The 288,358-nt window shown below is 40.1% G+C and overlaps 2 protein-coding genes, 1 long non-coding RNA gene and 1 other non-coding gene across 4 annotated transcripts in view; 2 read left to right on the forward strand and 2 right to left on the reverse strand.

The window, feature by feature from the left end:
- Positions 1 to 2,860, reverse strand: part of POU4F1 (POU class 4 homeobox 1) — a 6,261-nt gene extending 3,401 nt beyond the window's left edge. Inside the window, exons 1-2 of the mRNA XM_055541863.1 lie at positions 2,476 to 2,860; positions 1 to 1,764 (exon numbers count right to left, since the gene is read on the reverse strand). The exon at positions 1 to 1,764 is cut by the window's left edge and continues 3,401 nt beyond it. Of these exons, the coding sequence (XP_055397838.1) occupies positions 622 to 1,764; positions 2,476 to 2,598 (1,266 nt within the window). The 5' untranslated portion in view covers positions 2,599 to 2,860 and the 3' untranslated portion in view covers positions 1 to 621. The remainder of the gene's footprint in view (positions 1,765 to 2,475) is intronic.
- A 9,519-nt stretch (positions 2,861 to 12,379) lies between these two features.
- Positions 12,380 to 57,178, reverse strand: OBI1 (ORC ubiquitin ligase 1). The gene is made up of 6 exons (XM_055542732.1): positions 56,988 to 57,178; positions 41,109 to 41,244; positions 38,910 to 39,001; positions 36,301 to 36,549; positions 32,716 to 32,804; positions 12,380 to 15,155 (listed from the first exon to the last, which is right to left on the reverse strand). Exons 1-6 carry the CDS (start codon positions 57,057 to 57,059, stop codon positions 13,640 to 13,642), a joined length of 2,154 nt encoding a protein of 717 aa, XP_055398707.1. The 5' UTR covers positions 57,060 to 57,178; the 3' UTR covers positions 12,380 to 13,639.
- An 11,933-nt stretch (positions 57,179 to 69,111) lies between these two features.
- Positions 69,112 to 178,505, forward strand: LOC129624148 (uncharacterized). The gene is made up of 4 exons (XR_008700780.1): positions 69,112 to 69,209; positions 135,568 to 135,656; positions 177,062 to 177,164; positions 178,134 to 178,505. It is a non-coding gene; the product is annotated as an uncharacterized LOC129624148 (long non-coding RNA).
- LOC129624846 (U6 spliceosomal RNA) lies at positions 110,110 to 110,216 on the forward strand. The gene has a single exon (XR_008701182.1). It is a non-coding gene; the product is annotated as a U6 spliceosomal RNA (small nuclear RNA).
- Positions 178,506 to 288,358: the final 109,853 nt, after the last annotated feature.

Genomic DNA, 288,358 nt, shown 5'->3' on the forward strand with positions numbered 1-288,358 from the left:
GGTGGTAATAATTGTGGTGCTCTTTTTTTCTCTTCCTTAGGGTTGTGGGGTGGGGGGGGGGATGGAATGAAGCTGCAGAATACGGCTCTCTGGAGTTACATTTCTAAAGTATTTTTTTTCTTTGCTTTTGTTCTGTTTTGTTTTAGTTTGTCTTTATTTGTCTAGTTTTTGGTGGTTGGTAGGTTTTTTGTACATTGTTCCTTGGTCCCCAGGATATTCTGATAAGTGTCTCTGGTCAAAAACAGTCCATTTCCCTACCCTTCCCGTCTCCCCCCACCCTCACCCCAAGAACCATCCTGCTCCTCAAACCCCCTTCTCCAGTCTCCTCTTTCCTTCCCCCCACTCCTCCTCCCCCAAGTGCTCCCCCTTCACGTCCAACCTACTCTCCCGCATACACACTGGGCACCCAGTCCTTTAGGCTGGGGAGGGTAAGGACGGGGAGAGCAGAGGGGAGGTGGAGAAGGAGCGCTCGAGGAGGGACTCCTCAAATGCAAGCAGGATAACGGCCGCTGTAAATCCGGGGGAGGGGGGGTGATGGTGGTAAGCAGGCTCGGGGAAGGCCCCCCTCCCGGCAAAATGCCCCCAGCTCTGCCCCGCCCGGTCCCTCCCATCTCCCCCCCCTCAGTAAGTGGCGGAGAATTTCATCCGCTTCTGCTTCTGTCTCTGGTTGCAAAACCACACCCGCACCACGTTCTTTTTGAGGTCCAGTTTCTCGGCGATGGCGGCGATCTTCTCGGACGAGGGCCGGGGCTGCACGGCGAAGTAGGCCTCAAGGGAGCGCTTCTCGGGCGCGGCGATGGAAGTCCGCTTGCGCTTCTTCTCGCCGCCGTTGAAGAGCTCGGGCTTGTTCATTTTCTCGCGCTGCGCGCCCTCGGCCTCCTCCAGCCACGCCTGCAGGATGGGCTTGAGCGCGATCATGTTGTTGTGCGAGAGCGTGAGAGACTCGAACCTGCAGATGGTGCTCTGGCTGAGTGAGCCCACGCCCGGGATCTTGAGGTTGGCCAACGCCGAGCCCACGTCGGCCTGCGTCACGCCCAGCTTGATGCGCCGCTGCTTGAAGCGCTCGGCGAACGCCTCGAGCTCGCGCGGGTCCGTGTCCGAGTCGCAGATGGACGCCAGGCCCGCCGCGCCCACCACGGCAGCCGCCGCCGACGCCGCCGCCACCTGCCCGGCCGCTGCAGCCGCCGCCGCCGCCGCCGCGCCGTGGTGGGCCGCCGCCGCCACCAGCCCCGGGTGCGGCAGCCCCGACGGCATGTTCATGGCGGCCGCCGCCGCCGGGTGCGACAGGTGGCCCAGGCCGTGCATGTGCGGGTGCGGGTGCGCCGAGCCGCCCAGCAGCCCGCCGCCCGGGCCCCCGCCGCCGCCCCCCGGGCCACCGCCGCCGCCGCCCCCAGGGCCGCCACCGCCGCCTCCAGGGCCACCGCCGCCGCCGCCCCCCGGGCCGCCGCCCCCCGGGCCGTCGTGGGCGCCGCCGCCCGCCGCGCTTGCGCCGCCCGCGCCGGCCATGAGCGCGAGCGAGGGCGAGGAGATGTGATCCAGCAGGTCGCCGGGCTCGAGCGCCTGGTGGTGGTGGTGGTGGTGGTGGTGGTGCGCGAGCGGCACGGTGGACGTGGACGTGCAGGGCACGCTGTTCATCGTGTGGTACGTGGCGTCCGGCTTGAACGGGTGGCTCTTGCCTTGGGACACGGCGATGTCTACAGCCGCCAGCGCCTCGGCCCGCGCCAGCAGCGTTTCGTCTAGGCTGGCGAAGAGGTTGCTCTGCAGCTGCAGGCGACACAAACCAAACCAAAAAAACAAACAAACAAACAAACAAAAACACAAAACAACAACAACACAAAACAAACCAAAAAAAAAAAAAAAAAGCAAAAACACGAAACAAAACCACACAAGCCAGAAAGCACAGCGAGCCAAAGGCAACACACAAAGCAACCAAAATAATAACAACGGGAGTGGGGATAGTGGAGACCGGGAAAGACAGAATAGGGACACATTGGGGACGAGATAGGGAGTCAGATGAGAAGGGACAGGAGTGTGAGGAGAGGGGGGCAGATGCAGAGGAGAGAGGGACATGGGGACACATTCCGGGGACGGGCGTGAAAGACGAAAAAGGAGGGGGAAAGAAGAAGAAATGAAGATGTAACTCGCAGCCGGGGACCCGTGTCACGCACCCGAACACGAACAGAGACCGCCTTTCCAAGGCATGAAATCAACAGAGAAAGTGGAGGGAAGTCGAGAGACCTGGCCCCAGCGCTCCCCACTCCGATCGCCGGCGCCCGACACGGAGGCGGAGGCGACGGGAACCCGACATTAAGCGCCACGGTACAAAGCCTGCCTCGCAGCGGGATTCTTCTAAAAATCCCCGCCCGCGCATCCCCGCACTGGGATCTGTGCACACATCAGCACCCGACATGCAGCGTCTCGGAGACGGGAAGGGGGCGGGCGCGCGGGCCGGGTCCGCGGGCTTGGGGCGCTTACCGGCGGCGTGGGCAGGCAGGCCCGCCGGATGGCCTCGGAGCTGGAGTGCAGCGACGGGTACTTGTGCTCAGGGAGCGTGGGGTGCATGGCAAAGTGAGGCTGCTTGCTGTTCATGGACATCATCTTGATGGCTTAGCATGTAAATCCACAAACACTCCGAAAGTCCGCGGGAAAGTGCGCACGCCGGCTCCCCCGGCCTCCCTTCGGAGGCTGCAGCCGCGGCGGCTGGCGGCGCGGAGGCGGCGCAAGCGCCGGGGGCCGCTGATGCTTCTGCCGCCGCCGCTCTCGCCCTGCGCTCCTTTTGACCGCGCAGATCGCCGCGCACCGGCCTTGCGATCCCACTTCTCCGCGAGCTCTAGCCCCGTGCGCCGACGGGATGCACTCCTCTTACACCTGAGCCCCAATTCTCGCGGCCGGTCCGGGGAGCTCTCGCGAGAGCTCGCGGGCCAGCCGCGCTGACAGGCATCAGCTGTCTCCGTCTGTCTGACGCGCGCTCTCCCTCTCGGCGGCGCCGTGCGTCTGCGCGCGCGCACGCACTCGCCGGGCCGCGACCGGCGCGTGGGAGCCGCTCTTATAGTGACCACCAGCTAGGACAGCGCAGGTGATGCACCTGTAGCTACCCGGACATGCGCACTGAACGCCTCACCTTTCCCATCGCGGGTCTGGAGAAGATCAAAAGGGCCAGCTATTGTCTGAGGGTAGGCACCTTTCAAGGCGGAGAAAGACAAGAGGCTCGCTGGCCCCTAGGTGGTTTCCCTCCCTCCTCCACGCCCGGACCCAGATTGCCAGCCCTGAATATATGCGCATCACTCGGGAACACCTCCTCTTGGGGACGTCTAACAAGCTGTTATATAATGTATACAACTGAGCATTTGTATGTTAAATTATGCCCGCGCGTTCCTCTGTATACAGTATAAATAACACAGAAATGCAGAAGGTGCTGTCTTTTGCTGCAAGAACCTGTTTCTTTTCATGGTTTATAAATAGGTTCCTGGAGAATAATCGCGGTGACAGACATTTGTTTGAAGCAGTCAGCTGGTATTGATTTCCATATAATTTAATTTCCTCCGCACACTTCGTTGTTGTTGTTGCGAATATAACTGTATCAGGCACCGACAGTGACAGCCACTTAGGAGCCACAAGGAGCCTGTGCTTTCTACCAGGCAACGGCTGTTGAAATGAAATTGTGCATTTCTCTTATTGTTTGTCTGCTTTAACCGTGTACAAACCCACATTTCAAACGAGCTCCGGGTGATCTGAGGCTTCTTGTAATCAAAAGGAAAAATAGTTTACAGGGTGTAGTTGGGATCCTTACCTCGCTTCAGCGTACACACACACACACACACACACTCACACACTCACACACACACTTCATGTTGGAAACTCCAGGAAAAGGAAATTGCTTCAGAGAAAAGGGGATAAGGTATTGAAGAGAACTTTATTTTCCCTTACCTCGTGTTGGATTGTTTGCCTCTTTCTCTATGCATCTATCTATAAATAGATGTATATACACACACATTTTTTTTTTCTTCAATAGGAGACAGAAGCCAGTTTATAGAAAAGCATGACTAAAAAATTAATTCAAATAACTTTAAAAGAACCGGACTCGAGCTCTGTTCCAACCTTTAATTATTTTTATTTTATTATTGTGAAATCAAAACGTAAGAGGAATAAATCGATTAGCTAACCTGCTATATGGTCCTTATGTGGCAGGCAGATCAAGGGGCTCCCGGGGAACCCAGTTCAGGTGCCCGAGTCCCCAGGGACTCAGCGCTTGCCCTGGGTGATAATAACAGCCCAGATGTTATCGCATCTGCGGCGAGAGTGCTGGATAGTGGCAAGGGGCTGCTTGTGGGAGGCAGAGATCAGAGAGATAATCTTTCCAGTCTGTCTCACACCAAGGAGATCTGTATTTCCACCAAAGATTAGATTCATTTCTATAAGCCTAATTTGCGTTCGCGTGGATCTCTTTGGATAAACGCGAGCGTGTTTAGCGGACCCATTCACTACTCACAACCCAAGAACAGCCCACAGGCGTCACCAGGGCTTTTTTCCTCTCTCTCTTTTCCCTCTATCTTTCTCTCTCCCCCACCCCCTTGCAGCTCGAGAGGGGAGTAAGAAGGATGCTCTCTTGCTAGTGTGAGAAGGAACCTTGTTTTCATCCATTACGCGGTCCCCTGGGACTGCTAAATGCAACTTTATCTCTACGGGGAATGGACGGCGAGCAGGACATCGCTGGAGGGAGCGAGTGAGTCTACGGTAGTCGTCGCACCGGGTGTCCAGGCTTAACTTAATCCTTCCTGACACCTACGGCGGCGGTTCCCTGAGCTATTCTTCGGGGGTGGGGGCGGGGAGGTGGGGGTGGAGGAAGGACCTCGCAGAGGAGGAGCGCCTAGATCCTGTCTCCCCACCGCCCCCCCCCCTCCCAGGGAAACAGTGGCTTTTAGGGACCCCGAAGAATGCAGGGGAAACAGACATTCAAATAGCACTGGTTTGGGGCTACATGGACCCTGCGTTGGTGGAGGGGAGGGGCAGTGGTGGCGCCTGAGTCCCCGAAGCCCATCTCAGTTTACCTTCCAACTCTTGAGAGGGTACCAACTAACCCACTGGTAAGTCCCTGGCCTGAGGACAAGAGTTCACCATCTTGTTGAGACTCTGTTCCTAGTTCACTTGAGTGAACTGGCCCAGTTGGGGGTGGGGGGCAGATCTTTGCCCAGAGTATCTCACTTTTCTCCAGGGTTGGGTACAATTACCAACTCACTACCCACCCCTCCCAGTAATGGATTGGAAGCCCATTTAGAGCACATCTGTGTGTACCCTGGCACTTAGGAAAATACCCCCATAGAACAATACATGTGTGTAAGAAGGAAGAGAAGGCAGATGGGAAGGGCTGGGAGCAAAAGGGAGTTCAGCAAGCCAGGGTCATTGGGGTGGGGGGCGGTGAGGAGGGGGGCCAAAGGGAAGATCACTGAAGGGGTCACCTCTCTACCTAAAAAGGGATGCAGATTCGAACAGAAGGGCCTGTTGTCCTCAGGTAGAGCTGGATATCTTGATTCCAGACAGCTCTTTCTCTGAAATCATTTATTTCATCCCTCCCTCATTTACTTTCTACTCTACCTTCCTTCCTCAAATACTTGCTGAGCACCCATCTTGGCCAGGGCAAGACATTGGAGCTTAAATGAAGTACAATATTCAGGTATCTGCCCTCTAGGCAGCCTATGAGAGTGGGGTAGCTACAGGTGAATGGGGTGTTTTTTGTGGTCCAGGGCAAGACCAAGGTGCAAAGACAGGGAGTTGGTGGGGGATGATGCTTGGGAGAATTAACCTGCCGCTTCCCTGCCGGGCCTCAGTTCCAGGCTAGAGAGTGGGAGATGGTGGTGGGTCTGCAGGCAGTTCTTGGATCTTATCAAGCCTTTCCCTACTTTCCCCAGGGCAGTGAAAAGAAAGGGTGGCCAACTGGGGCTCAGTCCATCCATGTCACTGCTTTGTTTTCCAGGTTTGGCGAGTGCAGTAACTGGATGGCCCGTGCCTGAACTAGTGATACCCACATGGGGTCAGAGCCCTGGCATAGAATTCTGGGCAGGATTTTTTTGTTTTTTGTTTTTTTTTTTTTTCCTGTTTAATGACCAGCACAGATTCCCTCCTCCCCCATCTCATAGCTTTGCATTTTATCAAGAGGGAGGTAATGAATGCACAGCTATTGATTTCCAAGGAATTTCTGCCCCCAGGGACAGGGAGTCTATCATCTGGATCAGAGACACATTTCCTTCCCTCATTAATTAATTTTCTCCTCCTTCTTTGGCAGGCCCCACTTCACGTTTCCTTTGGCAGCGCCTCTTTCTCCAGCTCAGGGAGCAGACGTTGGTAGGTGGGAGTGAAGACCTGCGGGAGAGAAGCAGCGCACGGGAGGGACGGGACGGGGGTGAATGCCCCCCGCCTTTGACCACCCCCTCCCCACATGCTCCACAGCTGCCACCCGCGGGGAAGCCTTTCTCTCTCCAGAGGAGCGCGGGGACAATCTGCCCCTATCTCCCCCCCTCCCATCCCCCGCCCCGGGGTTGAACCCGATTTATTAATCCACGTCCAGGGACGGGGATGGGGGTGGGGGCGGTCCTGAGGGATATCCACTGGAGTGGAGATTGTGTGTGTACAAGGGGAGGAGGTCGGACCCCACGTTCTTGCCCAAACCCGGGGAGCTGGGCCAACCTGCAAGCCCGGGCGCCCCCAGAGGGAGCTCTGCTCCTCGCAGATCAGGGGCGCCCCGTTTCCGCTGGGCTCCTCCCCAGAAACTTGGCCCATTCACCGCGCAGCCAGCGCCCTGCGTGGGAGGGAAGTCGCCAGAACCCGGAGTTGGCCGGCTTCCGAGGCCTCCTGGCTTGTCTTCAGCGATGAGGCTGAACTGGTCAGCAGGGAAGTGGCGGGCCTAGAATTGGGGGGTCGGGATCGGTCCTTGGAGGAGGGAATGCACTTGGGCCTCAGATCCCCTCCCCCTCCGACACCGTCTGTCCGAAGGGTGGGACAGAGGAGGGACTCCTGCCGGACTTTTGCTTCCCCTCCGGGCGGCGGTGCGAGCGCCAAGCCTGGGCTGCTCTGACCCAGGACCTCTCTACCCCTCGCGCATCCCGGCCCAGCCCTCTGGCCCGCCCGGCCCGCTCTGCCAGCCAGGCCGTCCTGGGCGGTTGCCCAGTCCTGTGCCAGCCCCGAGGCCCAGCCCAGCTCAAGGCGCGAGTCCACAGCCAGGCTCTCGTTGCGAGAGCTTGTAGATTTCCCGAAGGCCTCTTCCTTCCTTTCTACCTCCTCTCCCACCTGCACCCAGGCCGCTTGTCTCGCTCGGTCCCAAAAGGCCGTGGGTGAGTTATTGAGGCCCGTGATGATCAGCTCCTGGAAAGCTCGGGGCTAGGACCCGCGGCGGAGGTTCTCTAGGAAGCCGATGGATAACCCACTGCTTTCATTTCTCTGGCCGTTTAATTCAAAGGCAACGTCCGTTGGGAACATTGCAACCACCCCACTCTCTTGATACACTTGAGACCTGGGTGATAAGGCAGTAAAGTTCACTGTTGGTCATTATTACTCTTGGCCGTTACATTTGTAGATATCTATGTATATATACCTCCACCCTAACCCCTCGGTGGACTTAAACCCACCTACCTTGTGAAAGCCCTAAGGATGATGCATGACCACGACAGGGGCCGGCCTTCCCCTCCCGCTAGTTGCTAGAACCAGTTTCACTCTCCGAGTGACAAGGGTGGGACCGCTAAGCTTGGTCACAGGGCTCCTGGGGTTTAGGTCCCAAGGGAAGCAGACCTCCCCCGCCCCGGCCCCTTCCGAAAAGGGAGATCGCGCTGGTCAGAGAAGGGGCTTCGAGGTCTCCTGGTTAAGAACAGCAACGAACCCATCAACTCTACAGTAGACACCCGCTTCCCTGACCCCATGCGACGAGATGGAAGTTGTGTCGCCTTCCTGTTCCCGGAGAGCCGCCGGCGCAGCGCTCCTACCCGAACGCGCGCTCGCGCGAGCTAAAGAAAACCGGAGGACCCCAGCCCCCGGCGAGTGCAGTTCCGGGGACGGAGAGACTAGCGCCCATCGCACTCCGCAGGCTCGGCTCTGACTGCAGGAGCGGGATTCCCAGGAGGGTCCCAGCGCCGCCGAGCAGAGCGCTAAGCCGAGTGCGCACGCCGAGGTGCGGAGCTGGGTCCTGCCGCCCGGCTCCAACGCTCGCCCGCGCCGTCGTCAGCCGCCCCTCCTCCCCGCTGCCTGCACAAATCAAAGCCCCTTGCGAGGGACTGGGAAATAGTTGCCTTGTCATGTAACACATTGCCCTGATTTATTATAAAATTTTAACGAAATCATGCATATTTTAACAGTCTTTAATCACTGCATGAAAATTTAATTCATGGACTGTAGCGCGTTTAAATAAATGAAGTGTTAATTCATTAGGATTAATTAATTTGTTAAAGGATTGTGTGCAAGGTTAAGGTGGAAAGAAAACTCTTTGTTGGTTTCGCGGATTAATCGCCAGGTTTCGCGAGTAGTAATAAAATGAAAGGAATCCTCAGCGCGTGTCCCTTCTTTGGGTGGATCCTGAACGGGAGCCTCTGAGAGCGCCCTCAAGAGCGCGGGAAACTCGAGCTGGAGGGGCGCAGGCAGGTCTGTAGTCCCGGGAACCTGGGGGAGGTGGGGGAGCCTCACTGGCTTCGAGAATCCGGGAAGGAGGGTTTCGCCGGAACCAGAGGAAAGAAAGCGGGATCGCAGCCCAGACAGACGGGCCAGACCTCACCTCCCCACCCCCAGCACAAAGATGACCCGGTGAGTGAAGCGAGGTCACGCCTTCCGGCCCTCGGAGCGCCAAGCCTCGGCTTAATGGACAGATGATGGCCCAGCCCTGCCACCTCCTGAGCCTTCCAGTGCCCAGGGAGTCACAGTCTCGCCGGCAGGCCGCCGGTTCTGGCGGCGAGGGCGAGCCTGGAGTCCCAGGGGACGCGCAGAGGAGGCGGACCAAAGCCAAACTTGACAGCGCAGGCTGAAGCAATCGGGAAGCCTTTGTCCATCAGGAGCCCTATTAGGGTTTCTTCAGCACCTCTTTTGAGACGTCTGAGAAATAGGCGCCCACTTGCAGGATAGCGGATACACACGCAGAAGTAGATGTTCTCTTCTGCATCAAACTCTTATCCATCCTTAAAAGACCCAATACAAACAGCACTTCGGAAGCCATCAGGTTTCCTCTCTGCTCCAGGCTATCCCGGGTGCAGACACTTTTGTACTCACCAATGTTATATAAGAATTAGAGTGGACCAGACCTAGGTTCTCTTTGGTATATGCCTATGTGAAATCCTTGCCTTAGGGTATTGGATCTTTACATCCTCAAATTATGTGTCACACTAGGCGCACACTTCTACACATTTGGGTAATCCAACTAACATTAGGATCTACTTCCTGTTACGGAGAAGGCAATGGCAACCCACTCCAGTACTCTTGCCTGGAAAATCCCATGGATGGAGGGGCCTGGTAGGCTGCAGTCCATGGGGTTGCTACGAGTTGGATAGGACTGAGCGACTTCACTTTCACTTTTCACTTTCATGCATTGGAGAAGGAAATGGCAACCCACTCCAGTGTTCTTGCCTGGAGAATCCCAGGGACGAGGAGCCTGGTGAGCTGCCATCTGTGGGGTCGCACAGAGTCGGATACGACTGAAGCGACTTAGCAGCAGCAGCAGCAACTCCCTGTTAAGACAAAGCAGACCTAGGAATGTACTTAGTTTCAAGAAGTGGAGCTTCAAAGGCATTCTAGACTGCCTCTGTCATAGCAGACTGATCAACCAAGCCTAAGCTTCAGATGGGTTCTTAAAAGAAAACTGCAACTTAATAGATGCTTCCTCTCTGAGTGGGGTTCCGAGAATTAGGCAATAAATGTTCACTATGCACTCTGAGATCATTGCTTAAAAGGTTTTCTCTCTGCCAAGTATTATTAAAAGGATCGGGTTACATCATGATAGGCAAAGACTGTGGTAGGACTCCCTAGAATAGGAACAGAGACCTTCTTATGAGGCCTCAGGAAACCCTGCTATAAAAGGCCAAACTCCATGAAATGAAACTGTTCTCTACTTACGTCATTCACAGGTACAAAAATGAGGGGGGTAAATTCTAGTGCATGAATTACACTTTGAATAATTGAATACCATTCAAGTATATAGAAACAAGTTCCTGAAACAGCTTAAGAATCAAGACCAAATTTCTTCCCTTGTTCAGCGGTACCATTAGAGGTTTCAAACCAGTGTAAATATGAGTTTATAAGAACACACAGCAGATTTGATATTAAGAGGCTATATATCTTAATGTCTGCCATTTTAGGTCTCAGTTGATCCATTAAAACAGGAAAAAGACATGTAATTTTGGATGGGATAGAGATTTTAAAAATTAAAAGATAAACACTAAAGGTCATGTCAAAAAAATACCTAGCATCTTGCCACATTTGCTTAGCCATAGCATTTTAAAGAGATGAGCAGTCAAAAGGTACTGTTTTTATAAGGACATGAAGTGATGTGTCTTTTCCCTTTACCACTTGCACATCTTTTTCAAACATAGCCTTAGTGCTATTTTGAAATTCATCTAAATGTCAGAGTTAATGTGAATCTTTATAAACTTAAAAGTGGCACACACACAATCCCCATCACTGAGCTTCCATTTAGGAGCAGCCTTAGATCCAGGGCACAGGCAGGAGTTAAATGCTACTTGAAAAGAAACATGCTAATACTTCCAAAATACTACTTTAAAAAGAATCCTTGGAAATTTCAAATCCAATCATCCTTTGGCCTGCAAATGTGAGCTCCCATGCATCTGATGCTTGAGGGATGAAGACTATAAGCTCTGGAGTCTGAGGCCCAGCTCCAGGACAGGGTTCTGAGCCCATTCTAGCTGTGTGATCACTAATTCTCAATTCACTTATTAGTAAACTGGAGAAAATTCTTGGCTCACAGAGTTTGAAAAGATTACAGAAGACAGAGGCTAGCAGAGTACTTGGTATCAATAAAAGGTAGTTTTTGTTTGTTTTGAGTGTGTATATACAATAGATATATTTTAAAATGGGACTGGGCCTCCCTGGTGGCTCAGTGGTACAGAATCCGCCTGTCAATGCAGGAGGCTCGGGTTCAATCTGTGGGTCAGGAAGTTCCCTTGGAGAAGAAATGGCAACCCACTCCCGTATTCTTGCCTGAAAAATCCCATGGACAGAGGAGCCTGGTGGGCTATAGTCCATGGGGTCGTAAAAGAGTTGGACGTGACTGAGTGACTAAACAACAAAATGAGACTACCATATCTGTCATGACATTTGAAATTATGGTAAAGAGGTTAGGAGTACAAAAGTGTCATTAAAGTCAAATCCTGCAGATTATTTCCTTTAATTGAGTAATGTCAGGTTATTTTAATATGATACATGAGATAGTGTTTTGGAGAGGATGAAGCAGTGTTTCTGAAGCAGCTGGGAAATACTCCAGCCCAAGAGAGACACCCTCACCCCCATTAGGCATTAGTCAGTTAGGCTACACACTCTGCATTTCCATGACACAGTGTCAGTTTGTATTAAAAACTAACACACTCTTGGTGAAAAATAAAAAAAATACAGACAGAGTGAGGTTTACCCCCAAGTTTACTCTATTCAGAAAGATTTTAGATTTCTACATTTAATAGAATTTCAAATGCATATCCACATTGTCAAAGATATTTAAATGTCAGTATCTATGAAAGTTTATCCATTAACTTAAAGATTATCAGAAAGACAAAGTCATGCAAAAATACTTATTGGAAAAAATATGATAGAACAAAAATTACACTTTACATTAAGCCTTTTGTGTGTGTGTGTGTGGGGGGGGGTTCTTATTACTTCTAAAAGCAGAGGTCATGATTTTCCAACTCATAAAAATGATTTTTTTATACTTCTATGGTTTCATTGAATCCTGAGTCAATTATAACAAAGGTCAGCAAATTTCTCTGTAAAAGGCCAAATAGTAAATATTTTAGGCTTTGTGGGCCATAAGGTCTCTGCTGCAACTATTCAGCTCTGCTCTACCAGTGCTAAAGCAGTCCTATCAGATAAAATGTAAAACGTGTAGCTGTGTTCTAACAAGACTTTGTCTAGAAATACTGAGATTTAAACCTCATATCATTTTCCTGTGTTATGAAATATTCTTTGGATTTTTTTTTTTATTTCCAAAGTTCTTTTATTAAAAAAAAAAAATTAAAAATGTATAAAGCATTTTTGGTTCACAGGCCTTTCACAAAAACAGGCAAAGGCCAGAACTGGGACCACTGGCCACAGTTTGCCAACCCCTGTATAATAAGAGCAATACAATAAAAAATGCTAAGTTGTACTGGTCTTTGTAGGCTAATTCAACATGGGACAACATCAAGGATTACAGTGTTTATGACATCCTTTATTCAGTTCACATAGAAAAGCATGCAGTATTAATGTAAAACAGTACAGTATTAATGTAAAATGTTCAGTGCACATTAGATAAACAAGTCATTAACATATAAACCATTTTTAAAGGCCTATCCGGGCATACCAAACATGTTTAGAATATACCTTTTAAGAACCTAAATTAAAAATTGTGCTTAGCTCACCTATTCTCACCCTCCTCTCAACACTCTTCATGAAAAACCATCTTTTTTCTGTCCTACATAAAAGATAATCTTTTAGCCAACTGAAACTTCTTTTTCTTAAGTAAGTAAAACAGTGCAAGCAAGACTGCTACCATGCATACAGAGTTTCCATAAAGAACAGTAACATGCAAACAAGAACTTTACCACGCCAAAGAAAGCTCCCCTGGGACATAAGCGGATCAAGAACTTGGCAATGAGTGCTTTTGCACCTGTGTATCTGAAATAATGAAAAGCTACCATGTTTAATCTTCTCCAAACCCAACTGTTCCCTAACTTCTTGCTAAAGTAGGCAAATTTCTGACTTTCAACACACACAAAAAGATAAAAGAATGAAAGCTACCAGACATAAAACAAATATTTTCATACAGAAAATGCATTCTCTCTTACTAGCAACACATTTTCACAAAAACTGGACAAAACATATTGTTAACAATGCAAACATTTATGTAAAACCTAAAAAAAAAATCAGTGAGTACTGGACTAAGGTTTGAGTGCTGTTTCTCCATCGTGGCCTTGAACAGGGGTGCCATCGCCTTCTCAGTGAATAAAAGTTAGACTATCACTAAACATAAATAAAAAGGGGCAGGAAAAATAATTTCCACCCTAGGAAGCTTTAAAGAAAAGTGTCTTATGAACAGTATTTAGACTGCACCAAAGCTTTTATTTAAGAAATCCAAATTCTGAAGACAACTGAGGCTTACTAATAGGTCATTGTATCCGAATAGATGAATCAAGATTCAAGAAAACAAAATATACCCAAACCAGACACAAAAGGAACCCTCTCCCTAACTTCTCTGGTCAAAAAAATCCCTAAATGAAAATGAAAGACTAAACTCCTCAAAATGAACAAAAGTATCCAGGGTACAGGCTAATCCACCATTCTGACTTGACACCTGACTAAAGATTATCAATTCAAAATTGTACAGAGCTTTTATGAGGGGGAAGAAAAGTAACTTTAAAACCTCATATTCCTCTCAGGACAAAAACATAAATGACATCTTTCTAATTTGTCAACTTTTAGTTGCTTTTGATGGGCTGGCATTAGAAAGGCTGCTCTGGATTTTTCTTTTTGCTGATTGATTCACATTTTTATTCCTTTTTTCAGGCACAAAAGAAGTAGACCAAGGAGACTGAAGGTGGTTATGAAGGCCAGGCATCTCTGAGGACATCTTAAACAAAGATGACCCAAACCTTTGATCTTCAAATAGCCGGTTCGTACTGCTTAACAAAACACCCTGGGAAAACTCAGTCTGAAACAAACAACTTGGTGGTTTGATTTCATTGGTTCCTGGGTTCGAACTGGAATGGAGTGAAAAATCTTCATTCATTTCTTGGTCAGATGGAGAGAGGAGAAAAAAAGAATTGGGTTTCCATTCATTTCCATTTTCCAACTGATCAGTAGTTAGAGAACCTTTAGAAAGGTTTGGTTTAGTTCTTTCTTCCAACTTATCTGTTTCCTCAAGGAATTCACTGCACTGAGATGACTTTGATAACCCATCCAAGTCCAGCGACTTAAAACCGTTATTACAGGGGCTCTTGCTGTTGTCTGACTCTGACATCATCGAATCCAGCTCCGAGATTTTGTCAAGGTAAGCTGCATCCATTGATGCTTCACTGGATGTTCTTGTCCGATTCATTTCAAAAGAGCGGAGAGAATTCAACCTCTTGGATAAACATGAACCTGGTTTCTCACTCAATTTTGAAGAAATTACTCCAACACAATTTGCTATTGTGTTCTCCTCTGAGCTTTCAAAGTCCAAGCTGGGGGCATAGCTTGTGGAACAACAATCCCAAAACCCTGTCTTCGGGGAAGTAAAACACTCTGATTTCTTTTCACTCTCACTTCTATCATCTTCTGAAGAATCTTTATTACACACATTTGGAGAATCACAGAAATCATCAAACATCAATTTTCTGAGATGGTTTGACTGCTTTTTAGAACCTCCTGCTTTGACTACAGAGCTCTCTCTATTATCTGGCGTATTGAGCTGCAGACAGCTAAGGGACAAAGGAGCACAGGAAGCTGGAAGATCGTAGAGTTCTTCATCTTTGTAGGGCATGCAGTCACTTGGCTTATTTCCCCATTCTCTTTCCAGATAGGTATCCATACTTGTATCTGTCACAGTGAGCATTGTTTCCACTCGCTTCTGATACAGGTCTTGGTTCTTAGAACAATTTAGTTCTGTTTTGCTGGTGCCTTCCTGCCTGACAGAACTGCTAGAAGGTTTTGCCAGGTGAGAACTCGAGGTGGCTGAGCCAAGCTGCTTTCTGGCACCATCACCTTGGTTCTTGGATGCCATATCCTCCTCGGTGCCTTTGCTCCCCTTGCCGTCTGTAGAAAGTGCTCTCTGACAAACGGCATTTATCACTTCCTTCTCGGCACTTGAATTCTTCAGCTGTGTAATTTGAGACTCCAGTTCCTCTATATATTTATCGCTTCGTTCCAGCGCTTTCTTGAGACGATTGGTTTCACGTTCATACTGCTCTACTTTGGACTGCAGAGCAGCTACTGTAAACCTTCCAAACCTGCAAGAAATGGAAGGATAGTTAACCTTACAGTTTAAGCTTTCTTCTTTCTAAAGTTTAAGAATGCAAACTGTCTCCACCCATCCTAATTTCATGGAACAGTGACATTTCAGACTGCTCAATGAAGAGGATAAGAGCAAGGACAGATACAGTATCTTCAAAAGAGGGTTTCCCCATTTATGTAATTACAAGCATATGATAATAACAGGAAAGACCTAATAGGACACTTCTGTGGTCAAATCATGCTAGTGCTGACAGCGAGGCAGAAACTTGCTGATGATTTCCCTCCCCAAGTGCTGGCGCTATCAATTCAGCTCATATGCATGAAGAGTTATACCCTAAAACAATGGCAAAGATTTATGATAACATTTGAACAGTGGTCCACATCTTGAAATATTTACATTCAATCATTTTCCTATCGTACAGCAGTGTTTTACAATACATTTCTTATACAATGTCACCTTGTCAAACATAAAATGCCGATTTGAAATTCAGAAATCTTAGCAGTTCCAGCAGGGAGTGGTTTTAAATACTTATTTGGACCCTTTCAATTACATCTACCCTTGATCTGAAGTTTTCACTTGGCCTTTCTGAATACTGGGCTTTAACTCATTTCAGCTCTACTTATTTTTTGGCATTTTACAACCGTGTGGGACATCAATCTCATTTCTTCTAACTTTGAGATACAAAGTCAGTGCTTGAGGTTCCAATGTAATACACAGTAAACATTTTCAGATTTTCTGAAAAGTATAAGAAAAAGAACACAACAATAATTCACTCCTCTCACTTGGGATTATCTTGTGTTCACTATTCCCTTAAGAATGAGTACTGGGTTTGACTCAGAAAGCAGTTTTTGAGTACCAAATGTATGGCTGGTGGTATATTTGGAGCTGATGATAAAATCATTGGTAGGACTGTCCAGCTCCAAGGGACATAAAATATCTACAATAAATTCTACATGATCTGGCCACCAAGGAAAAGTCCATCTTTCAGGAAACTGCTTCATAGGAGTCAATAAACATAGGTTTTATATTCTAATCCCATGAAAAATAACTTCTCTCCACAAAAGCATTTTAAAAGGCTTTTTATTAATCATTTTTTTCAATGACTTAAATAGAGATACATCTTAAAGAATTCAGGGATTGTCTGTTTGGAGCAAGGTACTTAAGAAGGTGATTTTTAAAACTTGTTTTAATCTATGGGTTTGTATTTTTCTTTCTTTTTTCCCCTAATTACAAAAATAATTAAAATTAATACAATGTACTAAGTATTAAAAAATTAAAAAAAAAAGGAGAGGGAGTCAACAGTAACTGAGCGACTTCACTTTCACTTCTTTCATGCATTGGAGAAGGAAATGGCAACCCACTCCAGTTTTCTTGCCTGGAGAATCCCAGGGATGGGGAAGCCTGGTGGGCTGCTGTCTATGGGGTCACACAGAGTTGGACACGATTGAAGCGACTTAGCAACAGTAGCAGCAGTACCTCTTTGAGTCAACCACTGTATGTTCTATGACTCCCACTCAGCACCCATCACCTCCTCCTAAACTAAAGCCCAATTCATTCCCCAACTCTCCCCTAACATGATTCCTGCTCTTATACTAAGGGATAAGAATAAGGGCAAAGGTAAATACAGACTCATAAAATCTTAGGATTAGAAAGGGCCTTAAAAGACAGGTTGCTGAATATTCATCTATTCCCTGCAATTAACTGAACTCCTAAAAAAGAGCACACTCCCTTCAACTTCTAAAAATCAAGCAGGCACCATAACAAAAATTAAAGCAACTACAATAAGTAGCCTCCTTGTTTTAAAGACAAAGTTTACAATTACAAGTATTTGGTTAAATCAATGATGGGTGGTTTTCCTTCTTAGCCAAAGAAAAATAATTTTGGTTTGTAAAGGTGGTATTTGACAGAGCGGCAGTTTCTGCAAGAGAATTTTAAAAGGTGGATAAAGATCTTTAAGTTCATTCAGCAAAAATATATGTGGGGTTTGGAGACTTGCCTAGTTGTCTAGTGGTTAATTAAGACTGTACTTTCAATGCAGGAGGTATGGGTTCAATCCCTGGTCAGGGTCCAAAGACCCTGCACAGCTTAGTCAAAGTGCTAAGAAAACAAAACAAAACTGTGAGTTCCTGACTGTAACTACTCTGGCATAATCAAACCCACATAATTTTTAACGGAAAAACTGTGCAGCATGTTTAGTTAATGCAAACAGCAAAAGTGACATTCTTAAATTTGCTTACCAAGATAAAACTTCTTTTTTCTTATGCAACTTTAATAATAAAACTATCCTCAGATGAAATATCAATAACCTCAGACATGCAGATGACACCACACTTACAGCAGAAAGCAAAGAACTAAAGAGCCTCTTGATGAAAGTGAAACAGGAGAGTAAAAAAGTTGGCTTAAAACTCAACATTCAGAAAGCTAGGATCATGGCATCCAGTCCCATCACTTCATGGCAAATAGACAGGGAAACAATGGAAACAGTGACAGACTTTATTTTTGGGGGCTCCAAAATCACTGCAGCCATGAAATTAAAAGACGCTTGCTCCTTGAAAGGAAAGTTACGCCCAACCTAGAAAGCATATTAAGAAGCAGAGACATAACTTTGCCGACAAAGGTCCATGTAGTCAAAGGTATGGTTTTTCCAACAGTCATGTATGGATCTGAGAGTTGGACTATAAAGAAAGCTGAGTGCTGGAGAATTGATGCTTTTGAACCATGGTGTTGGAGAAGACTCTTGAAAGTCCCTTGGACAACAAGGAGATCCAACCAGTCTATCCTAAAGGAAATTAGTCCCAAATATTCAGTGGAAGGACTGAAGCTGAAACTCCAATACTTTGGCCACCTGATGCAAAGAACTGAGTCATTTGAAAAGACCTTGATGCTGGGAAAGATTGAAGGTGGGAGGAGAAGGGGACAACAGAGAATGAGATGGTTGGATGGCATCACTGGTTCAATGGACATGAGTTTGAGTAAGCTCCGAGAGTTGGTGATGGACAGGGAAGCCTGATGTGCTGCAGTCCATGGGGTCGCATTGGACACAACTGAGCAACTGAACTGAACTGATCCTCAGATAAGGAAAAAAATCAAATCAAAATTATTTGATTTTAAATCATTATTTGATTTAAAATCAAATAATTTTACTAGATAGTAAGTCAGCTATTCCCATAGGATGTCCTTGGGGACTCAGTAGTGACAAATAAGGAATGTTTCCCAAAATATTAGCAGCTTCTTATTCTAGGTTTTAGCCTGAAATTCAGATATAATGTCATTTTATGATGCTATATTTGATGATGCCCCTCATTTTTTATTATTATGTTTTTTTAAAAAGTTAGTTAACAAATGTTCTGAGTTGAAGTCAAAATGATAGCCTAAGTGTATTTTTTGTATTACTTTGGAGAGAAAGCCAAAGTGCATGAGAACTAACAACAGAGGCCAGCAACAAAGCACATCTGAGAGGGACAAGCAACGAGGAGTCACTGATGGAGCTGCTGTTTTCTAAAAGGTCACTGCCCTCAATTCTCCAAAGTTCTACTTCAATACTTCATAATACTTTGAATTGTCAGACCTTTTTTCCATGCTAATAAAGACCCTGGGCTGGTGGGGAAACCAAAAGATATATATAGTGAAAGTCAATGAACTGATCAACTAAATTAATTGATCCATGTAGTTTATCTGTTTTCTGTCTCTCTTTCTCGTTAGAATATAAGCTCCAGGAAAGCAGGAATCATGGTTAGCTCCCTAGAACAATCCTTGGTCACAGTAGTTTCTCATTAAATATTTCTTGAATAAATGTTATTTTCTTACTTTAAGATACATCAATGCTTTACATCAAGACAGAGCCAACACCATAGGTCCCTGGGCCTCTTTTACATGTATTGTGAGTTACTGTATTAGTAAACTAAATGTTCCATATATCTGACTGTTTATTTCCTTTTTTTTCTACTGACACCAAGGAAAGCAAGAGAATGAAATACACAGTAGAGTTCTTATTATACAGGCTTGCTGTTCTATACTCCATTTAAAATAACTTTCCACTTTCACCTTAGGAAGAGAATGAAAACACATGAGACTTCTGACATATTTTTAGCTTACCCTGCTGCTGCTGCTGCTAAGTTGCTTCAGTCGTGTCCGACTCTGTGCGACCCCACAGATGGCAGCCCACCAGGCTCCCCTGTCCCTGGGATTCTCCAGGCAAGAACACTGGAGTGGGGTGCCATCACCTTCTCCTTAGCTTACCCTAGATACTGATATTAAATTTGGCAAAAGACAGTTTACTTGCTCATATAGAATAACAATTCGAGATGCATAACTGATGATATACTTCCATGGAAGAAAACAATGAGGATAAGAGCTTATTTAACTTGGGTTTTAATACTTCCTTATTCTCTAATTCCAGATATTTCCAGAGTACATAACATTAAATGAATCAATGCCAAGGCAAGCTAGAGGGATTTCTAAAATCATTTACCATACTTCCTTTTCCTGAGCAAATTTCAAAATAGAGTATTTTTATAAACATTCCATTAGAGACCAAAGGCTTTGATTTTCAAAGCAGCAGTGATTTCCAAAGGCTTCATTACGTCAGAGAAAACAGAAAGCAGTTTGGGAGCCGCATCTGATATCAGAAGTATGTTTTGCTAGAATCTAAGAAGTTTAAGGGATTTTCCCTCGTGCAGCGTTAACTGATGTACACGTTCTGGCTAAGGGCTCTCCTCTCCAAAAAACAACATAGGTACAAGAGTGTTCCTGTCCCTACTAGAAGTAAGAGAAACGAAAGTCCTACTGGTTTGACCTCTGCGGTATTATAACTAGAATAAGGGCATCTCTAATAATGAAAAAGTCCCAAAACCAAATTTTCTCATAGCTCATCACACAGGAGGAAAAGAATGTGTTTGAAGGGGTGAGAAGTAAATATGGTAAAAGAATAAATGCCAGAACCAGGTGTGAAATGAATGAACCTCTAGAGCTCTGCGGCCATTAACGAGCTGTGAAACTTGAGTGAGTGACTTTGCCTCTCTAGTTCTCAATGGTAGCCCAAACAAAACGGATTAATGCAGCAAGCCCAGTAGGTTGCCAAGACCACCAAATTTCAGAAACATCTTCTTGAGGAACAAGAGGGGCTCTGGGGAAGTGAGCCCCTCTGCCTCATGTAGCTTTGATTTTATATCTTTTCCTAACTTGGCACCTGAGCTAAGAGTGAAACAAAGTAAAAGCAATCTTTGGATCTGGGCCAGCGTTTGTGATCCAGCCAATCTGTGACCAATCGGGTCATTTCTCTCCAAGTTTGAAAGTGACTGTGCACGTGTTACCCACTTCACACACAGACAATAAAACATAGAGCTGTGCTGTGACATGACATTTTTACAGAAATGGAAACTCAAAACACAAAACTGGCCAACAAAGATGAGATGTAGCAAACAAATCGTAAAGTGATTAATGCTAGTAGTCAGTCAGTCAGTTGAGCTGCTCAGCTGTGTCTGACTCTTTGCGACCCCACGGACTGCAGCACACCAGGCTTCCCTGTCCATCCCCAACTCCTGGAACTTGCTCAAACTCATGTCCATTGAGTTGGTGATGCTAGTAGTAAAGTTAGAATCAAACGGAAATATAGAGAAGAATAGCTGACCGTAGGAATGCTCAAACTGTTGCTATTGAAGAAAACCTAGGTAAGCCAGAGGAACTGGGAAAGGCGAACTTACGGACGCAAACTTAGGAATATGACAATTTGTTGAAGTGTTAGAAAAATTACTGCCTTTATTATCATAAGCTATATGATAAGAAGGCAAGCACAATTCAAATTATTGTCCATAAGTTTTCAATAAAGAAATGACATTCCAATTCTCAATGCTTCTATATATAATTCATTGTTCTATATAAATATTAAGTACTAAATAGATATCAATTTTACTATTTTTTCATCTTTATATACATTTATAGAGATTCAATGTTTTGATAAAATTATTAAAGTTTATAGAACAATGTGATTTTTCTCACTGATTATTAAGATTGCTTTGCATGGTTTGAGGTTCAGTGGTCATTGTTATGGTTCTATACAACATGGAAAGTGAGGATTACCTGTACTAAAGTAATGCTTGGTATGTGGGAAAACCAAGTAAACTTAAGTGAGTCTCAACAATTGTTTTTTAAAGAACTATTACACATACCTAAGAAAAAATGACCCAGTCATAGAGCAAATTTTATTGTAGCGCTGCCTGGCTACATAGCTGCAGTTGCATACCTTCTCATCCCCTGACTTGCAGAGATACCAGGCAAGTATCTTCTTCACTTTAAACATGGAGGAAAGGTAGAGCTTCAGGAGAACAAAACTTCCTATTGTTCCCTTCCCTCAGTATTTTATCATAAAGCATGATGTGTGAGCTGGAGATTCCTGAAGTCTGAAAATGCCTCTCTTTGATTCAGTTCAGTTCAGTCGCTCAATCGTGTGACTCTTTGTGACCCCAAGGACTGCAGCATACCAGGCTTCCCTTTCCATCACCAACTCCTGGAGCTTACTCAAACTCATGTCCGTCCATAGAGTTGGTAACGGCATCCAACTATCTCATCCTCTGTCGTCCCCTTCTCCTCCTGCCTTCAATCTTTCCCAGCATCGGGGTGTTTTACAATGAGACAGTTCTTCACATCAGGTGGCCAAAATATTGGAGTTTTTCTTTGATTGGATGTAACTTAAGTGAGTAGTGTGTAATAGGAGCTCCTTGGGACCTGAGTTGGGCTAGAAGCAGGAAGGAAAGGAGAGGTCCCAGCATGTGCTTTGCCATGCGCATGTGTGGAGAGGATGGGGAGGGGCGTATTCCAGGGAAGGCGCACAGGGAGGGCCAGCACTGAGGCAGCTCCAGACTGTATCTGCTGGTGGGGGCCTTTCTCTCACCCGCTCCCAAAGACCTGTCTGTGTGTGACCCACATCTATTCTCATCCTTCTGGGTGTAACGGCAGGACTGGGGAGAGCGTTCTGTCTTTAAACTACAAGAGAAGCTTTGGGAAGTGCCCTAGACATTTTCAGCCACTGCTGAACCCAATGACTTGCCAGGGTTTCTTCAAGAGAGTTTTCTCTGTTTAAAATGAAAGACTCAGTTATGAAAATGCTACATTCCTTGAGACTTTGGTAATCATAAAAGTTACTATCTATGGCCAATCCTGTCACAATAGTTGAGTCCACAAAAATTTATTAAGCCACATGAAGCGTACTGAGAGAGAACTGGGAAAAAACCTTCCCTCCTGAGGACTCCAAACAATGTTTCTATTCCCTGGCCCAACATCCAAATAAATAAATAAAAGTGAACTCTGGGGATGGACATTACCAAAAGTGTAACAGGTAAATCTACAGCAGTGTAAGTGACGATTAACCAATGACGGTGACAGTAACAGCAGCAGCCACATTTACTGAAGTTTACCTGTGTCAAGCACATTGCTATATACTTGACATATACTGTCATGTCACCTTTATGAAGCAAGATCTATGTTTCTTATTTTAAGGATGAAAAAACGAGATACTTAAAGCACTCGTCTCTTGTCCCAGGTAATATAGAAAGGAAGCAGCAGGAAGCTAAGTCTGTCTAAGTCCAAATAGCATGTATGAAACCACGAGATGCCTGAACGTGAGACCCCTGCTTAAGTATTATCGGCACCTCTTTATACTATGATGTAGTAAAAATGCTAGCATGTCTACTGAGTGCCAAGTCTAGCACTGTTGTAATATTTATTAATACATACATTTGCTAATAGAAATATGGAGAGGAAATAACAAGATGTAGGAAGACATTCAGATCTGAATGCACAAAGCCAATAAACATTTATCAAACATCTATCATGTTCTAGACATTAAGTTCAAGAGAATTTTCAAGCTGCCAAAGATCATTTATTAAAATGGCCTTCCAGGAAACTGTAGCACAGATCAACCTGGCAAATGCCAACCCAAAAAGGGTGACTATTTTAACCAGAGATATATAAACTAAATTTGAACTAGAATCATAAACTGGAAGCTCCATCTTTAATTGTTCTATGTATAAAAAACATACATGATCTTCTTGTCTACCTCATGCACAATCAGCAGGCATTTTCAACTACAAAGAAACAAAGCTACTGATGAAATGAGCAAAATTTTAAATGCAAAAATTTTAGGACCTAAACATCACATAGTACTTACTTACACAGGGGTATAATAGGAATAAAAAACATAAGCTATGCTATACTGCATCTTAGTTTTATCCCCAAACAGAATGTGCTCCAATATTTGCAAGAATTAAAAAAAAAAAAAGCCACAGTTCCTCCCTAAAGACAGAGGTCAGCCCTTGCAGCCATTCCTTTTTCTTCCACCTCTCAAAAAATAAAGGCAGTGTCTGGATTTGCAAGTTTTCAAACACAGAACCAAATTTAAAATAATAGCTCATATTACTAACACGACTTTAAAGAAAGCTTTTTTGTGTATGTTTATTTTATTAAACTAATCATGCATCTGCCACTTCAATTCTATCTAGAAATTCTTAATAGAGAACACTCAAGTGTTGGACAGTATATGCAAATTGAAAAGGAATAAGTTCCTTTTGTGGTAAGTCTCTAAAAAGGGCCATCCCACATCTGTATTTGCTGCCTGTGAAGATGGACTACTCTTTTTACTGTGAAATAAATTACGTTCTATTTGATAAATGTATTTCAGTTCCATACAGGAATGCCCTAATTTTCTATCCTCTAAGAGCAGCCTTGAAGTTGACATGACATAAATGGCGATCCTAATCTTTCATGGAAGGAGAGAATCTTGAGACATGCTATTTCATATCTTTTTACAGTCCTCAGAGGAATAAAGGATTTCATACCTATCCCCAAAGTATACTAACCTTAACAACAATAAAATCTCAATAGTATAAAAGAATACAACTGTGGTTGGGGGAAAAAAGCATACTTAAAAATCTCTGGACTGATACGATCTATACATTTGTCACTACAGTTAAATCAATCTCTCTCTCTCAGCATGAGAAATAATATGAAACAAAATAAAACAAAAAACTGCGATCCAGCCACTGTAATTATTACTCAGATGACAGTTACTGAAGACTAATATATGCTGAGGGGTGATGAGGAAGAAAACAAAAGGACATTATCCTTGTTCTCAAGCAGTTCGTAATCTTTCTGACAACCTTACCGCTTAGTCATTAGCATGCACTGCAGGCTCCTAAAATATCTTATCAATACAATAAAGACAAGGTGACAGAAAACTGCAGTAACTGTCCACCCCCAATTAGCTGAATATCCAGAGAAGGGCCCCTCAGGCGGCTGAGGGGCCTGAGCACACCCAGCTGTCACAGTCTGGCCCCAGGGTATCATCAGGCTCCCCTGACAGTCTACAAGTTCCCCTTCCGGGAAAACCAAAGGGCATAGCAGAATCAGTCAGCGGATCAGGCTGGGGTCAAATACCAGGAATCATTGTGTTTGTCAGAGCAGAATCATGAGAAACAAAAAAGGCCAGAAAAGGTCAGGTAAGAGAGAACAGCCAAGGCCTGCAAGAGCAGAGGTGTTGCTGAGGAAGCTGAAAGCCAGGCGTGGTACTGGTGGCATGTCTTGAGACACAGTTGAGGAGGAGTTTAGAACTGTGAACTAGGAAGGGGCGCAGCTCACAGTCAGCATGGAGACGGGTAAGGGCAGGAAAACCTGTTCAACTGAGGAGGCTCAGACTCAAAATATAAGCCCTGACACTGTCTCCTCTTTTCCTCTTTCAAACTCTCAATCTCTAGGATGATTTTGGAAGACTTCAGGGAATCCCTCTGCTCTCCTTATTTGGAGAATGCCAGGAAACTCTCTCTGCCTTCTTAAACCCTATATACCTTAAGCTTCAAGAAAGCTCAAGTCTTAATTCCCGGTCAGTTCCCTCCAAACAGCAGTGTAAAGCATTAGAGTGTGAGAATGCTATGTCCTTTTGCTATGTCCCAGAGGGAAAACACACACACACACACACACTTTATATAGATACACACTGAGTTCATCACACACACAAAAAGAGTCTTGGGAATTCCCTGGCAGTCCAGTGGTTAGAACTCTGTACTTCCATTGCAGGGGCATGGGTTCCATCCCTGGCCAGGGAATTAACATCCTGCAAGCCATGTGACATGGTCAAAAAAAAAGTCTTAATTCCAAGGAGATGGAAGATTAACTGAGCATGACAGTCATGGAACTGATAATCCTTAAAACAATACAATAAAAGAACAACAGGAAATCTTAAGAGAGTCTCATAGACAAAATGACAACTGGGCTCAGTCTCAAAGGATGGGTAGGGATTCATCAAGCTGAATAAAAAATGAAAGGCTAATGGAGAGGACCAGGGGCAAAGGAAAAGACATGAGCAAAGGTACATGTCACCACATGCAAATCCAGGCCCAGTGAGAAATTCATCAGGGCCACAGCAGCATACATGAAGAGGAAGGTTGGAGAGGAGCTAAGAAGGCCACGCTAAAGTCCTATCAGTAAAGAGGCTCATGTACTATACTAAGAAATCCGGCCTTCAATTTGCGAAAAATGGAAAATCCCCCAAGGTTATTAACAAGAGTGAGATGATCAAATTTATATTCTAGAATTCAGGCAACATACAGCAAATGCTCCAGAGCTGTGACAGGACAAGAGCAATGAGGCAGAGGGCTATTAAAATTGGCTAAGCATGAAATCACGTGGATCGAAACTAGTGGGAACAAGAAGAAGAGGCATTACACAGGAATTTAATAGATAGGATAGAATATACTGGACAATAAGGAATGGGATGAGAAGAAGCGGTGGAAAACGCAGGAAAGGAAGACTGAGGTTTTTATCTCGGGCAACCAGATAAGTAGTAAAGCCATTAACGAGGACAGAAACAAAGCGAGAGGATAAACAGTCTCTAGCGTGGGATGGATAATGGATCCAGTTATTTAGACACAAACCTCCACCAGTTCTCTGTGCTACGTGGTGTGCCAAGGACATACAATTATTTCATCTTCAAAGTGGTACATTATGCACATTTTACATTAAAAATTAATGGCTCCAACAGGTCAAGTAATTTATCAAATGTTATTTATCTGTTTATTTAATTACTCAACAAGTATGTATCAGGGGCCTTTCAGGTGCTGGGGTTTTGCAAGTGAAGGAGATGGGCAGCAAGGCTAGAATCAAGTCATATAGGCTTCATTCAGATTTCATGTCACCTGAAGAGTTATTAGAAGAGTTATTAGAGAACAAGCCTTCTGTACTTCAAGTTAGTTGATTTGAAATATTTAAGAATTGCTAACAATGTATTTCGGAGAAGGCAATGGCACCCCACTCCAGTACTCTTGCCTGGAAAATCCCATGGATGGGGGAGCCTGGTAGGCTGCAGTCCATGGGGTCACTAAGAGTCGGACACAACTGAGTGACTTCACTTTCACTTTCATGCATTGGAGAAGGAAATGGCAACCCACTCCAGTATTCTTGCCTGGAGAATCCCAGGGACGGGGAAGCCTGGTGGGCTGCCGTCTATGGGGTCGTACAGAGTCGGACATGACTGAAACGACTTAGCAGCAACAATGTATTTGCAAACATTAGTGCGGAGTAAATTAAATTTCCTGTTGAATATTTTCAAGCATTCACCTCATAAAGCCACGGTTAAATGTTAAAGAAAGGGAAGGGACGAAGGGAGGGAAGGAGGGAGGGGAAGCTAGGAAGAAGTGGCCCTCTGCTTCTGCACCTTCTACTTCCTGACTCAGTCTTAACTGCAGTGATAAAATCATGGCATGGTGAAGCAATACAGCATAAGATTATTAGCAGACTCTGGAGCCAGACTCTCCAGAACTGAACTCTGGCTTTGTGTACCTTCTAGCATTGTGATTTGGGGGAAGATATTTAAACTTTCTGTACTTCAGTGTTTATCTTGTGAAATGGAGCTAGTAGTAGTACCTATCTAGTAGGTGGGCGAGGTTAAATGAGTTAAAGCTTGAGATATAATAGAGCCCATAGTTAATGCACAACCAATGTTACAGTATTACCTGTCTTCTTAGCCCTTATTACTGTCTGAAATTACTTGTTTGTTTAGTTGCTTGACCTCTTGTTCTGTCTTCTCCATTCTAAACTCCACAAGAGAAAGGTCATGGGGACAACTTCAGAGGACTGCTTTAGATGGAATGATCAGGAAAAGCCTCTCTGAATCTGATAATGGGCGAGAGCCATATAAAGATGTGGACATTCTAAGAGAGGGAAAAAATTCTAGCATGTTTTAGAAACAGAAGGCAGCCAGTATGGCTAGAGCAGGATAAGCTATGGGGATGAGATGGAATAGGCAAGCATCGTGACTAGCTGGCAAAGTGTCCAGATTGTATTTTAGGAAAACACTGGACAGTTTCAGATAAGAGATTTAATAGAGTGATTTACACTTCATAAAAAACCATTTTGAGTATAGCAAAAATTGAATTGGGCAGGGGAAGGAGAGAGTAGAAGAAGGGAAACTTGAATCCAGGTAGTCTGTCTCCAGAATTAGGCATTTATTTAACTCTTGTGCTTTGCAGTGAATTTAAGGTACAGGATCTTGAGTGAAAGTATAAAATAGACAGATGGAAACATGAATCTACAGTTTCAGAGAAAAGGCAAGGCCAATGATTTAGATTTTATTTTGTAATCGTTGACATATTAAGAAAATGATTATTAAAGCCATGGGAGCTGATGAGACGGCTCAAGGAACGCACAAACACAGCAAGAGGGGAAGAACGAACAGCTTATGATTTATGAAGTCTATTCTGTCCTCCTCAGAACACTTCTTTTCGTGTCCTAATAGAATACTGATCACCACCCAGGAGTATCTGGAGCATTCATCTTCCTCCAGAAGTTGCTGCTACCTGCTACCTGCTAAGTGGCTTCAGTTGTGTCCGACTCTGTGCGACCCCATAGACAGCAGCCCACCAGGCTCCTCTGTCCCTGGGATTCTCCAGGCAAGAATACTGGAGTGGGTTGCCATTTCCTTCTCCAATGCGTGAAAGGGAAGTTGCTGAGGCATGGGTAAAAACTGGTCCATAATGATAAGTCTTAGGGTTGCTGGGCAGTAAAAATGATGCTTGCAGAGAAACACTATCAAACCCACAGGTCTCACTAAAGATACAATAACATTACCGAATACATAATTATAGAATGGAAAGCCATTATTAATCCAATTATAACCAAGTTTGATTTAAATGACCTATGCAATTCTATGTATACAAAATTTTGTATATGTACATATATATTTCATACCCTACACTATTAACATAAGTTAGAAGCTAAGGGCATGGGCCAGCTGCTCTGTTTAAGCCTCAAAATAGGTGGCAACATGACACAAACTTTGCCCAGTGAGACTAGAGCAAAAAGAATGGCACAACTGAACAGAGCAACCTCAGAGAGAGGGCATAATACTTTCAAATGCTTTACAAGTCATTAATAAGCTTCATAATATTTGAAGCTAAAAAATCAAGAGGAACTCCTAACTCTATCAAGGACAAATATATCCAAACTTCTAGGCACAGTTTAGGAATATGAGAAATGCAGTTCTACCTTCCTTCAGCTTCTTGTTTTTGTTTCTTACTATGTGGAGGTGTGACACTCTTGGGATCCCCCATTAAATGGGAGATGGAGAAGAGGAAGAGGAAAAATGACTAAATTTCTTCATTAAATCTTTGGCAAAATGGAAGGGGAATTCTCTCAGGAGCTACATTTTTATTCATTTACTCAACAGATATATACTAGGAGCAGAACTCTATAAAATGCATGGCTATAATAGTGAATAAAACTATAGCCCTCACTCAGAAAAATATGAAATAAGTAATAGTTGTTGTTCAGTCACTAAATCATGTCTGACTCTTTGCAACCTCATGGACTGTAGCACTCCAAGTTTCCCCGTCCTTTACTATCTCCTTGAGTTTGCTCAGATTCATGTCTATTAAGTTGGTGATGCTATCTAACCATCTCATTCTCTGTCACCCGCTTCTCCTCCTGCCCTCAAATCTTTCCCAGCATCAGGGTCTTTTCTAACGAGTCAGCTCTTCACATCAGATGGCCAAAGTATTGGAGCTTCAGCTTCAGTCCCTCAAATGAATATTCAGGGTTTAATTCACTGGAATAGTTACACAAACCTTTAATATTCATCGAAATAATTACACAAAACACTAATTATTAGTAATTGTGATTATGTGCTAAAAAGGGAAAGTACAAGATAGTAAGGGGAACCTAACTTTAAGGGTCAGAAATAGAATTTGCATGGTTCAAAGCATCTAGGATACTGTCAAGAAAATAAACTTTCAGTATTTCTGGGCTGGCTGGGAGAATGGCTTTTCTTCACATACCAGTCTTGCAAACTAAAAGACATTATCACCCCCTCTTGAGTTCCGAATATCAAATCTGATTCTCTTAGAAGTCCATGTTAGAGAAAACTGAAAGGGCAGGCAGATGGTTTTCTTCAGGTAAAACAAATTAGAAGAGAGAGACTAATTCAGGAAGTGGCTACATCAAGTCAAAGAAAAAGTTGCATTTTTCTGGACCACCAGTTTAGCTATCAGGATAATGAAGTTTTGACAAAGAACAGAATGGATATTATTGAAATCCAGAAGAGTATGCTTAGTGGGATAGCTGCCACACTGCACAAAAGGGTTTCCAAGCTAAAGTTGAAAAAGGAAAAATATCCAGGTACACATTGAGATTAAATATAATGGAGGGTAAAAGACTAGAAAAACAATAGCAGAGGAGATAAACGATAATCCAGATTTCATTTTAAAGATTATACCACTGTTTTTATACAATACTATTTACTTGAAATCAATGTAAATGTCTAAGTCCCCTTTGTTCACACTGGACTATAGTCTAGTTTTGGGGCAACAGCATGCTATTTGCTTGAGTGTCCTAAAAGGGGGGCTTCTCAGGTGGCGTAGTGATAAAGAACCCGCCTGCCAATGCAGGAGACATGGAGATGTGGGTTCAATCCCTGGGTCAGGAAGATCCCCTATAGGAGGAAATGGCAACCTGCTCCAGTATTCTTGCCTGAGAATCTCCATAGACAGAGGAGCCTGGTGGGCTACAGTTCATGGGGTCAGAGAGAGTTGGACACAACTAAGCAACAGAGCACCCCCACAAGTCCTTAAAAGAAATACCTTCTGCCATGGACTGAATTGTATTCCCATTCTCCCCCACCCCCCCACCAAATTCATTTGTTGAAGCCCTAACCCTCAGCATGACTATATTTAGAGACAGGGTCTTTAGGAGGTAATTAAAGTTAAATGAGACCATAAAGAGGAGGCCTTAATCTAACAGGACTGGTGCCCCATAAGGAGAGAGACCAGAGTACACACTCTCTCTCTGACATGCAAAGACACAGTGAGAAGGCGGCTGTCTGCAAGTCAAAAAGAGAGCCCTTGCCAGAAACCTAAACTGCTGAACCTTGGCCTGGGATTTCTAGATTCCAGAACTATAAGCAAATAAATTTCCAATGCTTAAGCCACCCTGTCTATATATTTGTTATGGCAGCCAAAGCTAACAAATATACCTTCCTAATTTTTTTCCCGTTCTAGTATCTAACTTTTAAAGCTCTCTCTTCTGCCTGATTCATAGAGTATGTCTGAACAACCTTAAAGATACATTAGACACTCAGGCCACGTATATAAAAAGTACACCTTGACAACTAACCGAGTAGAGGAGAAAAGTAATTTGTCAAGACACTTCCTAATCAAGGAAATGAAGTGGAACGGATGGCTTCTGTTTGCTTGCATTTACTTCGGAACTCTCGAAATTTCATACTGTTTTCAATAAAAACAGGAGCGCTCCTCAAGTGAACCAGATTTGGGTATTTTCAGCTGTGGTCAGCTTCTCTCTGCCTCCCACTAGGGCTTGGTGATGCAGAGGTAAACAGGGCTATAAATCAAATGCCATACTTTTAATACCTCAACACACTGCACATTGATCTGGAACAGGGGTCAGTTCAAATCGTTTTTTAAGTGAACCTGTTCCCTTGCCCTGAAGGGAAGCAATGGAAGCTAAAGACAGCAAATCACAAAGTTATATGAGATTCAGAAGTGTGACTGCTTGTGAAAACAGACAGAGGTGAGGTTTCTTTAGGTGAGATTCTTCAGTTGCTTATCAGGTAGGAATCAAGGATATTTAAAAACACACATCCTGGTAGCTAGTGCTAAATCTGAAATCTGGTGGGCAACTTTTCAAGAAATAAAAGCTACGAACAAAATGGCTTTAGTTCCATTCAGCCTGCTGTGGGAAATGGCTAATGGATAAACATTATTATGACTGGCAAGGCGAGCTGCCAATAAATAAGAAGAGCAGAGATTCAAACCACCATATATTAACGGTAACACTTCCTAAGCTTATTTCACTAATTCATCAAAGTAGGACATTATCTGAAGTGAAAAGAAAAATGAGCTTGGAGAGCACAGGGGAAGGAACTATTTAAAAGTAAAAGCTATGCTTCTTTCTCTATTGGTTAGTTATCTCTGCTTTGAGTAATTATGGTTTACTTCTACCATTTCCTGATACCACAGTTGGTTTTACTGAAGGCAATATTTTCTCCTTTTCAAATGACAAGTAGAGAACTACTTCTGGTAGGATAAATTTCCAATGTTTGTTTATGCCTTTCTTGTCTTTTTCCATTAGGAGAAAATGGCTGGACAGGAAGAAAGTGTGGAGTTCTGATATGCCACTCCTCAGAGGGATGGGGGGGTCACATTTTCTTTTCACTTGTAATTTTTTTTTCCCCTAGAACAGTAACAACCTCAAGTGCTCTCTCTCATCTTCTCTTAATCTTCAAGTCTTAATTCTCAACTGTTTCTTAGCATTTTTAACTGTTCAAAATTTTGCAATCTTGTACCTTTTGGAAAGGAGTGAAAATATCCCCATCATCAAAGAATTCATTTAATTGCACAGTTCAAATCAGTACAAAATTCAACAAATGAAGCCTTAAATTCTATTTCGGACAGGCTTTTTAGGGTAATGGGGAGTGTAACAGCTTTCAGTGTGATGTGACAGAGCACAGCTCTGGGGCTGGACTACCTGGGTTTGAATCCTATTTCCACCACTTACTAGCTGTGAAGATTTAGAAAACTTAATTTGATCTCTATACCTCCATTTTATCATCTGTAAATGGAGAATAATAGTAGTTCTATGTCACAGGTTGTTGTACATGGTAAAGACAAAGCAATGGATGAATTTTAACTATCATTAAGATTATTTCAAAAAATGTCCAAAAGGCATCATATTTAGTCTCCCTATTCTTTGTTAGGATCATTAAACAGTTATATGTAAAACCAAGTGGAGGCTCACCAGTCTTAGGTCACGTAAAACAAACCTCTTGATAATTAGGTAAGGAAAAAGGATAAGAAGGAAATCCTTTCTTCCGACATTAGCATTAACTGAGACTAAGATTTTACCAATAACCTAAGTATACACTTGACATTTACAGGTAAGACATTCTACTTAAACTCACATGTTTCAACAAAGAATCCAATGAAAAATATAATGTAACAGCAGCTTATTCTAAAACATTGACATAACCTGAAATATTGCTCTATGAGCAAAATACATACTTCTGAGGTGATCTGTTATCAACTTCAGCTTTCAGTCGCAAATTCTCCCTCACCAGGCCACCATTTTCCAATTTCAATTTTTTATTTGCCTTAAAAAAAAAGTGTTGAAAATAATTAAGCACACGTTAAAAACAAATGTGTAAAAATTATGACATGAGCCATCTGTATTTTTCAGAGCAACAGTATGAAAAAACTGAATACTAGAGCATGTCTTCAAAAACTTAAAACCACCATTGGGAGTGACTTGGGAAACTGAACATGATCACACATTTTAATCCAAATTCCCCAAGCACTTTGCAAATATTCTATCCAGGGAAATAAACGGAGCTATGTTAGTTAGCTTAGAGTCGTTAAGGGACTAAACTAACGGCAAATTTTTTTTTCCTTTTTCATATAACTGAATACTCTAAGCATGGTAACAATATACCACATGCAATTATTCACAAAACTAATGGTTAAGTATCTTGCATTATGAGATTGATTTTTGGTTGCTATTTTAAAAGTTTTTAGTGATAACATATCCAATATCGTTAAACTACTTGCCTGCTTCCTTCAAAATGGCTTTCCCAAATGCTCTGGCTCACAACTTCTTGGATCAATATTTTCTAATAAGTATGGATTCTCTTTTGATTTTTTTTTTAATCGCAAGTATGATTTCCTTCTTTGAGTTGCATGATACCTAAAAACTGCCTGACAAAATATTTATTGCTAGAAAATCTAGAGGGTCAATATTGATCCTGCTGCTGCTGCTGCTAAGTCGCTTCAGTCGTGTCTGACTCTGTGCGACTCCATAGACAGCAGCCCACCAGGCTCCACCGTCCCTGGGATTCTCCAGGCAAGAACACTGGAGTGGGTTGCCATTTCCTTCTCCAATGCATGAAAGTGAAAAGTGAAAGGGAAGTCACTCAGTCGTGTCCGACTCTGCGATCCTATGGACTGCAGCCCACCAGGCTCCTCCGTCCATGGGACTTTCCAGGCAAGAGTACTGGAGCGGGTTGCCACTGCCTTCTCTGAATATAGATCCTGGGCAGCCCCAAAAGTAGAGTGTCTGTTGTAGAATCTTCTTAGAAGTGACTTCTTTTAAATCTGCTAGTCATTGTTTCTGAATTCCAACAAAAAATAAGACTCCCTAGGCTAGGAACCAATCTCACTAACCTAGCAAGAGAAATTCATTGTCTGACTATTAACATTCAAAGTGTCAGAACAACTGTCAACAAAAAGGTTTAAACTAAGAAAATCTGAATATAGATTTTAAAAATCTGACCAATAATTTCTAGAATTCTTGACTATATTACTTGCCCATCCACACACAAATGCCCCAAGAGGGTGACAAGAGAAGTAGGACGGAGGACACTCTTTTCAACACCCAATCTCACTCTCTCAGATGTATCCAGGTTCCTTTTGGATTCTGAGTACCTGCTTATCTTCATGGATGCAAACCAACCAGGACTGTGTAGAGTTAATTCTTTAAGTGACTGATAAACACCATTACTGCCCCTCTGAAGACATAGGAAAGGTAATATAGTTCTTCATACACACACACACACACACACACACACACACAATGAATTAAGCCCTCAAGCATAGCACTGTAAGAGGAGGCACTTAGTGAATGCTTTTTGATGATGAATGACAAGCTTAAATTAGAACCTCATTTGATTTCTTTTCCCCATCCCCCTTGACAAGGTCTCTCACCAGTCCTGAGGCTTTCTAAGATTCTCTTTATGGGCTGGCTAACCCTCAATTATCAGAGATATTTTCAAGTTCAGAACTGGATGGGTAAAGTTACAAAGGGGAGAGTCCTGCCTATTTGTTGCAACTAAGAGAGTAATAAAGACTTCAGCTATTATACTTTGCAATCTCAACATTGGCTTCATAATGGTTCAAAACTCACTTGTCTTGGAAACATGAGGAAAAAAGTCCATTTCACTTAATCTAGGTAGTCCTTTATTCTGAATCTTCAGCATTCCTATATTTGTTTTATAATATGCTGTTATTTTGTATTTTGCATTCAAGTTTTGCCTCTGCAGTCCATTTTTTTTAGTTTATGTTCCAGTTTATTGCCTAGTTCTACCTAATTCCTTCACTAGGTATTCAAAATGGGCTTTTCAAGTATCTCAAATAATTGTGAGGTCTCAAGGTAACTTTGGGTATTGAATTTAACATATGATCTTTAAAAGAACAAAGAAAAACTGTATTTTATGTACTTTCCTTTTACATACATCCCTTATACCACTCTCTTTTTTTCCTTATACCACTCTTATAAACTCAGAGTTTTCATACATATCTTCATGCTCTAAGAAGCATTTATTGCCAAATATTTTAATGAAATTCAATAATATAAAAGAAACCATACAGAACTTGCTGATAGTTCAAGGACAGTTAATGAGGACATGGCTGATTGATAATCACTGTGACTTCTCAGCTACCTTTGCTTTCCATGTCCTCTTCTCTTCTCAAACTAACACGGTAATGGTGGCCACTGTAAACCAAAGGAACAACACACTTCCCCTAGACTTGTAGCAAACTCAGTGCAATTACATCCCTAGTTTCTTTTTTCTCTTAAAGCACTATGTTCCCAACTTTGTCTCATCTTGGCCTTCCTGAGCCCAAATGGCATTTATTTTATACGTGGGTATGCAATTCGACTTAGTATTCACACTAAATTGCAGATAATTCTCTGCTACTTCATCTCATTGAGGATCAGAGAGCCGGTATGTGGCAGCGCATCTCTAAAATATGTAGAGCACTAATGATTTCAGGAGGTGGAAGTCAGCAGTTCAGCACAGTAACAGTATTTTAAGAGAATGCAGATAGGTTGAATAGGGGGCTATGAACCTGGATAACACAAACCCATCTCTGTTCAGCACAACAGGCCTTCACTGTGGATAAACCTGAAGCCAAGACAAAAGGCTAGTCCCTCTGGCCAGCACAGCTCTACATCAAATGCTGATGCCATGGATTTCATCTCCTTTCCTAGACTGGAAAATCCTAGAGGTCTACCCTTTTCACCTATGCTTTATCTTCTTGTGTGGATGAAGAATAACTGAAAAAATTAAATTGCCTCTCAATATTCTTTTGCGTGGAGTAGTCTAAAGCCATCACTCACAGTTCTCTTGGAATTAGTAAGTCTTTAACTATTTACAATATTAAAACTTCAGAGAAAGGGAGTGCTAGAAAAAAGATGGTCCAAACCTTCCATTTTATAGGTAGGGAAATGGACAGGTCTGTCTTTATGCATATATGGCAGTTACTGACATAAGCTTTTTAAAAAAAGGAAGCCAAATCACAAAGAGGGGGAAATAGAAACACATCCTTTAAACTGATGTCGTTCTTCCACAAGAAGATGTAAACTCATACAGAGGCACTACAAAGTCTCCAATTACAGTCACAAATAGGACTACCTGATATTTCTTGGCAGCTAATAAGATTTAAGGAGAAAAAGTTTTCTTATTGTTTATAAATGCTCACCCAGGGATTTGTCCTTTCTCCCCAAATCTTCTAAAGGATGACTCAAAATAGTATGGCTATTTATTCTTTTGAAGGTACTTAAAATACTACAGAATTTTAAACACAACAACTTACCTCTTTGAGCTTATCCACATCATCTTTCACTTTTTCATAGATTTCATTAGCTGTTCTAAGCCTTTTCTTCCACTCTGCTACAGTTTCTGGGTCAATTTTACTTGGATTATCTGCAACTGGAAGTTTATCTTCATTCTGGTTGCCCTGCATCAAGGTTAAAGGATCCAGAATAGTCTTGATCTGTGATTCCAAGCTGAGGTTTTTACTCTTAAGCTCGTCTACCTCTTTCTGCAGACAATCTATTTCATCCTGAAAAAGCATTGCACAGCCATCAGGTAGACATAGACACTAAACACATACACACGCTAGAGTGAAGTCAACGTGTTTTCAAAATTTACATTAAAAATCCTGTAGATACAGATTCTTTATGTATCAGAATAACTTTGTAGACAGAAAGTCGTCACACATAGCTGAAATTCTCAAAATGTATTTTGACTGATAAAAATTGGCATCTCTATTGCTTTTAATTCAATGATCGTTCGTGATTTAAAAAAACGAAAATGTCAAATCTTTAATCCCATTTAAAATATTCAGAAAATTTGAAAAGTCACATGAATTCAACAAGGAAGTAGATTCCTCAGAAGAAAATTCTGAGGCATGTTTAATTCCTTTACTAAGGGGCATTTGGAGACTGCAATGGCACCCCACTCCAGTACTCTTGCCTGGAAAATCCCATGGATGGAAGAGCAGCCTGGGGTCGCGAAGAGTCGGACACGACTGAGCGACTTCACTTTCACTTTTCCCTTTCATGCATTGGAGAAGGAAATGGCAACCCACTCCAGTGTTCTTGCCTGAAGAATCCCAGGGATGGTGGAGTCTGGTGGGCTGCCGTCTATGGGGTCGCACAGAGTAGGACATGACTGAAGCGACTCAGCAGCAGTAGCAGCAAAGTGCATTTAAAAATACAGTTTTGATCAAGGTAATCTGTAGTTTTGGCTGACGTCTCTTTTTTGCTTCATATAGAAGTAAAACTATATACCATGTCCTTTCACCTTCCACATCAGAATAATACCTGTAATTTTGAACTCTTCTACATTCTAGCTCTTTAACTATCGCTGTGACTATTTCAAATATTAGTTTTCCCCATGTAGAACCACCTTGAATCCAGCAATGAAACATTTGGGGCTAGTACTCTCTTCTGTGATACCATTTATTCATCTATAATGAATATTTCACATTAAACTAAAATTGTTAGGAATTCTGTTCTCAGAAAATAACTTCAACATGCCAGCAATCTCCTAAAGCATTAATTTGATTAGTATCTAAGTGTGATAAATATTAATTACATAAATAAGAATACATTTTAGTTTTAACACAGATAGAACTATTTACTATTTTAAATTATGTTTTGAGTTAAATGCATTATAAAATGAGAAAAGAGCTTTACTTGTTTGAATAAATTAATGAATAAATATAAACAAGAAAACACATATGAATGAACATTTATTCAGTCATTTATCTATGCCCTATTTCAAAAATTTTTTGAAGCAGCTGAACTGGTTTCCATTTATGTAGTGTAATTTAAAGATATTTTGTGTCAAAGGAAGAGAGCAATATTATCCCATTTAGTCAATATAAAATGACAACTGGACTTAATGTTTATTCAAAAGTATATATATCCATTAGCATGAAGCTAATTTAGAAAAAATTCTATCACCATGTCAAATCACCTACATGTCAAATCACATGCAGAAAACAACTGCATGATCTCACATATATGTGGAATCTAAAGAGTCAAACACATAAAAGCAGAGTTAAACAGTGGTTACCAAGCATGGAAGGTGGGGGAAATGGGGAGGTGGGAGAAACAGGAAGATGGTTAAAGGGGTACAGAGTTGCAGCTAGAGATAGTCTAGAGACCTCCTGTATAGCATGATGACTACAGGTAATAATATTGTACTATCTACTGGACACTGCTGAGTAGATTTCAGGTGCCCTCACCACACACACACACAGAAAAAGTAACTATGTGAGGAGATGGCTATGCTAATTAGTTTGACTGAAGTCATCACTTCACCATGTATATCAAAACATGTTTTACACCTTAAATATACATAATTTTTTTAAAACATGTTTTAAAAATTCAACAAACAATTAAAAAATGTTTTTTAAAACATGCAAAAAAAACAAAAAAAAAGAATTAAGCAATAGCATATTTCAAACCAAAATCTCTTTGTCAGTAGCTGACATAAGTATATTTTCTTTACCAAAACTTATCAGACTTATAATTAGCAGTGAATTTACAGGTAGAAACAAAGACAGAATGAAGGTTATAGTACTTGTTTGCATTCATAATGCCTCATGGGGTTGGAAGACTGACTTCTACATGAGAGTTTCCTTTATCTCCCAACTTCTTGAGGGAGCAACTTAAAAAATGATGTTTCTGTTGAGCACAAATTTAAAATTAAAAGCAAGAAAAAGAGGAAATGTTTCCATCTGTTTCCCTATTTGAAACAGGAAAAGAAATAAGAATTTATCAAATAAGATATTTTTAAACTGGCATTTAACATAAGATTTCACTGGATACTTACTCTAAGAAGTCCAGACTGATAGCTCAGTTTTACCTAGAATTCAATGCTGTCATTATTTAACATTTACTTAGTATTTACCTCATATTCTTTGTGGAGTAATTCAAGTCTGGTTTTCCGAAGATGCTTCCTGACTGTATGGCTTAGCATAGGTTCACTTTCACTTGTTCCTCCTATAGGACAAAAAAAAAAAAAAAATCTAACCTTTCTATGTAGACTCTAGCTTAATTTCTATCCTTTTTCTTACATCCTCTTTGTGCTGCCATGCTTTTCTGTACTTCAATTCTGAGAAAAAATAAGTAAGTAACACCATCAGAAATACTTTCAGTAAAATATCATGTTATGTTTACTTACCTGTGTATCTTATTAAACTCAATGAAGGCAAAGGCTATATTTATTAACTCATCTGAACTATTGCAAATTTTGAATACCAGACAACTGTTAATAATAAAATCAGTGATTACATCTAACCAATAAGCTGTATAATTAAAATATTATTTGTTGTATAAATCAATATTATCTATATATAATTATCAAATATATTATCTTATATGTCACATATATGATATACATATTATAATATATATTACTATAGCTAATGTATTCAAATATATATAGTTACTAGTAACACAACTGAAAAGATGAATGTGTCTTTTCACTGATTCTAACAACCCAGTTACGATGGATTATAAATCACAGCATTAATTGTATGCCCACAATACCTCACATATACACACTCAAAATGTATTCTTCCTGAGAGCTCTTCACTTATCCTGTGGTTACTTTCTTTGTACTTCTTAGCATCATGATAACAAAGGCATTTACAAACGTTCTTTTTCACAGGACTCCATCCAAATACAAGGATGGATAAACCATTTTACTTCAGAGAATTTATGAAATATCATTTAGATACAAATGAATGAAGAAAGAAGGGATGTGAAAAGAAGCTGGGAAAAAAACATTTAAATTATTTTAATCAACAAAGCTCATAGTCTGCAAGGAAAGACCTGACCCTAGTAAAGATCAGTGCAGATGAAAAAGCAGAGGCTGAGAGATTAACACTCCAGTTTGCAGCACAGCACAGAAATATTCCTCTATAAGACTTCACCCAGGTACCCAAGAGAGAAACCTTGGAGCCACCTCTGATTCCCTTTCAGATTGCTTAGTTTCAAAGTTCCAGTGGTTCTTCTTTTGTTCTAGCATATATATCTTCCTTTCTATTATAAAAACTTTATATAAGTCTATTTTCCCTAATTTGGGACTATTACAAAGACAAAAGGTTTTTTTCCCAATGATTCATGCTCTCATCAATTCACTTTCAATTTTTCCTAAAGCAGAAACAAATAAAAATCATTTTAGCAATCTAAAAGAAATAGCACTATAAAAGCTCTTTAAATGTTTCATTTTCCAAGAATCTTCCAGTTCAAGTTTTATCCCTACCACCTTCCCCACCCCACTTTACCTACATGACTGTAGCACTGAATGTTCTTTTTCATGCCCTTAATCCAGACTCACATTCTCCCTCACCTGGGCAAGAGCCTGACCTACTCATGTCCTGATTCTCCCCTGAAGCCCAAACTATGCATCATCACCTGAGCAATATTCCTAGTACACACTTTGGATTATGCCATTCCCCTGCTCAAAACCATCATGCCCACCTTACCCTTCTCACCCATACAGCAACCCCCTGATTCAGTCTGTCACTCAAGATGCTCTGCGCTGAAGTCTTAATTTACCTTTTCAGCTTTATTTCAACAGTCAGACCCAACTAGACTTTCCTGTTTCCCAACTGCAGTGAATGCTGCTCCCTCTACAAGAAATGGCCTCTCTCACCTTTACCAACTGAAAATTTATCTATCCTTAAATCTTAGAGGCCACTGCTGCATGAATCCCTTTTCCATGTTCCTGGCTGAACTAGCTTGTTTGAACTCTGTGGGCCTTTTTGTTTGTCTGCTTTTTAAACTGTTGGCTGCAGTTAAGAACTGGTGCACCCATATAAATAAATAAATAAATATTAAAAAAACAAAACAAAACAAAACACTTCATCCATATGGACAGCCTCTACCAGAATCAAAGTTCCAGAAGGCTCTGTGATTTCTCACAGTGCTTCATGCTCCTCAGTTGCTCCACTTATATACATTATGCCAAATGACCAATCCACCCAGTATGATACTGGCAAAATAACACCACCAAAAGTTGTCCATTTCAGTTTTCCTCCAGACAGACACTATTTAAACACTTTTAAATCACTTTCTATGTGTTTTTACAATAGACCCTTACCAATAATTTCTTTGCAAGGATTTTCAGGAGTGATGGGGACTCTGCAGGCTGGACATTGGCTATTATTCTTCAACCACAAGTCGATACAAACCGAACAAAACACATGGTTGTTGATGCATATGACAGGTTGGCGTACCTTTGAAAAAGGAAACACTGCTTTTAGTACAGGGCAACAGTCATAACCAGAATCTCAACAGGTTTAGCTTAGAGCAAACAAATCGCTGCTCTAGAGTACAGCAGCAGGTGCTTTAAGAGGCCATATCTAGTATTCATAAAAACTGCTTCTGCTACCACACTGTTTCTTACACACGTGTGACAGTTACTAGCTTACATATCTGGTCATAGAGATGGAAACTTTTGATACATTAAGAAATGGTTTTATTTTGTTCCAAATCACACTTACTGCCAAAGAGAAAATGCATTTTGTTCCACTAAGGCTGGGGCAATTTTTCTTCAACTGTTCTAGTCAAGGATTATAAAATGTCAGGTCTAGAAGGTTCTTTGAAGATTATTTAGTCCAGTCATCCATATAATGTTTGAAATCCTTCCCTCAATTCATTCCACTATATTACAGAGCAATAGCAATCAACAATTTAGCACGGGCGTCTTACAAGAATGCCCTCGAAACCAGAGGCATGAAAGTTAAAACAACCCTAAAAGACAGGACATACACTCAAGTGGTTTATAATCTAAATAGCAAACAATGCTGACAGAAATACTGACGTACATCAAATAAATCAATCTTTGACTCAATGTAATCAAGTACAAATACTTTACATTTATATTGTCTTATATTTTACAATGAGTTTCCCATGCATATCCTCTCTGTCTACTCTTGAAAGATAAACAGTAAATATACTTTACAAATAAGGAAACCAAGGTGAAGAGATCAGGTGGCTTGCTCGGGGTTAACAATGTATGTGTTTTGCTTTGGCTGTGTGTAGCTGTTGTATCAGAGAGAAAATAGAAAATAGAAGAAGCTGATTTAGTTTTCTACCTGACTTTATACGTTAGTTTACATATTTCTTAAAAATCTGTATTTATCTCCCCTTTTAGAATGGAAACTCTGGAAGAGCAATAACTTCCTTCATATCATTCACTTCTGAATCTCTGGTACCTAGGGACAGCCTAGTACACAGTAGGTACTCAATAAAGGTTTGTTGAATAAAGTAATTGCTATTAAGACACTATTTAAAATTCCACATATTGGGGAACTTGCCAGAGGGAATAATGATTGAATATTCTTCAAACAGCATAAATGTAACAAGATAAAACAAAAATAGAAAAGGACACAGAAGGGTTTCACTTTATTTATGTGGTATTTTTACCATGGGACTCAAAATACTTTATAGCCATTTTCAGTATTTTGTTGTAATAATAAAAACACTACCACTGTAGAGTGGCATAAGGGACGAGAAGATCAAGGAAAAGTGGAATGAGTAGAGGGGGAATGAAAGGCAGAACCACCACAAACCACTTTTCACAAACATCGATGTTGCTCTATATCTGCCTCAGAAGGATACTGAGTATCTTGCTCACTAATTTGAAAGGGGTCCCAACTCTCAAAGAAATCACAAATGTACAACAATCCATGCTAGGCAGGCAGTCATTTTAAGTCTCCCTGCAAAGAGCTCTGTGGGTTTAGTTTGGCTTTCCAAACATTCAGATGCTCCCTTGATTATGAACACTAACAGAAGAAAACTAAACAGAGCAGATAACTGCACAGATTTAGACTTCCTCTTGGAGAAATACCAATTCTAATTCATTGAGTTCAACTGATTTGATAGGGCTGATTAAAACACAGACAGACAGACTTTCAAACACAGTAAGACCATGAAGCACAGCACTCCTTCCCAAGCGCTCCTATCAACAACAAGGAATGAGGTCTCATCTGGGAGGTACTCCTGGTCAGAGACTCAAGAGGCAGACAAACCTGAACTCTCTTTGAAGGTTAGTTTTTTCTAAAAATTCATCTGTTTCTGAAGTCCAGACCATAATACATTCACGGGTGTTTTAATCTTATCCCTAAGTCAGAAAATGTTTTCAGAACAAAAAATTCTCAATGAAAGTACCAGGAAGATACTTCTCTGCCTATCCGGTAGCTTCCCCAAACACAGGCACACAGACACACACAAGCACATACTCCGTGTTCCTAGAAGGCTCCTGGCAGGATGTGTACCCCCAAATTAAGATGGCTGGTTAACAGTTATCTCCTTCGACTTTTAGGGCAGTGAGTTTATTTCTGGTTTTAGTCATTAATTCATCTGAAAATGAATGAAAGTCAATGCTCAAAACATAAAACTGTGCATATTAAGGGGATTCAAAACACTCTTCCACCCCGTATAGGCTTCCCTCATTAGAAGCACACATCTAATTGGCATTTTCTAAGTAAATGCTCTCATAACAGCCGGGGCTGGACCCCGGCTAACAAAGATTAAATATCTCCCCAAACTAAAAACTTCCCTGGTAGCTCAGCTGGTAAAGAATCCACCTATAATGCAGGAGACCCTGGTTTGATTCCTAGGTCGGGAAGATCTGTTGGAGAAGGGATAGGCTATCCACTCCAGTATTCTTAGGCTTCCCTGGTGGCTCAGCTGGTAAAGAATCTGCCTGCAGTGTGGGAGACTTGGGTTCAGTCCCTGGATTGGGAAGATCCCCTGGAGAAGGAAACAGCTACCCACTCCAGTATTCTGGCCTGGAAAATCCACAGACAGAGGAGCCTAGAAGGCTACAGTCCATGGGTCGCAGAGTCAAGACACCACTGAGCAACTTTCACTGCAAAAAAGAAGGCCTCACACGTGGTGGAAATCAAGAATTCTGCTTTGGTCTATTAAGTTTGTGACACCAACCTGGCTTTTAAATGGACAAGGCAAGGTCTGAGGATCATTGGCATAAAAGATGGCATTTAAAGTCACAGGACTGGAGAAGATCCCCTGCATGGGCAGAACAGTATACATTCCGGCACACAGAGGAAGAGGAGGAGCAACTGGCAAAGGGAAATGAGGAGGAGGGGCTGTGCTGGAGGACAGGAGAACATGGTGTCACACAAGGAAGTTTTTCAACAGTGGTCACTCATGTCAAATGTTGAAGAGAGACTGAATTTGATGTGGACAGAGAAGTGACTACAAGATTTAACTGCATGGAAGTCACTGTGGTCTGTAATTGACAAGCACTGTTTCCAGTGAATACTGGCACTGGGATGGAAACTTGATTTGAGGGTGCAAGACAAGGAAAAGTGAAGAAATGAAGACAGAGACTACAGGCAGGTCATCTTTCATGTTTTGCTGTAAAGGAGAGAGCACAACATGTGGCCACGGAAAGGAATGATAATGCGAATGGTATGGTTAAGAAGCAGATATTAGTTAATGATGGAGGAAGACAGGGAGGGATCAGAGCCATAGATAGCAACGTTGCTAAGCAGTCAAGAGGGGAATGAGATCCAAAGCACAAGCAGGGAGATTGTGGCTCATATGGAGTGAGGAGCTATCTTCCAATTTAACAAAAGGGAAGAAAGACCAAGGCTATAAGAACAAACACAGAGGATGGAAGATCTGTTGACAGAAAGATGGGAGACCTCATGTTCCAACTACTTATATTTTGTCTATCAAATAGGAGGTGAGATTACCAGCTGCAAGTCGGAAGCAGGGAGGAATATCAACTGGAGAAAATAGATTAAAGCAATTATTTTGAAAGATAAGAAAGTACATTTACTAGGGTCATGTATGGAGCAGGATGGTCAAACACTGTTGAGTCTGTGAGTGGCAACGATGGCATGAAAAGGCTGAAGTAACACTGGAGTAGTCGGTGAGATGAGAAGAGGAGCGGAAAGTGAGACGCTCACAATCAGATTACAGGAGATGGCATAGCTGCTTTCCCTAAAGTTTTGTCCTGGGATACCTTATCTGACAAAGTCCTATTTTCTCTCAATCTCATGTATTACATAGTGTTAACATCTTTTCTACAGTAATAGTTCCCGAGAAGCCTCTGTAACTGGATGTCAGTAAGTGGCAGAGCTTAGGCTTCAAAAGAAACCTGGGGCAGACTCCAGCTCTACTACCTATTGAGCTGTTTGACTTTGGATTAGCCCGTTAGTTAAACAATGGCATCAGTTTCCGGTTCTGAAATATATGGTTTAACCTAGTACACTTTTCATTCAGCTGTTGTTTAAGATTTAATAATATAAAGATGTAAGCACAGAGACTTCCACTTAGCAATTCCTCAAGAGAAAAGAAAGAAAAGGAAAAGAAAAGAAAAAAGGGTGGGGGCAGGGAAACAAGGACTATATTCACATGCCTGGGAGCCAACTGCATGTTGGGATCTTAAAGCTGCCCCAACCATAGTATGCCCAAAGACAAGCCCAGCCTCCACACATTCACCCCGCTCCTGTACTCCCTCTTGTCTAAGTTAATGGCATCTCCACCTCATCCCTTGGTCTAGAATACTCAGTTCTCTGACTCACCCTTTTTACTCACCTTCACCATCCAATCTGGCACCAAATTCTGTCATCATGTATCAGTCTAAAAAGCCAGGGATTTTAAGATATATCCATATCTTATGTATCACCAGGAAAAAAGGATGAAAAATTTAAGACACCAGAGTGGGTAGCCTTTCCCTTCTCCACGGGATCTTCCCAAAACAGGGATCAAACCCAGGTCTCCCGCATCACAAACAGATTCTTTACCAGCTGAGCCACACAGGAAGCCCTGTAAGATGCCATGGCTTATAAAATACAAGACTCCAGAGATGGTATAATGTGGGGACAAAAAATATATCCCCAAATAGTCGAAATGTGGCAAACCTACCACTAAATGTTCTTTTACTTACCATCTATCCCTTCTTTTTCTCTCTTCAACTCAGTGAGTTCAGGTTCCCCTTCTCTTACCCCAGCTACTGCATGACCTCTTCCAAGCATCCTTGCTGTCACATGTTCACTCCTGTCCACCTTTCACACTGATGCCAGAGCCACCCAGCTACAATACGGAGCACTGCTCTCCTGCAAAACAACTTTTTCCCTCTACTCACAGTTTCGAGTACAGCATCCAAAGAATAATGCAATCTGCTTCTTAAATGGCCATTTCCTTTGATCCATTTCAACACTGGACAAAACCAATACTTCAACCACATAGATATACACCTGATGTTCATCAAAAAGATTATGAAGAACACAGACTTATTATTTACTGGGCTCTCATTTTTTAGCTTGATATGTTCTGCTGGCCTGCAACTTACCCAATCAAAATAAAATCCTTCCCATCTTTTGAGATGAAAATCAAAGTTTACCTCTTCTGTAAGACCTTCAGTAATCTTTTTTTAGAATTAATTGGATCTTTATTGAATTCTCATAAGCGCATTTCTTATGCAATGATTTAATGTTCACTGGACTTGGAAAATTATTTATATCCTGCTTTCCCTATTTGATTTTAGGCTCCCGGGGGGCAGGGGCACTGTCCTGCTCATCTTTGTGTCCACCACCAACAACTTATACAATGTACACTCTAATATTAATATAAGTGAATTTTGATGTATTAAAATGAAAGGCTGAGGTAATGCTCCTAAAAACATCTCAAGAAGCAAAAGGTCAACGGCCACTGCCAAATTTTGAAAAAGTGAAAGTTTAACCTTTTCATTTAATTTGCCAAAATGATACAGAAGAACAACCGCAGGCAGACTACTTGGCTGTCAGCTGAAAGCCGCTGGCAATGTCACCCAAAGGAGACTCGTCTGCACTGTTAATACCTGGTATTATGGCCACCATTGTGCTGGATTTTGAGACAGCTCACTACTTCATTTCTTTGGACCATGTACTTATCAGATGAAGATTTCTAGACAATGGTTTAAATTTACTTAGGAGAACAGGAACTGATAAATGAGAAGGAACACCTAGAACAAATTACTTGTTATTTATTTGACCATAAACTACAGAAACAAAATACAAAGAATGTAGCCCTCCCTCAACTCCTGTCCACCCATCTTCTCTACTCAGATCCTGCTATATATAACAGCAAAACACACACATAAATAATTTCCTTTAATAAGATCTTCTCAAGATATGAAACAGTCATAATTTGCCTATATTATTAGACTTTTTATTCTATTTACTCTCAAATGAGATCTGTGGCATTAACATAGTAAGCACCCTTATGAAAAAAACATGCAAGACAACAATGGCAAAGATAAGTGGCATGTACAATTCCAAACTCATCTGGAGTAAGCATGCTGCAGTGATATCCCGGGGTAATGCCCAGTGAAGCTGGTGAGGAGGAGGAAGAAGAGAAAGAGAAGATGAAGGAATGTGTGAAAAGAAGGCTCTTCTCTCACTGGAATGGGCCTGAGGAGGCAGTCCTAGGTACAAGAAATATTAGCCCAATAATATATAATTCTACTACGTAGTGTCTTTTATCTGAAGACGTTTCAGTTTTGAGAGACTTTACCACCAAAAATCCCTTTCTTAAAAAGCAGATATCTGGAAGGAGTCAGACCTAAAGGTGCTGTCCATTACTATCCATCCTGTGCTTAGTCCCTCAGTTGTGTCTGGCTCTTTGTGACTCCGTAGACTGTGGTCCACGAGGCTCCCTGTCCATGGGATTCTCCAGCTAAGAACACTGGAGTGGGTTGCCATGCCCTCCTCCAGGTCATATTCCCGACCGGCAGACTGAACCCAGGCCTTCTGCACTGCAGGCAGATTCTTCACTGTCTGAGCCACCGGGGAAGTCCAAAATCTATCCTAGACTTCCCTAACAGGAGTTACACAAGGGTTTAGGGCAGGGTTTGTCAATTTTGGCACTACTGACATTTTGGAACAAAAAGTTTTGCGTTGTAGAAGGCTGTCCTATGTATTATGGAATGTTTAGCTAGAAGCACCCTGAGGCTCTGTCTACTAGATGTGAGTAGCACTGCTCTGAAGAGAATCAGAAATGTCTCTCAGTTCACTTCGGTTCAGTCGCTCAGTCGTGTCCAACTCTTTGCAACCCCATGAATCACAGCATGCCAGGCCTCCCTGTCCATCACCAACTCCTGGAGTTCACCCAAACTCCTGTGCATCGAGTTGGTGATGCCAGCCAGCCATCTCATCCTCAGTCGCCCCCTTCTCCTCCTGCCCTCAATCCCTCCCATCATCAGGGTCTTTTCCAATGAGTCAACTCTTCGCATGAGGTGGCCAAAGTATTGGAGTTTCATCCTCAGCATCAGTCCTTCCAAAGAACATCTAGGACTGGTCTCCTTCAGAATGGACTGGTTGGATTTCCTTGCAGTTCAAGGGACTCGCAAGAGTCTTCTCCAACACCACAGTTCAAAAGCATTAATTCTTTGGTGCTCAGCTTTCTTCACAGTCCAACTCTCACATCCATACATGACCACAGGAAAAACCATAGCCTTGACTAGACGGACCTTTGTTGGCAAAGTAGTATCTCTGCTTTTCAATATGCTATCTAGGTTGGTCATAACTTTCCTTCCAAGGAGTAAGCGTCTTTTAATTTCATGGCTGCAATCACCATCTGCAGTGATTTTGGAGCCCCCCCAAAATAAAGTCTGACACTGTTTCCACTGTTTCCCCATCTATTTGTCATGAAGTGATGGGACCAGATGCCATGATCTTCATTTTCTGAATGTTGAGCTTTAAGCCAACATTTTTTACTCTCCTCTTTCACTTTCATCAAGAGGCTTTTGAGTTCCTCTTCACTTTCTGCCATAAGGGAGGTGTCATCTGCATATCTGAGGTTATTGATACTTCTCCAGGCAATCTTGATTCCAGCTTGTGCTTCTTCCACCCCAGCGTTTCTGATGATATACTCTGCCATGTAAGTTAAATAAGCAGGATGACAATATACAGCCTTGACGTACTCCTTTTCCTATTTGGAACCAGTCTGTTGTTCCATGTCCAGTTCTAACTGTTGTTTCCTGACCTGCATTCAGGTTTCTCAAGAGGCAGGTCAGGTGGTCTGGGATTCCCATCTCTTTCAGAATTTTCCACAGTTTATTGTGATCCACACAACAAAACGCACTTCCATCCTATTGTGAACTGCTGGTCTGGGAAATGTACACGAATTTCCCTAACAATCTAATGGGGTTGATAGTATCAAATTAATTTGCAGCCAGTGGAAACTGACACTCAAGGAAATAAATACGTGTTCTAAGTGGCAGAGCAAGCATTCGACCACCATTAAACATGCAAATTGAGTGCTCTTTCAATTAAGAAACAGATCTTTCTTCCTGAGAGCAAGTTTAGTAAACAATAATCAGGGAGTAAGAAATAGAGGAAACACACCTGAAAGAATCAAGACACTGGGATCAGCAGGGATTGCAGAAAAGAGATACTGTATTAATGGAGGTGATGCAAGGGAAAAGGCTGTAGATAAACTTTACCAACTGGTCTGGCAAATACATTTAAAATCAATTTCTCTGCTCTTCAGTCACCTTTACTCGAGACTAGAGCTAACCTTTCTTTTCCCTTCTCTTGCACCAATATCAAAACTTCATGGGTTTCACTAGAGGAGGCCTACTACAGAAAGACTGAAGAACAAAGCTGAGGGATAAATGACTGTAGGAAGAGCCTACCTTCTCAACCTTACAAATTTGTCAATTTTTAAAAACAAAATTCCTGGATTGCTCTTGCTATGTTGCAAGAAATCTTTGGCTCTGGGCCAGAATTTAGGACTAGAACTTTAAAACTGTGTAATCCTGAGAACTAAGCTACTTAATGCCTATTGGTCTGGGTCTCCAATTCTGTCTGGGTTAGAAAGAAAGATAATACACCTCCCCTCTCCCACCTTTATCCCTACCTAGAAGGCTTTCAGGATAAACTGGAATCTTATTTGTGAAGTAAATTATATGCCAGCTATTATATGCCAAACTTGAAAATTACTAGAATATATCAACACTTTTTTGAATTAATTTTTATTATACTCTATGTGAAAACACACTATTTTTATACTTTTCTGAAAGTGTCTGCATTCTTGAAGCTTATTGTAATCTAGATAAGGGATAAAAAGCAAAACTTTTACTCCACATGGCTTTTTTTCAAAGCAAATTCTTGTGATGATTATGTACAAGGCTGGTTCTTAAATCCACTCTTGGGAACTGAGGGGCAATCAAGACTCAAACATGGACTCAATGTACTGAGGAGGATGGCTCTCTGGCCAATCGACAGCCCTTGATGAGCACTGATTAATGAATTTAGTCAACCGAGAGTTAGGACGCTAGGTTGCTAAGGTGTTACCTCTAGCCCTAGAGGTAACACCTAGCCCTACCTCTTTTCAACCTTTGAAATCAATGATGTGTGTAGAAAGCAAAGCAAGAAGTCCTCCCTGAAAGAAAGGTTCTTTCCCATAGTATTCCCAGTGGAAAATAGTCTATCCTACGACTGGACACATCGTAAGAAAGCTAATTTCATTTCTGATTATTTCAGCCAAAAAGTTTCCATTTATATTAAGTATAAATCTTAATATTGTAGAGCTACACAAAGTTTGATTCCCTTCCAAACGAAAATGCTTTTAATTATTTAATGAGTTGCTATCATGTCTGTTCACTCCAACACTATTCTGTTCCATCTATATTCCAATCTCAATCTCAAATCCTTTCCAAATGATTTCAAATACTTCAGTTTATGTATATTTATCTTAAAGGGTGGTACCCGAATTTGGATTCATACTCAAGTGAGAAATAATTGGATATGCTATATCACTGTTAAAGGGTATTAGAAGTCTAGTCGCTTGCCACTTCTCTTGAGAATCTCCTTTGTCCTTTGATTAAAACCAACTGCATTCCACATTTGGCTGTCACTCAAGGCAAAACGCAGAGTTGGTCAATAAAACTATTACGTGCAACAGTTTCTTTTCACAGCTTGAATCCTAATTGAAGAGATAAAAGCCTGGAATTATCTAGAGATAAAGTGGTCTGTAGAATTCTGGCAGCAGTACCAAAATGTCACTTAAATATCCTGGGCTGGGTCATTTCAGCTTGCTGGCCTACTAGCTCAAGGCACGGGAAAAAAATTAAAGCGGAATAGGCCAGAAAGTGTTATATATGAATCGTCTCACAGGGTGTGTACTTCACCTCTCCAGGTGACACAGAGCTCTTACAATATTGGCAAGGTTGCTAAACACTGAACAGAGATAATCCACTTTTAAGACTGAGGTACAGTTGGGGGTGGCAAATGCAAAATGTTTAAACTTTTCAATTTTAAGTACATTTGTATTGAAAAGGCAAAGCATTAACCACATACATATTTGGGCTATCTCGACTACTGCTCCCCACCATTCTTCACCTTCACCCCCATTCCAAGCACCAACTACCTCTTCAAATTCAAAGTCTCTCCCACCCCCTAATTTCCTTAAGTAATATGCATCTCTCTTTTTTTTTAACAGTAACTCTTCGGGATAATGGCCCCTGATTCTGTTGAAAAATAAAAAATGAAGACCTGTTAACTCTGTAAGGGACAAATGGCGAGAGCAGCAAAAGATGAGGCCTAGCCAGGAAGGGCTTGAAGGCAGACTCCAGAGGTGGCCAGAAATGTGTGTGTCAGGGAAATGAAAGGCTGTCTCCAGCACCCCATAAATACTGGTGTGGAGGGGAGGCCGAGTAGCACAGGCAGATCAGATTTGCTTTAACTACACAAAAGGCAAAAGAATATGGAACAAACAAAAAAATCACTGGATGTACTGTGGCAATTTCCAGAACAAACAGGTCCTACTCTTCTGGAAATGTAAATCTTCATTAAGTGAGTGTACTGGCCTCAGGAAGCAACTGGGAGGAGCAGTGACTGAAAAGGTTGGTTTCCTCATTTTTGAGGGTTTGTCTGCCTCAGTGCCCGTAACAAAGGTTAACATTTCTTAAATGATAAGTGTCAAAATTCACACTATGTATGTATGTATGTATGTGCTTAGTCGCTCAGTCAGGTCAGACACTCTGCGACCCCATGGACTGCAGCCTGCCAGGCTCCTCTGTCCATGGAGATTCTCCAGGCAAGAATACTGGTTGTTATGCCCTCCTCCAGGGGATCTTTCCAACTCAGGGACTGAACCCAGGTCTTCTGCATTGCAGGTGGATTCTTTACTGTCTGAGCCACCAAGGAAGCCCTAATACTACTATCATTCCCACTGTACAGATAAGGAAACTGCTCTTAGGGACATTAAGTAACTTGTATAAGTTAAGTAACTTGTATAGAATTAGTTAAGTGGAAAACCTGGGTTAGAACTTAGTCTGAATACAGTACTCGGGGTTGTCAACCAATTGTGCCTTTTTGTCTCCATAGTAGACATGAGAAACTGTCTATTTACAAATCATTAACCTTTTGCAATATTGCATAGGAACCTGGAATGTCAGGTCCATGAATCAAGGCAAATTGGAAGTGGTCAAACAAGAGATGGCAAGAGTGAACGTCGACATTCTAGGAATCAGCAAACTGAAATGGACTCGAATGGGTGAATTTAACTCAGATGACCATTATATCTACTACTGCGGGCAGGAATCCCTCAGAAGAAATGGAGTAGCCATCATGATCAACAAAAGAGTCCGAAATGCAGTACTTGGATGTGATCTCAAAAACGACATAATGATCTCTGTTCGTTTCCAAGGCAAACCATTCAATATCACAGTAATCCAAGTCTACGCCCCAACCAGTAACGCTGAAGAAGCTGAGGTTGAACGGTTCTATGAAGACCTACAAGACCGTTTAGAACTAACACCCAAAAAAGATGTCCTTTTCATTATAGGGGACTGGAATGCAAAAGTAGGAAGTCAAGAAACACCTGGAGTAACAGGCAAATTTGGCCTTGGAATACGGAATGAAGCAGGGCAAAGACTAATAGAGTTTTGCCAAGAAAATGCACTGGTCATAGCAAACAGCCTCTTCCAACAACACAAGAGAAGACTCTATACATGGACATCACCAGATGGTCAACACCAAAATCAGATTGATTATATTCTTTGCAGCCAAAGATGGAGAAGCTCTATACAGTCAGCAAAAACAAGACCAGGAGCTGACTGTGGCTCAGACCATGAACTCCTTATTGCCAAATTCAGACTTAAATTGAAGAAAGTAGGGAAAACCACTAGACCATACAGGTATGACCTAAATCAAATCCCTTATGATTATACAGTGGAAGTGAGATTTAAGGGCCTAGATCTGATAGATAGAGTGCCTGATGAACTATGCAATGAGGTTCGCGACATTGTACAGGAGACAGGGATCAAGACCATCCCCATGGAAAAGAAATGCAAAAAAGCAAAATGGCTGTCTGGGGAGGCCTTACAAATAGCTGTGAAAAGAAGAGAAGCGAAAAGCAAAGGAGAAAAGGAAAGATATAAACATCTGAATGCAGAGTTCCAAAGAATAACAAGAAGAGATGAGAAAGCCTTCTTCAGCAATCAATGCAAAGAAATAGAGGAAAACAACAGAATGGGAAAGACTAGAGATCTCTTCAAGAAAATCAGAGATACCAAAGGAACATTTCATGCAAAGGTGGGCTCGATAAAGGACAGAAATGGTATGGACCTAACAGAAGCTGAAGATATTAAGAAGAGATGGCAAGAATACACAGAAGAACTATACAAAAAAGATCTTCACGACCCAGATAATCACGATGGTGTGATCACTGACCTAGAGCCAGACATCCTGGAATGTGAAGTCAAGTGGGCCTTAGAAAGCATCACTACGAACAAAGCTAGTGAAGGTGATAGAATTCCAGTTGAGCTATTCCAAATCCTGAAAGATGATGCTGTGAAAGTGCTGCACTCAATATGCCAGCACATTTGGAAAACTCAGCAGTGGCCACAGGACTGGAAAAGGTCAGTTTTCATTCCAATCCCCAAGAAAGGAAATGCCAAAGAATGCTCAAACTACCACACAATTGCACTCATCTCACACGCTAGTAAAGTAATGCTCAAAATTCTCCAAGCCAGGCTTCAGCAATATGTGAACCATGAACTTCCTGATGTTCAAGATGGTTTTAGAAAAGGCAGAGGAACCAGAGATCAAATTGCCAACATCCGCTGGATCATGGAAAAAGCAAGAGAGTTCCAGAAAAACATCTATTTCTGCTTTATTGACTAGGCCAAAGCCTTTGACTGTGTGGACCACAATAAACTGTGGAAAATTCTGAAAGAGATGGGAATACCAGACCACGTGACCTGCCTCTTGAGAAATCTGTATGCAGGTCAGGAAGCAACAGTTAGAACTGGACATGGAACAACAGACTGGTTCCAAATAGGAAAAGGAGTACGTCAAGGCTGTATATTGTCACCCTGTTTATTTAACTTATAAACAGAGTACATCACGAGAAACACTGGACTAGAAGAAACACAAGCTGGAATCAAGACTGCCGGGAGAAATATCAATAACCTCAGATATGCAGATGACACCTCCCTTATGGCAGAAAGTGAAGAGGAACTAAAAAGCCTCTCAATGAAAGTGAAAGAGGAGAGTGAAAAAGTTGGCTTAAAGCTCAGCATTCAGAAAACGAAGATCATGGCATCCGGTCCCACCACTTCATGACAAATAGATGGGGCAACAGTGGAAACAGTGTCAGACTTTATTTTTCTGGGCTCCAAAATCACTGCAGATGGTGACTGCAGCCATGAAATTAAAAGACGCTTATTCCTTGGAAGGAAAGTTATGACCAATCTACATAGCATTTTCAAAAGCAGAGACATTACTTTGCCAACAAAGGTTCATCTAGTCAAGGCTATGGTTTTTTCTGTGGTCATGTATGGATGTGAGATTTGGACTGTGAAGAAGGCTGAGTGCTGAAGAATTGATGCTTTTGAACTGTGGTGTTGGAGAAGACTCTTGAGAGTCCCTTGGACTGCAAGGAGATCCAACCAGTCCATTCTGAAGGAGATCAGCCCTGGGATTTCTTTGGAAGGAATGATGCTAAAGCTGAAACTCCAGTACTTTGGCTACCTCATGCGAAGAGTTGACTCATTGGAAAAGACTCTGATGCTGGGAGGGATTGGGAGCAAGAGGAGAAGGGGACGACAGAGGATGGGATGGCTAGATGGCATCACTGACTCGATGGACATGAGTCTGAGTGAACTCCAGGAGCTGGTGATGGACAGGGAGGCCTGGCGTGCTGCGATTCATGGGGTCGCAAAGAGTCAGACACGACTGAGCGACCGATCTGATCTGATCTGATCTGAACCTTTTGTTATTAGATTTAATTCTAGAATACAGCTAACCAGTATAGGAGGGAAAAATTCACCAAAAGTGTCTGCTGTTATGAATGAGTTCATCTGAGATTTTGGATGTAACTTACTGAAGACACAAATGCTAACAACAGAGGTTCAAATGCTGGAGATTCTACGCCTTAGTTTCCTTATCTGAAAAATGGGGAAACCAGCCCTACCTATCTCACAGCACTGATGAGAGTGGTAAATGAATAATAAAATGCATACAGAAGCATTTTGTAATCTGCAAATCACTATATTCTATTAGTTATCATTTTTGTTAAAACACAGAAAGCATAGGTATGGAAAATCAACTGGGCAGAAGACATCTTCAACACAGCCCATTAACTAATGGAAACTAGATATAATGTGCACAACTAAACCAAGTGAAAATTATTTTCCAAGGATATTTTATCAGCCTTTTAACAGGCCACTGTTGGGAGTAAATTCACTCAGAAGTTAACATGTGGAACTTCAAGTCAGGAGCCAAATGTAGACTGCAGCAAACAGAATCATCTTCTCCTCCTCCCAGCTACAAAGGTAGGCAGTAGTAGCAAGTACCAAGCTCAAATAACCACCCTCCAAAGGCCATTCTTAAGCTCTCCCGTCAGAATTAATCAAGCCATCTCTATATCCTTTCACAGTATCTTTGCTATTTCCTTGGCATTTCATTCTGATGTATATCAAGAGCTATCAGTTTCTCCCAAGCCTGACTTCCTACTACTTCCTGAACTCAGAAAATTCACATAGACTTAAAACAGAGGATTAGACGATCATACTGACTGGCACTCAAATGCTTTGCCCATGAAGTCTGCATTTCTTAACGCTATGCCTGTGGTTGCAGTTTCAGTGTGGGGCATAAACACATCACATTCATCCATTCCCCACAAATGTATAAACAATTCACCGTGGGGGGTGGGGTAAGTTTCTTTTGGACCTACATAGTAAAACAATATATTCTTTTAAAAACCGAACGGGAGGCACAAATGGAAATGAAAGAGGAGACAAACGCATGAGAACCTTCAAAACTCCGTTTCTAATTCAGAACTCTTACAACTTTCTCCACCTGGTTTCATAAACACGGTAGACACCTCTTATATCACAAGAGAGAGGGTATTCTACCTCGTGGCTGATCCGTTCTTGGAATTAAAGACCACATCTCCCATTCTAAACGCCATTCAGGGGTACGTACTATTCACTTTTTCAAATTTTGAACCCAGAGCAAAGGCCACTCTCAAGGCCGAGTGAAGTTAAGAAAATTATCTTGAAAATGGAAAAGCCTCCCCAGCCAGCACCGAAGGCCCAAGAACAAAACACTCTAATTCGTGCAGGGGACGATGGAACCGTCGCGAGGCTCCCAGAAAACGTGATTTCAGCCGCGATGGGGTGGCACCGGGGGGCGTGAATTGCAGGGATTCATTTCTGACCAGGCCTCCTTCGACGCCGGGAGTCACCCGGCTGAAGCCACCTTACTTCCCCACCCCAAGCCGCTGTCATCCTCCTCCGAAAGGCGCACAGATGACTCCGTGAGTCCCGACTCGTCCCCTCTGTCCCCCGGGGACGCGGCCTCCCTGGCCAGAGGAGAACGCAGGGTCGGCGTCCTCACCTAGACCGGCGCCTCGCGCCGCATCCCCGCCGCACACCCAGCCAGCCCTGGGCTCCGGAGGGCCCCTGCACACCCAACCCCGTTTAGGAGCCGTGTCAGGCATCACCCATTACCTTCCCCAAGCAGATGTGACACGTGATGGGCAGAGTGAGCGACAATGTAACGTTCTGCACGGTCTGAGCCATGGCAGCGTTCAGAATCCCGCCAACACGGAAGTCCCGCCGACCGCGGCTTCTCCCAGCGACTGAGGCCGCGCGAGGCCGGCTACGGCGGCCGGGCAGGGCCACGACGCGCCGGCCGCGGAAACGAAAACGCGCTTTCCCGACGCGCGGCGGCCGGCGTCTGGTCCCTTCCTCCTTTCCTTCCTTTTTAGTTCGAAAACAAACTTTCCTCGGTTAGGGAGCTGCAAGGATTCCTGAGAACGGGAAGGAAGCCGGGTTACTACGGGCGTCGAGGATCTTGAAAGTTTAAATGAAAGTTTGAATGGTAGCGAGAAGAGAGGAAGGATGCGGAAAGGCGATTTGAAATCCCAGGATCTTTCCCGGAAGATGGGGAGTTGGGGGAGAGTTTTCCACCTAAAGATTAAACCTGACAGCCTGCAAACGCGGCGCAGTCAAAAACGGAAGAGGAAAGACATTGTCTCTACGTTTAAATTTTTCCAAGCAACTTTGTGCGCTCAGCTCTCTTTACATTCTTAAATGATGTAATGTCACCTTAAAAACGACACGCGGTGGTTTCAGAACGTTGGGTACCTTAATCGCTGCTCTCCGTGAAGACATGCTTTCACTGTTGGTTCTGTAGTTTCTATCCGAAAGAGACTTAACGATCAGAGCCGTGGACTGTGATTTACACCCACATGTGAGAAGCTTCTAATAGTGTGAACCATCCACACTCCCCTACAGCAGTCGCACAAGCGTTTAATTCTTCATTTCAGGCGCCTGGCTGGGAATGAAATGTACCCCTAGGCTGTTAAGCTCTGAGGAAGAATGTGAGGCTATAAGTTAGCACTTCCTACCAATGGAAAAAACAAAAAACAGTGAATCAAGTATAAATAACAGATTTGGAGTTTAACTTCAATTTAAGTAAGGAAGAGCCAGTGTGATCAATTTATGTAAACAAATGCAATCTGTGAATAAGATTTAGAAACAAAACTGTAACTATTTTTAGTACTCTTCTTGCAGGGGAGAGCAGTATAATTACAAGAAGCAATCTCATGTTTAAAGGGATTCTGCACCTGGACTGCAAGGTAGAAATCCCAGCCTGAACAAATGCCTGGCTCTACTGGCTTTTATTTGTTTAACTGTTGTTTAACCCCTCTGCTTCTTAGCTTCCTCATTGGTAAGGCGTGTGTGTGTGTGTGTGTGTGTGTGTGTGTGTGGTGAATGAGGTCAGTGTATGTTTACTATCACCTCTATAAAAAGAACAGATAATGAGATTGGCACAGCCAGCAATTCACTTGAAGCAGCCAGTTCCAGTTCAAAATCGACTAATAAGTGACAATGAGAATTCTTCCATACAGCTCAGTAACTTAATTTCCTGAGAATTGGAGACCATCCCTGAGCTTGGAATTGGAGATCTGGGCAAAATAGTCACATTGTTTGTCTGTTTAACAGCCACTTTTCCAGAAAGCCTGGGCTAAAAGTCATCTGGTTTGGCTATTTTCTGGCTGTTTGAAGTCATATTCAATGGGGTCTAGGCCTCACATGTTTTGCTAAAGCATCTTTCGTATTCCTGGCTATAGGTTGCTGCTGCTGCTGCTGCTGCTGTGTCGCCTCAGTCGTGTCCGACTCTGTGTGACCCCATAGACGGCAGCCCACCAGGCTCCCCTGTCCCTGGGATGCTCCAGGCTATAGGTTAAGGCTTAAGAATGAGAAAGATCCAGGTCATTACCTACTGTCATTCAAGGTTTGCCTTTTCCCCATCTTACTGTGTTCTTCCTTGTTCTTGTCACCTTGTTTAAACCTATCATGGTGTTTTAGTACCTGTCATCCCCACAATCTTGAATGGGATAAAGGGCTGAGAATATTCTGTCTCTCCTACAGATCCCTGGAGACTATGCAATAGGAAGATATGTTGAAGATAATCTGAAAAAAAAAAAAAAAAGACTTTTCTAAAGCTACTAGGGAAAGTTCATTTATTAATTATCCTGATGATTGGTGTTAATACTGTCACAAAAAATATATTTAGAAAATAAAAACCTGCATTTTAAGTAGAATGATTAAAGTGAAAGTGTTTGTCACTCAGTCTTGTCCAACTCTTTGCAACCACATGAACTGTAGCACACCAGGCTTCTCTGTCAATGGACTTCTTCAGGCAAGAATACTGGAGTGGGTAGCCATTCCCTTCTCCATGGAATCTTCCTAATCCAGGGACTGAACTTGCGTCTCCCACATTGCAGGCAGATTCTTTACCATGTGAGCCAGGGAAGCCCCAGAATATTTAAACCTAGACCATTTCCAACAGCCCTCCCCACGTTAGCTATCGTCATCATAGCTTCTGAATGTTCTTCTAGTGCTCTGACCATGTAGCTGTTTCTGTGCTAAGCTAACTTTATTACATTTTATTATAGTTGTTTATGTGCTTGCCCCCACAACAGTTTCTTGAAGTCTGGGATTGTATTCAATTTATCTCATATCTAGTACTGAGTGACTAGTCCACAAGCCATAATATTTTCATTAGCCACAAACTAACTTTATGAGCAAAGAGTTGGACATGGCTGAGCAACTGAACTGAACTGAACTGAACTTTATGAGAGACCTGGCTACCTTAAGCATTGTGTTTACCTGTTATTCACTTCAAAATGGAAAACTGTTTAACATTGTGCTAATTATAACCATAATAAGAATCATCTTGAAAATGATGTCATTTGTAAATATATAAAATAATAAGCAAAAGTTCCCCTAGCCTTATGCTTCACCTCTAGATCCTCTGTGGTAATCACTATTAACATTCTGTAGTGTATCTTTACATTTTCATTCATATATTACTGTGTGTATAAGCACAGATAGGCTCATACCATAACATACCTGCTCTGCTCACTAATGCTTCGTAGATAACACACACACACATTTCTGAGTAATACTGTTAGCAATATAGGCTAATTAGGGCTTTCTCTAGGTCCAGATTGATTCTAGGTCAATTCCCAGGCTTTGCTTTAAATAATGCAAATGCTTTAAGGCCAGGAACTCATTCTTCCCTCTGCCCCATAAAAGGCATTTCTCTTTTTTGACAAATCATATTCTAAACAGACATTGTATGGCCCAAATCATTAAATAGTATTGCTATTATGTTAATAGGCAAGAGTACATGGCTCATTAACTTTCTGCTCAATTTCTTTCTCAACTTCTTCCTGGCCCCATGAAGTATCCTGTGACCTGAGAAGTTTGATCAGATACAGCACCTGGAATGGGCTAAAGCCCCTCTGCTGCTGCTACTGCTAAGTCGCTTCAGTTGTGTCCGACTCTGTGTGACCCCATAGACGGCGGCCCACCAGGTTCCCCCGTCCCTGGGATTCTCCAGGCAAGAACACTGGAGTGGGTTGCCATTTCCTTCTCCAATGCATGAAAGGGAAAAGTGAAAGTGAAGCCGCTCAGTCGTGTCCGACTCTTAGCGACCCCATGGACTGCAGCCCACCAGGCTCCTCCATCCATGAGATTTTCCAGGCAAGAGTACTGGAGTGGGGTGCCATTGCCTTCTCCAAAGCCCCTCAGATCCTTAGAATTATAAATTTTTAGAACTTGGAAGGATCTTTAGGGGTTTATATTCAGGCCTTTCCTTTTTGCAAATGGGGAAATCAAGACCTAGATAAAATAAATCACCAGGTAATGGTAGAATAAAAACTAAGTCCTAGATTGCACTTAAACTCTTTGAGATTGTTGGCTAAATGCCTTAGTGTAAGTGCAAGATGTATTATTATTAATAAAATAGTTCAGTAATAAAAAGTCAGTCATAATAGAATTTCTTTGCTAAGAAAACCATCAAATAGCCATGGAACACCTTTTACCCCTTGTTTAAATCAGATTCATTTTTATGATAAATTATTTAAAAGCAAGTTTAAAATATAAAATCTTAAGTGCTATTAAAAATTGATTAGGAATGCATTATTCTTTCATTGACCCAGTTCAGATTGTTTTTTAATTTTTTTGGTCAAAGCTAATAAATTTGAGTAGATGTTTCAGACAGACGTTTTGTAATCATTTGGTCATCAGTCAATTAATCACAACTTCATAAATATTGATTTCAGATTACGTTTATTTTTCATTCCTGAAGAAGATCTTTTTTTCCCCTTTGGTTTTAAATTTATACACCCCCACTTGGATTGTGGTTAACACTGAGAAAACTCATAAAAGTTGGATTAAAAATTAATCAGAGGTGCTGGCCCAATTGTGTGGATGTCAAGCATGGTGCCATCTTCTCACGGACTGGAAATTCTGAGCTAAAATGTCTCAGGATGGTGTCATGAAAGATGCTTGTTCCTACAGCAGACAGAGGAACTTAGGCTTTCCTTCCACAGTGGTTTTTTGTTGTTGTCTTCTTGCCATTTTTCTTTTTAGAACAGATGTTGGAAGTTAGCATTCATTCATTTAATGTATTTTTACTTAAAACATTTCAGAAGACGAACTCAAAGTTCATCTCATGGAGCTTACATTCTAGTAGAAAAGTTGCAGTTATACTGCCTTGGCTTAGAACCAAATCCTGGCCTCTTGAGTAGCATTTGAGGTTTTAATACTGAATTTGCTCATCAAATTTGTATGTAATCACAATATAAATGATCACAGAATAAATAAACAAATGTAATTAGTTGTTATTCCACCAACATTTAAATATTTTTTATGTGCCAGGCACTGATGTAAGAGTGGATAGACAGCTGTAAATCAGACAGTGTCTCTGCCTGTATTTATTCATTCAACAAATTATTGATTATCAGTGATGTGCCAGCTCCTGTACTATTAATGAGTCACTTTATAAATGGGAGGACTGAGTCCAGGTCTTCTATTCCACTGTAAAAATGTCTATTTCGACAGTGATTTCTCTTCTGGGTGTTCTCATGGTTGGTTAGCCCCTGGCATTATGATGTAGCAAGTTATAATGTTTAATATTTTTAAATGTTGCAAATTGGGTGGTTGTTTTAAATCAGGTAATTTTTAAAAGAATATTTTAGTTCCATTCTGAAGGAGATCAGCCCTGGGATTTCTTTGGAAGGAATGATGCTAAAGCTGAAACTCCAGTACTTTGGCCACCTCATGCAAAGAGTTGACTCATTGGAAAGGACTCTGATGCTGGGAGGGATTGGGGGCAGGAGGAGAAGGGGATGACAGAGGATAAGATGGCTGGATGGCATCACTGACTTGATGGACGTGAGTCTGAGTGAACTCCGGGAGTTGGTGATGGACAGGGAGGCCTGGCGTGCTGCGATTCATGGGGTAGCAAAGAGTCGGGCACGACTGAGCAACTGAACTGAACTGAAGGCTAAGAGGTACTTCACAAATGTTTGTTGAATACTGAAGAATAAATGTAAGAAATATTACCTCCAGGAATATTACAGCAGGAATCACAAGACAGAGAGGTTGTAGGACTTGCCAGAATAGCAGAATAGGAACTCCAGCTCTAAGATTCTGGCTGGTTTGTCTTTAAGGTGCCCCACAGGGACTCCCCTGGCAGCCCAATGGTTAAGATTCCATGCTTCTGTTAACAAAAGAATGTGGAGTCCAACTGCTTGCCACTCAAAAGCCAACAAACAGTCCAAATTGGGGGAAAGGAAAGTGTATTTTATTTCAGATGCTGGGAACTCGTGTTGGGGGGTGATGAACGCCTGTCCAAAGGCTGACTCCCCCCACTGGCAGTTAGAGGGGGAGAGCTTTTATAGATGGAAGGAGGGGGCTACATGCAGAAACAGTATAGTCACCTCTGACAGCTTCAGATTGATCATCAGTGGTCTGACCAGCATCATCTTGATTGTTTTAGGTACAGTTAATCTTCATTTCCAGGGTCGGTTTATTTCCATTTCTTTGAGGCCAGTTCTCAGAATTGTGGCTGTTTATGTCATGGGTATCAGAGAAGGCAATGGCACCCCACTCCAGTACTCTTGCCTGGAAAATCCCATGGATGGAGGAGCCTGGTGGGCTGCAGTCCATGGGGTCGCTGAGGGTCGGACATGACTGAGCAACTTCACTTTCACTTTTCACTTTCATGCATTGGAGAAGGAAATGGCAACCCACTCCAGTGTTCTTGCCTAGAGAATCCCAGGGACGGGAGAGCCTGGTAGGCTGCCGTCCATGGGGTCACACAGAGTCGGACACGACTGAAGCGACTTAGCTAGCTAGCTAGCTATGTCATGGGTATAGTTTGATCATCACGTAGTTAACTTCTTCCACCTGGCATTTCAGTAGCTGTAAGATAGTTCGTAGTATATGGCTCAGAATATTATCTATAGCCCTTGAGAAGGAACTTAAAGGTCCTTGACTATGCTTAATGACCACATTATCATTATTTGGTCTCCTTTGACTGTTTTGTTTCTGCATTTCTCATTCCTCTGATTAAATTTATTCTTTGACTGAAGTTTTCCACAGATAAAAGGCAGGCAAAGGATATGGTGGGGTGGAGGTGGGGGTGGGACAAGGACTATAGGGTCCTGCTCTGTTTCACTTGCACTGCAGGGGGCATGGATTCCATCCCTGGTCAGGGAACTAAGATCCCACACGCCATATGGTATGGCCGAAAAATAAATACTTTTAAAAGAGAAATTTAAAAAAATACTTAAAAAAAAACTGTTAAAAAAAGATGCCTGACAGATAACAATCCTATTCTTCTTGCCCTTAGCTTAGGTGTGAGCAGTCTTTCCAAAGCGAGAGTCTCCCATAGGAACTCAAAGCTAGGACGCTGTTCATCCTATTTACTGAAGCCCTACAATTAACTGCATTCCACCTCTGAGTACCTCTCTAACAAATGCACCCTGTACTTGGCCATAGAGTCCTCAGCAGCTGGCTGGTGTCTTGCCAAGTGGCTTTACCTCTTTTAGGTAAACCCTCTTTACACACTCAACATTCCCAGTCATTGTTTTAGCAGTTGAATCATTTATTACAAATGTTATTTAAAATATAGCTCCATTTCCCCACATTACCACCCTCAATTCTTTGATCTATGACTTCTCTTTCTTTTCCCCCTCACTCCATGGAGCTGACCAACTCCATGACCAAGTCTTAAGTCTCACCTCTTTCATGATGCTTCTTCTATCTGTTTCAGCCTCCTTATAATCCTCTTGCCTTTCAGATGCTGATCACTTATGATCTATATCCACCAGTTTTTGTACCTCATGCATTTATTCTGCCAACTATTATTTCACACCTATAGTCGATCACTTGGAGGGGGTCATGGTAACCCACTCCAGTATTATTGCCTGGAGTATCCCCATGAACAGAAGAGCCTGCCAGGCTACTGTCCGTGGGGTTGCAAAGCGTTGGACATGACTGAGCGACCAAGCACACAGCACAGTGGATCAAGCACCACCGTGAAAGATGCTAAAGCTAAAAAGCTGAAAGACAAGGCCAGCCCCATCCTGGTGAAAGTTATTTTCTAAATGCAGGAAGTTGTCAATTATACACTGAGTTAATTCCTACGGGAGTTGAGAGGGAGAGCACCCAGCTGGGCCCTGTGCAGAGGCAGATACACCTCTGTGGGGCTCTACATGTTTGGAAAAACCTCTTTATAACTAAACTGGAGGCCCCTGAGCAAGAGGAATCCTGCATTATCCATATGTGACACAACGCACAGTGGGTCTCAGCAAATAATGGTTTAGTGATTGGCTGTCTATCCCCTTTTATGCTCTATGTCTCTCTATATATTTATATATCACCATTTAAAAAATGTGTATTGATTTATTTGAGCTGTTGTTCTCAGGATTAGAAAGAACAATTGTATGTGTGTGTTTGTGTGTGTATGTATTCTTACTCAAGAAGGGTGTTTTCAAATTGTCATTCAAATTAAACAGCGAGATCTGTCTGGAAAGGCAAGTCTCTGGGCAGGACAGCTGCGCAGTTAAGTAGTCCAACAGCCTCTTCTGTTACCTAGCATGTAAATTCAATTTAGAGGAAAAGGTGCAGCCACATCACAGAATGGGCTTCCCAGGTGGCTCAGTGGGTGAAGAATCTGCCGACAATGCGGGAGACGCAAACAGCTGTGAGTTCGATCCCCTGGAGGAGGAAATGGCAACCCACTTCAGTGTTCTTGCCTGGAGAATCCCATGGACAGAAGAGTCTGGAGGGCTACGGTCCATAGTGTCAGAAAGAGTCGGACATGACTGAAGTGACTGAGCATGCGTGCACATCACAGAATAGGTGATAGATGATATTTTCTCATGAACAGCTGGGGGATCATGGCATAAAAGTGCCTTTCTTTCACTCTTACTTCAACAACTGCTTCCACGGTCTTCGTTACCCTCCCTTAGAGAGTGCTGTCCTCTACTTTCAGAAGCTTGACATGGCCTCCAGAGGGACAGTAGACTCCTTCCTAGTAGCTAGTTTGATGACCATTCAAAGAAAGCATGAAATTTTATGATCCCTTTAGAACTATCACATACACAAAACAGTTTTGAAATTGTGGGCTTTTTTCGCGCATCTGTTCAGTCAGTACTTACCAGACTCACCTTAATCAAATTCATGGACACTGAAACAGGAAGAATGCAGAGTCATGAAAAATACAGAGGCAAAGCCCTTTCCGATGACTTGTATCTTTCATGTAGTGATCGTTGTTTCAGGAGAATGAAGAGTCTGGGGGGGACCTTGTTCCCAGCTATGGAATCCTGGAGAGACAGTCACCAGAAAACTCCCTTTAAAAAAAAAAAAAAAAGTTTTTTTTTAATTGGAGGAGAATTGCTTTACAATGTTGTATTGGTTTCTGCTGTACAACAACTTGAATCAGCCATAATTATACATTTATATTTCCCTTCCTGAAAACTTTTCTCTGATCTTTGGAATCAGAGGCTCTCTTTACTGGATCGGGTTGGATACACAGACACTGCTGATGAGTCTCTGTGCCTTGGAGTCTTGGCACTGCTGTCCTCCTTTAGTGACTTCTTTGTCCTGTTGATGTGCCATTTCTGCACATTAGCTGCAGCCAACCTCTGCTTCCATTCACCTCTGAGGCCCTCTGCCTACTGCAAGTGAATATGTCAGAGGCGCACATTTAACTTTCAGAAGGTGGCCTGGTCTTTGGGACAGATAACTTATCACCCGCAGGTATGAGAAGTACCTTTTAGAGGTCAAGCGGCTGGACCACTGAACTTTTTGTCTTTTATTTATTTTTAAGATTCCTCAGTATATTAAAAAATGAAAAAAAAACCTCCAAAATAGTTATCATAAATACTGTCATGAAATTTTGAATATTGACATTTAACAAATTAGTTCCCTTAGTATTGTTGTTGTTCAATCGCTAAGTTGTGTCCAACTCTTTGTAACCCCATGGGCTGCAGCATGCCAGGCTTCCCTGTCCTTCACCATCTCCCGAAGTTTGCTCAAACTCATGTCCAATGAGTCAGTGATGCCATCCATCCATCACATCCTCTGTCTACCCTTCTCTTGCCCTCAGTCTTTCCCAACACCAGGGTCTTTTCCAATGAGTTGGCTCTTCATATCAGGTAGCCAAAATATTGGAGCTTCAGCTTTAGCACCACTCCTTCCAATGAATATTCAGGGTTTATTTCCTTTAGGATTGATCTCTTTACAGTCTAAAGGACTCTCAAAAGTCCTCTCCAGCACCACAGTTTGAAAGCATTGTTTGTTCATCCTCTGGCATCAATTGTTCATCCTTTAGAATGAAATATACCAAATCCTTCATGGCAAAATAAAATACAGTATAATTACTTTCACATTGACCAAAATAACTACAAGATTCGCCCTATAATCTTAATTCTTGGCACTAAAGGCAGTGTTAACTTATAAAAGTTTGATTTGTTTTTGTCTTCAATCCATGGGTCGCATCCCCATTAGTGGGCCATGAAATCAATCAGTGAGCGAAAAGCAGGGAAACCAAGGTATAAAAATCTCCTTTACCCTCTTTCCCCCAAAACCAGGATGAAATGGCTGAAATTTTTTACCTGGAATTTGTGTTTGTCCCATTTCTAGACCACAAGCCCTTGGTAATTTATACTGATTTTCTTCCCTTTTCCCATTCTGTCACCTTCACCACCATCTGTCTTAGTTGCAGCCAGCACACTGAGAAACTTTTAATAGAAGAGAACAGAATATAAATACACAAAGCTTTGCCTGTGGTAATGGTATTATTTTGTGCTGAGTTGTGATGCAAAGTAGATAGTTCTAACTGTGGTTTATACTAAAAATGTTAAGAGAGAGAACTATTATCTTGATATACAAATTTAGGCTGAATGATGGATGTTTCTTTTTAATATCATCAGTGTGTCTAGGATGAAGTCTTTAGATTCTGAGATAACACTGCAAGTCAAAATTTGAGTCATCTGACAAATGAATCTTCTCATCCTTGCCCTGCTAAGCAAGAAGGTCATTCACAACCCAACGGGGCTTTGATGGAAACTTTCTTTCCCTGTTCCCATTCCCTCCTCCTCTTGCTGCTGCTGCTGCTGCTGCTAAGTGGCTTCAGTCGTGGCCGACTCTGTGAGACCCCGTAGATGGCAGCCCACCAGGCTCCCCTGTCCCTGGGATTCTCCAGGCAGGAACACTAGAGTGGGTTGCCATTTTCTTCCCCAATGCGTGAAACTGAAAAGTGAAAGTGAAAAAATCGCTCAGTCGTGTCCAACTCCTAGTGACCCCATGGACTGCAGCTTCCCAGGCTCCTCCATCCATGGGATTTTCCAGGCAAGAGTACTCCTCTTACCCCTCCTCCAAATCTCTAAATAAATAAGAAATCATCTCAATTGCATTGCTTTAACTTTGCAAAACTAAGGAGGAGCAAAAGGAAAAGGTCTGACTTTCACCATCATTTCCTTCACAAACATGTAACTCTGAAAGAGCTGCAAAAGGTAACCCAATGAGAATGGTGGTCCAGCCCAACAGACATTTCTGGAAAGTGTCCGATGTGTTCCTTACAACCATGATAGACAGCCCTCCATTCTTCCTGTTTTATAGCTAGAAAGTCAAGGTTCAGAGAGGTAGCAAAACTACACAGCTGTTAAATGCTGTAAATAGTTTTTCTGTCTCATGTTTCAGTGGCTGTTCATTTAACGATCATTTGTCAAGGATGTCCAGTGTTCCAGAAAACATGCCTTATACTTGGAGGATATTAAATTGAATGAGACATGGGATCTGCCCTCTAGGAGCTTGAATTACCCTGGGGTTAAAGATACGTTTAAAACTTGATCAAATGTAGTTGGATAAGACAGCCGTAATAGCCAGAATAATGGCGCACTTATTCTGAGACCAGTGGGAGGTCACACCCCTGTGGGGACCTTGAGGAGAAAGTCTTTTCAGCATAGGGATCAGGAAAGTTTTTCCATCCCCAGGAAAGGACGGTTAGAATATCTAGCAGTCATAGGGAACAGCAAGGCTCCTCAGAACAATGGGAACCATGAGTGCAGAGGAATTCTCAGTAAGAGAGAGCCTTCTTGTTAACAGGATGTGGGGAAGAGGCAGCACTGCAACCTATCAGAACCCAAGGGGACCTTCTCTGTCCACATCCTCTGCTGTAGCTCCTCTCTGAAGTACCCAGATAAAAGTATCTCATGCATATTTTGTGAGTTTTTCAGATGCTAAAAAACAACCGCCAAATGGAGGAAATCAACTACATGACGATCAGGAGCACGCAGCCCTCAGACCTTCTGGCACTTCCCATGGTTACTATTACTACTGGCTCTTGTGACAGCACCCTGTGACCTCGTGCGTGCTTGCACGGTCAGTCGTATCCCATTCTTTGCAACCCCAGGACTGTAGTCTGCCAGGCTTCTCTGTGTATGGGACTTCCCAGGCAAGAATACTGGAGTGGGTTTCCTTTTCTCTTCCAGGGGATCTTCCCAACCAAGGGATCGAACCAGTATCCCCTGCATTGGCTGGCTGATTCTTTATCCCTGAGCCACCTGGGAGCCTGTGGCCTCATCATCAACCAGTCAGAGAATTGACCAGGAGCTGATTACGTACCCCACACCACCCCCTCCTTATTTGGCCTTTGAAGATGCTTTCCTGAAACCCCTGGAGGAGTCTCAGGGGGTTTTTTGAGCATAAGTCCTGCATTCTTCTCAGATGGCCCTGTGATAAATTTTTCTCTGTTCCAAACTCCAACATCTCAGTTTGTTTGGCTTCACTGTTCAGTGGGCTCAGGAACTTGTCTTCAGCAACAAGGACTGTACCAGAATTTCTAGCTTGCACAACAAGGTAAGGAGTGGACTATGGGCTATGACTGAATTTTATAATTTACTCAATTTTCAGCATTGTGGTCCTTGGTACTCTCTGCCTGGAAGAATAAACACTTTCCAAACTACCAGGTTTCTGTGCATGCTAAGTAAGTCACTTCAGTCATGTCCGACTCTTTGTGACCCATGGACTGTAGCCTGCCAAGCTCCTCTGTCCATGCGATTCTCCAGGCAAGAATACTGGAGTGGGTTGCTATTTCCTCCTCCAGAGGATCTTCCCAACCCAGGGATCCAACCTATATCTCTTACATCTCCTGCTTTTGGCAGGCGAGTTCTTTACCACTAATGTTGTCATAAATAAATCAGTTGTGGGCAAAGTCGATGTAATGAAAATCAGGTTTTAAAAAATTGTTGCAGGAATTTATTTTAGAAAAACAGAGTATAACTTGGGACACTTCAAATATGCAAACCTCTCCGTGAAGGAGTCTTATGTCTTGATTTCAAATCTATACATAAAAGATTAAAAACCAGATTAGTGAACTAGGATAGTAGAAAGTTTATATAGATATGAGAAACTAATGCAGTCAGTGGATAGTGGACAGGTCTTCACCGGAAGATCCAGTTTTATTGAATGATAGCAGGATACTGTTAAAAATAAAATTCAAATGTATTCAAGTTTCAAGGGATATGTCATTATTTTGGCAGTTCTACCATTATTTGGATAGAGGTGCAAGAGGTGAAATACCATCGTACTCTTTAAAGTACAAAAGCACAAGTCTTTGGGAGTCAAAGCACGTGCTAAGTGGAAAATTTTTAAATTATTGCCTACAGCCTTTTTTTAAGCTGGTGAAAATGTTTTATTAGAATATTCCATGCTTTTTAAGGGAACGTGGAGGCAGTGTTCTAGAAGAAGAAAGCAAAGCCGGAAGAAAATGTATACATTCTATATTCATACTGTGTGTGTGTGTGCTATATACATACCCTACCTCATACACACCTCCCTTCACATACCTATATAACTGACATCTCTCATAGTGAGTTCAAACAACCAGAAAGCTTAGATAATCAGTGTCAATACTACACAATTATAATTGAAATTCTTTATGATGATTCCGTGACTCTGAAGAATCCTGAGATGCCTCTGGGATCCTCAAGGGTATATTAAATTATGTCAAGGTCAATATTCTTGTTAATTATATTTTATTATATTTTTTAAATATTGATTATCCTTCCATGTTATACATATTGCTCTTATTTGACCTAAATAGTTAATTAACTATGTTTTAATTTGTGTGTGTGAATATTTGTGAAAAAAAGGTGCTAACATGCACATTTAATTTCATAACTGGTCTTCAATGGTAGCTGCAAATGTGATGCTTAGTAAAACACACCTTTAATATAAAAAGACTATAACCTAGATACCCTACTACTGCCTTATTTATATGCTTGCTTCTACATTAAATTTTTGAGACATTTGGTTGGAAAAAAGGGTTTCATTGGTTTATGAAAAAAATTGACAATGAGCTCTTTTTGTCCTCTACTTTAGGGCTTAGTTCCCAAGTTTTTGTTCGCTCACTCTGTTTGTCTGTATTTGTTTCAAGTTCTGATCTTCAGTGATAATGCTTGGTTTGAAAGAGGCATCTCTGGGCAATCAACATTTGCCAGAATGTGCTCCCTAATTCTCTCTAGATTTGCTATTCAGAATAAGCGAGATTAGGTATTCAAGTTAGGGCACCCATCCTTTTGAAGCCCTCTCCTCATCCCCAGCCCCAATCTGTAGGGATGATTTTTAGAATGGTAATAATGGTCAGCTTACAGGATTCCACTTACTGGATTCCAGTCACTGTTAAGAGCTTTAAGTGCTTCTGTTCATTTAATTCTGGGGACAACCCTATGAGATTGTTACTATTAAACTTTTGAAAAAACTGAAGTGCATTCATTTGTTTAAAAACTGAACATTGAAGTCATACTATGGACCAGGAGCTCATCCAGGTTTGGGTCCATAGCAATGAATACAATAGACACAAAATCTCTACCTTCTCAGAGATTATACTCTGGCAGAGGCTCAGAGAGATTTGGAAACCCTGCTTAAGTTAGGACAGTTACTATGGGACATAGAGCATGTACTCTAACCCCTGCTTCAATATTGTTTTCTCAGCCTTGTAAGTTCCACAGGAAACCTCAATCTATGGTGACTTTGGACTTTAAGTCAACTTGTCACAGAATTGAGACTTCCCTGGGAGTCTGATGGTTAAGAACCCACCTGGCAATGCAGGAGATGCAGGTTTGATTCCTGGCCAGGAAACTAGGATTCCACTTGCCACGGGGCAACTAAGCCCACGTACTGCAGCTGTTAAGCCCGTGTACCACAACTAGAGAGTCTGCAAGCCACAAGGTCCTGTGTGATGCGACTAAGACCCAAAGTGTCACAACTAAGACTTGACACAGCCAAATAAATAAAGATTAAAAAAAAAAAAACAGAAAACAAAAATGTTGCAGAATCTATTTGGTTCAGCAAGTATTGCTGAGTGCCTGCTATTCTTGGGCTCCTCTGTCCATGGAATTCTCCAGGACAGAATATTGGAGTGGATAGTGTTCCTTTCTCCAGGGGATCTTCCCAACCCAGGGATTGAACCCAGGTCTCCCACAGTGAAGGCAAATTCTTTATCAGCTGAGCCACCAGGGAAGCCCTTAATGGGAATAACACAAGACTAAGAGTTGTGCCTCTGACACTATTTAAGGACAAAGTGCCAAACTTTTCTTGCCTTATAGGTAGTAGATGAGATGCCACCGAGTTAACTTGATTTTTAATGATTCTATATATCTAAAACTTTAAGTACAATGTTTAAAAATGTACACTTTCCAAAAGCATATGCCTCATGCTGACTTTGGAGGCTGTAAGCCTCTTGGAGGGTTTTGCAGTTTTCAAATACTTCATCTGATTAGCTCAGCATAATGGCCCAGCGAACAGGTTGGAAAGATGCTATCACTTCAGTTTTACATTTGTGGAAACTGAGGCTAAGTGGCTTACCCTTGGGCACAGAACTAGAAAATATGGGGACAAACACTCAAATTCCTGTCTTTGCACAGACTCTGGCCCAGCTGTCTTCATTGAGCTTGTCTTGGAAAGAATTGTTCTTTAACCTCTTACTATACTGAAGGCACTATGAATGATGGCAAATGAAATATGGTCCCTACATATTCTTAAAGCACCTGTAGTTCAGCAGTTGGGAAGAATGCTTGTACATAAATAACCCCTAAAAAAGAATAAAATGGCAAGAGTCTTAAGAGAGATTCAAATATGCAGCAATAGAAATTGATTGGTGGGAAAGATTAGTTTAAGTTGACTAAAGAGAAGACTTCCTAGAAAGATGCTGTTTGAGTTTGTTGTATACAGATATATGGAGTAGGGGAAAAATGGGAGTGACAGCATAAATTAAATTATGGGAATGTTGTTATTGTTGTTGTTTAGTCATGAAGTTGTGTCCAACTCTTTTGCTGCCCCATGGACTATAGGCTCCTGCCAGGCTCCTCTGTCCATGGGATTTTCCAGGCAAGAATACTGGAGGGGATTGTCATTTCTTCCTCCAGGGGATCTTCCTGACTCAGGAATCAAACCTGTGTCTCCTGCATTGCAGACGGATTCTTTACTGCTGAGCCACCAGGGAAGCCCCATGCTGCTGCTGCTAAGTCACTTCAGTCGTGTCCAACTCTGCGCGACCCCATAGACAGCAGCCCACCAGGCTCCGCCATCCCTGGGATTCTCCAGGCAAGAATACTGGAGTGGGTTGCCATTTCCTTCTCCAATGCATGAAAATGAAAAGTGAAAGGGAAGTCGCTCAGTCGTACCCAACTCTTAGCGACCCCATGGACTGCAGCCCACCAGGCTCCTCCGTCCATGGGGTTTTCCAGGCAAGAATACTGGAGTGGGTTGCCATTTCCTTCTCCAAGGAAAGCACTAAGGAGAAACCCACAGTTCAATTCAGCCGAAGCATAAGTAAGTCATGAAGGGCAGCTATAGAGAGACTGGTTGGATGGGCTGAGATCAGTGGTGAAGGTCCCAGGACCTAGGACTTTGTAAGCTCTTGGGAGCCAATGGAAATTTCTGAGCAAGGGAGTATGTGATCAGAGTTATTCTTCAGAGAATCCAACCTATCAACCAATGTATAAAATGGATTGGATTGTGGAATAAAAAAGCAGAATATTGTATGTGCTGAATACAGCCCAGAATGAGAGAGATGAAGCTCCACAGGCTAGAATATTGAAAGAATTTCTGGACCAGGAACGACTTGGTCTGGACTTAAGAGGAATGGCCGGATTTGCTGCGGGAAGTCTTGGTAGATGTCTTCCCATGAGATTATAGCATTCACTCTCATCAGGGCACCTGCTGTTCCTTCGGGGAATAAAAAGACATATGTTCTTTGAGCAACAAAGTGAATACCAAACAGGAGAGTGCCCTCCAGAGTGAATCCAAGGGTTCAGGAAGCTCTGAAATTGATTCAGAAATGCAGAGTTAGGGGCCAGAAATGCCTCCTGGGCTGCATGACCTAATCTTATGACAAGCTTAGGCCAAGAGAAATCTCTAGCACCTCTCTGGGGTCACAAAACTGTAAGTTTGACTCTTAGAGAGAATATCAACCTTTATGATATTCCCAATAGCATCAAAACTTAAGCAATCATCATTAGATTTATAGAGGCGAGATGGAAGAAATCAGACCAGGTGGCTGGACAAAGCACAGAAGCTCAGCCTGAAGCGATGTAGCTCTGCTGTAAACAGCTGGGAAACAGCTGCCACTGACAACCCCTGCTGACATGCTGCTGCTAGCGACAGGCATGCTCAGTGCCAGGAGAGGTGACATGAAATCTGCAAGGCTAAGCACTGGGGCAAGAGGACTTGTAGGCCAGGCCTGAAACGTATATTCGAAGGCAGGCCTCTTCCTGCTGCTTAACTTACCCTATTTCTCTTGCCCAGGAAAAATGCCAGCCAATTATCCTTGTTTCAAATGGAGATCGGGAGGCTCCATTTTGAGTATCTTAGGTCTTATACGCCATTACTATCTACATTGCAACCTTCCTGCAATCGTCAGACTTCAGACTGTGTGTGTTTCAGAAATTGGCAAAGTGTTGTCCAAGGCCATTCATCATTGTACACTCCTCCCAGCAGTGCATGGGAAGTCCAGTTGCTCCACAACCTCTCAACAGTTAGGTTTTATAAATTTAGCCATTCTAATAGGTGTGCAGTGTTGTCTGTTATGGTATTAATTTTCATTTCCTAAAGGATCTTTTCATGTGCTTATTTGCCATCCCGTGTCTTCTTTGGTAAAAATGTCTGCTTAAATTTGGACGCTTTTTTTCTTTTCTGGTTGAAAGAGTCCCCTACATATTCTAGATACAAGTTTGTGGTCAGATATATGCTTTGCGAATAATTTTTCCCAGTTGGTGGCTTATCTTTTTATTTTCTTAATTCTATCTTTTAATAGCAAAAGTTGTTAATTTTGATAAAGGCTTGCTTTCTTTCCCCCATCTCTTTGATTCTTTCAAGTCTAGAAAAGAGGCAGACCTTGGCTGTTGTTTGAGCCAGGCTGTAGCAAATAGTTCTCAACTTTAGTCCAGAAATTCCTCTTTCTATTTGATTGTGATCCCATGGTTTTTATGGCAAATAGTAGAGACATAGAGTAAAGTATCAGGTGAGGTGGAGGTTTTCTGGGAACTATCAACAGATCTTAAGTCCATCCAAAACCGGCATTCAATATACTCAAGGATTTTAAGGGAGTTTCTCTTCTATTCAGTGAAAGCAGATTCCTTGACACGTTGCTTCTCAGAGCTCCTTACATCCCTTGATAAATATGACTGTGAGAAGGAAAGGTTTGATTCTGAGCCTGTGACTTATGCTGGTAGATTTCCTTGAAGGACATCTTAAGTGACTCAAGTATTGACTATTCCTGATACACTTTCATCATCACCTAGACACTTCAGAGGTGACAAGATTGCTTTTTTGTCTAATACATTTGTTTTTTTGGAGAGGATAGAAAGTCAAGACTGAGAATAATGACCTTACTTCCAGAAAGACATCTGGAATATCCTGTAAAAACCGTATTTCGTGTTCCTCTAAAACTTTCTAAATATCAGAACCAGCTAAGTCATAGCAGATATTTGTTTCCATCCCTATGCTTACTAAATCAGAGTTTCTAAGCTGCTTGTCTCCATGTGATTTTCATTTACACCCCAATTTGAGAACATGGGCAGAAATGTCTTTTCTTTTATATTTGATCAGTCATGTCATATGAATACCAGGCTTTGTGTTGGAGCAAAATGATCCCAGGAAGGCAGAATTTTTATCCAATCCATGTCTTTTATGATCAAAATTATGTGCTTCCAAAGAAAGTGTAAGGAAAACAGGAAGAGATTCCAGTACCTGCTTCTGGGAGAAAAGGAGTTAACTTGCAGGATGCTAACTGATTATTACCTGCTCTAGGCAGGAATGTACCTAAGTCTATTGGCTGCAGGCAACAGAGTCCCTGAGGGGTGTGGGGCAGAGGCTTCTGTGGTTGGGAGGCATTATTTGCTGCCTGTTCTGTGGGGCTGAGAAAAGTGGATGTCATTTTATTGAAGTCAGGAGTGGAGAAGAATGGCAGAAGTCATTTCCTAGAGGTTTGGCATTTGTTTGCAGAGGTATGATACATATTAAAAAGCATGACTTAAAAATTTTTTTTCCAACAAAACTCAAACTTTCTTGTAGTTGTTTACGGTAATCGGTATGTTAACACAGTGCTGAAACAGAAATGGTATTCGTGAAATACAAAAAAAAAAAAAAAAAAAAACAACCTGTGGGCAAATAAGACATCCCTTCATTACATAAGACCATCCAAAGCCAATGGAACTTTGCCCATATTGGATACACACTGTTCCCCTCCCCCCACCTCCTCCTTGCTCCTGTCTATGTATTTCCCCCTAAGTATTATCATCATTCTATCCATCTTTTAATGATAGGCATAAATACCAAGCACTGCTAAACTCATGCCTATCCTTTACCCCCGTTGTTTAGCTTGAAAGGTTCTCCACTTCTTGCTACTGTCTCCTTTCGGTTCTTCCTCTCGGCAGGAACTCATTGTTTTGCTCATCTAGGTATGTTTCCTCACTATCATCATAGTGCCAGACATGTATCAACATCTGTTTCATTGTACTTGCAATTTTTTCCCTTTGCCTAAAATGTTTTTCCCTTTCTACAATTTTAATACCACTGAAAATTTAAGATCAGAATAAATTCCATGTCTTTCTCAAGTTCTCACCTGCCCGTGGAAGTCTACCATTATTTCTGCCTCTTCTGCTACCCTAAGAGTCTGTACCTCTTTGGCATTTTTCACAATCAAATGAGCCACTATCTTTTCATGAGTTTTATTTTCTTAACCAAATTGTAAGTTTCCTCTAGGCTGTATGTCTGCCCTCACCTTCTTCACATTCTCCCGTTCTCAGAAATCTGGCAATTTTAGTACTTCCTGGAGAAATTCAATATATGAAGAGGAGATTCTAGAGACTGGAGTAATACAGAATTGTAATTTAATCTGCAATTGAAAGCATATCTGAATTGTACCTATACTCAAATGATTACCAAGTTCAAAATGTCAGTGGTGATGAAGCTGAGAAATCCTGTAGCAGAAGAGGCAGAAATAATGGCTTCAATTGTGATGTGGAAAGTGTTTGCTAAAAGCAATGCTAGACGCTATGCCCTCGTCTTTGTATTATTTCTTTTTTCTGGGAGACTTTTAGATTTTCATGAACAGTTGGGAATGAATTTATAATCACAGCAACTTGTGATATGAGAGTGGGACGACTTGGTTTCTAAGTATGATCCATGCTGGAAATTAGAAGTTAAAAGCTTTTGTTCATGCAGGGTTCTAGAGGTTTCCTAAAAACCTCTCTATGCAACTATTTGAATTAGTTTCAGGTGAATTTAAAGATGATCAAAGCTTCATGCGTGAAAAATCAATCCCATAGAGATTCAGAATAGCTTCTCCTGGTCATTTATGAACTGAACTGGGGAACTTTTTGAGTTTTATGTACTAACTGTAGCCATGCTCCCACATAAAACTGCAGGGGGAACTGTACTTACGCAGGAGAGACTGTGGTATGTAGCTGCATGCACACACAGCTTTCAAATGACTTTCACTCACCTACTTAGACCAAAGAGGCTGTCAGTTAATTTAACAAACTATCCCTGTTCCCTGATCTTTGGGCCATAAAAATTGTTCATCTGCTCAGTCACAGGCCATTTAATTTTGGATGCATCGTTGCCAGTTGGTTACAGTAATTAGCATTCCCTATATTGTGGCAGCTTCCCTGAAGCTATGCTAAGTAGGGTTGCACTTTTGTGTAGAAACATAAGCTGGGTTGTGCAAATGAGCCTGGCCACCCATCTTCGAGACAGAAGCCCTAACTACCATCTTCTTGGCTCAGGGTGCCTTCCAGGCCCACCTGCAGACCTTATTTACTGATTATTAATGACAAGAACCGTAGGCAGCTGTGAAAGGCACAGCATGGCAACTCAAAGCTGCAACTCAGAACTATCCTCCGTGGGACTGTAATTTTCTTGAATGACACCTGACTTCATTTTAATTTCTTTCTTTGCCCCAAATGCACTTGTGCTGGAGAAATGCAATAGAAATTCAATGAGCTCCCCGTTTAATAGGCAGACTTGCACCATTTGTTGGTGCATCTGCTAGGTTCCTGGCAGAAGTGGGGCATTTGGAAAGGAAATATACATTTGTGTTTGTTCCAGAGTTGGCACACAACCCGGAAGGCGATGATTCAGCAGAGCCCCTGGTGAGATACCAAAGAACAAGGTTACCTAGTGGTTTACTAGCTGCCAGTCTATGGAGATCATATATTATATGGGTTTAAAAATCAAATTTGATTGAATACATGTTAATTTTCCAACATTATTGTGCATGCGCAGGAGATCAGATTTTTATTCCAATTTTGAGGGACATGGTATTTTGTGGAAAACCCAGAAAACGAATTGGCTTCTTTAGGAATACAAACTGGAATTCGTTCTTTGAAAGGCACACATCTGCATTTTAGTTTGTACATCTACAGAGTTTTGGTTTCCCAGGAAACCACCATGCAAGACTTTGTAAGAAGGGTTCACCACACATTGCTTTATATCCATGGTGATTTTATTTCTTTTTCTAATGTGCCAGAAAGTAGTATTTCACCAGTGGAATTCATTGTTGCATGTTTAATTTTCAGATTAATAGGATGAACACCTTGAATGTAATTAAAAATAGGTTATGTTTTCTTCTATTGATAGATGCTAATGCAAATATGGGGCTTTAGCTCACATTACTTGCCTTCTTGTGTCTTACTGCCAGGCTGAATTGTTCAGAGGAATGAAAGCATCTTAAGTTGAAATTTTGGGGGGGTGAGGAACTCATAAATTTTATGATGGATTAGTCATTTCGCTGTCCTATTTAATCACCATATTCTCTAAGTACAGTGAACTCTGCTAATTAAAAAATGATCTACATAGTCGGGGTACAATTAATCTTTATTTGCATATGTTTTGAGGTAAAATAAAGTAAATATTACAAGGAGAAAAAGAGAGCTACTAGAATATTTGGTGATTGTGTGTGCAGTGGGAAACGGTGAGTGCCATTGATGAGATAGAGACAAGAGAAGCACTGCTTAGTCTAGTTATTTTACTGAAGTTTTTAAAATGGAGCCTACAAAGGCTCATCTTCATAAATGCCAACATAAGCATAGGAACCCAATAAGAACCATGGATGTTTGGGGAAAAAATTGGGCCCAAGTACAATAGTTTCTCATGTCATTTGTTACCAAAAAAAAAAAAAAAGAGAAATAAAAAAGGTATGGAAAGCCCAGCAGAATAGCCACAGCAGGAGAAGCAAGGAGCAAATGGATTTCAGAACCCATTTTAGAAATTCCTTTAGCCCACATCACAAGAGCTACAGCGGGAGGAAAAAGTGGGGCATGTCTGCATTGTCCACAATGTATTTCAATGAGAGCAGGCATCTTTCAAACTCATACCAGGAGAGAAAAGCTAAGGTCTGCTTTCAATGGCCTTCTACTGCTATTCATTTCTTTCAGGTAACAAAAATGTTCTAGCTTTCGATAGGGGTGGAGGAAAGAATGTAAATCCTTGCCTGAGAATGTTGTGGTGAAGGGCTTTGGAAAAGCTTTATTGACAAGTGCAACCTCAGTTATAAATGAAGGGAAAGGCAAAGTGTTTGTCAAGGCAGTTTATTTTAGTGGGGTCTCCCAGCAGGTGATTCTGGTCAATGTCCAGAATGGATCAAGAATGCAGGTATTCAGAGCCACTAAAATTCTGAGCTCCATTTACCACCCTCAGTGACTGTGGAGGATGGGGGATTAGAAACTCAGGAAATGAGCAATTTATTGAGTGATCAGGAAGAGAGTTCATTTTGGCCAAGACTTTTTCTAGGAGAGTCTATGGTACAGGAAGAAACGAAGCCCTAAGTTTTTGAACCTTTCACTAGTTATTACTGCTGCTGCTGCTGCCAAGTCGCTTCAGTCGTGTCCGACTCTGTGCGACCCCAGAGACGGCAGACCACCAGGCTAGTATGGGACAAATATACATATTGTATTCAGTTTTATCTGTTAACAAAAACAGTCGATACCTCTTGGTGATCTCTCAGTGAACTGGATCCAAAATGGTGAGAAAATAAAATGACGGTGACAGGCATAAAATCATATAACTGAAGAACTGAAAGGGACCTTTAACATCATCAACGTACAAAAAGCAATTAATTAGAAACGAGTTTCTTCCCAGGAAACAAGCGAAATACACTTTTTGCCCCATTTTAGCGTCTATTTAAAACAGTGGCTATGCTGCTTAATTCTTTGTAGATTGGTTCTGCATTGCTATTGACACCAGGAAAATGAAGAACAGTTATTAGATAATTGAAACCCAGCATTCAAAAATTCTCTGAAGAGGGGAATTCCCTGGTTGTCTAGTAGTTAGGACTCTGTGCTTCCATTGTAGGGGACATGGGTTTGATCCCTGGTCAGGGAATTAAGATTCCACAAGCCACACGGTGAAGCCAAAAAACAAACAGAAGATTCTCTGAAGTGGATAGCTACCCTGTCATTGCAATTGTTACTGCAATTCAGAGGTGGGTCTGCACCTGCCCCAGCTTTCCACTTGGATGATACTGCATCTTGGAAGTTACCTTTAGGTAACCAAGTGTTCTCTAGTCATCCTGGGTATTCACATCTAGCACCATGTGGATTTGGAATGGGGGCGGGGGGAGGTGTTTATCGTTAAGGAAGATATTTCCACTTATGGTGACATTTTGGCATATTTAAGTTTATGGGGATATTCAGCCAAAAAAAATCATCTGAGGCAGGTCAGATTTGCTGACTACAGTGAAATGTCCTTTGGATTTGATTTAATCAGATGTGATGAGGCCAACAGATCGGGAGACAACTGCCATGAAGGAAGAAGCTCTGACTTCCAGTTCCCTAGAAGCAGGAGGCATGGCACACAGGGCCACATGGGGAAGCACCTGGGTCAGTCAGGAGGCAGAGAGGGGAAGGGAAAGCACGGCCGCAAACCTGTAGTTTGGTTACTGTGGGAAAGGCGAGGCAGGGCAGCGTAAACACCTTAGGACTGGCTAGTTTGAATAATTTCAGTGGGCTATCCCTAGGCTATAGGGATGATCCCTAGTTGTCTGGCATGATTTATTTGGAACAGAGGAAACACTGACTTGGTGTTTGAAAGTTAGTTAAAAGAAGTGTTTGAGGTTATGGGTTTTGGATCTGTCAGTTTGCATATCAGAGGCTCACTCCCAGGCAAACTGCTTCCTATCTCTAGGAATTAGCTAACCTTGAGAGGAGCAGGCCCTCCTCTAGTCTGCAGGGTCCCCAAGATGCCAAAACATCATAAACTGTACAAAAAAAGCATAATTTATTAACTCTACTTCATTGACTCTACTTCAGCCCTAAAGCCCCATCCTGTAGGGCTAACCTCCAATCAAACATAAGATCTTGAAGTTGACTGGATATTGGTCTTCCTCTCCGAAGGGAAAGTGGAGCCATGACAACAGATGGGAGCTTATTTTAAATGTTTGGCCAAATAACTCTCAAGGAAGCATAATAATAATCATAATTACTACCTATTGATCTGTTACTCTGTGCCAGGTACTATGTTATGCACTTGGCATATATTATTTATTTCTTTTTTGACAATGTAGGTACTGTTTTCTCCATTGTGATATGAATAAACCAAAAGTTTGGAGAGGCTTAGCAACTTGTCTACAGTTACTTCAGTAATAGAAAGCAGAACAGGGCTTCTTATCCAACTCAGACCACAGAGGTTAAGCTTTGGATCCTTAACCTGTACACCCAGACTCTGAGATTTCACAGGACAGTAAACAAGAAATGGCAACAGAGATGGAGAGCCTGACAGAGGTTTGGCAGCATGTTAGCTTTGCAAAACAAGACCATTTAAAAATGGGGGCAATGGCCAGTGGGAATTTGCTGCATGCTGCAGGGAGCTCAAATCCAGCACTCTGTGACAACCTAGAGGGGTGAGATGGGGTGGGAGGCAGGAGAGAAGTTTAAGAGGGAGGGGACATATATACACCTATGGCTGACTCATGTTGTTGTATGAAAGAAAAGAAAGAAAGTGTTAGTCATTCAGTCATGTCCGACTTGTTGCCATCCCATGGACTGTAGCCTGCCACGCTCCTGTGTCCATAGGACTCTCCAGGCAAGAATACTGGAGTGGGTTGCTATTCCCTTCTCCAGGGGATCTTCCTGACCCAGGGATCGAACCCAGGTCTCCTGCATTGCCAGCAGATTCTTTACCATCTGAGCCACAGGGAAGCCCATGCTGATGTATGGCAGAAACCAACACAGTATTGTAAAGCAATTATTCTCTAATTCAAAATAAATGAATTTAAAACAACAGAAATAAATAGATACACATAAAAAAAAAACGAGGCGTTGTTATTAGACTATTCCAACAAAAGAAAAAAACAGAAGAGACATGTAATCTCAGAATACAGGGAACATGTTTCCATGGAAATAAGTGTAATTTTATGAAAACTCACTGTAGTGTCTTCATTTTTCTCCTGCTACCAAGGATGGCATCCAATGGGCCAGGTCTGGGATTGGCGTGGGGCAACACAGCTGTACAGAGTAGTGATGAGGGGCTGTGGTAGCCCCTGGCACTGCTCAGGATTTGCTGTCAAGCCCTGCAGGAGGGCATCCCCCAGTGTGGTGAAGGGGGCATGAGGCTGGAGAGGTAGATGACAGCATACAGCTCTTTCTAGAAAACTACTTTCAGAAGCTCAGACAAGGCACGCAGGAGATTTAAGGCAACTATAAAGAGAAAGGGATGGATCTGGTATCTTGTTTAAGTGAAAGACAACAGGAAAAATCATGTTCAAAACAAAATTTAGCAAGGCTGATGGGGAAAAAAGTATGGATGATTGACTAAGAACATGGGAACTTTTTGCAAAGATGCCAGGGGACCAAATGTCCTACATCCTAATTAAGGACAAAAAGGGGACATTGGTTAAAATAGCAGCAGCAGGAAGGTAATAAATCAGATGGAAAAAGCACATGATGGCTGTAAGTTTCCTAAAATACTGGAATTACGTGTACGAAGCTCGTTTCCAACCCTTAGCCTCATTAATTCTTTGCTGTTGACCAATATGAACGATGGGATTCCTTTTCTTGTTCCTTTCATTTCTAGTTAGAGCTGAAGTGAGTTCTAAGATGGGTCTTTTCCATTTGCCATTGTGCTTTTTTCACTCTGAGAAAATATTTGTGCATTTCTCTTTTAGAGCTATTGTTGGAGAAGGCTACTGAGACGGCACAGTTGCTAGTTGACCCTTGAGCTGAACCCAGGCAGTCAGACAATCCCACCCCTCCTGTGTCCTTGGAATGTACATGCTGCCTACCATTCCCATAGTGGAGACACAGCCTTGAGAGAGTAAGGTGTTGTTGAGATCGCCTGGGCTGTGCCCATGACTGAACCCTGTTAAGGCCTCTCTATGAACTTTTAAAGATGCTGGCAGGTGGGTGTGGTGAGCTAGTCATCTTGTAGCCCCCAAGATGAGCCTTATAAGTAAGTCTCCTTCCCTATTTTAATGGCCACCCACCCATCTGGAGTGGGTTTCCTCTTTCTCCAATCTCTCTTTGCCTTCTATGTACAGGGGCCAATTTGCAAACCAACAGCTCTCCAGATTAAAATAAGGGACTTTCTTTTTTAAAGCTGGGAAAAACAAGGTAGATTGAATTGGGAGATGTCCTACTTAGGTATCAATTTGGCCTTTAGAAATGACACCAGTGCTATGTCTTGTATACATAGACTGGTGCTACCTATGACTGTGCCCAGGAGTTTATAACTCAGTGATTCAGGACACAACTTGTGGGGGAGGGGGAGGATGAGCTTTGTGATAAGGGTCCATCAAAATCAAACACAGTGTGTGAAAGATAGTCTGGCATTCAGGAGACTTCAGTTCTTATTTTTTTCTTTTTTCCTATCAGTTTTGGAAATGTTAGTTTTCTCTCTATTTATACCTTTGCACTTATCTTATTATCCTAGCAAGCTATAGTTATTAGAAAAGAAATGGCAGATATGTCTCAGGCTTCTTGCACAATTTGAAGCATGATTTTATGAATCTCTTTATATTTATGACAACCTGGCAAGGGAGATATCATTTTATATATTTCATAAATGAGGAATCAGAGACCCAGAAAGCTTAGCTGACTTACCCAAAGCCATACCATAGTGGAGATGAGACTGAAAACCAAGGCCTTGTTCTGGTACCCTGCACAAGGGCTTCTCCAGCTGTAATGTGTGTATGGGCTACCTGGAGACCTTGTTAAACTGCAGATTCTGGTTCAGTAGGCCTAGACCTGGCCTGAAATTCTACTCTTCTAACATGCTCCCAGGTTTTGCACTTGCTCTTGGTCCCTGGATCACACTTTGAGTAGCAAGGTATTACATACCCACTGTTGACAAATAGGCGGAAGGCTTAAGTTGTGTTCTTCTAGAGTTTAGGGGGAAGTATTCATTCCGTCGTTCACCGTGAAGTACCACATTGGCTATAGGTTTCTGTAAATGTCTTTTTCAAGTTAAGGAAGTTCTTTTCTGCTCATAGTTTCCTGAAAGTTTTTATCATGAAGAGATGTTGAATTTTGTAGGTTTCTGTAAATGTCTTTTTCAAGTTAAGGAAGTTCTTTTCTGCTCAAAGTTTCCTGAGAGTTTTTATCGTGAAGAGATGTTGAATTTTGTCAAATACTTTTTTATGTATGAATTGATATAAACAATAAATAAATAAAACAAAATGAAAACAAACTCCTAGATATACAGAGCAAATAGATGGATGCCAGGAGAGGGACAGGGGATAAATAAGGAAAGGGAACAAGAGGAGCAAAACTCCAATTACAAAATCAATAAACCATAAGGATATAATTATAGTATAAAAGTATGTTCAATAATACTGTAATAACTAACATAATATTGAATATCTACTATATTTCGATTTTAAAAAGTGACCAAAAGCAGAGTTTTCTCATATACCACTTGTCCCCACACATATTCTCCTATAAACATCTTGCACCGCAGTGGTACATATGCTAAAATTTATGACAATATGTTAACACATCATTATTACTCAAAGTCCATGGTTTCTACTAGGGCTCACTGTTAGTGCTATACATTCTACGAATTTGGACAGATTATATTTTAAAATGTTATCTTATGTTTTTAATATTTATTAAAAACATCTTTAAAAATATTTTTATCAAATTGGTATTGCTATCTCATATTATTAAATTTACATTTCAGTTTTTATGTCAGTGATTCTTATGTACTCTATTGTGTTTGTTTATGATTATTTACTTTGTCCATGATATTAACATGCTTTCTTATGTTATTTATTTATAAAAGATTTTTGTATATTAAGGCTTATAAATAAATATAATTTTATTTTGTTAAATATATTAATTTACTGAAATCTCTTAATAGTTTCAATAGTCTTTCTGTTGATTTGTAAATATTCCTTGTCATCCTGTCATCTTCAAACAAGGACAGTTTTCTCTTTCCTATTCCTTTCCTTTGCAATATGTGTATACATCTTATTTCTTAATCTAGTCTTTCTGCACTGGCCAAATTTTCCAGAACACTGTTAAAAATAGCAATGACAGTGAGCATCTTCTATTTCTGTCTTTAATTATCAAGGGTCTAGTGTTTGCCATTTAGAATGATCTTTATCATTAGCTCCTAAAATAAACTTTTAACATGATAATTTTTTTTCTATTTCTTGGTTACAGTGAGTTATTATTAGCAAAAACTGATTCCTGATTTCAGTGGGAATAGCAACTTCACTTTCACTTTTCACTTTCATGCATTGGAGAAGGAAATGGCAACCCACTCCAGTGTTCTTGCCTGGAGAATCCCAAGGAAGGAGGAGCCTGGTAGGCTGTCATCTATGGGGTCGGACTAAATTTGTGGCATAGTAGGCCAAAACACCTGCCTGATATCAGTATAAATATTTTTATGTTAAATTGGATGTAGAATAGAATGATATTCAAGGGATACCCCAGTGCTAGACTTAATGGTTGGCCATTATGATCCAGGACCTTTTCAACTACATGCAGGTGTAAATACATATTACTTGCACATGTCGTGGTACATTCACCAGAATGGGTTACTAGTGTGATTAAAGGTAAGGACTCAGGTTGTTGATAAAGGGGATTTATTATCTCATTCCCTGCATTACCAGTTTGGTCTAAAGCCTGGCAACTTTAAAGCTTGGTTTACAGGTCAGAAGCTTTGGCAATTATTGGGGACTGGCCAGAAAAGTGATTATCTCATACCCCAACCAAGACTTTCTGAATCAAATCGGATTAACAAGACCCCCTAGATGACTCACATGCACATTACCTTTAAGAACCACTGGTCTAGTGCAGTAGCTCTTGAACGTTTCTATGGAACTGAGTTGTCTAGCAAGTCTGCCCGGGGATCCATACCAAGTAAACCAGAATCTATCAAGGTCACATCCAAGGTCTCAGCATTTTTGAAAACTCCCCATATGGTTCCAAATATGCAGCCAAATTTGAGATCCAGTGGTCTAGAGCCAATGCAGAAATCTTCAGAGAGAACCCCCTCCCCACCCCTGTGGCTTTTTATAAGCCTCCAATTTCAAATTGGAGTATGAGAGCAAGAGTAATGTCTTCATCTGAGCTAGAAGCCTCTGAGACTAGAGAAAGGAGGTTGCATTCTCTATGGGTTCTCCAGAGACTCAAGCCTTCAACTCTACATTCTGCATGACTTTCAAGAGCTTGTAGATGCTGTTAGTTAGGGGTAGTGTCTTCTCTAATGTGATTTGTGTTTGACAGTCTCTAATGAGTGTTACTTGGGGTAGAAGAGTGACTAGCAAGGTAATTCCCATACTGTACAGGGTATCCTGTGTCTCTCACTGTAACTCTTGTTATTTTCATTTATAGTGATGGCAGCCCAGAGTCAGTGAAAGGCAACATGGGAGCCGTCTACCAGGGGGAACTTCACTCTCAGTAATCAATCTGGAGGCTTTGGCTCAACACTTGGGTGATAGGGCTACATCCTAAAGAGCACCATTGGTGCTGCTTGAGAAAGACCTATGCCCACAAAGTTCCCTAAGTTAATTTTTTTTCCTGCTGGGGAACTGCCTTCATTTGCATTGACTCTCGGTGACCTACCTTCAGGCAAGCACCTGCCTGCAGTCAGAGGTGTGGCTTAAAATAGAACTGTGTATTTAATGAATAGCAATTTCCATGGAGGGCTCTTGGTGCTATCTCATGCGAGCAGCATCTACAAGCTTGTGGCCCTGGCTCAACCAGGCAGTAGGTAGGAGACTGCCTTTTGTTAGGACTACGTATTCATAGAAGCAGTTGTGCGAGTGATAACAGGGCACCACTCAAAACCTCGGAGACTTTCGACCTAAAACCTTTCTTGTTCGTTTCATTAACGTGATTATAGCTTTTTAATTTTTTCTTTTATATACTCACTTGAGACTTGGATCATTAGCACATGCCCTTCCCAACAGAGGAGGCTGACTTAAGGTGAGAGGGAAACAGCAGGAGAATATGAACTTGTAAAGATTCAACCTCCCTGGTAGTCTTGTAGCTGGAAAACAGACAGAAAAATAGAGACAATATCATGAATCAGCTAAGGTATTGTTGATTCGAGTTGTTGCAAGTAATTTCCTGGGATGCAGGCAATTTTTAATGTAGAAAAATGCCCTTAGGGGCTTGGGGAATAAAAACAAACCACCTGAGATATTTAAGTTTAGGAAAAACAGCTATTTAGCCTGCATAGTGGCTACTTTTTCTGCCGTATTTTAATGTATGCAAATATAGTTTGTATTATGACAATAATCTCATGGCAAGTCCGAATGAAGTCAATGTAGATGGATCTTTGATGCAATTTCAATTTGGAATTACTGTTAGAATATTATGAGTGCATTGTAGGGGCAGCATGCAGATAGGGCTAGGACAGAATATTGATTTTTTAACACTCATTTTAAAATAAAGTGTTGTATGTCAAATGATGTGATTAAGCAAACTATTAACATTGTAAAGCTCTCCATTTAAACCACCTGATGTGAAGAACCAACTCGTTGGAAAAGACCCTGGTGCTGGGCAAGATTGACAGCAAGAGAAAGGGATGACAGAGGATGAGATGGTTGAATAGCATCACTGACTCAATGGGCCTGAGTTTGAGCAAACTCAGGGAGATAGTGAAGGAAAGGGAAGCCTGGCGTGTTCATGGGGTCTCAAAGAGTCAGACACAACTTAGCAACTGAACAACAATGCTCTCTATAAGGTTTACTTTTTATGTGTTTTAAACAAATCAATATTGAATTCTACTGTTAGTCTACTATATGTATGTATACTTGGCACTACTTAAGGTAAGGAGAGAGTTATCCTATATAGCCAATTCAAAGATTTTTTTCATAGAGCCATTAAAATTTATTTCAATATAAGCCATAGATATCTATTGCTTTTTCATTTGATCATTAATCCTTTTTAGATATCTATAATTGTAATCACAGTATAGAATTCTGGTTTGCAGGGTGGTAGCCGTGGTTAAAACCTGCACATTCACAGTCTTGCTGAGAAATTTTGATGTCATCACTCAGCGATTATTGAGCATCCATTGGGAAGATCCCCTGGAGAAGGAAATGGCAACCCACTCCAGTATTCTTGCCTGGAGAATCCCATGGACAGAGGACCCTGATAGGCTACAGTCCATGGGGTGGCAAAGAGTCGGACACGAATGAGCGACTTCACTTTCACTTTCATTGTATGTAGAATTCTTTAAGTCAGAGGAATCATAAAAGTTATAGAAATCTTGATTCCTAGCATGAGAGGAAAACAGAGGGAACTACTGTTTAGATTTAGATACCCACTCTTTGGGCTTTCCAGGTGGCTCAGTGGTAAAGAATCTGTCTGCCAAGGCAGGAGACACAGGAGATAATGGTTTTGATCCCTGGGTCAGGAAGATCCCCTGGAGGAGGGTATGGCAATCCACTCCAGGATTCTTGCCTGGACAGAGGAGCCTCGTGGGCTACAGTCCACGGGATTGCAAAGAATAGGACATGACTGAGCAACCGAGCACACACACACCCAGTCTCCACCAACCGCAGGCTTATTCTCATGTTATTAAAAAAAAAAAAAAAAAAAAAAGCACACAACAAGCTCCTGAAGCAGTTATTATCCCTGTTAACAGATGGAAAAAGTCAGTCATTCAATATCGTACTGATTATTAGTGTTAAAGCAGGGTTCAAAGTCTGGTCTCTCTTATATCAAAACCTTGCCTTTTCTATTAGAAATAAATAAAGCATACATGGAGACATTTTGCCATGATAACAGTTTTTCTAGACCAATATATCAATGTTGATGGGATGCTAGAAAAATCAAGACCTAGAGTTAATCCTGGAAGACTTACTGGAGAGGGTATTGTTCTTTTCAGAGAGCATCTTATACATAAGTATTACCATGGCCCTCGTCTACCTGGTAATGTTATTAATTTGTTGCTGTCTTCTGCCTTATAGAATCTTGGTGATAACTTACTAGCATTAAGAAGTATGCTCGTCTTCCTGAAATCGTTGATGTGAAATAGCTCTCCTATCTCTGGCCATTTCTGTGTAACCATATTTTTCAATTTATATTACAACTTTATAAAGTGTGGACTTTAAAGCAAATTATCTCCCAATAGTCAGTAAGAAATAGATTATTCACTCTTAAAGCAGACTGGAATAGTGCTGAATTGATTTGCATCTATACTAGCCATTCCTTGATATTATTATAACTCCTTCCTTTCTTACAAAATTAGCCACATCAACAACTTTGATAGATTTGTATAAGTTGTGTACCTTATGTGATTTCTTACAAATGCTAGTAAACCAGCTTCTGGATGATAATCTCACTGCTTACTGTGTTTACAGATAAGAGAGAAAAATAAGAAAACTTAGGGAGAGGTTAAATTACTCCTGAGTGAGACTTCCTATGCAGTGATGTCTTCCAAGGAATCAGTTTCAAATTATGCCACTGTTGTTTCAGGCTGGCAGGATTGGACCAGAATTCTATTTAGTAAAATGAGTGGTAACACAATCAATATCGCAGGTTGTGCTAGTTCCCTGTATTGTTGTAATGCTCGTTTCCTATGAAATTAAATAATCCCATCTTTGGCTTCTATGAAATATTGAGTTTATTAAGGCAAGCTTTCTGTCCCTATTTAGGGCATGGTCTCCAGCTGAGCATGAACTAGAGGATTCTATAGAAACTGATTGTTTGCCTCCTATAGAATGATTTGGGGGTCTCAGAGCTCTTTGCATGACTATCCACAACTAATCCATAAATCAATACTGATATTATGATCTGAGGATAACTTTATTGTATTTTATGTATTAAAACATAAGCGCCTGATTTTTTTCTTTAAAAAATAATATGTTGATCTATCTTTTTTGAATTCATGGTGTGGATCCTAATAGCATAAAATTATTTTAAAAATTTGATATTAAATGATCTCCTTTGAGTCAAGTGAGAAATGAGTAGCAAAGTTATTGCTTAGAAAAGCTGCTAGTTTGATACAGTGGGAAGTGCTATTGAAGCTGCTGTTGGCTAGAGGTGATTGTGAAACCACTTAGAGAACTTTCAGATGCAAAGTTAACTCTTAAAAGGACAAGCTCTATTTCTCTGGCTTGAAGCCAGGCCATGACACCAAGAGCTGGAAAATCTAGGTTCTGTTCATGATTCATTACTGTCTAATTATCAAAGCAAGTCATTAAGACCCTGTGCCATGTCCTGTAGGAATGCTTACCTCTTGAATATGTGAATAAGCCAAGTATTAAGAAGCTACTGCTCATAATCATCTCTTGGCATGTTATGTTTCCTGAAACTTTAATTATATGTGATTTCAAATCTGCTCTTTGAAATTACTGATAGTAATAGGCTCATATTTTTCATTGGCAGTTTTTGTTGTTAAATATTACCTCTGCTTTTAAAATGCATAATTATTCTGTACATGGGGAATGGATCACTTTTGGTACATTTCCAAACTATGACTTATTGTTTACAATGATATTAAAAGTTTTACTCTTTTCTGCTTCACGATTTTAAGCTTTGATAGAAGCTCACCATTTCTCCTTATTGATACTTACCCTGATTTGTCTTCTCTTAAAAAAATGTTTTTTGTCTTCTTTTGAAAAAAAATTGTATTTTATACATAAAGCATGGGCTTCCCTGTGGCTCAGATGGTAAAGAATCTGCCAGCAATGCAGGAGACGAGGGTTTGATCCCTGGGTCGAGAAGATCCCCTGGAGAAAGGAATGGCAACCACTCCAGTATTCCTGCCTGGAGAATCCAATGGACACAGGAGCCTAGCAGGCTACATACAGTCCATGAGGTTGCAAAGAGTTGGACATGACTGAGTGACTAATACACTTGCTTTCTGTTCATGTTGGGGATCCTCCCTGTGTGGTTTTATTTATTATGAAAATGTTCATCTATCAGTGCCTCATTTTAGAGGAGTAAGACCCTTCAGAAAATGAAGATCATAGCATCTGGTCCCATCACTTCGTGGGAAATAGATGGGGAAACAGTGTCAGACTTTTTTTGGGGGGGGGGGGGCTCCAAAATCACTGCAGATGGGGACTGCAGCCATGAAATTAAAAGATGCTTACTCCTTGGAAGGAAAGTTATGACCAACCTAGATAGCATATTCAAAAGCAGAGACATTACTTTGCCAACAAAGGTCCGTCTAGTCAAGGCTATGGTTTTTCCTGTGGTCATGTATGGATGTGAGAGTTGGACTGTGAAGAAGGCTGAGCACCGAAGAATTGATGCTTTTGAACTGTGGTGTTGGAGAAGACTCTTGAGAGTCCCTTGGACTGCAAGGAGATCCAACCAGTCCATTCTGAAGGAGATCAGCCCTGGGATTTCTTTGGAAGGAATGATGCTGAAGCTGAAACTCCAGTACTTTGGCCACCTGATGCGAAGAGTTGACTCATTGGAAAAGACTCTGATGCTGGGAGGGATTGGGGGCCTGAGGAGAAGGGGATGACAGAGGATGAAATGGCTGGATGGCATCACTGACTCGATGGACATGAGTCTGAGTGAACTCCAGGAGCTGTTGATGGACAGGGAGGCCTGGCGTGCTGCGATTCATGGGGTCGCCAAAAGTCGGTCACGACTGAGTGACTGAACTGAACTGAAGACCCTGTAAAGGACATTTACAAACTTTAAATATGACTTTATTTTATGATGTTCAAATTATTTAAAATACAAGGCAGGAAATGAGAGGCTCAAGCAGAGTTGTTTTGGAAAGGATGAAAAAGCAAGAGAAAACAAAGGAAAACAGAAGGAGGAGAGAGTGAGAAGACACAAAGAAGCTTTGGAAACTTCTTCTGTCTTTCTAGGACAAGACCTTGTATCTTTGATACTCTTCTGCTCTGGAGTCCTGTGGGGGAATTTCCATTTTTCTTAAGCAGCCCACTGGGCTTATGAGTGTGCTCGGCCATTGCATATGCTGCAGGAGGTGGTAGTATATTTAATGGCATGTGTCTAGTTAGATACCAGTTACAATAAAAGGGAACAACCTCTTTCCAGATTCTACCAATTTTGAGATGTTGGAAGAGAGAAGAGTGTGCCTACAGAATGTGCCTGGCACATGGTAGGGATTTAAGAAATGTCCACTGAGTGAATGAATAACTCAAGGACTGTGAGATGAATAAGGAGTTGTCTGAATCTAGGTGGAAGCTGAGAAAGGCACAGTGCTAGACCATGGAGATGCCAGAGTGAAGTCCTACAGAGATTGGCTCTCGATCTAACCTCACCATCAGTTACACTTAAGCCAATGGATTTATGATTAATGTGATATAAATAGCATGATATAGGTTGTAAATGTCTGGTTCAATAAGTTCTGACAATTGCATAGAATTTGGTAACCACTATTGAAAAAAATATGTAATTGTAATCATACCAGAAAATTCCCACATGCCCCTTTCTGCTCCCACCTCTGCATCCACTTCTATAGATTAATTTTCTATCTGGATTTCGTGTAAATAGAATCTGGTTTCCATTTCATAGAAAGAGATATGTGACTTCAGGAACTTAACAATGATTTTGAAGTCCACCTATGTCATTTTGTGATTAGTAGTCTTTTTTAAATTGTGAAGTAGTAGTCTATTGTATGGATATACCTCAGTTTTTTCATTCATTCTCCTGTTGATAGACATTTGGATTGTTTTCAGATTTGGGCTATTGTGATTAGACTTGCCATAAACACTGAAAACACCATCCCTAAACCCTGAAAACCACCAATCAGTTCTTCATTTTGATTCTTTTGTCATATTAAGAATGTTGTATAATAAAACCAGGCTTCCCAGGTGGTACTAGTGGTGAAAAATTCACCTGCAGTACAGGAGATGCACAGGAGATGCAGGTTCCATCCCTGGATTAGGAAGATCCCCTGGAGTAGGAAATGGCAACCCACTCCAGTATTCTTGTCTGGAAAATTCCACATACAGAGGAGCCTGGTGGGCTACAGTCCATGCGGTCACAAAGAGTCAGACATGACTGAGCAACTAAGAAGCAGCATGAGTAAAATCATACAGTATGTAACCCTTGGGGGTTGGCTTTATCCACTCAGCATAATGCTCTGAAGATTCAGTCAGGTCGATGAATGTATCAGTGATGTTCTTTTTTATTGCTGCATAGTATTCCATGATTTGGATGTGCCACAGTTTGCTTAACCATTCACCAGTTGAAGGATCTGGGCTGACTCCAGTTTTTGGCTCTTATTAGTAAAGCTTCTATAAATATGTATGAGCTTACGTTTTCATTTCTCTGGAATAAATACCCAGGAGTGCAATTGCTGGGTCATATGGTAGTTGTGTTGCAAGTGTTATTTTGTAAAAAACTGCCAGACCATTTTTCAGAGCAGCCATATCATTTTATGTTCCTGCTAGCAATACGTGAATAGTCCAGTTTCTCCACCTCTTCTTCAGCAAGTGGTGTTGTCATTATTTTTTTTATTTTAGGCATGTAGTACTGGAAAAGTGTTCCCAAACCCAATCTGAAAGTATGTGGAGGCTTCTCCACACCAATACCCTGCTGGTGTCCAAGAATTCAGCTCAATTCTGAAGCTGTCTACCAGAGATAGAATCAGATTCCACAGAAAAAAGGCCTCTTTCCGAGTGGCTCAGTGACAAAGAATCTGCCTGCCAATGCAGACAGGAGACACAAGTTTGATCCCTGGGTCAGGATGATCCACTGGAGAAGGGAATGGCTACCTATTCCAGTATTCTTGCCTGGAAAATTCCATGGACAGAGGAGCCTGGCAAGCCACAGTCCATGGGATCACAAAGAGTCAGACAAGACTGAGTACACACACACACCCACGTGCACACACACACACACACACACACAAATCCACAAGGTCATCCTCCTCTTCAGACATCAGCTGCAGGTCCAGGTTGTTACCTCTCTTTCTTGCTATAAATCAGAGGTTCCCACAACCTTCTTTTTGGGTTCAATTAATTTGCTAGAATGGCTCATAAAACTCTGGAAAACCTATTTACTCTCTAGATTACTGAGTTTTTTTTTTTTAAGATATTAAAGGATAGGAACCAGTAGCCAGATGAAATGATTCACAGGACAAGGTCTCAAACTAAGGAGAGTCTGTCCTCATGGAGCAGATGGTATTCAAAAGAATTCTGTTCCCCCGTATGGAAGTTCTCCAAAAAGGGCCAAAAAACTGTCCTTTTGGGTTTTTATGGAGGCTTTGTTATGTAGTCATGATTGAACAAATCATGAGTCAATGCAATTTATTCATCCTCCAGCCCTTCAGGGAATCATGGATGGGACTGAAAGTGCCATCTTGTGATTATTCTAATCACAAGGTTTATTCTCCTGCAACCAGGCCTCCACCTTTGGATGGGGAACTAAGGACGAGAGACCAACCATATCCCATTGTTCTGATCACTGGGGAGATTTCAAAGGTTTCCCAAGTTGTGAGCCAGGAACTGTGAATGAAGATTAAATATGTATTTTTCCTATAAATCACAATATCATAGTAATGAAACCTTATTGTGGTTTTAATTTGCACGTCTTTAATGGTTTGGGCTCCAAAATCACTGCAGATGGTGACTGCAGCCATGAAATTAAAAGATGCTTACTCCTTGGAAGGAAAGTTATGACCAACCTAGATAGCATATTCAGAAGCAGAGACATCACCTTGCCAACAAAGGTCCGTCTAGTCAAGGCTATGGTTTTTCCTGTGGTCATGTATGAATGTGAGAGTTGGACTGTGAAGAAAGTTGAGTGCCGAAGAATTGATGCTTTTGAACTGTGGTGTTGGAGAAGACTCTTGAGAGTCCCTTGGACTGCAAGGAGATCCAACCAGTCCATTCTGAAGGAGATCAGCCCTGGGATTTCTTTGGAAGGAATGATGCTAAAGCTGAAACTCCAGTACTTTGGCTACCTCATGTAAAGAGTTGACTCATTGGAAAAGACTCTGATGCTGGGAGGGATTGGGGGCCTGAGGAGAAGGGGACAACAGAGGATGAGATGGCTGGATGGCATCACTGACTCGATGGACATGAGTCTGAGTGAACTCTGGGAGTTGGTGATGGACAGGGAGGCCTGGCGTGCTGCGATTCATGGGGTTGCAAAGAGTCGGACACGACTGAGCAACTGAACTGAACTGAACTGAATGGTTAATGATGTTGAACTTCTTTTCATGTGTTTCTTTCCCGTAAATATTTTCTCTTTTATGAACAGTTTGTTCTTGTCTTTTGCTATTTTTTGATTGGATTGTTTGTTTGTTTGTTTTTACTGTTGAGTTTTGAGAGTTTCTTGTATATTCTAGATACCAGTTGTTCATAGGGTTTGTGTTTTGCATATTTTTTTCCCCAGTTTTCAGCTTGTCTTTTTATCCTGTTAACAGGGACTTCCCCAGAGAAAAGGTTTCAATATTGATGAAGTCTAACATAAATTTGCCTTGGTGTTAAGTTTAAGAATACTTTGCCTTAGACCTAGATCCTGAAGAGGTTAGCCTGTGTATGTTTTTTTTTTCTAAAGTTTTATAATTTTATATTATACATTTAATCTGGTGTCCCTTTTGAGTTAATTTTTGCATAATGTGTAAGATTTAGGTCGAGTTCTTTCTTTTCCTTCACCTATGGATGTCCAGTTGTGCTAGGACCATTTGTTAAAAGGCTGCCCTTCTTCCATTGAATTGCTTAGGCATCTTTGTCAAAAATAAGTTGAGAATATCTGCATGGGTCTATTTACAATTTCTCTATAATTTTATTTTGGTCTATGTGTCTATCTCTCTGCCAATACCAAACTGCCTTGACTGTATAGCTATATTGTAAGCGTATAGTATAAGCTATGTGGATAGAGTGATTCCTCTTATTTTATTCTTATTTTTCAAGACTGTATTAGCTACTCTAGCACCTGTGCTTTCCATGTCTAATACAAATTTTAGAACAAGTAAGTTTGCTTACTTGTTGTCTACAAAAACATAGACAAAATTCTCACGCCGAGATTTTGATAGGCACATTAAGCTTACAAATCAGTTTGGAGTGAATGGACATCTATTATGTTGACTCTTTCAATCAATGAATATAGTCCATCAGTCCATTTAAATGTCTCCTTTGATATTTGTCATGAGCATTTTAATTTTCAGCATACAGGTTGTATACATGTTTTATTAAGTTTTATTTTATTTGGAGCAACTGTATGAATGGGAATTTTTTTTTCTTTTTTGAATTTAATTTTATTTAACTTTACAATATTGTATTAGTTTTGCCATATATCAAAATGAATCTGCCACAGGTATACATGTGTTCCCCATCCTGAACCCTCCTCCTTCATCCCTCCCCATACCATCCCTCTGGGTCGTCCCTTTTAATGCAGTTGTCCTGTTTTTATCCAACCATCATATATAAATGTGTGTTAAGTGGAGGAGGAAGATAGCTCATCTTTTATTTTGTGGAATCCCAACCTGATGGAGAATACTGAGTCTCCCAGAATTCATAGGCTTTATGCTGCATTTCACAACTAGATAAAATTTTGGGGTTGTTATATTTGAGAAGTGTGTGAATGTGTTCTATGTATGCGAAGAAACGAGCCCATGGTCTTGAGGTGGCTAGAAAGTGGACTGTGGCAGAAATTGTCTCCTAATATCCTGTTATTCCTTTTTACACAGTAATAGACTTTTTGGTTAATCATAAAACCATCCAATTTATGGCTTCATTTTTCAGCCTCACTTATACCTGCATGTGGTCATGTCTTTAAGCTCTGAACAAGGGGATATTAGTGGATGTTATTATGGAGTTATTGAGCTGTACCCTTAAAGAGAAGAAGTGTAGCTATTATGATTTGTCTTCCTTCCTTCCTGCTATCTGGTTTGTGACTGTATGGCTGAGCATTTTTTGATGTGAACGAAGGCAATACTCTTCATTCACATTAAGAAGATGTAAACAATTGTAGGGATATTAAACAAAGAAAATAGAAGGAGCGCACGTCCCTGAACTGTGAAGCTACTCTATCTGACAAAACTGTTTGTCGTCAGTTTGGGGTCTTTATACAGGAATGAAATTTGCATTCTCACCTATACTCTGTCAATGAAGAGATAAGCATGGTTAATATTTTAGGGTGGCATTGAGCAGTCAATTCTCCGTGTCAGTATCATTATATGGCTGAGATTATATACTCTATTTTTATTCATATTTGCTTACTTTTTCTAAATAATATGTTGTGACTATCATTATTTGTCAAAAGATGCACATCTATGATTATAGTTTTAAATAATATATTCCAGTATGCATCTACTATAATTTAATTAGTCATTTTCTCAATTTTGGGCAACTTTTGCTCTGATAGCTAGTACTACAGTAAACATCATTTTATGTAAGTATTTGACCACATTTTTGCCCATTTCTCTTGAATGGATCATTAGAATTAGCTCTTACTTGATCAAGAGAATAAGCCTCTTAAAATTGATAAATTGCTTCCAGAAAGTTGTACTAATTTATTTGCCCACAAACTTGTAGGAGAATGTACGTTTTCCTGTCACCTTACCAAGATGATTAAGATTAAAAAATGGTTTTGCTATTCAGATATGTGAAAATAAATCTTATTTTTATTTCAACTTGGACTTTTACAATGACTAATGATGTGGAATCATTTTTCTCATTTCTTTTCCATAAATTGGCTATTTGTATTATTAAAAGATAAACTGAGGCACATTATACTTTTAGAGAGTTTATTTGAGCAAGCATCAACTTGAATAGGACAGTGCCAAACTGGATATGGTTTGAAGTGCTTCACCAGCAGGAGCTAAGGATGTGAAGACAAGCAAAGGGGTTGTTTGATTGGCCATAGCTTAAGCAGTTACTTTTTTGGGAAAACCTCCTTGGCTGTTTGTGATTGGTTGTGCTTGATTTTCGGAGAAGGCACCCCACTCCAGTACTCTTGCCTGGAAAATCCCATGAGCAGAGGGGCCTGGTGGGCTGCAGTCCATGGGGTCGCTGGGAGTCAGATATGACTGAGCGACTTCACTTTCACTTTTCACTTTCATGCACTGGAGAAGTCAATGGCAACCCACTCCAGTGTTCTTGCCTGGAGAATCCCAGGGACGGGGAGCCTGGTGGGCTGCTGTCTATGGGGTCGCACAGGGTCGTACATGACTGAAGCGACTTAGCAGCAGCAGCAGTGCTTGATTTTCAATTCCTTAACCTTGAGGCATTTACGGGAATCAGCTCTGGCTTAGATTGGTTTCACTTTGTTTTACTAGGCTGCCACGGTATTAGAGCTACCTCAGTTAATGGCTTCCTTGTTAATTACTTCAACAATATTTCTCATATTACTGTTGATTCTTAGATAATGTTTTCATTATTCAGTTTCCATGAATGCTTCACACAATGAGAATTCTCCTGTATAACTTTATGGCATGTTTTCCTAATTTGTTCTATGTCTTTTTTTTTTTTTTTAATTTTATTTTATTTTTAAACTTTACATAATTGTATTAGTTTTGCCAAATATCAAAATGAATCCACCACAGGTCTTTTAACCTTACTTTTGAAAAATTAAACTTTCAAACAAAAAAGTAAAGACATACCTCAGAGATATTGGGGGTTTATTTCCAGACACGGCAATGAAGCAAATACCACAATGAAGTGAGTCACATGAATTTTTTGGCTTCCCAGTACAAGTAAAAGTTATGTTTACACTATTCTGTAGTTTGTTAAATGTGAAGTAGCATTATGTCTAAAAATACAATGTATATACCTTAAATAAAGTCCATAGGGTCCATGGGGTCACAAAGAGTCAGACATAACTGAGCAACTGAACTGAACTGAACCTTAAATAAAAAGTACTTTATTACTAAAAATGCAAACTATCATCTGAAACTTCAGCAAGTTGTAACGTTTTTGCTGGTGGAGGGTCTGCCTTGATGTTGACAGCTGCTGACTGATCAGGGTGGTAGTTGCTGAAGGTTGGGATGGTTGTAGCAATTTCTTAAAATAAGATGACAATGACATTTGCCATGTTGATTGACTCTTCCTTTCATGAATGATTTCTTGAGCATGCAATGCTGTTTGATAGTATTTACCCAAAATAGGACTTCATTCAAAATTGGAGTCAGGGCTGTTGCTTTATCGACTAATTTTCTGTAATACTCTAAATTTTCTGCTGTCATTTTAACAGTCTTCACAGCATCTTTGCCAGTACTTTTCATCTCAAGAAACCACTTTATTTGCTCCTTCCTAAGAAGCAACTTCTCATCTGTGAAAGTTTTATCATGGGAATTATCATCATGGGAATTGCAGCAGTTCAGTCACATCTTCAGGCTCTACTTCTAGGTCTCTTGCTATTTCTACCACATCTGCAATTACCTCCTCCAATGAAGTCCTGAATCCATTAAAGTTACCCATGAGGTTTGGAGTCAGTTTCTTCCAATCTCCTGTGGCTGGTGTGATCTTCTATCAAGACCACTAATACTTTCTCCATATCAGCAATAAGACTGTTTCATTCATGTGTTCACTGGAGTAGCACTTTCAATTTCCTTTGAGAACTTTTCCTTTGCATTTTCAACTTGGCTAACTCTTTGGCACGTGAGACCCAGCTTTGGCCTATTTCAGCTTTGGATATGCCTTCCTCATTAACTTTAAATATTTTCTAGCTTTTGATTTGAAGTGAGAGATAAGTGAGTCTTCCTTTCACTTGAACACTTGGAAGTCATTGTAGGGTTATAATTATCCTAGTTTCAATACTGTTGTGTCTTAGGGAATAGGGAAGCCCAGGGAGAAGGAGAGTGATTGGGGAATGGCTGGTTGGTGGAACAGTCAGAACACGTACATTTATAGATTAAGTTTGCTGTCTTATGTGGGTATGGCATCCCCAAATCATCACATATCATCATAACAAATATAATAATGATGACAAAGTTTGAAGTATTGGGAGAATCACCAAATTGTGACTCAGGAACTTGAAGTGAACAAGTGCTGTTTGAAAAATGACACTGATAGACTTGCCTGATGTAGGGTTGCCTCAAACCTTCACTTTATAAAAGATGCAATATCTGTGAAATGCAATAAAAATGAAGGGCAATAAAACAAGGTTTGCCTGTATTTAAAATTTGTTGATGTTTTCTAAGCTCCCATTAGTTTCCAAGTCCCATTAATTTCATGGGAAACATTTCTTCCTTCAGAAATAAGATATTCTTTTACATTTTCTTGTATTTTTAAATCCCTTTATGGTTTGTAGATTTCTGAAAGCAACTGAAAATGTATTTCAGTGTATGGTGTGAGGAATCTAAATAGCTGTTTCTATATACATAGTTTTCTCAGTGATGTAATTTGAATATTTTGTTCACTTTCCATTATTCTTGCTTGCTCCATCACATATTAAATTTTTACATATACAAAGATTTATATGAATTATTTATGTTAATTCATCCATTTCTTCTTTAAGTCGTAACAATATGTTTATTAGTTCCTTTGGTAGTCAATTGTCTTAACCACTCAGCCACCTCATCAATTGGCTCTTTTAAGTTATATTTGAAAAAAATTTTAAGTGTAAAAAAGCAAAAGAATAATATGAAAGTCATTCAGATTCTCACTACCCAGCATTATTGCTTAACATTTTCCATGTTTGTATTGATACAGTATTATTTTAGTGATTTTAGCTTTTTAAAAAATGTTTTTGGCTTTTTAATATTTTATCAGAACTGGTAGGGTAAATTTCACATCAACTCTTTTTCTCAAAAGTTTCTTACCTATTTTTATTGTTTATTCTTTAGATGAACTTTAAAGTCATTTTTTAAAATTATCTTGAAAATTCATTGAGAGTTTTTTTAGAATTTTGCTGAATCATAAAATAATTTACAAAGAATTGATATTCCCAAACAGAAGAAAGAGGGCTTCCCTGGTGGCTCAGAGGGTAAAGAGCCTGGCTGCAATGTGGGAGACCCAGGGTGGATCCCTGAGTTGGGAAGATGTCCTGGAGAAGGAAGTGGCAACCCACTCCAGTGTTCTTGCCTGGAGAATTCCATGGATGGAGGAGCCTGGTGGGATGTGGTTCATGGGATCACAAAGAGTCGGACACAACTGAGCCACTAACGCTTTCACTTTTTCATTTTCAACCAGAAGAAAAGCATATTCTCTTATTTTTTATATAATCTTTCATATTTCTCAATAGATTTTTTGAATCTCACATATTTTGAACTGGATTATTTCTGATAATTAATGATTATTTAAAAATTTGATATCTTTTTCCCCCTATTGTATCTTCAGATTGGTTATTTCTGGTGTTCTTTTGCCTAGATATCCTCACATTGGATTTGAGGAACTTAGTTTGGAATTGTTAGTTACCATACCCAAATTATACAGTGAGGTGGGAGAGCAAGATTCATACCCATGTCTTTTTTATTTAAGGTACACTTCTCTTGCCATTCTATCATATTCTGACATTTGGCAAAGACGACCTAAAAAATACTGATAAGAGCTAGAGTACAAAACGTTGTGTCGAGTACTGTGGTGGAGAAAGAAGATTGTGAGAACTGGCCTTCTCATTCAAGACACATTTTTTGAAAAACAAAAACCTACTGGAAGATGCATGCAATTAATTAAAAAGCAATGAAAGAGAGCAGCACATTTGTTTTGCAATAGTGACGGCCCAGTGGACCCCTGTGAATTGAATGCCTGAAAAGCAACGTGAGCTGTTACTACATTTCCTGTTTTGTTGTTGCCCACTTAGCCCCATTTTTGGCTGCTGCGCTTTTCACTGCTTATGCTTATTTTTGTTCTGGCTCCTAGCGCCTGTGGCTGTGTATTCACCAATGTTAAATGAACTGTCTGTATCCTCCAGCTGGTTGCCCTGCTTTTTGAGAAATGTCTGTGGTTTTATTGCAACAAGTCCTAGTGAAACGTGGTCCAATTACATAAACTTATTGAATATTATATGAATAACATTGTCACCGCACTGATGTATGTTGCGCTTCACTCCCAACTCGACTGACAGTAAATAGACGTTCCCCCAGACAGAAAAGCTTTTGCAGATGGCTACCTCTGCTCCTCAGCTGCCTGCTGCTCCCTTAGAAAGCTGCCTTGGCTCTACAGCCACGGAAAACTACAGGATAACCAGGATGCTGATGAAGAGCCAGCCTGGAACAGGGTGGAAAGGGAATCATTTACGACAGATTAAAATGTCTTTGCATCTATAGCTTTAGGAAGGAGGTGGGGGTTAACATCGGGAGCAAAGTTCATCTGACAGCTTTATTATTTAAAAAAATACAACACTCCAATTCTCCTGCCTGGAAAATTATATGGACAGAAGAGCCTGGCGGGATGTCGTCCATGGGGGTCACATGACTGAGCACGCACTCATGAAGGGCTAGAGGGGGATGGGTTGGTAGCAATAAACAGAGGTAGAAGTTAAAAAAAAAATGCAAATACCCTAGAGCTTATATAAACAAGAGCTGTTCTCTCAAAGATATTCAATCATCTCGTTAGCATTGAGCTAACTTTTCTTAAGAGATTTCTTTCAGTATACTGTATTTCACATATTTCCAGTGAAATCTCATCTTATTCCTTTTTACAGTGACTCTGATTTCTCAAAATAGCCAAAATTCACTGAAAATTACATCTACTGGGCAAAATTGATAAATAGAATACAGTTCGGTCACTCAGTCATGTCCTACTCTTTGCGACCCCATGGACTGCAGCAGGCCAGGCTACCCTGCCCGTCACCAACTCCTGGAGCTTACTCAAACTCATGTCCATTGACTCGGTGATGCCATCCAACCATCTCATCCTCTGTCATCCTTTTCTCCTCCTGCCTTCAATCTTTTCCAGCATCAGGGTCTTTTCCAATGAGTCAATTCTTCGCATCAGGTGGCCAAAGTATTGGAGTTTCAGCTTCAGTATCAGTCACTCCAATGAATATTCAGGGCTGATTTCCTTTAGAATCGACTGGTTGGATCTCCTTGAATAAACAAAATAAATACCTGGATTTTTGATGATGATTGAAATATGACCCTGATGGGACAAAACAATTTTTTATTTGAATTTTCAACTGGTCTTAATGACCATGGAGTTAACCATAATGGCAGCTTCATTGGTTTACAAAAATTTATAGGTTATAATTCCTTAAGTTGCTTTCTTTTTTAAGGTTAAAACTCATCTGTAGGAATACATTCTAGGTTGCCTTGTTAAATGCCAGTCATATTATCTGTATACCTCTTTCATGTCTTGTCAGGAAATTGTGGGATTAACCAGAGCCTCCCTCTGCTGCCAAATTCAGACTGCTTCTCATTTAGTTTGTTTCCTGTCTAAGGGCCTGATAAAACCCATTTATATCATGGTATAACTCAGTCCCTGATGAAAGAGACAATTTCTGAGTATTAGAATGATTGATTGATTACTTGTTGAGCCCCTTGGCCATTTTGGGCTCTCCTAGTGGCTCAGCTGGCAAAGAATTTGCCTGCAATGCCAATGCAGGAGACCTGGGTTCAGTCCCTTGGTTGGGAAGATCCCCTGGAGAAGGGAAGGACTACCCACTCCAGTATTCTGGCCTGGAGAATTCCATGAACTGTATGGTCCATGGGGTCGCAAAGAGTTGGATATGACTGAGTGACTTTAACTTTGGCCATTTGAGTGGTTTTCTTTTTCTGGAAAATTGTAGCCATTTTATTTCTTGCTTTGTCATAGTTTGATAAAACCCAAATTTACATTTATTATCTTAGGTGATTTCTATAAAGAACTTAGAGAGACCTTTTAAAATGACTTGAAGAAAACATTAAAGGGTTTACTCAGCTCAGCTGAAAGCAAGAAGCAATCTGGGTGTTTAGATTATGAAATCCAGTTATCCAGTGATAACTGTGGACTAAAGAGATGCACAATGTGAGAGTTGCGAGTTTTTAAGTTTTATTTGGGGCAAATTTTATTTGCACCCTTGGAGACAGCACTTCAGATGGCTCTGAGAGACTGCTCCAAAGAGACAGTTGGGCAAGGTCAATATATAAGATTTTGGTGAAGGGGGAATTCAGTGCAGTCAAGTGCTTACTTTGCAAAAGATTTTCTACTAGTCACAAGGAGCTGATGTCACCATGAAGGGATTTAATGCTTTTCTAAAATTTGAAGAGATGCAAAGATTGGAATCATGAAATCAGTTCCTGAACATATTTAACTATCTAAAGACCTGTTCCACCAGTTTCCCTGGAGCACAGAGTGCCTCACTTTCCAACCTGAACTCCCCTCAGACAGTGTTGAAAGTCAGTAGCTGCAGCAGCACGATGTAGAGGCAGATGGCAAATGCCCTTTTTTTCCGACTCCATGTTATGAATTAGGAAACCAAAGCTTCGTGGCTCAGGATCTCAAGTAATAAGTAGTAGAACTCGGCTTTAAAGTCATGTCTTTCTAACTACAAAGCCTGTTTTATTCTTCTATGCCTACTTGATTCATTGACCATTATTGTGGGCCTTTTTTTTTGTTTGTTTTTTAATTTTTGGCTATGTCCAGAGGCATGTGGGATCTTAGTTCTCCAACCAGCGCTGGAACCTGCGCCCCCTGCATTGAGCCCAGAGTATTAACCACTGGACTACTAGGGAAGTCCCTCCAAATGTAGAAGTGATATGAAACATAAAACACAAATATCATCTAGGTTTGGGGCCCCGAAAAGCAAAGTAATGAAAAGAGACCGCATTGGCCTGCTGCATACAATAGCCCATGAAGTGAGTTTATTAAAGAATAAACACATTTCACAGTCATCGTTTTGCGCAATTGAAAATATGTGAGGGAGGTTATCTTTACACAACATTAAGCCTTTGATGTTCCTGTTCACTGTGCCATTTTGACTTTCTGATACAACATTTATTGTAGAGTCTGTCTCCCTTTGAGGGTTTTCTTTCAGATCAAAAAAGATAAGATGGAGTAGCATGGATGATTTTGGTGTGTGCATGGCTCCTTCTCTGAGGCAGAAATGTTTGCTTTTCTACAGTAAGGTCACTGAGAGACTAGCTCTGCACGTAGAATTTCAAATATAGCCTTTGTACTCCATTTCTCTTGGTTAATTTACATATTGTTGCTGTATCACCTGTTAGTGTTGCAGAGAACAGATATTCAAGTACAGTAGGAAGTTTATGGTTGCCCGATGACAGGAGCTATTTATAGTAGACAGAAAACTAGATCAAAGAAGGCTTGCTTCCAAAATTCTTGTCCCCTTTCTCATTTAAACCAATTTTGAAAATATCAAGAGAAGGTCTTTCCTTTGCATCATCTTTCATGATAATATCGTTTGTTTCTTTCCTTTCCTTTCCACTTTTTTAAAGCTTATTTTGTAATATCTTGCCACACTTGATTGTTAAATTGCTTATTTGATCACCCATGTCCCCTTAGATCATAAGCTCTCTCTGTCTTGTTCAAAACTGCATGCTCAGCACAGAGTAAAGCACTGTACACTCATGAACTATTTGTTGAATAAGTACATGTTTATTTATTTATTTAATTTTTAAAAATTATTTTTAATTGGAGGATAATTGCTTTACAATGTTGTGTTGATTTCTGCTGCACATCAACGTCTATCAGTTGAAAGTTAAAAGTGTTAGTTGCTCAATTGTGTGCAACTCTTTTGCCACTGCATGGAGGATAGCCCACTAGTCTCTGCTGTCCATAGAATTCTCCAGGCAAGAATACTGGAGTGGGTTGCTGTTTCCTTCTCCAGGGGATCTTCCTGACCCAGGGATTGAACCTGAGTCTCCTGCATTGCAGGCAGATTCTTTTCCACTGTGTTAATTGAGTGATTGGCTTTTTTTTTTTTAAACTGGATCACTAATACTTTCCCCTCAGTATTCAACCAGATCATTTTGAATAGTGGTATTTTTTTCTTGCAATACAACAATTTGATACATAAGTACATTTTGTGAAGAATATATAAACAGACTAAGATAAGCTAAGAAATTGGACAGGAAAGGTGTTCTCACGAATGCAAACAGTTATCAGCACCCTTTTTCCCCTCTGGTTTCAGAGAAATTGACTTTTCTACTTGGATTACCCTCTGCAGCTGCTTGCCCATGGGGACTCTGGAAGCATCCAAAATTGTTCAGTCGCTACATTTGCTGAGAAGTGGTTGCTTATGGAAGACTGAGGGGCAGTGCTGACTCGGCTGCAGTGCAGCTAGAATTTATATAGATTTTAGCATTGTAATCTAGATACTACTCACAACTTCAGAAAGACACAAGTTTAGAGAAGGGGCCAACCAATATAAAGGATAAACCTACTACTTTTTTTTAAATTAGAAAAATACAGGTCCTACTGAAGATAATGTAGATTCTTAGAAATCCATCTTTATCAGTTTTTATCTAACTTTCCTTTCACGTATTTCCACCTTTATTTCAAGTCCCTTTCTCTCCTTTTTTTTTCTGATAGAAAAGGAAAAAAAAATAATGGAGAAAACATAGAAAAATTTACTTTTAAAACTTTTTATCTGAAATAATACGAAGTATGTATCTACTTATAGTAAAAGATTGACATAGATGAGTTAGTCTAAGATGCTTGTGTGCTCAGTTGCTCAATAGTGTTGGACTCTTTGCAACCCTGTGGACAGTAGCCAATTCCTCTGTCCATAGGATTTCCCAGTCAAGAGTACTGGAGTGGGTTGCCATTTCCTCTTCCAGTACCCTAAGATAAGTCAGGTGTATTCCTTAATAGGAATATTATAATATAAGCCCATTTAATTCAATTTGACAAATATTTGTTGGGTTTCTTTATGGGTAATGAAATGTGTTCCATATAAATATACTAAGCATTTAAGTAAAACTAAAAATGAGACCAATTGTTCAAACCATATGTAGGAAAAATGAACACAAAAAAATGTAGACAATGTTTTTTAAAAATTCTAGGTAGAAAACTGAGAGCTTTTTATGGGATCTTCCTTTATTTTCACTTAAATAATTCTCGCATTTAGTGCCTGTAATTCTATTTTTCTTCCAAAGTTTGCCAGCGGAATACATGAGCTGCAAACCCTGTGGACCTGAGATACTTGGAAAGTACCTAGAATGTTAAAATTTCACATAGTTTGGATATTCCATTTACTTAGGCAAATGATTTTTCTTGTGTTGCCAATTTCCACTGATGATTCAGAAAAATTTGAAAAAGAAATCTTCAGAGTTTTTTTTTTTAGTCAACTTACAAAACAAAAACACTTTTTCCCAGTGTATTAGAATAGTAGCTTCCTTACAGTTTCTTGGAAAGTTAAGTGATCAGAAGAAAAGTGATAGGAAATACTTACTTTTGTTCACTTTAAGGGCAAAAACAAAACAAGAATAACAAACATTCACTATTCTGAGAAAGTAAAAGGATGCTACCATTCTTGATATTAACAAGAACAGCTTGTTAATACCATGTGGCATTCATAATCTCCAGTTATTTGATATATTTGAGAGATAAAGAGCCAAAGACTGAAAAGTTGGAAAGTAGTAATTTTGTACACATGCATATAACCATCATGAAGTTTGGGGAACACACGGTTAGTCAGACTCATTGGTTGAGCTTTAAGACCGTCTCATTGCTGGGTTCGCCAGAATCTGATCAAACAGAAATAGTCTTGTGAGTACATGTTTAGCCCAAGCTAGGTAGAATGTCTAGGAACATAGGGGGCATAGAATGAATGTGTTCATACAGTAATGCCTGTATGGCTGAACTGAGAACAAGTTTGGTTAGACGAGAATGGCTATAATAAAAAAATGAAAGAACAATGCTTGCTTAATCTAAGTTAAAGGGTAGAGGGAGCTGCTACTTATATATTGTGATTTGAAGTCCGCTGGATTTTTGTTCAGGGCTGTTAGTTGGAACTTCTTTCAGATTACACTACTGAAACAGCTTAAGGCATTGGAATACAGAACTGGTAAGTTTTAATGTTGTGTCTGGGATCTGAATTAGAGGGTGCCATTGGACAAGGCGGAGAAGGCAATGGCACCCCACTCCAGTACTCTTGCCTGGAAAATCCCATGGACCGAGGAGCCTGGTGGGCTGCAGTCCATGGGGTCGCTGGGAGTCGGATATGACTGAGCGACTTCACTTTCCCTTTTCACTTTCATGCGTTGGAGAAGGAAATGGCACCCCACTCCAGTGTTCCTGCCTGGAGAATCCCAGGGATGGGGGAGCCTGATGGGCTGCTGTCTATGGGGTCGCACAGAGTCGGACATGACTGAAGCGACTTAGCAGCAGCAGCAGCAGCAGCATTGGACAAGGCCGCCTGAACAAAGTATTTCTGTGCCAAAGACAATTGGCAGCATATAAGCGTAGGGGCCTATCAGATGGACTTCCAAACCAACAGGGGGCGCTGCAAGAGATTCTGGGGACAATAGGGGGAACTGCTTTATTTTAATAGTTCTAACTGGAACAAGAAATTTTAATTCTGCATTGTAGACTCTGCAAATGCTTTAGAACTCGTACTGGTTTCAACACATATATGATACCCTCTTTTGACAAAACAGCAACATTTTAGTATGTCTAAAATTTTCCTTTAAATAATTGGTTGCCAGACAAATATCATGTGATGGCAGTTATATGTGGACTCTAAAAACATAATACAAATGAACTTATTTACAAAACAGAAATAGACTCATTGACATGAAAAACAAATTTGAGATTATCAAAGAGGAAAGGGAGTAGAGGATAAACTAGGAATTTGAAATTGCAGATACATACTGCTGCTGCTAAGTCGCTTCAGTCGTGTCCGACTCTGTGCAACCCCATAGACGGCAGCCCACCAGGCTCTCCCATCCCTGGGATTCTCCAGGCAAAAACACTGGAGTGGGGTGCCATTTCCTTCTCCAATGCATGAAAGTGAAAAGTGAAAGTGAAGTCGCTTAGTCGTATCAGACTCCTAGCGACCCCATGGACTGCAGCCTACCAGGCTCCTCTGTCCATGGGATTTTCCAGGCAACAGTACTGGAGAGGGGTGCCATTGCCTTCTCCATAGATACACACTACTATGTATAAAACAGATAAATAACAAGGACCTACTGTTTAGCACAGGGAACTGTATTAAATATCTTGTAATAAACAATAATGGGAAGGAATCTGAAATACATATATGTATGTGTGTGTATATGTATATATACACATATACATACAGGCTGCTGCTGCTGCTGCTAAGTCACTTCAGTTGTGTCCGACTCTTAGCAACCCCATAGACTGCAGCCCACCAAGCTCCTCTGTCCATGGGATTTTCCAGGCAAGAGTATTGGAGTGAGTTGCCATTGCCTTCTCCAATATACATACATATATACATATATATAACTGAATCACCTTGTTGTATATCTGAAACATTGCAAGTCAATAATACTTTAAAAAAATTTGCTTGCTATTTGCAATAACATGAATGGACCTTATGGGCCTTATGCTAAGTGAAATAAGTCAGAGAAAGACAAATACTATCTGTATAATGTCTTATATGTGAAATGTGGAGTCTAAATACATAAATACATAATAAAATTGCAAATATATATTTTATATAAATATATTATTATATTCCACATGTAAAAACTGTATGTATATAAAACCACGCTCACAGACACAGACAACAGATTGGTGTTTGCCTGAGGTGGGGGATAGTAGGTGGGAGATATGGGTGAATTACTTTTAGTTTTGTTTTTAGCTTAAATACATTACATTTATTTTAAAAATAAAACATGTCATGGCTTCATATTTTACCATCGGCTAAAACCAATTTATTCTTTTTAAATAGCATCTTGAAAATATATCCAGATGGTTTTAGCAAATGTATATTGACCTTTATAAAATTGTTTTGGTACAGAGATTGATTTCTTTTTTTAATCACATATTTTTTCTCCACTTTAAGACCTGCTGATTGTGCTCACTTTGGCAGCACATGTACTAAAATTGGAATGATACAGAGAAGATTAGCATGGCCCCTGTGCAAAGATGACATGCAAATCCATGAACCATTCCATATTAAAAAAAAAAATTCCTGCTGGCTTTAGAGTTCTGAGCAGGACTGGTCCTGTGAGGCTCCTGTCTGCCAGCTCTGTTCCTAACCATCTTGTCTTGAACAGGCGACTTTTGGAACATGTAAACAAATGATGAAGTACAAACAGATTTCTCTGTCTCTCTTTTCTTTTTCAATCTCTCTTTCTCTCTCACCTTAGCTCCTAAATAATAGATCTAATGCTGGGTATAAGTAGTTACACAAGAAATATTCATTTCTTAATCTTTTCTAGTAAATCATTTCTAATGTAGAAGTAGTGTATTTCCTTCCCACTAAACTAGTCTACTCCAGTACTCTTGCCTGGAAAATCCCATGGACAGAGGAGCCTGGAGAGCTGCAGTCCATGGGGTTGCAAAGAGTCAGACACAACTGAGTGACTTCACTTTCCCTTTTCCCTTTCGTGCATTGGAGAAGGAAATGGCAACCCACTCCAGTGTTCTTGCCTGGAAAATCCCATGGACAGGGGAGCCTGGTAGGCTGCAGTCCGTGGGGTTGCGAAGAGTTGGACACAACTGAGCGACTTCACTCTCGCTTTTCACTTTCATGCATTGGAGAAGGAAATGGCAACCCACTCCAGTGTTCTTGCCTGGAAAATCCCAGGGACGGCAGAGCCTGGTAGGCTGCTGTCTATGGGGTCGCCCAGAGTTGGACACAACTGAAGCGACTTAGCAGAAGCAAACTAGTCCTATCCCTGGAAACTCATTCTGTCATTTACATGCTAAACAATCATTGATGGAACATCTACAGTGCAGTAAGCATTGTTCTAGAGCTAGGGGGTACAGACATGAACAAGCCTCTGTACTTACGGAACTCATAGTCAATGAGAGATATGGACAGGAAATTGGGAATCCTAATTCAGTATAGTAAATATATGCCTATGCCTGCACAGGGTGCTTTATGAACACAGGAAAGAGCCCTGTAACTTAGTGGAAGGAGGGAAGGGATTAGAAAAGAAGGAGGTCATGATTCAGCTGAATTTTTAAAGGATGAGGGAGATTTAGTTATGGTGGGGAAAACTGGACAAGGTGTTTTAGATCAATAGAAGAATGTCAGCAAATGAATAGTGGCAATGGGGGAGGGTCACTTTTAAGGCTGAAGCATTGGCAGAGCATGGGGATTGGGGAAGATCAGAAAGAAGCCATCAGCTTGGCTTTTCATGTCAAATGTTCATTGCAGCGCTACTTACAACAGAAAGGACATTGAAGCAACTCAGATGGCCATCAACAGATGAATGGATAAGGAAGTTGTGGTACATATACACAATGGAATATTACTCAGCTATAGAAAGGAACACATCTGAGTTAGTTCTAAGGAGGTGGATGAACCTGGAGCCTATTACACAGTGAAGTAAGTCAGAAAGAGAGAGACAAATACCATATATTAATACATACATATGGAATCTAGAAACATGGTACCGATGATCCTATGTGTAGGGTGGCAAAGGAGACACAGACATAAAGAACAGACTTTTGGACTCAGTGGAAGGAGAGGGTGGGATGACTTGAGAGACTAGCACTGAAACATATGCATGACCATATGTAAAACAGACAGCCAGTGGGAGATTGATGTATGAAGCAGGGCACCCAAAGTCAGTGCTTCTGTTTCAACCTGGAGGGATAGGGTGGGGAGGGAGGTGGGAAAAGGGTTCAGGATGGATGGAACACATATATACCTATGGCCAATTCATCTGGATGTATTGGCAAAACCCATCACAGTGTTGTATTTATCCTCTAATTTAAATAAATAAAAGGATGCATTAAACATTGGTTGATTTTTTTGAATGGAAAAAAAAAGAGTGAAGACTTTAATCTAAAAGCTGAAGGGACTTTAACCCAAACTATTGGACACTGAAGCATTTAAAAGTGAGTGAGTGGAGAGAGGTACTTGCATTTTGGAAAGTCACTCTAGTAAGGTGGAGGAGTGTGTTTGGGCTGGGGTGAGAGGAAGCTCTTCCTTTGAGAAGACTGGTCAGGAGATGTGTAGTAACTCAGCTGAGATAGGAACAGTTTTTGAGCCCAGCATTAACCATGCATTGTCAGTTATATTAGATGTAAGAGACAGATGTAAGAGTTACACAGGAGAAAGATTCTTTCATGCTTGGAAGCTGATGATACCGTGAGGAGAGAATCTGAGAGATGCTAAAGTCAAGCATCATTTCTAGGTTTCTGATTTGGGTAAACAGTGGTGATCTTTACTAATATTAGCATATGGAAGAAGAGGATTTGGGGGTACAGTGATGAATATGTTGAATTTGAATGTCTGTGGAGTAAAACTGGAGATATCTAGGAGGCAATGTATGTGGAGCTCAGAAGAGTCATGTGAGATGGATAAAGATGGGAACCTCCTTGGAGAGGAGCTTATGCACAGCCCTGAGTGTGGTTGAGACACTCAGAAAGAGTAGAGGAAACTCAAGGTTAGTAACAACATGGATATGGACATTATGTTACCTGTTAGGTGATAATGTCCTGGTGGCTTCCCTGGTGGCTCAGATAGTAAAGAATCTGTCTGCGCTGTGGGAGACCTGGGTTCGATCCCTGGGTTGGTAAGATCCCCTGGAGGAGGGCATGGCAACCCACTCCAATATTCTTCCCTGGAGAATCCCATGGACAGAGGAGCCTGGCGGGCTACAATCCACTGGGTCGCAAAGAGTCGGATACAACTGAGCGACTAAGCATAGCATAACGTATGTGATGACTGACTAGGAATGGAGCCCTGGTAGCTAGTGTGAATATTTTAGTCCCTGAGAATAATGAAGAAATTTCGAACTGATATTTAAATTAACTCTCTTCTTGTTTACCATGCCTATGTTCCTTTACTCTGCTTTGTGTTATTCTTTGCAACGTTGTGACCAGCTGATCTGTACTTTCCTGGTTATATTATTATATTAATATGCCTATGGTTATATTATATATAACATATTTAATATATAATATATACATTTAATATATAATTATATATTTAATATATAGCATATGCTTATATATATTTAATATATATATATGGTTATATTATCCAGTACACATATTACTGGATTAACTAGGTAGTTTCCCTTCACTCTAACCAACACTTACTTTGAAAATTTACTTTTTTTTATTATTATTTTTCTCATTTTATTTCCATCATCGGATGTGTATTTTCTCTCTACCACTAATTAAAATGTGAGCCTTTCACTTGTAGGCTTGCATGACTTAGGTTGCTTCAGTCATGTCCAACTCTGTGCGACCCCATGGACTGCAGCCTGCCAGGCTCCTCTGTCTGTGGGATTCTCCAGGCAAGAATACTGGAGTGGGCTGTCATGCCCTCCTCCAGGGGATCTTTCTGACCTGGGGATCCAACTAGCATACCTTATCTATCTGTGTTAGCAGGCAGGTGCTTTAACTAGCACCACCTGGGAAGCCCTTCACTTGTACCCAGCCCCACAAATTGAATATATGGATACAAAGGGGCATGAGCTTCCCCTTCAAGACCACCTTCACAAGGGCAACATATGTCTGCTTTATTTCTTAGATGAAAATGATCCCCATGTGAGCCTCCATTAGGAAGACAAGGGCTTTGATGAATTTTCCTAGTTGTAATGGTGTGTATGCACAGTCCTCTGTAAACTTGCCTTGTTTTCTCTTTGGATCAAAGGTGGTCACCTCAGGGCTGAGCAGCTGAGTGCACAGAGCTTCAGGGAGCATCAAGACGATAGTGTATGTTCAGGCTCACCCCTCTGGTTTTTGGCCCTCCAGATTATGCTGGGTGGCTCTCTTCCATCCTTGGCTACATTACCACTTCTTAATGTTGTCCTTTTATTCTAAAAGGACTCCAAGTCAACTCAGCATAATTGGAAGAGCATCTACTGTGTATAAGACACTGTGCTAAGTGCCAGAGATAATATCCAGAAAGAGTTGCTGTCTCTGTTTTAGAGGGGGTTATAATTTCATGAAAGATAGATATTTGCATAAATGATGAAAGAGCATTTTAAGTCTTTTCTTTCTTTGCCTTTTTCATGAAGTGAAGTGAAGTCGCTCAGTTGTGTCCAACTCTTTGAGACTCCATGGACTGAAACCTACCAGTCTCCTCCATCTGTCCACGGGATTTTTCAGGCAAGAGTACTGGAGTGGGTTGCCATTTCCTCCAGGGAGATCTTCCCGACCCAGGGATAAAACCCAGGTCTCCCTCATTGTAGGCAGAACTTTTACCATCTGAGCCACCAGGGAAGTCCTTACTAAGGACCAATTCAATTTCACCTATGGGAGAGAACTAGTTCATTTCACAGTTTTGTTGGGTGCGGTGGTGGTGGGTGAGGGGAGAGGGAAACCTTTCCTGGTAACCCTTTCTAAAATAGCAGCCTCCCAGTCATGTATGGATGTGAGAGTTGGACTGTGAAGAAAGCTGAGTGCCGAAGAATTGATGCTTTTGAACTGTGGTGTTGGAGAATACTCGGGAGAGTCCCTTGGACTGCAAGGAGATCCAACCAGTCCATCCTAAAGGAGATCAGCCCTGGGTGTTCTTTGGAAGGAATGATGCTGAAGCTGAAACTCCAGTACTTTGGCCACCTAATGTGAAGAGTTGACTCATTGGAAAAGACTTTGATGCTGGGAAAGATTGAGGGCAGGAAAAGAAGGGGATGACAGAGGATGAGACAGCTGGATGGAATCACTGACTCAATGGACGTGAATTTGAGTGAACCCCGGAGTTGGTGATAGACAGGGAGGCCTGGTGTGCTGCAATTCATGGAGTCATAAAGTGACTGAACTGAACTGAACTGAACTCAGACACACTCTGTCTCCTTTCCCTGCTAAAGGTCTTTTTTTTGTGTTTATCATTATTTAACATGGTATGTGTGTGTAGCTGCTCAGTCCTATCTGACTCTGTGTGACCACATGGACTGTAGCCCACCAGGCTCCCCTGTCCAGGGAATTTCCCAGGCAAGAATACTGGAGTGGGTTGCCATTTCCTCCTCCAGGGGATCTTTCCAACCCTGGGACTGAATGTGTCTTCCTTGTCTCCTGCATTGGTAGGTGGATTGCATTCTTTACCACTGAGCCACCTGGGAAGTCCATTAACACTGTCTATATTTTACTTGTTTTTCTTATGTGTTATCTGTCTTCTATGCCATGAAGACAGGGATTTTCGCTAGCTTTATTCATTGCTGAATCCCTAGTGCCTTGGCAAATATTTGTTGAATGACTGAATGAATAATTAAGTGCATGCACTTATTCTTTCAACAAATACCTACTGTGTGCCATGCACTTGGAAGGAAATGATAAATGAAACTTCCATGATCCTGCCCTCATGTAGTTTACATTTGGTGAGAGGATTGACATTAATTAAATAGTCACATAAATATGCAATTATAAAACTAATCCATATATCCTACCCTCATGTGATTAAGAAATACTAACATCAAATTTTACACTATAAATCCTCAATTTTTTAAATATTTTCTAAATATTTCTAAATAAATCTGCAAAGTAGATTTAACATAAACATATCGGTAAAGAGAGTAAAATGGAACATTTCCTGGCAAATAGACATGTTTAAGAGTTAATATAACACTATACTGCCCTCTTCCAGTCCATCTAGTATTTGGAAAATTAATTTGACAAAGGAAATTAATATCTTATACATATAATGACATTTTTTTACCTGTTTAGAATATTTATCCAGTGGGATACCACTCAGATGAAAGTGCTTTAAATGTGTATGACTGCAGTTATATTCTGGATTAATTCATTTTCAGAAGAGCCTCTTATTTCAACAAATGAAGTTTGGAAACTTTTAGTGCTATAGCCAAGATATCAGATTTTTCAACTCTAGTTGTGGAATATTCTTAACCTATTGAGTTTTATTGACTGTTAAAATACAACCCAATCTGAAATTGGGTTTCAAAATATGCATGTTTTGCCTGAAATCTTTTGAAGTTTTAGCTTGTTATTTTAAAGGTTAATAGCACTTCTTTGACTTGAGATAGAAGTCTTAAGAGCAGATATAATAACACTGGTTTTTGTGGATTATTTAAGAAGGATGTCAATCAGAAACTGTTCAAGTTCCTCTTAAGTTAACTTATTAAGACATATAAATTATATTTGTTTGAAATTTCATCCATGATTAACCTCAACACTGTAATGATACTCTTGTAGTTCAGTTCCTGTAAGAAGCAGTCTTCTGCGAAATAGTTGGTAAATAAAGTTATCCTATTTATTGACAGTCATAACTAAAGTATCACTGTCTGCTGCCCCTCCTCCCCGCAAATTTTAGGATCACAGAATTAACATAGCACATTAAAAAAAAAATCCAAAAACCTACCAGCTGCAGTCTTTTAAAGTCTGGTATCATTTTGCTAGCACAATGCCTGCCTACGTGAGCAAAAACATGGGAACTGCAGCCCAACGCAGTTGACAAGATTTTTTATTTTCATGATTACTTCTCTGCTTTTTTTTTTTTTTTTATTTTGCCTGCAGGCAAAGGTTGGCATACATGTCAAGAGAATGTTCTCCAGCTGGGGCCTGCAGTACAGAGAATTGTATATACCAGGGGGCTCCTGGGACTCTAGGCAGATTATTATGGTAATATTGGAGGCTGTTGTCCTCTCTTCCCACAGCTGGGCCGCCTCTCTCATTGTAAGTATTGAAGCAATATGTTTTGCAAATTATACGTTGGGAACAACAGGGACCCAGTAAAGTGAGGAAAAAGAGAAACATTGCAAAATGTTGCCTTTAATATTATATTTTTTCTTGTTCATCAAGCAAAATAAATGAAAGCTTTAATTTTTTTTAATTAAATGAGGATTGTATATGGAAAAAACAGAGCTCTGAGAGGAGAAACTTAATATTGATTTTATTGAGTAGGAGTTTTAAGAAAATATTGTTGCAGAGAAATTAGACAGTAGCCTGATTCAAGAGAAACATGGTAAGATGACATAATAGCCTTTATTATGGATTTCAGAAATCCTTTTGAGTCCAATGAAGCTGGGCTAGCAAAAACGGCACAGAAAATATCATTTTAATTAGTGCTAATGTGATCTCGTCATGGTCCAGCTGTTTCACGCAGGAGGAAAATGCGTGTTACTTTATTAGTAATGCATCTTAGAAAAAAATGTCACTTCTGATTTTAAGCATTTGTTATTAAAGTACATTTTAATACAATAGTAGAGCAACATGATTGATTTGGCAAAATGAGGCATTAGTGAAATTCAGGCAAAAGGGCTTAAAAGCCTTCTTAATTGAGGAAGAAATGTTTTCCTTCTGTCTGGCCTTCCTTTCTGGAAACATTAATAACAAAACAAGAGTCATTTCTCTATGGCGGATTTTGAAGACATACCATGTAAGAGAGAGTTAAAATGTCAATAATTCACAAATGAGCACTTTTTCCCTTCTGGAGCACAAAGTTACCCCTCAATTTAAAGTTGTAGGCTAATTTTAACAAATGCTCTGCTGATCCAGTTTTCAATAATGAATTTAAATTTATTCATCAGCAAACATTTTCACATCTCTTTCGATAGAGAATGCTCAACTTATTCTTTTGGGTCCAGCTTTCATTATTCCAGCAAGTCTTAACCCAACTCCTTCATCCAGACATCAAATTCTGCATCCTTTGAAATGAGAAAAATCCCCTGATTTAAAAACTTAGGAGTATGGCTCAGATCTTTCTCTTAAACTCTTATTTGGTTGAGCACGACTGAGCCTTCTCACAGAAGACAATAATATTAAGCACAGTATTTTTATTTGTAATATGTCTTCTATTTCTTTGCCATAGACCTGTGAAACAGCTCTCTATGTGAAATCTCGTGCCACACTAATATATTTATCCAACCTCTTTATTTGATATCATGCCAATATATTCTAGTTTGCTATTGATAGGGGTGTCCGGATATAATTTACTACACTCAGCTAGAAATTCATTTAGGAGGAATTGAGTAAATCAAAGGCTGGTAGGAAGTGATGATCAACATAAATGCCAGCCTCTATGATCTTTACTGAATTACAGCTATCATTTGGAAGTGGTAGTTGAGGGAGGGAAAAGCCAGCAATTCTCTATTGTTTTTTACTGCTGTTTCTCGTTTTTCTAATCACTGTCTCAGGGTTTAGTAAAAAAAGAACACAAATAGTAAACTTGATTGATACTACCAGGGAACTTATTTGTTTGTGGCAACCCTTCACTGCTTCATGCAGGAGACTGCAGTTTTACCATCCTTTTATTCTTCTTGTCATATGGACTTAAGCATATTGATTACTTTGAAAGTCACAGATACCGAACCAGAAGTAACTTTTGATTTTATAAAATAGGCTCTTTTTTCAGTGACTTTTTTCTTGGTAGACGAGAGCCTTTGTAGGAAAAACAATTTTATATTAAGTCTGTTTAAGGGTTAAGCAACCAATTCTTTTGAATGGCAGCCCGACACATGTATACACACACATGTTTTTTTTCTACACATAATATCCTCCTGTCGTGAATGGTGGTAACAAGGCTCTCTTGTGTTCTTGCTGGAGAGAGAACGTGGGCACCATAAAACCCTGAAAAAGGAACAGAGGTGTGTTTCTCCACTTTTTTGGTTGTGACAATTTTTATACTGTATGCTTCATTCACAGTGAGTGGGTGAAATGTTATTTCACATCAGATATATTCTCATTTTTACTTTGAAGTTTTGGTTATATGGAAGCATGATTTTGGGGGTGATATTTTTTTGTGTATTGAAAATACAGGTGTCTGTCTGCTTGCCAGAATGACTAGCCTTTACCTGTTGGGAGCCAAGCTGAAGAAAATATTAAAAACCCAACAATTGCTGTTTGGTCACTCAGTCATGTCCGACTCTGAGACCCCATGGACTGCAGCATGTCAGGCTTCCCTGTCCTTCACTATCTCCCAGAGTTTGCTCAAACTCACGTCCACTGAGTCGGTGATGCCATCCAACCATCTCACCCTCTGTCATCCCCTTCTTCTCTTGCCCTCAATCTTTCCCAGCATCAGGATTTTTCCAGTGAGTCAGCTCTTTGCATCAGGTGGCCAAAGCATTGGAGCTTCAGCTTCAGTATCAGTCCTCATGAATATTGGTTGATTTCTTTTAGTATTGACTGGTTGATCTCTTTGTAGTCCAAGGGACTCTCAAGAGAATTCTTCAGTACCACAGCTTGAAAGCAATAATGGATGCAGGAATATTTTTCTCTCTTTCAAACAATACCTAGAGGAATGTATGGAGAAGATTGGGTTCCAGACTCAGGTTTGGATTTCTACCATATAAAAGACAAGATTCTTATAATGTCAAGCCAATGTACAGAGTGGCTAGCAATGGAGGCACGTCATGATGCAGCAATGGAGGGTGTCACGGTGGCTCTCAGTCCTAACAATTGAGTAGGTAGCTTTCAGGAATAGTTGTGGTACCACTGAAGATTTTCATGATATTCAGTGTGTTCAATTCTCATCAATTAATCTTTTTTGAATGTCTACCATGTGCAAAGGTGTGGGCTAGGCATTGTGGGGGATTCATAAGAAAGTGGACATAGAGTTCGACTTTAAAAGAGCTTTTGTTTGCTAGAGAGACAAAGATAAAGGGTAAGATCAAAATGGCCAGATTCTGAACGACAGACCTTAAGGGCTTCAGGACAGAGTGATCACCATGGATTATTGCAGAATATCAACACAGTCCAACTCTTTTGCAACCCCATGGACTGTAACCCACCAGACTCCTCTATCCATGGGATTTTCCAGCCAAGAATACTGGAGTGAGTTGCCATTTCCTCCTCCAGAGGATCTTCCCAATCCAGGGATCCAACCTGAGTCTCCTATGTTTCTTGCATTGGCAGGTGGATTCTTTACCACTGAGCCACCTGGGAAGCCCCTGAGTATGCACACATGCATGAAAAATGCCCAGGTTCTGAATGACACAGACCTCAAGGGCTGTACGACACTAGAGTGGTCACCAAGGATTAGAATATCAACATGGATTTCAGATGGCAGGCTGGATAGGAATATCAACTTCCAGGAGAGAGTAAAGGAAGAGAGTCAAAGGACTGAATTGAGGATGTGATGGAATAAAGTGGAGAGTGTTTCAGTATCAAATGAAGAGTCTATTCACTCTGTCATTTAGGGGAAAGCTTAGCGATGCATTTCAGTGGGGACATTCTACCAGAACATTAGTCTGTAGGAGTATTGACATAGGTATACGTGGGTTGCAGGCTGACTTCCCAGGTCTGAAAATTAACATCTCACTTGTATTGACTCCATTTAAATTATAAATTATTTCAAAGTCTTGGTACAATTCCTATCTGTGGTCAAATTCTTCTGGAAGTATTGCTCATACACCTGGCTTCATACAGGTAGATTCAATTAGTAGAACTTGACATTTTCTCCATCATTTATTAAATATCAAATCTTTTGATCAAAGTAAAATTTTTTTCCTAATGAACACTAGTGGCTTCTACATAGATATATCCTTTCACAATCCAGGGAAAACTGGAGAATGCTAAAGCAATCCAGAAAAAAACATGAAAGGCAATGCCAACAAAATTCTGCTGATATTTCTCACAAGAGGTATATTTACATATTTTTAAAGACTTGCTAACATAATTAAGGTCTGAAAATTTCTTTCAGGTGACTGGTTCCTTGGCATTGCTTTTCTACTTTTTTGATATCTTTAATGAGTAAAAACTTCCCTTTTGTTTAAGCTTCCTTCACAGTTAACTTTTCTCCTATATCCATTTTTTTTCCAAAGCACACTCAAGGGGAAAAAATGATGATAATCTGGGTAGCTTCAGTATGTAGGTAATTCAGTGTGTAGGACTGAGAGAGTCTCAAGTATACTGGACTCATTTCATCACATACCGTTTCAAAATTGTTTCAAGCATTCTTTGTCACTTAAGCATTCATGCACAGTTAAAAATAAGTATGCATTTTTAAGAGCCGCCTGACCTGCCTTCTCAACTGTCATCAAGATATTAAAGACTGGTCATTAATTAATTAGTTAATTTTTGGCTGTGCTGGCTCTTCTTTGCTGCATGGGATTGTGCCTAGTTGTGGCGGTGGGGGCTACTCTCCAGTTGCAGTGCATGGGCCTCTCACTGAAGAGGCTTCTCCTGTTTGCAGCACAGACTCAGGGGCGCATGGCCTCCAGTAGCTGTGTACACGGGCTCAGCAGCTGCATCTCCCAGACTCTAGGACAACTAGGCTCAATAGTTGTGATGCACAGGCTTAGTCAGTCTGAGGCATGTGGGATCTTTCCAGACCAGGGATTGAACCCATGTCTCTTACACTGGCAGGCGGATCCTTATCCACTAGACCACGAGGGAAGCCCTACAGAGTAGTCTTAACATTAGCCATAGGAGGCTTTGGCAGCATTAGTTAATTTGGCCTAGTGTGCACTGAGTAAATTATACTCTCTGGAAGACATTATATAGTTGGCCTTTGTACAACTTGGGTTTGAGCTGTGTGGATCCACCATTCCAATTTTTTCACTAATAAATACTACAGTACTGCACAATTCATGAGTTGGTTGAATCCAAGGATATGGAACCCCAGGTAGGCAGGAACTGAGTCTATATGGAGGATTGACTCTAAAATATAACTGAATTGTCACCTACATGGAGGATTGGTGGCCCAACCCTGCGTTGTGCAAGGGTCAAATATATATATATAGATATATATATGCACACACATATGTATATTTATTATGTGTATATGTATTTATATACTATTTGTATATTTATTCATTTATTTATATATTTGTATAAGCACTCAATGTGTGGTTTTCTGAGCAGACTTACTAAAAATACAAATTTCTGGGCCCCATCATAGGCTTTCTGAATCGGAATCTCTATGAGTAGTTTAAATGATCTGCATTTTTCACAATATCCCTCCTTGATACTTATAATAAAATATGAGATCTACTAGTACAGAACTTTTGCAATGCAAACAGCACTTCAGATCAGTTTAGTTCAGTCACTCAGTTGTGTCTGACTCTTCGTGAGCCCATGGACCACAGCATGCCAGGCCTCCCTGTCCATCACCAACTCCCGGAGCCTACTCAAATTCATGTCCATCAAGTTGGTAATGTCGTCCTCTGTCGTCCTCTTTCGTCCCCTTTGCCTCCTGACTTCAATCTTTCTCAGCATCAGGGTCTTTTCAAATGAGTCAGTTCTTCGAATCAGGTGGCCAAAGTATTGGAGGTTCAGCTTCAGTATCAGTCCTTCCAATGAACACCCAGGACTGATCTCCTTTAGGATGGACTGGTTGGATCTCCCTGCTGTCCAAGGGACTCTCAAGGGTCTTCTCCAACACCATAGTTCAAAAGCATCAATTCTTCGGCCTTCAGCCTTCTTTATAGTCCAACTCTCACATCCATACATGACTACTGGAAAAACCATAGCCTTGACTAGATGGACCTTTGTTGGCAAAGTAATGTCTCTGCTTTTCAATATGCTATCTAGGTTGGTCATAACTTGCCTTCTAAGAAGTAAGTGTCTTTTAATTTCATGGCTGCAATCACCATCTGCAGTGATTTTGGAGCCCCCTCAAAACAAAGTCAGCCATTGTTTCCACTGTTTCCCCATCTACTTGCCATGAAGTGATGGAATGGATGCCATGATCTTAGTTTTCTGAATGTTGAGCTTTAAGCTAACTTTTTCACTCTCCTCTTTCACTTTCATCAAGAGGCTCTTTAGTTCTTCTTCACTTTCTGCCATGAGGGTGGTGTCATCTATATATCTGAGATTATTGATATTTTTCCCAGAAATCTTGATTCCAGCTTGTGCTTCATCCCGCTCAGCATTTCTCATGATGTGCTCTGCATGTAAGTTAAATAAGCAAGGTGACATTATACAGCCTTGACGTACTCCTTTTCCTATTTGGAACCAGTCTGTTGTTCCATGTTTAGTTCTAACTGTTGATTCCTGACCTGCATACAAATTTCTCAAGAGGCAGGTCAGGTGGTCTGGTATTTCCATCTCTTTCAGAACTTTCCACAGTTTGTGGTGATCCACACAGTCAAAGGCTTTGGCATAGTCCATAAGGTAGAAATAGATGTTTTTCTGGAGCTCTCTTGCTTTTTTGATGATCCAGCAGATGTTGGCAATTTGATTTCTGGTTCCTCTGCCTTTTCTAAAACCAGCTTGAACATCATGGCTCACGTATTGCTGAAGCCTGGCTTGGAGAATTTTGAGCATTACTTTACTAACGTGTGAGATGAGTGCAATTGTGCAGTAGTTTGAGCATTCTTTGGCATTGCTTTTCTTTGGGATTGGAATGAAAACTGAACTTTTCCAGTCCTGTGGCCACTGATGAGTTTTCCAAATTTGCTGGCATATTGAGTGTAACACTTTCACAGCATCATCTTTCAGGATTTGAAATAGATCAACTTGAATTCCATCACCTCCACTAGCTTTGTTTGTAGTGATGGTTCCTAAGGCCCACTTAGGAAGGCTCACTGTACTTCATATTCCAGGATGTCTGGCTCTAGGTGAGTGATTACATCATTGTGATTATTTGGGTCATGAAGATCTTTTTTGTACAGTTCTTCTGTGTATTCTTGCCACCTCTTCTTAATATCTTTTGCTTCTGTTAGGTCCATACCATTTCTGTCCTTTATTGAACCCATCTTTGCATGAGATGTTCCCTTGGTATCTCTAGTTTTCTTGAAGAGACCTCTAGTTTTTCCCATTCTATTGTTTTCCTCTGTTTCTTTGCATTGATTGCTGAGGAAGGCTTTCTTATCTCTCCTTGCTATTCTTTGGAACTCAGCATTTAAATGGGTATATTTTTCCTTTTCTCCTTTGCTTTTCACTTCTCTTCTTTTCGCAGCTATTTGTAAGGCCTCCTCAGACAGCCATTTTGCTTTTTTGCATTTCTTTTTCTTGGGGATGGTCTTGATCCCTGTCTTCTGTACAATGTCACAAACCTCCGTCCACAGTTCATCAGGCACTCTGTCTATCAGATCTAGTCCCTTATATCTATTTCTCACTTCCACTGTATAATCGTTAGAGATTTGATTTAGGTCATACCTGAGTGGTCTAGTGGTTTTCCCTGCTTTCATCAATTTAAGTCTGACTTTGGCAATAAGGAGTTCATGATCTGAGCCACAGTCTGTTCCCGGTCTTGTTTTTGCTGACTGTATAGAGCTTCTCCATCTATACAGCACTTACAATTAATTTAAGAGGAAACTGGACTGGCCAATAGGCAGTGAAGTATAGGAATAGCAGATTAGTCTCTATGAAGTTCAAGGTAACATGCTCATAGCATTATTTGATGTCAGCTGGGGTCTAGATCTTTTACATATGTTGTCCCTTTCTGTTCCCACAATACTGTTATGGGGGCTGGTGTCTTATTTTTCCATTGTTCAGATGACTAAATTAGCTCAAAGAGGTTCGTGCCCCTCTGGAGATCACCCAGGAATTAAGTGACAGACTTGGGTTTCAAACCACCACTTCCCACCCCCTCCACAGTGCCCTGCACTGGTTTCTCTCTGTTTCCCAGAGGAAGCCTCATGGAGCTTTCTTGCTAATCAGCTGCTATAGACTTAGAAAATCTAGTTCTTTTTACCAACAATGTCAAGAATACCTAATTAGAAGGAAACCTCTGCTGATGTTAACATTACACAGTACACTCAGATCCCTTCTTTTGAACTGCCTCTGCCCTCATTAGCATAGCTATGTGAAGGTTGAGTGGGTATGAGCCAACAGACATATGGAGAGAAAATTTAACACTTAAAACTTAACTTAATGGCACCCCACTCCAGCACTCTTGCCTGGAAAATCCCATGGATGGAGGAGCCTGGTAGGCTGCAGTCCATGGGGTCGCTAAGGGTCGGACACGACTGAGTGACTTCACTTTCTCTTTTCACTTTCATGCATTGGAGAAGGAAATGGCAACCCACTCCAGTGTTCTTGCCTGGAGAATCCCAGGGACGGAGAAGCTTAGTGGGCTGCCATCTATGGGGTCACACAGAGGCAGACACGACTGAAGTGACTTAGCAGCAGCAGAAACTTTCCCTACATTTAGTGTATGAGACTGCAGAAACCAGAAGGGCAGAGTAAGGGTCACAGTAAGGAATATGAATGATAGATAATATTAGCATTACCCAGCCAACCCTTCCAAACCTTGTCAAACTCTTCTGCTGCTCCTAAGTCACTTCAGTCATGTCCGACTCTGTGCAACCCCATAGACGGCAGCCCACCAGGCTCCCCCATCCCTGGGATTCTCCAGGCAAGAACACTGGAGTGGGTTGCCATTTCCTTCTCCAACGCATGAAAGTGAAAAGTGAAAAGTGAAAGTGAAGTTGCTTAGTCATGTCCGACTCTTTGCGACCACATGGACTGCAGCCTACCAGGCTCCTCTGCGCATGGGATTTTCCAGGCAAGAGTACTGGAGTGGGTTGCCATTGCCTTCTCCATCAAACTCTACAGGAAAGCCTTATTTTGCAGTATGGCAGAGTGAATGAAGATAGAACTTTAGAGTCAGATTATCTGGGTATAAATCTGTCCTTTGTTCCTAATAGCCATGTAACATAAGGGAGATTGCTTCTATTTCCTGAGCCTTAGTTTCTCCACCTGTGAAATGGGAACATAGTCATCTTTATAGGGTTTTCTAAAGATTAGATGAGATGGTTCATGATGAACTTTTAAGATAGTATGTGATACATGCTAGCGTATTTCATAAATGTTAGTCGTGTTAAAAAAGCATTAAGCTCAGTTTCTGGACATAGTAGACCCTTGATGATGTTTGCTGAGTATTACGCTATATCATCATCCTTGTTCCCCTACAGTCAGGGTCACAGGGTCCTTTGATAGTTCCCCTTTCTTTCTCTCTGTTTAAAGACTGACTTGATATTTGTTGTTTATACTAAATAGAGATTCTATTTAGGTGAGTTTTGTCCTATTCTTAGGAAATACTGGGCTTTAAAGATGGGAGAGTAAGTTGGGGGGAAAAGGGAAGAAGGGGAGAATTCTTTTAGTTATGGTTCTCATACCTGAGCACGAACTGGTCCACACCACTTTCCCCTTCACTTTTGCCCTCAGTCTGTTATTCCCTTCCTGCTTCAAGGCAGACAGATGCTGGGGACCACTATCATCTTTTTTTTTTTTTTTAACTGAAGTATAGTTGATTTACAATGTTGTATTAGTTTTTGGTTTACAGCAAAGTAATTCAGTGATACTCTTTTTCATATTCTTTTCCATTATGGTTTATGACAAGACATTGAATAAGTTCCTTGTGTTATACAATAGGACCTTGTTGTTTATCTACTTGATATATCGTAGCTTATATATGCTAATCTCAAGCTCCTAATTTATCCATCCTCCACCACCTTTACCCTTAGGTAATTATGTCTGTTCTGTATATCTCTGGGTCTGTTTCTGTTTCATAGATAAGTTCTTTTATGTCATATTTTAGATTCCACATATAAGTGAGGTCATATGATATTTGTCTTTCTTTTTCTGACTTTCTTCACTTGGCATGTCATCTTCCCTTGAGTTGTGCTTGCCTAGGACTTCAACTCACCCCGATCCAACCACCCCTCTCCTACCTCGTTCCAGCTAATGCCTTCTGCTGTTTTTTGGGAAAGGAAATTGACCACACTTTACCTTGGAACCTTTAAAAGCCCAAGTGTAAATAATTAATTAGGCTAAAGCAATTAAGTTAGCAGTAACTTAGATACAGCCAAGAATTATACAGGTAGAAATTAGGACCTTTCCAATAAATTGTTTTATCATTTCCCTTTGAAAAAGTAGAAACTCAAGCAAAGTTGTTGCGTGTTTGTGTACTCTCAGAATCCACACAGGGAGTCTGTTCAAAACCACAGTGACTTGACCACCCCATTCCCCCAACAATCTTGCCACTCCCTCCCCTCCACTCCCTGCAGAGCACCAACACTAAGAAGAATAAGTAGAACTAGGGAACTTCCCTGATGGTCCAGTGGATAAGACTCCATACTTCAGATGCAGGGAGCCACAGGTTCAATCCCTGGTCAGGAAACTAGATCCATATCCTACAACTAACCACCCAGTGCACTCAAATAAACAACAACAAAAAAAAGCATAAAAAAATTAAAAACGAAAAGAAGTAGAACTGATGGTGTGTGTGGCTCTGTGTATTTTTAACATAAATCTCTTCAATTCTTTCTGTAAATTATTGGAAAATGATCAAATGATTTTTTTTTTCTCTACAACCTCTGAATGAATTTGGCTTTGTGTAACTAGGTTTTGTTGTGTCAGAGGGGATTTTTTTTTTTTTTTTGCAAGAACTAGTAGCAGATTCTCTTAATAACTTAAAGTTATATTTCAAAATTCGTATTTGCAATATTTAGTATATTTGAACTATTTTGTGACTGCGATTTTAATACAAAAAGAGTGTTTGTTCTTTTGTATTCATGACGATTCTCAGTATAGTCGGCATGGGATTAAATAAAAGAAGATTTCTAACTGCTCCAGAATTCCTGTTTATATGTACTTTATGAAAAGGTTTCTTGAGGGACTTTTATTTTCTGATTCTTTATCAATTTTATTTCTCTATGTATTATGTGGTGCATTACTGCTATTATTCTTGTTTATCTCTACATCACTACTGAAGACAGTATTGCATTTTCCCTAGCCTAGATTTTTTTTTTTTAATCTAGCATAAACAGCATCAAAATTTAAATATTTATGGTAGGGATCATTTTAAGAGATATTTTTTCTTTTCCTCCTAACCACTTCTATCACAAGACCATTGTGAGAGAACAATATGAGAAAGTTAAGATAATGTTTGCCTTATTGGTGTTTTCATGCTGTTTTCTAGTTGATTTATATCATTATTTAATGCCAAAATGTGAGACCTGATAAAATAATAATGCGGAATGTTGTATGCTTGCTTGGTTTTTATTGTATCAATTTGTATTGAAAATACATAAAATATTTAAAAAATAATAATGCAAAAATTAATTAGGTCTGATGAACACTGGGGTGTTTATCTTGACAGTCCCTGAATAACTGTTTTGGTTCTGGGGAGAATGCACTGTTGACTTGGAAGAAATCAAGACTTGGTTGGAGGGAGATTAAAATAACAACTGTCACCTCTCACCCCCAAGTGTTTTAATTTCCTACAAGAATCCCACTGAGGGTTTATGGGTTGTCAAAGTGCTTGTTATAGATAACTCAACAATATTTATTACACACCATTTCCTAAGTGCTTTTCTCCTGCATTATCCAACATCATCCTCACACCATCTCTGAGAAGCAGAAACTAAACCTCATGTTGGAATGACCAACCATTAACCCCACAGACAATTAACAGCAGTATCTGACTGCAAATTCTGGGATGTATGCTGTTACTAGGAGGCAATTGTTGCTGTCGCTCAGTCGTATCTGATTCTCTGCGACCCCATGGACTGTAGCACGCCAGACTTCCCTGTCCTTCACTATCTCCCATAGTTTGCTCAAACTCATGTCCATTGAGTCGGCGATGCCATCCAACCATCTCATCCTCTGTCACCCTCTTCTCCTCCTGCCTTCAATCTTTCCCAGCATCAGGGGCTTTTCCAACGAGCTGGCTCTTTGCATCAGGTGGCCAAAGTATTGGAGCTTCAGCTTCAGCATCAGTCCTTCCAATGAATATTCAGAGTTGATTTCCTTTAGTATTGACTGGTTTGATCTCCTTGCAGTCCAAGGGACTCTAGGTGGCAGGGCCTATGCTAAGTGCTTTATGAATTTTCTATACAATTCTCATACTGGTAATGACCAGGGTTCTAGACCTTCCCCAATCAATAGAAATTGACTAGAGACCAGACATGAAATTCAGGCTCTATCGGGTCTTGGATGGTTTAGGTGGTGCTGTGTGCAGGGGACATGTACAATACTCTGATTTTGCTGCAGACTCTTCAAATGTGGCAGTTGGGTTCTTTGGTGGTTTTTTTCCCTTCTTCTTTTTTTTGTCTGTTTGTATCTTTGGTCCAGAATTTTCCCCGACTGCACAAGCATGCAGTTATTTTTTAGTCCTGTGTAGTTTATTTGTATTTTGCTGCTTGAGAGGTGTGTCCAGGTGCAAGCATGGTGGCACTGCAGCAAGGGTCCCAGTCCCAGCCTGTCTCAACACCAGTTCTCCAAGACGGGGTCACTGTGTTCACTTCAAAATGATCAGATCAAAGATGAGTGAGGTCAAGAGCCATGCCCAACACGGCACACTTCCTGATATTGAATCAGAACTGAGATACACCTAAGGCTGCATTAAAACTCCATACTGCCTCTGTGTCCTTTCCACTGGCTTCCAAGGGAAACCTCACCATGTATTATCCATGTGTCGTTCTTCTAATCAGCCATTCTATACCAACATTCCTCAGACCCACAGTTAGAATTATTAAAGGCATGTGAGTTAGCCCCTGTGCCTTCATGCGGGTTAAAAAGGAGCCAGACTTGGGATCTTTTATTACAGTTTCTTTCTGCCTATTAAAAAATGCTAAAGAAGTTCTTTTCAGATCTATGTAGTAAGACATATTAGTGATTATTTGAGATAGTGCGTTGCCTCAGTTAAAGCAAAAGAAACAGACTTCAGCTGTGAAAGGAGAATATAAACTAATAATGACCACCATTCATCCTGCTCCTGCGGGGCACAGATGAGGGACAATGGAAGCATACACTAAGAATGAGAGATAAAATCTTTATTATTACAGCACTTGTAATACAGCAGAGCAGATTGAGTCTCCATGTGGCTTCACTGTGTGTTGTATACCACAAGAGAAATCCTGCTCTTATTGGGGCATTTTGTATTTTCCATTGCCTTGATGCAATCCTAGTTCTGCTGCTGCTGCCAAGTCACTTCAGTCGTGTCCGACTCTGTGCAACCCCATAGATGGCAGCCCACCAGGATCCCCCGTCCCTGGGATTCTCCAGGCAAGAACACTGGAGTGGATTGCCATTTCCTTCTCCAATGCATGAAAGTGAAAAGTGAAAGTGAAGTTGCTCAGTCGTGTCTGACTCTTAGCGACCCCATGGACTGCAGCCTACCAGGCTCCTCCATCCATGGGATTTTCCATCAAGAGTACTGGAGTGGATTGCCATTGCCTTCTCTGATCCTAGTTCTATAAGTGTATTAAATATCTATAATTAGGGAATTTTAAATCATCAGGGAATATTTTTGCTTCCAGCCAAAATAGAATAATAAGGATCAGATATATCTTCCCACCTCAAACTAACTAAACCAGACAAAATACTTAAAATAACAAAGGACAATAATCCATAAGCAAAGAAATGAAGTGGGTTCTATGATTGTTCCAGCTAACTGCATGGACAGAGTCTCTAGACTCTGAATCAGAAGAGAGGAGCTGTCACAGACTTAGAAAAGAAACTTATGATTGCCTGGGGAGAAGGGATAGTTAGGGACTTTGGGCAGGTCATGTGCACACTGCTGTCTATGAAACAGATAACCAGCAAGGAACTCTGCTCAATGAACAGAGTTCATTACATAGCTCAATGAACTCTGCTCAGTGTTATATATGTGCCAGCCTGGATGGGAGGGGTGTTTGCGAGAGAATGGATAAATGTATATATATGGTTTAGTCCTTTCCCTGTTCACCTGAAACAACCACAACATTTTTAATTGGCTATGCCCCAATACAAAATGAAAAGTTTAAAATTTGGAAAAAAAGGAATAAAAATTTAAGTGGTTAAAAAAAATAAGAGGAACCCAAGTTTTAACTGGCAGGCTCTCTGAGTTGAGGAGACAGATCTGTAAGTCTGGGGAGACCAAGGAGGCTGGGATTCATAGGAGAGAGAATTTGAGAAAGAATTTCAGAGACTTGCAGAGAGTCCTCTTTGAGGATTCATGCTTATGAAGAAACTTCCCACAACTGGGGAAAGGACCACCTGGAAGAACTGGAGAGAAAAATGCCTGGAGTACCCGCAGGGCTAGGAATATGCCTGTTTCCACAAGCCAGACCAGAAAACATACTAATTCATGGAGTATCAGTAGATTATTCAGATGAGATTTATCTCAGTGGTGTGGAAAAATTAGCCCTAGCTCTATACTATATAGAACTCTGATCTCAACTAACAAATACCAAAAGCAAGACCTAAAAAGATCAGATTATTTTCATGTGACTTAACTTTGCCCCAGAACAAAGCTCAAGAATATTTACTGTTTATATTAACACAAAATATCCAGCATCATACAAGGGAAAAGTCACAATGTCTGGCATCTTGAGGTTACCAGGCATATAAAGAATCAGGAAAATATGACAATTAATGAGGAGAAAAATCAATGACTCAAAACCTACCTAGAAATGTTAGAATAATAGACAGGAAAGTAAAATAAATTTTTACAGCTGCACTTCATGTTTAAAAGGTCAAGTTAATTAGCTGTATCAATTTTTGTCATATATGTAGAGGAACAAAATGTTTCATATTCTGTTGGTGAGAATATAATGTGGTATAACCATTTTGGAAGAGTTTGGTAGCTTCTTAAAAAGTTGAACCTGCACTTTCCTTATAATCTAGCATATATATTTACCATATATTTACCCAAGAGAAAACAAGCTTATGTCTATGCAAAGATTTATATGCAAATGTTCAGTTCAGTTCAGTTCAGTCGCTCAGTTGTGTCCGACTCTTTGAGACCCCACGAATTGCAGCACGCCAGGCCTCCCTGTCCATCACCATCTCCTGGAGTTCACTCAAACTCATGTCCATCAAGTCAGTGATGCTATCCAGCCATCTCATTCTCTGTCATCCCCTTTTCCTCCTGCCCCCAGTCCCTCCCAGCATCAGAGTCTTTTCCAGTGAGTCAACTCTTAACATGAGGTGGCCAAAGTACTGGAGTTTCAGCTTTAGCATCATTCATTCCAAAGAATACCCAGGGCTGATCTGCTTTAGAATGGACTGGTTAGATCTCCTTGCAGTCCAAGGGACTCTCAAGAGTATTCTCCAACACCACACTTCAAAAGCATCAGTTCTTCGGTGCTCAGCTTTCTTCACAGTCCAACTCTCGCATCCATACATGACCACTGGAAAAACCATAGCCTTGACTAAATGGACCTTTTTTGGCAAAGTAATGTCTCTTCTTTTCAATATGCTATCTAGGTTGGTCATAACTTTTCTTCCAAGCAGTAAGTTTTTCTTTTAATTGCATGGCTGCAATCACCATCTGCAGTGATTCTGGAGCCCAAGAAAATAAAGTCTGACACTGTTTCCACTGTTTCCCCATCTATTTCCCATGAAGTAATGAGACCAGATGCCATGATCTTAGTTTTCTGAATGTTGAGCTTTAAGCCAACTTTTTCACTCTCCTCTTTCACTTTCATCAAGAGGCTTTTTAGTTCTTCTTCACTTTCTGCCATAAGGGTGGTGTCATCTGCATATCTGAGGTTATTGATATTTCTCCTGGCAATCTTGATTCCAGCTTGTGCTTCTTCCAGCCCAGCGTTTCTCATGATGTACTCTGCATAGAAGTTAAATAAGCAGGGTGACAATATACAGCCTTGATGTACTCCTTTTCCTATTTGGAACCAGTCTATTGTTCCATGTCCAATTCTCACTGTTGCTTCCTGACCTGCGTATAGGTTTCTCAAGAGGCAGGTCAGGTGGTCTGGTATTTCCATCTCTTTCAGAATTTTCCACAGTTTATTGTGATCCACACAGTCAAAGGCTTTGGCATAGTCAATAAAGCAGAAATAGATGTTTTTCTGGAACTCTCTTGCTTTTTCAATGATCCAGCGGATGTTGGCAATTTGATCTCTGGTTCCTCTGCCTTTTCTAAAACCAGTTTGAACATCTGGAAGTTCATGGTTCACATATTGTTGAAGCCTGGCTTGGAGAATTTTGAGCATTACTTTACTAGTGTGTGAGATGAGTGCGGTAGCTTAATCTGTAGGAGCAAAACCCTGGAAAAAAATCTAAATGTCCATCAACACATGAATGGATAGATAATTCTGATATGTCCATATAATGGAGTACTACTCAGCAAAGAATAAGAATTAGCTATTGATATATGCAACAAAAATGGATGTCTCTCAAAATAATTGTGCAGGGTAAAAGAGGCCAAAAAATGAGTATATATTGTATGACTTCATATAGTACCTCATACTGTATGATCCCATTTATTTAAAACTTAGAAATTGAAAACTGATCTATAATGACAGAAATCAGATAACTGGTTGCCTAGGAGTGGGGGAGCTTCCCAGGTAGCTCAGCTGGTAAAAAATCCACCTGCAATGCAGGAGACCCCAATTCGATTCCTGGGTCAGGAAGTTCCTCTGGACAAGGGATAGGCTACCCACTCCAGTATTCTTGAGCTTCCTTGGTGGTTCAGATGGTAAAGAATCTGCCTGCAATGCCAGACAGTCCCAACCCATCAATCCCTGGGTTGGGAAGATCTCCTGGAGGAGGGCCTGGCAACCTACTCTAGTATTCTTGCCTGGAGAATCCCTATGGGCAGAGATTTGTCCATGGGGTCACAAAGAGTTGGATATGATTTGGCAACTAAGCACATAGGACAGCAGTGGGGAAGGATTATAGCAGGCATGAGGAAATTTGGGGGATATCTAACTGGATTATGGTCATGTTTTCATGGATGTATAGATATATTAACACATCGGTTATAAATTTTAATTATGTACACTTTACTATATGTCATTTATACCTCAGTGAAGCCATTAAAAAACTCCAAGAACAAAAAAGTATAAACAAAAAAAAATAACAAAAGAATCTTTTTAAAAAATCAGTATTTTCAGCTGTTTAGCATTTTATGAACTCATGTCCACTTTTGTACATGAAGACCTTGTCCCTTCTTAGAATTACCTTTTGTTATGTTTTCCATTTATAAGATGACTTAATGACAATGTGAGACCCTCTAGATATGTGACATTTTTCTCTTTTTAAGTTTTCTGCTTTTGGAGTTCTCACTCCTCTCATTGCTAGAAATTATTTAGACTTGGCCGAGGTAGACTGGTTGCAAATAGGACAAGGAGTACGTCAAGGCTGTATATTGTCACCCTGCTTATTTAACTTCTGTGCAGAGTACATCATGAGAAACGCTGGGCTGGAAGAAGCACAAGCTGGAATCAAGATTGCCAGGAGAAATATCAATAACCTCAGATATGCAGATGACACCACCCTTATGGCAGAAAGTGAAGAAGAACTAAAAAGCCTCTTGATGAAAGTGAAAGAGGAGAGTGAAAAAGTTGGCTTAAAGCTCAACATTCAGAAAACTAAGATCATGGCATCTGGTCCCATCATTTCATGGGAAATAGATGGGGAAACAGTGGAAGCAGTGTCAGACTATTTTCTTGGGCTCCAGAATCACTGCAGATGGTGATTGCAGCCATGAAATTAAAAGACGCTTACTTCTTAGAAGGCAAGTTATGACCAACCTAGATAGCATATTGAAAAGCAGAGACATTACTTTGCCAACAAAGGTCTATCTAGTCAAGGCTATGGTTTTTCCAGTGGCCACGTATGGATATGACAGTTGGACTGTGAAGAAAGCTGAGCACCGAAGAACTGATGCTTTTGAACTGTGGTGTTGGAGAAGATTCTTGAGAGTCCCTTGGACTACAAGGAGATCCAACCAGTCCATTCTAAAGCAGATCAGCCCTGGGTATTCTTTGGAAGGAATGATGCTAAAGCTGAAACTCCAGTACTTTGGCCACCTAATGTGAAGAGTTGACTTATTGGAAAAGACTCTGATGCTGGGAGGGATTGGGGGCAGGAGGAGAAGAGGGCGACAGAGGATGAGATGGCTGGATGGCATCACTGACTCGATGGACATGGGTTTGGTTGAACTCTGGGAGTTGGTGATGGACAGGGAGGCCTGGCGTTCTGCAATTCATGGGGTCGCAAAGAGTCGGACACGACTGAGCAACTGAACTGAACTGAACTGAAATGAGGACATTTCCTTCCTCTTTTTTTTTTTAGATTTTTATATCATAAATATCAACAAAATAAACACCAGTGAAATATTTAATCATAAGCCTCTGTTTTTTGAGGCACTGTCTGATGTTTGGGTATATGTATTATGTTGAGTGCATTCAATATATACTCATTATTAAAGTATTTGATCATATTTATTAGCAGATGGAGGTCAGGAACTCTAAATACATTCCCTTAGGGGAAGAAAAGACCAATGACAGAGCATGTAGAAATATAAATTAGTTTGCAAAAGCCTTCAAGATATGCAGGAAAATAATTGTTAGAGTTTTGAAAAATTAAACCAGTAAGAATAATATTAAAAGTGATGATTTTCAAAACTGGTTATGTATTAAAACAGTATATTAAAAATACCCATGGCAGAGCCCCAGTCTGTACCAATAGAAACTCAGAATCTTTGCAGGTGAGGTCTGTGCTAGTAATTTCATGAATCTCTCCAACAGATTCTAACTTTCCTTCCAGGGTTTCAAGAGCCTCCAGTATAGCCATACAGACAGATCATGGGCTTTTGGAAAGACCTCCTCTGCCACTTTCAACCTGAATGGCCCTGAGTGAGTGAGTGATGAAAACAGTGGTGATCCACTTTGTGCTTTGGAGTCACCTGCAGAGTTTTTAAAAATATAGGTGGTAGATCTGTCCCCCAGAGCTTCTGATTTCAGTGGACTGAGGTGTAGCCAGAGATGGAATTGTTAGTGAGAAGCTCCGATGATTGTAATTTGCAGCCAGAATGGTGAACCACTGTTCTTAGAAATGTTTCCTCATCTGTGATGTAGGGATAATACTTCATAGCATGTGTGTGTGTGTGTGTGTGTGTGAGAGAGAGAGAAACTTTCATGAAACAGTATGTGTTAAGCACTTAATGTAGGGCTTCCTAGGTGGCACCAGTGGTAAAGAACCTGCCTGCCAGTGCAGGTGGACATAAGAGACACAGGTTGGATTCCTGGGTCAGGAAGATCCCTGGAGGAGCACACAATCATGGAATCATGAAGAGATGGACATGAATGAACACTCACATACAAAACTTTACTTAGTTACTCAGTTATGAGTTGGTCCTGATGAAGCTTGCTTTCCAGACTGTGTCAAGGAAGACTCCTAGGGTTTCTGTCTTGTGAGCCTGTGCTTTCCTTCAGGCTGATTTAGTTGGATTTCAGATATCTTTCTTGAAGCAATCTCTGGGTCTACTATCAGATGACAGTATTCACTGAGTTCTCAAACTGCATGAACAGTTAACATTGGGATAAAAAAATGATCTTAAGTGATGGAAGAATTGAATTTGGAGGAATCACCTTACTGAAGAAAACATATATACAGTGTTTAATGGAGTCAGAGTGTCTCTTGTACTATGTTGCTCATGTCATATTTTGAATTTGAATCTTGGAGGAACAATGATTCTGCCTTAGCATGTCTTCTTCAGCTTTGAAGTTGGTCCCTTGGCCCTTTCAATTGTGGAGTCCTTAATCCAAGCTTTATTTAGGCTTGGAAGATGATAAGGGTTTGAGTGTTTCTTGCAATAAAAATTGTGCTTTCTGTGAGTTTTGTTTTTAACTCTCAAACGATAGTATAAAGACAAATATGAATTAAAAATAAGACGCTCAGTTCTCCCTGTTGATAATAAGGGAAAAGATTTCCCTCCCCTCTTTTTTTCTTTGAACCTTTACTTGAGAAAACTTGTAATTCTATAGACTTTCTCTTCTCTTTGAGAAAACTTGTAATTGTATGGACTTTCTCCTCTCTTTGAAATGGATATAAATGCTTTTGAAGACTAGATTGACATTTTGTCAGCTTTGTGACCTGGGAATGTCTTTGTCAAGGACTGGAGAGCCATCTCTTTGAAATGTAAACATCAAGAGAGCTTAGAGCCCCAGTCTCCCGGTTACTGTAGGAGGTAGAGCCTTGCTTACAGTGGGTGCTTTGCTTGAACTTGAACTTAAATCAGTACCTTCCATTCAAAAAAGATGAGAAGTTATTTTCCTCTGGATAAAACTACTTAGTTAACACGGATTGTCATCCCAATTACCAGGTGAAGTCTGGATGGTAACTTGAGAAGACGTGTGCAATGGGTTATAACTGCCTGGCTACACAAAAGGGTAATCTTTCCTTCTGTCTTTTCATATCTTAGTAGATATCCTCTGATGGACAGCACATTCTGGTTTAATGCTATCTCAATAAGAAAAGTGTTTGCTTGTGTTTTGTTTTGTTTTGTTTTTTTCTCTACTATATTCATAGAGAGGATTAGAAATCAGGAGAATATTTTGTTTTTATTTTCACTCCTCCAACCTAATTTTCTAGTAAATAACCAAATTACTGACATATTTTGGTTTCTAAAATCTCCTTTCAAACATTCATGAGTGATCCACTTCTGTTGACTATTCTAAATGACTTTTTGCTCTTAAAAGTAGAGTTAATATTTGATGACTAGATTATCCCCACTCTTAGGGATAATTCTAAACACTGCACTTTTGTAATAATATTTTGTTATTTTAAAATGTTATACTAATGAACTAAGGATAATCACTGAAAGATTTAGGTGTTATTAAAATTCTGTTGGTATAGGTATTAGTTTGCTAAGGCTGCCATACAAAGAATGCCAAAGAATGCTCAAACTACCACACAATTGCACTCATCTACACGCTAGTAAAGTAATGCTCAAAATCCTCCAAGCCAGGCCTCAGCAATATGTGAACCGTGAACGACCAGATGTTCAAGCTGGTTTAGAAAAGGCACAGGAACACATGTATACCTGTGGCGGATTCATTTTGATATTTGGCAAAACTAATACAATTTTGTAAAGTTTAAAAATAAAATAAAATTTAAAAAAAAAAAAGAAAAGAAAAGGCACAGGAACCAGAGATCAAATTGCCAACATCCGCTGGATCATCAAAAAGGCAAGAGAGTTCCAGAAAAACATCTATTTCTGCTTTATTGACTATGCCAAAGCCTTTGACTGTGTGGATCACAATAAACTGTGGAAAATTCTGAAAGTGATGGCAATATGAGACCACCTGACCTGCCTCTTAAGAAACTTGTATGCAGGTCAGGAAACAACAGTTAGAACTGGACATGGAACAACAGACTGGTTCCAAATAGGAAAAGGAGTACGTCAAGGCTGTATATTGTCACCTGCTTATTGAACTTCTATGCAGAGTACATCATGAGAAACGCTGGGCTGGAAGAAGCACAAGCTGGAATCAAGATTGCCAGGAGAAATATCAATAACCTCAGATATGCAGATGACACCACCCTTATGGCAGAAAATGAAGAACTAGAAAGCCTCTTGATGAAAGTGAAAGAGGAGAGTGAAAAAGTTGGCTTAAAGCTCAACATTCAGAAAACGAAGATCATGGTATCTGGTCCCATCACTTCCTTCACTCAGAGTTTATTTTTTGGGGCTCCAAAATCAGATGGTGACCACAGCCATGAAATTAAAAGGCACTTACTCCTTGGAAGGAAAGTTATGACCAACCTAGACAGCATATTAAAAAGCAGAGACACTACTTTGCCAACAAAGATCCATCTAGTCAAGGCTATGGTTTTCCCAGTGGTCATGTATGGATGTGAGAGTTGGACTATAAAGAAAGCTGAACACCGAAGAATTGATGCTTTTGAACTGTGGTGTTGGAGAAGACTCTTGAGAGTCTCTTGGACTAAAAGGAGATCCAACCAGTCCATCCTAAAGGAGATCAGTCCTGAATATTCATTGGAAGGACTGGTGCTGAAGCTGAAGCTCCAATAGTTTGGCCACTTGATGTGAAGAGCTGACACACTGGAAAAGACCCTGATGCTGGGGAAGATTGAAAGGCGGGAGAAGGAGATGACAGAGAATGTGATGGTTGGATGGCATCACCAACTCAGTGGACATGAGTTTGAGTAAAAACTCCAGGAGTTGGTGATGGACAGCAAGGCTTGGCGTGCTGCAGTCCATGGGGATGCAAAGAGCCGGACACGACTGAGCAACTAAACTGAACTGAACTGTAGGTATGAGTTTGCTAAGGCTGCCATAACAAAGTACTGAGTGGTTTAAAAAGCAGAAGTTTATTTTCTCACAGTTCTTCAGGCTAGAAGTCCAACATACAGATGTCTGCAGAGTTGGTTTCTTCTAAGGCCTCTCTTCTTGGCTTGCAGATGGCCACATTTCCTCCATGTCCTCTCAGGGCCTTCCTTCTGTGCCTGTGTCCTAATATCCTCTTCCTACAAGGACACCAGTCAAATGGATTAGGTCCCACATTAATGACTTCATTTTAACTTATTATTACCTCTTTGTTGTTGTTTGTTGTTCAGTCACTAAGTTGTATCCAACTCTTTTCAACCCCATGGACTGTAGCCTGCCAGGCTCCTTTGTTCATGGACCTCTCCAGGCAAGAATAGTAGAGTGGGTTGCCATGTCTTTCTCCTTGGGATCTCCTCCACCCTGGGGTTGAACTCAGGCCTTCTGCATTGCAGAAAGACTCTTTACCATCTGAGCCACCAAGGAAGCTAATTACCTCTTTAAAGACTTTATTTCCAATTATGGTCATATTCTGAGGTACAGCAGGTTGGGACTTCAAACTAAGAAGTGGAGCAGACACAAGTCAGTTCAAAACAGTGTATACATTCAAGTTGCTATTCAAATATGTGCAAAGGTAGTTTGATCAAAGCACCTGGGAGACCAGAATGCAACTGTCATTTGAAATAAAGTTTATGAGATTAGCATTCAGCATTCTAGTTGTCTTAGTCACCAAAACCAACATTTCCAAATTTAGACCCCATATTTCATTGTTTACGTAAGAAACCAGGATTGGTTTTGAATAACTCTTAGTTCCTTCAAAGGAGGGAAAATGCGTTTTATGAAAAAATATACCTCAAGTTTTCTGAAAACATACCCCAAGTTTTTTTTTTTTTTTTTGCAGCCTCAAGTTGGCACAGTCAGCTACCTCTGAAAAGGGACAGACTCAAAGGTCTTTGTTGTCAGCTGTACCCTAAATCACATGCCTGGGAAGGTAGCCCCCTGGATAGTACTTATGGCCCCTAATTGGAACTCAGTTCTCTAGAAGTTCACTACTGAGTGGATGTGGAAAGAAATAACAGGTGGACACATTTTTGACCTTGGCATATACTGGTATTCATTAAGAAATCAGCGCCTCCTCCCAGGCACATCTTGGTGACCTGCAGAGTGACTTGGCATCATGTCTGACCCTTGGAGGGAAAAGGAAAAAGATGAAGAAAGGCTAAAAGGTGGACGTGCTTTCTCCTTAGACATTCTATTTGTCTCCTTCCATGAGATTTATTTTTGGCACACAGAAGAGCTTATCCATAGGGGGACCATTTTAAAATTGCTTGTGAAGAGCCGGCTTCCTTCCAAGAGGAAATGTAACCTTGTCTTCATCTGGCACATCAGATCAATGCACTGTAAAAGATCATGTTCAGTTACCTCATTTTTTTGAATTAGAATTAATGGCTCATTAGTCTTGATCATATCAATATTATAACACCACTTCCACTTGATAGAAGAAGGAGGAATGCTGGCAGAGTGCACTTAGCCCCCTGACTCTTGGTGAACAGACCACATGCCTGCCTCAGGGAAAGCCAGAGAGATCATGGAGGTGGCCCTTTTCAAACCCACCCCATTTAGGGCAAGCATGGACCCTTGTGTCAGAGCCTCTTGGAATAAGAGTTAAAAGGTTCTAAAGGTTTGGGCCACTGGGGACATAGATCAGCATTTCCCCCACTTTTTATCAGCAGACCCCAGTCAGGCAACCAGACACCCACAGCTTTTCTTTGGCCACATGTCAGACCATATGTTGGAAACTGGAAAAATAGGCATTAAGACTCTTCTCTTGAACCTTTCTCCCATGAGGAATGTCATATGACATTCCTCAAGGAGCATATATTTCTGCAGGACTCAGAGAAACAGGCAGGTTGACCCTTTTGAAATAAACATAAGAAACATTGGCAAGCACAAGATGATATTAAGAATTAACCCTTTCCCAATCCCTAAAATTTGCCAGAAGAAACACCAAATGGGTTCTAAAAATATGCTGTTCTGGGCTTAGTCACTCAGTCTTGTCTGACTCTTTGTGACCCCATGGACTGTAGCCCCCCAGGCTCGTCTGTCCATAGGGATTCTTCAGGCGGGAATACTGGAGTGGGTTGCCATACTTTCTTCTAGGGGATCTTTCCAACCCAGGGATCGAACCCAGATCTTCTGCATTGCAGGTGAATTCTTTATCATCTCAGCCTCCAGGGAAGCCCTCTAAAACTATAGCAAAGTAAAATCAAAACTATCTTTAAGAAAGGAAGCACTGGACCAGGAGTCGGGAACTCCGGCTGTGTTCTTGGCGTGGTCATTAGTTAACAGTGTATCATGAGTGGCAGATGTTTGTTATTTTTTGCCTGCCTGGCATGGTTTTCCTTTAGACATTGTCCTCATTCTCACCCCACAACTGTTGGGTTGTAAACCTATGGTACTCAAGTCTGTATCTTACCTCCCTGGCCCGAGTCATGAACTTGAGGATGAATACACAACCAAGCCAGGCCACTTAGGGGCCTCCCCTGGGAATTTGCTAGATGCATCAGGAATTATGAATCGCCAGGATAATCCAAGCCAATAGCTACTCGTCTCTGTCTTTGTCATAGAAAGGCAACCCAGAGAAAGCAGACTTAAGAAACTCCAGGGTGATGCAGAGCTGGCTGGTACATATTTGAACCCCTGCAGTTGGTCACTCCGGAATCCCCTTTTAAACTGGGTAAAAGCATCCCTTTAGTTTCAGGTGAGATTTGGCCACTTGGAACCTCATTATTACATTTGTATATTTGGATTCACCTCTCTGAACCTTCCTTTCTCATTAGTGAAGGAAAATCGATAGTTGAGTAGATTTCTAAGTTTCTTTCCACCTCTGAGCATTTTTAAATTTTAAGTCCAAATCTCTCTCTCTTCTGTTTTTGAATAATTGAAGTATAGTTGATTGAGAAAGAAATGGCTACCCACTCCAGTATTCTTGCCTGGAGAATTCCATGGACCGAGGAACCTGGCGGGCTACAGTCCCTGGGGTCACAAGGAGGGGGACCCGGCTGAGCGACCAACACTGTCACTACCATCTTGGTTGATTTACAATGTGTGTTAGTTTCAGGTGTACAGCAAAGGGATTCAGTTATGTATATGTTCTTTTTTGTATTCTTTTCCATTATGGTTTATTACAAGATATTGAATATAGGTCCCCATGTTATACAGCAGGACCTTACTGAGTATCTATTTTATATATACTGTTAATCCCAAACTCCCAATTTATCCCTCCCCCTCCCTTATTTTCCCCTCTGGTAACAATAAATTTGTTTCTGATACCTGTGAGTTTGTTTATATTTTATCTATGAGTTCTTTTCGTTTGTATCATTTATTTAGATCTCTTGTAAAAGTGATATCATAGATTTGTCTTTCTCTGTCTGACTTTTGTTGTTGTTGTTCAGTCGCTAAGTCATGTCTGACACTTTTGTGACCTCATGGACTATAGCCTGCCAGGCTCCTCTCTTTGTGGACTTTTCCAGGCAAGAATACTGTAGTGGGTTGCCATTCCTTTCTCCAGGGCATCTTCCCGACATTGGGATCAAGCTTGTGTCTCCTGCATTGGCAGGCAGATTTTTTACTGCTGAGCCATCTGGGAAGCCACCCCTTCCTCTAAGTCTAAATCTTTTGACACACGTTCCTTAATACTTTGTTGTGACAATATAAATTTTCTAGATAGGTGAGAGATTCTTAGAAATCTCCAAAAATTTCCCTCCAATTATTTGAAACATATGGTAGTTATACCTGAAATCAATTTACCTGTATATCAACGAGTGAGGTATTTGATGAGAAACTTGATAGCATAAACAGGATCAGAGACTCAGGAGGGAGGGGATTTATGTATAACTATGGATGATTCGTGTTGTTGTATGGCAGAAACCAATACAATATTGTAAAGCACTTTTCCTCCAATTAAACAAAAAAAAAACAGGATCAGAGAGGACCACTTAAAACCATTTAAAAATACAAACAGTTTTTTAGAAGAGAGGAAGTCATGATGAAAATCTAACATCTATTCATTCAAAGACATCAAAGTGTTAAATATAGCTATTGTATCTATTTGAAAGCAATAAATGGAGAAGGCAATGGCACCCCACTCCAGTACTCTTGCCTGGAAAATCCCATGGATAGAGGAGCCTGGTGGGCTGCAGTCCATGGGGTCGCAAAGAGTTGGACACGACTGAGCAACTTCACTTTCACTTTTCACTTTCATGCATTGGAGAAGGAAATGGCAACCCACTCCAGTGTTCTTGCCTGGAGAATCCCAGGGATGGGGGAGCCTGGTGGGCTGCCATCTATGGGGTTGCACAGAGTTGGACAAGACTGAAGTGACTTAGCAATAGCGCTAGCAGGAAGCAATAAAACAAAATATTTTTCTAAAAACATAATTAATAATTAAGACCAGGCAATTCCACCAAGTAGTTCAACTCTCTACACCAATCAAAAAATTGAGTCAAAGTTTCATTAGGCAAATATTTTAACAAAATCTCTCTCTCTCTCTTTTTAAATCCTTTGGCAGCATGACTGCTAGCCAGCAAAGAAATAGAATTTGAATAGGCAAGAGCACAATTTGCCTTGAGAAAAGAAGCTCAAGAACTTGAGGGGGTTGGTATAGATTAAGCAGCAGGATTTTTCTTTTTAATGAAAGGACAGTATCCTGAGTTTAGGCTTCTTTCATTGCTCCCTGCTCAGATTTATTAACCTTAGGCAGGGAGAAGACTGAATTAAGAAGGAATTAATAATAAATATTCTTTCTGCTCTTACCTCTTGGAGAAGCTCACAAAATTTTTGCTAATTTTTTAAATGGAATCCAGTGTGAATGGAAATGCCCCTTTGATAGCCCTGAAAATATGACATCTTTCTGCAGAACTGGCTCAAAAGTATAGTAGCACTTAGCATTTGTAGCACTTGAAAGCAATTAATTAGCATGCTTAGCTTCTTTTTGTGATGTTCCAGTGTTGAATTTAAAAGGCCAGTCCAGGTTTGATGCATGATACTGGATGCTTGGGGCTGGTGCACTGGGACGACCCAGAGGGATGGTATGGGGAGGGAGGAGGGAGGAGGGTTCAGGATGGGGAACACATATATACCTGTGGCGGATTCATTTTGATATTTGGCACAACTAATACAATTATGTAAAGTTTAAAAATAAAATAAAATTAAAAAAAATAATAAAAGGAGGATACAGATGATCAAAGCAGGGGAACCGTGGGCTTGTATAACAGTATGAGTTTTAGAACTCACAGCTTTCTGTTGAGTTCTGTTGGCGGGTCACCTCTGCTTCTCCACCTGGACCAGCTTTCTTTGGAAGGAACCTCATCCCTGACTCCCTTCATTATTCTCTGGATGCTTGCTTTTCTATACAGCATGTTGGCAACTCACTCACAAGGTGCCCTGAGAGTGCTTTGGCTGAGGTTTTGAAAGAATGGCCTTGCTTTAGTTGTGGGGTCTCTAATGGATTATCAGGAGAGCCAGAGGGTAAAAGAGGATCTATTTTCTAAAGCAAGAATGACTTAGGAAATCCCTGATGGGAAGGTTCATCTCTTGACTGTTTTGGAAAGTGTTTTCCAGTGCTACTTTCTAAGAGGAGTTTCTGCGGTTTGAGTGCCTCTGCCGAAGATATCACAGATGCAGCATCTGATGGAGAGAGTGGATACTCGTGGGTTATCCACTTTGTGCAGCTCTGAGCAAGCAGACACAAGGAAAGTGACCAAGTTCAATTCCCAGGAACATATCTGGCAGGCTTCTTCTTCACAGGCAGAGAATGAATTCATCCAGCTAGCATTTGGGAATTCCCTGTGTGGTATGTAGTCTGGTCTAAGTCAGTAATACTCAAAACATGGGCACGTAAGAATTACTGGGGAGCTTATTAAATTATCAATTTCTGGGTCCCATGATTCAGCAAATCTGGAGCAGGGTTTAAGAATCTGACTCCAATCTTAGAGGCTCATAAATGCCGCTTGTTCCCTAACATCATTGTTTTAAGTGCTGTGGGACAGTATAAATTCCTTGCTGAAAATCACTCAGTCACAATGTCCAGATGAGGCCCAGTGGCCCACAAAAGTGACATGGATGGTTGGCAAAACCCCACAGAAAACCAGGCAGGTTGGTATTGCCCAAGGATATGCAGCCACAGGAATTTCTGAGTAGTGTGGGCTGCTGCTGCTGCTGCTGCTAGGTCGCTTCAGTTGTGTCCGACTCTGTGTGACCCCATAGACGGAAGCCCACCAGGCTCCTCTGTCCCTGGGATTCTCCAGGCAAGAACACTGGAGTGGGTTGCCATTTCCTTCTCCAATGCATGAAAGGGAAAAGTGAAAGTGAAGTTGCTCAGTTGTGTCTGACTCTTAGCGGCCCCATGGACTGTAGCCCAGCAGGCTCCTCTGTCCATGGGATTTTCCAGGCAAGAGTACTGGAGTGGGGTGCTAGCTCCTTCTCCGAGTGTGGGCTAGACTTGGGCTTAAAGAAGTCTCTTCTAAGATTTTTAAACGTAACCTGGACTTAAAGGAAATTAAATATGATCCAACAAGTCCATTTTTTTTTTTTAATGAGGCAAATGAGATACAGAACGGTTAAAGCACTGGCCTATAGTCACGCAGCTAAGAGTTGAAGGGGGAGGATTGGAAGCAGAGACTTCTGTGTCTATAAGCAGTCTTGGGAGGGTCTGTGCTGGATGCAAAGGAAGTGAATACATAGACTAGCATCCCATTAAAAGTGGCATGGGGCACATCAACAAATGAATGGATAAAGAAGATATCCTTGGTGGTTTCCTTGGTGGTTGAATGGTAAAGAATTTGCCTGCAATTCAGGAGCCACAGGAGACTTGGGTTCAGTCCCTGCACTGGGAAGATCCTCTGGAGGAGGGCATGGCAACCCACTCCAGTATTCTTGCCTGGAGAATCCCATGGACAGAGGAGACTTTGTGGGCTACAAGTCTATAAGGTTGCAAAGGATCAGACACAACTGAAATGACTTAGCACACATGAATATGCAATGGAATATTACTCACCATACTGCTGCTGCTGCTGCTAAGTCGCTCAGTTGTGTCCGACTCTGTGTGACACCAGAGACGGCAGCCCACCAGGCTCCGCTGTCCCTGGGATTCTCCAGGCAAGAACACTGGAGTGGGTTGCCATTTCCTTCTCCAATGCATGGAAGTGAAAAGTGAAAGGGAAGTCTCTCAGTCGTGTCCGACTCTTAGTGACCCCGTGGACTGCAGCCCACCAGGGTCCTCCGTCCATGGGATTTTCCAGGCAAGAGTACTGGAGTGGGGTGCCATTGCCTTCTCCATTACTCACCATAAAAAGAATGAAATAAAATCATTTGTAGCAACATGGATGGACTTAGAGGTTATCATACTAGGTGAAGCAAATCATAGAGAAAGACAAATATCATATGATATGAAGTGATACAAATGAACTTATTTACAAAATGGAAACAGATTTACAGACATAGAAAACAAATTTAAGGTTACCAAAGGGGAAACTGGAGGAGGGATAAATTAGGAGGTTGGGATTAATATATATCTCTAAAATAAACAACAAGGTCCTATGTATAACACAGGTAACTATATTCAAAATCTTATAATAACCTATAATGGAAAAGAATCTGAAAAAAATAATAAAAACAAGAAAAAGAGTAAAATTACAAGAAGAATGTTACCGATCTGAATTTGGGTCCACTCACTCAACCTGCAGCAAAGCCAATCTACTGACACCAGGTTATGATGACGGGAGGTACAGCATTTTTCACAGGCTGTCGAGCAAGAAGAACAGGTGGCTCGTGCTCAAAAGACCGGAAGTCCCCAGTGGCTTTTAGGGAATGTTTTTTAAAGACAGTGTGAGAGAGAGGGTTGGGAGTATGTGATCACCTTGTGCACAATTCTCTGATTGGTTGATAATGAGGTAACTGGGTGCTGTTTTGGGAATCTCAATCATCAAACTTCTGGTTCCAACCTTTCTGGAGTCTACGTGTGTGGATAGCATGAAGTTAACTTCCTCCACCTGGTGGAGGTTTCAGTATCTGCAAAAGAACTGAAGGATAAGGCTCAGGATAATATCCATAACCCTTGAAGAGGAATTAAAGCTCCTTTAATGGCTAAACTTATTATTTTGTCTGCTTTACTACTTTCCTTTGTTTATGCATTTTCTCACTTCTGTGATAAAATTTCTCTTTGGAACTTGGGGGAAGGCTTAGGAAACTAAAGCTTTTCTGTGGGCAAGAGATGAGGATATCTGCCCCAGGAAAGATCCCACAGTATTCTACTTAGTTTCAAGAAGAAAGAAAAGAGGCTGATGGTAATGATCATTTAATGTGTTTTTTAATTTACTGAACATTTTGTAAGATTTTCCTTCTTGCTCCTTGTGAATTCTTTAAGTCAGGTAACAGTAGAATCTCAGTTACACCACTGCCATGGTGTGAACTGACTGTTGAAGTTATGACTTAGTTAATTATTTATTTATGACTTAGTATTTTGGTGAATATAATTACCATTTATTTCCTTACTAATACCACTACCAACTAAAATACCTGAATAGCACTAGTATTTGAGATCAGGACCCCTGGTTTCTAGGTGATCACCCAGGGATCTGGAAAATGTGATTTGTTTAAAGTCCCAGAGATAAATCCTCTAATCCTCCCCTATCACTTCCTCCCAACTTCCTTCCCCATCTTTCTCTTCTCCATCAGTTCCTCTGGCTATGAACATCTTTTAAAATAAAATTCTTTTTGGAAAACTCCTAGTTTCCTTTCTCTTCTTTGAGCATGTTCTGTGCCTTCCATTTTGTTTAGAACCAATTGCAAAACTCATCTTTGACTCATGTTGGAGACAAAAGCCCTAAACTAGATTATATGAACATACTCTCTTTCACTCTTGCTTTCTGATCAGTGTCTTGTGGGCCTGATTTGTTATTTGAGTAGATTTACTGGGTGTTTTTAAAACCCTGTAGCTTTCATAAACTGCACCCCTTGTCAGGTGCTAAAAGCCCTCTTAGCCAACCAAAATGCAGGTGGCTGTGTTCTGGCCAGGTCTGGTTAGTGGGATATAAAATCAAAATATGTGAAGGCTGGAAGAAAGGAAAGATTCCTTAGTATTAGTCACAGCTTTTTCTGAAAGCAAAAGGCCCAAGAAAAGAAACTAACTGTGTTGCGAGTGGAGTTTAAGTATCTGATTCCCGCTGTGAACAGTGATATATGGTTGTTTTATAAATTAGCCACATTTGAATTCTAAATCACTATAGGTGCAGCACAACCTTTGATATAAGACTAAGCTTATTTTTCAACAAACAAAATAATTGCTTAACATTGGTGAGTTGGTGGGAGGGGGAGGGGAGAGTCTATTTTTGAGGCACTATACCTGCTACCCAGATAATATTCCTAATACTTGACAGTACAAAATAATGGTATTGATAAGATGAATAAATCTGATCTTGGCTATTATATGTCAAATTGGTAGAAGACAAATTTTCATGCAAGGATGCAGAAAAGTAATAAACCTGCTTACAGAACAAATTTAATGGTTTCTAAGCCTATATATATTTCTAATAATTGTTTATACTTTTAATTTAATACTATTATTCTTAGCAGGAAGCTTGTTTCAAGTTGTGGAGAGATTGGAATAAAACCAAAGAATCAGAATTTTCTAAAAAGGCAGTTTCCAAACGAATTCAACATGGTTAGATACAATTCTAGCGTGTTCACTTCTTTGTCTCAAAGATTTTCTTGTAAATAAATTCTGGATAGACTTTGATAGCTCTTCCCCATGCTCCCTGGATGTGGGAGGTGAAAAGAGAGGAGGACTAAGTCTTGGAGAATTTTTCCATATATATATATTTTTTTGGTTTATTTCAAGAGACATCTCGACAATTTATATGCATGCATTTTAGCTGTAGTTTAAGTTAAAATATCAAACCTCAACCTGATGGTGTGTTCAAAAATCAAATAAGTCCTTGAGAGCAGTCAGTAGAGTGTTTCTAGAAGAGTCAAAGGAGGCATTAAGCAGTCAAGATAACCATTGCTGTCTGCTCTTTGGGGCTGAGAAATTAACATGGCCTTGCCTAGCTGGCCCATCACACCCTCCGCTTCAATATCACTTCTTCAGGCTCTCAGACGGAAAGCCCAGAGTTAGTCTTTACAAACCACATCTGCAATCTGTTGGCAATCCAACGTGGAATTCTCCTGCTCCCGGCTGAGGCTCTGCCTCTTCTGGGTATATATAAAACCCTCTTGTCTCCAGGGTTGCCAAGTCAGCACTTCCCAGGAGCACTTAGAACGGCATCCCTCACCTCTCCGTCAACAACAGAAAGACCTAAATACTGGTAATGGCATCATAGGGGTAACGGGGGACATGAGAAAGTGTTTCAGGATACACTTTCCCAGAGCGAGTCAATGTGAATGGGATGCTGCCTTCCAAAGCAAGGTAAAGCCCAGTCACGGGGACTCTGCTCACTTGTGCTATTAATACCCCAGCTGCTCTCGCGCTCTGCAAGGATATGGGGCACGGCTGGTGCATTAGCTCCTCGTGGAGCCGACTAAGACAGAGTGTCTGTGAGACGCCACGCTCCAAAATGTTCTGCAGGAAACAGCCCCGCACTGTCAGGGAGAGAGGAATGGATGGTCTCCTTCTCAAGTCTCTGTTTCTATTATAAATTAGATGCCTACTTTAAAAATGACCAAAGTATAAATAATTCAAAACAAATCAAAGGCCCTTATTACCACCCTCGCACCCAAGATTTTGCGGATAACTCAGTCTACCCGATGCATTTACGGATGCTCGCTCTGCCTTGCGGTCCACTATTTCTTCCACTGTGAAGTAATACTGCGAAAAATGAAACAGGGTTGGGGCGGGGGGAGAAACTCAGGATAGTGTCCAGTCTAAGGTCAAGTGCACGTCCCCCGCCGCAGGGGAACCAGAGTTCTTTCCCCAAACAATCCATTCCTGAGGTCTAACGTGAGTCTGTCTTCCTCTTCACCAGAGGAACCGATCACTCTAAAACCAGAGAGGAACGAACAGAAAACAGGCACCAGGGATGTTCTTCATACGTGCTGTGCTCAGTAGCATCTGAATCATTGTGAGTCAAGGACTGTAGCCCGCCAGGCTCCTCTGTCCACAGAATTCTCCAGGGAAGAATATTGGAATGGGTAGCCATTCCCTTCTTCAGGGGATCTTCTGACCCAGGGATTGAACTAGGGTCTCATGCATTGCAGGCAGACTCTTTACCGTCTGAGCCACTGGGGAGGTTCATAGGGATGTTCTGGGAAGCATATAAAAGCACATTATTCATTGACCCAGCTCTTCCCATCCTGCTGGTTACTGCTTCCAGCTAAAGCTGCAACCTCATCTACTTCCTTTCCTTCCCTCTTTTTTAAAAAATAATGATCAAGGCCTGATGACTATAACCTTGTCTATCCTATCCTTGATCATCAGTCAGTTCAGTTGCTGAGTCGTGTCCAACTCTTTGCGACCCCATGGACTGCAGCATGCCAGGCTTCCCTGTTTCTATTACTTACACACTTAAACATGCTTAACTTACGTTTATTTTTGTGGCACAATGATCTGACGTCTTTATAAATAAAATAGTCTTTTATTTTAAGACTAGTCTTACACTGGGAGAGATGGAGTCCAGTGGAAAAACCAAGGGCAAAACAACTACCTCTAATATGGTAAAGTATTTCGGAAGCTTAAGTGGGAAGGTGAGAATGGAAAACTGCAAGTAAGAGTATATCTGAGTCATGAAATCTTTGTGAAGACTACTGCCCTGCAAGAAAGAAAAAAAGAATTAGGGTAGGTAATTTGAGAGCTTTGGTAATGGCAGGATACTCTAAATTAGTTCCCAAACCTGGTTACCCAGGATATCACTTGGGGCCATGTGACTTCTCTGGTGGTCCAGTGGTTAAGACTCTGCTTTGCAATGCAGGGGGTGCCGGTTTGATGCCTGGTCAGGGAACTAAGATCCCACATGCCACATAGTGTGGGAAAATACAAAGGTTTGCTGGATTCACACTGGGAGATTCTGTATCAGAAAATCTAAGGTGGGGTTCAAGAATAGAGCCTTGGGAATCATTGCTCAGGAAGCAATAAAACGTTTAGTAATGAATATGTGTATTTTAGCTACTCATCCTGAAATAAGCTAGACTGAACAGGACTAGAGTCTGTAGTTACCAGATGTCTGAAAGTAATTCCAGTAGTGGCTAAGCTTTCTGGCAGTTTTGGTGAATTGTTAAATTTTTATTTCTTTATTAAAAGCTCTAAAGTGTATAAAGAATGGCATTGTATTTATTTACCAAAAGACAGTTGATATGATAGTTCTGTTATCAGAATGAGGGTCTCCCCATAACTCTCTGATGGCCATTTCCTACAATATATGTGTCTGAAGAATCTTATCTTCTTAGCCAAGATAAAATCACAGCCAACAGGGAAAGCAAAACAGACAACCTCCTTATAGAAAAGCATTTTTCAAAGTTTTAAAGGATCCCTTTACAGTCTCAAAAATTATTGAGGACCCTCAAGGACTATTTTTCTGGATGGGTTATGTTGATTGATATTAAACATGTTAGCAATTAAAGCTGAGAACTGTATAATACATTAGTTTATTTAAAAATAATAAAAACTAGCATCGTAAACCCATAATATGTTAGCTTAAATAATATTTTTTTTAAAATAATTATATTTTTCTAAATGAAAAATATCTGTGAAAATTAGTGTTATTTATGCTTTTGCAATTTTTAAAAAAAATGTGTGGCTTTATAAATGATGGCTGAATTTTTGTATCTGCTTCTGCATTGCATGGGTGGCATTATGTCCTTTTGCTTGAAGCCTATAAACAGAAAAACAGCTTTACACAGATATGTAACCAGAAAAGGGAGGTCCTTGTGAGTTCCAGGAAGTGTGTTGGCAACCTGGGCTCCTCAGACCATACTTTGAGAACTACTCCTCTTGAATGGTCGCAACACTCTCTCCGTGATGGTGAGCTGGTGATGTCAGCTGAAGGCACTCAACTTCAAGGTCTATGGGGCTGGACCAGATCACAGAGGTTTCAGAACTAAGGACAAATTATGTCTAGGGAGTCCAGGTTGGCTGGGAGGAAAATATCAGGAATGAAGTGGTGTAAGCCCCAGAGTGAGGTGTGATGGGAGACTTTGGAAGGACATCTCTGGGGTAGAGATGAAGTGAGGAATCTCCAGAGCAGGCGTCTAAGAAAGTTGCCACAACAACGTTTCCGCTGCTTTATTATCTGAGAGCAGCTCAGGCCACTGCTTTAGGCATTGAAAATAAAAAAATTTAGTCTTTCTGGGGCATTCAAATAACTCAATAATCCTTGCTCATTGCTTCTGAGGTGTTTCTGGGGTCTTTCTGGGGTGTTCTGAGGTTGGAGCCTTTTGTTCAGTTAAGTAGAAGATTGCCCATAAGCTTTATTGATCTTTCTCTCTGAGGGAATTTCTCCCCTCTTTTGCCTTTTTCAGAAAGTTCACAATCTTGTCTTGAGCAATGATTTCCCTGGTTCCCTCTTCTCCATAGATCAGCCCACTCAGCAGTCCAAGGAATAGGATGTAGGTTCGATTCTTTCACAGGTTGTCTCCTCACCATGGGAATCTGACTGGAGAATTGATCTGCTCTCATCAATGCTGTGGCCCTTCTCCCTGGTTCCTGTGTCAACCCCCTGAATCCAGGAATTAAAGCGGCCTACTGGTTCAGGTACAAAGTCTACTAAGGAAAGACTCCCTTCGGCATCAGGCGCCAAAGTTTCCCTCAAATGGGTTTAAAATCCACTGGCCCTTTGGGGATTTTAGGTTCATATTCCAGATTAGTGACAAGGTCACCATTGTGGTGTGAGGCCGAAGACATCCCCCGGGGGGCTGGCTGGTGGTAAAGGAAGCTTGCACACAGGCGTTACCCTCTCGTTCAACCAATGTGCCTTGGCCTTGAGCCTTGCTGTCATCCTGTCAGCCCGAGGTGGAGACACGGAAGCTTCCCTTCTCCGTCATTTCCTCTCTCCCCATGCAGATGGAGATCCAGGATTGCCTGGGCCAACTCCCACCTCAGTGTCTGCCTCTTCCTGTTGCCTTGCCCTGAGAATCCCCTGTTATATCTCAAAAGACAGAGCCTCCCAGGCCATAGGCAGTGGGTTCAGCCTCTGGGGTAGCGGAACTATCTTCCTCTTCCGTCCTGTGTCCTGTTCTCTTCCAGGATCATGGTTCTTTTCAGCAGGAAAGAAAATGAATGTTTATTGAATGCCTCCTATGTTCCAGGCTCTTCTATAAACATTATGTATCCCATTTGATCCTGAACAGCCATACACATCTTTACTTTGGTAGATAAAATGAATGTTACACAAGGTCACCCAAGGGTCTGTCAGACTCTGACATTCATGCTTTTGCATGCCCTATGCAGTGCTGCCTCAGCCCAGGAATGCCCCAGCTGTCTTCTTTCTAGAAGCAAAGTTGGCGGCCTTTGAATCCTCTTTCTCACTTTCTCATCATATGAACTGAAGTGAAAGTGTCAGTTTCTCAGTCATGTCTGACCCTTTGTGACCTCGTGGACTGTAGCCCACCAGGCTCCTCTGTCCACGGAATTCTCCAGGCAAGAATACTGGAATGGGTTGCCATTCCCTTATCCAGGGGATCTTCCCGGATCAGGGATCAAACCTGGGTCTCCCACATTGCAGGCAGATTCTTTACCGTCTGAGTCACCAGGGAAGCCCCGCATGAAATGAAACTCGTTCCTAAATTATATCGACTCTACCCTTGTCATAATCCTCACTGTCCTCTCCCAGCACTGTGACCCTACTTCAGCTGTGTTACCTCAGTCTCTTCTATCTCAGCTCCGCTGCTGTCCCTGGCTTCCTCCCTGGCCCTCCTCATGGCATGCTCACCTTCTTCTGGAGCAGCAGACTGTGAGGTTAGTGGTCAAGGGTGTGGGGGCCACAGCCTGAGTCCCTGGATTCAAACCTGCCTCCGTCCATTCCTGACTATGCAATCTTGGGCAGTCCATTTAGTTTCTCTGTGTCTTGGATTTCTTCAGTGTGAAATGGTGATAATACTAGTACTCACCTAACTGGATTGCATGGAGACTAAAGGAATGGATGCACATAAAGCATCTCAGAAGGTTCCAGGCATGCGCTGAATAGGTGCGAGCTGTTAGCTTATTTTTCCTACTGCAGCGTTCAGACCAGCTTGTTTCTCAGTGGAACAAACTTCAAAGACACTCCCCTCACACCAAGTGAAAAAAAGTGAAAATGTTTTAGTCCCTGTGACCCATGGTCTATAACCCACCAGGCTTCTCTGCCCATGGGCTCCTCCAGGCAGAGGATTGGGTAGCTATTCCCTTCTCCAGGGGATCTTTGTGACCCAGGGATTTAACTTGGGTCTTCTGCATTGCAGGCAGCTTCTTTACCACTGAGCCACCTGGGAAGCCCCCTTCATACCAGATAAAGACCCAACTCTTGAACTTGGCCTTTGGCGCTCTGTTGTTTTCTTCCAACCTATTTTACAAACTTATTTTCCATTAGATTGCAACATACACCCCCAGCTGGCAAGAGCTGATAGACAGCCTCTGTGTCTCATATGCTCACTTGCATATCTTTATTCCTCTGCATATTCACCTTCCCACACATTCATATTCTATTTATTCTTCAAGACTCAAAACCCAGTGGCATCCTTTTCAAGAGGGCTTCCCTGACCCTCCCAGTGGGAAGTAATCTATTTACCTTGTAGACTCCCATAGCAATTTATTATACCTCTCTTTCAGCACTTAACCATGTTTTCCCATCAATTATAGTTATTTATGTATTCATCTACCCAACCAGGATGTAATCCCTTCCAAAGTAGAGACTGTGTTGTGTTAATCTCTGCATTTGCTGAAGTGTCTATACAGTGTCTTCCTCATAATGAGAATTCAATAAAAATTGTGTTTGAATGACTGGGATGTGAGTTCTATCTAATAATAATACTTACCATCTATTGAGCTCTTCCTCCATGCCAAGTACTGGGAGGAGGGTTTAATGTGTTTTGTCTCATTAAATCTTCATGACTCTATGAGGGACTTATTCTTTTTCTTCTTCCCATTTTTTTAGAGGAGACATTGAGTCACAAATAGGTTCAATAATTAGTCCTAAGTCACCAGGCTGGTAATTGATGTAATCTGGACTTGACCCCAGTGTTGGTCAACTCCATGCCCATACTCATCTCCACCACATTAGAGTGCCTCTCGTATTGGCAAAGGAAGCCTTTATGGAGCTAAATCAATGCGTGTGAGTGCACACACACACACACACACACACACACACTCTTACTGGTACTTAATTGGCCATTGGGCTTGCTGCCATCTCAGTTGCATCTTGTACAACCATCTTAGCTGATATGCACTTCCTCTTTTTCAGGCCGTGAGGATTCCAAGAGCAGTCATGGGGAGACCTCTCCTGCCAGCTCTGCTTTCTTGAGAAAGAAACTGAGCTTCACTTGGTGGCCCGACTACAGGGAACTCATTAATAGATGTGTCAGCATTTATGCCAGGCTGATTAAAATGCAGCAAACGAATCATTCATGGTCTAATGTGCATTGCATTGTAGCTTACTTGATAGCGTGTTTGTGCACACATCTTCAGAAACAATATTCTTGTAAATCTTGTATCAAACCCTTAGGGTATTGGTAGTAAGCAGGAAATCAGCAAACACATTGATCCCTCATGCTCTGTGATGTTCGTAGTAGTCATGAAATTGAATTTCATCTTAACATATTAAAATCAATATACAGTGCTCAGTTTAATTTAGAATGTAAATACCATCAAGGGTTTTCAAGACAGAGGAAATAATAGTTTCTAATTCGGATGTGTATGTATCATTACACAGGACACTTTCCATTATTTAGAACAAGTGTAACCCTGGAATAGAAAAATATCTCGTTCAGTCTGTTAGAGTAAATGGGAGTTCAAGCTCTCTATGGATCTGAATCAGTAGCTAAGAAAGGCTTCTCATTTTAAACACAGGAAGTTTAACTGTTCTCTATTTTATATAAAAAATTTTACCCAAAATTGCACTTACTGTCTTTAATTCTCTAAACTGTATGTCAAAGAACATTACCTTGTATTAAATGCCAATGAGAGGACTGAGAAGATTTTTGCCATGTGTATTAACAGTGAAACAAAACAAAGCAGGCAAAACAAAATGAAATTCACTTTGACATTGTGACAGATGAAGGCCCCAAAGATACTTCTTATTTTGGGATATGGGGATATGGAATTCCAAGTGCACAGTTTCCCAAGTTCTCTCACAATCTTGTTTTGCTTTCTTCTTCCAATCTTTTCTAATTTCATGAATAAAATGGGAAATAGCAATTATTATGATTACTCTTGCTTATAATTGTTGTAGTTTATCAAAGAATGAAGACATGCCAGGAATGATGTTAAGTTCTTTACACATGGTTTTAGTTAGTATTCTTACCAGCCCTCTGGTGTAGACATCATCTTTACCTGTAGATGAGAAACAGTGACATAGGACTAAAACTACTTGTCTGAAGTCACACAGCTGGTGAATGACAATGCAGTTGTGGACAGGGTCTGTGGCACTTGGGGACTGGTGGTTTTTTCTGTGACTGACCTAAGGCGGTGGTGCTGGTTTCTTGGAGAGAGTTATTACTCTGTCTTCAAACAACTTTAAAGCTTCACCTCTAGAAAGAGTTGACAAGAAAGCAGGAGGAGAAAGGTCACCTGACTGAATGGGAAAGTGTGTATTTCCTGGAGCCCAGGGGTAAGGAAAAAAGTAGACACAAAGGCTACTCAACAGCGGTGATTCCGTTTGTGGCTAACGTGTCCTTCCATTTTCACCATTGGTATTGGCTTTTGTGCCTGTGCGATTTCTGTGTGATTTCTTTCAGAATACCTGAAAGGCTAAATAGGAAGAGCGGAGTCACTCAGCTAGCTTTCCGAAGTCCACAGTTCTATGAGTCAGTCTTGTAGAGGCTGTTTATCCTCCCTGTCCTGCAGGCGGGCACAGGTGATGCTCAGAGAACATTATAATCATTCAATCCGCAATGCTTATTGCCTGTGCTACCAAAGCACTGTGGAAAAAAGAGAAAAAAAAAACCCTTATGGTATTGAAGCAGTCCCACTTTTATCTTTCAAAGAATGTATATTACCTGCTGGTTATTCGATTTTTTTGTGCTGATTGAACAGGGTCGTGTACTTGTAGAAGCCACTTCTTGGGTTAGGACTCAAGGGCCCTTGGGTTAGGGATGTTGTGAGGTAATGTCTGGGAGCACTTCGAGCTCCATTGAGAAAGGTGCTACGTCAATATCATGTATGATTCTGCATTATCAGCCTGAGAGGAAAGGCAGGCAGGAAATGCTTCTGTCTCCTCCCCTGGGCACAGTAGTGCGATGGCTTTAGGTAGATTTCAGCTGGAGTAATGTTCTGACACCTGCAGGCTGGCTGCTCCAGGAACATTCCAGGAACAGAGAATCAGTGTAGTGCCACAGATGAGGGACAGAGTCTGTGGTTGCGCATGCCCAGCGTACTCTCTCTTAACAATGACCGGAAGCTATGCTTTCCATACCAGGGGAATTGAAGTTTGCAGGGGAGAGGGGATGGATTTTGTGTATCTGGCAGTAATGAAGCACTATTAAAAAAAAAAATCATATGCAGTAGCATCTACCTGGAGTCTGTCACATCCTGTTCAATTCTGTTTGTAAAATGCATGCACATCCCAAGTTGACCAGATTGTGCTCAAGTTGTCCCCTCAGAGTCCCCAGATGAACCTCATCCTTCTTGGCTGCTATAAAATTCAAGTTATCTTTTAAGTCCCAGCTTACATGTCATGATTTACTCCTTGTGTGTGTTAGTCAGTCAGTCCTGTCCAGCTCTTTGCAAACCCCATGGACTCTGGCCCACCAGGCTCCTCTGTCCATGGAATTCTCCAGGCAAGAATGGTGGAGTGGATTGCTCTTCCCTTCTCCAGCGGATCTTCCCGACCCAGGGACAGAACCAGGGTTTCCTACATTGCAGGCAGATTCTTTACCATCTGAGCCACCAGGGAAGCCCCGATTTCTCCTTAAGTTTTTCTAAATAACTGTTATGGGGGAATGGTGTCCCTCACAGTATTCACATACTGAAGTTGAGATTTCCCGTTCTCTGAATGTGACTGTATCAGGACATAGGGTCTTTAAAGAGGTAATTAAAGTTAAATGAGGTCTTTGGGGGTAGGCCTTAGTCCAATATTATTGGGGTCCTTATAGGAAGAGAAGATTAGGACACAGACAGGCACAGAGGGAGGGCCATGTGAAGACACAGGAGGGAGAGAGCCGTCTGCAAGCCGAGGAGAAAGACATTAGAAGAAAGCAACCCTGCTGACCCCTTGATCTTGGACTTCTAGTCTCCAGAATTATAAGTAAATTTTTGTTTTCTAAGACACCCAGCCTGTGGTACTTTGTTATGGCAGCTCTAGCAGACTAATGGCCAAAAAGTAATTAAAGAAAAAGATTACACTCTTACCAAAAGTTTCTACTTAAACTGCAGGTCATAGGCTAACAGCATTCATATCACCTTTGCCTGGTGAACACTGCAGACTCTCAAGACTCACTCAGACCTTTGGAATGCAAATCTGTCCTTTGACAAACTCTCTTAGAGATAGGTATGCCTGTCAAGGTGAGAAGAGCTGCCAATGAATCGTTTAGCTTGCCCTCGAAACCAACCCCAAACTTAGTGTTTAAATGAGCAATGATTTATTATTTCTCATGATTCCCTGGAGAAGGGGATGGCAATCCACTGCAGTAGTTTTGCCTGGAGAATTCCATGGACAGAGGAGGCTGGTGGGCTACAGTCCATAGGGTCGCAAAGAGTCAGACACGACTGAAGCGACTGAGCCTTTGGTCAACTGTGCCTTTGGTCTTTTGGGCACTGCTGAGTGAAGCAGAGTCAACAGTAACTGCACGATTTCCAGGAAAGGCAGAGCCAGTGGGTGGAACCTTTGGTGGAGACTCACTGGCCCCAGATTCAGGACCACTGTTTGTTGCATCAGTGTCCTTTGCAGGCCTGCCTTCTGGTCTTGGTAGAGGCCTATAATACTTAACAATATCATGTGCCCTCCACAGCCCTCCCTGTCCTTCAAGCCCTAATTTGAATCAGAATGTCTTTCTCAGGTCCTTTGCGGTGGGATTTCTCTCCCCTTCTCCAAGTGTGTTGTATGTTCAGTCCCTCGGTAATGTCCAACTCTTTGCGAACCCATGGACTGTGGCCAGACAGGATCCTCTGTCCAAGGGATTTTCCAGGTAAGAATATTGGAACGGGCTGCCATTTCCTACTCCAGGGGAATTTTCCTAACCTAGAGATTGAAGCTGCACCTCTTGTGTCTCCTGCACTGGCAGGCAGATTCTTTATGACTAGCACCACCTGGGAAGCCTCTCTCTCTTGTAGAGTTTCCTAGAAATGTTAAGGTTTCCCTATTATACCATTTATTTTAAATGACTTTGTTTTGGCATTGGTTGTTTTTTTGTCTATTTCTAGTCCGTAAGCACTCACATGAAATTCTACCTGTGTTTATATTGGTCCCAGCCCCTGGATGGGGGCTTTGTGCCCCTGACAATAGAACATGATGCAAGGTATTGGATTGGCCATAAAGTTCATTAGGTTTTTCCATGAGACATTACTGGAAAATCTGAACGAACTTTTTGGTCAACCCAGTATTACCAAATAAAGAAAAATTCTAACATACTGTTTTTCATCAATATCCTTCTGAAGCTTTTATATTTTGTGAATTGTAGTCCAGGTGTAAACTTCCGTGGTATAATTCACTTTTACATTTTCTATCATCCCTTGTAGATGTGGAAGTTCAGGGCCATCGAGGAGCCAAGGTTGAATCAAATGCTTCAATCCTGTAGGTCTCTGAGCAGACTTTTTTAATTTTAAATTTGTAAAAATTTTCACTCCTTAACTAAGTTTTAAAAATTATAGGCATACATTTTATGAAACATTGCTGCTTTTCCTAGGGAGTTATGTAGTTCTTTAGACATGCTTCGGAGAAGGCAATGGCACCCCACTCCAGTACTCTTGCCTGGAAAGTCCCGTGGACGCAGGAGCCTGGTGAGCTGCAGTCCATGGGGTCGCTAAGAGTCGGACATGACTGAGCAACTTCACTTTCACTTTTCACTTTCATGCATTGGAGAAGGAAATGGCAACCCACTCCAGTGTTCTTTGCCTGGAGAATCCTAGGGACGGGGTAGCCTGGTGGGCTGCTGTCTATGGGGTCGCACAGAGGTGGACACGACTGAAGCGACTTAGCAGCAGCAGCAGACACGCTTATGTGTTCAGAATATTCCAGATAATATCACTTGAGGAAGATCTTAACTGGTGGAAATAATACTATAGATGACAATTTAATAACTTACACTAGAGTTATGATTGATTTAACACTCAAAATAAAGGCTTTAAATAAGCAGGCATAGCATTTTGCAGCTACCTTTTAAGTTTCTGTGTAGCCTGTAATGAAATGCTAGAAATCTTCCAGTCATTCTATGGAATAAGAACTTGAATTTCCTTCAACACCTGGTTTCCATCTGAGGATGGCACTGGACCTTTTTATTATCAAGTTCCCTGGTGGCTCAGGTGGTAAAGAATGTCTGCAATGCAGGAAACCCAGGTTCAATCCTTGAGTTGGGAAGATTCCCTAGAGATGGGAATGGCTACCCACTCCAGTATTCTTGCCTGAAGAATCCCATGGACAGAGGAGCCTGATGGGCTGCAGTCCACGGGATCGCAAAGATTCGGACACGACTGAGCAACTAACACTTTTTTTTTTCTTCCTGAATTTTACTAAAGGAAAGTGTCAAGCATTATTTCAAGGCTGAAGAGTGTTTCTGATGATAAGCCCTGGACATATTTTGTTTATTTGTGTGATTACTCCTCTTAGCTGTGAGAATTTGAAAGTGCAGAAGTGCAGATTTAAGGACAAAATCTGCTTACCTTATCGTATTTGTTCCATATGTGGATTAAAAAAACCCACATGTTCTGTAGTAAGATGATGACAAGCTAAAAATGGTCCCTATGTCCTTTCCCAACTTCCCATGGAAAAAAAAAACACAATGAGCTTTATGTCTTTTAGAGAACACAGGTTCTTTTAAACTTCCAAAATGTGTTGTGGGGAAGTGAAATGTACAGAAACAGAAAGAACTATAGAAGAAAATAACTATTGATTGATACTTCAAAAAACAAGGGAAAGATGGGTTAAGATGCATGCATTTTAATCAAAATTAAAAGTATATTAAAGGAAATTTAAATGGAAAATTTGAAAGACTTGAATACTCTTGAAAATTAAAGCCAACACTCAACCATATGGCAGAGTCCAGGAGGGGTGTTTGCCATCTGTGGTTTGGAGACACTAGTTTGAAGAACCTAGTTATAGCCCATACATGCACTCTGAATGTGAACAGCTCGGCTGGCTGGTAAGTAGGATGGGGGTCATGCGACTCTTTGCTTCAGCCTGCCTCTTGGGTAAAGGAGTAGGGTGAATGACCGAGCAGCTGTCGTCTGCTAGTTGGAAATGTCTCCTTGTTTGGCCAAAACAGAAGCAGCTTCTCTTTCTGTACCTGCTATTACTTCTAGCATCAGTGTACCCGGAGTGGAAGAGTGGACTGAAGCATTCTACAATTGTAGAACAAATGTTGTTATAGACAAAGGTTAAGTACACATACAGGCTTCCTGGATGGCTTCATGGTAGAGAATCTAATGCAGGTAAAGTGGATTAGATTCTTAAGTCAGAAAGATTTCCTGGAGAAGGAAATGGTTCTTGCCTGGAAAATCCCATGGATGGAGGAGTCTGGTGGCCTACAGTCCATGGGGTCACAAGAGTCAGACATGACTTAGCGACGAAATAACAAGTACACACACTCACACATGAGTGTACATGTGCATATGCGCCCTTAGTGAAATTTTAGAGAATTTGGCAGTTGTCATTTGTACGATTATTAGGCCACATCCTCTCAATAAGAAATTGTAAACAATTTAAATAGAAATTTCCAGGCCCTTAAAAATTAAAAAAAAATGCTTTCCTAATAACTTAGTCAATGTAAAAAGCAATAGAGTTGTAGGTCACTTCAAACACAGATATATGAGAATATTATGTATCAAAACATGAATGAATTTAAAGGTATGCTCAGAAACATTAGTTATTAAAAGAGAGAAAGTGAATCATTGAATGACTGAGTTTAACAGTTAGAAGAAAGCAAAGAAAACCCCACAAGGAAAGTAAAAAGATGAAAATAAGAAAACTAATGGTAGAAATTAGTGAATTAGAGAATACCATGCATGATCAGAAAATGAATATAAAAACTGCTTTTTTTTAAAGAAATTCAGCAAACTAGAAAAACACTTAACAAAGCTAATGAATAATTTAAAAGAATATACAAGTACATGAAATTAGAAATAAGAAAAAAGTTATTATAATGTCTTGCATGAGCATACTATGGACAATTTTATATTAATAATTTGTCTAAATGAAATATATGATTCTTTGATGAAAAAGATATGTGCACAAAGGTGACTTAATAGAAAGCATGCAAAATAATTTTAAAATCATAAAAAGTTAGGAAATAAATCATCAAGTGAAGTGAAGTGAAGTCGCTCAGTCGTGTCTGACTCTTTGCAACCCCCAGGCTCCTCTGTCCATGGGATTTTCCAGGCAATAGTCCTGGAGTGCATTGGCATTTCCTTCTCCAGGGGATCTTCCCAAACCAGGGATTGAACCCAGGTCTCCCGCATTGTAGACAGACGCTTTACCGTCTGAGCCATAATTGTTCAACTCATAATAAGAAAGACTGCAAAATTCACTGAGGACAAACACACAGAGAAAAAGTGATACATATTTGGGTAGACAGCAACATGACTTCAGTGATTCCAGAAGCAGGTGTGAAGATGGGTTTTTGATCAGCCTGGATTCCTGTTGACTATGATAAACAGAGCCCCCTACTGACCCCAGAGTACATGTAACCTGAGTGAGAAACAAACTTTTTTTAAACCATTGATAGCTGAGGTTCTTTGTTCTATTCTATTCTATTCTAACTTGACTGACAACACACTAATATAAAAATATAATCAACAGCATAGAAAAAAACTTAGACTCATCATCCAAAAAGAATACTGTATGTGGTATAGAGGCATCGCAGATAAGTGGGGAAAGGACAAAGATTAGTTATTTAGACAAAGAGAAATTTTAATTTGCACTTTACACTATAGTACAAAATTCATGTGGATTAAAGAGTTAAACATAAAAATTCAAGACTTAAATGTAAAAAGAATAATGAAAGTGATTACTAAAAGTCTGAATAGGGCTGTATGTTTTTGAGGGGCTTAAAAAGACTTTGGAACTGACAAAAGTTATGCCCAAAGAAAGCCCCATAAAATTCAAATTAATAAATGCTGAATTAAATATTAAGAAACCAAAATCTATTCAATTGCCACTCAAATGTAATTATATATGAGTTTAAATCAGAAGAATAAAGTCAAATAAATAATTTATGCTCAGCTAAACTCATATTTTAGCTTATAAGAACTTATAATCAACATTGAATTCATCTCCTAGAATTCCAGGGCATCACTGGTCAGAGTTAAGAGTATAGTTTCTTGACTTGACTTTTCTATATACTAATTAGCACCATGAACTCCTACAGTCATTTAACCTCTAGGAGATAGTTTCTTTTACTGTAAGTAAATGTACTGGACTAGATGATCTTTAAGGTCTTTTCCAATTGTTAAATACTGTGACAAAGTAGTTGTCACTGTGACTAGGGAAGCTATCCGTAGCAATCAAAGTATTAAGAAAATATTGTAATAAGGGGATATTAAATAGTAAGCAAAACAAGCTGGTTAAAGGGAAAACATTTATAAAAGCACAGTTGTATTTTTCTTTGGGGATTTGAATATATAATGTGTGTGTATACTTAGATAAGGTACAAAGAAAATACATTATTTCTTTACTGAAGCAAAACTCCAGAATTTTAGTCATAAATTCACCCCAGTAACCTGATGACCTATTTTTGATGGGTGAATTTTTTGCAGATTATCAAGTAAGCGAGCCAACCCATGAAGTAAAAGGATAATATATCATAGAAAGTAGTTAGGCCATTTTTTTGGATATGTGAGGTTTGATTTTAATTATTTATACAATTTCATAGTGGAGATGTAAGTGTCATGTGGTATTTTTCTAAAAAAATAATGAAGATGTCTAAACATGAGCTCTCACTAGTTTTTGTGTTAAATTTTCACAAAAACATTTATTTAGTGAAACTGACTGAATCTGAAAATAAATTATATTTAAATCAGTTAGGTTCTGATAAACAAGATGTGTTTTTCACTCACAGAATGAGAAATGCTAAAGAGGAGGAAATGAAGTTACCCAATAATAATTCATACCTTTACTCATTTGAGCCCTGCTTCTTCTCAAGACCTTTTGTGAGACTTTAAACTTGGGGATGAAATCCTAGCTTTTCCAACCACATTTAAGGATGAGAAGTCTATCACTGATGAAAGAATGATTGTCAGCAAGCAGTTGTGTGTGTATTGACTCAGTTGCTAAGTCATGTTTGACTCTTTGCAATCCCATGGGCTGTAGCCCACCTGGCTCCTCTGTCCATGGGATTTCCCAGCCAAGAATACTGGAGTGGGTTACCATTCCCTTCTCCAGAGGATTTTCCTGACCCAGGGATCGAACTCACATCTCCTGCACTGGTAGGCAGGTTCTTCACCACTTGAGCCACCTGGGAAGCAGTTATGAGGCAGCTTCTCTGTGTCAGGTACCATTTGGGCTCCAGGAGTATAAAGGTGAACACAGCACAGTTCTTACTCTCAGTGACCCCAGAGTCTACTGTGGAGATGACTATATATATATATATATATATATATATGGGTAAATAACATTATGTTCTATAATACAGACACCCAAAGTTTAGTGGCTTGACACAATATAAATTTAGTTTTTATTGGGAAGTGATCTTCAGGACAGTTGTTCAGAGTCTCAGGCTTCCTCTATTGTGAGTTTGCTTTCTCCTAGGACAGTGGGGTCCTCTGCTGAATCCTGGTATCCAGACAGAAAGGAGAGTGTGGAAGATCACACAAGCAGACAGGGATTGGCATACATCAATTTTGCCTACATTCTATGGCCCAGAACTTGGTCACAATGTCATGCTTAACTGCCAGGAAAGCTCAGAACTTGTACCAGCCTATACCTAGGAGGTAACAGAAACGCATTCTCAAAAACAGTGTCCACCATAACATAGGAAGAAAAGGGCCCCCCAATCAGTGTATAGCTACTTTACAGTGCATTGTGGGGGCCAAAGGAAGGAGAGGATGATCCCAGCTGGGTCAGCTGACACATGATCGGAATTCCATAAATGGCAAATATAAAACTGCTATTGAAATACAGACTCAATAAATCCTTATAGAATAAAAAGAACAAAAAATACTCCTCTTGTTCAGTCGCTAAGTCATGTCTGACTCTTTGTATTATGTTCAATGAAACCTCAGTTACTTTATAAAACAGAACCATAGCATTTTAAACGTTGAAATCTTTACTGAGATACTTGTTGACTCATATGCTGTTTCAAAAAAACAAAAGAGTGATCTCTTGTAAAACCTTAACTGGCTTCATCTAATGGTCATATTTTGAAATAACTCTAGTAGAGTATCACGGAGAAGGCAATGGCACCCCACTCCAGTACTCTTGCCTGGAAAATCCCATGGACAGAGGAGCCTGGTAGGCTGCAGTCCATGGGGTGGCTAAGAGTTGGGCATGACTGAGTGACTTCACTTTCACTTTTCACTTTCATGCATTGGAGGAGGAAATGGCAACCCACTCCAGTGTTCTTGCCTGGAGAATCCCAGGGACAGGGGAGCCTGGTGGACTGCCCTCTATGGGGTCGCACAGAGTCGGACACGACTGAAGCGACTTAGCAGCAGACTTAGCAGCATAGCATCAAGACCAGGATATTGACATTGATGTAATCCACACAATCTACCAAATATATTCAGGTTTCCCCAATTTTATTGGTCTATTTATTTCTGTCAGTGTTTATCCCATGTATAGGTTCATGTATCCACCACCACAGTCAAGATACAGGACAGATCCATCGCCACAAAGACCCCTTCCACCTCCCTCCTCTATTTCTGATTTCTGGTAGCATTCTGCTTTTTTTTCAATTTTATTATAGTTGATTTACAATGTTGTGTTAATTTCTGCTGGTACAGCAAAGTGATTCAGTTGTACATATATATTCTTTTTCATATGGTTTATCATAGGATATTGAATATAGTTCCCTGTGCTATACAGTGGGACCTTGTTGTTAACTCCATCTATATAGAATAGTTTGCATCTGCTAATCCCAAACTCCCAATCCTTCCCTTCCCCACCCCCTCCCGTTTGTCAACTGCAAGTCTATCCTCTATATCTATGAGTCTGTTTCTGTTTCATGGATATGTTGATTTGTGCTGCATTTTAGATTCCACATGTAAGTGATATATGGTATTTGTCTTTCTCTTTCTGACTTACTTTACTTTGTATGATAATCTCTAGGTCCCTCCATGTTGCTATAAATGGCATTATTTCATTCTTTTTTATGTCTGAGTAGTATTCCATTGTGTATACATGTATACCACATTTTTTAAAATCGTTCATCTGTCAATGGAAATTTAGGTCACTTCCATGTTTGGGTTATTGTAAACAATGCTGCTATGAATATCAGAGTGCCTGTATCTTTTCAAATTATAGTTTTGTCTGGACATGTAGCAACCATTATTCTTTAACTTCATTTCTAAAATTTTGTTACTTAAAAAAATGTTATACAAACAGAAGCAAACAGGTATAACCTTTGGTTACTAGCTTCTTTTCCCACTTAGCATAACTCTCTGCAATCATCAAAATTGTGTTTATGAATAATTCCTTCTTTTTATTGCTGAGTACTATTCCATGGTTTGGATGTACCACAGTTTGTTTAACCAGTGGCTAGCTGAAAAACATCTAGACTAATTCTAGTGTTATGACTATTACAAGTAAAGCTTCTATGAACACTTCTGTATAGTTTTTCTTTTTTTTTATTTGAGGGGAAGCAAGAAGGAAAGTCTCCGTTTCTCTGGGATAAATGCTCAAGAGTGCCATTTGCTAGGTCACATAGAAGCTGCATATTATATTTTATAAGAAATTGTTAAAATGTTTCCCAGAATGTCTTACAATTTTACATTTTCATTAGAAGTATATGAGAGATCCAATTTCTCCATACTTTAGCCAGGATTTAGTGTTGTCCTTATTTTTAATTTTAGTTATTCTGATGGTTGTGGTTTCAATTTGTATTTTTCTACCTGTGCTCATTTGCCATCTGATTATCAGAAACATAGTGTTTTTTATTTGAAACAGATTTTAGAAATTTTCTCATTCTTACAAATAACTTACTCTCCATCTGAAAGCCCCATTTTCTCTGAAGCACTCTTCAACTGCTAAGCCCAAGTTAATTATACCTTTCTTTGCAGCTAAATTTACAATGTATGTCTATCTTCTCTGGATTCCAGTTTGTTCTCTTTTGATTGTAGCAGTTATCAAAGTGTGTTTTCATGAAGGTATTTACCTGCCTGTGCTTCACACTAAACTGTGCTCTGAGAGAAAGAATTGTCTTATATATTTTTGCTTCTCTGGCCCCTTTTATGGTGTCTGGTACATTTAAATGCTTAATAAACATTTTCAGTCAGCTTGGTTACTTCCTTATGTTCTGCCTCTTTCTCAAAAGGATTTGAAAATCTATTACACTGGGCACTTGCACAAATGCTAACTCATTTAGAACTCATAACCAGCCTGAGGAATAAGGATCTAACTCAGAGAAGTAATTTGAAATTTTCCATCCCAGAAAGCGGTGGAGGTGAAGCTTGGCCGTGGATCTTCTCGTTGCTATGTCACAGTTGTCCAGAGGGGGAGCAATTGAGTTGCATTCTTTTCCTTGTACTATGAAGATGGTGCATCCTTTTCTCATTCATTGGCTGCTATAGAGTTTGCTCAGGCATCCTATTGACTGCTGTGCCTCCTTGGCCCATGACCAACTCAGAATGGGCAAAAACCATTTCTACACTTCCCTTCCCCACAAGGCTTTGCTCTGAACACCTCCCTCCTCACCAGCCTTTAGGCTTAAAGGTTCTATTAACCACTTTATTGCCAGTTGCCCATGACCTTCCGGGAGAAATATCAATAACCTCAGATATGCAGATGACACCACCCTTATGGCAGAAAGTGAAGAGGAACTAAAAAGCCTCGTGATGAAAGTGAAAGAGGAGAGTGAAAAAGTTGACTTAAAGCTCAACATTCAAAAAACGAAGATCATGGCATCTGGTACCATCACTTCATGGGAAATAGATGGGGAAAGAGTGGAAACAGTGTCAGACTTTATTTTTGGGGGCTCCAAAATCACTGCAGATGGTGACTGCAGCCATGAAATTAAAAGACGCTTACTGCTTGGAAGAAAAGTTATGACCAACCTAGATAGCATATTCAAAAGCAGAGACATTGCTTTGCCAACAAAGGTCCATCTAGTCAAAGCTATGGTTTTTCCTGTGGTCATGTATGGATGTGAGAGTTGGACTGTGAAGAAAGCTGAGCACTGACGAATTGATGCTTTTGAACTGTGGTGTTGGAGAAGACTCTTGAGAGTCCCTTGGACTGCAAGGAGATCCAACCAGTCCATTCTAAAGGAGATCAGCCCTGGGATTTCTTTGGAGGGAATGATGCTGAAGCTGAAACTCCAGTACTTTGGCCACCTCATGTGAAGACTCAACTCATTGGAAAAGACTCTGATGCTGAGAGGGATTGGGGGCAAGAGGAGAAGGGGACGACAGAGGATGAGATGGCTGGATGGTATCACTGACTTGATGGGACGTGAGTCTGAGTGAACTCCGGGAGTTGGTGATGGACAGGGAGGCCTGGCATGCTGTGATTCATGGGGTCACAAAGAGTCGGACATGACTGAGCGACTGAACTGAACTGAACTGAACATGACCTTCCATTCTCCCTAGTAATTCCTGTGCCCTTGGCCTTTGGATTTTCCCCTTCACATGTCACCTCCTTTTCCCCTTCACTCTTCTAGAGGCCATGATTTTACAGGGCAATAGTGCTGAGTTATCACAAATCTGACTTTGCATCATCAAGTGAAAGTGAAAGGCACTCAGTCGTGTCTGACTCCCTGCGACCCCATGGACTGTAGCCTGCCAGGCTCCTCTGTCCATGGAATTCTCCAAGCCAGAATACTGGAGTGGGTAGCCATTCTCTTCTCCAGGGGATCTTCCCAACCCAGGGACTGAACCCAAGTCTCCCACATTGAAAGTGAATTCTATACGGTCTGAGCCACCAGGGAAGCCCAAGAATACTGGAGTGGGGCTTCTATCCCTTCTCCAGGGGATCATCCAAACCCTGGTGATATCACCATTTTCTTGTATCATCAAGAAAAAACTAAGTACTTAATATATATCATTTCAGATTAAGGGAGAGTTTAGAACTATCTGAAAAGCAGCTTCTAAAAATGTCCACCAAAATAAGAGAAAAAGATTTAAACATTTCAATATGCTTCAGAAAAAAATGCTTTTCTGTAAAATATTTACTGACTTAATGTAGGTTATATTTAGTTAACTGAACTTTACAAATTCTAAAAGATGCTAAAGTTGTAAGCATGGGTATTATATAAGGAAATTTATTGTATAAAAAGTATTATTTTGGTTTGTATTTTGAGAACTTTGTTTTAGTTCTTATTTGGACCTCTGAATCTCCAACTATAAAAAAGAAAGGGCTCTCATACTTAAATGTGAACAAAAGAAAGTGACTTTCTAAAATAGAAAAAAGAGAAAGGGTACAAATATATGTCCTTTTCTCCTTATGTCTAATTAGTAAGATAAATATTATCAGCTTTTCTAAATCATTTTTTGTGCTAATGCCCTGGTAAAACAAAGTTTAAACTTTGAAATTGCTTCCAATATCTAGTAATAGACTAGATGCTAGAGTGAAATTCGCTAATCTGTTTTGTCAAAGAGCAAGCAGTTCTTCCCCATGTCCACCACGTGGCTCCAGCTCTTTGGCGCCCCCTGGCTATTGCTCACTCATGCCTGGCATAACTTCTGTTGCTGCTGCTGCTAAGTCGCTTCAGTCGTGTCCAATTCTGTGCGACCCCATAGACAGCAGCCCACGAGGCTCCCCCATCCCTGGGGTTCTCCAGGCAAGAACACTGGAGTAGGGTGCCATTTCCTTCTCCAATGCATGAAGTGAAAAGTGAAAGTGAAGACGCTCAGTCGTGTCCGACTCTTAGCGACCCCATGGACTGCAGCCCACCAGGCTCCTCCGTCCATGGGATTTTCCAGGCAAGAGTACTGGAGTGGGTGCCATTGCCTTCTCCATAACTTCTGTTGGTTAGTCGCTAAAGTTGGGCCCACCCCTTTGCTACCCCAAGGACTGTAGTCCACTAGGCTCCTGTTAATCTAAAGCCACGTCAAACTCCTTATAAATGGCTAAGCCTTTGCCCTCTCCCCTTTCTCTTTTTATTCTGGTGAGACACTGTGTTTTGCGATTATACTGTATTTATTTTATATCACCAGGGAGTAAGTTCTTACAGACTAGGGAATTTCAAGAACATTAAAGTGTCAAGACTTTTAAAAAATGTGCTATCGATGAAAGTGTTTGCACAATATATCACACATTTCCATGCCTATGACACTGACCAAAGTTTGAATTTTTCTTACAAAACAGGTGAAAATGTAAAACAATGTCCTAGAAACTGAGTTTTATAGGCTCAGTTTACTTTTATTTATTATTTCAACTAAGATTTATTAAGCACACATTATATTCTACATACCCATTTGTGTCTTCATATTTAATTTCTCCTGATCGCCACAATATGGAGGCTACTGAAGCAACCTGGAGTACATAATTTCCCCTATATTAGGGTTTTTGTTTGTGTGTTTTAAGGAAGCAAGAGAGAAAATAAGAAAAAAAAATCAGTCAAAACATACTAAAATTTGACATATTTACATGATATCTATTCAAGCCATTTTATCTGCTTTTCTCAGTCTCAGCCACCCTCACCTTCCTGTGCAGACTCAAATACAGATACAAAACAGAAGAAAGTGAAAATGTATCTGAATCTGATAAAATAATTATAGTAGAGACCAAGGATATCACTCTAATGAGATGAAAGGAGCAATAACCTGCTTTTTCAAGAGACTATATTTGATCAAATGTAAACACAGATGAGATTCTCTGCTTATAGTTGACAACCTTCAGTCCTGCGGGGAAACAAACAACGGAGACTACAGACAATGATGATGATTTTAAAAGTGGCTAGTGTGATGGCTGGGAGGGTAAGTGGCACTAAAGCCCACTTGTACATGGTAGCAAGAACCAACCAAAGTATAACCACCAATTCTGCTGATAAAAACTGGATTTTAGCATGAACTTGAAAAATTGCAAAGAGCAACTGAAAAAAAATCTTCAAACGACTTATACAAGCCAACCAGAAAATATTTGGAAATAATCATTGGTAACATTTTTGATATAATGGTTTTCTGTGAGTACATGCACACTTTTTTCTTTTTTATAAAAATGGGATTATGCTTTGTCTTCCTTTTGTTTATTATATTGTGCACTGTTCTGTAACCTTATGTTACATGGCTGCATCGTAGAGGCTGGGTGGTTTTGGAGGCAGGATATCTGTGGGATCATCTCTCTTCTTATCCTGCCCAGGTCTTGCCCAGCTCCAAGGCTCAACTTCGGTGTCACCCTGTTGTGAGCCACTTTGTCCAGGAATCCCTTCCTTCTTTGAACCCCTTTAGCAGTGTCTGTTCTCATTCAACTGTTTGCTTCCTGACCTGTTTCAGAGGAGGACTTAAAATATGCTTTTTAAAAAAATTAATTTATTTTTAATTGAAGTACAATTGCTTTACAGTGTTGGTTTCTGCAATACATCAACATGAGTCAGCCATAGGTTTACATAGGTCCCCTCCCTCCTGAGCCTCCCTCCCACCTACCACATCATCCCACCCCTCTAGGTGGTCACAGAGCACTGGGTCTGAGCTCCCTGCATCATACAGCAAATTTCCACTGGCTATCTGTTTTACATATGGAAATGTATATGTGTCAGTGCTTCTCTCTTAATTCATCCTACTCTCTCCGTCCCCCACTGTGTCCACAAGTCTGTTCTGTATTAATGGAATATATAAATGGAATCTAGGAAGATAGTACTGATGAACCCACTTGCAGGATAATGTATTCTTTATAAATATGTTCTGTCTCCCCAAGCAGAGGGTATTTTTCCCTGTACTTACAGTTTTTTCCATTCCTAGTCCCTCATGTATCCCCATGCCTTACACAGAGGTGATTAATAGATGATAGTTGATGGTAGCTGCTCAGTGTAGACAGAATACTTCCGAAAATCAATCTGAGTTTCTAGGAATTATCTCTACTTCTAGGGTAATTTTGGGAGAAGGCAATGGCACCCCACTACAGTACTCTTGCCTGGAAAATCCCATGGACAGAGGAGTCTGGTAGGCTGCAGTCCATGGGGTAGCTAAGAGTCGGACAAGACTCAGCGACTTCACTTTCACTTTTCACTTTCATGCATTGGAGAAGGAAATGGCAACCCACTCCAGTGTTCTTGCCTGGAGAATCCCAGGGATGAGGGAGCCTGGTGGGCTGCCGTCTATGGGGTTGCACAGAGTCAGACACGACTGATGTGACCTAGCAGCAGCAGCATCTGGGTAATTTTATATTGTGACTGGTAACTGACTACACCCGAAGCCATAGAGGCAGGAACCTATTTCTGTCTCAACATTTAAAGGTTCTTTGAGTGAGTATTCTTTTCAAGATCACAGGTTAAACTGTAGCCTGCATGAAAGGGAAGGCCCTTGTATGTGTGCCCTATAGAAGCCAACCGCATAGTACACAAGTATCTCTTCTTGTTCATTCCCTTTCCACCACCTGCCCAGCATCCCTCATATCATCTCCCTCTAATTGGCTGCTTGCTGATCACCCTGTCTCTTTCCCTCAGCTGCTATGGTTTGGGTGCCTTTCTTTTTGCCTCCATAAAGTCAGGTCTTCGTTCCTCAGTGGGACTCCGTTATCTGGCCACAGATGACCATTTCCAACCTGACGAATCCCTGCATTTCTTCATACATCTACAGTGAATGAACCGCATGTCATCCCAGGAGTGAAAGTGAAAGTTTAGTCGCTCAGTCGTGTCCAGGCTCCTCCTTCCATGGGATTTTCCAGGCAATAGTACTGGAGTGAGTTGCCATTTCCTTCTCCAGAGGATCTTCCCGACCCAGGAATCGAACCCAGGTCTCCCCAAGCCATTTAATGCTTCTTTGCTTTTGATCTTGCTGAAATACCATGCTCTTAGGAATTCCCTGGTGTTCCAGTGATTAGGGGGGCTTCCTGGGTAGAGCTAGTGGTAGAGAACACATCTGCCAATGCAGGAGATGAAAGAGACTCAGGTTCCATCCCTGGGTCAGGAAGATCCCCTGGATGAGGGCATGGCAACCCACTCCAGTATTCTTGCCTGGAGAATCCAACAGAAGAGGATCCTGGTGGGCTACAGTTCATAGGGTTGCAAAGAGTCAGACATTACTAAAGCGACTTAGCACACACGCACACACCAGTGGTTAGAACTCTGCACTTCCACCCTGTTCTTTTCTTCCTTTGCTCCTCTTCTGTTCCATGTATGGAAATCATGCTCACTCTTTGAGTAAGATTTCAGCTCAAATGTTATCTTCTAAGTGAAGTCAGAATTCTCCCTTCTTCTGTGTGTGTGCATGCAACACTTTTACTATACATTTATTCCACTGTTATATTTTATTAAGGGTTGTATATTTCTCTTAGCTTACCCAGTGGCTCAGTGGTACAGAATCTGCCTGCCAATGCAGAAGACACAGAAGATGCAGGTTCGATCTCTGGGTTGGGAAGATGCCCTGGGGTAGGAAATGGCAACACACTCCAGTATTCTTGCCTGGGAAATTCCATGGACAGAGGAGCCTAGCAGGCTACAGTCCATGGGGTTGCAAAGAGTTGGACACAACTGAGCATGATCCACAACACTAGGTATGGCAAGGGTGCTACATGTACCAAAAGTTGAGTGAAAAGAGCAAGCTGGGTAACAGGAAGTTATTCCCACGATGCAGGGAAGAATATGGTTAAAAGATGAGGCTAAGATGGACTTTCCTGGTGCTCCAGTGGTTAGGAATCCACCTACCAATTCAGGGGACCCAGGTTCAATCCCTGGTCTGGAAAGATCCCACATGCTACAGCTACTGGAGCCTACATACCCTAGAGCCCTTACTCTGCAACAATGCAGAGTAACTGCAACAATGCACAGCCCTTACTCTGCAACCACTGAAATGCATAGCCTGTACACTGCAATTAGAGAAAGCCTGTGTGCAGCAGTGAAGACTCAGTGCTGCCAAAAACAATAATTAAATTTAAAAGATGAGGCTAAGAATGATAAAGAGGAGTCAGATCAAAAGGGTGTAGTAAGCAATCTTGCAGGAGGGAGGTAGGAAACCATTGAAGGTTGAAGCACAGGAATGGCATGATCTGATTTGTGTTTTGAAAAGATGATTGGCAATAGGGTGAGCCTAGAGGCAGCCAAGACACTGAAAAATGACAAAACTCAGGCAACAGGGGCTGATGGCTTGAATGATGTGCTGGTTTTGGAAGTAGAGAGTAATGGACAGTTTGCAAAAACATTGGGGAAATTGAAGCATTAAAACTTGGTAATTGATTGGAAGTAGGGTGAGAATTTGAAAAACATGTTAAGGAAAGTGTTTTGTTGTTTCTCTTTAGGATGGCAATATATGGGCAAAAGCTATAGGATTTGAAACATTTTACTGCAAGCTAGGAGCCACTGTATATACTTATCTGTCTTTCTAACTTTACTGCTTTTCTGAAGCTGCACAGAAAGTACTTACAATCCAAACTTCTGTTCCTGAAATGCAGTTGGATCTGCATTAACTTGAAATATTGATAGGCATGTTTGGTCTGCAACATCGAACTCCTATCTGGAACTTTAAAAGCAGAGCTGAAATGTGTTTAAATATGTGGAACATATGGAAATTGACATCTAAGCTTACATTTAACTGTCATCTCATAGCCTTTTATGTAGCAATTGGTCTGTGCAGTGCTGAAAATTTGCATGTTATTGAGAAGTCATTTTTAGAGACTTAGGATATCTCAAATTTGTTGCCTTTAGTTGAGAAATAGATTGCTGGTGGCTAGAACCTATATAATTGAGTTCACAGAGAAATAATTCGATGAAATTAATAAAGTTAATGTTCTCCAGGCAGTTGTAGGCTGCCAACATGCTAAATCTTTGTCCGTTAACTTATTAAATTATTGTTTTATGAATCTTCTGTAGGACTCTATCCAAATTGAATGTTTTGCCAATATTAATCCCCTACCGGTGGTTCTAACAAAGAGTTCTCTTTCAGGGACAGGTCTTTTTCCTTGGGGAAGTAAATAGAGTCAGTGATTTACTGATAAAGCCACCTAGTATATACATCATCTCTGTCCCATATATCAATGTCACAGGCAACAGCTTGCTTTACTAAGTGATTCTGCAGTGTCTTCTCAAAGACTGTTTTGTTTAGCAATCAGATTGAGGTGCCAACATGCATATATTTTAGCATCCTTTGAATTGTTTTTATCTTTAATAGCACAGTCAGTTCAGAGACATTTTTATGGAATGGTTTTCACTGCTGAAATTTTATCCAGCCATATTGGTCTACTTAAAAATAATGTTAGCCAGTACATCACTTTTGTGCACATTGGGCATGGTTTATTTGCAGCAGCACACTATATATTGAAAGCTGAGATGTTATTCTTGTTAACAATCAGAGAATGCTCCTATTTGCAGCTCTCCCTCACTGACCAGTTTTTAATTTGGCGTTAATTATCTAAAACTGTTTGGGAGGCAAAACCACCTTTCTGTTTTGTGCGATTAAGTGGCATTAAACATTCCCTCCCAAGCCTTGAACACGGACTGTGAAGCTAATGAGTGATGGCTTTGTGAAAATTTACATGGGGGTGAATAGAAAACCGGAGAGGAAAAAAGGGTCCCTTTGATGATGACTGACAGTTAATGACAGAGTCTTTCTGTCTTGGTTTGAAAAAGGTTTTTCTTAGTGGGTAGTTCAGTTTAACATCTTTGTAGGTCGATCCTGGAAAGGACTTCAGGAAGATGACTGAAGGACACAGATTTTTTTTTTTTTTAATAAAACATTAAGACAAAGAAAAGTTTGTTAAAAATCATATTTTAAAACCAAGTTATTGATTTTCTTCTGGTATTTGTGAGGCAGGCTTTTTAACGAGTACCATTCCAACTGTTTCTCGGGAGAGGCGTGTTGTGCTATGTACATAATCTTCGGTAAGGAATTCTACTTGCAGCATATTTTTCTTCAAAGGCTTTGCATTTCTGCATAAAAAGCTTATTAATTATTTGTGGCTGCTTGTCATCGTGTTCTGATAATAGAAGGCTGGTCAAGGATAATAATTACCACTTCACCTTTTTGGATCATATATATCCACTATTCCTACTGCAGTATTACCCAAAGCATCTCTCCTCTCCCTGTACACAGGACCAAAAGTGCAGGCACATCATTTATTGATAAGACAAAAAGAATGTAATGAAATTATCAATGTTCTTGAATTAATTATGAACATGATTAAGAAAGCTAAAATCTCAGGAGCCAGGATCTCATTACCCATTCAGTCTTAGGGATTGCTTTCATTCAGCTAGGCAAAAAGGCTTCAAGCAGCCCCACAATTGCCTTTCTCTCATTTATTTGTGCTAGAATTAAGCTTTATTTGTTTTCTGTTTTCTTCTCCTTCAGACTGTTTCCTCTGTCCTTATCCATTTAACAAACTGTTTCCTCCTGTATCTCAGAAGGCTACAGCGACAGGGGCCTACATCTGTCTGCAGCTGCTCACCTTCTTTTGAGTGCATTTCTCTCAACTCATTTTGTTGGAGCTCCTAAATATCTCTCAAGGTAAGTCTGAGAATGTAGCCAAAAAGTTCTTTCAGATTTATGTCTGCAGCTATACAACAGTTCTGTCTGAATCCCATTCAGCCAGGAGTCTTAATGACATCATTATTACGCTGTCTGTACTGAGCTAGATTTTACTTGGCTCCTGCACTGTATTATTACTTATCTTCCTTTCTGTGTGAATGTACGAATAATACTTGTTTAGGGTGGGGGAAATGGTTCAGACCTAAGAGGGGAGTACATTTTTTATTCAAATCAAATTTCCACAAGTAGTATAAACAGGAAGCAAAAGTAAATCTATTTAAAATTTATATTTGCTGTACAGATATCCTCATTGCGCTGGAATGCCTGCCCTCTCCTCTGTGCTATTATAACTGAATTGAGAAAGACAACCAAAATGTGCATTCTATTTAGATTTATTTAAAGGCCCTCTGAATTCCTGGGATTGTAATGTAAAATGCTGAGGAATATTGAATTGGTGTCTGATAAAAACGTCTTGAAATTGTCCTCCTGACCCCCGACTGAATTTTTTTTCTCGGTAAAATTGGCCAAAGGTAGTTTGACAGCAAACTTTTCTGAAATGTGACCATAGGTCATTTCCTAACAAGGTCACGTCAGCATGTGCTTACAGTCACATCCAGAGTGATGGGAAAAATTGTACAGTTGGATGTGATTTTGGCTTAAGAATATTAGTACGGGACTCCTCTTCTTGTATGAGAGAATTAAGTCTTGCAAAGCTAAGACAGGAGAGAAGAATGATAGCTTTAGGCCACTGAATAAATATAGTGTATGTGATACTAAATCCATTGATCCTGGTTTCCTTTAAAGTCGAGGTCTGATAAGATGGCTAAAACATCCAGGAATCTGAATGCATAAAATCATTGAAAAACCCAAGCATGTCGAAGCGATAAGTGACAAAGTGATTTGATTATGGCACACAAAATATAAAAATGCCCATCTCTTAAATCGTAGGAACAACCTTGATGTTGGAAGATTTGCTAGAAAATGGGGTGAAGGAACACAAAGGAAGAAGGCTATTTGACTGTTTCTACAAACCTGCAGTTTCTGCATACAATATTTAGATAATTACATATGTTACATGAAGAAATGTTTGCTTCATATTAACTAAATATCTAAGATATTAAAATGTTATTGTGGGGTATTATATGATTCATGAGCATCATATCTTTTAATTTGGGGGCACATAAAAGATTTTAGTCTTTGTGTGCTTCCTGCTGCATTTTTGAGTTTTATTTATTTGGTAAGCAAATAGTTATTGGTGTTTACTGAAATTGCAATCGCTAGTCTGCTGTTATTAGTTCTCATGTTAATTAGATCTACCAAGATAGCTGATTAAATTTGAAAGGGTAAAAATGCAGAAGATACCGTATCTTGTTTTCAGACATCAAACAAAAATAGCAGTAAAAATAATTTTCTTTTTTTGTGGACCCAGAATGCCAGGGGAAAAATAAAAGCATGTTTCTTAAATAGAAGCTCCTTGTACTTCATCTCATTCGGAGAAAATGGAAATATCTCTGAATTTCTTTTGATATTTCTTTCATATCTTATCAAAAAGAGAAAAATGAATCATAAAATATCCTGCATGCCGTTTTGACATGAAAGGAAGGAACAAAAATCCCATGTGGCTCTCTCGAGGGAGAGCCCATTATTGTGGTTTTCTAGGTGGTCGTCTGCACTTCAGCAATTGGACACCATCAGGTGAAGGAGTCTGGAAGCTGAAAGAGACACAAATAGCAGAAGCTGAGGTGGAAGAGAAGGTGGAGGAGAAGGAACTAGCAGAAAAGTTGGTAAAGAGCATTTTTCTTTTCAGTTCATTGGCATCTAAGTATCAGCACATTTCTAAACAATAAAATACAAAAAAATCAGTTATTAGTGCTGTAGTGGGCCAGATGCAATGAATTAGTGGAACCTTTAATAAACTTTAAAAAAGTTGCGTTAATGAGATGTGTTTCAATGCTGGTCTCAGAAGATCGAAAAGCAGGGTTCTGTTTGACAAGGCAATTGTGAGAAGCATTGTGGCTTACATGTTTCATTAATTTCTATTGCTGTAAAATGAAATGACAACCTAGTATGTCATCACTAACTTTGAGTTCACAGAGTCTGAAAACGAACAATTGAATAACAGTTGAATAACAATTGGAGAAGTTGGAATATTTACCCCATTTTTTGACGGCAACATTATATGGTGCAGGGGGGTAGGGATGCTGTTCAAAACTGGGCCAAGTTGTTGCTGGATTTTATTTTTTCTATATGTATCTGACATTGACACTTTACAGTCCTGATACTGAGTGAAAAGGTGAATGTATTCAAATCTAATTGATATGGAAATAAAACATCAACCAAAAGTCAACATAACCAATCTTAAATATTTAATACATGACTACTGTTTTTGTTCATAGCTTGAATTAGTTGTGAACCCCAGAAAGTGCTAAAATCTCATATGTATGTGGAGTTATGTATATTCACAAAGACTTCTGTTTAAAAGCAGCAAGTATACAAGAAAAAGCATTAGCAAGTGTTAGGAGATTTCAATTCTGTCAATATCTAGTTGTGACCTTGGATAAGTTATTGAATGTCTCAGAGCCTCCTTTTTCTCTCTGTAAAACTAGTGAGGTAAATCGGTAATATTTAAAGGCACTTCACACACTGAGATCTATTATTTTATAACTACATGTGTAGGGAAAAATATTTGACCAAACAAGTAAGACTGAAATCTATCTTTAGCACTTATTTATCCAGCTGTTAAGCTATTCAAGAACATTTTTCATTTAGAACCTCTAAACCATATGCCCATCTGATAACCTCGATAACTTAATTCCTGAAATGCAGGGCTTAATTTGCTCTTAAACATTCCTCACATTTATGCTGAATTGTGCCTACCAACAGTGGGGGCTTGTTTCCTAGCAAATGTGTCTTTAACAAAATCCCCTATGTGTAGAAAGAGGAAGTTATTGCATCTTCAAGTTCCTCACAGCAAGTTGTTGGGTCTTAGCAAATTGCTAATAGGCTCATTAAGCTCCTGCTATGAATATCTACAGAGCAAACACAGAATTGATCATGATAACTAAAACTGGGTTTCTGATTTTGGTCAGGAGCCTCCATTCTGCAGTCTTTCAGAGCAGTGAGGTGTTTTAAAAGATGCTTGGTTTAGAGGACACAGTGTTTTGCTGTTCGTGTCTTGCTGGCGAGTTTCTGTATCTGGGGAGTGTTTGAAGTTCTCTGTGGTGGGTCAGGTCTGCTCTGAATGGGTTAAGGAGGACTACCTGCTGGAGATTGACTGAAATCAGTAATGGATCATCTCATAAAACTGCTGTTACTAGATACTACCCTGCTATCTCAGTCCTTTGATAGCACAGATAAGAAGTGCTTACCACAGAGGAGGTTCCGAGAGGACAGATACAGTTTCTGTACCTTAGGGAGTAAAAAGCCATAGTGCTGGATCAGTGACTTTTCCTAACAGCAAGTAAATTCAGGCCTTATCAAGTTACAGCACAAACTGCACTCATGTTTTATTATTCTCATTAGAGATTTAAGGACTAATTCCAGTTGTTAGTGCTTAGCAGTTTAATGTTTTCCATAGATAAGAATTAAGATTCTTCTGGGGGATTTTTTTTTTTTTTTTTTTTGCTAAAGCTTGCAAAATAGAATGCGGTGATGCACTTACCGTCATGTCAGGCAGTAGATTTTCTAAATGTCCTAAGCATTTTGAAGGCACACATTTTAAAAATTTAAATCTGATGACTGTATTTTTCCAAGTTGGATGTTCACCCATTCCATGGAAACATGCCTTTCTTTGTCTGAAAACCCAAATCTGCTGTCCCTCAGAAAATAGGACACCAGAGATGGGGTGTGAGACTGCAGGGTAACTCGTCTTTAACTGTCTTGTATTTTCTCAAAGTAAATGCACTTAATCGAGAGTCTGATTCAAAAGAAAAGACCCATTTTGTAGTAAACTTGGCTTTAAATTCATTCCTTATAGTGAAGCTGGCTTACCTTCCCAAACAGGTGGAAGAAAGCTGTGACTGTCATGTTCATTCTGTTTTCAAAGAGATGACAAAGTTTGGGTTGAAAAGTAAAAATTTAGGCTTACCGTCTGCTTGGATATTAACATTAAATCAATATTTCAGTGACTTTTCAGTAATGTGAGTCTGCGGTTTCCCCAGATTAGTCTTCCTAACATTCTTGAAGGGAAAAAAAAAGAAAAGATTTTTGAAAAAGAACGTTTAATGTAAGTTACAAGTGTGATAACATTATTATTGGAGTTAAAGCTCAATGATTAATGTCTTATCTGGAGGTTATATTTATTGAAATTAGTCTTTTTGTATGACAACTTCTATTGTGAAAAACCTTATTTTAGCCCTTTGTTTCCCCTGGATTTAGTTTCCGATTTTTCATCACATGTGGTTTGAGGCTGTGTGGTGCTTTCAGAAGTGGCTGAATTTTTCAGTAGTGTCAGTCACAAAGCCTATTGTCAAGTTTTGGAGTCCTTTAGAAGAAAATGTGCTACACGCAAATGAAAGTTGTGGTCTTTGGGAGGCATTCATCGGCTGACATCCTGATGGCTGTTCTTGGAAAAACCTTTTCCTAAGGTAAAATAGTTCTAGCAGCGATGCTAGAAGAATGGTCTACTTTATGGCAGCTTGGGAATCCTGAATGCATCTGCTAGGTAAGGATTAATGGTATAATAATAGTATAAATAGCAGCTATCCTTTATTGTGTGCCAGACACTGTGATGGAGGTTTTAAAGGCATTACCTTAGGTACCAATTGTTTTTTCAGGAAAATCTCAATGTGTTCAATGGACCTTTTTTTTTTCATTTTGAAGACAGGAGGACCTAGTCTCGTTAATGTTTTTGCTTCTTCCAGGCTTTTCAGGCTTCATGACTGTTTGTGCCCTAGTTTGTTTCCCCCTTTTATCCAGTGATATTCTATCCGCCAGAAAAAATGTAACATGCTTGTTCCAGTTATCTTACTGGGTGCAATTCTCCTTATACAGGAAATAAATTTATTATGAAGAACTCCCAGTAGAAGCCTTGGAAAACTTACACAGAGCTGTGCTGTGTCCAAAATGCTGTTCAGTAGGTTTTCGAAAGCACCCAGGTAACAGCTGGTGCAGGCCATGTGCCAGCTTTGACAGCCCATATGCTCTCTTTAGTGCAGTAATTATCTCAACACAAAACTCTGATAGCGTAGTCTGCTGGGTCCAGTTTCTCTGGGTTAAATTGACTCAGTGGCTTTGTTAGTAAGTTCCTTTGGCACAGTAAGAACTTCATCAAGAGTTTAAGTATTGGGGTAGGCTTCAAAGACCAATATGACTGCTACTTTCAAGACAGGTGGCTTATTAACCCTGAGAGATTCTAGGTGGCGGTTCATTAGGTTGTCACCCCCAGCAATACTCTAGTTAAAGGTCTGTCATTGTTTCTACCAGATCCTCAGCTAAGGGAGGATGACTCACTCATCTATTTTGGTCAGAGGCTAAGAGTTTAATTTTTGCATTTCAGTTCTAAGATAGGCACAAGGAACTGAAACACACCACTGAATTTCATTAGTGGTGCTGGGAGTGGAAGTGTTGGGATGAGGCATGGTAGGATAGAAGAGGTGAAAAATAGAGAGCTGGATTCAAACGGGTATAGGCGTTGTTAGTTGGAACATCGCAAGCAAGACTTCCCTCTCTTTATATGTTCCTCTTTTCTCTAGCATGTTAATAATTTCTCTCTGTGTGTAAATTTCACATGTTGGAAGTTTGGAGTCTGTATTTGTGAGTGATTTCTTCTCTCCCTCCCTCCTTCCTTCTTTTCTCTTTTTCTTCTTATTCCTTTGCCCCCTTTCATCCTTTCTTTTCTTCTGAGAAACACACATAGCCAAAGAGCCAGCTGCAATAAAACGATTAATACAAACCCACAGTTGTAGTACAGAGAAAACTTCCCATACACTGAGCAGCCATGACCTTGAAAAGTGTTGCCTGGTATGGAATCAGAATTCAGCCACAGATGTTTGAAGTTAAGCAAATGTGATATGATATTAGCATTTCAGCTTCTTTTCTGTCTTCTGTTCTTGGCATAGACTTTGAGTGGTGACTGTGCTTGTCTTGACATGCTATTATATCAGGAATGAGTTTCAACCTCACTTCTGATCTTTTCATAAGATGATACTAGGCTCATAATCTTAGCAAGAACATTGAGCCACTAGGTCTTTTGGCCAAGATCAGCTTTCCCTGTGCTAAGACTGTGGGGGTAAAATGAATGGTTGAGTCTCTAATAGAGCTTTGGTACAGAATGGCTTCAGACAGCTCCCAAAGAGAGGACGGCGTTCTACCCATTGGAATCACTAGGTGGCATAAAATAATTAGACTATCTCACAATTATTCCTGCACCTAAAGAAGGCTCAAAGCAAGGCCTGTCTGCTTTGTCAGTATACTTTTAATTTCTTGTGCTGAAGAAGAGGTAGAGAGGAATGCACAAAAATAAGTGCAATATAAGGTCCAAGAGAGATGGGGTCCTGCCTTATAATTCTATGTAACCCATAGCACCTGTAATACTCTGATCATCATATTTCTTTCCTTCCTTACTCCATATACGCTAATCTGGTTCTGGCCAGACCTTGTCTTTCATGTTCATTATTTTAACGTCCCAAGATAGAGGGCTGTCTGGCAAGTAAATATTGGCTAAGTGAATGAATAAACGGAGTGAAGTAGGTGCTTTTCTTTATGGAATTAACTCCAACTGTAAGTGGCAGTGTATAACTTTGCAGGTGGTGCTAGTGCTAAAGAACCCACCTGCCAGTGCAGGAGACACATGAGACACAGGTTCGACTCTTGGGTCAGAAAGATCCCCTGGAGTAGGAAATGGCAACCTGTTCTAGTAGTCTTGCCTGGAAAACTCTATGGACAGAGGAGACTGGTGAGCTACAGTTTATGGGGTTGCACAGAGTCAGACACTACTGAGCACACACCCACACACACACACACACAAAATGGATGAGTCATGGTAATGGAGTCAATGTGGTCCTGAGTGCTGGGCCATCCAGTTGGATGAGAAGATTGGATCTTTTGGAGGCAATTCTTGGCTTTAAGGATTCTAAGGAAAGTCTGGATGCCCCAAATCCTTAGTGACCAAGGTCCAGGGTAGGGACATGCCCAGGGTTGATTTATTTCAAGCTGGATTCTAGGTTGAAATTGGTTCACTACTAATGTAATGTCATTGCACTATTGTGTTTTCAATTTAATACTGCACATTAAAACCCTAAAGAGCTTTTGTAGAAAGCTAGATCAGCTAGTTTATAAAAGCTCAAACACAGACCTTTGTTATTTAGTTTTCAAATACAGGTAGTTATACTTCTAAAGTCATTATTTATATGTTGTCAGGAGTACTCACCAAATTTATTGACTTGTACATTATTCTTTGCAAATAAGTTCTGGCTGCTCTCTGCATATTATAATTAAAACGACAGGGACTTTAATCATTTATGAAATTTTAAACTACATACTGAATATAAATGTATCATTCAATGTGATAGAATGAATTAAATTCATCACTGTCAAATAACTGTATAAAAGATGAAATATCTCTCATCCCACATCATTAACTTATAAAAAAAAAAGAACCAGATTTGCAAGCATTGTAATAATACTTTTATGGTCTTCTAAGGACACTTTGAAAACTAAGACATTTGGCATATACAAGAAAAACATTATTGACCAAAAAGTTGATTTCTAATTTTATCTGTACAAGTTCTATTTTAATTGGTGATGAAGAGTAGCTTTCAGATAGAATCAAATATATGAAAACTCTTTTATGAGAACCATGGTATACACAGGTAAAACAGAGTTTTGGCCATCCACATCACTTAGGAGAAAATTCTTTCTGTGAATTGAAAGGCTAATTTGGGGCAGGAAGGGAATTGAAATATTTATCTGGTGTAGGTAAGTACCAGGTGGTATTTGACCACTTTTCAAGCAACATTCTGGGCATGTTTAGACACAATCACACCAAGATCTCTAAGAAAAACCAAACAGAATTGGCAAGCCATGATTCTGATAATTATTTTTATTTTTTAGTTTGCTATAATCGTTACCATTTTCAGTTAACATCTGTACTTATGAAACCCTATGAGATTCTATTCAAAATAAATTTTGTGAGATAATTTTATATCAATGTTTTCTAAAGTGTGAAACTTCCATGTACCATTTATTTCAGGAAAATATAGACTATAAAGTTTTAAATACTTCTCCCGCAATCTAACTGAGTCTTTGGAAGTTTCAATTATTTTATCTATGTTTCTTGGTTCCCATTTCTTCTTGGGCAGGACATTTGTTAAGCTTCTGACTGATTCACTCATTTAAGAAATCTTTATCGAGCCCAGCAAGACATTGGGGGCAGGAAAAAAGGGGACGTGGTTGGGGATGAGATGAGAATCTGAGCCCTTCCTTTCGAGAAATATCTGTTTAATGGAGGTGACACAGGTCTTGATAAAACCTGAAATGGGCAATTCTTTAATAAACTTATAAAATTAATCAGTTAACTTTTAATTTGGGGGGAAGAGAAGTATAAATTAAGTAAAATTATTTTCCCACATCTCAGTTTGTTTAATCCCACTCCTAGTCGTGAACTTCATGCAGTGTCTCCAGTCCGTGTTTCCAATGTGACATAACTAGAAGGAAATAAGCCTTTGGTGGTATTCTAGGCTCCTCAATGTAATTTTTATGAAAGTGAAAATAGGAAGAAAATCTTAAGTCCAGACAAGATGACAAGATATGTCACAGTGGAAATCAAATCTCTGAGTTTTCAGTGTTATATTCAGTGATATTTTATCTTGTCAATAATTTTAGATTGGGTGTTTTCAGAGTGTAGTTAAATGATACTGAGTTCCTTCTATTCTCTGGCCAATTAAGTTATTATCAGATAGCACCAGAACCCACAAAAATCAATGTCATCTAGAATTTTATATCATATGAGCTGGAAGATACCTCACTGACTTGTAGTTCCTTGTAACTATTTTTGAAAAGTAAGAATTGTTTCCAGCAGGGAAACAATTCCAGAATTAAGAAGTGTGTATAGGATTTGGGAATATATATAGCAAAAACACTTATTGTTGTTGATTAATATACTCTGCCCTGACAGAGTCTGTTAAAAGCTGACTAGAAACCAATCTAGTCTGACTTTTAATTATAAAGTTAACTTTAGCTTTATTTTAATCAGCAAGTTTGAATAACAGTGAAACTGCAAAATGACTGTAATAATTCAAAAGACAAACCACACACACACACATACATACACAAACCAGAGAGTGGAATAATGATTTAAAGAAATATTTTAGGTGAAAACATTTGTTTTCAGAAGTACTTTTGTTGCAGCACACACAGTTTTTTGCCCGCAAACATGGGTCCTGATCTGTGAAATGTATTCCATATACATTTTGCCTTTCTTTAAAAACAGCATTACAACTTACTTTGTATTCTTTCTTGCTCATGCTTTTTTGTGTGTGTTTTCATACAGCAGTGTTTTCTTATTAGCCTGCTTTAGGAGTTTATGATAGACAAATTTTAGTACTTATCCTCATCATTAAGAACCCGATATGAAAATGATCATCTGTTTGAAAGCAAGAAGCCTTGCTTAAATGCCTTCCCAAGATGTCTAGCAGCTTACAGCTACATTTTAGACCTGTAACTATATACAGTGGTAGTTGGCATGAAGTAACAAAGCCTGGCTAAGACAGAAAGACACCAGCAACTGAAGCGTTGTTTTAGAAAAGGCTCTATGATCAGACCCCTTTTACTGAGAGATTTTCATTGGGTTTGAAATATAATTTTCACAAAGTAGCCACAGATTCAGAGTAAAGTGCATTGGCTAAACACTTTATCTCCTTTCCCACTTGCTTCTCAGTATTATTTCAGAATAGAAGGTGAAACTGTATTCCTTGGTGTGCCGTTTAAAGTCAAAAGCAGCAATATTTAGCACATGCTTGGGCAACCTTGTTTGAAATCCACGCGGCCCCTCTCTGGTGTTCTGATGTGCCTTTAGGGGATGCTTGCCTGTTTGTAGTTTGTTTTCTTTTGTTTAAGATTTCAGCTAGTGCATTGACTAATGATTATATAGCAGTAAACTCTCGTCCCTGCTAAATTCAGTAGTGATGCCTCAAAAGCATTTTTCCCTTGTGTGATATAAAACAATAAAAGAACTAGACAAACCCCTTTTGAGGAAGAATAATCCTTTGTTTAAAGAAAAGAAAAGGCATCTCCTTGACGCCAGAGACTGGAGAATTCAAATCAAAGCCTGAGCTAATTGATTAAAAATAAAAAAGTGTTAATTTAGAAAAATATTTGTGGGGAGTTGTTATCGATTAGAAATTATTACTAATATCACATTTGTATGTGCATAACCTCTTTATTCTACTAATTCTCTAATATTTATTTAACACATTATTACTTGATTGACACCCTCTGCTCTTAAATCTAAACTCTAAATAATGAATCTGTTTCTTCAGATTAATTTCATGTTGCCAGCATAATCCATCGATGGGATTTTGGTCAGACGACTGTATGTTATTTCTCTGAAGATAGCTAAATGTATCATTACCTTCTGCATTTGTTCTTTAATAAAAATTGAAACAATATATTTAAAAATACAATTTATATATCATAAATTTGACTAAAAATTAAACAAACCATAGATTTACAAAATCTTCACCTTCAGGTTTACCAATGCCAAATGCAAAGAATTTGAACACGCCATTTAATTGTCCTCCCTGCAATGTTTTTAATGAGACTTGTGGCCATGATTCTAAGTGATAAATTCTTCTTGATTTGCCTCCAGTTGTCACTGGCCAAACCTTAGGGAATGAGAGATTAGTTACGGTTGCAAAAGACTTATTATTTTAAACTGGAGAATTTTTAATGTTCTTAACCCAATTAAGCAGAGAGTGAAGAATCTATCAATATTGTTGTCAGTTTATGAGAGAAGAAAATCTTCCAAATTTTAATTTAGTTAGAGATGCTGTTCAATTTCTGCCTTTAACTTAGAATAGAATAAGAATGTATTAAATTAGTAGTTGACCCTGGTACCTAAATGTCACATCACTAACATTAAAAAAAAAAAATGCCTTGTGATTTAATCAAAGATTTCCATCAATGGGCAGGATTTCAGCTCTCATCCAATTTTTAATAGCATTTGTGTTTTATCACTCAAGTCCTTGAGGAACGTAAACAAGCTGTACCATTCCCATGTGCTTGGTCCTACAGTGACATTAATATGGGCTTTCACAATTTTAATCCCCACTTACAAAACCCCAAGAAAAAGAAATTTCGTGTTCTATTTAAGTAAAGAATCTCAGAGACCACTTTCAGGCCACAAAATAGTCCAAGTTGGCCCCAAACACAGGTGCTCCCAGTTTGAACATCACGTCTGGCTTTTCTGCAGAGAAACAAAATGAAAGAGCAACTTCAAACACAGGTGCGAATCCCCACATCTGTGAGGGACAGCCCGAAACCATGGCTTTCTCCTGACCGTTTTCGGCTTGTAAACCTCATCCTCCACGGAGCACCTGTGTCAGAACCAATCAGAGACGTGGATAAATGTTATCAACACCTACACATCATTACTTATTTATCAACATCAGCACCAAATATTGATGCAAACATGCAAGAGTGTTGGGTTGTTTGTTTGTTTTCCTCGGAGCTGCTCTTTTCTGAAGCTCATGTCCGTTTGCCCGACAGCCGATAAGAACAAGTGCAATACACAGAAAAGAAAAAAAATGGGAATGAATATTTCAGGCTTTAAATCCTCCACTCATCTGTATCAGTGTCACTTTTTAATCTTTAAATCGAATTCCTTTGATGGGAAAAATAGGGTGCACACAAAAGATTTAAACATATTGATTGCCTAAAGGCCTAATTGCAGTAATTCCATCCTTGGTGGAAGACTTTTGTGCAGGCGCTTCCTCCTTGGTGGTCAGGTTCGTTCTCACTGTTTGATGAGCCCTCAAAGAACCTTCATTAGAAGCTGTGTAAGATTGTGTTTTTTCCACAGCAGTAGCAAGCAGCAGAAGCAGCAGGGGCTGGCTTCCTGGCAAACTCCACAGGCATTTGGTTTAGTGGCTTTGTATTTGCCTCTGGGTCTTTCCTGCACAGGCAGGGCTGGGGAGGGGCGGCTGGGCTGTCAGAGGCTTTGGAAACCATTTCTTGTTTGACAATTGAAATTTATGTGGTTTTTAATTGTCTGTAAACAAAGCCTTTTAAATCTAGCACTAAATCTCCATCGAGGTCAGCTGGCATACAGAGGGATGGTTGCTGAATTAGTTTGGAGTCTGCTTTTCTTTTCCTAAAAAAACCCCCTCTCAATCAGTTTATTGTCCTGCAATAGAGAGACACAAAACACACAAATCACTTGGCCCCTCCTTCCCACTTTGAATGAATAGATAAAAATCCATCTGTTTTTTATCTGCCTGTTTTGAGGGGCCAAATCCTTGTCCTTTGTAAAAAATGGCCTCAGCGATACAATTTCTAGTTAGTCAGCAGCTAAGACGACTGACCAAACACCACCTAGGTGGTTGGTCAGTGATGATCGTAGTTGAGAAAGTTTCAATCTGGCTTTGGTACTAAATGGTCATTAGATGAAGATCATTTATACTGGGAATAATTAAGAGCTGAAGATGTAATACAATAAATGTGTATTGGTTATCAGGGTTCACAGTTAGACTATGGATTACATGACTTTATTATAAAGTAAAAAATACAAAAAATTGAGGGAACAGGCCAAAGAGTGTGAATGTTTGGTTTTCTATAGATTGTCATACCATTGACAATAGCCTTTGACAATCAGAATTTAAGACTCGAATGCCTGGCTGCCGGCCCCAGGCTCCCTGGAGCTCCAGAAAGCTTGGGACGCACTTCCTGTTTGGAGCATCTTCTGTACTGGTCCTCACTGCTCTCTTGTCGGACCTGCAGGCTCCGTGTTGCAGTTCTCCCATTTCTCTGACAGCTACTTCTCTGTCTCTGTTGCAAATGAGAAAAAATGAGCCATTGTGAATCAGGAGAGACAGAGAGCTCTCAGGGTAAAAAAAAAAAAAAAAAAAAAGAAAAGGATGCTAAAATACACACAGCAACCAGGTTCAAATAAAAGCTGTCACTGCTAAGCGAACTGAAGATTCAAATTCTGGCATGGGATTCCTAATTTCAAGCAGCTCTGGCTTGGGGCTTTTGAATATTCCTTTCTTTGTCTCTTCTGCGCTCCCAGTTCCTGCTTTGAAGAACCATAAAACCGAAAAAAAAAAAAACATTTTGGTTTCTTTTTCTAAATGTATCTCTATATGCGAGGAGTTATCTCATATAAAGGATGGATTTTTTTTCTTCCAAGTCTATTTCTAGTTTGCAGTGATGTCAGATATTTCAAAGGAACCTGCCTATGTTTTTAGCAGAAACTGGACTAAAATTCCTGACTCTACTAGTTATATATTTTTGGACAAACCACTTAGTTTTCCTATTTTTGTCATCTGTAGAATGGGAATAATAATATCTGTGACATGGGTGTTGAATTATGGACTAAAATCAGATAATTTAAAATGTAATTTCTTATAGTACCTGGCACATATCTATACCAAAACCTTTATAGACCAAGGAATAATTTGAGAACAAAAAATAAATGATAACCACCCCCCCACCTCCAACCAAAACAAGAGAAGGAAATAAAATTTAGAAAGCCCTAGCAAATAAAAAGAAAATTCAGTGAATCTCTAAAATATAAAATTATGAGATTAAGTTAAGACTGTAAAAAGTCAGGAATTAAAAATTATATATTATGTCACTGGTTAAAAGTAAGTGGAATTTGTTGCTTTAAAAATAGTTCATTACAGAGAGTAGGTACTAAAATGGAATAGAAAAACCATCCCCCATGTATAGATATGAGAGTTGAACCAGAAAGAAGGGCTTAGTGCCAAAGAATTGATGCTTTTGAACTGTGGTGTTGGAGAAGACTCTTGAGAGTCCCTTGGACTGAAAGGAGATCCAACCAGTCAATCCTAAAGGAAATCAAGCCTGAATATTCATTGGAAGGACTGATGCTGAAGCTCCAATACTTTGGCCACCTGATGTGAAGACCTGACTCCTTGGAAAAGACTCTGATGCTGGGAAAGATTGAAGGCAGGAGGAGGGGGAGGCACTTCCAAAGTGGGTGGCAGAGGATGAGATGGTTAGATAGCATCAGTGAATCAATGGACCTGACTTTGAGCAAACTCCGGGAGATAGGGAACAGGGGAGCCTGGCGTGCTGCAGTTCGTGGGGTCACAAAGAGTCAGACCTGACTTAGCAACTGAACAAGAACAACCTCTTGATGCAGGGGTGAGGAAGTTTGAGACACAAAAGTTGGGGAGAACAGAAGCTGAAATGTTGATCAAACCCTGGCCACACTACTTGGCCACCCAGAAGCAGTGACAGCAGCCCTCAAGGATCTCCAGAGAGGACCTTTCAGGTAAGGCCCACCCTCCTCCACACCTTCCTCCCACCTGTGCAGTCACTAGTCCACTGATGGATTTTCATTGAATTCTCCTGCAATAAAATCACACTTGGAATTTCAAATCCATTCAGGATGAAAATGTTGGGGAAGCCAGATTCCTACTCCTTTACTGTGGAGCCTCAGTGCAAATTCATTCATTCATTCATTTAGTCACTTGTTCAACTAACTTGTTAAACATCTACTGAGTGTAGACACTGTGCTAAGCTCTGGGAATGAAGCTGAATCACAAAGACCTGGCTGGTGTCTGGCTTCTAAGAGCTATAATTATTTGAGATGGTCTCACCCAACTCTATCAGCCTCTCTACTGATACTGTGAGATGTGATACATCTCTACTGATCTACTGTGGCTTTGGGGTCCTAGGGATTCCCTGTTGATCAAAATGCACCCAGCTGCCTTTTAACAAGGTGGAGGTACAGTAAAGTCACCAGGGCTTGTCATTAAGACATTAGCTAAATTTAGCTAGATCCTGGGAGGAAGTAGCTGGATTAGACCTATTGGGGTTAATCTGAGATCTAAGGTCAGATGGGAGTGAAAAGATATTAAAGTTGTGTCCGAATAGTAAATAATAAAGATGAAGTAAGTTAATAGTAGATTGATGGACAGATGAAACATGATACGGACATACATTCTTTTTTTTTTTTTTTTTTTACTTTTTATTTATTTATTTTATTTTTTAACTTTACAATATTGTATTGGTTTTGCCATATATCAAAATGAATCCACCACAGGTATACATATGTTCCCCATCCTGAACCCTCCTCCCTCCTCCCTCCCCATACCATCCCTCTGGGTCGTCCCAGTGCACCAGCCCCAAGCATCCAGTACCGTGCATCAAACCTGGACTGGCGACTCATTTCATACATGATATTATACATGTTTCAATGCCATTCTCCCAAATCATCCCACCCTCTCCCTCTCCCACAGAGTCCAAAAGACAGTTCTATACATCAGTGTCTCTTTTGCTGTCTCATATACAGGGTTATTGTCACTATCTTTCTAAATTCTATATATATGTGTTAGTATACTGTATTGGTGTTTTTCTTTCTGGCTTACTTCACTCTGCGGACATACATTCTTGATCACACTTTCCTCTATAGTCTTCCTTTTTGGTTTCACCTTATTTCAGTCTGTTGGACTAGAATATTAATTCAGTATAATTAATAAATATTATTACTTTAATTATACTATGTGATTATTATAAATTCAGCTATTTGTTAGCTATTATTAATAAATAATATTATGTAATACAATAATAGCTGTTTCATAATGTTTTATTATGTGCCAGATACTGTGGTAAATTCACCTCATTTAATTCTCACTTCAGAGCGAAGGAAATTATTATTATCATTTTGCAGATAAGAAAACTGAGGTGCAGAGGGGTCAAATAAACCTTCCAAGATCATGTGCAGCTGGTGTTCAAACCCAGGAGCTTGTCTCCAGAACTGACATTCTTATCTCTCGATTCTGCCTCTGTCAATCATTTTGCCTCTCTTTCGTTGGCCAGATTGATTAAGCAAGTTGATCTCCATCTCTTGTGTTTTTGACCTGGATTTCTCTCTATCTTTAACATTTTCTTTAAGAAAATTCTAAGCAAACAAAAGTGGAAAGAATAGTATACCAAACCCTATGTATGCATCAATCTTGGATTCTCTTTGCTTTGACCTCAGATCTTGATCTCGTTTATTCAATCTTGCAGATAAGCTTTAAATTTCTATTTCTCCCACTGATTTTTAAAAATAAATTAATTTAAATTGGAGGCTAATTACTTTACAATATTGTAGTGGTTTTTGCCATACATTGACATGAATCGTCCATGGGTGTACATGTGTCCCCTATCCTGAACCCCCTTTCCTCCTCTCTCCCCATCCCATCCCTCAGGGTCATCCCAGTGCACCAGCCCTGAGTGCCCTGTCTCGTGCATCAAACCTGGACTGGTGATCTATTTCACATATTATACATTTTTCAATGCTATTCTCTCAAATCATCCCACTCTCGCCTTCTCCCACAGAGTCCAAAAGTCTGTTCTTTACATCTGTGTCTCTTTTGCTTTCTCACATACAGGGTCATCATTACCATCTTTCTAAATTCCATATATATGCATTAATATACTGTATTGGTGTTTTTCTTTCTGACTTACTTCACTCTGTATGATAGGCTCCAGTTTCATCCACCTCATTAGAACTGATTCAAATGCATTCTTTTTAATAGCTGAGTAATATTGCATTGTGTATATGTACCACAGCTTTCTTATCTATTCGTCTGCTGATGGACATCTAGGTTGCTTCCATGTCCTAGCTATTGTAAACAGTGCTATGATGAACACTGGGGTACATGTGTCTCTTTCAATCCTTGTTTCCTTGGTGTGTATGCCCAGCAGTGGGATTGCTGGGTTGTATGGCAGTTCTATTTCCAGTTTTTTAAGGAATCTCCACACTGTTCTCCATAGTAGCTGTACTAGTTTGCATTTCCACCAACAGTGTAAGAGGGTTCCCTTTTTCCCCACTGATTTGATGATTTGATTGTGACATTCTTTATGTTTTACTGTATTCCAATGGCCATGGTACTTCAGAAGGAATGATCCAAGGAATCTCCTTCCCCCCTCCCAGATTTATTGAGATATACTTGACTTATTGTTTAAGTGTCAGGTATACAATGCAATGACTTGATGCACATATATATCATGAAATGACTACCCCAATGATGTTAGTTAACACATCTCTCACATTTTTTTGTAATGAGAATATTTGATCTATTCTCTTAGCAACTTGCAAGTGTGTAATAAAGTGTTGTTAACTGTAGTCACATGCTGTACATTAGATCCCTAGAACTTGTCTTGGCTAATTATGGCTTCCCTGGTGGCTCAATCCCAGGGTCAGGAAGATCCCATGGAGAAGGAAATGGCAACCCACTCCGGTACTCTTGCCTGGGAAAATCCCATGGACGGAGAAGCCTGGTAAGCTACAGTCCATGGGGTTGCAAAGAGTCGGACACAACTGAACAACTTTACTTTCACTTTCATAGTATACTATTATATCTTATAATATATTATTATAAAAGAAGCTACTTAGTAGCTATTATTGGTAAATAATGGTTAATATTTAATAGTGTTTTATTATGTGGCAGATATTGTGCTAAATTTATCTGAGTGAGTTCTTACTTCAATGATCTTTGACCATTGCCTCTATTTTTCCCTGCCCATCAGCCCTGGCAACCATCATTACACTCTCTGTTTCTATGAATTGCCCTTTTAAGATTTCTATATGAGTGAAAATATATAGTTATTGGTCTTTGTCTGACTTTTAGCATAATGCCCTTAAGGTCCATCTGTGTTGTTACAAATCTGTTGACATTTGGGTGGTTTCCATGTCTTGGAAATTGTGAGTAATGCTTATCATGAACATGGTGTACTCATATTCCTTCAGGATAGTGATTTCATTTCTTTCAGATATATGTTCAGGAGTGGGATTGCTGGATGATATGGTAATTCTATTTTTAAATTTTTGAAGTTCCTTCATATTGTTTTTCATAGTGGCTATATTAATTTACATTCCCACCAATGGTGCACAAGGGTTCCTTTTTCTCTACATCCTTGCCAATAATTGCTATCTTTTATCTTTTTGGTGATAGCCATTCCAACAGATGGAAGATGATATCTCATGGTGACTTTTATTTGTATTTCCATGATTAGTGATGGTAAGCATCTTTCCATGTACCTGTTGACCATTTGTATGTCTTCTTTGAAAGAAAAGTTTATTCAGTCCCTCTGTCCAGTTTTTAACTAGATTATTTGGTTTTTTGCTATTGAGTTATATGAATTCCTGGTGTATTTTGGATATTAATAGCTTATCAGGTATGTTGTTGGCAAATATGTTTTACCATTTTATAGGTTGCCTTTCATTTTGTTGGTGGTTTCCTTTGCTATGCAGAAGCTTTTTAGTTCAATGTAGTCCTACTTGGTTATTTTTTGGTTTATTGCTTGTCATTTTCATGTTATATCCAAAAATTATTGCCCAGAACAATGTCAAGGAAATTTTTCCATATATTTTCTTCTAGTATTTTACAGGTTCAGGCTGTGAATTTAATTATTTAATCCATTTTGAGTTCATTTTTCTAAGTCCATGGGGTCGCTGAGGGTCGGACAGGACTGAGCAACTTCACTTTCACTTTTCACTTTCATGCATTGGAGAAGGAAATGGCAACCCACTCCAGTGTTCTTGCCTGGATTATCCCAGGGATGGGGGAGCCTGGTGGGCTGCCGTCTCTGGGGTCGCGCAGAGTTGGACACGACTGAAGTGACTTAGCAGTAGCAGTTCTAAGTAGTTTAAGATAGAGGTCCAGTTTCACTCTCTTGTATGTAAATATCATTTTCCCAATATCACTTGTTGAAAAGATTATTCTTTTCCCATTGGATATTCTTGTCAAATATTGACAAATATTGAATCCCTTGTCAAATATTAATCGACTATATATGTCTGGGTATATGCACGATTATGTTCCAATGGTCTATGTCTGTTTTTATGTCAATTTTATGTTTGATTACTATAGCTTTGTAGTATAGTTTGAAATTAGTATGTGTGATGCCTTCAACTCTGTTCTTTTTTCTTAGGACTGCTTTGGGTGTTTGGGGTCTTTGGTAGTTTCATATGAATTTTAGAGTTATTTTTACTTTTTTTATAAAAAAATGCCATTGAAATTTTGATATGAGTTTCATGAAATCTATAGATGGCTTCGAATAGTATGGACATTATAACAATAACAATTCTTCCAATCTAGGAACATGGATATCTTTCTACTTATTTTGCTTTATTCAGTTTCTTTTATCAATGTCATAATTTTCAGTGTTCAGATCTTTCACCTACTTGGTTAAATTCATTCCTAAGTTTTTAAAATTGTTTTGATGCTACTGTAAATGGGATTATTTTATTTCTTTTTTAGGAAGTTTGTTGTTGGATATAGAAATGAAACTGATTTTTGTATGTTAATTTTGTATCCTTCAACTTTACTAAATTCATCTATTAGTTCTAGGAGTTTTTGGTGAAATCTTTAGGGTTTTCTGCATGTAAGATAATATTATCTACAAACAGAGACAATTTCCTTCATTCTTTCTGAAATGAGTGCCTGTTATTTCTTTTTCTTGCCTAATTACTCTGGCTAGATCTTTCAGTATTATGTTGAGTAGGAGTGATGGGCTGGGAATTTTCCATACTTTAACCACCTCCAAACTCTTAATTATCAATAATGTGATTCTAGGGCTTAAATGGGATGGATTACCAGTTTCTAGGGTTTCTTATTTGCTTAACTCTGTAGTGGCTCATACCCATATATCAGTATGTTAATTGAAAAAAGTAGACTCTTCATTAATGTTATTTAATAATTTAGCTAAATTAAGCAGCGTGCAATATTTTAAGAATTGTGACTGGGAGGGGGGAAGGCATGAGTATTCTTTTAATTTTTCTGATGGAAGTAGAAGACCTTGCACTTTTTTTTTTCTCTTGTGCCAGGGGCATTTTTCAAAGAATTTTTCTTATTTTAAGGAGAAATAAAGCTTTTACAATCTGCTCCTAAAGACTCCCAGGAAGAGAATTTTTCATGGCAGCTCTTGTTAAAATGTTGATAAAGAAGGATTAGGAAGTGTTCTACTTGACTTAGATTAGTGAGGGGTAAAATTCTGGCAGTGGAGAAGGCAATGGCACCCCACTCTGCTACTCTTGCCTGCAAAATCCCATGGGCGGAGGAGCCTGGTAGGCTGCAGTCCATGGGGTAGCTAAGAGTCGGACAAGACTCAGCGACTTCACTTTCACTTTTCACTTTCATGCATTGGAGAAGGAAATGGCAACCCACTCCAGTGTTCTTGCCTGGAGAATCCCAGGGACGGGGGAGCCTGGTGGGCTGCCGTCTATGGAGTTGCACAGAGTCGGACACGAATGAAGTGACTTAGCAGCAAAATTCTGGCCGAGGCCAAGGTGAGTAAAATATCACAGCAGGCATAGCTTTGCAAAAGCCTTTCCTTTGAAGTAGTAGTCTCTTCCCCTTCGTGGTTGAATGCTGTCTGAGGCTTAGTGTTTCAAAAAGTTTCTTCCGAATTTTTGTTCTCTTCAGACTCTATACACTGGCCTTAAAAATCTCACCTTCTACCATGGACAAAATGAACAAATATAAGGAATTGAGTCTTAAATATCTAATTCGAGCCCTAAGTCTCTCACGTCTCCAGACACATTAATCCAACTGCCTACTGGAAATTGACATTTAGATGTCTCACATTTTCTTTGAACCCAAGATGTCTGAAATAAAATTCATCATCTTGCCATTAACTACTGCTTCTTCCATTTTTCCTACAACACAAAATGACCTGCCCCAGTTGCATAACCCAAACCCTCCCTCACTCCTCTTGTCTCTTCTCCACTTCCCATTAATCACAATGTCCTGTTGCATCAGCTTCCTAAATATATCTCTAATTTGTCACCTCTCTTCACCCTCACTATGCATGCCATGCCTCCTTCATCTCTAGACTAGAGAACTGTAAGACTCCTAATTATATCCCTTCTTCTAGTCTTGTTTCCCTTTAATTCATCTTCCTCCTTCTCATGAAAGTACTTCCTCTGAAATGCAAATTAACTGTGTTATGGCCAGTTTAAAACTCTTCAAAGGGTCCATTGCACAAAGTACAAACAATTTAATTTCGCAAAACTCTCCAGCTACCTTCTTTCTGCATTTCCCTTTGTACCCTGAATTCAGATATTGATAGTTACCAGGATATACTGAAGGTTCCCCAATTTTGTGCTTTTGCTCTGAAATTTTTCTAGAAGAAAGCCTTTACCTTTTTCTGTTTCTCGTACACTTACCATTGCAACCTACTTCACCTTCAACATTTTCCAGACTCAACTCAAGAGTTCCCTCCTCTATAAGTATGATCTGAACCATTCTCTAACTGCAAGGGTAGAATTGACCATAGGAACTCATTTGCATTTCTACTGTACCCACTAGAATGTAAAATATACCTAAGTTTTAATTCACTCGCATTTTAATATATCTGTCTTTTTTTATGAATAGGTTTTTTGTTTGTTTGTTTGTTTTGCTTCCTCAACCCCTAGCATCAGTTTCTGGCATATAGTACACTAAATATATTTTATTTGCTTGCTTGATTAAGAGACTGATTGAATAAGTAAATGTGTACCCCTAAAGAATATTATTACAATGAGTAAGGTCTTATATTTTGTTTCCTTTCTGTTATTGTAAAACTTTCTTCTATCTGTACTGCTAAGTACTGCTAAAGAAATTAATACTACATGGAATAATTATATTGTTTTATATTGTTTTCTATCCTCCATACTTCTAGGCCCCCCATTTATTTATTTTGTTACATAGTTAAAACCTTCTTAATGTTAGAATTTAAACAGATTTATATAATAACTTTAAAAGAGATACTTATGGCTTTTGCTATTATTATGTTTAAAATCTCATCTTTTACTTTATTTGGGCACTATTGTTGTTGTTGTTTAGTCACTAAGTCGTGTCTGACTCTTTTGCGACCCCATGAATTATTGCCCTCCAGGCTTCTCTGTCCATGGGATTTTCCAGGCAGACATACTGGAGTGGGTTGCCATTCCCTTCCCTAGGGGATCTTCCCAACCCAGAGATCAAACCTGTGTCTCCTGCATTGTAGGCAGATTCTTTACCACTGAGCCACCAGGGAAGTCTTTAGGCAACATTGTCTCTTGCTAATTATAATAAATATGTAGAGAAAGTTAACCTTTTAACACTTCTAATTTGGTAATTTGATATATTTGGATACTGTTATTAGAAACTGACTCATATGGGATGAGGATTTGGCATATTTCATTAGTTATTTCCAAGCGAAATCTTCTTCACTCCTTACTTTGGAAATTTCATTTAGACTGTGTTGAGAGTTTAGCCTTTTCCAGGCATACATATCCTAGGTAGGAATATAAAGAGAGCAAGCACAGCTGCTTACCTGAAGGAAATTACAATGTTGAAGGAAGATAGGATTGTTGTACAGAGAGCTGTAACATAAAAGATAGCGGAAATACACAAAGTGCTATAGGAATATAGAAAAGAAACTTATTTCCAAAAAGAGGACCTAAAGAAAGCTTCCTGGTAGAAGGGAGCTTTTAAACTTGACTTTGAAAATGAAGTACGATTTCAATAGGTAAGGATTGGGGAAGGAGAGTGGTGACCAGCTGAGGTGTGAAAGTACAGGATGCATGGAGAAAACAAAAGTGAAGCAGGCAGTTTCCGGGACACACGGAGGGTGGGTTGATACTTCTAGAGGATGTTGAAAACTGGAAAGATAAGTTATAGTCCTAGTTAGGAAGCCCTTGAATGCGTCACCAACAATCAAGGCTCACATGAGACGGAACAAATTGATGACCTTCTTTCCGTCTGCCATTATCTACCCACAGCAGCGTATTAGGTTCCCCTTATCTTTTATACTCTACATTTGCAAAGAAATTGCCATGATATCACTTCTGTTTGCCGACCTTCTCTAGCCACTTTGAAATCATGCTTTTTTCTCCCCCCTTACTCAGTCTTTTGGCTCAATGTTCTGCTATTTGAACTTCAGCCACTCTTTTTTTGTTGTTATTGTTTCTCTGGGGGGCACTGCTATTAGAAATTAACAGATATGGAGAATAAATTGTTCTGTAATTATATTTACTGTAATAAAGGATGCTTATCAAAACCTTCTAGCTTTCTACCTGTCATGAGATTTAGATGCTATAAATCCACCTAATATCTGTTGGTCATATTAATTATACACACAGAGGGATGTTCTCTTGGGAACATCATGCTACTTCTTTTACTCATTATTCTTTTAAAATTCAAAGATTCAGATTTTACCCACTTTTGAGGGTATGGGGTGCATACCGTGTGAGACATATGTTGCAATTCTTTTCTTCCAGTTGTGACTTGCTGCTTCATTCATCATAAAATTTTGAAACACTTTTATTCAGACATAATTTGTATACCATAAACTCACCATTTCAAGGGTCCAGTTCAGTGAATTTTTGTTTACAGAGTTGTACCACAAGCACCACAACATAATTTAAGAGTATTTCTATTAACCTAAAAAGAAATCATTTTTTTCTTTCTTTCTTTTTCTGGCTGCACCACCCAGCATGTGGAATCTTAGTTCCCAGACTCATTCTCCCTGCATTGGAAGGGGGGAGCCTTAACCACTGGACCTCCTGGAAAGTCCAGAGAAATCTTCTATCTAATTACAGCCATTCCCCATTTCCAATCTCAGTTCTAGACAATGACTAATCTACTCTTTTTATATTTCTGAATTTGGACATTTTATATAGATGGGTTTTTCTTATCTGGCCCTTTGCTTAGCACGGTTTTGAAGTTCATCCACATTGTAACATGTGTCAGTACTTCTTTTTTATTGTCAGAAGTTTTCCATTGTACGTATGAACTTCATTCTGTTTATCCGTTCACCAGCTGATGGACATTTGAGTTACTTCCACTTTTTGGCTCAAGTGAATAATACTGCTGTGAACATTAGTGTACAAGTTTTTGTGTGGATATGTTTTCATATATTTTTGGGAGATTCCTAGGAGTAGGATTGCTGGATGGCCTGACATATTTGTGTTTAGCCTTATAAGAAAGTACCAACATGTTTTCCAAAATGGCTGCTCCAGTTTACATCGTCAGAGTTGTTCAGTCACTCAGTCACGTCCATCTCTTTGCGACCCTATGGACTGCAGCACACCAGGCTTCTCTGTTCTTCACCATCTCCTGGAGCTTGCTCAAACTTGTGTCCATTGAGTCAGTGATGTCATCCCACCATCTCATCATCCCCTTCTCCTTCTGCCTTCCATCTTTCCCAGCATCAGGGTCTTTTCTAACGAGTCGGCTTTTCGTATCGTGTAGCCAAAAATATTGGAGCTTCAGCTTCAGCTTACATAGCCTCCAGGAACGTATGAGGCCCAAGCTTCTCTGCATCCTAATCAACACTTATTATTGTCTCTCTCTCTCTTTTTTTTTTCCTTGAATCAAAGTTTGTTTTTTTTTAATTTTATTTTATTTTTAAACTTTACATAATTGTATTAGTTTTGCCAAATTTTGATTTAGTCATTTTAGTGGGTGAGATGGCATTATTATGGTTTTGAGTTGCATTTCCCTAATGAATAATGATGTTGAAAATCTTTTTATGGTATTATTAACCATTTGTACATTTTCTATGGATAAATGTCTATTCAAATCCCTTGCTTATTTTTAAATTATTTATCTTTTTCTTATTGAATTCTCAGCGTCTTATGAGGCTTCCCAGGTGACTCAGTGGTAAAGAATCCACCTGTCAATGTAGGAGATGCCAGAGACACAAATTTGATCCCTGGGTTGGAAAGATTCTCTGGAGGAGGAAATGACAACCCACTCCAGTATATTTGCCTGAAGAATTCAATGGACAGAGGAGCCTGGCAGGCTCCAGTCCATGGGGTTGTAAAGAGTTGGAAACAAGTGATCGACTGGGCACATAGAAGTGTTTTATACATAACCTGATACAAGTCTTCTATTAGGTGTATGATTTGCAACATCTTTTTCCATTCTGTGGGTTATTTTTTACTTCTTTCTTTTTTGTCTTTTTACTTTCTGAATGGTGTCTTATGAAGCACAAATCTCTTAAAAATTTTTACAGAATTCAGTTTATCAATTTTTACTTTCATCTCTGGGCTTTCAGTGATCACTTAACGTTTTTGGAGACTTGGGTCAGATTAATTTATGAAAACTCTATTTGTTATGTTTATGATGACATAACAAGCTGAGGCTTTTATTACCTTATTTGTGAGGTGATCATGCCTGCTTCTCCCTGCAGCATTCATTGATCTACTGTGGATTTCCTGAAATTACAGCAGTGAATTCAATTTACCTTCCACTTTGGGGATTCACTGCCTACACAAACTTCCTATTTCCCTTTCCACCATCCTATCCTTACCCTTTAAACAGTAAGGAATCTCGGTCCAAAGAGCTTCAGAACATCCATTTACAGCTCCTGAAGGGTTCTGGGGACACAGCAAGTACCCACAGGATATTTGGAGATGCCCCATGTGCTGTTGGAAATAGACTATCCAAGCGTGCTCTCCTGGAATCTGTCCAGGTCTCCAGAACTCACGCATGCATGCTCAGTCATGTTTGACGCTTTGTGACTCCATGGACTATAGCCCACCACCTCCTTTATCCATGGGATTTCCCAGGCAAGAATACTGGGTTGGGTTGCCATGCCCTCCTCCAGGACATTTTCCTGACCCAGGGATTGAACTAACATCTGCTGCATTGGCAGGCAGATTCTTTACTATTGAGCCACCAGGGAAGCCCAGAATTCTGAGTGGCAGAATGAAGTTATGAAAGAGCTTGGACTAGGAGCCAAAAGACCAAGGTTCTAGTCCTGAATCTACCCGACCAAGTTGAACTTGCTGTAGTTTTACTTCTTCATTTAGAAAGTGAGCTTTTGGATATCTAATGCTTCTTTTTTTTTAATAGCAGTGGTTCTCAGTAGGGGGAACAAATTGCCCAGAAGCATTCGCAAGACATCTTTGGTTGCAAAAACTGAGGGGAGCATTACTGCATTTCTTGAGCAGAAGCACTGATGCTGTTAAACATTCTATGATGCACATCCCAGCTACTATGACAAAGAATCACCCAGTCCTAATAGCAAGAGTGCCGAGCTTGAGAAGTCTTGTTTAGCGTGTCTGTTTTTTTAGTTTGTTTGGGTTTTTTTAATAGAAAATTCCCCTCTCTTGTTGTATATGAATACATCTTTTCTTCTAAAGTTCAGGTCCAGAGTGGAGCCTTCTTTGGTCATTTTAATTCATAATGATTATTTTTTCTTATTTTCAGAATTCCTATGCTACTTATTATTATGTCACTAATAAGTATAGTAAATTAAAAAATAAAATTATAATTGTAGACAATTTATATTTTTAAGCAATAAGTATATATTTATGAAGCTAATTAATGTATTATAATCTATAAGATGTTTGCTTTTTATCATAAAAAATTTCTGAAAGTGATGAAAATTTTTATCCCAGCTGATCTGCTTGAGATACTTGCAGCCTCCCATACTGACTTCCCTGTGCTGGGCTTCCTCAGTGGCTCAGACGGTAAGGACTCTGCCTGCAATGCAGGAGACCTGGGTTTAATCTCTGGGTGGGGAAGATTCCCTGGAGAAGGGATAGGCTATCCATGCCGGTATCCTTGCCTGGAGAAGGGATAGGCTATTCACACCAGTATCCTTGCCTGGAGAATCCCACAGACAGAGGAGTTTCATGGGCTACAGTCCATGGGGTTGCAAAGAGTCAGACGTGACTGAGCAAGTAACACTCCAGTACTGACAGCTAACAACAGTAATATGGAAGCTAAGAATTTTGCCAATTTACATGTCAAGATCTTTTGCAGGCCCAGACCATTCCAACCTCTTCACTGGGGCCCAATTCAGGGAGGAGTGTCTCAGGGGGTTTCACTGAAGGAAGTCAGAACCCTGCTCAGGCTCTCTTAGGCACAGTCTGGCAGCTGGAGTAATGAAGGCAAGACCTGAATGGAAATTTCAATGCAGGGCTATTCTAAGGTACATACAGGGTATTTGTTTTCCAAAATAAACTCCCATGCACTTCCACAGTTTTCACATCTACCTATTTCTCCATGATCTGTCAGATAGATCATGAATTATCGTTGCAAAAATTTGGACCTGCTTAAGCAACACAATCTAAGCAACTGGCTTAAGCAACACATCATTAGAGTCACGTTGAACAGCACCAGGTGCAGGACTGACCCCTTGAGGACCACCATTCAATATGCCCCCAAGGCTGACATTTAACCATTGATGACTGCTGAGTAGGGCCCTCTGACCAATAGCACATCAATCAATAGTGTTCTTCCAGTCCCACATTCCCAGAATCTCTGCTTCTCTTTAGAGCTGGCCCCATTTGTTTTCGTTAGTTTTTGGATTGAACAGTATAGCTAAAATTTAAAGGCAACTGCAAATGATTTATAAAGAGTATAGGCTCGGTTGCATTAGGGACATCAATTGTCTAGTAAACATATTAATAAAAACACAATGACTTTTCACTTTGCATTTTACTAGAATTGGTTACTAAAAGAATCTCTAATCTCCCTTTGTGGAAGCTGCTTTTCCAAATTGACTTCCCTGAGCCTTAGTTTGACCATATGGTCTCTGTATGTGTGTATCTGTGTGTGTGTGTGTGTGTGTGTGAGGGAGCAGGCAGAGGGGTTAATCTGCCCAATTAGCGTTGGATTTTGCTTGATGTTCTCTCTGTGGAATATCTACCAATTTTATAATTTTGTAAAATAAATTCAATCAGTAGACTTTCTGCTTTATTCATTTAATTGAAATGTGATAAAAAGACTTTTAGGAGTTAAATAGATGTTTTTGTTAGTAAACTTTATTTTTCTAGAAGATTTAGATTTATAGAAAAATCAAACAGAAAGTACAGAGAGTTGCTATACATGCTCTGCATCCTCCCCTCCCTTCCCTCACTTTTTCTCCTATTAACATCTTGCTTTGGTATGGTTGGGCTTCCCAGGTGGCTCAGCAGTAAAGTAGCTGCCTGCTAATCCAGGAGACGCAGGAGATGCAAGTTCGATCCCTGGGTTGGGAAGTTCCCCTGAAAGAGGAAATGCCAACCCACTCCAGTATTCTTGACTGGGAAATCCCATGGACATAGGAGCCTGGCGGGCTATGGTCCATGGGGTCACAAAGAGTGGGACATGACTGAGTGACTGAGCACACACACACGCATTGGTATGGTACATTTGTTACAACTGATGAGCTGATATAGGTACAATAATATTAACTGAAGTTCATAGTTTACATTAGAGTTACACTTAGTTTAGTATTATTCTATGAGTTTTGCCAAATGCATAATATTATGTAACCACCATTACAGTATCAGATAGCATCACTTCAGGGCCCTAAAAATCCCCTGAGCTCCACCTATCCATGCATCCCTTTCTCTTCCTTGCCTCCCCTCACCTCCTGGCACCAGTGTCTTTTACCTCTCTTTATAGTTTTGCCCTTGTCATATAATAGGAATCATACAGTATGCAGCCTTTTCTGATTGGTTTCTTTCACTTAGAAATATGCATTGTTTCCTTCTTTTTTTGGCTTGATACTGTATTTCTTTTTTCTTTTTCAGAATACTATTCCAATTTAGAGATGTACCGCAAATATTTATCCATTTATCTCTTGAAGAACATATTGTTTGCTTCCAATTTTTACAGCTGTAAATAAAGATGCTATTTAACCTTCTTGTGCAGATTTTGTGGGGACAAAGGTTTCATCTCATTTCAGTTAATAACTAGATGTGCAATTGCTGAATCATAGGTAAGAATATGTTTAGCTTTGCAAAAAAAAAAAAAAAAAATCCCAAACTGTTTTTCAAAGTGGCTGTACTATTTTATATTCCCACCAGCAGTGAATAAAAGTTCCTCATGCTCCAGGTTTTCTCTAGCATTTGATTTTGTTCCTGTTTAGGATTTTAGTCATTCTAATAAGTATGTAGAGATATCTTGTTAAAACAAGATACCTTGTTTTGCAGCTTTGTAATGATGGAATGATGCTAATCATGATGCTAATCATCTTTTCATATACTTACCTGTTATCTATGTATTTTCTTTGAGGAAATGTCGATTCAGATCTTGTACCCACTTTTACATTGGGTTGCTTTCTTTAGAACTCTATGTGTTTTGGATACAAACCTTTTATCAGATAGGCTTTTTGCAAGCATTGCTTCCCAGTCTGTGGCTTTTTCTTTCATTCTCATAACAGTGTCTTTTGCACAGCAGGAGTTTTTAATTTTAATGAAGTCTAACAGTAATACTTCTCTTTCATAGATTGTTTTGGCATTGTATCTAAAAACTTCTTACCAAATTCAAGGTCAACTAGATTTTCTCCTATACTATCTTCTAGAAGTTTCATTATTTTGCATCTTACATTTAGGTCTGTGGTCAATTTTGAGTTAATTTTTGTGAAAGGTATAAGGTCAGTTTTTTTTTTGTTTGTTTGTTTTTTTGCATTTAGATGTTCAGTTGTTACAGCATCATTTGTTGAAAATATCACCATTTCTCCTTTGGTTTGCTTTTCTCTTTTTATTAAAGATCAGTTGTCTGAATGAATCTGTGTGAATCTATTTCTTAGTTCTGTCTTCTGTTTCATTGACTTGTCTATCCTCTCACCAATATTGTGTGTGCTCAGTTGCTCAGTGATGTCTGACTCTTCGTAACTCTCATTGACTATAGCTTGCCAGACTCCTCTGGCCATGGGATTTTCCAGGCAAGAATCCTGGAGTGGGTTGCCATTTCTTGCTCCAGAGGACCTTCCCCATTCAGGGATCAGAGCCATGTCTCTTGTGTCTCCTGCATTGGCAGGCGATTCTTTACCACTGAGCCACCTTGTGAAGCCCCTCTCACCAATATCACCCTTTGTTAATTACTATAGTATTATGGTGGGGCAGTGTCAGTCCTTGACTTTGTTCTTCTGTTTTAATGCTCTATTGTCTCTCTGGATCTTTCACCTCTTTGTATACACTTTAGAATCAGTTTGTGAATATCCACAATGTAACTTTCTGGAATTTTGATTTTGATTGCATTGAATATATAGGTTAAGTTGAGATGAACTGACATCTTAACAATATTATTTTCCCATCTATGAACATAGACTATATTTCCATTTATCTTGAACTTCTTTGATTTTTTTCATCAGAATTTGTAGTTTTCTTTGTATAACTTTGTTAGATTTATAACCAGTTGTTTCATTTGTTTTGTGCTGATGTAAATAGTGTTGTGTTTTTAATTTCAAAATTCCATTGTTCACTGCTGCTAGGGAAGCAATTGAATTTGTATATTAGCCTTATATCTTGCAATCTCACTATAAGAGTTAGTTTCAGGAGTTTGTTGTTCTTTTAAAGTTTTGGGGATTTTCTACGTAGATAATCAAGCTATCTGTGAACAAAAGTGGTTTTATTTCTTCCTTCCCAACCTATACATCTAATATGTTTTCTTATTTTTCTAAGGAAAAAGTTTGTTCTATTAACAGCATTTGCAAGAACTTCCAGTATGATGTTAAAAAGCAGTGATGAGCGGGGATATCTTTGCTTGTTCCTGATATTAGAAGGAAAGCATCTCATTTCCTACCATTTAATAAGACATTACCTGTAAGTTTTCTGTAAATATTCTTTGTCAAGTTGAGGAACTTGTTCTTTATTTACAGTTTGCTGAGGTTTTATTTTCCTGCATCCCTTTGCTTTTTCTTCATCCCTTGATATGCTTTTTCTGCATCCCTTGATATGATTATATGTTTTTTTCTTATTTAACCTGTTGATGGGGGTGGATTAAATTAAATGATTTTTGAGGGTTAAACTAGCTTTATATGACTGGAATAAATTCTAATTGATCATGGTAAATACTTTTTTTTCATACATTTTTGAATTTGATTTGACTGCATTTTCTTGAGGACTTTTGTGTCTATATTTATGATAGATACTGTAAGGTCTCTGAAAATAGTTTTCTATTTTAGTTCTGCCTAACATGGCATTCGAATGGATCACCAATTACCAATATAAAAAATTTATAGAATTCTTTCCATTTTACAGTTTTTAAGTTATCCAAACCAAACTAGATGAAGAAAACCAGTTCTCAAAACTTTGACAAATACTGAAGATTTCCCCCCAACATTATTGGGAGTTTGCTTTTATTTTAGATAGAGTCAACTAATTATATAGAAGTAATTTTTGAAGTTTGGACTTCCCAGGTGGCGCTAGTGGTAAAGAACCTGCCTGCCAATGCAGGAGATGTAAGAGATCTGGGTTCGACCACTGGGTCAGAAATATCCCCTGGGGGAGGGCATGGCAAGCCACTCGAGCTTTCTTGCCTGGAGAATCCCTATGGACAAAAGGAGCCTCGCTGGTTACAGTCCATAGGGTCACAAAGAGTCAGACACAACTGAAGTGACTTAGCATGGACACACGAATTTGTGACGTTTAAGGTCATGGTTCTGATACAAATGTTTTTTCAGATTTATCAAAAGCTTAAGTAAATGTGGCTGAGGAAAAAACTTCAAAGACAAACCAAATTTATAGTGCCATATTAAGATTAGAAGATTAGAATGATTGATATTTTCACTTATTTATTAGTTAGTATTTTGAAAAATGGTTTACACAGTAGAGAGGACAAGTGACCCATAAAGTTTAAAGGTATAGCTCTATTAAGAAGGATCATGAATGTTTGATAGGACATGATTAAGTCTTAAATTACTATATTTATATTTGACTTGTCTTGAGCAATGAGTATGTACATTGTCGTATTTGCAAATGGCATACCAAGGTAGTTAGAAACTGAGTATAACTCAAATGACTTAGTTTTATATTATTCATCCTGTTGTTTATGTAAATGGCCTACCCAGTGCTTCTGGAGATGAATGTTAGTATCATTTAACAATTACATGATTAGGAGCCTGGCATAGTGATCACTGACTTCCCAGGAATCCGCCTGCCAATGTAGGTGATGCAAGTTTGATCCCTGGGTCAGGAAAATCCACTGGAGGAGGAAATTGCAATCCAATCCAGTATTCTTGCCTGGAAAATCCCATGGACAGAGGAGCCGGAGGCCACAGTCCATGGAGTCGCAAAAGTCTGATACAACTTAGCACATACGCACAATGATCACCACTCCCAGACTTATTTGAAATACTCATATGCAGAATAAAAATTCCACAGTCTGATTGTACTCTACCTTGTTAGTCCTTAATAATAATGGTAAGTAAGATTAATACAGTGCTTTAGTGTGCCAGCTGCTAATGTGTCACAGGCATCAAGTCTTTAAATTACTACAATAACCTCATGTGGCAGGTACTTTCCTCTACTTTCTCCATGAGGTACCTGAAGCACAGAGAACTTCCATAATGTGTACAGTGTGGTCAGCCAGCTGGTGCCACCAAGACTTCGACCCAGTTGAGACGAAATTAGAAGTTTCCCGTATCTACTCTTCTATGCCACGTGGCGCATGCTAAGTCGCTTGGTTGTGTCCGATTCTTTGCAACTTTATGGACTGTGGCCTGTCAGGCTCCTCTGTCCATGGGATTCTCCAGGCAGGAATACTGGAGTGGGTTGCTGTGCCCTCCTCCAGGGGATCTTCCTAACTCAGAGATTGAACTTATGTCTCCTATGGCTCCTGCATTGTAGGCAGATTCTTTACCACTGGGCCACCAGAGTAGGGAAGCCCCTACTCTACTATACTGACTTCCAATTAGAGAAGAAATGAAAATAGGCAAATGCTTTAATGTCTCTTTAAACAAGTTCTACTTTTCATCTGTTGGAATTTTGTAGACATTTTGGGAAGAATAGGGAAAGAAAATAATTTTTATGTGTATCCTGTTTCAGTAATCTTTATATTTCTTTATTAATTTGAAGAAATTAATTAACTTCAGTTCAGTTCAGTCGCTCAGTCATGTCCGATTCTTTGCGACCCCATGAATCGCAGCATGCCAGGCCTCCCTGTCCATCACCAACTCCCGGAGTTTACTCACACTCACATCCATCGAGTCAGTGATGCCATCCAGCCATCTCATCCTCTGTCGTCCCCTTCTCGTCCTGCCCCCAATCCCTCCCAGCATCAGAGTCTTTTCCAATGAGTCAACTCTACTCATGAGGTGGCCAAAGTACTGGAGTTTCAGCTTCAGCATCATTCCCTCCAAAGAAATCCCAGGGCTGATCTCCTTCAGAATGGACTGGTTGGATCTCCTTGCAGTCCAAGGGACTCTCAAGAGTCTTCTCCAACACCACAGTTCAAAAGCATCAATTCTTCAGTGCTCAGCCTTCTTCACAGTCCAACTCTCACATCCATACCTGACCACAGGAAAAACCATAGCCTTGATAGACAGATCTTTGTTGGCAAAGTAATGTCTCTGCTTTTGAATATGCTATCTAGATTGGTCATAACTTTCCTTCCAAGGAGTAAGCGTCTTTTAATTTCATGGCTGCAGTCACCATCTGCAGTGATTTTGGAGCCCCACCCCCCCCCCGCAAAAAAATAAAGTCTGACACTGTTTCCACTATTTCCCATGACATCTATTTCCCATGACATCTATTTCCCATGAAGTGATGGGACTGGATGCCATGATCTTCGTTTTCTGAATGTTGAGCTTTAAGCCAACTTTTTCACTCTCCACTTTCACTTTCATCAAAAGGCTTTTTAGTTCCTTTTCACTTTCTGCCATAAGGGTGGTGTCATCTGCATATCTGAGGTTATTAATATTTCTTCTGGCAATCTTGATTCCAGCTTGTGCTTCTTCCAGTCCAGAGTTTCTCATGATGTATTCTGCATATAAGTTAAATAAGCAGGGTGACAATATACAGCCTTGATGTACTCCTTTTCCTATTCAGAACCAGTCTGTTGTTCCATGTCCAGTTCTAACTGTTGCTTCCTGACCTGCATACAGATTTCTCAAGAGGCAGGTCACGTGGTCTGGTATTCCCATCTCTTTCAGAATTTTCCACAGTTTATTGTGATCCACACAGTCAAAGGCTTTGGCATAATCAATAAAGCAGAAATAGATGTTTCTCTAGAACTCTCTTGGTTTTTCGATGATCCAGCAGATGTTGGCAATTTGATCTCTGGTTCCTCTGCCTTTTCTAAAACCAGCTTGAACATCAGGAAGTTCATGGTTCACATATTGCTGAAGCCTGGCTTGGAGAATTTTGAGCATTACTTTACTAGCATGTGAGATGAGTGCAGTAATGTAATTTAATGATATAACTCCTCAAAGGGGATATATTAATTCTCTTAACTGAGAAATCTAGAAATAGTTCTGACTTCAGGCACAGCTGGATCCAGCGACACAAATCCTATTCTTTGGTTGATCTCTTTCTACATCCCTGAGAAACATTTTCTTCATGGGGTGGGCCAGATGGCCTCTAGTGGTTACCTCCTAGCAGCTTAACAACTCCAGTGGAATAGTAAATTATGTTTCTATTAATAGAGTAACATTTTTATCAGAGCTCAAGAATCAATCTCCTGATTTTGCTCAGATCTATTTAATTTGCAAACCTCCTGGATGGGTCTCTATGCCACTATAAGTGGTAGCAACTTTTAGAACTTTGGCCTCTGATGTGTACTCTTGAATGAGGATGTAAATTATCAGCATTGTCCACATTTTACACTATCTAACTTCTGATGTAGAATTAAGTTAAAACACCTATATAGAGATGTTCATCCTGATTTAGCTCCCTGAATATTGCCCCACATGATTCTGATTCTGAGGTGGGAGAGGAAGGAAAACCCCTCCTCAGAGTGTGAAAAGATGAACTATTAATAGACGTGAGTAAAGTCATTAACCTGGATACAGACTCAACAAGGAAGGGCTGGCTGTCTTACTATCTTCACATGAATTTCTCTGCCTGACAGCTTGGGCCTTCAGCAATACTCCAATTCCTTGCTGACAGTGTCACGAAGGCCATGGTAAGCTCTCTGTGTAATAGGATGTTACTACTCTCTGAAGCTCTAGGGTGCCCTGTTTGGTCTCCATGGGCATACCTGAGAGTTCGGCTCTCTCCTGACCATCTAGATGGCCTAGGTATCCCCTGGGGCTTATGAGTGTTCCAGGAAAGAGCAGAGAAGTATCTTCAAGGTAGTGATTTTCTTACTCATCTGGCTGATTGGCAGGTGACATTTAGCAACACAGCATCCTCTGTGAGTTGTCTAGAGTCATAGAGCTAGAGCTGGACTTCTGGTCCACAATAGGACCTATCCACTGGAACAATATTTTTTACAGTGATGCTTTTCCTGGTCCCCTTCCTGGTACTTTTCTGAAATATATGCACCCTGAGACCTTGTTCTAGAAGGACACCTTATGTAGACATTTCAAGCTTCAAAGCTATGGAGCACTCCCTTGCTTGGCCCTCTCCTCCTTCTCCAGTGTTAAGGTATGCATTTTAAAAGATATTTTGTTTATTGATTGATTTCAGCTTTAGGTTGACTGTAAAACTGAGAAGAAGGTACAGAGACATCCCGTATACCACTAGCCCCTACTTAATATTTCTTTAAGAACTATATTCCATGGCAAAATAGTCAGTAAGCTTCATACGTGTCTTTATCACAATACTTACACTCTGAAAAATATCAGAAGTCAAATAAATTAAGGTACATGCTTTGGATGTTAAAAATCTTGGTTTAAAATAAAATTTAAACACGTGAGTTGATACGTACTTTATGGTGCTAAGTAAATATACATGGATTCAACCTTTTTATATAGTATTATCCCAAATTTAAAAATATATATTGTATGTATAATTACAAAATTGAAAAATACACCAAAATATTAATGGCTTTATTTTTTTTAATAATGAGCACACAGATGATTTAGTTTCTTGTTTATATTTTCCTTATAAATTTTAAATTTTATAAAACAAGTAGGGATGACTTTTTGAGTGAGAACATCTTGAAAAGAGTTGTAAATATTACAGAAAGCATGGGAAACAAGAATTGAGAAAAGAGCATTGGATTTGACAACTAGAAGGTCAGTGATAGAATTGAATTTTATAGAATGAATTAAGGTAGACATGTCAGAAGATATTGAAAGGATCAGAGCTTGAGTGGGAGTAGAAATCAGAAAGCAGCAGCTTCTTCTGCCTTACCTTCAATGTATGGAAGGAGAAAAATGCATCATAATCACATCATCTTTTGAGAGTCTACTAGGTATTGCATTTGATTTTTCACATTATGCTGATAAAACAATTAAACATTGTAATATCCATGCAGGCTTCCCTGGTGGTTCAATGGTAAAGAATCCACTTGTAATACAGGAGACACAGGAGACTAGGGTTCAATCCCTGGGCTGGGAAGATTCCCTGAAACGGCAACCTGCTGCAGTGTTCTTGCCTGGAGAATCCCATGGACAGAGGAGCCTGGTGGCCTACAGCCCATGAGGTTGCAAAGAGTGGGACAAAACTGAGTAACTGAGCCCAGACACATGCAGAGTCCATGCATGACAATAAAACTGAGACTTGGAGAAAAACAAGGCTACTGCTACTAAGATCTGGGGACTTTCCGCCATGTACCACTGTCTCTTGCAGGATGATATGTAAGATTAAGGAAATGTGTCTTTTTGTTTTAGTTTTTTTCAGCTAGTGAAGACCCATCTGAACAAGGAGGAAAGAATCACAGAGGCCTGTGCTCTCCTAAGTATTTAGTTTCCTTGTCAGTAAAGCAGGGCGGCTAACATGACTTTGGACTCAAGCCAATTTGAATCAAATTCCGGCTCCACGGTATACTCCCTGAAGGACTGGGCACAGAATTGAGCACCTCTAGCCTCGGTTTTCTCCTTTATCTAGTGGAGATAACAACATCTACCTGGGGGTTGTTATGAAGATCGGAAGGATAATATAGGTAAAACCATCTAGCACAGTGTCTGGCCCAGATTAATCTTCATACCTGGTTGGTGTAGCTGTCGAAATTCTCTTTGTTATAACATGATTGAGTTGCCCTTGATTTCTCTGAGGTGGTAGAGAATGGGTCTTGATGCTGTGCTATATTTAGAAGCATTCTGTATTTTAGTGCATGCTTGTGTGCTCAGTCACTTCAGTCGTGTCCAACTCTTCGTGAACCTGTGGACTGTATCCTGCCAGGCTTCTGTGTCCATGGAACTCTCTAGACAATGATAGTGGAGTGAGTTGCCATGCCCTCCTCCAGGGGATCTTCCCGACCAAGGGATTGAACCTGTGTCTCCTGCATTGCAGGCGGATTCTTTACCACTGAGCCACCAGCAAAGACCCTATGTATTTTAGTATGCAAAGACAAATAAAATTTTAGTCTCTGGCTAATTCATTCCCTTAGCAAACATCTGGTAATGCCAGTCAGGTAGGTGCCCAGTATGGCGCTAGGAAGTGGAGATGGAAGAATGGCTGAGACATGGGCCCTCTTCTCCAAAGCAAGTGGGAAGACACTTATGTACAGTGAATATGATAAACCAATTAATAACTGCCTGATAGATATATGAGCTGAGCACTAAGAGAGCCTGTGGAAGGTAACACTGCCTGGGGCTATTGCAAAAAGGCATTGGAGAGAAGGTGACATGTATCTGTATCTAATATAGATATATATAAAGAATTGTTTTATCTATTTATTTCTGGCTGCATTGCAAGGCATGTGGGATCTTAGTTCTGCAACCAGGGATCCCCAGCAGTGGAAGTACGGAGTCCTAACCACTGGACTGCTGGGGAAGCCCCAAGAAGGTGACTTTATAGTAATAAAAAACAACTAACATCTTTTAGGGTCCAAGAACTGCACTAAATTTTTCCCTTTTTTATTCATTTGCACTACATTGTGTTATTCTTCCTCCTACATCATGACCCTCAACGAGATGTTATGATAGAAGCAAGTCCCCTTCTGTGCCACTCAGAAAAAGTGAGGCCCAGGGGTCTCCAGGTGTTTCTATGGAAAGCTCTCCCTCACAGATGCTACCTGAAAAGGATCCCACAGTCCAATATACTTAAAAAATAAATTATGTTTTCACGTCTCGAACTATTGCAATGCATGGTGATATTTTACAGATTCTGAGAAGACTTTGAGATTTTTAAACTCAGATATTTTAAAACCCAAATATTTTACTGAAATAGCAACTCCATTAAAGAAAAAAGTAACAATTATAAATAAATTAAGGAATTGAGTTCTGTGGAATTGTGGGAATGCTCATTTAGGCAATGGTTTGCATTCTGAGCAAATGTCTGTGTTTTCTGAAATGCTCTTGTAGTAGAGAGAGCCCTGTGAGGAGGGATTATCAGTGACTTCCCTTCTATTTCAAGCTATTTCTAAATAAAAATGGCCCAGCCTTGACATAGGTGGAGACGGTAGTAGAAGTTGGAAAATTGTGAAGCAGTATGAAGTGAGGACTAGAAAATGGCAAAGCTGTGGAAGACTGTGTTGTGTAGAAGAAAGGCAACTTGATAAAAAAATTAAGGTGAAAAGCTCTGATAAAATTTCAGGCTGATGATATGATGACAAAATATTTAGAAATGTTAAACATAATTATCCTCACATGAAATCATATCCTTATATTATTTTGTTTGATTTTACTTTATCTTAACCATTCCAAATGAAAATCTCCTCAGTTATTTTTTTCCCCTATTCTCCCAATATTTTAGATTTGGTTTTGCAGTATGACCTTTCATGAGTAAGCCTTCTGAAATCAGTGGAAAAGTGCTTTGAACAGTTTACAATATTTAATTGCATGATTGGTTTTCAGTGATATTGTGGTCATGACCTGAATTTTCTTATCAAGTGTAATGAATCTTTTCTCATATCTGGTTAATTATTACAATTTGATGAATATCTGTTTAATGTAATGAAGTGAGTCTGACACTTGTGCTTTCCTCCAGTAATATGATGCCAGTGGTTCTGGAAGATGATTAAATGATAAAAAGACATATTCCAGGGACATCCCTTTCTAGCCTGATCTCACCTCTTTTGCACAAGGGCTTTTAAGTTTTCTGAAAGTGAAAGTAAAGTGTTAAGTCGATCGGTCGTGTCAGACTCTTTGTGACCCTATGGACTACATGTAGCCCTCCAGACTCTTCTCTTCATAGAATTCTCCAGACAAGAATGCTGGAGTGGGTTGGCCTTCCCTTTTCCAGGGGATCTTCCTGACCCAGGGATAGAACCAGGTTTCCTACATCACAGTCAGATTCTTTACCACTTGAGCCACCAGGGAGTTTTCTAATTTTCATCAAATCAGAATTTCCCAGAGGTGGCAAACACTCCAGTTTTGAGTCACATTGTAACACTTGGGACAGTAGTTCAAACGCGCTGCCCGTCAGAAAAATCTGAAAGGCCACGGCAGAGGGAGACGGGGTTTGACAACGAGCAGGTGCTGTCTGGTGTCCTTTGGTTTGGGACAAGTTTGCTGGGCTGCAGAGAGAGAATTCTCCAGCACTAATGAGTCATTTACCTCTCCAAGAGGAGAGAGGGCTAGAAACAGCAGGGTCCTGGTGTTCAGATTGGCTTTCTTTTCCTCTCTAGGGCCAACTCACATTTTAGAAGGTACATCTTGCATCTCTCTTTCTTTTTCCTATACTACAGTAATGAAGAAAAAAAAAATTAACCAGGGTTTACTTTTTAATTAAACGTAGTACCACTTAGGAAGATGTATGCTAATCTGAGGCCAAATCTGCCGCCCTCAGCTTTACAAGATGCTGGCCCCAGCAGAGGCTGTAAAGCTCTCGATAAGAGAGGTGAGGAGCAAGGTGCAGGTCCCTCAGCGATAACCTCCTGACTCCGACATTATAGGGCTTTCTGCTGGAATTGAGTTCTACATCTTACTCGATGGGCTATTGTCACCGATGAGTAATGAACGCACCCAGCTCGGTCCCAGGGTGCAGGAAGCAGGCAGGCCAGCCATGGGGTGGCCCAGCTGCTGGCATCGGGGCGGGGGGCTGCAGGGGAGGCAGTTAAAGGCACAGGGACTGCAATGATGCCCTGGACCTGCGAGGGAGTAGCCTCGGGCCAGGGGCAGGGAACGTGGGCATTAATCACGGTGGTCCTTGGGCTACAGGGAGGTGCAGAAAAAGCAGCTCCGACTCTAGAACAAAGGCAGAATGTCATGGAGAAGGTACCTCAGCCAGTTTTCAGCACGGGGTTTCAGAGAGTGAAATAAACAGCAGTTTCCATCACTGGCAACTGGAGGTGTGAGGCCTGATGAGACAGCCCGTCTGGGGTCATCTGTTTTCATTCCTTCCAGTGTTCCTTGGTGAAGCTGAATTTATTTGGATGTCTGATTTCCTTGCAGCCTTCAAAGGAGCTGATATCAATGGGCAAGGAACTTCTTTCTGAAAAACAGCACTTCTGGCTTGATGTGAACTCTTCATTCCTTTCTGGTTATAATTTTTAAAATGACATTTAGGTAACTTCAGAGCTATAACAGATGGCATCATTAGCTATGATTTTAAAATCCTTCTGGGTAATGCCTTTAGATATCATTCTTAAAATTACTATTGAATTGATTTATCAAAGAGATCTCCATTAAAAAGCAAGAAGAAGAACCTGGCCAGCTGTCTGCAGTGAGTTCTGATGGTCCAATAGACTGTTTTCTTTCTTGAAGTTCCACAGGAAAGAGAAGGAAAGAATACTTCTAGCCCAGAACAGCAAAACGTTAAGAGCACACATTGAAAATATGTGACCTATTACTCTGAGCTTAAGATAGTCACAGCTTTCAGGAATGATGATTTAGAGGAAGTCGAACCAATTGACATTTTCTTTGGTAGTTTTACAGCAATTGTATTGCACTGAATTATAAGATAAGGTGATTTATTTATAATTATTTTTATTTAGAAAGATTTTTATAGTCTTCCCACCAGGCAAAATAATAGTTCTAATGCTTATTTTTTAAAAGGGAGCAAGTCAGAAATTCTTGGAGGAAAAGGAGGAAGAAGATGGAATTAAGTAATAAGGGGTATCATAAGTCGAGCACTAGTTCAAGTTGGGAAAAATAGGAGAGACAAAGTTTCTCGCCTTCATACCAAGAGCTCTGAGGGTGTCCAGCTTGAGGGACAGGGGCAGTGAACTTCTGACCAACCCATCACTTGGATAAGACAGTTGCCTGCATTCCCTTTTCTTTGAGATAATTAGATTGTGTTTGAGATATCTAGTGACCTGGGAAAGCCAAGGTTAATTCAGTTGTCCCTGTTAACTTCTTTTTCTGTTTTCAGTAACTATAGTAATCTCCACCTCTGCACCACCAAATTCTATACTGATTAGAGATGCGGCATGTTGAGGACATCTAACTATTAATAGTTGTCAGACAATCTGCTTTGCCAGTTGCTAATTGTTTGACTTTTAGCAAGTGGTTTTATTTGGGGGAGTAGCGGGAGCCTCATTTTTTTTTTTTAATCTGTAAAATTTGGATTTGGTAATGGAGTTTCATTGATTCTTTGCTCATTTTCCTTAAATGCAATTAGACTACAAAATCTTCACTTACTTCTACTTGTCTTTGAACAAGGGATTCAAAAATTTCAATGAAAGTTTCTATCGTGAATTAAGATATGCTACCTATGTCAATAATAACAGTGTATGCTATATGGTGTATGGTATTTAGTACCTTAAATATGGGAAAATCTGAGGTTTTTAGATAATGACATAGGGCATTTTAATAACTTCAAAATTAACACATCAATTACCATAAGTTATGGACCCTAGTTTGCAGGACTTTCCTGGGATTTCTTTTCTCAGCCTATCTGGGTGTTTCTGCCTCACTTCCTGACAGCAGTTGAATCCTCACCCATCATTGTAATGTAGTGACCTGAGTACAGAGCAGACTGTTTCTGTCAGAACTGTGGTTCAATGAATTAGTGTGTAGTCCATGCAAAAATAACCTAGGTTTTTGTGGGGTTGCAGGACTCTCCTAATGGTTGATCATCATCTGGATAAATACATTTGGTTTCCATGGTCCTGAAAAATGGAAGAGTCTTAGCAAAGAACTCAGCTGCTCTTATTTCAGAGGTGTTAAGTGTTTCATCATTTAGAGTAAATCAGAGAGTTCTGCTTTGAGCCAAGAAAGAAGGAGACTGTGTACATCATGATTTGGAAAGTCAGTCTTAGTTAATCTTCAACCCACAGCAATACCCGGACAGGCTCAGGTCAGATGAGTGTTCATGAATTGCTTTTGTGAATGCATGAGTCTCTTGGAGTCAGTCATCATCATATTAGTATTTTTTGCACTAAATTCTTAAATTTTACAAATGGCTGAATTAAAAATATGCAACATGCATGAATTTCAAAAGGGGGATCCCATAAGTAGAAAACCCTAAGCATGAAACTTTGTGCATAATCTTAAAGTCTAAAGATATCAGCTATAGAGAATCTTGAAATGTTATTTAGCTACAGAACTCATCAAACATATACACATATTTTCCCCATGTTAAGATTTGTTCAGATAGTGTGCATTTTGAATCCTGCACAAATATCAAGAAGTAAGCTTCATAGTGTATTAACGACTGATACAGCAGATACAGGCTTCCCTGATGGTTCAGTGATAAAGAATCCACCTGTAATGCAGTATATTTAGGAGACGTGAGTTCAATCCCCGGGTCAGGAAGAGCTCTTGGAAATGGCAACAGACGCCAGTATTCTTGCCTGGAAAATCCCATGGACACAGGAGCCTGATGGGTTATAGTCCATGGGATGGAAAAGAGTCAGACACGACTGAGCACCTGAACGTGCACACGCATAGCAGATATAATCATGGAAAACATAAGCAAGTGTTTATTCCTTGCTGCATAAAGGATAACTGGTAAGAAAAAATCTTCTGAAATGAAAATAATTCCAACACCCGCTCTTCTGAAATGGGATTCTCTTTTTTTAGAGTTTGCTGTGGCCTGTGCCTTAACACGGTCTAATGCATTTGAATCGCTGCTAAAAAGAAACTAAGTTCTTGTTAGAATTTAAAACACAAGGATCCATTTCTGCCTAACAGTCTTGTAGCTCGCATTCCCTGAAGTGTATCCCATCTGCTTTGGGGAGCTCTCATTGCAATATGCAGTGATTGCAGGATAAGCACACCATTTTCCTGTCAATACTTTCCTATTAGCCTCCTGGATCCATACATCATCATCTTGCTGGCCTGCAGTTTGCTTATCTTTGTCTCTGAGGCTGCCTTTGATTTATCTAACACCCAAGCTAATGAGGCATGGAGCCCAGGGTGGCTCCAAGGATAATGCACTCCTGTATAAAAATGCTTAAGGAAGGATCAAGTGCTAATCCATCCTAGACTAAAAGGCCTAGCCCTTCAACAAACGTTGCATTTCTTAATCGCTAAACTAAGACTATAATAGCTCCCTTTAAGCTACTAGCATCAGTAAAACTATACACACTAAATACATGCAATTTACCAAAAGAACTGAAAATTGGATTTTAATTTGTGTTTCAAAAAAAAATAGCCAAAAAATAGTTTCTGTCTTAGCAACAGTTATCACCATTATTTGACAGCACTCTTATGCAAAAATAAGTTAGCTTTAATATTTAATTTACCATAATAGTTTTATATTCCCTCTCTGGGACCTATGTTTTTCTGAAGACAAAAATAACAGAAGCTACTATGTTACTGTGGCAAGAATGAATCAAGCCAGCTATTTCAATAATGGAGGTAATTACAAAGTGTACATATCTGAAATGTACCCAGTGGTTAGGGGTTATTTAATTAACATGAAAATTTCAATATCGGTAACAAGTGTGTTAATATCACAAAAACATTGTTAAAATGTATTTGAAAATAGTAATGATTTTCACTATTTTAGTTATATACATTTTAGTCTTAAAAATACTTTTTACTGATACATGGTTGATTCTATAGCATTGCAGCTATATATAGAACAGCATAAAAAAGCTAGAGACTATTAATTTGGTCAAATTAAATAACTAACCTAGAAACATAGGCACAAAATATTTGTCTTAAAAATAATGTCCAAATGGGATATCTATATTAGTATATATGCATAGAAAATACCCAAGTGTCTACTCTCTTTATTTTTCTTAAAGTATAAATTCAATGTGCAGAGATTTTCTTAAAATATTTTGCTCATTCTATTAATCACATGCAAGGAGAAGTAGGTTGTGGGAAATTCTTCCCTTTATAAATCGTTTGCCTGTATTAGGATGAAAACAATTCTGTTTAAAAGCAAATATAGAAGGAAGGAAGAGAGGGAGAGAGGGCAAGAAGATGTGAGAGAGAGAAAGAGAGAGAGGAGGGAAAAAAAGCCATCCTGCAACTAAGTTGTGGTAAATGTCCCAGGAGAAGAAAGGTTCACTACGAATCACAGTGCAATGAGAAAATCCTTCAGCCATTGGTTCCCTCTAAGCCCTGAGGACCTGACCAAGGTAATAAGTCCTTTTATTGGTCACTAACCAACATTATTGAGAAGCCGGGTGGAATTTAATGATGTGACATTATTAGGAATTGTTATTCAGATGTAAATGATCTTCAGTTGGTTTATTTAAGTCACATAAAGAACCTAGTTTAGAATGAAAATTACTTATTGATTATTAGAGCAATTAACAGAATAAATTTTAGTGCTGGTATTAACATTTTCCTAAAGTCCAAAACTGTTGCTACTTAAACACAGCAGAACACTTAATTGGTCTGGGACTCAAAGATTATCTTCTTTGGGGAGATTTATCCTTAAAGAATTTTTTTTTAAAAACCAAGAAACCAGTTGCCAAAATCCATTCTAAAATATTTGAAGTGCTTCCATTTTGGCTTTTAGTAAGGGAGAAAAAGCCATGCCAGGATAAGATGGAGCTGCATAAACTTAATTGCATGAGTAAAAGGATGGAATATTCCATTTTTGCTCTATTAAATGAAAAACAAAACCTTTGAGGTCAATTAAAGTGATATCTGTGTTGTAGATTTCCTATTTCCTTTCCTTTGGCTAATATCCTTCAGTCAGTCAGCATCATTCATCATTTATGGGGCTGACTTTCCTTAGTTATAATTTTTTCTCTTTCAATTGTCTTCATTTTAAAAAGAGGATCACTTCTTAGAATATGGCCTTTGTCAGAACTGATCATTCTTTCTGTGATTTTCAAGAAGTGGTAATAGTGTGTACTGTTATATACACAAAGGTGTACAGTAGAGCTCATTGAAGGCATAAATTCAATACCCAAATCTTTAAAAGCTACTTGAATTATTTTGATGTCAAGGGTAAAAGTTCTTTTGATTTCTTAAAAAACAAAACAAAACAATTTATTGCCACTAGCCTCATCCCAATGTACCAGCCCACCCATGCCAGTGTACTGGATAATCTTCAAAGGGAATTTCTAAGAGGGCTAATCTATTAATTGATATCATATTCTGTATTCCTAAGAGCTATTACAGAAGCTTGAGTGAGAATGTGGGCTAAATTATTGTATTGGTTTCTTGGTGCTGCTATAACAAAGTGATTAACTCAATAGAAATGTATCCTTTCACAGTCTGGAGGTTAGATATCCAAAATCAAAGTGTAAGCAGAGCTATGTTCCTTCTGACAGCTCTAACCAAGAATTCTTCTTTGTAGCTTCTACTACTACCTGCTAGCTTCTAGTAGCTTCTGTGAATCCTTGGCATTTCTTGTTTTATCGCTGCATCACTGCAGTCTCTACGTGTGCCTTCACATGACCTTCTCTGTGTGTTTCTGTGTCTTTATGTCCTCTCTTGTATTTATGTTAACACCAGGCATTGGATTCAGGGTCCACCCTATTCCAATATAGTGAAAATGAAAATGTTAACTGCTCAGTCATGTTCAACTTTTTGCGACCCCATGGACTGTAGCCCACCAGGCTCCTCTGTTCATGGAATTCTACAGGCAAGAATACTGGAGTGGGTTGCCATTCCCTTTTCCAGGGGATCTTCCCGACCCAGGGATCAAATCCAGGTCTCCTGCATTGCAGGCAGATTTTTTACTGTCTGAGCCTCCAAGGAAGCCTCATTCCAGATAAAATCAAGTTAGGATGAGATTATAAATATTCCAGTAATAACCTCACCTTAACTTGATTACATCTACAAAGACTCTGAAAAGACTCTACTTCCTAATAAATTCACATTCACAATTTTCAGGAATTAGTACTTGGTCTTTTCTTTTAGGGTTCATGATCCAATCCACTTCAGTCATATAAATAATAATTTGCATATTCCACCTGATTCACTAATAATGGCTACTCTTTTGTGAGTACCTGGCATGTGCCAAACACAGTATAAGCTTTTTCCAACCTGTACAAGAAAGAACCGTAATTCCAATTTGCACATTAAAAAAACAAACTTTAGATATCTTAACCCAGATCACAAAGCTTGTGAGTGGTGGAGCCAGTATTTAAATTGAGGTCTTTCCTATGACACTTTTCCCTATGGGTCTTCATGAATTAAATGAAACACAATGCGCTTATACTTGGTTTTGTAGTAGATTCAGTCTTTGCATAGAGATGTATTAAATATGATTGTCAATATTCAGATTGAAAGGAGAAAATGACGTTAAGTCAAAACCACAAATGAATGCCACACCTTTGAGAGTATACCCAGACCTCGGGCACCCTGAAAGATATCAAGTATCAGATGGGATAAGAAGTTTCCAGCCAATGTTCACTTTGGTTGTTCCAAAGGCACCATGTTTTAAGAAAGATGTCTGTTAAAAGACATTCATATGGAAGATCAGTGAGATTTTCTAAGAGATTGAAATAGCTGATAACCAAAGACATCACTTTGGAGAAGTCTCATGGGGATAATTTTAGATGTGGGTACTTTATTTATAATAATACATGTATTCTATTTTCAAAGTGGTTTAGTGTAAAGTTTCTGACTCAACATTATGCTTGCTGAAGCTTTAAGTACTTTAGAAAAACAGAGCTTAATTCTATCTCCAAGTGAAAAAGGGAGAATGAGCTTTTAAAATTTCTTTTATTATTTCTTTATTATAAAATTGATAGAGACAATAAAATATTCTAATTAGATTTTGCGTTTATTTGACTAGTATTAGTGAAGTAAGCATTCCAAAACGTATATTTTTTGACAATTTGCACTGACTTTTTTTTAGCCTATTTATGTCTTTTGCTCTTTGTGTATTTGGGGATTGGGCTTTTTTTTTTTTTTTTCTGATGGCTTTTCCTCCTTCTGTATTAAGCATATTAACCATTTGTCTGACATACTTGTTGCTTAATATGTTTCCCTGCTCATTTATTTCTTTTAAACTTTGTTTATATTTCTTTTCTTTTAACTCCCTCTCCCCCTTTAAATTCTTACATTAGTAAAGTTATTGCTTTCTTTCTTTACAGTTCTATTTCTAAGGTAATAGTTTACCTTAGAGTTCAAAAGTTATTTCGTACCTCAATATTATTAAAGTATTTTCCTAGTATTCTCACAAGCTTCATCCTCATAATTATATTTTACATTTTAATCTCTCATGCATGTGATGATTTGTGGCCCATGCTTCAAGTTTTTATTTTCATCAAATACCAGGAAGAAACCCTGTTCTCCTTATGGAAAGCAGCAACTATGATATGCAGATCAGGGGAGTTGCTGCAGAGTCCCACTGAGTCTCAGGTTATTCAGCCCATGTCAAGTAATATGAGCTAAAACCCATATGCTGTCCAGTTGCTCTCCTCCTCCTTGTCTCAGTTTCAACATTATTGAACTGTAGAATATTGTGCTTGCCTCTACTTCAGAAGTTCTTGCCCATCACATAATAACTGCTCTTGGATTGTGTCATCCTTTAGTTCAGAACACCAGACCATGTGGAATACAAAGATCAGGGGAAATTACAAGTGAGCAGCAGAGCCTCTCTGAGCCTATCTGCTCATCTATAAAGAGGCGGTAACTATAATACTTGCAGGGTTGATATGAGAAAATACATGAAATAATCCATGTAAAGCAAGTAAGTGCTCTTAGAATGACTGTTAGTTTTATCAGTGTTAAAAATAATTCTTGAAGTCTGATTAAAAATTTGCATTTGCCAAGTGTTCAATGTCTGTTAAATTGGGATTTACTTTCCAAATGCAATTATTTGCACTAACTCTGCACCTATTGGAGGATTAATATAGACCACAAAGGCTTTTCTTTAACCCATTGAAATGTGGATGCCTTTACAGTAACTATAAAAGTATGGCATGATTAAAAAATTAAACTTTTAAAATATACTTTTAAAGGCACAGCTACTCAATATTCATTCTAAACACTGTGGAATAATACTTAGGAAATGATCTGGAAATTTGAAAACATCCTCTAGGAATACTTAGGGCTTCCCTGGTAGCACAGCTGGTAAAGAACCCACCTGCAATGCAGGAGACCTGGTTTGGATCCCTGGGTCGGGAAGATCCCCTGGAGAAGGGAATGGCAACCCACTCCAGTATTCTTGTCTGAAGAATCCTATGCACAGAGGAGCCTGGCAGGCTACAGTCCATGGGGTTGCAAGAATCAAACACGACTGAGCGACTAAGCATAGCACAGCACAGGGATACTTAGGAGATTATTGATTCTTACTTACTCTTTACATTACGATTTTGCAAAAGATATGATCTAACACAGATGACATTACAGTTTCTACCTTATTCATTTTTATTTTTTAAGAATTGAGTTGAATGATGGAGCCAGGCTACTTCATGAGATTCTTAAATATTAATAATAAAATAGACAAACCAGGTGGAGAATAAAAACTACTTCACTCATTGGAGCATACACAAATTCTTAATTTTAATGGAAATTTCATTTGAGTCAGCAAAAAATATACATGGGCCTTTGTTCTCTGAATCAGTCTAAGAACATTAGGTCAATAACAGACAATTGAGCAACTGTCAGTCTCCTGTAACTATCCATCAGGGGAAAAAAAAGGTGTAATTGCAAACTTGTATTACACTTATTTAGAGTTCTGAAACTACAGTTATAAAATAACATTGTCAGTGGTGAAGTGGGTCATTTGCTTATTTATCTTATTTAACAACAAGCTTCATTGGTTTTTTTTCAATACTTCAGGATAAGATTGTCTTAGATCATGGGGGGACTTTTTTAAAATTTGCTCAGAGCACCAGAGGAAACCTTAATTTCATGACTCTGAGTGTGTTTTAACCGTCGAAGGTAGTCTTGTTTCTTCTATACAATAAAGACAAGTGTGTCTTCAGATGATTTTTGAACTAATATTTTTTCAGTCTACATAATACCCTATATTAGGTAAAAATTGCTCCGTGTTAACCATGTGCATTATTAATTAAAAACCACATGCTTAGTAATGAGTCTGCAGGGTTTGTCCACCTGCCAGGAGAGGGACAATTCCCTGGATAGAAGATGTCACAACGACTAAACTGATGCTGTGCTCTTTGCCAAAAGGCCAAGGAGTAAGGCAGCCAGTTGGCTGGAATTTAGCAACCAGTCAAATGGTTTGGTCCCTGCTGGATGTAAAGTAATGGACTGGGTGCCATGCGGGGGTCCTCCGTTGAAGCAGAGGACACAACAAAGAGACAAAGCCTGAAATATGTATTATCTGGTCTTTTAGGAAAAAAATTTGTCTACTACTGGCTAATATTGTAAAGATGTCAACTTTTCTCCAAATTGATATATAAATTTAATAAAATCTCAATAAACCCTCCCCCCCCAAAAAAAATGAGGAAAAAAGACTATGGAAAGTGGAAGTAAATGAAAATACAACAGAAATCATGAAGACAGGATTATTTTTAGCAATTAAACATTCCAGTTAGGTACAATAAATAACAAAATTCGTGTTATTAAAAATTCTTCTCTGGGCACATTTTTGCATTACGACTAAAAAATTAGACTATTTTTGGTCATCCTTAATGGATGCTGCTGACTGCCTGCCCAGAAGCTGTTCCTCTTTCTTCCAAATGGGATTTTCTGTTCGGGCCCTAACTTCTATCTCACCCTGTAAGGAAGAGATTATCATTGGAGGCAATTATGTATTAAATTTTATATACCATTTTTATTTGCTGCATGTATGATTCTTATATCATGTGACCTCTCTGATAGCTGTCTGGTTTACCAAGTTCACTGTCCATTGAAGAAAGTTCAGTATCTATACTTTGTAGCATTTGAATTTACTTCACCACCCAGATTAGTTGTAATTTAATTACCTTACATTTTCATTTTTCTCAGCAACAAAATGGGCTTAATTCTACTTCTTTCACAAAGATGCACAGTTAAATAATAGGCAATCTCTATAAACTCTTTGGTGCTTTTTTTCCATTTTATTTTATTTGCTTATTTACTTTTGCCCACACCACGCAGGCTTGAGGGATCTTAGTTCCTGACCAGGGATCAAACCCATGGCCCCTGCAGTAGAAGCACAGAATCCTAACCACTGGACCACCAGCGAAGTTCCTTGTTTTTTGATGGATTTTTTTGTTTTGTTTTTTTTTAAATCAAAGTTACAGTACAATATGATGTTGTGTAATTATATAGTGTTTTTAATCTAATGGGAAGCCACATTCTTTCAATTCTAACACACAAAAAGAATTTTTTTGTATATCATGTACTTGATTTAAATAGAAAATCTGGACTTTAGCTTTTGGCTGATAAGACCCCAAAAATCTAAAAAACAATCCTTCAACCATTCTACTTAGCTTTTGCTTTTTAAGCAAAGTCTAGCATAGATCATGTTGATTCAGGGGGGAAAGAAGTGAGACCTGTAGCTATGCACCAGGCTGGACAAACTGCTTTAGCCCAGAGATGAGAAGGCACCACCTGGCTCGTAGGCATACAGAACAGAGCACACGCACATGAGTGCCCATGTGCGTGAAGTTTGCCCCTCTGGCCGTGATTCCAGCTACCAGCAGCATACCTGCATGCTCAGTTGTTCAACCGTGTCTGACTTTTTGTGACCCCGTGGACTGCAGCGCCCCCAGGCTTCTCTGTCCACAGGATTATCCAGGCAAGAACATTGGATTATCCAGACCATTTCCTCTTCCAGGGGATCTTCTTGACCCAGGGATGGAACCTGCGTCTACTGCAGGTGGATTCTTTACCATTGGCGCCACCAGGGAAGCCCAGCCACCAGCAGAGCGGGCTCCTTTCCTCTGCTAGTTCTGTGACTTTCTCCCAGACTGACCTTTTCTAACTGCAAATTCAGTATCCATATTCCATATTTGTGCAGTATTGTAACCTGGAGGTCATTCATTTGTGCAAGGTCATGGCATAAACTAGCCCCTTCCAGCACTTTCTAGCACTCTGTCCTCACTGTGAGAATTCCCATACAGTGGTATTTACTATTGTACCACTCATTTGTTATCAAAGGTCCTCATGCACTGTGGGTCAGAACCCATGTCCACCCTGGAATTCTGGCTTGTTGACCCCTAAACCTCTTAATTGACACAGTGAATACATGAATGAGTGAATGAGTACACAAAGAAATGCAAAGAAAGTGAGGAGGCTGTGCTGACTTGGTTTCACCCAGATTTCCTCAGTTTATCCATGGAAGCCTCCTTGTCTATACTTTATGAATTCAGATTGATTCCTGCTTCTGGTCAGTCTAGACAAAAAGGATAATGGGCAGAGAGAGGAAACTCTTTCTCAAGTGTAATTTCCAGTGGATGTGCTTTAGAATCATCAGAAGGGGACTGGATGCTATGGAGAGTGGCTTTTGGTAAAACACAGATTTCTGGGTTATGGCTCAGATCTCCTATTTCAGAATTTGAGGGATGGGGGATGCCATAGTGAAGTGAATCTGAACTCTTAATGAGCTTCCCTAGTGATTCTCATACTAAAATCTGAAGCCAGTATGTTCTCTGACAAAAATGTGAGATTTGACCTTCCCTTTAATGAGTCCAGCCAATCTAGGGCACTGTCCATGGTACCAGAGATGGTTTGATAGGTCATGTGCAGAAAAATCCAGAAATTACCAAAAGGTATCCCTTTTCATTGGGAGTTATCTGCTTCTGAACTAAATTGTAAACTTTCTAATTCTTAACATCTAGGAAATTAGAAGCAAGATTTCTGGGTGAAACAAGTTTGAAGGGATAGAGACACTACTGCTCTGAGTCTAGAGTGGTTTATGACTGGTAAGGATTTTTAAGACTAGAAAATAGGGCTGTGAGGTTAATAGAACTTGAATATTTGGGGGGAGTGTTGGTAGTTTTTTTAAATGGCTTGTTTTATATTGGAACATAGCCAATTTACAATATTGTGATAGTTTCAGGTGGACAACAAAGGGACTCAGCTATACATGTATCCATTCTTCCCCAAATTCCCCTCTCATTCAGGCTGTCACATAACATTGAACAGAGCTCCCTGTGCTGTACACACACACACACACACACATATGTATACATTGTGTGTGTGTGTGTATATATATATATATGGGCTTCCCTGGTGGCTCAGTCAGCAAAAAATCTGCCTCTGATGCAGGAGACCTGAGTTTGATCCCTGGGTCAGGAAGATCCCCTGGAGAAGGAAATGGTAACCCACTCCAGTATTCTTGTCTGGACAATCCCATGGACAGAGGAGCCTGGTGGGTGATGGCCCATAGAGTTGCAAGGAGTCAAACACAACTTAGTAACTAAACCACCACCACCACCGTACACATACACATATATTTGTTATTTGTTATTCAGTCGCTCAGTCATGTCTGATTCCTTTCAACCTCATGGACTGCAGCACACCAGGCTTCCTTGTCCTTCATTATCTCCCAAAGTTTGCTCAAACTCATGTCCATTGGGATGATGATGCCATCCAACCGTCTCATCCTCTGTCACCGTCTTCTCCTCCTGCCCTCAATCTTTCCCAGCATCAGAGTCTTTTCCAACGAGTCAACTCTTCACATGAGGTGGCCAAAGTATTGGAGCTTCAGCTTCAGCATCAGTCCTTCCAATGAATATTCAGGGTTGATTTCCTTTAGGATTGACTGGTTGGATCTCCTTGCTGTCCAAAGGTGGTGCTAGTGGTAAAGAACTCACCTGCCAAACAGGAGACCTAAGAGATATGGGTTTCATCCCTAGATGAGAAAGATCCCCGGAGGAGGAAATGGCAGCCCACTCCAATATTCTTGCCTGAAAAGTCCCATGGACAGAGGAGCCTGGTGGGCTACAATCCATGGGGTTGCAAAAAGTTGGACACAACTGAAGTGACTTAGCACATATATATATATATCCCTGTTGATTATCCATTTGAAATATAGTAGTGTTACATGTCAATCCCAAACTGCCTCTTCCTCCCATCCTTTCCCCACTGGCAGCCATAAGGGAACTAGATCATTTGTGATGGGAAAGAACAGAGGGCCTGGCCACAGCCTGATAGTAGGTTTTACATAGGAATTGATGTACATAGGAATGTGACGGTAGCTCCCATGCTGTTTTTGGGAAAGGCAGACAGAGGAAACGGATTGAAAAGTACAGCAACCGGTATTGAATACAATGAAATGTGTATTTTCCACATCAAGAAACTGTTTAATGCTGAACTGAGTTTCACAGAGAGGGAAGTTTAGAATCTCCTTCAGTGAACATCTTTAAAATGGGATAAATACAAACTTGTCCAGGGTGCTTGAGGAGCCATTGCTGCAGGTAGAGACTCAGGCTTGAGAATATTTCAGGTCCTCCTTGGTCCCTCACTCTTTAATCCAAAATAGCTCCAAAGTAATATTTTACAGGTGACTATGACAAACAAGGGCTTCCCTGGTGGCTCAGTTGGTAAAGAATCTGCCTGCAATGTGAGAGACCTGAGTTCGATCCCTGGCTTGGGAAGATCCCCTGGAGAAGGGCATGGCAACCCACTTCAGTATTTTTGCCTAGAGAATCCCCATGGAGAGAGGAGCCTGGCGGGCTTCAGACTGGGGTCGCAAAGAGTCAGACACGACTGAGCAACTAAGCCCAGCACACGGCAAACAAGGTCTATAAAGACAATGAGTGTAAGTTCAGTGAATAAAATAAGATTTCAGTGGGAGCCATTTGGGTGTTTGCATTCCCTAAATTGTAGGGAAACAAAATGAATTTTAGGTTTTGTATGATTCTGCTTCATTAACTCAATTATGGGCAAAATGAGATTCCCGATTTCCACCTACAGAGTGGCATTGAGGTAGCAGTTAATTATTTATACCTCCTATTATTATCAGATCGTCACAGCAGGTATATACAATAAGCAAGTGGATTTGGCTTTTTTCCCCTAAGTTTACTTCTGACTGTCTGGGAAACAGCCTCATTTTATGGATTTCTTTTTGTTTTCTAAGACTTTTATATAAGACAATAGTGAGAAAAAGGAAGTGAGCAGATAAATTGATCGGCAAAAGAAAAAAAAAAAAAGCAACAGCAGACAGTTTATTTTTTTATCTTCTCAGAAAAATGTTTATTTATTTTTCACTTCAATAATAAGTTCCTCCAAGTCTATAAAATTTGAAGTTGCACTCTAAGACTTATGATTTAATGTGTTCACTTCTAAATTTGTGGAGCCATTTGAACATCTGTGTGCTACTTAACTGTCAACACCGTCTATTGGCAGTAATTTGATAGTGGTGTATAGGTATGCATGTGTGTGTGTGGAAGGAGACACCCTTAGTCACTCAGTCGTGTCCGACTCTCTGCAACCCCATGGACTGTACCCCACCAGTTTCTTCTGTCCATGGGGTTCTCCAGGCAAGAATACTGGAGTTGGTTGCCATGTCCTCCTCCAGGGGATCTTCCCAACCCAGGGATCAAACCCAGGTCTCTTGCATTGCAGGCGGATTCTTTACCATCTGAGCCACCAGGGAAGCCCAAGAATACCGGATTGGGTAGCCTAACTCTTCTCCAGGGGATCTTCCTGACCCAGGGATTGAATCCGGATACCCTGCCCTGCAGGCAGATTCTTTAGTGTCTGATTCACCAGGGAAGCCCAGTGTATTAGCTTCAGTCAAATGTTATCTTTTCTGGGAAACACTCATATGCCTTATTTGGAAACCCTTCAGATATACGTCCAGGTAGGAAGAGTAGTCACTGGGCTTTGTAAAATCATGTTTCTAATTCCAAGTAGTAGCAGAGGCACAGTCTTGGCTTCAAAGGCCGAGGCTGGTTCTTGTGGAATGAGAGACTGTGACTGATGTGTTTGTACCTGCCCTTGTAAGGGGAGAATGCCTGGACTCCCACCTGAACTCCGAAGGCATGTGGTTTTAATGCCGCCACCAGCATCTTTAGAACTTGGCTTCCAGCTGGGTTCCTGTGTAGGATAAAAATCCTGATGCAGCCTCTCTCCTTTCAAGTTTCTGGCAGGTGTGTGCTAGATCCTGACTACTAAATACTTTGTAATTAGAATGCCTTAGGCAATCGCTGTCACCCTCCATCTGTAAGGGAGGGAGGGCAGTGTTAGCATGACTGTGCTCCTCTCTTTAACATCCCATGCCTATAGACCCAAGCGCAGCTGCCTGAAGGGCCTGCGTTTGATGCATGAACTATAGGAAGACCTCAGAAATGAGTCTAATTATGTCAGTATCTGAATGCTTTGTGGAAACAAGATGTATTATTCATGACCTCAACTGAACCATTATATAAGGGAAAAGAGACCAACATACGTACTGCCACTTTCTGAATAGCACTTGTCATTTTTTTGTGTGTTTATTATGTTTAGTATCTGCCTTCTCAACACCAGAATGTAAGTTGCCAGAAGGCAAGACATTTTTGTTTTGTTTTGTTTTGATTTAGTTAGGGATATAGCCATGGTTCCCCAAACAATGCCTGGCACAAAGTTAGGGATTGAGTGAACAATTCAATGAATATTAGCTTTTAATTTAGCCATGGAATTAAGATGGTATAGGTAAACAAAATGTGTTTACTTTATCTCATGTAATGAAGTGAGAGGAGTATGTTATTCCCAAACTGAGCACTGTGTATATTATCAGATAATCAAATGTGATCAAAAGAAGTGGAATGAAAAAGGCAATATGCTAAGTCTCAAAATTGTTGATCTGAATAACTACAGATTCCTCAAAGAGAATTGAATTTTAAGACACCCAGCCTGGAGTATGTGTAGATTTTAGTGATGATTGCTTTGGAGGAATAATTAATGAAGAAATAAAATTATAACAACATGATATCACTTCATTATGATTTCATTGCTAACCTCAGCCTGTGATTATTTTCACAGTTAACACTGCCATCTATAACATTTAATGATTTTGAGCAATAGTTGGAAGCTAGCACGCTCAGAGTAACTCCAGTTAAAATTCTTTAGGAATTGTTCAAATGGTCTATCATCCTTTACAGATGCACTTCACATAGAATTTTGGTTTATGACTTTGTTTTATCCCCAATTAAGGAGAAAAAAATTTCTTATTGCAAGTAAGAATAAATACCTAAAATGTCCTAATTTTTTTAAAATGGCCCTTGCATTATCAATATTTTAACATAATTTTGGATTTAATCTGTTGTCATTAGAATTTTAGACTACTTATTCAAATAGTTTCTTGAATAAAATAGATCTAAAAGCAAATAACCCCACTTTCTTACAAGTATTATACTTATAGTCCCATAAACATAAACAATGTCCTTTGTTTGACCTCAGATTTCTTTTGTTCTCAAACAACAGACATATACAATTTTAATCCCTCAGCTTTAGCCTTCATTTTTTCAGTCCCTACCTCATACACCACCTTACACACTTAGAGCATATAAAAAACACAGACTCAAAGACTCAGAAAGGCACAGGGATTATTTGAAATACTTGAGAGAACTTACAGTTCATCAAGGCTAGTCATTTTAATTTTAAAAACAGAGCGAAGAGATGATGGGTCAAAGACTATGCAGTGACTTTGTGTTAGAGATCGGACTGAGGTTCCCTGTTCCTTGGCAAAGGCTAATTTCATTTCGCTTTTCCTTTTGTGACTTGACTAGGCATTTAGCCGAGAGTATGAGGGGAGCTCAATTAATACTGCCTAATTTGCACTGAATATAGTCAAAATGAATTTCTTGACATTTTATATGGAATTTAAAATAGTCAACTTACTTTTTATGAGCAGTTGTAGAAATATCCTTAGAGAACATGCATGATTGGTGTATTAAGTATAGATAGAGCATGCTCAAGTGGCACAAATATTTCTTGCTAGATAATAGCTGAAGGATAGATATCAAGGCATTTTCCCAGTTAATTAGTGATGGTCCGGAGAGTTACGGGAGATAGAAGATGGGGTCAGAGGGGGCCATGAGAGAAACGGATTATCAGAATCACAGTCACCCTAGAATTCCCAAGAAAGCCATCGCAGCTTTATAACAAAAAGATGAGTAATTTGAATAAAGTTGTTGAGAACAGTTTTAGCATGTACTCCTTTAATATCAGTGAGTTGACATATTTTCTTGCTAAAAATCTGTTTTCTTAGATTCTCTTCTGGACTGTTCCAGCAATGCTATAGTTTTGCAATTTTATTTCTTTGGGCTTTTAGCCTACAAGTCTGTATTTAAGCTCTTGTGAAACTGAGCCATTACTTGCATTATATATTGATGTATATTATATCAAGTTTAATAAAGCAATGAGGGATCTGAAAATTTGTCCAGTGATGCTTATTACTACTTCTTTTTAAGATAAGTGACAAAACCTTTATTTCTTTTAGCTTTGCACATGGAAATTGCAAATCGGGAAGGCTTTGTATAAAGAGATTTGTCCTAACTTTGGTTGCATCTGTCTGATTGACTGAGGGAAAGAGAATATCTCCCCCAGCTCCTCTGAATCCCAGGGGTCTTCTCAGCTTGCATCTAGGAGGTCAGAGTCTGAACTTGATGGTCCTATTATTACTTGGCTCAGGAGGCTGATAAAGAAAGAGCAAGGTGATCTGCTGTGGGTCTGGAATACAGCTCAGTACATTTCCCTTCACTTAAACAAAATGTCACCCTATTTGCTTTAAATCAGACTGTCTTCAACATCATGCCAAAAAAAAAAAAGAATGTGAAATTTGACAGACTTTTATTTTTTTAACATTTCCTCTCTTGTTTATTTTTTATTAAACTTGTTAATTTATATTGGAGTATAGCTGATTAACAATGTTAACTTGACAGTTTCAGGTGGACAGCAAAGAGACTCCATTATCCACACACATGTATTCCTTCTAACCTCCAAACTCCCCTCCCATCCAGGCTGCCACATAACATTGAGCAGTGTTCCCTGTGCTATACAGTAGGTCCTTGTGGGTTATTCATTTAAAATATAGTAGTGTGTACGTGACAGACTTTTCAATGTGCTCATAACTGCTCAGAATTATTTTTGAATAGTTTTATTTTCTATTAATAATTTGAATTGAAGTTCTAACGGTATTTGAAATATAAGTTCACTTTTCAGGAAATAGAGGATTTGGTAGAATTTCTTCATTGAACAAATACTGTTCGCATTTCTTTACTGTGAAGAGTAAAGAGATTGAAAAGAAGGAGATTAAAGTCCTTACAGAAATTTCACTCTAGTGCTGTTGGCCGTTTGCACAGTCGTGCTTATAAAGGAATGGACTTGATAACGTTGATATTAACATGCCTTCACTGACGAGATAAATTTTCATGTAACATTTGAAACTCACCCATGAGACAGAACACAGTTCTTGGAATATGGGTTTCATTCATTTCTCCCTTTTATTTCTTCTTTCCTTTGCCTTTCTTCCCCACTCGCTTGTAGCTTTAGCTCTTAAACCGTCTTTAATTCTTTCTACTTTGTGCTCTTGGGAGGCCCTGCACTTTGAAAATACTTGACATTCAGGAAAATACACTTTATATGTTAAAAATCAATGGTGACACAATATTTACAGCCCAAAGGCCAAACATTTGGAGTTTCTTTATAGAGAGTAAGTGCTCAGAGACCAGCTTTGTGCTACTAAGCTGTAGACATCAAAGAATAATAATACAGCAGTTTTCAACTCGATGGCCCAGATGGGCTTTAGCCTAGTGAAGTATCGAGCTGTTGCACAGATCTGTTTCAGCACACCAATGTGGGAATCCTTATTTTATCTTAATTACTAAGGAGCCCTTCATGTCTCAGAAGTCCCCATGTTTTGTTTCAAAACTTCTATCCGGAGAATGAATTTATAGACTTGTGTCTACAAAAGAAGGACAATACTTTGAATTAGGTTTTAAGAAGATTCAAAGTGCAGCCAGAAGGGGAATTCTTTAACTCTTTTCTGCTGTCTCGCAAGGTTTCAAAGAAAGCTTATGGTAGGGCTGTGATTTAGTAGAAAGGAAAGAAACTCTGGTGATTGGAGATGCCCCTGTCACCTAGAAAGGTTAATTTTCTTGGATTAAGCACACATCTGCAACCAGACACACAGAGCATTTATTAGCTCATTAGAAACTGCATTATGTGTCTGGGAAAAGAGTGCCATTGGGTTTGTAAATTTGACCCCTCATTGTTATTAGTTGTCCTTTACTAAATCAGCAGAAAGGGAGAGGGTGCTGATAACTGTTACTCACCTAATAATAATTATCGGGCTCAGACATGGTTATTGATGGCTCTTGTGTCCTTTCCTATGTGTGTGCTTTTGCTAGAACTGATGTGCAACTTCTGTTCTTGGCAGTGAACTTGCTGTGACCTGTCATTTATCATCAGATGAAGTTCTGCCTGGCCTAATAGTTACATTACGTAACAGAGCTTTCTGGTGGTGAAAGGAATCCGTTCAAACCACTGATGTGCTAGGGTTTCAGACCGGGTATAGAGTGTTCATTCTCTTTTGCTTGTAAAAGAGACTCAGAGGGGGCTCTTTAAGCACTTACTCTTAAGGCTTCACCTTGGAGAAAACTGTGGAAGAAGCCAGGCAAGACAAGTCAAGTCTTACTTGGGGATGGTTCCAAGCCAATGATGGCATCACTGACTCAATGGACATGAGTTTGAGCAAATTCCGGGAGATAGTGAAGGACAGGGAAGCCTGGTGTGCTGCAGTCCATGGGGTTACAAAGAGCTGGCTACAACTGAGCTACTGAACAACAAGCCAGTGAAACATGGAGGAAGGAACTGGGGGAGAGGAACCCCTCAGAGTACCAGTGATAGAATTATCAGAGAAGGGATCTAGCGATTTTCTAGAAAACCCTCCCCTCAAGTTGCTGGATGATGAGGTTAATAGTCTCAAGGTCACACATCTTATTTATGCCTTTTCCCACTTTTTTCTTGGGAACAAAGGATGGGAAGGACATGTTTTATGATCATCTTTGGGACCTCTAGGGTACAGTCTTCTTGTTGGCAACTGCCCTAAGATCACTGTCAAGCAAAGAAGCATGTCTTTTAGGTCTATCTCTGAAATTATAGTGGAAAAATACTAGCAAGGAAGCAGCTGGTGCTTGGGTGGGGTAGGGGAGAATGCTTCCCAGAGATTCAGAGCCCATAGCAATAGCATACGAGGAAGCTAGATTGGCCCCATTAAGAATACACCAGCTAGTGTGTCCTGCTTCATGTCAGACAACATCGCAGATGGTTCACCTAGTGTGCTGATGTGTTTTGGAAAGAATACAATGTCACTAGAAGACTTACTGAAATGATGGGGGAAAAATTGCATAAAGATAGTTTTTTGGTTGGTGGCTGCAGCCTTTGAGGGCAAGTTCTTATAATGTGTCCCTGGATGATGGTGTTAGGTTGTACTTCTGAACCTCTAGGAAGTTTTTGTATCCCAGTAGACTTTACATTATAGATCCCAAAGACGGCAAGCTTTCACCAATGGGAATTATGCCTGCTTGATATACACCAGCACAGAAGGAGCAGAGAATTCACAGGCTGCTATGCAAAGAAAAAGGCTTCTAGAACAGCCCTGAAGGTCATCCTAAGGCATCTCCTGAAGGCACAGCTGAGGAATTTGGAAGGTTGGGAGAGGGATGCTGAAGTATCTATCAATTTAGGTACAGTGCGTGGGCTTGGTCGCTCCACGGCATGTAGGATCTTAGTACTCTGATCAGGGATCGAACCCACGTCCCCTTGCATTGCAAGGCAGATTCTTAACCACTGGACCACCAGGGGAGTCCCTCTTACTTTTTAATGGACCTAAATTGTGGTTTTTTTACTTATCAATTCTCCTGCTGTCACTGACATTCCTTTTCCATTCATAATCATAATTTATTTTTTTGCTGTTTTGCTTCTTCATTTTCTAACATTACAACTTTTGGTTTACATAATTTCCTCCTCCTACTGGCCTCCTTTAAATGTATTTTTTTTCTTCCCTCCATGGGTCATAGAAAGGCTGAAGCAAAGACTTGAAAAGTATTTATTCACTGACAGCATCAGAAATGTTTATTATTCTTTTTACTAGAGTGTTGTGTAGCCCAGATTTGAACTATACAGACAGCAACCTTGCCCCAGGTTTCAACTATCCAGACAGCAAACTTGCTCCATGTGCAGATTGAAAGTGAAGGTGAAAGTTACTCAGTCATGTCCAACTGTTTGAAACACCATGGACTATACAGTCCATGATATTCTCCACGCCAGAATACTGGAGCGGGTAGCCTTTCCCTTCCCCGGAGATCTTCCCAACCCAGAAATCGAAACCAGGTCTCCCACATTGTGGGTGGATTCTTTACCAGCTGAGCCACAAGGAAAGCCCACTAGGTAGCCTATCTCTTCTCCAGTGGATCTTCCCAACCTAGGAATCGAACCAGGGTCTCCTGCATTACAGGCAGATTCTTTACCAACTGAGCTATCAGGGAAGCCTTGTGTGTATACTATCCTTTAATAAATATATTTTGCTGTCAGTGGTTTGAAGACTTCTTTGGTGATTTTTAAAAGAAGCTCAGGAATTTATGAAGAAGGTATTTTCTCCTGAGACCTCACTCGAGATCACCAATACCTAGAGTTGAAAACACAGGGACAATAGGCCTTCTTGGCTTCTTAGTCACCATCATCTCATGATATTATTAGAAGACAGCAGAACTAATTGTTGGACTTTTCATCCATTCCTCTCTTGTCTCCCCTTTTTAGCTCCTGAAGCCGCTGTTCCATGATACATTGCTGGTGAATATTTAATTGCTGTTCTCAGAAAAGTGTTTTGCATTTTCACATTACCCTCCTCCACCTCCTCATGGTGATGAAAGACAAGATGGAGAATGCATGTGTGCATGGGTCTGTGAGTCTAGACTCTGGGTATTTTCTTTATAATAAAAGAAAATATATAGGTTAGATTTCCTGTAATGGAGAACTTCATTGCCTGCTTCTTAATGAGAGGTGCTGATGTGAAATGACCCCTGCTTTCGTAAACACACAGCAATCTAATTTGAACCTGTACGCCAATTATAAGCCTCTGTGGAGCAGTTTATGGGGAAACAATCATGTCACAATAGGATTAGAACACTAGGCCCCAGGACCACAGGGGAAGCCAGCCTGGGCATAACTGCAGGTTTATTCCTCTAAATTGTCTGTAAACAGCATTGATAGCCACCTTGGTGCTACCTTGGTATTGTTTCTATAAATCCTCCATAGAAACAATCTGAAATGAATAGACAACGAGTCAGTAATGGCCCGTTAGTCCCCAACACAGTCATGCCACCGATCTACCGTATGAGTACCCCTCCCAGAGACGGATCCTAGATAAACACTCACAAATGGCAGAGCAGACAGGCTTTATGGTGCCGATCAGGTTGGGTATTCTGAGGAGTCAAGGTAAGCTGCTTTCTCCCTCATCTTTCCTTGCAAAAATTAGCTTCAAAATTTGAGCCGTTTTAGTCTTAGTACATTTCAGTTGTCATGCACTTTTACACACTGTCTTACGTTTCAAGATTATTTTGGAAGTTTCCTGACCATGCTAATTGCCTCTGAACGATGTGAAGAAAGCTGAAATCGCCTTGTTTTGTTCATCAGGGCAGGTCTGAAGAGAAAGGAGAAATGAGCAGAAGTCAAGCCAATAAGATGGAGATTAACCACCGGGTTGCAACAGTGAGGCTGAAGTAATTAGGTGACAAACAGTGGATAATGATTGTAACATGCCAGTATTGTAGGGTCAGTCATGAGTGAGGGAGTGTTCAGTCACTCAGTTGTGTCTAACTCTTTGAGACCCCAAGGACTATACCCCATGAGGCTCCTCTGTACATGGGGTTTCCTGGCAAGAATATTGAAGTGGGTTGCAATTTCCTCCTCTAGAGGATCTTTCTAACACAGGTATTGAACCCACGTCTCCTGCATAGCAGACAGATTCTTTACTGCTGAGCCACCAGAGAAGCCCAGGCTCAACCATATCCTCTTATAAATTGAAACCAAATAGAGTAAAATTGTGCTGTTAAACTCTAAAGAAGTGTTACTTTTGTGTTCTGCTGCTGCTAAGTCACTTCAGTCATGTCCGACTCTGTTCTAGTATCATATAAAATCATTAACAGCTTATCTCACTTCTCCTTTGATACATAGAAATAAAAGTTAAATATTTTCACTTGCTCTGCTAAATACCTTAATACTTTTCTCCATTTGGGAAATTTACATGTTCTCAATTTTTTTTTTCCTCTGAATGGAACAAAAGGATTCTATAAAATGAAGCTACTATTCCATGTTTGTTAGTGGTATAAAACCATTCCTGTACTGCTTATTTAGTGTTGTTTGTTGACTGTACAAAATAAGGATAGATATAATATGTTTGGGGAAAAAAAACACACATTATATATCCCTAGGTTGGTGTCATTTGGATTTCTGAGGAAGGCAAACCTCTGCTCAGGTTAAGATTTAGTGGTGTTCTACCACTCAGGCAGGGAAAAGAATAATACTTATTCACTCAGAAAGAAATAGTTGAGTGCCTTCCCTATGCCAGTCGCCATGGTGGACAAAATGCAGGCTCTTCCCAAAGGATCATACAGGCTATTGACTAGGGAAGAGTTGAGAGCATTTAGTTTATTCAGATTAAAAACACAAACTCACATGAAAAATAAACTTTCTATTTAAAATAAAAAGTAGAGTTTGTGTTGGAGTGATCATTCATCTCAAAGATTGTTGAACTTTTTATTGCCTGATTTATAAACATGTACATCTTAGTCATTTAAGGGTGCTATAATAAAATACCATAGACTGGGTGGCTTACATACCAGAAATTTACTTTCTCCAAATTCTGGATGGTATAGGCTGAGGTCAGGGTGCCAGCATAGTCAGTTTCTGGTGAGGGCTCTCTTCCTTATTTGCAGATGGCAGCCTTCTCATTGTGTCTTCACATGGCCTTTCCCCAGTGCATGTATGTGGAATAAAAATGAGAGATGCTCTTTCTCTTCTTGTAAGACCACCAGTTCTATTGGATTAGGACTCCATTCTTAAAACCTCATTCAACCTTGCATGTGTGTGTGTTAAGTTGCTTGAGTCATGTCTGACACTTTGTGACCCTGTGGGCCATAGCCTGCCAGGCTCCTCTGTCCATGGGATTCTCCCAGCAAGAATACTGGAGTGGGTTGCTGTACTCTCCTCCAAGGGATCTTTCCAACCCAGGCATTGTACCCATATCTCTTATGTCTGTCTGGATTGGTAGGCGGGTTCTTTACCACAGGCACCACCTGGGAAGCCCCATTGAACTTTATCACCCCCTAAAAGCCCTTTCTAAAGGAGATCAGTCCTGGGTGTTCATTGGAAGGACTGATGCTAAAGCTGAAACTCCAATACTTTGGCCACCTCATGCAAAGGGTTGAATCATTGGAAAAGACTCTGATGCTGGGAGGAATTAGGGGCAAGAGGAGAAGGGGACGACAGAGGATGAGATGGCTGGATGGCATCACCAACTCGATGGACGTGAGTTTGAGTGAACTCCGGGAGCTGATGGACAGGGAGGCCTGGTGTGCTGCGATTCATGAGGTCACAGAGTCGGACACGACTGAGCAACTGAACTGAACTGAACTGAAAAGCCCTTTCTCTAAATACAGTCACATTGGGGAAAGGGGCTTCAACAAATGAGTTTTAGGGAGATAGAATTCAGTCCATATAAATGAATTACTTAATTCAAAGTGTAGGTGTAATTTATTTCAATTGCAGAGTCTCAAGCTGAAGCCAATCTTTCATGGATTTTAGAATAAGGAGACCATTATGTCCTGGAGTAGCACTCAGTTGGAGGTAGAAGATCTGAATATGAGCTCATGTTGAACTATTCGCTGGCTTTGTGAAGCAGGGCATCAGTTGAAATAGAGTTAAAACACAACACAGTTAAAATAGAGACCTCAGTCCTCTCACACGTGTCTGTTTCTTCTTCTTAAAAGTGGGGACATTTTCTCAGCTGCTGTGGTAGAAAACCTCAGTTACATTCACTCCACTTCCTTTGTGAACCCTACACTCACTCAGTTGCCATGTCCTATTGGTTCTACACATGAGATCTCTTCCGTCCCCACCCTTGCTTTCCCTTTCTGTAATACTGCCTCTACTTTATCACAGATCAGTATTATCTCTGGTCAGGTATTATGTTCTGAACGTTTGTGTCCCTGAACAATTCTCAGATTGAAATCCTAACCACCAAGGTGATGATATTTGGAGGTGGGGGCTTCCCAGGTGACTCAGTGGTAAAGAATCCAGCCAATGCAGGAGATGCAGGTTCAGTCCCTGAGTCAGGAAGATCCCCTGGAGGAGGAACTGGAAACCCACTGCAATATTCTTGCCAGGATAATCCCATGGACAGAGGAGGCTGGCAGGCTATGCAGTCTGTGGGCTCACAAAGAGTCAGATGCAATTGAAGCTGCTGACCACACATCACGCTTTAGGCAGGCAATTAGATAGAGGGCAGAGACCTTATGAAATGGATTAGTGCCCTTATAAAAGAGGACCACTCCCCCAAACTCTCTTGCCCTTTCTGTCATACAAAGACAATAAGGAGAAAGTCTTCTATAACCTGGGAAGTGGGCCCCCACCAGACACCAGGTTTGCTGACCAAACTGATCCTTGAGTTCCCCAAACTCCAGAACCACGAGAAATAACTGTTTGCTGTTTAAGCCACCCATTCTCTGGTATTTTGTTATGAATGCCCAAATTGACTAAGATGACACCTGATAATGGCTTCCTTGCTTTCTGCCACCAAGTCTTACATATAGCATTGACAATGTCCTTCCCTATATCCACAGATCCCCAGGGACATATAGGAGGATGTCCAAACCTGGCACTGCAGACATGCTAGGAGCTGTCCCCAACTCAAATTACCCAGTTGGTCTCTCCCTCCTCTTCACACTGCTATTGTCCAGCAAACTGAACTCATCACCCTTGACATACTGCCTTTCAGATCAGATCACATCAGATCAGTGGCTCAGTCGTGTCCGTCTCTTTGCGACCCCATGAATCGCAGCACGACAGGCCTCCCTGTCCATCACCAACTCCTGGAGTTCACTCAGACTCATGTCCATCGAGTCAGTGATGCCATCCAGCCATCTCATCCTCTGTCGTCCCCTTGTCCTCCTGCCCCCAATCCCTCCCAGCATCAGAGTCTTTTCCAATGAGTCAACTCTTCGCATGAGGTGGCCAAAGTACTGGAGTTTCAGCTTCAGCATCATTCCCTCCAAAGAAATCCCAGGGCTGATCTCCTTTAGAATGGACTGGTTGGATCTCCTTGCAGTCCAAGGGACTCTCAACAGTCTGCTCCAACACCACAGTTCAAAAGCATCGATTCTTCGGCGCTCAGCCTTCTTCACAGTCCAACTCTCACATCCATACATGACCACAGGAAAAACCACAGCCTTGACTAGACGAACCTTTGTTGGCAAAGTAGTGTCTCTGCTTTTGAAAATGCTATCTAGATTGGTCATAACTTTCCTTCCAAGGAGTAAGCGTCTTTTAATTTCATGGCTGCAGTCACCATCTGCAGTGATTTTGGAGCCCAGAAAAATAAAGTCTGACACTGTTTCCACTGTTTCCCCATCTATTTCCCATGAAGTGATGGGACTGGATGCCATGATCTTCGTTTTCTGAATGTTGAGCTTTAAGCCAACTTTTTCACTCTCCACTTTCACTTTCATCAAGAGGCTTTTTAGTTCCTCTTCACTTTCTGCCATAAGGGTGGTGTCATCTGCATATCTGAGGTTATTGATATTTCTCCCGACAATCTTGATTCCAACTTGTGTTTCTTCCAGTCCAGCGTTTCTCATTATGTACTCTGCATATAAGTTAAATAAACAGGGTGACAATATACAGCCTTGACATACTCCTTTTCCTATTTGGAACCAGTCTGTTGTTCCATGTCCAGTTCTAACTGTTGCCTCCTGACCTGCATACAAATTTCTCAAGAGGCAGATCAGGTGGTCTGGTATTCCCATCTTTTTCAGAATTTTCCACAGTTTATTGTGATCCACAGTCAAAGGCTTTGGCATAGTCAATAAAGCAGAAATAGATGTTTTTCTGGAACTCTCTTGCTTTTTCCATGATCCAGCGGATGTTGGCAATTTGATCTCTGGTTCCTCTGCCTTTTCTAAAACCAGCTTGAACATCAGGAATTTCATGGTTCACATATTGCTGAAGCCTGGCTTGGAGAATTTTAAACATTACTTTACTAGCGTGTGAGATGAGTGCAATTGTGCGGTACTTTGAGCATTCTTTGCATTGCCTTTCTTTGGGATTGGAATGAAAACTGACCTTTTCCAGGCCTGTGGCCACTGCTGAGTTTTCCAAATTTGCTGGCATATTGATTGCAGCACTTTCACAGCATCATCTTTCAGGATTTGGAATAGCTCAACTGGAATTCTATCACCTCCACTAGCTTGGAGGTGATAGAATTCCAGTTGATAGGATACTGAAAGAGAAACTCCCCAGGTCAGTAGGTGCCCAATATGCTACTGGAGATCAGTGGAGAAATAACTCCAGAAAGAATGAAGGGATGGAGCCAAAGCAAAAACAATACCCAGCTGCGGATGTGACTGGTGATAGAAGCAAGGTCCGATGCTGTAAAGAGCAATATTGCATAGGAACCTGGAATGTCAGGTCCATAAATCAAGGCAAATTGGAAGTGGTCAAACAAGAGATGGCAAGAGTGAAGGTCGACATTCTAGGAATCAGTGAACTGAAATGGACTGGAATGGGTGAATTTAACTCAGATGACCATTATATCTACTACTGCGGGCAGGAATCCCTCAGAAGAAATGGAGTAGCCATCATGGTCAACAAAAGAGTCTGAAATGCAGTACTTGGATGCAATCTCAAAAACGACAGAATGATCTCTGTTCGTTTCCAAGGCAAACCATTCAATATCACAGTAATCCAAGTCTATGCCCCAACCAGTAACGCTGAAGAAGCTGAAGTTGAATGGTTCTATGAAGACCTACAAGACATTTTAGAACTAACACCCAAAAAAGATGTCCTTTTCATTATAGGGGACTGGAATGCAAAAGTAGGAAGTCAAGAAACACCTGGAGTAACAGGCAAATTTGGCCTTGGAATACGGAATGAAGCAGGGCAAAGACTAATAGAGTTTTGCCAAGAAAATGCACTGGTCATAGCAAACACCCTCTTCCAACAACACAAGAGAAGACTCTATACATGGACATCACCAGATGGTCAACACTGAAATCAAATTGATTATATTCTTTGAAGTCAAAGATGGAGAAGCTCTATACAGTCAGCAAAAACAAGACCAGGAGCTGACTGTGGCTCAGACCATGAACTCCTTATTGCCAAATTCAGACTGAAATTGAAGAAAGTAGGGAAAACCACTAGACCATTCAGGTATGACCTAAATCAAATCCCTTATGATTATACAGTGGAAGTGAGAAATAGATTTAAGGGCCTAGATCTGATAGATAGAGTGCCTGATGAGCTATGGAATGAGGTTTGTGACATTGTACAGGAGACAGGGATCAAGACCATCCCCATGGAAAAGAAATGCAAAAAAGCAAAATGGCTGTCTGGAGAGGCCTTACAAATAGCTGTGAAAAGAAGAGAAGCGAAAAGCAAAGGAGAAAAGGAAAAATATAAACATCTGAATGCAGAGTTCCAAAGAATAGCAAGAAGAGATAAGAAAGCCTTCTTCAGAGATCAATGCAAAGAAATAGAGGAAAACAACAGAATGGGAAAGACTAGGGATCTCTTCAAGAAAATGAGAGATACCAAAGGAACATTTCATGCAAAGATGAGCTCGATAAAGGACAGAAATGGTATGGACCTAACAGAAGCAGAAGATATTAAGAAGAGATGGCAAGAATACACAGAAGAACTGTACAAAAAAGATCTTCACGACCCAGATAATCACGATGGTGTGATCACTGACCTAGAGCCAGACATCCTGGAATGTGAAGTCAAGTGGGCCTTAGAAAGCATCACTACGAACAAAGCTAGTGGAGGTGATGGAATTCCAGTTGAGCTATTCCAATATACTGCCTTTACTCATCCCCAAAGCTCCCAGGATTTACCACTGTACTTTTTCTCATTCTAGTCAGTGTTCAACAAATGCAAGTCAGTGCTATGTTCCGGTCACTGACTTAGGAACTGAGGATATTTTCAGGGGCTGAGATGTGGTTCTGGCTTTCAGAGTTCACTGTCTAGTGAAACGGAGACAGTCATGTAAACCAATAGTTACAACTGAATATGGAAGATAAGAGCTCAAAGCGATAATGCTTGTCGTACTCATCTCTACATATCTGCATTCAGCTCCTCCAGTTCTAGCTCACATGACACTTAATCTCTTATCCCCTTCTCTTATTTCCAAAGCAGTGTGTGTTTTTCTTGTGGTCTTTATCACCTTCTCTCATACTTTCAATGTGTGTGTTTTCATGTCTTGTTTTTCTCAATTAGAATTTAAGCTTGCAAGCAAGCTTAAACAACATTAAGTGTTGTTTCCTCCGCAGTTCCTAATATGGCCTTTTCTCTAGTACTCAGGGAATCTCCTGACAAAAATAATTCCTAAGTTTGTGCAACTGCAAACTGAGACAGCAAATCCTTTAAATAAAACCACTTCCTTTGAATAATTTTGAAAACCTTGGTGAATTTATTATGTTTTAGCTTACTAGTTTAGTGAAAGAAAAGCCTGATCAGATGCTGAGGAACATAGCATTTCACAGTTAATTTCAGAGGTTGAACATGATATGCAAAAAGCATACACAAAACATTAATTATTATTAATATGTTCAAAGCATTTAAAAATAGATTTGCTTATGATACTCCATGAACTGTTTCTGGAGAGTGTGTAAGAAAACAGAGTCTAGAGGCAAAGTCATAGTCATTAAATATAAAACAACAGGAAATATAACTTTTAACAAATATTTTCAACATTAAAGAAATACAAGCCCCAGGAGTTTTTGTGGTTTTACTTGCAAATGTGATTCATTTTGTATTTAAATTAGAGTTTCCTTTTATGTAATCCTTTGCAGAAGGGGAAAAGGTTAATCTAGACTCTAGGAAAGAAATATAAAATTATTGTTTATTACTAGTTTCACCGATATTATAATAATTGTAAATACAAATATAGTGAATTGGCACTATTTTTTTGCAGACAGACTTACTGTATATTCAACATGTTTCCATTTTATTGAACTTACTCACATGCCATTGCAAGCAACTCCACAAAACAATCACCTATGTAATTACTATAGTTTCTACAAATTGCCTTTAATCTCTTCAGTGGCCAAAAGAAAAAGGGACATACACAGTTAATTTTGCAGCTCACAAAGTTGTTACAAAGCTAACACATGCTGAATTTAGAAAAGTGGGACTGTAGAAAAAATAGTTAAATGTAGGCAAACCATCACCCATAATCTTACTGCATATATATTAAAAAAAAAAATATATATATATATATATATATATAAAGATTTGAAATGTTGGCACAATTCCTTCCAGTCTTTTTTCTATGCATTTTTAAGAATTGCATGATGACTTTTATCTGCCTTCTACTGTCTTTACTTCCTCCAGTATTATCGGTAGTGTATTGTGTAGAATAGCAAGAGATATGGCCATTCTGGAAATTGGTGTTAAAAAAAAAAAACCGTACAACATTATCCGTTGGTCTTTCTCTCCCACCTCCTCAAACATGCTGATGTTCTCTAGACTTGTGTTCAACAAACATCTGCTCAAATTAGTATATGTGCCAGATCCAGTGCTCTTTTCTAGATGTGCAATGATAAAACAATGTCCCTGCATTCAGGAGTCTCTAAGAATGGTCAAAAATCAAATGCTATAGTGGGCACATCTTGACCTATAGAAGGTCAGGATATGCTAGAGTAAGGACACAGAGGAAGAAGGGGTCAGGCACTCTAATTCTGGGTCACCTTTTGGTCTCATGTGATCTGAGCAATCACCTCTTTTCCTAAGGTCAAAGCTGTTTTGCCAATATTTGTTTCCCACCTGAGGGAAACAGGTTACAGGAAACAATCGTGGTTAAAACATGGAGGACCTAGAACCTCAGGCATTTATCTCTGGCACAATATTTGGTTTACTGTAGGGCTATTGTCCTCTTCTAAAATTTAAGAGACAAAGTCCACGAAGACAGCAGTTTGAATTATTAGGTGGCAGTTATCTTCAAACTGACATCACCGACCCAATGGACATGAGTTTGAACATGTGAAGGACAGAGAAGCCTGGCATGCTGCAGTCCCTGAAAGAGTTGGACAGGACTTAGCAACTGAACAACAAAATCTTCAAATAAAATACACTCCAAAAAGTAAAAAAGAATTTCTGGGCCTATTTCTGAAGGTGAAATGATCGCAGGACATAATATCCAGCTCCCCTATGCTCAAGCCCATGCGATTTTGATGAACTGAGGTCACAAACTCAGATGCTGGAAACATATAGATGCTTCTTATTAATAAAATGTACTTAGTAGGACTTACACATGATTCTTCCTTTGACAGAATGTCACACACTCTTTCCTTCTTTTTCCTTCTAACACATTTTTTAGGATGTCATGTTTTCCTATCTTTTTGCATGCTTGATAATCCTTGATTGGATGCCATATCTAATGTTACCTTATTGAATACTAGATATTTCTGTATTCCTAGAAACATTCCTTTTTATTGAAGTATAGCTGATATTACAATATTGAAATTATAGATATACAATATAGTGATTCACAATTTTAAAGATTATACTGTTTACAGTTATTATAAAATATTAGCTATACTCCCTGTGTTGCACAATATATCTTTGTAGGTTATTTTATACGTAATAGTTTGTACCTCTTAATCCCTTACCCCTAACTTATCTTTCCCTGCTTCCTTATCCCATTAGTTTGTTCTCTATATCTGTGAATTTGCTTTTTTGTTGTTGTATTCACTGGTTTGTTGTATTTTTTAGATTCCACATATAAGTGATATCATACAGTATTTGTCTTAGCCATCTGACTCATTCCACTTAGCATAATGGCTTCCAAACCCATCCATGTTGCTGCAAATGCCCTGCCACTTGTATGAGGAGCTGGATCACAGTCTCAGGGCAGGTACAATGTCTTATTCATCACATGCTCCTTGACCTTGTACAAAGTGCCCAATACCCAAAACATGCTTGTTGACTTGAGTCCAACAGACCTATATTATATTTGCGTTCATCTGATGTGATCCATGCTAATATTGGCAATGTAAGTCAAGCATGAAACAGAAACCATTTCATTTTGAATTATTGCTGTGTGACTTTTTCAATCCCTTGAAGATGGAGACAATGCTTTTCTCATGTTTGCATTCCCAGTGACTAAAATATTGCCAAGTGCACTGTGGACACTTACTTAATACTCATTGAACTAAATTAAACAGAGTTGCATTTCCTTTGCTGGCCTGTAAAAAAAATTATTGCTATCCATGCAGGCTTTCACCAATTGTAAACTATCTACAACTCTATACTGTCTAAACACCTATCTTTTTTTTTATTTTAATAATCACTTATTTTGATATTTGGCAAAACTAATACAGTTATGTAAAGTGTAAAAATAAAATAAAATTAAAAAAAAAAAAACATCAAAAAAAAATCACTTAAGTCAATATATCCAAAATATCATTTCAACATGTAGGCGACATAAAAACTATGAGTATTTAACAATCTTTTTTTCACAGCAAGCACTTTGAAATCTTACACAGATCGCATTGACTTTCACTTTTACATTGCATTCACTTCAGATTAATTGTTCAGATTCAGTTGTTCAATCTAGTGACTGTCATACTGAATAGCATAGTCCTTGTGGGATACCCAGAAAGTTGCATTCTTCGATGTTCCCTAATGCCCCTAGAGATGACTGCTTCAGTAAGGAAGAAGGAGCTCTGGGGGAACCAGAGCACGAAGCATGGCACCCCAAAGGTAAGCTTCTATCTTCAGAAGAAGGCAAACCAAGTCACCCTGAAGTCCTTTCCTCCATTTCCCCATCTAAACTCTTGGATGACTTTTTCATCAGCCCAAGTCTTGCCTCACAATCATTCTTAGATTTGGAGTTTTAAGTCATTTGCTTTAAAAGGAAATGAAATATTTACCCTGATAAGATCATTTTTAGAAATGAAGGAGACCCTTACTTACAGAAAAGGGAATTAGTCATCCCACGCAGAGATCAACATCTCTCAGGCTGAACTTAGCTGAAAGCCTCGTCGATGAGCTTTAAGGGGATTTAAAAACGTGGCATAATGAAATCACACCCCTGAGTTTTGCAGAAATGATTGCTCAACTGCAGTATGTATTGTACTTAGAGACTTAGATTAAAGATCTATTTTTATTTTTTTATCAATTATGCATCCAGAAGATAAATTCTGTTACTAATGGAACCATTGAAATAGATACCTGGAGAGGTGGATGAATCACTTTATTTCTTGTCAGGTTCTATATTAGGCTTTCCAAAGCCCATTTGAGTATTTATCTACTATTGTTATTGTTATGCAGTAGTTTACCTGGGGGAAATCAATAGGGGAATGAATAGGCTTAAATTCTAGATCTGATTCTGCCTTTTCTTGCTGTATATTTTTAGACAAGTGACTTTGTGGAACTAGTCAGTTCCACGATGGGAAAAGATCTCACTTTGATTTTTATAATTATATCATTAATTTTGAAAGCAAAATTATTAGGTTATTTAAAGTATGGGCATAATTTTACATGTTTAAGCTATTGGACTTGACATATTGAGACAACAAAAATCAAGGTACCTATTTGCTCAAAGCTTAAAAGCTCTATAATGACAGAACTGACATTAATGATGAACCTCTTCTTTTTAATGGAGCACTCTGACAGCTGAGCATCCCACGAAACACACCGTGTAGAAGCTACACAGTACCACTGGACAGGGCATTGAGAGCAGAGGCGTTGTTTAGTGGAGGGTGGTTGGAAAGCTTCTGAAGTTGACCTATATGATCTTTTTCAATTCTAAAATTCTACACTGGCTCCTTCATCTCCCAGTTCAGGAAGTTGGCAAGTGAGGTGTGAAATATCTTGAAAGACTTGCTTGCAAAAATAAAGAAATCCATGGCAAACTTATATTATTTTCCCATGATTTTAAGATATATCCCAAAGAGAACATTAAAAAATGCTTTTCCTGTAAGCATCAGCTGACAAAAAAAAATTCATACTAAAAGGAGGATGTATACATATAAATGCAAACCATGAATACAAATTGCAGGAAAAAGATCACAATCCTTAGGATGTCTAAAGAACCTCAAGATTTGTTTCTAGCTTAATTTTCCAGCTTTATCTTCTCCCATCTCCACTCACACACAGCAGACATCAGCATCATGCCTCATATTTCAACAAAATGCCTCTGCTTGCAACACACTTCCCCAACATCTCACAGCAGCTGAACTCAAGGGTGTTCTTCAAAATCCAGACTCTAGCCACTTTCTCTGGAAAACCTGCACTGCCCCTTTCCCAGTGCTAAAGTCAGTCCACTTCATTTCAGTGCAGCCACGGTTCTATCAAGGCAACTATCACTTTTACAGTGCGTATTTATTACTGTGTCTCTCATCCTCATACTAGAACATTAACTCATCTCGGTTATCTTCAGCATCTGAGAAATAATAGGTATAGATGAAGAAGTAAAATAGGGTGACGCTTTATGGAAATTTTGAGAGAGGATGTTTAAACCTCTAGGTGCTTAGCATCATGAGAGTACAATCTATAGATTCTGGATTGAATTTAAACCTGTGTGATACAAGTGGACTAGTTGACTTAGTTTTTTCACCTATGAAATGGGATGATGATTATGGACTTTTGCCCTTTTCACAGAAATATTAAAATTAATGAGTGAAGATCTATAAAATGCATCCAGCTCCTCAAAAAAAGAAGTTGGATCATTACAGTACATATTATTATTAACAGTTACTCTTATTTTAAATTATGACTACTAGAAATAATAGGCAATAGTGATTTATGGGGCTGTAATAATTCCTACAAGGTATCCTAAGGAGTCATAAAACCCACAAGAGTGATGCTTGAGTGCTTATGATCACATGTGCCTAAGATAGAATTATTACCTCATAATTCAAAATCCCTATGCCTTTTATGCTCTCTAGTTAGAAACTACCCAAGGGATTACATCGGCTCTTCAAGTCCTAACCAATCCAAACTAACTGGTAGACTCTAAGTCTGTGTGATTGACTGTATTATTACTTCAAATGATCATAGAGTCCTGGATATTAGAGTTGGAAGGACCAAAGAGATCCTCTCATCCAATGGTTTTCAAGCCTGCCTGTGCATTAGAATCACTGAAGCAGATTTTAAAATTAACAATGCCTAAGGTGGTATCAGATCAGATCAGATCAGTCGCTCAGTCATGTCTGACTCTTTGTGACCCCATGAATCGCAGCATGCCAGGCCTCCCTGTCCATCACCAACTCCCGGAGTTCACTGGAGACTCACATCCATCGAGTTATAGGAAGCCTAAAAAATAACCCAATCAATAGTTAGGGGATGGGCATCAGAATTTTTTAAAGATTATACTGAATTCCAGCGTGAGAATCCCTAATTTAGTCCAACCTCACGTGTTGTAGATGACACATGTATGTAGATCTAGAGATAAATGGGCTGGCCGTCAGAACCAGGCTTGGATACCCTTGCTTGTGATACCCTTGCTCTTCTTATTTCTCTGGACATGGCAAAGAGGGTTCGACTCATGGGATGACCCTGACTGATTCATAGTGGCTTCCTGGAATGCTCTGGTAAGAAGGTTCTAAAGCTGCATTTGGCTCAGCAGGAAAGAATGTGTTGATTGGTAGCCATGTCTGTCGTGGAAGTCGGACCCAGGGATGGTGTCAAGGGTGTGTCATCCTGGTAATGAATGCTGCAGATTTTCAAAATCTCCATCCACTTATTATGATTCCTTTTCTTAGAACTTTTCTGTTTAATGGAGTAGAGGATAGAAGTGCTTGTCTTTAGCATATCTTGCTTACCTATTAAACCAAATATTGAGAAGGGAGGCCATTTAGAAAGAAGAGGCAGGCATTCCAACTGTTTGTGGGACTGGTACATGATCGTCCAGAGTACCTATGACAAATCTTTGGTCAGTGTATAGGTATTTCTTTCAGTTTGTGGGCTCTGGCTCATTACTATGGTTGACCAAAATTTTTGTAGTATTGATAGAAATAGATCTTATCATCAAAATCTTGACTTTAATTCCAGAATTTGAAGGTTTTTAATGACCATGTAAAGCATTCTCAATCTCCCTTTGTTGAAGGACTGTTGTTTTAAAAATCCCAGTCCTTTGTAGATACTTGGCCAAAATATGGTAACAAATATTAAAAGAAAAATTAGAAAGGAAAAAAACCTAAAAATATAAAATAGAGAACATTTAATCTTTTTAGCACTTATATTCAAGACAGTCAGTTGCTATACAAGTTTACAAAGGCTTTCTCTCCCATTTTTGTTTTCCTACTGTAAACAGATTAGAAACGACCAGCACTGGTTCGTGAACCACACTTTGAGTAGCACTTGTCTAGAGCTTGCTTTGCCTCTCCTGCTGCCATGGACGGAGTGACTGTCTGACTGTCCTCATGCCCTAAATCCTGAGGGATTCCTGGCATCTAGAACACAGAATTAATATGCATCATTTACATGGGTTCTTTGACACATGCAACCTCTTCAAATCCTAGACTTTTAAGTACATTAATTTAAATATAGTCTTAAAAATAAAATTAAATATGTGCGTAGTCATATAGGGTGCTTTTGTTCTTTCTTCAAGTATTCTCTATCTGGATAACTTTATGTAATTAGAGATGGCTGATAATTGTTATTTTACCCCTGTGTAGAGGAATACACAGAACATTTGGCATAGACTAAAGAAGACAGCTCATTTAAGAGTCGGCCATCTGGAGTGTTGAGCAACTCTGCTCTACAGTCTGCAGTTTTTTCCAGGTGACTTTAGAAGGGCTGATCATGCTATGGGAAGTGCAATGGTTTATCTCCAGGGTTACAAAACTTTCTGTAAAGGGACAGAGAGTTAATATTTTAGGACTTGCTTTCCAAATATAAGCATCCAGAGCATATTAGCTTTTGTTTGGTTTTCTTTTTTCTTATAAGGGGTTCCCTGGAGGCTTAGAGGTTAACGTATCTGCCTCCAATGTGGGAGACCTGGGTTTGATCCCTGGGTTGGGAAGATCCCCTGGAAAAGGAAATGGTAACCCACTCCAGTATTCTTGCCTGGAGAATCCCATGGACAGAGAAGCCTGGTAGGCCTTTTAAATTTGCAAAACCACAAAAGGAGAATTAATCAGTGCAGTGAGTGCTATTTTTTCAACATCGTGGTCCATGTACAGAACACAATAATGACATTTCCATCAGATCTGGAAGTCCAGCAGGACTAAATGTAGAAAGTGCTGTGACATGTAGTTTAAGAACATGAGAAAGAGTTACCTATGGGAACAGAGAGAAAGATGTTTCATGGCATGAGAGTCCGCCTGTTTGAAGATGCAGATATGGAAAATGACGCTGTTAGTCTTGGTCTGGACTGCCATGTTCAGTCCTTCCTGGACACTGTTGAGTGGAATGATTGTGGCTTCCCAGAGAATGGTCACCATGTCCTAGGTCCCCTATCATAATGGGTATATTATCCTTTAAAACCTATTGTGTTCAGATGAAAAAAAACTGTGAAAAAAATTCTTAGCTTGGGGGCTGCACAAAAAAGAATGTTAATTGTATCTCAATAAAAGGGGGAAAAAAAGAAGGATATGTAATGAATTTAGCTCACAAGCCATAGTGTTCCAAACTCCCTGCTGCGACCGGAAATTTCTGGCTCTTTTGAGTCATCAATATTGGCATGAGTTATCTATTGTTATGTAACAAATTATCCCCAAACTCAGCAGCATGAAACATTTTTATGTCACTGTTCCGTGAGTCACGATTCCAAATGCCATCAGCTGGCTGCCTCGAGTTTCAATGTCTCAAGAGGTCCAGTCAAGCCCAGAGCAGGGTCTGCTGTCCCCTCTGAAGGTTTGACTGTCAGGAAGATCCTCTTCCAAAATCACTCTTGTAGTTCTCAGCAAGCCTTTGTCTCTCACTCTGTGAACCTTCCATGAAGGTGCCGCATGATGCAGAGCTGGCCTCCTCTTGAATGAGTGATCTGAGAGACTGACAGAAATTGAGCAAGACAAGCCACGGTCTATCCCCTAACTTCAGAAATGAGTTCCCATCACTTCTATTGTAGAAGGGAGTACATCAGCCCAGCTCATACTCAGAGGAAGGGATTACATGAGAGCTTGAGTAGCAGAAGGTAGTGATCATTGGGGATCATCTTAGAGACTGTCTACCCCAGTAGCCAAATCTCTTTTCATCATTTCCAACAGGATACACATCCTCAGTGACAATTAAAAAAAAAAAATACTCTCTAGCTTCTCCCATAGACTTACTGGGCAATTAGTGAGATTAGCTCTATCAGTTCAGCTCAGTTCAGTCACTCAGTCGTGTCTGACTCTTTACGACCCCATGAACCGCAGCACGCCAGGCCTCTCTGTCCATGACCAACTCCCGGAGTCCACCCAAACCCATGTGAATTGAGTCGGTGATGCCATCCAACCATCTCACCCTCTATTGTCCCCTTCTCCTCCTGCCCTCAATCTTTCCTAGCATCAGGGTCTTTTCAAATGAGTCAGTTCTTCACCAAAGTATTGGAGTTTCAGCTTCAGCATCAGTCCTTCCAATGAATATTCAGGACTGATCTCCTTTAGGATGGACTGGTTGGAGCTCCTTGCTGTTCAAGGGACTCTCAGGAGTCTTCTCCAACACCACAGTTCAAAAGTATCAATTCTTTGGTGCTCAGCTTTCTGTATGGTCCAACTCTCACATCCATACATGACTACTGGGAAAAACATAGCTTTGATTAGATGGACCTTTGTTGGTAAAGTAATGTCTCTGCTTTTTAATATACTATCTAGGTTGATCATAGCTTTTCTTCCAAGGACAAGCGTCTTTTAATTTCATGGCTGTAGTCACCATCTGCAGTGATTTTGGAGCCCCCCAAAATAAAGTCTGTCACTGTTTCCACTGTTTCCCCATCTATCTGCCATGAAGGGATGGGACCAGATGCCATGATCTTCATTTTCTGAATGTTGAGCTTTAAGCCAACTTTTTCACTCTCCACTTTCACTTTCATCAAGAGGCTTTTGAGTTCCTCTTCACTTTCTGCCATAAGGGTGGTGTCATCTGCATATCTGAGGTTATTGATATTTCTCCCAGCAATCTTGATTCCAGCTTGTTCTTCATCCAGATCAGCATTTCACATGATGTACTCTGCATATACATTAAATAAGCAGGGTGATAATATACAGCCTTGATGTACTCCTTTCCTGATTTGGAACCAGTCTGTAGTTCCGTGTCCAGTTCTAACTGTTGCTTCTTGACATGCATACAGATTTCTCAGGAGGCAGGTAAGGTGGTCTGGTATTCCCATATCTTGAATAATTTTCCACAGTTTGTTGTGATCCACACACTCAAGGGCTTTGGTATAGTCAATAAAGTAGAAGTAGATGTTTTTCTGAAACTCTCTTGCTTTTTCAATGATCCAATGGATATTGGCATTTTGATCTCTGGTTCCTCTGCCTTTTCTAAATCCAGCTTTAACATATGGAAGTTCATAGTTCATATACTGTTGAAGCCTGGCTTGGAGAATTTTGAGCATTACTTTGCTAGCGTGTGAGATGAGTGCAATTGTGTGGTAGTTGAATATTCTTTGGCACTGGTCATAGAAAACACCCTCTTCCAACAACGTAAGAAAAGACTCTACACATGGACATCACCAGATGGTCCATACTGGAATCAGATTGATTATATGTTTTGCAGCCAAAGATGGAGAAGCTCTATACAGTCAGCAAAAATAAGACCGGGAGATGACTGTGGCTCAGATCATGAATTCTTTATTGCAAAATTCAAACTTGAAGAAAGCTAATCGGGTCATCCACCTTCTTTTATGACCTGATTAACTCTATGACATAATGTAAAGGGGGCTTTCCAGGTGGCACTAGTGGTAAAGAATCCACCTGCCAGTCATGAGACACAAGAGACATAGGTTCGATCCCTGAGTCAGGAAGAACCCCTAGAGTAGGAAATGGCACCCCATGCCAGTATCCTTGCCTAGAAAATTCCCTGTGCAGAGGAACCTGGTGGGCTACTCTGGTCCTTTATGGTCCTTGGAGCCATAAAGAGTCAGACATGACTGAGCACATACACACACACACACACACACACACACACACACACTCATACACACTAAGACAAATTTGAAAATGTATTGGGAATTTTTATTGTTGGGCTGTCAATTATTTTGTAAAAATGTTTTTTGAATAGAAAAATGAAAAATAACTTCTCAATTCAGTGGGCTTAAGAGATATTCATGGAAATAGCAACAAAACTGAAAAATGAGAGTTTGGAATAGTTTTAAAATCATTATTTAGCACTAGATGCCTAAAATGGCTCTATGTATTTTCCTTATATAATATAATTTAATCTTCATGACAACTGGCTGAGGTCATTCAATTTGATCCCCATTTTTTGATGGGGAAATTGAGGCAGGCAGAGGTTAAGTAACTTAGCCTAAATCATACAGCTAATAGGTCATGGTATCAGAATATAGACCAGAGCCCTTGCTTTATCTGATACATGAACACAGTCACACAATCTTAATTTAACTTGAAGATTGGGAATAGCCCCTTAATAAGTCACTCACCAATTAGAACATCACAGTCTTTTCTGAAAGTATTTTAAGGTGGACACTGATCTCAGTGACAGGAGAAAAAAATTCACAACTTGAATATTATTAGTTTTCTAATAAATGTTATGGAATAACAAAATCAATGCAAATTTATGTCTCCTTCCTCAAAGATGCTTTCCCAGGAAACCCACTTTGTCTATGATTTCGAATCTATGATCCTTCTTAGATCCAACTTATTGTCATAGTCCCAAGAGAATTCTCCCTGTATAAAGCAAGAAGGATTCCAGTAGCTGATGTGCTCCAAAAATGCTCAGTCTTATTTCCAGTGCTGGTAGACAGTTTGTGGAACTTTGTTGTTATGTGTGTTCTTAATCAATATGAATGGATGGTATTATTTGATGAAACTGACAGCTGAAAGAGTTGTTCTAGGATAAGCACAGATTTTAAGCTATTAAAAAAAAAACTCTGACGATATCCTTCATTTTTACTATAACCTCAAGGGAACTTTTTGGCTGCAAAGATCTTATTCTTTGGATCAAACTAATTTTCATTTAAGAAAACAATCTATGTAAATTTTTACTAACCTGAATAACGAGGTTCTCTTAGTTATAAAGTTGCTGGATAGGGTTAGCAGTAGTTTGGGGGGTTTTTTAGGTGCTCTTGTTTGTTTTATTGAAAGGTAGGCAAAACAATCACAGATCTTTATTTAAGAAAAATGCTTTAGAAAAACAGCATGTGATGCAGTGAGACAAAACCACTTAGAAGGTCTTACTGCTCACGGGGCAGCCTAACATCTCGGCTCTGCCCTTTCACAGGGGCAGTACTGCTGCCCGCCCATCAGCCTCCTGGGCCCCTTGTACATGTGGGAAGCAACCACAGCAGGAGCATCTTGTATGTAAATGATACTGAAACATCACATATTGACATCTGGTGTACAGTTAATACTTCATTAATATTTTTTTAATGAATGACTAGATGAATAAATAACAAGGCAAAAGTGAAGATGGAGAGTGACTATAGAAACACTATGTTCTTTTTTTTGATGTAGACCATTTTTGGAGTTTTTATTAATTTGTTACAACTGTGCTTCCCTTCTATGTTTCCGCTTCTTAACCCTGATGCATGTAGGATCTTCACTCCCCAACCAGGGATTGAATCTGCACCCCTTGCATTGGAAGGTGAAGTCTCAACCACTGGACTGCCAGGGAAGTCCCCGGAACAACATGTTTTAAAGCATGACTTGAGAGATAAATCCTAAATTGTATACCAGTCTCTTCTTTGGGGCTCTTTGGCTCCATGATACAAAACGATTATACATAAGTTCAGAAAGTCTATATTTGAACGCCATACCTAGGAAAAGTTCTCTTAAGTTTCTTTCAATCCCAACTTTCTCATCGTAACCTGAAGATAATGTCTATAATCAAAGGTAATCAAAGAATTAAATGAGAGGTGGATGACACCTGGTCATCATTCAATTAGGTTAGTTTTTTCCCTCTGGATTCCATTCTAGTAAAGAGCTTCAGATTTCCCCATAAATCGTGGAGACCTTCTGTTAATCTCCATAATTTGGTTCCTTACATGGTACCCCTGGGACCAGCAGAGGACTTTTTTATGCTTCTAACCCACAATCCAACTTTCTGAGTCAAACTTATAGCAGCTGGAGCCCAGGGAAATATCCCTAATCATAAACAATCAAGACAAGAACCTGGACCTCTGATCTCTCCAAATTGCCTCTTCCTCTAATTTTAGGATCTGATTTACTGTATCTGATACATTCACCAATTTGCTTTCCATACTGTTTTATTACACTTTCACAAGCCTGTCTTTCCCAGGTGCCCAAAGATGTGTGCAGTGAAAATGAAATGATCCAGTTTAGGGAAGACAGCTATGGGTGCTCCCTAACTGCTAAATGAAAACGCCATCCACCCAGGCCCTCTCTGTGCCTCCACTTCCTGCCACAGACCTTTCATTTCTTTCCTAATGGCTTTTGCACAGTAAGAAGTACACTCATCAATAATGCACATTTTTCAGGCGTAGTAAAAATGTTTGTGAAAGGCTATTAATGCAAAAGCAAAATGCCCACATTGCAAACACTAATCCCCCATTTATTTTAACATTTTTTTTCCCTTGAAAGTACTTAAAACTAAGTCTGCATTAAAAAAAAAAAAAATCCTATAAGAAAAGGTCAGTTGAAGGACTAGCAAAAGTGCACCCATTTGAAAGTCTTAGGAGTTCAGGAGTTTGCCCAAGCGATCATGTTGGTTTCTTCAATTTTAAATATCACACAACTAATTTCTATGGGAATTGATATGCAGGATGATAAAAATACTCATACGTCAAAGTGTGAAAGTGTTAGACACTCATTCGTGTTTGACTCTTTGCAACCCCATGAACAGTGTAGCTTGTCAGGCTCCTCTGTCCATAGAATTCTCCAGGCAAGAATCCTGGAGTGAGTAGCCATTTCTTTCTGCAGGGGATCTTCCTGACCTAGGGATCAAACCTAGGTCTCCTGCATTGCAGGTAGATTCTTTACCATGAACCACAGGGAAGACCCCTCCAAAAAAAAAAAAAAAAAAAAAATCATGAACTAAGATCTAACACAAAAAATGTTCAAAGAAAAATACATTTGTACTGAGGAGTTATAAAGCCCCAGAAAAGTAGGGTGTATAACGGCAAAAGTGTCAGACTCTTAACAGCATAGTGGGGATGGTACCATTATAATGAGAGAAACTCTTGCTTGGAATCAGAACAGCTATATTCTTCCCTCAGCTTCCACAGTCCCCACACCCCTGGAGTACCATTCTAGACAGTGATGAACGGTGGTCTCAATTCCCTTATTAGCTGTAAGACCTAAAAATTATATGTGCAATTAAAAGGCAAAATGCTGATATTACTCATAGGAAGCCCTTTGTACATTAGCAAGGTACAAAAGTCTGCTGACACTTGGCAACATAGATAGTCAGCAGGGCAGAAGATTAATAGAGCCTCATAAATTTGCAGGGTGAATACAGTGGAGTGGGGCAGAATAAGCATGTTGTGTTAGAGATAAATAAAGGGCACGGTCAGCTTGACAAAAACATTTAACAAGGAACACAACCAGTCCTTTCAGGCAATGTGCTGGGCTGGCATTAGTCCATTTTATATAACGACCGCATAATTACCCCACAGTAGCTGCTCCTTGTGTCACAAAAGCCTCCAGCGTGACCAAGAGAAGGGACATCAGGAGAACAACCACTTCAGATGGGTTACACGTGGTGCCATGCTGTCCTGTTCAGTTACTTTTCTTAATCAGAGATCTTCATGACAGAGATGACATCATATCCCAGGCCAGTGTTCTCCTGAGGTTAATGATCTGCATTGTCCTTTCTTTGTGTTTGATTCACTTGAATGAAAGCAAGGGAGAGTGCTGAAATTCCAAAGCAAAGCAGCACAGGAAATATTTTGTAACACTATTTATCATGGTTTCTGGGATTACTGTGATAGCAACTGGCTTCATTTCTTTTTTTAAAGAGACACGTCTCATGAATTAATTAACTGAGTTCTAGCCACCCTTTTCTTGTGATTGCAGCCTATGAAATGGAATTTGCTTTTGTATGATATGTTGATTAGATACAAGGGAACCTCCAAGGATTTCAAATGCTCTTTCTCTTTGAAATGATTCCCAAGGGAAGAAGCTTAGGTTAATGCCTAATATTTGAAAACAGATATGAACATTCCTCTTGGGAGTAACCTGTCTGGCTATTTCCTGGTTTCAGTAGATCTGGGGTCCTAAATTGCAGAGGGCACACTCATTGTACCTATAAAGGGCTAAACCCTAACTCTATATCATGCTCGTAAAACATGTAGCAAAGTCCACTGCTGTGTGGAAAAGGAAGTAGACACAAAGAAAAATTTAGATTCTAAGTAGCTGGTTGGGTCTGAGGAGTTGTAATTGTCCATAGTAGCCCAGTGGTTTCCAATGTTGGAAGACAGCTGCTGGAACTGGGAGATCACCAGGTGATCTGTACGGAGGCCAGTTAGGAGAGTCTATTAAAAACAGAGTACTGTTTCAGTGTGGGTTCGATCCCTGGGTCAGGAAGATCCCCTGGAGGAGGAAATGGCAACCCACTCCAGTATTCTTGCCTGGAAAATTCCATGGAGAGAGCAGCCTGGTGGGCTACATGGAGCTGCAAAGAGTCGGACATGGCTAAGCACACACACACAACTAAATTTCAAGAGAATTTAAAAGTTTTAGGGAACTTGGACTCCTATTCAACCACTCATTCATTTGTGTTTCAGTCCCTATTATGGAAGAGGGATCTAGTTGAAGATTGGCCACCATGGTAGTGCTTTCCAAAATTTTTTAGAATAAGGACTATGCAACTAACTTGCTACCTATGCAGATTCTTGGTCCTCACACCTAGAAAAATGACTCAGTGTGATTGGGGTAGCCTAAGAAATCTGTGATACCCCAGATGATACTGATGCAGACAGTCACTGAGCATCCTTTTACCAATCCTGCAGTAGGGGACTTCAGGGTTCTCTAATTCCTTTTGTATCCTCTGGTAGAACTGATGGACCTAGATATTTGGCTGTTCTCCATGAGGTGACTTTGCTTGCCATTTAAATTTAATAAGCCCCAGCTGACTGTAAGTTTTGTGTAGGATAAAAAGAATAGGTTATTTTTCTTCTTCCTGAAGGATATCATGGGACTTCACTCTGGAGAGGAGAGCATTGTCCATTCAAAGAAAAACCCTCTAGTACGTGCCTTAGTGTAGTGATTTGTATGAATTAGTCCTCTGTTTAAATTTAGGAGCTGTATTTAAGCCCTAGCATCAGAGAGTTTGGGAGAATAAAAGTGGTAATCCAAGGAAGAAATGGAATTTGATTTGAAAATTTTCTAGTTTTTAAAACTTATCATTAAAATGATACTGTTTATTGTATGGTCCCTTCACAAAAAGCTTTTTAGAAAAGGAGAATCTAGATAAGAAAACTCAATGGCACATTTTTTTTTAGCCCCAAGTGCAACTTTTATAGTCTAGCAGGCAAACCTTCCAGAACCTTCTTCCATAATGACAGAGAGTTACAGGCATACAAGGCTATTTGCTCATGGATTCCCCTCGTACATACTCATATGCATCCCAGTTACCGACTGCTTAGGGGTAGTTTTCCATAACATGGTGTTCTTGAGTCAAGTGGTCTAACAAAATAGCAAATGCTTATTTTGTTCTTACATAATATTCTGTGTCTCCTTTTTAATCCTAGGTCTATTGGTGTTGGGGGTGATCTGCTTAAATGGCTGGCCTTTGGACTCTGACTTCAGGATGAGCAGGTCTGAATTTAGGAGATGTTGCAACACAGATGTCAGTGAGAATCCTTTAAGAGATCTTGGGTTGAAAATATACCTTGATGCCCTACCTAACTCAAGTCTAGTAGAACTCTCATCTCAAACTTCTGTGTTCTGTTATTGGTAAACAAGAAACTGCATTATTCAAATGGCTTTTCCCTCCCATCTTATAAATTTATGATCTAAATTGTGTACCCTCACTAAAGAAATAGGCTTGCCACAGACTTATTGCAAATAATGTTAAGGAACCACAGCCATTCACATGTTTAAGTAAGGTCACTAATCAGGTGGAACATTGTTCACCATGTCCTGGATCCTCTTGGCAAAAGCCTCATCTAAAAATAACATGACATTCCATTTATAGGAGATGGGGCGCTTGCTACTTCAAGATGAATGGCACTTCAAAATTCAAGTCCCTTGTTAACCCTCCTAATCTGCTGCAAATATAACCCTTTTGACCAAGTGTTTGAGAGGAATAAAAATAAATCTCTCTTGCTATTCAACTCCATAGAGACGAGAACGCTTCTGTCTCTCTCCCTCTCTCCAGTGCATGCACTTACATATGCTAAGTCACTTCAGTACATAAACCCACTGTAAAAAGAACTAAAATTAATTTTAATCAGTAAAGAGGGTCAGAGGTGGAAGAAAAAAGTCAACAAGTTTTGAGAAATTTAATATACAGATAAAAGGAAATTATAGGTATATTCTGTACCATGTGATATGAAGCCTGACAAATATAGGCTTTAAAGAGTAAAATGATTATATCCAAGCTGTATTCTCTCATTGAGATATGAAAAAGGCGAATTTCATTGATAACTATTAGACAAAAAATGATGGAATAGTAGAATTCATGTTTGGAATTGACATTATGCAATATTAGTTCTCCTTTCATCCAGTGTGGAAACACGTTCTAAAACATACTCCTGAAGTGGGTCATCCAGCTTCTGTCTGAGCCTCTTGAGTGATGAGGAACTCATTATCTTATGAAGCAGTCTTTCCCATTGTTAACAAGCTTAACAAGCTCTTCCACCAAGTCTTTCTCAGGCTGTAGGGTTTTCTCACCAAATGATTAGACTTGAAAAATTATTGTGTGAAATTGTAAAAGCTACTTCTTTAAAATGAAAGCAAAGTCTTATTTGGTAGGAGGATGAAGGAATGACTCTTTCATAGGGATAGACTTGTGAACCATCATTTCTTACCTGGTTTGCATATTGACTAGTGTCTTCAATTCATCTTCAGACCTCAGCTCCATTAAGATATATCTCTCCCTACCTCAGACCCTTGCAATTTATGAGTAACAGATATCTACCTCAGAACTATCTGCTCAGTTCAGTTGCTCAGTTGTGTCCAACTCTTTGTGACCCCATGGACTGCAGCGTGCCAGGCCTCCCTGTCCATCACCAACTCCTGGAGTTTACTCAAACTCATGTCCATTGAGTTGGTGATGCATCCAAACACCCCATCCTCTGTCATCCCCTTCTCCTCCTGCCTTCAATCATTCCCAGCATCAGGGTCTTTTCAAATGAGTCAGCTCGTCACATGAGGTGGCCAAAGTATTGGAGTTTCAGCTTCAACATCAGTCCTTCCAATGAACACTCAGGACTGATCTCCTTTAGGATGGACTGGTTGGATCTCCTTGCAGTCCAAGGGACTCTCAAGAGTCTTCTCCAACACCACAGTTCAAAAGCATCAATTCTTCGGCACTCAGCTTTCTTTATAGTCCAGCTTTCACGTCCATACATGACTACTGGAAAAACCATAGCCTTGACTAGATGGACCTTTGTTGGCAAAGTAATGTCTCTGCTTTTCAATATGCTATCTAGGTTGGTCATAACTTTCCTTCCAAGGAGTAAGCGTCTTTTAATTTCATGGCTGCAGTCACCATCTGCAGTGATTTTGGAGCCCCCCAAAATAAAGTCAGCCACTGTTTCCACTGTTATTTATAAAATAATGTGTTTGGTTCAATGTGATTCTTTAATGGGAAAAATTGCTGTGTGCTCACTACAGCATCTAACATATTTATACATTCACTTAACAATAAATTATTGAGCACATCACTAGGCTCTGAGGTCATAAAGCAAAATAAATTCTGCCTTCAAGGTATTTATTTTCTAATAAATAGACAAATCAAGTAAATTGATTATTATAGCACAATGTAGAAGGACTCTGATAATAAGACCTACAAGATTTGGTAGGGATGTAAAAAAATGCTAATGTAAGTGCAAATATAAGTCTAAATCAAATTCATGGTTGGGGTGTTGAGGATGGACAAGACTAGATCATGTTTGATCACAAAATTCTTTTGATATGGTCTATTTATTAATGTCTTGCAGGGAATATTCCTAGCATGCAGTCAGGAGATGAAGGGCTCAATAAGTAGGCAGAGTCCTAGAAATTGGGTATTTTTTAATGCTTCAAATTTAACCCTAATCTGTCAAGTTTTATGAAATGATTTTATACAGGGAAATAATGAGATAACTTTTGTACTTTAAAAAATAATGTTCCAAGAGCTGCACTGAGATTTAATATCAACAAAAAGGAAGTGAGGATGCCCGGAACTTAGGTGTCAACAGTGGGAGTGGTGATGAGGGAAAAAATATGAGAAGTATTTAGGGAGAAGCAGTCACAGACCTTGGTAGCTGGTTAAATGTGTCAGGGTGCCTGATGAGAAGGCACTGCCAGTATTCTCTCTTGAGGGGCTAAGGATACCAAAATAAGGCGAGTGCCAGAGAGGCATATTTTTTGGGACATGAGCTGGCAAATTCAGGCTTAGGCCTGTTGAGTGTACCTGTGCGACACCCAGAGAGAGAAGCCAGGCAAGACGTTGAATAAATGTCCTCAACCCACTGGCTTAGGTTGTGGGAATAGATTGGGAAGTCTATAGTGACAGTTGAAGCCATGGGTTTCGATAAAGTCACCAAAAGCAAAATATTAAGAAAAAAAAAGAGTTTAGACCTGAGAACAAAGGCCTAAGGAACTAAGGTTTAAATCACTTAATATTGAGTACCAGAGGGGTGGGAGTAAACTGGGCAATAATAATGTCGGAAACTTTAATGGGAGACTGAGACCTAGGACTTCCCAACTGTTTATCCTGAAGGTCCTTTCAAAGTGACTGTCTCCGCCACAGGTATACATGTGTTCCCCATCCTGAACCCTCCTCCCTCCTCCCTTCCCATTCCATCCCTCTGGGTCGTCCCAGTGCACCAGCCCCAAGCATCAAAGTTTAAAAATAAAATAAAATTTAAAATCTTCAAAAAATAAAAAAAAAAAAATAATAAAGACAACAGTATTACTAAAAAAAAAAAAAAAAAGTTGAGTATTTAACATATATTATTAATAACTCAGCTATTTTCTGAAGCATTTTTCCAGCTTTCATGAGGTATATTTGACAGACAATTATGTATCTTTAAGATGTAATATGATGTACTTAGAGAAGTATACATTGTGAAATGATTACTATAATCAGGTTAATTAACAAAAAAAAAAAAACAAAGTGACTGTCTCTCCCAGCTCACTGCCGAGGACACACCCAAGGTGGTTATCACCAGATACATAGAAGAGCATGTTCTGGGCCACGTATTTTCCCCCTGACCAGCCTAGATTCTGAAAGAAAGTCCTGCTGTGAGAACCTTACTCAAATGGGTCAGAAATGACTGAATGACTGATAGGACTCCCTTTTCCAGGAATCAGGGGTTATATCGAGAGAGGTGGCCATGGGTATTGTTATGGGTTGAATTTTGTGCTTCCCCACAAATTCATCCACTGAAGTTCTAACTCCCTCAGAATGTGACCTTACTTGGAAATCAAGTCATTGCCAATATAATTAGTTATGATGAGGTCATCCTAGAGGGGGCCCCCATCCCATATGATGGTGGCCTTATAAGATGGGGAAATTTAGATACAGACCCTAGGTTAAGATGAAGGCAGACATCAAGGTTATGCTTCTAGAAAGCCAGGAACATGAAAGATTGTAAGAAAACCACCAGAAGGTTAGGGGAGAGATGTGGAATGGATTCTGTCTCATAGCCCTCACAAGGAACTGACTCTGTAGATACCTTGATCTCAGACTTTTAGCCTTTAGATCAGTGAGACAATAAACCTGCTGTTTAAACCAGTCTTCATCTGGCCGCCCTAGCAGACTAGTAAGAGGTGTTGGGGTTGACAAACAGAGAGACGGCAGGCTGCAGGATCTGTGAGGCAGCCAACATCACGTGCAAGCAGAAGCTGTGAAAAAGAAGAGTGGTCGGGTGGTTGCCTGGAAACAGAAGGAGCTGTAAAAGCAGAACTGAATCTCTACCAGCTGAGCATAATGGTAAAAGTCCACAGATTTTGGCCACTGAAGGGGGCAATGAAAACACTTAGTAAATTAGTGGTGAGTTAAGCCCCGAGTCTCATTCTGACCCCTAAACTGTGCTCAGATCTGAGATTCTTAAGATACACCACTTTTAATGTTAAAGGGCCTCATAGTTTGGTTTTTAACTCTGAGGTCTAGTTACATAATCAAGAGTTTTGCCTTCTTCATGTGTAGATGTATCCTTTTTATGACCTACCTGTATTAGTTATCTACTGCTGTGTAACAAATCACCCCCAAAATGAATGACTTAAAATGGCAAACATTTACTATCTCACAGTTTGTGTGGGTTAAGAATCTGATTGCAGCTTAGCTGGGTGTACCTGTCAAGTTTTCTCACAAGGCAACATCTCAGGTATATTCAGGGCTGTGGTTTCATTTCAAGGCTCAAGTGACAGAGGATCTAATTCCAAAGTCACTTCTGTGCTTGCTGGCAAGATTCAGTTCCTCCACAGTGTTGCATTGTGAACTTCAGTTCCTCTCTGACTCTTGACCAAAGGGCTCCATCAACTCCTTGCCAAATGGGCCTTTCTATAGAGTGGCTCTCATGGCAGCTGGCTGCATGAGAGCAAGTGAGCAAGAAGACAAGAGACTATAGCAAAATGGAAGTCACTGTCTTCTTTAACTACTTTTAGAACTAACATCCCATCACTTTGGACATGTCTACTCATCAAAAACAAGTCACTAGGTTCAGCACACACTCAAGGAGAGGGTATATCATGTGATGTTAATACAAAGAGGTGGGGATCACTGGGAGCCATGTGAGAAGCTGCCTAATGTATCTCCTTGCTATTAATAGAAGGAAAATGAGGGACATAATCTCATTGCAAACCAGAGTCCAATTAATAGAAAACCCAGGTGAGGAGAAGTTTCCTGCCAAAAGCTCCTCAAAAGTCAAGTAAGAAAAGGGCCAAAAAGTGATCACTGGGTTTGGCAACATCAACACTATCAGTTACTAGTAAAGAGAGTGTTGAGAAGACAAGAGCCAGGAACGCAGGTGGAGGTGGAGTGAGAGTGACCATGATTGATAGGGCAGATGCAGAAAGTGTCATTTACATTCAAGATGGTTGGTGTGTTAATTTCCTGTTGATGCTGTAAAAGCCACCACAAACTTGAATTAAGACATACATCTTATCTTCAGTTCTAGAAGTCAGAGGTCCTAAAAGCCAGTTGTTGGTAAGGTGCATCCTCCTAGAGGCTCTAAGGTATAGTCTGTGTCCTTGTCTGCTCCATATTGCAGAGGTTGCCCACATTCCTTGGCTCACAGCCCCTTTCTCCATTTTCAAAGGTCAACAGTACTGCACCTTCAAATGTGTTTCTCTCTGATCTCTACTTCCATCATCACATATCCTTCTCTGACTCTAAACTTTTTGCTTTTATAAAGCCATTGTGATAGATTGAGTTCACCTGGATCATCCAGGATAATCTCTCCATCTCAAATTCCTTAACTTAATCACATTGCAAAGTCCCTTTTGCCATGTAAGACAGCAAATTTTCAGTTTCTGGAGATTAGGCTATAGACATCTTTGGTTTTTGTTTAGTCACTCAGTCATGTCCAACTTTTGACTGTAGCCAGTCAGGCTCCTCTGTCCATGGGCTTTTCCAGGCAAGAATACTGGAGAAGGTTGCCATTTCCTTCTCCAGGAGATCTTCCTGTTCCAGGGATCAAACCCACTTCTACTGCATTGCAGGTGGATTCTTTATGGCTGAGCCACCAGGGAATCGTAGACCTTGGGAGATCTTTATTCTGCCTATCATGGTTGGCTTGAGGGGAAGAAAAAGGATAATATCTCGGAGCTTGGAGTTCAGGAAAATTATTTTGCAAACTGAGTAAATTTGCCCATTTTATCATATAACAGGCACTGTGGATACACAGATAAATAGTTCAGTCTCTCCCATTGATCAACTCAGAGCATTTGTAAGAAGCCTAGAAATTTGAATGGAGCTAAATGATGTCTAACTTTCCTCACCCTTTTCAATATATTCTAAATTATAAGTGTGAAAAAAAAAAGTGTACTTCTGTTTGATGGCTAATTGTGAGGTCAGACTTCTCAAATGAGTATTTGCTTTCCTTTCTGTCTAGCTGAATAACTGACTTTGAATGTTTTGCTTAGGTAATTGGAATCTATTTTAAATCAGTCCATGGAATTGCCAGATTTGATGTAGAGTCAAATCCGCATGATTCTAGATAGTAGGACATTGGTAGAAACTGGATATTTTATTTATATAACTTTTAAATCTGGATGTTGTTTGGTAATAAATCTGTCTTTGGATATTATTGTGCTCGATTGCTCAGTTGTGTCTGATTCTTTGCGATCCTATGGACTGTAGCATTTGAGGCTCCTCTGTCCATGGAATTTTTCAGGCAAGAATACTGGAGGAGGTTAGCCATTTCATTCTCCAGGGGATCTTCCTAAGACTAGGGATCAAACCCAAGTCTCTTGCCACTCCTACATTGGTAGGAGGATTCTTTACCACTGAGCCAGCTGGGAAGCCCTTGGATATTATTACCTATTCATAAAGTATACCATTTTCATTTCAGACTTACTGCACCTGTTCTTGTACTATAGTAAAAAGAATGCATTCCATCCTAAAAATGAAACTCATGTTCATAGGATAAATTGAAATATTTAATAGAAACAGGCAAACTCTGTCTACTGCCATTACCATATAGTAAAAAATATACAGGAATAAAAAATAGTGGAAAAAATGTACTCCACAGGAGCTAAAATTTCATTTTAATTACTATCAAATATATTGATTAGTAAGGGAAATTTTTTAATGTACATATATGATGAATTACAAATTCGTTGCCGATCGCAGCAATTTAATAATTTGGGGTCTCATAAGACATTAAAGAAAAAGTAGAGAGTATTGCTAATCACTCAGAAAGTAAATATAAGTAAAAGCCACCCCTGTTCTTCTTACAGAAACTGTTCACTATCTATGGAGGCAAGACCCACACAAATATGTACAAATACAGTCGATTACGATAGGAGAATTCACCGTAGGGTTGAAGAATGGCTAAGGGAAAGAGGAACACATTTAAAGTGCCATAAGGAGATTATACAAAGAATTTCTTAACTGATATTCTTCCAAGGAAGAAACAGAGTATTTCTCTCCTGTGCTTGTTTTAGCCCAAATTTTATTATGAAAAATTTCAAACATAAAGTTGAAAAGTGATTACTTTACTATACTTGCTTTATCTACTCATCCATCAATTCTGCAAAGCATCTCTTTTTCTCAATTTTTATTTTATATTGAACCATAATTGATTAACAGTGTTGTTTTGGTTTCAGGTGTACAACAGAGTGATTCAGTTTTATATATACATGTATTTATTCTTTTTCAAATTATTTTCCCAGTTAGGTTATTACAGAATATTGAACAGAGTTCCTTGTGCTATACAGTAGGTTGTAGTTGCTTATCTATTTTAAAGCTTCTTAAGGTCAGTATGACACATATTTTGGGAAAAAATGAAGTTGTGCAGGAAGATGCCTTAGATCCATGATTCTCTATGTGGGAAAGAGGGGTGGGGAAAAATGTGGTAGTAATACCACTTGCCATCAACCGACTCGATGGACGTGCACTTGCCATCACCGACTCGATGGACGTGAGTTTGAGTGAACTCCGGGAGTTGGTGATGGACAGGGAGGCCTGGCATGCTGCAATGGGGTCACAAAGAGTCGGACATGACTGAGCGACTGAACTGAACTGAACTGAATACCACTTGCCTCCCCATCTCTGAATCATAACCACAGTTACTGATGTTTGTGTTTGGGGGAAGCAAAAACATAAAAAAAAAAAAAAGCTGCTAACTTACGTGATGTTTTAGTCTTTCTACTAATCCTCTAACTCCATGCAAATATTCAATTACCTTTACCTGCCAGGCTCCCAAGTTCGTATCCTCTTTTCTAATCAGGATGACTACCACATTGACTCAAAAAAAGACCAGCTTCATTCCTGCCTTTACTTTTTAAAGTTTACCTAGAATATAGAATATCTAACATTTTATTCTCCTCTTATATTAATTTAATGTGCTTCTTTAACACAGCTCAGAAAGCTTCTCCTGTATGAGGTCTTTCCTATGCAGCCTTGCTTTCTTCTTTTCTGGGAATTTCTTTTTTTGTTTGTTTGTTCTTTAACCCCTTAGTCTAGACAGTGGAACAGAACACTTTATTTTGTGAAGTCTTGCATAATTTGACATTTCATTTTTGAGCTTATGTTGACTGATTCCCCCACGGACTCCCCCATTCCCTCCTCACCATCCCCTGCATCTCACATAGCACATTATGAATTTTATTTGAAACTTGCCTGGTAGGCTGATTTAAGAGTTCAGGAACTCATTGTGGCCAGAAGAGTGTCACAGGGAGGCAGATTAACTCTGTATTGCTATCCCTGTGTCTTAGTCTTTCTCCATGAGATTAGACTTTCTACATCAAAAGGCAGTGTTAGGGAAAGAAAACCGTAAATCAAATTCTTGCCATCCTACCCATTTAAAGAATTCATACTGATTGGGTTTTCAACTTTGGCAGTGATTTGCCAGTTTGTTCTCAGCTCTGTTTCCCTACCTTTGCAGTTCTGTTCTGCATTTTAGGGGACTGAACCCCAAAAATACATTTCCCAGAATTCCTTGCCCTTGGCTTCCAGCCAAGTTTGGCCAGTGGGAGGCACTGGAGGGAGAATGGAGGGTAAGAGAAGGGAAACTTCTTTCCCGCCCCACCTCACCCCTTCCCAATCCCTGTCTAGCACCTGACAGGGATCGTGTCTCCCCAGGTATTCATTTCCTGTCAAAAAGCATCTCCTTCCATGGTCCCTGCTTCAGGGAAGTCTCATTTTAAATTTCCACTGCAAAGGGCACTCTAAGATCTCGTCCCCATATCTTTCATCCTTTGGGGTTATAGCTGCTTTTTGCTGCTGTTGATCTCTGAGTTGTCTTAAAGTTCCCTGTTTTGCTGTTTGGTTCCTCCAACATTTCTGTCTCTAATCCCAGGAGAAGGAAATGGCAACCCACTCCAGTAATTTTGCCTGGAAAATCCCATGGATGGAGAAGCCTGGCAGGTACAGTCCGTGGGGTTGCGTGTCCATGGGGACACAACTTAGCGACTTTACTTTTACTACTGAATTACCAAGCACGGGCTCTGTTTTCCTTGCTGAACTGAGACTGAGACAATATCAGTGTCTCATCTCTGATCTCTTCCCCAATAAGACGTATGATCTGCGGTACTTCAGAGTTTAAGTACAAAGGTACTTAAGAGGAAAAGGAGATGAAGACTTTGCACTGGAGGGGAGAGAACGTGCACATGCACAATACCCATATGCTTCCTTTGGAAAGTGTGTTCAATATTTTCATCTGAATCTTTAGCTTTGGTCACATCGTTAGTCTCAGGCTCTACCGATTCTAAAACAGACTTGGTTTTTACACTTTAGGTTTGTTTTGTTTCTGCATCTTGTACAATGACGTGGCACTTAACAGAGAAAAACCAAGTCCCCGGCCACTACTGTCTAAAAACTAATCTTATCTTTCTTTTCTTCCTTGGCTCCAAAGAGCTGCTCACAGTAAATCATAAATTCACTCGGGGAAGCAGGAACTCTGGGCTAAAGAATCTATGGACAGAAAGGGAAAGACAGCAAGAAAAGGATTGCGTTCAGACACGAAGCCTTTCCATGACATGATAACGAGACAAGCTTTCCTCTGGATCCTCTGATTTGCTTCTTTTGGAAACTCTATTTTCTCAGCTATGGCTCCTGCATGCAGGCTTTCAGCATCTGGCAGCTCTCCAGGTTAGCACTTCATTTCACACAACAGCTCTAATTTTCAAATATTGACTGAGGACTTAGTCTCCCTGGTGCCAACTCAATTCCTAAACAGTATTACATTAAAGCTTGGATTATGATTATGTACTATTGGGGGTTCCAGTTATCAGACTAAATTCATCTTTATGGAATTTCTTTTATGGTAGGTTACCAAAAAGTATGACACCTGTGTGTGGTTTTACATAAAGGATGCCAAATCCATTTTTAAATGTGCACTATGCAAAGGTTTGTATTTAAAATGTACTTGAAATGTACAAGGGCTTTCCAGACGGCACAGTGGTAAAGAATCTGCCTGTCAACTCAGGAGACACGGGTTCAATCTCTGGGTCAGGAAGATTCCCTGGAATAGGAAATTGCAACCCACTCCAATCTTCTTGCTTGGAAAATTCCATTAACAAAGGAGCCTGGTGGGTTAGTCCATGGGCTTGCAAAGAATCAGACACAATGGAGCACGCACATGCCACCAGTGAAATATATTATACAAATTACATATCAAGGATGATGAATGCTGTGTAACTGGACACACTGTAAATAAAATTGTGTGCTGTCCATTTTGTATATGCAAAGTAGCCTGTTTTTAGTATTTTAGAGGCAGAGGCATTTTCACTAGGCTGACATCAGAAGGCATACTCTGCATTTGATCAGGGCTCTTGGAAGTATAATACATGGCAAAAGGAAAATAAGATTAATATTTATGAGTTGGTAATTGTTTTTCATAAGAAAGAATACTATATTACCACAGTTCTTAAGTATGAAAAAAATCTGATAATTACCATGGAGAACAGCACATTTTAATAAAATGTTCAAAACACAGTGATAAAAATAGGTGCTGGACTTTATACTCAAGAATGCAGGAAATCGAAGAGAACTTATCAAGAAATAGGTTGTATGGAACACAGTTCAACTAAATAACTGTGTTTATTTCTTCTTTTCCATCTTAGTTTGGTAGTCTTGAAAATAAGTGGTTGGAGAGATGAAACAGAGTAATTATATAGGGAGCTTGTTTTTTAATAGATCATTGTTTGATGACTACAAAATAAAGCTGGGCAACGTGGACAGAGTTGGAGAAGGGCATTCAAAACTGTTGAAACATTATTTACAAAGTCTTAAAAATGTAGGGTAGCATTTCCTCTGCAGAGATTACAGTTGATCCAGATGACTGCTGGAGGAAACATTTCCAGTGGAAGGACAGCAGTAGATAAGCAGGTTTGAGAGGCAGGGTTCCTGAGCAGGGACCTCCAGTGCTGTGTTCAGAAGCTGTGTTCTATGGGCAGATAGAAGCCATCAGTATGTATTAATGGAGGGGCCCACTGGGCCAAATCTGTCATACTGGTTGTTGTTGTTGCTGTTGTTCAGTCGCCAAGTCATGTCCAACTCTCTGCGACCCCATGAACTGCAGCACGCCAGGCTTCTCTGTCCTTCACTATCTCCCTGAATTTGTTTGGTAGTATTGGGGAGGATGGTTTGAAAGGGAGAGAATATGCAGAAAACTAATTCAGAAGCTATTGCAAGAATCCAGGGGAGAATTGATGAAAGCAGAATTAAGAGAGAGACGGTGGAGATAAAAGTTGTATATATGGGTGTGGTGGTGACATTTAATAAGTATTTTAGAAGAAAAACTGAGGATTTATGTCCCCGTATGGCTCCCCCATATATAACTAATCCTAATGCATTTCCGTAGGAGCAAAACATGGATTAATGTGTGTAGGCAACAAATGAATGTCTATCAATCATTTATTTAGGTTTAATTGCAAAATAAATCTGCTCAATGCAATTAAAGGACCTTATCATTAGAAAAGAATTAACTATCATATATTAACGTATATTTATGGAATCTAGAAAAATGGTACAAATGATCCTATTTGCAAGACAGGAATATTGATGCAGATGTAGAGAATAGAATTGTGGACACAGCAGGTTAAGGAGAGATGGGATGAACTGAGAAAGTAGCATTGACACATATACCATGTATAAAAGTAGATAGCTAGTGGGAAATTGCTGTTAGCACAGGGAGCTCAGCTCAGTGCTCTGTGATGACCTAGAGGGGTTTGGGGCAGGGGGAAAGCTCAAGAGAGAGGGGATATATGTATACTCATGGCTCATTTATGTTGCTGTACAGCAGAAACTAACATAACATTGTAAAGCAATTATACTCCGATTAAAAATAAAAAATTAATGATATTTTAGTCCATCTCTACCTATGCATATATCTCATTTATGAATCTAACAGATAATCATTCAGTTTCAGCTTGATCCTTCAAATGACCATCACTGTCTACAATCTGTCTTTCCATTATGGTACTGCCTATTATTGGTTATTTCTCCCTTATGTTAATCAGAAATTTATCTTGCTGAAACTCCTGCCCATTGACCACTGTTCTTTATTCAATGAAAGAGTCGAAGTTCCATTTTGTCTGACTGTTCTTCTGACAGAGGCATTCAAGGTGGTTATAATTTTTCCATCAGTTTTTCTTTGGCGGCTGCTGCTGCTGCTGCTAAGTCACTTCAGTCGTGTCCGGCTCTGGACCCCACCGATGGCAGCCCACCAGGCTCCCCCATCCCTGGGATTCTCCAGGCCAAAAACACTGGAGTGGGTTGCCATTGCCTTCTCCAATGCATGAAAGTGAAAAGTGAAAGTGAAGTTACTCAGTCATGTTCGACTCTTAGCAACCCCATGGACTGGAGCCAACCAGGGTCCTCCGTCCATGGGATTCTTCAGGCAAGAGTGCTGGAGTGGGGTGCCATTGCCTTCTCCTCTCTTTGGCTGCTGCTGCTACTGCTGCTAAGTCGCTTCAGTTGTGTCCGACTCTGTGTGACCCCATAGACAGCAGCCCACCAGGCTCCCCCGTCTCTAGGACTCTCCAGGCAAGAACACTGGAGTAGGTTGCCATTTCCTTCTCCAATGCATGAAAGTGAAAAGTGAAAGTGAAGTCGCTCAGTCATGTCTGACTCTTAGCAACCCCATGGACTGGAGCCTACCTACCAGGCCCCTCCATCCATGGGACTTTCCAGGCAAGAGCACTGGAGTGGGCTGCCATTGCCCTCTCCCTAATAATCCACATTTCCTTTATTTGCATCTTCAAATTCTTTTTACTCGGGTTCTCCTTCTTTGATGTCAATACCCCTTTTATAATATGGAGCTCAGAATTCCACAGTATTTTGGATGTGCTCAAATCAACACAGAGATGCAGATCCTTGGCCAATAGGGCAGAATTCATATCTCCAAGTCTTACCTATCTGTTCTCCAAGATAGTTACTGACACAGTATCTCTTCTCTTCTTGACCACATTCTCCATGTTTATATCACATGGTCCACAATCCCTTCAAGATTCCATGGGAATGAGTGAGAGAACTGAAATTCTTATTAGAAAAAAATTATTTTCACTAGTTTTGGAGTGATGTCAAGTCTTTCAAAAACAGTAAAGAAGTGTACCCTCACAAAATCTTGGGTAATGCCTTGACTCCTACCAACTTCAGTGAAACATTCCTTGTGGAGCAATTAAATTAGAATTGGCACAAGGGAATTCAACTGTAGAGAGGGCAAAAGAAAGCTCAGTTAATCCCCAAATATACGGCTCCAGAGGTGGTAGCTGTCTATTCCATAACCTATCAACAGCTAAGCAATTTGCTGCTTGGCACACATGCCTTTCATTTTTCATTGGCCTTTCTTTCTTCCATTCTTGTTTAGCCAGCACATAACTGATTCCCTCTTGTCCCTAACCATTCACTCATTTTTATTGTTTCATTCTGAATCCCCTTCAAGCTGTCATCATATTTCTTTTATCTAAATGCCCCAAACTGTTATAAAAATAATCAGAAATGAATATCTGATAATTGTCTGATGGAAATACTGTTATTATTAAATGCTCCTAGAGCTCTACTACATTTAAGTCTGCACATGACCTTCAAAAACTTCAGTTCCTACTCTCAAGGAGTTTCCACTCCAGTAGGCAAAGTATAGAAAGATGTATAGTGACTCAGATCACACTGTCATGCCTTTTCTAAATCATATTGAAATAATCTTCCAAGTCTGCAATACTGATTTGTTGTCTATGAACAGCTCTATTAAGAGACGTGTCATGGGGGAAGGATCATATTATGGATGGCATATAAGGCTGGCCCAAATGAAACTGACACAAGATTTCACAGTGTTGTCCCAGGCTGTTCATCTGGAGGCTGTTTGTAAGACAGCATTGCCCAAATGCAAGATAGGTTTTAAGTACAGACCCTATGCTGGGAAAATATTCTCTTCAGGTGATTTTACAGCTATCCACCACCCAATGGCTCAGAACAAGCAAACAGAAAATGGCCACTGTATCCTAGCTATTGTAAAAAGTGCTGCAACGAAAGTTGGGGTATTTGAGCCTCTTTCAACTATGTTTGGCTCAGGATATATGCCCAGTAGTGGGATTGTTGGGTCATGTGATAGTTCTATTGCTAGTGTTTAAAGTAATCTATATATTATGGAATATTACTTGGCTATAAAGAAGAATGCATTTCAGTCAGTCCTAATGAGGTAGATGAACCTAGAGCCTATTGTACAGAGTGAAGTAAGTCAGAAAGAGAAAGACAAATACTGTATATTAACATATATATGGAATTTAGAAAGATGGTACTGATGATCCTATATGCAGGGTAGCAATGGAGATGCAGACATAGAGAACAGAATTGTGGACACAGTGGGGGAAGGAGAGGTGGGATGAATTGAGAGAATAGCATGGAAACATATATTACTATATGTGAAAGAGATAGCAAGTGGGGATTTGTTACGTGACACAGGGAGCTCAACCCAGTGCTCTTTGACTACCTAGAGGGATGGGACGGGGAGGGAGATAGGAGAGGGTTTCAGGAAGGAGGGGATATATGTATACTTGTGGCTAATTCATGTTGGTGTATGGCAGAAACCAACACAATATTGTAAAGCAATTACCCTCCAGTTAAAAAAAAATACGAAAAAAAAAAAAGAAAGAAAATAGCCACTAGAAAGATCCTAGGCTTGATAAACTCAGGGTAGAGAGAGCTCTGCAGTATTTTGCAGAACACACTGGAAGAAAGTCAAGACTGTCACAGGAATCCGTGATAAAAGGCTTTACTTTCAAAGCTTGCACATTGAGCAACTGCCTGAGAGAAACCAAAATCCAGGAATATGCATCCAGAAACAAGAAACAGATCTCACAGAACACACTGGAGCAGTCTGAAGAAAACATCGGGGCAACCTGATTCTGAATTATCCTGTTTCTGTATAATGACTAAAAGTTTACTAGCGAAACTGCTATTATCACGTTCCTCATCCTTTCTAAGGTTTACTAAAATTCGGTGTCTAAGAACAGGTCTCTCAACTTCAGCGTTATTGAGAGTTTGGGATGAATAGTTCTTTGTTGTGGAGCCTGGCTTATGCGGTGTAGGGTATTTAGCACCACCCCCGAGTCTTTACCCACTTGGTCCAGTAGCACCAGCCTTCCAACCTCGGGTTAGTTACTTAAGACTCAGTTTTCTTTACCCACTGTTAGACGGGGATGGTAATACTTAACCTATAGGATTGTTGTGAGGATTAAGTGTGAGCGAAGTGAAGTCACTCAGTCGTGTTTGACTCTTCGCGACCCCATGGACTGTAGCCTACCAGGCTTCTCCGTCTATGGGATTCTCCAAGCAAGAGTCTTGGAATGGGTTGCCATTTCCTTCTCCAGGGGAATCTTCCCAACCCAGGGATCAAACCCAGGTCTCCCGCATTCCAGGCAGATGCTTTAACTGCTGAGCCATAAAGATATCATATAAAGCTCAGTTAGCAGGGTGTCTACATGTAGCAAGCCCAAGATACACCTTAGCTATTTTTCACTGGTTTCCATGCAGTTTGCACTCACAAAATGGGGGTTCAGTGTCTTCTCAACATCTTCCTTGGTCAGTTTCTTAAGTTAGAGACCCCTTTCAGATATTGTTGAAAGTGAAACATGAATCCTTTGGGAGCTATGCAGTTTTTGCTACTCAATATTTTTGACCCATGAGAAGATAAATCAGGAAAAATGATCCAGGTAACACAGATTACTGTCACAGTGAGGCTAACTGTATTTCAATGTGCAATATTTTGCTCAAGGTTAAAAGAAGAAGGGATAGACATCTGAGTGAAGAAAGAAAAAGTGATGGTTGTTCTAAAAGGACACTTAGATCTTAAATCCTAGAGGGCAAAAGACAGAGTCTGTAGGGAATTCTGTGTCTTCTTTGACAGTTTTTTTGATAATGATGATGAAGAATCCCAGAACATGGTAGTTTAAAGACAATAGCCCGTGATTTCGTTTTCCTTAAAATTCATTCCAGAAACTCTTGTTGAACAAATTACTTGGCTGACCTGGTAAGTTCATTCCTAGAACAAATCATTTCAGCTAAAGAGTAAGCTCATGCTGATTTGTGTATTAAAGTTTGTCATCTGCCATCAGATTTTATTTCTTCTTTCTCCTTTACTACGTTCCATGCCCACGCACAAACACCTGGAGTGCCAGTGACACCAGGGTCCCCTTCCCTCTGAGCTTCATCAACACACAAAGGAAAAGCTCCTAATTAGACTAAACAATTTGATAGATTGTATTGTCGGGGAAATTAATTCAGAATAGCTGGGAAATGAATAATGACAGTGCTTTGGAATGTGACTTTTCTGTGCCTTGCTCAGAAAAAAGAAAAGAAAAAGGACAGAGGAGAATCTGTGATATAATATATAGCAGTTTATCCATTTAGAAGGAGTCGTCCAGGGACACTAGAAAGATCAGTATTAGACACATCTTAGGTCTTAACTGAAATACTAGAAGCAACAAAAACAGAGTACCAATTAAGTTGTAAGAGATAGTAATTGGCTAGATAACATGGAAAAAATGAGAAGATAAAGAAGAGGGGCAAAAGGACTTGTGAAAAACAGCAATATCATGAAAGAAAGACTGTCCAAGTGGGAAGATGAAGTCTAATATATTTGGAAGCAGGTTCATTTTAAAACCCCTATATTTAATTCCATTCCATTAATAATGCAGTACATCTGGGAAGAAGCATTTGGAAGGGAGCTGTACTTAAAGAGATTTAAATATGATCCTGATTAAACCCAAAAAGTAGATATGATTTTGCAGTGTGAATCAGGATATTACCAATGTGATCCACACTGGAGACCCAGCCTTACAGATAAGGCAGGAACAATCTGTTTCTCTGTTTCTTTGCTTGTTTTCACTATTTTAGAGTGATCAATCACTTGATGGTGATCTTATTCAAAAATTTAAATGATCTAGAATAGTGTCCAAGGAAACTACTTGAGAGATATATTAAAGAATAAACAGAACAAAGATAAAATAAAACATGATCACTGATGAATACAATGACCTTTTAAAACTTATCAATTCAGTTGACAATTCAATTTGTGTTAGACATTGCAGTTACAAAAGTCAATTACAATAAGTTATAGTTCTGTCTTCATCCCTCAGTTCCAATCAGGGTGGTCTCTGTAGAGACCATCAAATATTTCATGGTTTTCTTTACTCTAAGTCTCATTTATACCATAAAACATGCTTACAATCAATTTTTGTTGTTGATAGTCATTCAGCCATGTCCGACTCTTTCCAACACCATGGACTGTAGCCCACCAGGCTCCTCTGACCAAGTGATTCCCAGGCAAGAATACTATAGTGGGTAGCCATTCCCTTCTCCAGGAAATCTTCCCTACCCAGAGATTGATCCCAGGTCTCCTGCACTGCAGGCAGATTCTTTACTGTCTGAGTCACCAGGGAAGCCCAAATGAGATAATGTAATGAAGCAATTAACAGCTTCTTGCATAAGCAGTAAGTAATGTTTGCTATAATATATCTCTTCTTTTTGATCATACAGTCCCTTCTTTAAATTCACCTTTGATAAAAGCTGGAGATTCAGTGTTATCACAATCAGGATTTTTTAAATGCTTTTTAAGAAAAAGTTACAAAAATACGCCCCACAACATTAACAGGTGATATATTTATTTGGCAAAATTAAGATCTATCTGTTTGTATCTAATTCTATATATATTCAAAATGTATGTACTTGAAATGCATTGTTTTCATCATTGAATTAATCTTCCTTTAAAAAGTATTTAAATTAAAAAGACAGACAATAACAAGTGTTGGCACAGGGATGGAGAAATTAGAACCCTCATACATTACTCCTGGGAATGTTAAATAGAACATTTATTTGGAAAACAATTGGATGATTTCTCAAAATGTTAAACCTAGAGTAACCATATAGCCCAGCAATTCCATTTTAGGTACCTATTCAAGGAAATTGAAAGGGTATGTTTACACAGAATTTGCACACAAATATTCATAGCAGCCTTATTCATTACAGCCACAAAGTGTACACAACCCAAATGTCCATCAACTGATGAATAAATAAATCAAAATTAGTAAATCTATCCATCAAATACTATTTGGCAATGAGAAGAAATGGAGTGCTCATGCATGCTACAACATGAATGACCCTCAAAAACATTGTGCTAGATGAGATGAATCAGACACAAAAGACATTTTATGTGATTCCATTAACATGAAAGTTCAGACTAGGCCAATCTGTAGAGACAGAAAACAGATTAGGGGCTGTGGTGGTGGGGAGAAGGAAGGATGGGGGAACTGAGAGTAGGTACCTGGCAAATATTGTTAAATGAATGAGTGAATGTAGAAATAAATGCTGTTGATTATTATGGCAGAGAATTGATCAAGGAATAGGACTAAGTCACTTAGCTCAGTTCAGTTCAGTTCAGTCGCTCAGTCATGTCCGACTCTTTGTGACCACATGAACTGCAGCATGCCAGGCCAGGTGATGGACAGGGATGTCCATCACCAACTCCCGGAGTCCACCCAAACCCATTTCCATTGAGTCGGTGATGCCATCCAACCATCTCATCTTCTGTCATCCCCTTCTCCTCCTGCCCTCAATCTTTTCCAGCATCAGGGTCTTTTCCAACTAGTCAGCTCTTCACATCAGGTGGCCGAAGTATCGGAGTTTCAGCTTCAACATCAGTCCTTCCAGTGAACACCCAGAATGATCTCCTGTCCTTTAGGATAGACAGGTTGGATCTCCCTGCAGTCCAAGGGACTCTCAAGAGTCTTCTCCAGCACCATAGTTCAAAAGCATCAATTCTTCGGTGCTCAGCTTTCTTTATAGTCCAACTCTCACATCCATACATGATCACTGGAAAAACCATAGCCTTGACTAGATGGACCTTTGTTGGCAAAGAATTTAGTTACCACTTAACAAATATATGCTGAGCATTTAGTATGTTCAAATCTTTAGTCAAGTACTTGGCATACAAAGATGAATATGACCCAGTTCCTTTTCTTAGAGCTCACAATATAGACCTCTAAGACTATAAGCAAGGCATAAATTCAAAGTTGCCATTTCCTTCTCCAGGGTATCTTTCCTACCCAGGGGTTGAACCTGTGTCTCCTGTTTCTCCTGCATTGGAGATGTACCACCTGGGAAGCCCCATTATAATATTTTAAGTCCTGTATTTTTTTTTTTTTTACAACAGCAATAACAATCAGATGCTGGGTGACTATAGTGGAGAGAACGAATTATCACATGAATAAGGTGTTTTATTTTTTGAAGGAAAATTATAGAATGTTTTATTTCGATATGTTCCTGGACTGTCTCACACATTTTAGTTTTGACCTCACCAGAAGTCTGTACGTGCCCAGTGTCCTTACAAAGAATCAAGAACAACCTGATGGCACGGAGCTCCTGGGGATGCTACCAAAAATGTCGTTACTCAAATGTAAGCTAAGAAAAGAAAGATTCCCTGTTTCCATAAATATGTGAAACATCATCAAAATAACCTCAAGCAGACAAGCTCTAGTACTCAAGTATAATCATTCATTACTTTCAAGTCACTCTGATTTTACTCACTTGAGATAAATGTGGTCTGACATATTGATTATCCATTCTTGGCCATGGGGGGACTCTTACTCGTATATTGATCTGACTGGTTTAGGGGAGTTTGTTTATACAGATGTCAGATGATGCTTCAGAAACGTGGTGGTTCAAAAATAACAGAACCCCACTAAACCAACACTGCTGGACTGTCAGAACTGCTCCTATATCAGGAATAGACCTGGCACTCCAGTCTACTCTGGGAGGGTGCCATCCTCCTGGTTTGTCTGTTGTGGATCAGGCTGGCAAGTGCCAAGGGTTCCCAACTGAAGTGTCTCTCCTTAATGATACATGTTGAAGTCTTTAATTAACTCTTCTGAAATGTATCATTTACATAGCATGAAATTCACTTACTTCAAGTTTATAATTCGATGACTTCTAGTAAGTTTACTGAACTGTGTAGCCATCGCTATAACCCATTTTTTAAACATTTTACCACCCCAATAAGGTCCCCTGTATCCACTGATGGTTCATCCCTATTCCTACCTTCAGCCCTGGATAACCACTAACTCACTTTCTTTCTCCATAGATTTAATTTTTCTGTGCACATCATAAAAATGGAATCATATAATACATGGCCTTTTATGTCTGGCTGCTTGCAATTAGTATGATGTTTTTGAGGGTCATTCATGTGATAGTGGAGAAGGAAATGGCAACCCACTCCAGTATTCTTGCTTAGAGAATCCTGTGGATAGAGGAGCCTGGTAGGCTGCTGTCCATAGGGTTGCACAAAGTCAGACACGACTGAAGCAACTTAGCATGTATGCATGCATGCATTGGAGAAGGAAATGGCAGCCCATTCCAGTATTCTTGCCTGGAGGATCCCAGGGATGGAGGAGCCTGGTGGGCTGCTGTCTATGGGGTCACACAGAGTCAGACATGCCTAAAGCGACTTAGCAGCAGCAGCAGCATGTAATAGTGTATACCAAAAGCTTATTCCATTTTATTGCTTGATAATATTCATTGTATGGATGTGCCATATTTTGTTTCTCTATTTTTGTGGCTATTTGGGTTCTTCCCACTTGGGACTATTATGAATAATGCTGCTATGAACATTTGTGTATGATTCCTTTTGGTCACCTATTTTGACTTCTCTTTGAGTGGACATATGCCTAGGAATGGAATTACTGGATCATATAGTAACTGTAGGTTTAGCACTTTGAGAAATGGCCCAACTGCTTTCGAATTAGCTGCACTAGTTTATATTTTCATATGTAATTTAAGAGGGTTTCCATTTTTTCACATCCTTGCCAATAATTATCATCTTTCCTATTGATTGTAGGCTTTTTAATGGGTGTAATGATATATCATCATGTTTTGCCTAGCAACTCTCTAATGACTAATGATGTCATTGAACATCTTTTCATGCATTTATTAGTCATTCTTGTGTCTTCTTTAATGAAATGTCTACTGAAGTCTTTTGTCCATTTATTTCTTGGGTTATTTGTATAATTATTGAATTGTAAACATTAATTATATATATATTCTTTATACAAGTCCTTTATCAATTATGTGATTTGAAAAGAAAATTATCTGAGATTTTTTCTTAAAACCTCAGGTAAAAAACAGCAAAACTTCCTTACTTTTGAAGTACCAGCTTTTTATTTTGATGATGATTTTGATGATGTCTAATTTAGCAATTTTTTCTCTAATTGCTCATGCTTTTGGTATCATATCTAAGTAGTTTTTGTCTGATCCAAAGTCTATTTTTATTATGTTTTATTCTAAAATATGTATTATTTCAGCTCTTACATTTCAATTTCAGATCCATTTTTAGTTAATTTTTCTATCTGGTGTATACAGAATTTTTTTCTATATGGAGATAAGGACAAAATTCATCTTTTTAAATTTGGACATTCTGTTTTCTCAGTAGTATTTATTGAAAAAACTGTTTTTATCCCCACTGAGTTGTCTTAGTACCTCTGTTTAATATCAATTGACCATAAGTACTTATTTCTGAACTCTCAATTCTGTTTCATTGATTTATATGTCTATGTGATAGACATATATCTTCATACATACACTTTGTATGTATGACTATACTGACAATACTATCTTCATACATACGTTTTGAAAGTTGATGGAAACTTTTAATCTAAGGAAATGGCACCCCACTCCAGCACTCTTGCCTGGAAAATCCCATGGACAGAGGAGCCTGGTAGGCTGCAGTCCATGGGGTCACAAAGAGTCGGACACGACTGAACGACTTCACTTTCACTTTTCACTTTCATGCACTGGAGAAGGAAATGGCAACCCACTCCAGTGTTCTTGCCTGGAGAATCCCAGGGACGGGGGAGCCTGGTGGGCTGCCATCTATGGGGTCGCACAGAGCTGGACACGACTGAAGCGACTTAGCAGCAGCAGCAAATATACTCTCCATCTAGCCAAGGCTATGGTTTTTCCAGTAGTCATGTATGGGTGTGAGAATTGGACTATAGAGAAAGCTGAGCGCCAAAGAATCGATGCTTTTGAACTGTGGTGTTGGAGAAGACTCTTGAGAGTCCCTTGGACTGCAAGGAGATCCAACCAGTCCATCCTAAAGGAGATCAGTCCTGAGTGTTCATTGGAAGGACTGATGTTGAAGCTGAAACTCCAATACTTTGGCCACCTGATGCGAAGAGCTGACTCATTGGAAAAGACCCTGATGCTGGGAAAGATTGAGGGCGGAGGAGAAGGGGACCACAGAGGATGAGATGGTTGGATGGCATCACCGACTCAATGGATGTGAGTTTGGGTAGGCTCCGGGAGTTGGTGATGGACAGGGAGGCCTGGGGTGCTGCAGTGCATGTGGCCGCAAAGAGTCAGACATGACTGAAAGACTGAGATGAACTGAACTGAAATATACTCTGCCTTTAAAAATAGTCTTCCTTTTCATTCATACTGTAAGAAACATTAGAATAAAACATAATAAAATGAGGAAGAGAATAGTAGAAAAAATGAAGCACATAGGTTTATTGCAGAAAAATCTGTTCCTTGTATGTCTTTTATACTGCAAACTGTGGCTACCACTGTGACCCTGAGCTTGCCAACAATGCAACGCTCAGTAAAAATACCTCTCAAAAGCAAAGGTGAAGTGAAGATTTTTTATATATAAAAATGCTGTAAGAATTAATTACCAATAAACCTATGAGAAATATTAAAGTGCTTCAGATAGAAGAAAAATGATATCAGAGAGAAATATGAACCTATACAAAGCAAAGAAAAACACTGGAAATGATTTTTACATGTGTAAAAATGTACCTTTTCAATATCATTTAAATCAGTTTAAAAGGTAATTGATTATCCAAACAAAAATATAGAAGTGTAATATAGAGTTTATAACATAAATATCAATATATGTAAAATATGTGACAAGAGTACTGAGGTTGGGGGAGGAGAAATTAAAGTGTACTCGTGTAAGCTCATTACATCATACATGGAATTATATAAAACCACCTGAATGTATACTGTGATTTGTTAAAGATGTATACAATGAACCATAATATAACCACTAAAATAATAAAACAGTTACAGGTAATGCTGCTGCTGCTAAGTCACGTCAGTCGTGTCTGACTCTGTGCAACCCCAGAGACAGCAGCCTACCAGGCTCCACCGTCCCTGGGATTCTTCAGGCAAGAACACTGGAGTGGGTTGCCATTTCCTTTTCCAATGCATGAAAGTGAAAAGTGAAGGTGAAGCTGCTCAGTCATGTCCAACTCAGCAACCCCATAGACTGAAGCCTACCAGGTTCCTCCATCCATGGGATTTTCCAGGCAAGAGTACTGGAGTGGGTTGCCATTGCCTTCTCTGGTTATAGGTAGTAAGCCAACAAAATTAATAAAGTGAAATCATAAAAATTCTCTTAATCAGAAAGAGGTTGAAAAATACAAAAAAGAAAAGAACAGATGGACCAAATAAGACAATAGATAGCAAAACAATAACTTAAACCTAATCACATCAGTCATTACATTAAAAGTAAAATCTTTTCAAGCCTTTATCAAGCCTAGTAAAAAAGTTTTTGTGGTGGTGGTGGTTGGTGGTTTAGTTGCTAAGTCATGTCCTACTCTTGTGTCCCCATGGACCATAGCCCGCCAGGCTCCTCTGCCCATGGGATTCTCCAGGCAAGAATACTGGAGTGGGCTGCCATTTCCTTCTCCAGGGGATCTTCCCAACCCAGGAATCAAACCTGGGTTTCCTGCATTGCAGGCAGACTCTTTACCAACTAAGCTATGAGGGAAGTATACAAATATAAATAACATGTTTAATAAATACATGTGTACAAGAAACACATCTTAAAAATGGACACAATAGGTTTAAAGTAAAAATATTAATGACTGTAAGGAGGTTTAGAATTAAAATATGCATAGTACTTAGTAGGGTGTTCAATATTCAGTAAGTACTTGATAAAAATCGTCCTTAATATGTTTCCTGCTGTAAACTAAAGTTGATACCTTAGTCAAACATTATATTTTGATATAACAAAATACTGTAGACTGAGTGACTTAAATAGCAGATACTTATTTCCCACAGTTCTGAAGACTGAGAAGTGGAAATCAAGGTGTCAGCAGATTTGGTGTCTGGTAAGAGTCCTCTTCCTGGTTTGCAGATGCTCAGCTTGTTGTCATATGGTGGAACCCGTCATGGGGGCTCCACTCTTGCGACTTCATCTAAACCTAAGTTTTACCTAAAGCCCACCATCAAAAACAATCACACTGGGTATCAGGCTTCAACTATGAATTTGGTGGGGAGATACAAGCATTTAGTTCATAGCAATTGGTCAAGTTTCATTTGCCTTGTGAGACAGTTGAGTGTCTTTCTCTCATGAGGTCCAACATCTACAATATCTTTGTTTCACTTAAGGATGTCAATTCATCCTCTATAATTTA

This window comes from Bubalus kerabau, chromosome 12 (genome assembly GCF_029407905.1).
Source record: "Bubalus kerabau isolate K-KA32 ecotype Philippines breed swamp buffalo chromosome 12, PCC_UOA_SB_1v2, whole genome shotgun sequence".
Classification (NCBI taxonomy): Eukaryota; Metazoa; Chordata; class Mammalia; order Artiodactyla; family Bovidae; genus Bubalus; species Bubalus kerabau.

Coding starts and splice junctions, on each gene's coding strand:
- OBI1 (XM_055542732.1), bottom strand. CDS start 57,059: ATGGCTCAGACCGTGCAGAACGTTACATTGTCGCTCACTCTGCCCATC. Junction 39,002..41,108: donor TCCTTGCAAAGAAATTATTG/GTAAGGGTCTAT, acceptor TTTGTCCTATAG/GAGGAACAAGTGAAAGTGAA. Junction 32,805..36,300: donor ATGTGGATAAGCTCAAAGAG/GTAAGTTGTTGT, acceptor TTTTTTTTTAAG/GCAAATAAAAAATTGAAATT.